The sequence below is a fragment of the Lynx canadensis genome, chromosome D2, assembly GCF_007474595.2.
Source record: "Lynx canadensis isolate LIC74 chromosome D2, mLynCan4.pri.v2, whole genome shotgun sequence".
In the NCBI taxonomy this organism is placed as follows: domain Eukaryota; kingdom Metazoa; phylum Chordata; class Mammalia; order Carnivora; family Felidae; genus Lynx; species Lynx canadensis.
Window position 1 is genome coordinate 31,209,481 of NC_044313.2, and position 288,358 is coordinate 31,497,838.

The 288,358-nt window shown below is 46.8% G+C and overlaps 2 protein-coding genes and 1 non-coding gene across 10 annotated transcripts in view; 1 reads left to right on the plus strand and 2 right to left on the minus strand.

The window, feature by feature from the left end:
* The first annotated feature begins 26,702 nt into the window (after positions 1-26,702).
* Positions 26,703-194,952, plus strand: SLIT1 (slit guidance ligand 1). The gene is made up of 37 exons (XM_030334219.1): positions 26,703-26,899; positions 48,799-48,870; positions 50,973-51,044; positions 54,427-54,498; positions 140,902-140,973; positions 142,480-142,551; positions 143,155-143,226; positions 143,709-143,872; positions 145,173-145,320; positions 145,796-145,867; positions 146,380-146,451; positions 148,614-148,685; positions 149,435-149,578; positions 155,873-156,036; positions 156,765-156,788; positions 156,917-157,061; positions 157,678-157,752; positions 157,926-158,069; positions 160,836-160,979; positions 161,242-161,408; positions 164,470-164,602; positions 166,729-166,797; positions 169,019-169,090; positions 171,531-171,602; positions 172,478-172,549; positions 179,861-180,024; positions 181,971-182,095; positions 182,398-182,495; positions 185,389-185,528; positions 185,714-185,807; positions 188,174-188,311; positions 189,605-189,842; positions 191,264-191,394; positions 191,844-191,998; positions 193,078-193,366; positions 193,692-193,903; positions 194,714-194,952. The coding sequence occupies exons 1-37, from the start codon at positions 26,703-26,705 to the stop codon at positions 194,950-194,952; spliced, it is 4,605 nt and encodes a 1,534-aa protein (XP_030190079.1).
* A 5,219-nt stretch (positions 194,953-200,171) lies between these two features.
* LCOR (ligand dependent nuclear receptor corepressor) overlaps positions 200,172-288,358 on the minus strand; it is a 145,778-nt gene continuing 57,591 nt past the window's right edge. For 3 of the 8 annotated variants that reach the window (XM_030335581.1, XM_030335582.1, XM_030335580.1), the window contains exons 3-8: positions 276,767-276,832; positions 276,322-276,401; positions 251,393-251,525; positions 246,529-246,816; positions 243,314-243,407; positions 200,172-215,099 (exon numbers count right to left, since the gene is read on the minus strand). In XM_030335581.1, the coding sequence (XP_030191441.1) occupies positions 210,770-215,099; positions 243,314-243,407; positions 246,529-246,766 (4,662 nt within the window). In that variant the 5' untranslated portion in view covers positions 246,767-246,816; positions 251,393-251,525; positions 276,322-276,401; positions 276,767-276,832 and the 3' untranslated portion in view covers positions 200,172-210,769. The other 5 variants (XM_030335584.1, XR_004344230.1, XM_032595168.1 and 2 more) reach the window with 5 other exon arrangements.
* On the minus strand, positions 253,519-253,623 carry LOC115527815. Its single transcript, XR_003973052.1, has one exon. It is a non-coding gene; the product is annotated as a U6 spliceosomal RNA (small nuclear RNA).

Here is a 288,358-nt window from a genome sequence, read left to right on the forward strand (position 1 = left end):
TAAAGTGTAGAAACTGAAATTTGTGGGTGTTAAGGGTCTTCATCTTCCCAAATGCAGGGAACTAGTGATGAATTCTCTAAAAGCAAAGGAAGAGGAAGTTGTGCTGGTCAGAGCAGGAAAGAAAACGTTAAAAATGTAACCTCCTTCCTCATGACCAACTGTCTTGGGCATAAAACACCCATTAATTTTTCTGTTCAGCTTACAGGCCTGGGGCCAGGGCCTTCTGCCGGCCCAGATGAAAAGCCACTGGGATTTACTGGAAACCTAATAACCCAGTAATCCAGGCTTTATTAAGTACTTTAATGTAACTGGAATTGACCATTAATGAGAGGTCTTGTACTGCAGCCACTTCTTGAACGCTTGCTGTGGGAATTGTGTGCAATGAACCAGCAAGAGGGGGAGAATGGAGAGGAGAGGCATGGCCATCTTTTTTGTCACTGCTTCCCTCTTCCATGGAAGCACAAAAGCCTACTCTTTCCAGAGCAATCTAGAAACCATCTGGTATGGAGGAAAAGGGGATATATTTAGTCTCAGGCAAATCCTTTGCAGAGACAGAATCGGCGCCTGGCAGAGCTATTTGGGACTTAGGGACAATGGCGCCCTCTCAGGGCCATTGTGAGGAGGGGAAGGGGTTGGAAGCATACCACCAGATTCCCCATGCCCACTTGAGCCAGGGAGCTAGCTCCTTTGTCTCTGATTTACAATAAGAATTTATATAAATAAGGAGCCTGAAAGTCATCAAACTAGCTCGCAAATGATGTTTTACAGATAGAAATGGAGATTTGGAAAAATAGTGACTTAGGCCTGAGGTGATACATCCAGTGAGTGGCAGTGAGTGCCAGTGTATATAATTGAATTCATCTTTCCTTTTATTTTATTTTTAAAAATTATTTAATTTTTTAGAGAGTATGAGTCGGGGAGAGGGGCAGAGGGAGAGAGAGAGAGAGAGAGAGAGAGAGAGAGAGAGAGAGAGAATATCTCAAGCAGGCTCCATGCTCAGCAAAGAGCCCCATGGGGAGCTCGATCTCAGGACCCTGGGATCACGACCTGAGCTGAAATCAAGAGTTGGGCACTCAACCATCTGAGCCACCCAGGCACCTTCATCTTTCCTTTTAAAGCAACTCTAAGCATACAGTTGGATAAGATGTATACATCCCTGTAACCACCACCCCAATTAAGATGTACGATATTTCCATCATTCCAGAGAGTTCTCTCATGCCACTGTACAGTCAATCCCCATGTGCCTGCCCCAGGCTACCATCTCATTTCTATCACTGGAAATTCCTTTTGTCACTAATTCTGTTGCCTAGTTTGCAGTTGGGGTATTGACTAAGTAAGCCTCCTTTCACTGCCTGGCTGACTTGAAATATCTGAGTGTTCCCATGTGGAGGAGAGAGGACCCTTGTTACTGTTTCTGAGACCAATGGCAGGAAAGAGTGAATCTGGCTTGTGGAAACCAGAGTTCTTGAAGGCAGGAGCTGTTCCTTATTTTGTGTTTCTGCAATACCAGAACAGTACCTGGAACATAGGAAGCTCTTAGTAAATGTACTTAGTGAATGTATCTGTCCAATAATGGAATGATTATCCATTGGAGAAGCTGTTCTGTTCCTTCCTGGATAAAAATGTGCTGGTAGTGGTGGTGCCTATCACTAACGAACACAAGTGAGTTTGAGTTTCTGACCCTGAGGGATAGACACAGGGCAAGAGCTGTGTCCAGTCGTCTTGGCTCGGCCCCAGGGGCACAGTGCAGTGGGAGAGATGGTGGGTTCTAATATGATGTGGTAGGTAGGTAGCTGAATGCTGTGGAAACAGAGGGGAGCGGCATAGAATCCGACTGGGAGATTTGGGGAAGCTTTTCCGGAGGGCACATGTCATGAGGGATGGTGAGAAGTAGCCTGTGGAAAGGGATTTTGGTGCAGGAACCAGCCTAAGGCATGGCAACTTGAGAGACCACGGTCATGTGACATAATTGCTCTGGGAAAATGGAACGTATGTGGCCCCTGCAGTTGTTGTCATCCTAAGATTCTGTAAGTAGCGGGGTTTAGCTGAATGGCCACAAGTGCCCCAAAATACCCACACACATTTGAGGTTTGGGTCAGAAAATGCTCTGCAAATGGCCATTTTCTGCAACAAGGTTTTGCATCCTGGGAACAGAAATGGAAACGAACGGATGGTCAGGGTGAAACGTTGCTGGACCCGCAGACACGGAGAAAGGCAGAGTGGCAAGGGAGTCCCCGGTGTCAGCAAGAGCCATGGAAAATGCCAAGTGTTGCACCATTGAGCACAACTGGCATTCACACGTGGCTGGCGGGAGTGTTATGTTGGTTCAATCACTTTGGAGCAAACTGGCAGGATCAACTAACTAGCGGAAGGTCTAGCCTATACCCAGGCTGTTCTGCTGATATGTTTATACCCAACAGAAATATGCTCACCAACAGGCTTGGCCTGGAGCTCTCCAGATGCCCGAGAGTACTCGAATGGATACCCATGTGGTGGGTTCTGCCTCCCACATGTTCACATCCTGTGAATATGTTGCATTACATAGCAAAGGGGGATTAGGCAGCAAATGGAATTAACAGGTGAACCAGCTGACATTAAAGAGATTATCCTGGATTATCAGGGTGGGTCAAATGTATCACAAATTTCCTTAAATGAGGAAGAGGGGGACAGAAGGGCCAGAGACGGTGGTATGAGAAAGACTCCACCAGTCTATACTGGCTTTGGAGATGGAAGGAGCCGTGAGCCCAGGAATGCGGGCGGCTGCTGGAAGCCGAGAAGGTGAGGAAACACTCTTTCTTAACCTAGAGCCTTTGGGAAGGAAGGCAGTCCTGCTGACACCTGGATTTTGGCCCAGGAGACCCATTTCTGACCTCTGACCTCCAGAACTGTAAGATCATGGATTTGTGCTGTTTTAAGCCTCTAAATTTGTGGCAATTTGTTACAGCAAGAATGAGAAACTAACACGTGGAATATTCATATGGTGGAATACTACACAGCAATGAGGACGGAGGATTTGCAATTACATGTAACAATATGGCTGAGAACATGCTGTATGATTTAATTTATGTAAGTATAAAGATGGGCAAAATGAATGCATGCTATTAGAAAATAGGAGAGTGGTTACTCTGGGCTGAGGGTGGCCATGGGGTACTAACGGACCGGAAGGGGGCGTGAGGAAGTTCTGAGATGCTGGTTATGCAGGCGTGTTCGTTTGCAAAGATTCACTGAGGTGTACACTTAACCATATTTGTACTTTCCTCTATGTATGTTACGCTTCAGTAGAATGTGTGTGTATTTTGAGGGGCATGAAGGAAATTGATTTTTAACTAGGTACTAATTATTTAAGTGTTTGGCTCTTGGTCTTGGTAAGGGTGGAAAGTCGGCCAAGAGGATAGGGAGAAGGTGGAAAGATGCAGAGAGAAGGTGGAAAGATGGGGGAAGGGGAGGCCTAGGGACACTTCCTGGAGGTAATCCTTAGGCAGAGTATGTAATGTTGGGGAGCCTGGATGCTGTGGAGCAGGGGTGGACATCTTGGGGGCCCAGAGTTGAGTCATTCCATGTATATTTCCCGAACTAGTGATGTTTCATGGGGAGTTCTCAGGGATATCAGCCTCACAGGTGGGGCTGATGAAGGGGGTTGCTGAATGGTCCAGGAAGGTATTACTGACAAAAGTGTGGAATTTAGATGAGAGGCAAAGGGAACATGGAAGCTCTGGGGGGATGGACAGGGTGGGTGGAGTGTGTTCTGAGAGAGCCAGACTACACTTAAGGCATTGTTTCCCCGAAATAACTTTTAGGTGGTACTTTGGGTGAACTGTTCAAATAAAAAAAATTTTTTTAATGTTTATTTTTGAGAGAGTGAGTGAGAGAGAGAGAGAGAGAGAGAGAACGAGTGGGGGAGGGGCAGAGAGAGAGGGAGACACAGAATCCGATGCAGGCTCCAGGTTCTGAGTGGTCAGCACAGAGCCCCACGTGGGGCTCGAACTCAGGAGTAGTGAGATCATGACCTGAGCTGAAGTCGAACACTTAACTGACTGAGCCGCCCAGGGGCCCCTCTACCCCCTGGAGTTTGAGTCAGTTGCCCAGGAAGTTGCAGTTCTAACAGGGTGCCAGGTGGTGCTAATATTGTTGGTCCAGAGGCCACACCGAGAACCACTGATGTAGAGATAGCAGTGGGTGGAGAGTTTGTGACCAGTCGTGGGTGTGGAATATGGGGCTGGAGGGGCAGGGGGTCAGCAACCTGCAGGAAGGGGAGGAGCATGTATACGGGCGGTGACACCTAGGCAGAGGCAGAGGCAGATTCAGCCTTACCTGGCAGAGGGTGGAGTGAGCCGGTGCTGGGGTGGGCACACAGTGCCAAGTGGGATGCCCAGGAGGGCTGCAGCTGGGGCTGCTTCTTCGAAGTCAGGGAGCTAATACCCAGCCCCAGCACCCGCAGCTTAGCAATGATGTAGGAAAAGGGAAGTAAATCCAGACCTTCTGACAGTGCCTAGGGAGACTACCGACTCTAGTTTTTCTCCCCTTTTGAGTAGCTCTGAAAGGAAGGAAACCAACATCTGAGCACTCACTGCCTCTCAGGAATTTTATATGCCGTATCACATTTAATCATTACAGTCCGTGATGTAGGTATCATTAATCTGTTTTAAGAATGAGGAGGGGCACCTGGGTGGCTCAGTTAGTTGGTTGAGTGCCTGGCTTCAGCTCAGGTCATGATCTCACCACTCGTGAGTTCAAGCCCCGTGTCAGGTTCTGTGCTGACAGCTCAGAGCCTGGAGCCTGGTTCAGATTCTGTGACTCTGTCTCTTTCCACCCCTCCCTGCTCTCTCTCTCTCTCTCAAAAATAAATAAACATTAAAAAAATTAAAAAAAAAAAGAATAAGGAAACGGAGGCCCTGAGAAGTGAAGAGACTTGCCCATTGTTACCTAGGCAAACCTGTGATGCAGTCAGCCCTAGGGTTGACTAATTAAATTTCTTGTTTGTTCCCCACTCCCTCAATATTATTGCAACATGCATTTCATTTTACGTTCTTTTTTCGTATTAAGTACATGTGCCTGTAATCACCGCCTCTACCATTAGATGGCGCAGGTGACCTTTCACCCAGTTAATGCATCAGACATGAGAGGCTGGGTGGGTGGGGACCTCAATTAAATCTCCCTTTCTTTAATTTATTTGTTTTAATTTTAGTCAGAAGTGAGCTTGAAAGATTGACAACCATTATAAACTTACCCTAGAAATAAACACAGGTAGCTGGATCTGTGTGTGTCTGTGGCCAATTGTATAATTGGGATTGTTCAAGTTGACAACCATGTAAAATGCCACGTTTATCGAAAGATAGGTGGTAAAAATGTGCTTATTTATAGCTTACAAATATATTACTAAATTTTAATAGTAATGGTAGCAATTGTTTAGGACTTAGGCAAACAAAAGGCTTTTTTTGGGTGAGGAATATTCTTTCACTGATACTTTTTAGAATTGCTGGTATATGGTCATAATAAAAAGCAGACCAACTACTAGTTCATTATTAAAGAAAAAAAATCTCCATAGGGGTGCCTGGGTCGCTCAGTCAGTTAAGTGTCCAACTTCGGCTCAGGTCATGATCTCAGGGTTTATGGTTTCGAGCCCCGCATCAGGCTCTGTGCCTACAGCTCAGAGCCTGGAGCCTGCTTCAGATTCTGTGTCTCCCTCTCTCTCTGCCCCTCCCCTGCTTGTGCTCTGTCTCTCAAAAATAAATAAACATTAAAAAAAATCTCAATAAACAACTGACTCCCTTGTTGCCTGCACCCAAAGGGAACCAATCTGACCACACCACCCTTGGTACCACAGGTACCTACTATCCTGGGGCTTTCATTCTGTTTTAGGAATGAGGAACTAAGGCCAGAGAGGCAGTGTGCCTCCATTACATCACAGGAGTGCTGATGGCTGGTCTAGAACTAGAAGTCAGGTGCTCTGACTCCTTGTCCAGTGCTCTTTGTGCCACATCATTCTATTTGAGAAGTGGTGGCAGTTACAGCCATCTTGTTTGTCATGTCTCTGTGTATAAAAACCTTGAGGCTGACACCATGGCCAAGAGCCTAGCTCCCTCCTGCTGTGCCACTTATAGGATGAGCATAGCGTTGGGCTTGCGGTGCAGGGGGAGACTCAGAAAATTACTGTTTGAGTGAGGAAAAGAAGGAAAGAAATGCCCTCCAGATACTTTAGAAGCTTACCATTCCTGAATGTGGGGGGAGCAGTCGGGCAGCCATCTGGTGGTAGATTGATTACATTGGACCCCTTCCATCATGGAGAGCATCGATTTGGTCATCATTGGAATAGACACTTATTCTGGATGAGGATTTGCCACCCTTTCCTGAAATACTTCTGCCAGCCCAACCATCTGTGTGCTCACAGAATACCTCATTCACTGTCGTGGTATTCTACAAAATATTGCTTCTGATTGGGGATCTCATTTCAGAGCAGTATAAGAGCAGCAACAGATTTGTGCTGGTGGGAATTCACTAGTCTTACCACATGCCCTATAACCCGGAAGCAGTTGACCTGATGGGACATGGGATGGCCTCCTGAAGGCTTGGTTATGGTACCAGTTGTCCTGGAAGGTTGAGTTCTGTCTTACAGGATGCACTATAAGCTTTAGATCTGTGACTGTCTCCCATAGTAATCAACCTTCTCAGTCCTCTACCTTACCTTTGGTTAAGGTCAGTTAAGTTGGTTAAGTTACCTTGAGGCAAGTCACTCCTCTAACTTACCTGCAGAAACTCTGAGGTTAGCTGGTTTGAAGGCATTCGTTCTGATGGAGGTATGCTTCCATCGGGAAACACAATGAGTCCATTGAACTGAGACTGCCATCCGGCCATGTTGAGCCCCTTGTGTCTCTGAACCAAAGGGAAGTTGGGTTGCTGCTACAAAGTGGGAGCAGAAGAACTATATCTGCAACTTTGGGGTACCTCTGAGAACAGTTGACCCTTGAACAACGTCAGGGGGCTAGGGATGGTGACCCCCTTACACATACACAGTAGAAAATCTGTGTACATAGTACAAAGTTAGAAAAAATAAAGTCCTCTTTGGCCCAGCATTTCAACTGTGGTGATGTCAGTCCAGTCCCCATCATATCTCACCAGACTTCCCTGTTACCATTCTTACCTCCTCCCAGTCCAGAGGCTCATGCTCTGTTTGAGTCCATTGATTAGCTCAAACGCCCCTCCAGGTCCTCTGGGTCAAGGACAGTCTTCTAACATGATCTGCTGGCTGTTCTCTCTTCCTCCTCCAGCTCATCACCATATTCTCTGCCCACTGCCACCCAGGCTTTCAGATGCCAGAGCTTGCAGGTGCCCTCTGGCCTCAGGGCTTCGTCTGGAATTCTCCCACCCCCAGACTCCCACCCAGTGCACTACTCTTCATCTGATGGCAGGTTGGGCGTCATCTCAACCTCTCTTGGAAGTCTTCTTGGGCTCCCAGGATCCTACGTGGTTCCTTTACAGCTCTCACTACTTTTGGTAATTATAAAATCTGGTGATTCTTTGTTTTTCATTGATGTCTGCCTCTCATAGGAGACCATGGACTCCCCAAGGGCAGGGACTGTGTCTGTGTGACTCACTGTTGGCATCCCAGAGCCAACACAGAGGCTGGCACATAGTAGGCATTCATTATTTAATGAACAAATTAATACAAGAGAAAGACATGTGTTAGAAAACTCTTGGATGAAGAAAGTGTATGATGTTCTGGGAAAACCCTGCACGAGATGCTTGGTTTCCTGAGAATACACAGTTGGAAATGTTAGGAGGGGCCGGATCACGGGGGGCCTTGTTGGCCACATTAAGTGGACTGGTTCAGATTGTTCAGATCCAGAGAACCATGGAAAGTGGCAAAATGGAGAAGTGATGTGTGTGCCAGGCAGCCCCTTTGGCTGTTTCTGCGGTGGTAAAGGGAGAAGTGGGGGCCGGGAGACCCCAAGATGGGCTGACACCACAGTCCTGATTAGGGTCTTGCTGGTTTGAGCTGGGGTCATGGTGATGGTGATGGGATGTAGGAATGGAGTCACCATTTGTGGCAATTAATCTAACACTCAGTGGCTCTTGGCCCTTCCCTGAAAAAAAACCAAAAACAAAAACCAGTGTGTCTGTATGAGAGAGATGGTAATGGAACCCCAGAGGGGCCTGGTGGGGACTGAGTGCGTTCTACAGACACATCCTTTGATCACAAAGAGAGTTTTGCAAATGGTCCCTCCAGAGGCAGTCACCGGGACATGATTACACAGCCCAGGGGCTTGGGGCAGAGACAGGGGCAGGGCCCTCATCCCTACGGCCAGGAGCTGTGGGGACAGCAGAAGAGCCTGGCAATGGTGAATGGAAAATTGGCTTGTTACGCAGTAAATCTCTCTCCAGCACTTCTTCATTTAGGGCTTGACGCGGAGCCAGCGGAAGGAGCCTGGGAGACCCTGGAGCCTGAGAAGCCCCTGGAGCCTCAGCCGGAGCCAGGAAGGGGCTGCTGCTCTGGCTGGGCAGGGATGGCGAGAGTTGGGTGTGTGCCATCCACCAGGAACAGGCTGCCCGGGGACCTGCTGCACTTGAGCTGTCCCAACACATGCGTCACACTTTCTCTCCATCCCTTAGGAGCCTTGTAATTGGTTGCAGAGTTGGAGGGCGGGGCTGCCACGTCACCTAGCTCTTCTTAAGGTAAGTTGGTTGAGAGATGACTGGGAAGATGCCAGGAGAAAACCTATATAATAGCTACTGTAGATTGAATGCTTACTCCATGCCCTGAGTCAGGCTTTTTAATGCTACTCATTCAGCCTGAGCTAGGTTCCTTTCTTTCTCTCCCATCATGCTCTGTACTTCTCCTTTAGAACACTTACCAGAAGTGTAACAGAGGTATTCATTCACACGTCTATACAGTTAATATCTGTCTTTCCTGCTAGACTGTAAACTCCACGAGGGCAGGGACTGGGTCTCATCCTTTGCTGTGGCTTCAGCACCTACCGTGCCACCTGCCGCGTAGTTGGTTTGCGCTAAGTGTTGGTTGGACCGATGAATGAGATGAATGATCCTCACCACAGCCCAGTGAAGCGGCTACTGTTATTCTCCTCATTTCAGGATAGAGGGGTTGGAGCGGCCAAGCCACAGAGCCTGAAGGTGGCACTCAGGATCCAGACTTACAATGCCAAGGAGTGGGCATGGGGCCCAAGTATGGCTGATACAAGTCAACCTGGGGAAAGTGAGACCCTTGCTCTTTCTGGCCCTTGCCTGTTAGGATGTGAGACCAAGGCTGCTGGTGGCTGTGATTCCAGCCTAGTAGGGAGCTGATCTGAAGGCATGGTGTCAGAGAGAAGCAAAGATGAGCGAGAGACCCAGCCATCCCTTTGCCCGGTCTGCAGCTGGGAATGGAGCAGATACACGCCTCTTAGGCTTGGGCTGGCCTGGCTCACACCCCTTATACTTGTAATGGAGAGTGCTGATGAACATGGTATCAAACCCATCCCTTCTGCTGGTGTAGCCAGAAGAGAGCCAATGACCTGGCTTTGGTTCCCAGTCTACCGGCACTCAGTCTGTGACAGAGCAAGTTCTTCTCTACCTCTGGGTCTCAGCTTCCTCAGCTGTCAAATGGGCAAGGTCATCTCCAGCTCTCAGGCAGGAGTGGGAAATGCTGAGAGAGGAATAGGGAGAGGGGAATAGGAAGAGGAGGGCGGCAGGGGAGCTCATGAACTGGGTTTGCAGTCGTGTTGAGTTTGAGGTATGAACTCGCCCAGGCAGTTGGAGGAATAGGTCTGGAAGCTGCATGACTTCTCAAGCTCTCCCATTCCCAGGACGCAGGAAAGATGGGTAGATTGATGGATTCCCCTCCTCCTTGTTTTTCCTCCCTGGCCATTGTGAGCCTGGGGCTGTGTCCGTAAGGGAAATAAGGATAAGCACTGATTACTTACCCTGAGCGAGACTCTTTTTCAAGACCTGACATATTTCAGCTTATTGAGGCCCTATAACAACCCAATGGAGTAAATACTGTTACCACCCCCCCCCCCCCCCACTTTACCTGTGGGAACCCAGAGGCCCAGAGATCATAAGGAGCCTGATGTGTGAGGTCGGGTGGCAGAGCCCGGATCTGAACCCAGGCAGACTGAACAAGAGCTGCATTCTTAACCAGTGTCCCACAGCATCCTCCTGTGCACGCCGGGGGCTGTGTTTTTGTGAGCATCAGGGACTCCATACTGGGACGCTCATCACTGCGGGCTGACAGAAAACTATGCCATCCTGACCTTGTGACAGCGCATTATGGTGGCACAAAGATTTTTAGCAGAATTCACATTAGAGATTTTGGGAACCAGAAAATGAAATTTGACAGCTGACAACAAAGGCATCTGAGTCTTCCTTTTTGCACTCATGTGGGTGAGACCCTGGGTTGTTGTCATGCTGCCGAGTCCTGTTTCCCTGTGACCCCCGGGGGAGCTCAGCTGTTTTAGCTCTGTGAGAATGTCCCTAGGCGTCGAGGCGGGCTGCGCGCAGGACGTTCAAATGCAGGGAGGAGACTTGGTACAGACAGGGGTTTGCAAAAGTATTCGGGGAGGGAGAGCCAAGGAAGAGCCGAGTAGGCTCAGCTTCAGGCTGCCTCGTTCCCAGATTCTCCTCTGTTAATTCAGACAAGGTGGTTGTTTTACTGGAATAGGCTGGTTGACAGGATTGTAGCAGCTTTCTTTCTTAGGCTTTTCCCCCCTTACTTTTAAATTATACTTGGGGCACCTGGGTGGCTTAGTCGGTTGAGCATCCAACTTCGGCTCAGGTCATGATCTCACAGTTCGTGGGTTCGAGCCCCGCGTCGGGCTCTCTGCTGACAGATCAGAGCCCGGAGCCTGCTTCACATTCTGTGTCTCCCTCTCTCTCTGACCCTCCCCCGTTCATGCTCTATCTCTCTCTCTCTCAAAAATAAATAAACATTAAAAAACAATTAAAAAATTAAATTATACTTGAAACAGATACAGAAAGCCACGGAAGACGAATGTATGGCATAATGAATTCCTATCAGGTGACCATTCGGGTAAATCAGCACTCCGGTCAAGAAATGGCGTAGCTCCCTTCTTCTCCCCATCCCAACTTTTATGGTAATCGCTTCCTCACATTCCTGAGTAAACTTTACCACCCAAGAGCACCTTTTTAAACCCTACCATTCAGTCTTACCCACTTTTAAAAATTAAGCAAAAATTTTCGGGGCGCCTGGGTGGCTTAGTTGGTCGAGCGTCTGACTTTGGTTCAGGTCATGATCTCTCTGCTCATGGGTTCGAGCCTTGTGTTGGGCTTGGTGCTGACAGCTCAGAACCTGGAGCCTGCTTTGCATTCTGTGTCTCCGTCTCTCTCTCTCCCTCCCCGCTCAGGCTCTGTTTCTCTGTCTCTCTCAAAAATAAATAAACATTAAAAAAATTAAACACATTTTTATTTTTATTTATTTTTTTTTAATTTTTTTTTTCAACGTTTATTTATTTTTGGGACAGAGAGAGACAGAGCATGAACGGGGGAGGGGCAGAGAGAGAGGGAGACACAGAATCGGAAACAGGCTCCAGGCTCTGAGCCATCAGCCCAGAGCCCGACGCGGGGCTCGAACCCACGGACCGCGAGATCGTGACCTGGCTGAAGTCGGACGCTTAACCGACTGCGCCACCCAGGCGCCCCACAAATTTTTAGTTGTAGTAAAAAAAAAGTACAATTTTTCATTGTACACATCAATTTATACACAGCATAAAATTCAGCATCTTAACTATTTTGAGTGTATACTTCCGTGGTGTGAGGTATGTTCCTACTGGTTGTGCATGCCTCACCACCATCCATCTCCAGAACTTTCTCATTTTGCCAAACTGAAACTCTTACCCATTGAACAACTCCCCATTCCGTTGACCCCCACCCCTGATAACCTCCATTCCACTTTCTGTCTCTCTGAATTTGACCGCTCTAGGCACCTCATATAAGTGGAGTCACACAGTATTTGTCTTTCTGTGACTGGCTTATTTCACTTAGCCTTAGTGTCCTCCGGGTTCATCCACATTGCTGCAGCATGTGACAGGATCTCCTTACTTTTTAAGGCTGAATTACATTCCAGTGTATGCGGGCACCACATTTTGTTTATCCATTCACCTGTGGATGGACCCTTGCTCTTGGCTAGGGTGAATGATGCTGCTATGAACGTGGGTGTGTGCTTACTCACGTTTTTATTTGATATGTCTTTAAGGTCTCTTCTCATCCACGGATTCTCCCTCCATCCCTTTTGCCCGCTCTTTTAATTATTCATTTAAGATCCCAGGGGCGTTGCACCAGCGGACCTTCCCCAGTCTGCATGTTGCTGACTGCATACTGGTGCTGCCTGCAGTTCAGCATCTGTATTTACAATAAATTGGTAGTTGGATACAGAAGCTTGATCCATTCAGGTTGTGATTCTTTCCAATCCATAGGCGATGGTGTGTTCTTTCATCAAAAGGTGCACACAGTATTGTGTTGTTATTTTGCCTGTGTTCATGTAAGGCGTGATGCTAACAGCAGCTGATACTCAATACCTAGATCCATTAATTAATTTATAGGTACAAAATGGCGTTGTTGTTCGAATTTGCCCATTCCTTTTTTCAGTAATTAGCAGCAGCGACTTTCTTAACAGAGAGCCAATGGAGATTTTTGCATAAGATTTTGTTTCAAGAACGGGTCCATTGCCTTAAAAACAATGAATAAAAAAAAGAGCAGAGAACTTCTGGGTAATGATAACGGAGTGAATAGGTCAATTTTCTCTCTCTTAAAATTCTACTGAATTGGCTGAAGGTGCAGGATCTGCAAAGACAGAGGAAGGAGAAGAGGTATAACAGCAACACAATGGTGGCTCGGTCGTAAAGGGGTTGGCATCTCTGAGAGCTTCTTGAGAAAAAGGTACATGAGAAGTCAATATTTTGAGACTTTTAGTAAATGAAAATGTCTTTACTTTACTCTCACATTTGATTGATAGTTTGACTGTGTATAGAATTCTGAGTTGGGAGTCCTTTTCCTTCAGAATTCCACTGCCTTCTGTGCTCCAGTGTTGCTGCCAAGAGAACACTAATTCCTAGCTCTTTGTAGGTGATGTTATTTTTATTCCTTCTGGGAGCTTGTGGGAGCTTCTTTGCGTTCTCAGTATGCTGAAGCTCCACAGTGACTTAACTTGGTGGATTTATTTTCATGTGTCATGGAGAGAAATTCCAAAATGGTCAGTTGTAGGAGGTACAAGTTGGTAGCTCTTGGGAAGGCAAATGGTGGTGGTTGTGGAGGTTGACTGCCATTTTCATAACTGATCTTACAGGATCATTTGACTATTTTTGTGTATGTATAGCTTTGATGTGAAAATAAAAACTGAAAGGAAAAGACAAAGAAGGAGTGTGGGCTTAGGAGTAAGGCAGTCCAGGGTTTGAATCCTGGATCTCTTACTTGGTTAACGGGGGGGGTGTTTGTGAGTCACACAACAGCGATGAACCTCAGTTTTCTTACTTAAAATGGGGGTGGGTATTCCCACTCTGTCCAGATCACATGGTTGTGTGATAGAGGATGTAGGGGATTTTGTAAGCTGTGAAGAGTGAACCCACAGGAAGTTAGCATTCCTGATAAGACATGACACAGAGGCTGTGTTTTCAGCTGCCAGAGGACCTTGTGCAGATCAAGAGGGTGTCATTTCCTACGGTCCAGACTTTTCTTCTTTCCTCTTCCCTCTCTGTTCCCTGCTACTAGAGAAAGCCAGTTTGTTCTATGTGGTGGAAAGTGGGTCCCAATCGGGAGGCCTGGGTGGCTCAGTCGGTCAAGCATCTGACTTCGGTTCAGGTCATGATCTTGTGGTCCGTGAGTTCAAGCCCCACATCGGGCTCTGTGCTGACAACTCAGAGCCTGGAGCCTGCTTCAGATTCTGTGTTTCCCTCTTTCTCTGCCTCTCCCCGCACTCACGTTCTGTTTCTCTCTCTCTCAAAAATAAATATTTAAAAAAGAAAGAAAGAAAGAAAGTGGGCCCCCGTCAAATGTTAGCCTTTGCTGGGCCCCATTGTTATGTGTGGCGCTGACTTAATCACCTGGCCCCGGGACAGTCCTGTATATCTCACGCTCTTGTTCTCCAGCTTCCAAGTCTGCTCTTCTGAAGCCATTTTCTTCTGGGAACTGAACCTGGAATTCAGGGAAGTTGCCAGCAGTCAGTCAGTAGAAGCCAGGCTTCCCCAAAGCATGACCAACAAGTGGAAGATGATAGCATAACTTAATTAAGATACTTGTGTGTGTACATGAGGAGATGCTAACAGTTTTCAATTCAAAGCTACTTGGCTGGAGTGTTGGGTTGAGAACGATTCTGAAGCTGAGCTCAGTGGAAAGGAGTCTGGTGATCAATCAGTATCAATGGACAAGGGAGGGGATAATGGTAGCCCACCCACCATCTACTTGTCCTCCCTGATAGAAATGTTTTTCTTTTTTTAATCGGGGCATAACCTTGACATAATAAATTTAAGTGCACAACGAGGTGTATTTTTTTTTAATTTTTTAAATGTTTTTATTTATTTATTTATTTTTTAATTTTTTTTTAATTATTTTATTTAAAAAAAATTTTTTTTTTCAACGTTTATTTATTTTTGGGACAGAGAGAGAGCATGAACGGGGGAGGGGCAGAGAGAGAGGGAGACACAGAATCGGAAACAGGCTCCAGGCTCTGAGCCATCAGCCCAGAGCCCGACGCGGGGCTCGAACTCATGGACCACGAGATCGTGACCTGGCTGAAGTCGGACGCTTAACCGACTGCGCCACCCAGGCGCCCCAAGTTTTTATTTATTTTTGAGACAGAGAGAGACAGAGCATGAGCAGGGGAGGGGCAGAGAGAGAGAGGGAGACACAGAATCTGAAGTAGGCTCCAGGCTCTGAGCTGTCAGCACAGAGCCCGGCACGGGGCTTGAACCATGAACTGTGAGATCATGACCTGAGCTGAAGTCAGACACTTAACCGACTGAGCCACCCAGGCACCCCTAAGTGCACAACAAGGTGTATTTTTACACACACACACACACACACACACACACACACACACACACATTACTACCATCTAGATCAAAATAAAGAATATTTCTAGAAGCCCAGAAGAATTCCCTTGTGTCCCTTTCAGTCACTACTCTCTCAAAGACGACCATTATTTTGATCTCTATTACTGTAGATTAGTTTTGCTTGTGTTTTACTTCATATAAATTGAATTAAATGGTATGCACTCTAGTGTCAAGCTTCTTTCACTCAGCATAATGCCTGTGTGATTTATTCATGTCTTGCTCATTATTCCATTGTATGGATACACCACAATCTGTTTATCCATTTCCCTATTGATGAACAGCAGACTCCTTTCCAAGTTTGGGCTGTTATGAATGAGGCTGTTTTAAATAGTTTTATACATGTCTTCTGGTGGACTAACCCCCTCATTTCTATTGAGTATTATATCGCCCCAAATTCATTTTTTGAAGTCCTAACTCCTAATGTGATGGTATTAGGAGGTGGAGCCTTTCTGAGGTGATTAGGTTAAGGTGAGGCCATGAGGGTGGGACCCTCCTGATGAGATTAGTGTCTCTATAAGAAGAGGAAGGGGTGGGGGGTGCCTGGGTGGCTCAGTCAGTTAAGTGTTGGACTGAGATCAGGTCATGATCTCACGGTTTGGTTCGTGGGTTCAGGCCCTACATCGGGCTCCGTGCTGACAGCTCAGAGCCTGGAGCCTGCTTCCGATTCTGTGTCTCCCTCTCTCTCTGACCCTCCCTTGCTTGCGTGCGCGTGCGCATGTGTGTGTGTACATGCTCTCTCTCTCTCAAAAATAAATTTCTCTCTCTCTCTCAAAAACAAATATGTAAACCTTAAAGAAAAAAGAAGAGGAAGAAACTCCAGACCTTCCTCTTTGCCGTGTGAGGATACAGCAAGAAGGCAGTTTTCTGCAAGCCAGGAAAAGGGACCTGATCATGCTGGCACCCTGATCTTGGACTTCCAAGCCTCCAAAACTATGAAAAATAAATGTCTGTTTTCAAACCACCCAGTCTATCCAGTCTGTGGTATTTTATTGTAGCAGCCAGAGCTAAGACAGTAATTTGTCTCTATCTCTATCCATATCTATATCTGTAGCCATATCCATATAGTTCTACCTAGGAGAGAACTAGCTGCTTCATAGGGTAGGTGAATGGATTTCTACTCACAAAGCACTGAATTGCATCAAATGTGAATCGAGTCTCTCTCTGTTCACATCAAATGCGCTGCTGGGCTCCCGGTCCGCATGAGGCTGTTGAACTCAGACTCTGACTCTGAGGTTGGACATCAGTTCAGCACAAGACTTTAAAGCAAACACTTTTATATAACCAGGCAACTTGTTCTCTAACCTTTCACTGTTTTAATATTTGTAGCATATTTAATATTTTCAATTATGTAATTGAACTTTGGTTTTCTGCAGGCTTGAGTAAATCTTGAATTCCCTCTAATTCTTTCTTGACTTTTCAGGGGCTTGTCTAAAGTTTGTTTTGCCAGATGTCAAATCTTCAGTTCTCTTTAGTTGTCCTAGAGCAGATCTTGTCTGTGTCTGTTGGAAAGAGCCTTGGGATACTTCCCTAGTCCACTAATGAGTTTTCTATGCCTGGAAATTATTATTTTTTTCCACCCAGAAGGCAATTTCTCCAAAAAATGACCTCTTTTACCCTAGATCTTTGCTTTTTGAAATAATAGCTGCTGTATATACCATTTGTATTGAAAGCTTATTATGTTGGCTCACTAAATACCTCTGGTTGTAGAAATTTTCGGACTTATAAACTTGCTTCTAATTTTAACAAGGGTCACACTTCTTGTTTTAGCAATAAAGAGCCTTGTTCATAGTGGATGCACAACAAATATTTGTTGAATCCACTTGATGAAAATCATTTAAGGAGACATAACACAGAACTGTAACTAGAGGCTGTGGAAGTTTCCTTCCAGCTCCAAGGTTTTAAGGCAAAGCCCTCAGGTGATTTCCTCATCCTAAGTCCTGGGAATGGGCAGCTAGGGAAAGGGGTAAGCAACTGATTTTCATAGCAGAAAGGAGTGGATCTGCCTGGGCAGCAGTCCGGGGTCCCTGGTTGGGCACATTTATCTAGACGCCAGCTGGTCTGGCTCTGGACTGTTACGATAACTGGATTTCTAAATTCTGTCTTTCCTCAAGGATCGAGGACCTGGGTTTTCTGCTCCCATTACAGTTCATTTTGATTTCATAAACATTTTTGAGCATCTGCTAGGTCCCAGTTATTGTGCTCGGTGCTGGACAGCAAACATGAACATAATGGAAGCTGATCTATGATAGCCAGTCAGCTTTGTGACCCTGAGTTAGTTATTTCTCCTCTAGGGGCTCTATTTCCTTATCTGTAAAATGGGGCTGTAGCTTGGGGATTGCAGTTTATCTCTGGAGAAGCATTGAACTGTGCTATGCATCTGTTCTCATAGAGGGAAACTGAGGTCTGGGTGGGTGGACATACTGGACTGGTCACAGAGCTGGACCAGTTCAGTGCTTCCCTGGGTACGGTTTGCCCTCATCTCCTTGCAGATGGTGCCTGAAACTTCCCAGAGGGCCTCTGTGCTGTGTCCATCCCCATTTGTCCAGAGGCACTGTCCTGATTGATCCAACAAAAGTGAGTGGTTTCTGTTTGGTGGGAGCCCCCCCGCTTAGCAGCACCCCCCCCTCCGACAGCAGGTCCACATGGCCCCACCCCACCCTTGAGCATCCACGCTGCCCTCACCCGCCTCTCCCTCTCCCCGGAACCCGCAGCGGCACCCCATCCATGTCCTGCCAGGTGGAGCCTGCAGGGAGCAAGTGTCTACAAACCTGCCCAGAACCTTAGGTTCTGGACCGCTGCCCTGGCTGAGGTTGATAAATGTTCATTGATGAATGTTCATTGAAGATGAAACACCCTCCAAGGACCCAAACTGGCTTGGCAGAAGCCCCAAAGCAACCTAATAGTTGATTTTAAAAATTCTTCCTGCCCTGCCTGAGAATCCTCCAAACCTCCCCCAAGTCAATTTAAATACTGCTTCGGTTGTTTTCAATCTGCAATCAGTCATTTACACCGTTGTCAGGCCTTTGCAGGCACCAGCCTGGGTCTAAGAATGGAACCCTGCCCCCACCAGCTGGATAAGCTGGCAAGCAGTTCACTGTGAGCCTCTCCGATTTCTGTCCGTAAGTAGGAAGAGCAGTACCTTCCTTGCAGGGTTACCTACAGACGATCTATGTCATGTGAAATCTACAGCAGACGGTTTTGCCATTGTCGAGTGCAGTAAAATGGTTACAGGTGTGACATCTGGGGTCAGATTGCTTGGGTTCAAATCCCCGATCCCTGTCAGCAGGTGATGATGAGCAGCTTATTTACCTCTGGGCAGCAGTTGCTCATTGTTAGTGGTAACTACCGTTTTCATAATTTGTTGCATCCATCTTGGGCAGCTGGAGACAAGCCAGTGATCCGATGGGCGTTCTGTAACACGCAGCCATCACATTACTATTTTTTATTGTGGTATATATATCCATTTTAACCATTTTTAAGTGTACAATTCAGTGGCATTAATTTCTTTTGCAGTGTTGTGCAATATCACCTCTATTTTCAAACAAACAAACTCTGTGCCCATTAAGCAATAATTCCCCATTCTTTCCTCCCTCTGGTCCCTGATAACTTCTAATCTATTCTCTGTCTCTCTGAGTTTACCTATTCTAGATAGTTCATACAAGCCATCACTTATTTTAAGCATCCTTTGCAGATTCATAACAGCTCTTCAATGCAGGAATGTAAAATGTGTTATTTAGTTTGCTCATAAAATAATTAAATTTGGAATACTAAGTTTAATGGTAATTTTATTCAGGCAATAATTATAGATTTAGTGATTATACTTTTATTTCTAAAATGTGGGGTTTTTTTTGTAGAAAATATAGAAGAGTATAAAAGAAGAGGCTAAACAACACCCATAATCCCAATAACGTTAATGTTTGGTATGTTATTTAAAAAATTAGATTTACCATTACTCAACATAGTACTAGAAATCCTACCCCTAGCAATCAGACAGGAAAGAGAAATAAAAGTCATCCAAAGGAAGAAGTAAAACTGTCATTATTTGCAGATGACATGATACTATATAGAGAAAACTCTAAAGACTTCACCAAAAAACCTACTAATAAATGAATTCAGTAAATTTGCAGGATACAAAATCAATATACAGAGATCTGTTGCATTTCTTCTGTACACTAACAATGAGCTAGCAGAAAGAGAAATTAAGAAAACAGTCTCTTTTACAATTTAATCAAAAAGAATAAAATGCCTAGGAATAAATTTAACCAAGGAGGTGAAAAACCTGTACTCTGAAAACTGTAACACATTAATGGAAGAAATTGAAGGTGATACAAATAAATGAAAAGCTATACCATGCTCATGGATTTCCAAAACACCCCAACTCACTGCTCCCTGGGGAATTCTCTTTCTAGCCAAATATGACTCTTTATTATCCTGATTTTTACAGGAGACCTGCCTTTTTTCGCACCTTTATTCTCAAGATACACCTCCCCTGAATGCTCCCCCCACCCCATGCTTCAGTAAAAATATTTATTCAGCATTTCCTATGCTCCAGTCCCTAAACTAGGCATTAGGGAACAAGATAGATGGGAACCTGCCTTCATGGAGCTCCAGCCTAGGGGGAGAGGAGAGACATTAGGTAAACAAGCAATTACAAATGACAGTATCAGTGTTCTGAAGGGGGCATAGGGAGCCAGGAGACTGCATGACAGGGGAGGGGGCTGACTCAACCCGGAGTCAGGGAAGGCTTCCTGGAGGAGGTGTTGCGTAGGAGGAGGAGGAGGACTAAGCCATGTTGAGAATGGCAGAAAGAGCATGCTAGCATAGGGACTGTCTTGTGCACAGAGTGTGAGCTGCTTTATAAACTGAGAGAAGCCCCATGTGACTGAGGCGCCTTCTTCTCTGGCCAATTTCGTGATACTTGTCAAAGTCAAGTGACTGCTTGATTGTATCTCCTTAGCATGTTCGGAGAGTTTAAAGGGCATAGAGTGTTGCTAAACATCTCTTACAAACTTCTGTCTTTAAAAAAGATTTTTTAAAAGTGTTTAATTTTGAGAGAGAGAGAGAGAGAGACAGATCAGGAGTGGGGGAGGAGCAGAGAGAGAGAGATACAGAATCCAAAGCAGGCTTCAGGCTCTGAGCTGTCAGCACAGAGCCTGATGCGGGGCTTGAACCCATGAACCACAAGATCATGACCTGAGCTGAAGTCGGCCGCTTAACCAACTGAGCCATCCAGGCGCCCCCAAACTTCTGTGTCTGTGCAGGTAGAATAATGAGCAAATTTACCCTTCCACCTTAAACAACTAAAAAAAAAAACAAAAACAAAAAAAACCCAAAACCCAAAAATGAAACAACTGTTTTCAGACATTGGACAACTGGTAATGTAGGATGGTGATTCCTTTGAGAGGGAAAACAAGTATGATGAGCATTATAATTGCCTTGGCTTATAGGCTGGAGAGAGTTTCCAGGCCACAGAGCAGGAGGGGCACCCAAGTGTAACATGTCATGAAGCTGAATTGTGGAGTTGAAGCTGAGAGATTGGGAGGCCAAGGTGGCTACAGTTTCCGGGGAGATGGGAGAGGAAATTGCTGCAGAGAGAGAGTAGTGAGGGATTTGCAGATGGTTCCTCCCTGTGATGCTCCATCCCATCCCTAGTCTTTAGCTGAACATCAATCAGGGCATGCTATAAACTATCTGAAGCTGGGGAAAGTTCCACCCAAATGGAGTAGACGAAACAATCCTTGGAGCTCCCACAGAGTTGGTGTTGACACCAGCCAGACTAGAAAGCCTCCAAATTCACAGGGCATTGGGTAGACTATTCACAGGGTATTGCCTCAGTAGTGGGGAAATCAGCCCTACGCTAAAGGCTACTCTGGTCTTGCCTAGGAAAGTTTAAAGGATCAAATTGTTCTCAAGTAACTTGACTCTGTTCTAGAGTATTTTTTTAGAAATACAAGAATATCTATCACCCAATAAGGTAAAATCCACAATGTCTGGCATCCAATCTACAATTACTAGGATACAAAGTCATAGGAAAATATGACCCATAATGAAGAAAAAAAGCAACCAATCAAAACTGACCCAGAAATGATGCAGGAGAATAGAATTCATAGATGTAATTATTGCAACTATATTCCATATGCATGAGGAGGCAGAGGAAACCATAAGCACATTAAGAAATATGGGAGAGAAAAAACACCCAAATAGATCTTCTAGAGATGAAGACCACAATGTCTGAGATAAAACTGCACCGCATGGGCTTAACAGCAGATTAGTCGCTGCAGAAGAAAAGATAATGAACATGAAAACACAACAGTAGAAACTCACCAAGATGAAACACACAGAGAAGATTAAAATGAACAGAGCATCAGTGACCTTTGGGACAACGTCAAGTGGCCCAACATATGTGTACTTGGGGTCCCCAGAGGTGAAGAAAGGAGGGGATGTAAAAAGCTTTTGAAGAAATAATGATGGAAAACACCAAATCTGAATTAAACCATGAGCAAGATACAAGAAGCCCAGTGAATCCCAAGCAAAAAATCTCTTGTATTTCAATGCATGGCTCACAGTCCACATGCAGTCAGTGTCTGATAAATGAATGATCAAATGGCTGCCTGCGCAGACTCTGCCCCCTGCTTTCTGTCTTCATCACCTCTCCTTTCTTCCCTCTCCCCTCTGCGTGTCTCTTGCTTCTCAACCGTCAGAGTTGTCCTGGATGCATATGGTAGCCTCTAGAAAAGCCACTGATCTTAAGTCTAGGAGCTTGTTTCTGCTTTAGGCTTTGTCATTGAAAGCCTCGAGCAGTCCAGCCTCCTTGAAGTTGGAGTGCCTCAAGGGGTTTAGAGATTAAAGCTACCATATCCTGAGCCCTGCTGGCACCACTTCCCTGGGGACTTCTGGCTTCTCAGTCCCTGTGGGGGTTGTAGGGTCAGGAGGAGTGCCCAGGATGGACCAGATGCTGTGTTCTTCTCAGGTGTGTGGCCTAGCAGATCAAGATGCAGCCTCAATCACGGCCCGGCTCTGCCATTCCTTTGCCCTGTGAGGTTAGGTTGGTTGCTTCACTTCTCTGAGCTGCCAACTGTATGGTGGTGTTTGGATTTGATGATTTCTTTATCCCCTTCCAGCTGTGACATCTTGTGATTGAAGCTACTACTACGCATCCGTTGTCACGTGGCGCTGTCCCCTCCCTGCCAGTCCCCCATGGCTGCCTTTCTCTTTGATGTGTCTCATCTTTGCTAAGAGTGTGTGGAGACTGGAGATGAGGGAGGCAGACAGGCCTCAGACCCTTTGTCTTCACTGGGCCCCTTCCTTCAGTGGCTCCCAGAGTTTTCAGGTCCAAGTTCAAACTGATTAACTCAGCACACCAGGCTCTAGAGCATGGTCCCCGGAACCCGCATCAGAATCATATTTTCTCACTCCCCAGTGTGTTAACAGTAAAGATTTTGATTAAGAAAGTCTGGGGTGGGTCCTGGGAATTGGCATTTACAATAAGCATACAAAGGTATTTAAAAATGTTTTGGCGGTGATGGGGAGGTTAAGTCATACTATACAGCTAAAAAAAATCCTAACAGTAAAAAAAAAAAAAAAGCATATGCTGAAACTGTTCGTCTGCCATCATCCTGTCCTCTCTGGGTCACCGGTTCCAGGGATAGTGCATTGCAGGCACCTACATATATATACTTGTGCTTGAGCACGGGGACAGGCCAGGGACTTCTGCAAGCCCAGTAAAGCCAGAATGGCTGCACCAGGGCCTCTCGGATGTCCGCCCTCCTCCGCCCCTGCCCCACCTGCCATCTCTAAGATCTCTACCTGCACTTCCCACTCGAACACCTGCCACATTTTAGCCTTGCTGAACTTGCCCCAGCTCAGCCACTGAGACGCTGCCACAATCTGTGTGCCTTTCCTTTGTACTTCTCTTCACCCAGAAAGGCTTTCTTCCTGTTTTGCTGCCCAGCCCATGCCTATTTATCCTTCAAGATTCAGCTCAAGTGCCTCCTCTTCCAGGAAGCCTTCTGGCCCTACCCTGAGCGCCACACTCTGGCTTCTCTGCAATTCCACACTCCTTCTTACCAAACTAATCATGCAGAGTGGGCTTTCCTCTTTCTGTTCCCCACTGGACTGGGAGCTCAGGGCAGGCCAGGGCAGTTCTTATTCTCTGTTGAAGTGCCAAGTCCCAGGACAGTGTACATAATACATAGATACTTAATAGATGGTGTTGAACGAACGCCCAGATGGCAGGCGTTTTGTCTCATTCTTGCCGTTTGCAGTCCAGAAATCCAAACCGCAGTGCTCTGCAGCCTCACCCAGGTGCTCTGCTTCTCGGTGCCTCAGAAGGGCTGGTGGAGGTGGAGGAGAGGGCCCTGTGCAGAAAGCTGGAAGGAGGCACTCCCCAGAGGTTTCCCCAGTCACAGGCGGGAGGTGGCCCTCAACTCCTGAGCACGAATGGCTGAGGGGGCTGGAGGAGATGCCCACCACCGGGATGGGGAGACCCAGCCCCAAGTCCCCCCCCCCCCCACCATCCTGGGTTGCCCTGACGGTAGCCAGTGGGCTTTAGCAGAGCCTTCCTGGCAGAGGCAGTATGACAAGGCTGCCTCCTCCCCACCCGTGCAGAGGGAGCAGGTGGCCTTGCTGTAGGGAGGGGGCAGGGAGATCCAACAGAGGGAGGGGCCTGGGAGAGGAAACTGAACCAGCAAAGCAGAGTGGGGGTGGGGGGTGAGCGGCTGGCCAGGCGGTTGTTTCAAGAGTAAATGTGCTAGGAACGCTAATGAGCTGCGTTCATTCATGGCTAGCTGCCTCCCAAACTGGGGAGCCAGCCAGGTTCTGGGGTGGAGGAACTGGGGCTAGGAGCCAAGTTGGGGAGCTGCCTGGCTGCTGGGGCAGGGCCTCCCATGACTAGGCTGGCATGGGGAGTCTTTGTCCTGGGTCTGAGGGGGCCCCCTTCCTTCCCTCCCCTTTATAGGAAACGCCAGGCTTTGCCAGGTGGTGACAATTTGGGATTCGCTGTCCAGGCCAGTCTAGAAGCTTCTAGGGCACTGGCTGGCTCTTGGGAGACACGGGCAGGGCTGATCTTGCAGCCCCCTGCTGGCTCCCACCCCTCCCTCCATCCCATCACCCTACCACTCTGAAGCCCCCAGGGCAAGTGGCCTAGTTAATCAACACTCTCCCTCTTCCCCACATGGATCCTGGCTTCTGAGGAGCCCTCTGAGGTCACCGGGCTGGGGAGGCACCGCTGGAGCAGAAGGTTGGAAACTGGACGTCTTCAACAGTCTGAGTGCCGTCTGTGACAGGCCTACTAAGTGCCAGGTGCTGGGTTAAGTGCCAAAGCGAGGAAATAAGTAAGCCGGGGGGAGAGGCAGGCTCTGCCCCAGGAGGAGTGTCAGGGAAGGAGCCACATGTGTAAACAGCTCCAGCTAAGAGGGGGTAAACAAAGCAGCAGGCTCAGTGGAATGAGGATTTAACTCTGCCTGAGGCAGCTGGCAGGGCCTGTGAGAGGAGGGGGCTGAGCGCCCTGCGGAGAAGCAGCAGAAATTGGTGAGGGAGAGGAGTGAGGAGGCCCTTGTAGGCTGGAGTTCTGGTTTAATGTGTGGGAAGCTTCTCTAAGGTCACAGCCCCTGGGGACCCCCAAGAAGGGCCCTTCCCCTCAAGTTGTCATTTGATTGATACTGAAGAACCCATGGCCTGGGATGGAGGTCACGGAGAGCAGTGTGTAAAAACCTGAAAAAGAACTGTCAAAAGCCCATAACACCAGTCACACTAGTTGTGACATACTGGCCACAGTTCTATCTCTGCTATGACAGTGGAGATAGTAAAATTTTCATCAAGGTGGAAAAGAAAAACAAAGCCCCCCCCCCCCCCCAAGTCTTTGGATACCTGGTGGATAAGGCTTTAACCTCGTGGAGACTAGCCATATCCCCCCACGCCCCCCACAAGCTGTATCCATGCTGTGCCTACCCCTGGCACCTCCTGGACCAGCTACCTTTCTTTCTGGTTCCTCCCGAGGGGAAACCCAGGTAGCCAGCTCCAGGGAAGGGAGGTGATTCTGGAACTGCTTAACTGTTTCTTCTTGCCAGCGCCTGTAGGTGGCCGGGAATCAGGGGACGATGGACAAAAGATGTCTGGGTCCTACAGAGAACAAGCAAACCACAGCTGTTCTTGATTTTCCAGAGGTCCTTCATCTTTTCTGGGCTTGAGGATAATTCTCTCCCTCTCTGGATTTCCTGTTCACACCCATGCCCACACCTGTGTCTACACCTGCCTTGGAGTAAGAAAAGTCCCTATCCAAAGGAGGGTAAAGGCTTGGGGGGTTGACATGGGTGGACCGTGGAAGGAGCTTCTCTCCCAAGCAGGCCACCCAGCCCTCTTCCAGCCCTGTCTGCAGTCCTCTGATGGCAGGACCGAATATTCGTTTTCATCTGTCAGAAATGGAAGAATATTGCTGTGAGTGTGGGTTGGACTTCCAACCCCCACTGATACTCATGGGGGGTTGGATGCCCACTGATGCCCAAACCCTGCATCCCCACCTGGGAAGCCAGTGTAGCCGACTGGGCAGAAGTAACATCTCCCCTACGAGCAAATGTCCACATTAGGGCCATTTTCATGCCGGAGCAGGTAGCTGCTGTCTTCTCCTCAGACAAGTGGGTTGCTGCCATCTTGGTGGAGACAGGGGAGAAGACTGTACTTAGCCTAGGTCTGTTGTACATTCCGCCTCCGCCCCCCCCCCCCCCAAGGCTCTGCCCTCAAAGTCCAAGGCTAAGTAAGGTAGGTAGCTTGGAGAGCTGGGGTGCGGCGCTTCCTTTCACCAAGCATTCACAAAGCAAGTCTGGTGGGGCCTGGGACGCGTTTCTGACGTCGGGGAAAGCATGTCTGTGGCCCTGGGGAAGGGGGTCCGGGAGGCAAAATAAGATCTCCCCCTCGCTCTGGCACAGCTGCTGGGGCTGCGGGTTCCGAGTGCTTGCGTCTAAGTGTGCACATACTCGCGGTGTGTGTGTGTGTGTGTGTGTGTGTGTGTGTGTGTGTAGTCGGCCAGGGCCAGGACTGGACAGGTTGAGCGGTGGCCATCCTCCCATCCCCTCCCCCGTAGCCCCCTGCCCGCTCGCGGCGCCTCGGAGGTTCCACCTTTGAAACTGTACGCTGCTCGCAGCAGCCGCAGCCGAGTGGTCGTCTTCGGGAGGCGGGGGAGGGGGCTGCTGGGAGGGCGGGGAGGAGTCTGGCCCTGGATGTGTGCTTTTCGATTGATGGATGACTGCCGGGTGGGAGCGAGCGTGCGGGTGTGAGTGTGTGATTGTGCGTGTGTGTGTGTGTGTGTGTGTGTGTGTGTGTGTGCGCAGGGTGCGTGCGCGCGCGGGGCCTGCCCATTTTCCTCCTCGCAGCAGTCAGTTGGGAGCTGGAGGGAGGGAGAGAGGGAGACAGACGCAGCCAGCGAGAAACCGGAGAGGAGCCGAGCGCCCTCCGCCCAAGGCGCCCTCCCTCGGTCCGCACACAGGCGCCGTCGCTTGGAGGAGCAAGGTGCCTCCCAGCCCGCAAGGGCATCGCGTAGGAGCCCGCGGTCTCCTCGGTGGCGCTGCCCCGGGACCGCACCTGGAGGCCGCCCCGGACGGGGATGGTAAGCGGCTGCCGCCGTCTGGCACACCAGCGGGACGCGGTGAGGGCACCATGGCGCTGACGCCCGGGAGGGGGCCCTCGGCGGGGCTCGTCCGACCCGAGCTCTGGCTGCTGCTGTGGGCAGCCGCGTGGCGCCTGGGTGCCACCGCGTGCCCCGCCCTCTGCACCTGCACCGGCACCACGGTGGACTGCCACGGCACGGGGCTGCAGGCCATCCCAAAGAACATCCCACGGAACACGGAGCGCCTGTGAGTACGGCCCCCATCCCCAGCGCTCAGGGAGCCCCGCGGTTACCCTCCCACCAAGACGAGTTCAGGGCTGGGGTGGGGCAGCACCGTTGGGGCCCCGGCTCTGTGGCCAATAGACGGGTCAGTGCCTGCCGCGGTCCTTCTTGAGCCAGGAGCCAGCAGCACCCCTGTTTCCCTTTCCCGGGATTCAAAGGGCCCTGGCGGGGCTGTCAGCTCCCATCCTCACCCCTGCACCCTGCCCTTAGCCCTGGCAGGCCATTACCACTGTGCCAGCACTTGATTCCTACAGGGTGCCTGTGACTTGGTGCCAGCAAGCCTTCCTGGCACTCAGGGGGGAAGCTCCTCGCACTGCCAGGCACCATGTCTTCTTTTGGGCACATGGGGCTTGGGCTGTGGTCTGAGCTGCATGTGTGGACTGGGCTCTGTGGGCTAGCAGGCAGGTGATGGGCCGCAAGATGGGATGGAGTTGAAGTTTCCAGTCTTCCCCTGCCTCCCCATTGTTTGCCCCAGAGCCTTAAGAATTCTTCTCTTGCAGGTGTCAGGCATTGGTCCCCCCACCTCACATCCAGCCATCCCTAACCGAGGCAGACAATGGGACCTGAGGGATTTGGGTTTGGGGCCTGGGGTATATTACATCGACACCCAGAAAAGGGTAGGTGTGATAATGCTGAGGGGTCGGGAGCCTGGAGTGGAGACATGGACCATGAAGTCATTTAAAAATAATTCATCTTCCCCTGTTGTCTCTTACTTCTAAATTCTTGAGAAAACTCAGCCCTTTCTAGATGGGCTGAGCTTTGTAGGGTGGGTGTGTGTGTGTGTGTGTGTGTGTGTGTGTGTGTGTATGGATCTATATAATTTGTTTCCCCAGATTCTCCTGCAGAATGTGTGTCTGTGTGAATTCCTAGTACCCGTGGTGTCACCTCAGTAGTGGGAGGTTGTGAGAGTCCCTGTACATGGGCCATGTGTGTAGATTTTTGGTCACATGCAGGGTCTTTGTGCTGCCTGCAGAGGTGACTGCTTCGGGAGATTATTGAACTGGACTTTGGAGAAGGCTGCCAGCTCCTTTGAAACCTGCCTGCCCCTTCTCCCCACACTCCTGGGCAACTGCAGTGGCTCTCAGGAAAGGCGTACATATCTCGATAACTTGAGTGCATTTTCACAGCTCCCAGCTGGCCAAAGGCAGAAATCTGACCCTGGGGAGAGCTATCTCCTGGATCAAACTCTGTACCAAGGTCAGCAATTAGTGAGCACACGTTTGCCCCAGACTCTTCTTGGCTGAGTCTGAAAAATTCCCATGGAGGTTTCAGAGAATTTGCAATCTAGATGCAATCTAGATAGGAATTGGTGTGTGTGTGTGTGTGTGTGTGTGTGTGTGTGTGTGTGTGTGTGTACATGTGTGTTGTGGGGCTGCGGAGAGATGCTGGCATGGGGAGAGGTTGGACAGAATCAGGTTTCCTTGGGGCAGCCTGTGCATTACCCTGTGTGGCTATGGAGAGGGACTGAGGGTCAGGAATCTGCCCAGAGGACCCCTGAGGTTGCAGGGTCGCCCTCCACACCTGTTTGTCCTGGACCTATTCTCTGTTCCTTTGCTGCATCCACAGGGCATTTTTCTTGCAGCTGTTATGCTGATGACAGCCTAGGTCTGTGACACGGTAGCCCATTGCCTTAGCTTTTGGACCTGAATGCTGAAGTCATCCCATTCCTTGCTCTTTCTCTCCACCTTTAGTCTTGAGGACAGTGTCAGTTTTGGCGTTCAGGAACTCTTGAACTCTTTTGCTATCAGAGTGGAACGGAAGTGAAATTTCCTAATGCAAAAGAGAGTTGGGCCTTCAACTGCTGAGGTTGCTGTGTGACCTTGGACAAGTTACTTAACTTCTCTGAGCCTTTGTTACTTTCCATCCAGAAAATGGGGCTGCTGATGGTTTTTGTGAGGACCGAAGATCATATATGGAAAGCATCCTGGTTCATTATGTTTACTAAGTGAGAGGTATTATTGTGATAGGATCAGGAGAAAAGTCTCTATTTAATTCAGCAAATGTGTAACAGAGCCAGGAACTACCCTCGGTGCTGAGGCTCCAGCAGGGAGTGAGTAAGTCCCTGCCTTCAAGAGATATACAGGCGAGAGGACCAGGCAGGGGACACATAACTGGAAGCTCTTGGGAGAGGGCCAGGCTGGCAGTGTGATGGGGCTGTGGTGGGGAGCATTGGGGTGGGAAGCACTCTTCTGGAGGGAAGGGGCTTCTCAGAGGATGGGCCATTTTATTAGCATACTTTGGGACCCAGTAGTGGCTGGGTCAGAGTATGCCAAGCAGAGATGGCAGGCAGCCCAAATAGAGGGAACGTTCGGGCAAAAGGCCCGCAGGTGTGCGTGTGCCAGCCTGATGGCTGAGTGGACCGGCTTTGTCCCGGGGCTGCAGCGTGTCACATCCAGTGGGATGTGACAGGGCTTGAGGTTGGGAAGGTGAGGAAGAGTCAGGAAGTCCTCTCTCTCTCTCTCTCTCTCTCTCTCTCTGGATTTTTCCTTTGGGGACTTCAGGGATGGAATCCAGGGGTGACTTACCAGGGGGAAGCCGGGGGAAGTGTGGTCTTTGCTGAGTGCAAAACTTCTCAGGCGGTGAAAGCCTGTGCAGCAGGCAGGCCTCTGAAGAGCCATTTGAAGAGGAATAGAACACCCCGAAAAGAGGCCTTGGTGAGCGCCCCGGCAGACCCAAAATAGCTGTAGCAAACGCCCTGTCTAATCGATAGGGGTGTCGTGCAGTGTCAGAGCCTGAGACAGTGGCTTCTGCGGCTGTGAAATTGGGAAAGAGTGCAGCTGTGCCTTCGCCTTTTGTCTTCTGGGCAGTTTCTATGGCAGCTCATGAGACCCGGCAACTTTATGATCACATATCCCGTAACTCTGGGTCCGGGCCTGTCCCCCCAAGTGGGAAGAGATTGGTTTGCTGCGGAGACTTCTGGGAAAGGGCCATGCAGACTCCAGAGCTGTGGAGGAGATTGGTTCAGCCAGAGGGGCTGTGGGGCTGGCGGGCTGCGTGAGGCAGGGACGCTGAATAATTCGCTGCAATGGAACAATTAAAATACGGAGTGAGGGTTAGGGGTGTGGTGGAGGAGGCCTGGAAGCTTCATCTCTTTGTAGAACTCAGGCTCAGAGGGACCTAACCACGGCCGCTATTAATTGTCTTTTCTTCTACTCAACGACTTTGATTTTCAGTTGGAGTTTTTAAAAATTAAAACAGTCTTTTAGACTAGAGCATCCAGGAGAGTGTGATAAGAGGGTGTAATATGCGGGACACCGCTTCTCCCACCCACCCCAGGCACTTGCATTCTAGATTTGTCACAGATTGCCCTCGTGGGTGCAGGGTGCAGAGACAGGAGAGGCCTGAGGATGCTAAGGCCAGGAAAGGCCCTGGGGGAGGCCCATTGGTCTCCGTTCGCACCTCGGGCCCAGCATGATCTGCTGTTCGTTAGGTTCTGGGGGCCTGTTCTCTTGCATCGTGGCCAGTTTGTCCACTGCCCTAGCTCCCCTGCCTGCTGCAGAGGCCTGGAGGGCCCTTGCCTTTTCCTGGTCTGGCCCCCTGAATCTGGAGGCCCCATTCAACGGGGCTGGGTGGGCATGCCCAAGGAAGACCTCCCAGGACAGCCAGGAGCCTGTTTGGAATTCCAAATGACGGTTGGGTGGTGGTCATGGAGAGGGGTCAGGGGGCCAGACCACAGCCATGTCTGTACTGTGGTCTCCTGCAGCGGAGACCTGCATTGTGCAGGGGAGGCTGCCTCTAAGTGGGGCTGGCGGCTCCAGTAGCAGGTGCTCTGGGCTTATTGCTGGGCTCTGCATGACCGGTGGCAGGCCCTTGGTGCTGTCACTCCATCTGCTCTGAGACCCAGTTTCCCCATCTGTAAAAGGGACGATGATGACAGCTTTGCAGGTTGATGGTGAGGATTAAGGGAGCGAATGCACGTAGAGGGCCTGGTGGTGTGCTTGGCACAGGGCTGTGTGAAAATGCTTTGTGATTTAACTGGGTGATGTTATTATTATTATTTGAGAAGCTCGAGCAAAGGTTTGAGGATTCCGGTGGGGCAGGAGAGAGCTTGGGAGGTAAGCACGTGAGTGTTGGTGGTGCTGCAAGGGACTCTTCTGGAGTCTGGCTGTCCAGAGTGCTCCTTCCTTGGACCTGGGCAGCTTTGTCTCCTGCAGTTTGCAGGAGGGAGCAGGGTGGTGGCCTGCAGGGATTCTCTGCAGGGTAGATGGCGTGAGGACATGGCTCTGGAGCCAGACTGCCTGGGATTTTAGCCCCATTCTGCCTCTCAGCAGCTGGGGGGACCTTGGACAAGTTATGGGGCTTAATTAATTCATTCAACAGATAGCTGTCTATCGAGTGTCTGCATCGTGCTGAGTGAATAGTGCCGGACAGAACACCAAACCACCTGTCTCTCCCTGAGTTTTAGCCCAGTAAGGGAGGTAGAGATGAATGGCACAATATGAGAATAAACACATAATGGCAAACTGGGGTAAGTACTCTGGAGAAGGCGTGACTCCTCAGCACCCCGTTTCCTTGCCTACAAAGTGGGGACGATAGCAGACCTGCTTGCGAGGCTGGTTGTGAGGATTTAAATGCGACAGTGCTGGGAGTGGCACTTTGCACAGGGCCTAGCACACAGCAAGTGCCCCATAAATGGTAGTATTACTATTGTTATCAAGGTGACAGAATTGCAAGGACGTGAAAGGAACTGGGGCACCACTCATTTCTGGGTCCCAGCATGGCCCCGCTCCCTCTTCCCTCACCGTGTAGCCATTGGTGTTCTGGATGCCCCCGAGAACACTGCCCCTGCCTCCGTGCCCCTCTCGGAGGCAGGGGGCTGGTCCTCGGTGGTCCTGGCTGCCTGGGGCTGCGAGCGGGGGACAGCCGTGCTCTCTGGGGCCGGGTGAAGGGTGGCAGGGACGGGAGGCTCCTGCATTATTGGAAGCAGACAGGAGCTTGGCCTCCAGTCCTGTGCCGGCATTAGCAGCTCGGCAGGGCTCTTGCTTAATGGGATTTTCTCCCCAAATGCTGTAATTATCGCCATACAAATACTTATTACCCAGAGCAGATGACGGCCGGGCCTTGGGCAGTAGCCAGGGAGCTGGGCTGTGCTGGGGAGGGGGTGGGGGTGAGGGGGTGGGGGTGGAGAACGGGCTCCTCTTTTTGATGGAGTTTGCAACCCCCTCCTCTTCTTTCTGGAACCCAGCCTGTGGCGGACAAACAGCTGTTGGGCACCTGCTGTGTGCATAGTGTTATGAGAGGTCCAGAGTGTGGACCCGCTCCCCAGGGAGCTTGCAGGCTGGTGGGCGAGAAAGGTCTGTCTGCAGAAGAGCAGGTGTGCGAAGATGTCTATGGGGATTAAAGCACATCGGCTACCGGCGCTGGCTTTGGTGTGAGGATGGCTCAGTCTGAATCCTGGCTCCATCAACTACCACCTGAGAGATCCCCGCCGGCTCACTAGTGACTCCGTTACTTCATCTATAAAGTGGAGCCAATGATGACACTTACCTTGCAGGGCTGAGTTTGAATGAGATACTCTGTGTAGAGTGTTTAGAGTAACGCTGGGACAAGTAGTCCATCAGCGTCAGAGATGAAGAGACGGGAGCTGGGGTGGGGAGAGGGGCTGATGGGGTCTGAGGGCTGGGCAGGACCTAGGTAAGGGCCGAGCTGCAGCGAGGGTAGGGGAACCTGGGGCATGAGAAAGTGAGTGCCATACATTTGGGGAGGAGAGTAAGGAGCGGATCCAGCCGGTGGGTACATTCGTGTTGGTGAGTTCTGAGATAGGAGGTTAGGGTAATGGATGGGCACTAGGCCATGGGGCTGGGAAATAGGGAGCCATCAGAGGCAGTGTGTGTGTGTGTGTGTGTGTGTGTGTGTGTGTGTGTATAACATTTTTTTATTAAAACAAATTTTTTTTCTTTTACTATTCAGTGGTTTTTTTTTTCATCCTCAGAGTTGTGCAAACATCACTACAATCCAATTTTAGAATATTTTCGTCACCCAAAAAGACTCTTTGGTGCTCCATGTAACTTTCTGTTTTGTTATAATTTCAATTTTGTACAAAAGTTGCAACAAAAGCATAAGGAGCTCCTATATGCCTGTTATCCACATTCGATTGTTCATATTTCCCTGTTTGCTCTATCATATAGTATGCATAGGCACAGTTTTGTTTTTTGGAACTATTTAAGATTCGGTTGGAGGGGCGCCTGGCTCTCTCGGCCGGTGGAGCTTGTGACTCTTGGTCACGGGGTGGTGAGTTCAAACCCCGTGTTGGGCATGGCGCCTGCTTAAAAAGAAAACATATTTTAAAAAAAGATTACATTGAAATGTAAGTCTTTCTGTCTAAATAGCGTGGTGTGGATTTTCTGAGAATACGGCCATCAAAATCAGAACACTGAACATTGCTACAGTACTGGTATCTGCTCCATTGTTCTGTTTGCACTCCATCCGTTGCCTCAACAATGTCATCCGTGGCTCTCAGAAGGTGTGTGCAGGATTACACATGGCATTCACTTGTGACAGCTCTGTAGTCTCCTTTAATTTGGACTAGTTACTCAGCCTGTTGCTTTTCTTGACCTTTACAGTTTCGAAGAAGACAGGCCAGTTATTTTGTAGAATGTCCCTCCGTCTGGCTTCATCCGTTCCATCCTCATCATTATGCTCAGGTTATGCACTTCTGGCAGGTTATGCTACGTAAGTGGCATTGTGTCCTCAGTGGGTCACGTTGGGACGTCAGTTGCCACTGGTTTTAGCAGCCGTCGCTGAGTCACTTCTAGCATCCTCGTTGCTTCTCTGCGTATCAGCTGGCGTTCTACCGCAAGAAAGAACTTGGCCTTTTCCTCCATCTGTTTGTCTGTTTGTAACAGGATGGATTCAGGGATTATTATTTTGTTCCTTGGGTTGTTCCCATCATTATTTATTTGGACGCTCAGAGTGTGTCCCACGTTTGGGGGAGCCCCTTCGGGCTGCCCCTGTGTCCTTTTGAAAAGACCCTTTGAGCACTTACCCCAGGGGTTTTGAGCGGAGGGTGACAAGTGCAAAGTAGTGTTTTACGACATCCTGTTGCCTGGCTCTGGTGTGGAGGGGGAGACCGGCTGGTGGCGGGGAGGTCTCTTGGTTATGGTCACTGTGGTTTCTGGCTTTTCCGTTGACAGTGGCTTCACTGCCACTGCTGTGATTTTATTCTTAAAACAAAAATGTGAGCAACTTGTATTTTAAAATAATTTTAGACTTACAGGAAAGTTGCAAAAATAGTACAAATACCCTTCACCCAGCTTCCCCTAATGTTTTCTTTTCTTTTTTTAAAGATTTTATTTTATTTTTAATATTTATTTATTTATTTACTTACTTATATTGAGAGAGAGAGTGTGCATGCAAGCAAGGGAGAGAGGCAGAAGGAGAGAGAGAGAGAGAGAGAGAGAGAGAGAGAGAGAGAGAGAGAGAGAGAGAGAGAGAGAGAGAATCCCAAACAGGCTCCATGCTCAGTACAGAGACCGGCGTGGGGCTTCGTCCCATGATCCTGGGATCATGACCTAAGACGAAATCAAGATTCAGATGCTCAACCGATGGAGCCACCCAGGTGCCTCAGATTTTGTTTTTAAGTAATCTCTACACCCAGTGCGTGGCTCGAACTCACAACCCCAAGATCAAGAGCCGCGTGTTCTACTGAGTCAGCTAGGTGCCCCATCTTCCCCTAATGTTAACATCTCTCTTACCCATAGCGTGATGATCAAAATTAAGAAGTTAACATTGGCACAAGGCTATTAAGTAAGCTACACACTTTATTTGGATTTCACCAACTTCTTCTCTAGCGTCCTTTTTCTTAAAAAAATTTTTTTTTCATGTTATTTATTTTGGGTGGGGGGAGAGAGAGAGAGGGAGAGAACAAGTAGGGAAGGGGCAGAGAGAGAATCCCAAGCAGGCTCTGTGCTGTCAGGACAGAGCCTAATGTGGGGCTCAATCCCAAGAACCATGAGATCGTGACCTGAGCCAAAATCAAGAGTCAGATGCTTAACCACCTGAGCCCCCCAGGTGCCCCAGGGTCCTTCTTCTATCCCAGGGTCCAGTCCAGGATTCCACATGATGTTTAGTTGTCATTTCCCCTTAGTCTCCTTCAGTCTGTGACAATTCCTTAGTCTTTTCTTGCTTCTCAGGACATGGGCACTTCCGAAAAGTACTGGTAAGTTATTTTCTGGAAAGCTCTTCATTTTGGCTTTGTCTGATGTTTCTCCCTGATTGGATTGAGGTAATAGAGTTTTGGCAGGAATGCCGCAGGGATGGTGTGCCCTTCCCCGTGCATCCTGTCAGTGGTAGGTGACACTGATAGGTCTCATTGCTGGTGATGTTAACCTTAATCTCTTGGTTAAGACAGTGTCTGCCTGTTTTCTTCCCTGTGACATTACTGAATTCACATTTGCTGTTAATAAATATTTGGGGGAGATACGTCGAGGCTGCCATAGACTTTTTGTCCTCAAATTCTTACCTACTAATTTTAGCATCCATTAATGGATCTTGCCTACAACCATTATTATGCAATTTTGATTTTCTATTTCCCTCATTCCTTCTACATTTATTAATTGGAATTCTTCTGGAAGGAAGAGCACTTTATTGCTTTTTAAGAAGCTGGTTTGTTTGATGGGTACCTTGGGTTTTGAGTTTCCTGAGGGCAGGGCTGTGTCTCATGTATCTTTGTAGTCCCATTGTCTGGTAGGTGCTCAAAAAAGATGTGTTCAATGAGTTGGTTTTTTTTTTTTTTTTTTTTTTAAGCATGTAGCAAGACGTGGGGTGCCTGGCTGGCTCAATCAGAAAAGTATGTGACTCTTGATTGAGGGGTTGTGAGTTTGAGCCCCGTGTTGGGTGTTACAGATTACTTAAATTAATAAAACTTAAAAAAAAAGTTTAACAAAATAAAAACATTGGCAAGACATTTTATGGTTCTGATCTTTGCTTTAGAAAATATAGTCATCATGGTGGGCTGAATAATGGTCCCAAAGATGTCCCTGTTCCAATCCCTGGAACCGTGAATATGTTGCCTTACATGGCACAGGGGGTCTGCAGATGCAGTTAAGGATCTTGAGATGAGAGATGATCCTGGGTTATCAGGGTGGCCCTGACATCATCACAGGGTTCCTGTAAGAGAGAGGCAGGAGGGACAGCTTCAGTAGGAGATATAACCATGGAAGCAAGGGGTGGGAGGGTGGGGGAGGGGCCGTGAGCCAAAAGGGACATCCAGAGCTGTAAGATAATACATATGTGTTGTTTTAAGCCCCTAAGCATGTGGCAGTTTGCTACGGTACCAGTCGCAACAGCCACAGTCCTCATGGAGTTGAGCCACAGGGGCCGAGCCACAGGAGGAAACAGGACTGGACCGAGGCAGGAAGTACAGAGAGAGCTAATGAGAAGGTCATGGGGCCCTAAGCCTCCAGCCTGGGGGAATGATCTTGGGACTGGAGTGAACTTTGGGGAGGGTGGCTGAGCTGGGAGAAGAGAACCTGGCTTCTACTTCTTCTGTTTGAGTTGCCAATAATCAGCTACATTTAAAAGGTGACCTTAAGGGTAGGGATAGGGGATGGTTACTTTGTAGAGTATGTGGACTGGAGAGACAGTTGGGAAGGCCTCCTGGGGAAGAGGTGGAACAGAAACTTCAACAGGAATAAGGATTTCCTGGGTTGGGGGGCAGTGGTTGGGCCTGGCTGCTCAGTTGGTAGAATCTGCAACTCTCGATCTCAGGGTTGTGAGTTCGAGCCCCACATTGGGTGTAGAGGTTACTTACAAAAAATAAAATCTTAAAAAAAAAAAAAAAAAAGAATTTCCTGGGAAGCTGGTATAAAATGCAGACTGAGGGTTGATGGGGGGTGGGAGGGAGGGGAGGGTGGGTGATGGGTATTGAAGAGGGCACCTTTTGGGATGAGCACTGGGTGTTGTATGGAAACCAATTTGTCAATAAATTTCATATATATATAAAAAAAAAAAAATAAAATGCAGATTCCAAGACCCATCCCCGAGGTGCTGATTCAGCAGGTTTTTGGCAAAGGCAATTCAGGCGATTCAGATGCAGGAGGTGCCCAGAACACATTTGGAGAGAAGCACTGGGTTTCCTGGTAAGGAAAGTGCATCCTCTGAAGATTCATGAGGCTTGACTTTAGCTTCCGCCCACGGTAAGATGGCAGGAGGTGATGTGGGTGAAGGTCAAAGGTACTGACTTCCAGCTATAAAGTCAGTAAGTCCTGGGATGTCAAGTACAGTATGGTGACTGCAGTTGATAATACTGTATTCCAGGGGCGCCCGGGGGGCCCTGTGGGTTGAGTGTCTAACTCTTGATTTTGGCTCAGGTTATGATCTCACAGTTTGTGGGATTGAGCCCCACATTGGGCTCTGTGCTGATGGCTCAGAGCCTGCTTGGGATTCTCTCTCTCTCTCTCTCTCTCTCTCTCTCTCTCTCTCTCTCTACCACCCTCATCCGCTTTCTCTCTCAAAGTAAATAAAATAAAATAAATGCTGTATTGTATATTTGAAAGTTGCTAAGAGAGTAGATCTTAAAAGTCCTCATCACAAGAAAAAAATGTAACTATGTGAGGTGACACATGTTAACTAGACTTACTGTGCTGATCATGTTGCAATATATACAGGTATCTAATCAATGTGTTGTACACCCAAAACCAACATAATGTTGTACGTCAATTATATATCTCATTAAAAAAAAGAGGGGGCACCTGGGTGGCTCAATCGGTTAAGAGTCTGACTCCTGATTTCAGCTCAGGTCATGATTTCATAGTTATGGGATTGAGCCCTACATCAGGCTCTGCGCTCACAGCACAGAGCCTGCTTGGTAGTCTCTCTCTCCCCCTCTCTCTCCCCTTACCCCACTCTCTCTCTATCTCAAAATAAATAAGTAAACTTTCAAAACGGGGGTAGGTGGGTTCAGGAGGAAAAGAAGGCAACAGGGGAGGAGAAGGTGGAGAACAAGAGCTCCTGGCTGCTTGTGGATCCGAACCTGGCCAGGTGTTTCTTGGCCACGCCGGAGAAGGAGTTTGGAGATGGGGAGGGGGCTTCACCTGGGAGAGCAGACAGGCTGCCTGAGGACAGCTTCTAGACCTGTGGTGTGGGTCACTGGCCAAGCTGGGCAGCCTGTTTCCTGGGAGAAGTGGGAGGCAAAGGCAGGTGGTTGGGAGTGAGTCAGCCGTGAGGAAGTCTGCGGGAGGGGAAAGCAGGCAGGAGCGCTGAGGGGGAGTGGGCTCGGCAGTGTAGGGGCAGATGGACCGGAGCATGGAGGGCTAGGGGGCGATCTGGAAATGAGGAGCCAGACCCTTGGGGATGGGGAGACAGGTCAGAGAAGGAGAGCAGCAGTGGGGAATTGTGATGGGGTCTGTGGTCACCACGGAAAGCCCCCAGCCCGGGCCGGGCTCAGAGCCCTGCTTTACCCTCCCCTGCCCTTTTCTGCTCACAACTGTCCCTGGAGGAAGCTGTTATCGCTGCTCTGCTGAGGAGTGGGTTGGAGAGGCGTACCACCTGCCTGGGGGCACAGACGGCTGCTGAGCGGGGTGTCCAGGGTCCCTGAGCCTTGAGGCTCTGAGATGTGTTTGTGTTTAGTCTTTAAAATCTGGCTACTGCACCACGCATCTTAATAAGGCCTGGCTTCTTTCATTCATTCACTCATTTATCCGACGTTCGTTCAGCACCTGTGAAACCCCTGTGGGGGCTTAGCCCTGGAGCATGAAGGCAAATTGGCCGCGATTGAGTCCGGCCTGCGCATGTTTGCAGGGTGGGCCCAAGTGCAGGCCGGCACAGGGAGGTGTCCAGCCTCAGGGTGGGGGTTCAGTGAGCAGAGTCGGGGGTGGAGATGTGGGGAGGTGTTGTGGGAGGACTCAGCGTCAGAGCGTTAGCTGGTGGATAGCCTCTCAGGGGCCTGAGGTGGGCAGGGCTGTGCTTTTAGGGCTAGGCCCCAGACCTGGGAAGGGGATTGGCGAGGGCAAGTCCAGGCCTTGGTAATGAAGAGACTGGGGTGGACTTCATGCCTCAGAGCAGAATACACCATGGAATGGGGGTTAACAGCTGGGCCCTGACCCCCTCACACCCATTAGAAGGGCTGCTATCAAAAAACCAGCAAATACCAATTGGTGGTGAGGGTGTGGAAACACCCGGGTGTACTATTGCTGGGAATGTAAAATGGTGTAGCCCCTCTGGAAGACATTCTGACGATCCCTCAGACAATTAAGCAGAATTACCAGATGATCCAGCAAGTCCACGTCTGGCTCTGCGGCCAAAGGATTGAAAACAGGGTCTCAAAGATATTTGCACATGTTCATAGCAGCGTTATTCACAACAGCTAAAGGGCGGAGGCAGCCCAAGCGTCCATGTACAGATGACTGGGTAAACACAACGTGGTGCACACACACAGTTGGAATATAATTCGGCCTTAAGAAAGGAAGGAAATCCTGGCACATGTTGCAACATGGATGAACTCTGAGGACATCAATGCTAAGTGAAATAAGCCGGTCACAAAAAGACAAATACTATTATGATTCCACTCATATGGGGTACCTGAAATGGTGAAATTCCTAGAGACAGAAGCAGGATGGTGGTTGCTAGGGTCAAGGGCGCGGTGGGGGAGGGGGGGCGAGGAATGGAGAGTTATCGTTTAATGGGTACAGAGTTTCAGTTTTCCGAGATGAAAAATCTCTTGAGATCTGTTGTTCAACAATGTGAATACACTTAACACTACCGAACTGTGCACTTAAAATGGTTAAAGTGGTAAGCTTTATTATGTGTATTTTATTGCAATTAAAAAAAGAGAGAAAGAAAGATCTGGGCTCTGGAGTCAGACATGCTAAGGTTTACGTCCTCAACCTACTTACCAGCTAGCTGATCCTGAACAAGTTACTCAAAGGCTTTATGTCTCAGTCTCCTCATAATGTGAGCCAGATGCTCTCGTGAGGCTTAAATGAGTTGGCTTGGTTGTGATCGTATAGATATTTCTAGTATTCGAGCCAAGGAAGCAAGATGGGTCCCCAGGAGCCTGAGGCAGAGTGCGACCAGCAGCATCTTTGTCCTGGCATGGGGCCCCTGACTACTCGTCCCTGGGGCTTCTTGACTTCTTGTATGCTGGAGGGCAGTCCCAGCACTTGGTACCAGGCCTGTGGTCTCTGCTGGGGCAGGAGGTGTTGGGGGAGCCTCCTGATCATGACCCACTGATGCCTGAGGATTATGGGCAAGGCTCAGCCAGCTGGCGGGACTGTGTGCCGCGCTTGGGCTGAGTTATGCCAGCAGCAGCCGGGCTCGGTGGGCAGGATTGCTTATCAGCCTATTTTCACTCTATTCAGTGAACACCTACTGTGTGGAGGGTGCTGGGCGTACAGCAGGGAGCAAACCAGATGTGGCCTCTGCTTCTCCTAGCCTGGCAGGAGAGACTGGCCTTTAACAGAGGATCTCATATTATTGCACACAACTCCAAATTCCAGTCCCAGCTCTGGAGGGGGAGCTGAGTGAACACATAAAAGAGGTGGTCTAGATCAGATGTTTCAGTTGAAGCCCCGAAGGATGTTAGGAGTCAGTCAGGTGTATGTGTTGGTGGGCAGGTGAGGAGGGAAGGACTGTTGTGGGAAGTCCTGGGCTGAGAGAGCAGCATGGGCAAAGGCCCTGTGGCAGAAGTGCTGATGCGTTGAAGGAAGTAGAGGAACAGAGCAGCTGAAGCCCTGGGGGCTGGAATTTTCCTATGAGAGCAGCTGAGTAAAAATCAGTCTCTTCACCTGTGGGCTATAGGAAGTTGTTGGTAACACAGCAGTGTCCTCAGTGCGTGGAGCTTTTCTTGGCTGATGTCCATTTGGGCAGAGCATTTCTTTTTAATTTAAAAAAATTTTTTGTTTTAAAAATTTGGTTATTTATTAAAAAATATTTTTAAACATTTACTCATTTTTGAGAGACAGAGCATGAGGGGGGGAGGGGCACAGAGGGAGAGGGGGAGACACAGAATCCGAAGCAGGCTCCAGGCTCTGAGAGGTCAGTGCAGAGCCTGACACGGGGCTCGAACTCACGGACCGTGATATCATGACTTGAGCTGAAGTCGGATGCTTAACCAACTGAGCCAAACAGGTGCCCTCAAATTTATTTATTTTTATTTAAAAAAAAATTTTTTTTAATGTTTGTTTATTTTTGAGACAGAGAGAGACAGAGCATGAACGGGGGAGGGTCAGAGGGAGAGGGAGACACAGAGTCTGAAGCAAGCTCTGGGCTCTGAGCTGTCAGCACAGAGCCTGACGCGGGGCTCGAACTCACGGACCGTGAGATCATGCCCTGAGCCGAAGTCGGATGCTCAACTGACTGAGCCACCCAGGCACCCCCATTTATTTTTAAACTGAAGTAGAATTGACACAGTGTTAGATTAGTTTCAGGTTTACAACATAATGATTGGATAGGGAGAGCATTTCTTTTCTTTTTTCAGAGAGAGAGAGAGAGAGCAAGCTGGGTGGGGGGCAGAGGGAGAAAGGGAGAGAGGGAGAGAGGGAGAGAGAGAGAGAATCCCAAGCAGGATCCATGCTCAGTGCAGAGCCAGACCGAGGGCTCAATCCCATGACCCTGGGATCATGGCCTGAGCCAAATTCAAGAGTCAGACACTCAACTGACTGAGCCACCCAGGCACCCCGGGGAGAGTAATTCTTATTTAGGATAGGTTTTTTTTTTTTTCCCTGTGGTGCGGGGAGCAGGGAAACACTGGAAAACCCACTCAACCCATTGCTGTTTGAAATATGTCCACTTTAATGCAAATCTATTCATGCATTCAAGCAGTAACTTAATGCAGCATCTATAAGGTGCCATGTACTGTGTTACGCCCTGAGGATACAACAGTGAGAAAAAACTGACACAGTTCATGTCCTCAGGGAGCTTATAAACTCACGCAGGGGCTGAGACACCAGTCAAGGAAGCCCCCAAATCCATCTGGTTTGTGCTGCAGAGGAGGAGTTTGGGCTGTTCTGCAGGTCTGTGATAGGGAGCTTGACCAGCTGGAAGGAACACTTGGAATCAGGCAAAGAGGAAGGAGTATTCTAGACAGAACGGATGGCAGTTCAAAGGCCCTGCCACAGGAGGGAGCGAATCAGAAGGGGGAGTGGGGGGCAGGCCGCGCGGGCCTTGTAGTTCTCGGTAGAGATTTTGTCTCGATTCCAAGAACAATGGGGATTCCATTGAAGGGCTTAAGTAGAGAGTGACACGATCCGATTGCATCTTGAAAGGATCCCTCTGGCTGTGGCTAGGAGAACAGATTGGAGGGGAGCCAGAGGGAATGTGGGGAGCCCTGTTAGGTGGCTCTGCGGGGCCCCAGGCCCTCCGGGCGCAACGGCATGGGTGTGCAGCTGGGCGGCCTGTGGGTTGCGGAGTTCAGCCTGTCGTGTGTGGGCCCTGGCTGGGTAGGGAAATCCTTCCTTCCCTCAAGTCTCCTGACTCTGCAGGCGCTCCTTGCGTGGATTTGGCCAGGGTAAGATTTCAAAGGACAGAGCCGGGGTACACAGCCCCCCCCCCCACTCCCTGCCCCCTGCCCCCAGAGGCCTGTCTCAGCTACGGTCAGAGCTGCATGCTTATTTTTTTGGAGGTCTGGCGGGAAGGGATTTGGAGTGTGGCCTGAGCCTCCTCACTGCCATGGCAGGTTTGGGGCCCTGTAAGATGTTCTGGTCCCATAGGGAACTAGCACTAGGAGTGGTGGAGTTTTAGGGCAAGAAACGCTGTGAGGCATGTGGGACCCCCAGAACACCCCGGGAGGGACCCAGGCTGTTTATTCCTGCAGCTCTAGGAAATCCCAGGGGTTCTTTCAGTTTATCACTAAACACGCAGGTGCTGGGGATCAGAGTTTTGTTTCCTGAGAGGATTCATGAAATCCTTGTGTGTTTTTGTTTTTACCTTGGTAACTTTGCTTCAGAGGATTCTCTTCAAAATCGTTCACCACTGAGGTTTTTCTTTTAGGTTAGGACCACACAGGAGCTGATGGAAATCAGGGCCACTTGCCTCCAGAGTGTATTTCCTCCTGGGGGAGAAGGGCAGATGCACACTCGTCACTTTTGGAAGAGAGAGAATGGCCTTAGGGCCTCTTCCCTGGACTTTTGCATCCTGGGGCCTGCAGAGCCTGGCTAGCTGCTGGCTCCTCCCTGCTCGTTGGGGTGCTGCCCGTCTGGCCTCAGCCTGAGCTGAGTCTGGGGCACCACCCTCCCGGTGGAGCCATGGTCCTTGAGGGGCACGACAGCGATAGCGGTAATAGTGAAATACTCACAGCAGGTAATACCGACCCAGAGAGCACCTGTGTGTGCCAGGCACTGCTCTCAGTGTTTTAGAAATATTGTCATGTACGCCTCACCACACCTGTAGGTGGTGAGTGCTATCCTTAGCCTTGTTGGACAAATGGGGAAACTGAGGCCCAGGGAATTTAAGCCACGTGTCCAAGGTTATACAGCTAGTGATGGTGGAACAGACAGTTTGGCTCCAAAGGCCAAGCTCTTAGCCACTGGCTCAGTTGGCCAGGGACCCCCTGATACGGCTGCTTAGGCAGAGCACAGGGTCTTATTACAGGGCCCCCGTGTTTCCTATCCAAAGCCTCCAAGTTTCTCATGAGCACTTGGGGTGAGGGGTGTGCTTGGCAGAGTCTGTTGGCAGGAGGTGTCATGATGTGGGGGAAAGAGCACGGAATCACACTGGCCTGGGTTTGATCCCCACCCCTAATTAGCTGCGTGGCACCGGGCAATTGCTTCACCAGTCTGTGCCTCAGTTTCCTCATCAGCGAGGGGGACAGAACACGACTCATCTCACTGCGAGGGTGAGGGTGAGTGAGATGAAGCGTGCTAGGAGTTGGGCTCAGAGCCTGCACTCAGTGGCTGCCCGGCAGGGAGGAGTGGTGGATGTGGGGCCCTGGCGGCGAGAACCTCAGGGAGCCTGGGTAGCTCTGGATCCGGGTTCTTCCTGGAAACCAGGCTGGGAGCCGCCCTGGAGGCTCCCCCCCCCCCGCCTGGCTGCTGTGGCTGCAAAGGTCGGAAGGTCACAGCAGCCTCTCCCAGCTTCTCTTTCCCAGGTGGCTTGCTGGGGAGGGCGTCTCCATGGCGACACCGAAGGACCACCTGTTGGAGGAGTCAGGCGCTGGAGAAAAATGACCTCCTTGCCTCATTCCAGCAGCCTCGGCCGAAGGTTTGAGGGGAAGTGGTTGGCCCACGTTGGAAACTTAATCCTGGCTGCCCTGAGCTACCCCGTGGAGGTCATTCTCTCGGCCTAAATGGCCTAAGTGGTGATAATGCCTCGTTAAGCAGCAGCCCTCAGACCTGGGTGCCGGATGAGAGCTGCCTCTGCCTCCCAGGCTGCCTGTAGAGGGCTCTCCCCTGAGAGGAGGCACTTAGCTCCCGGGTAAGAGAGCTGGAGAGGGAGGCAGGGGGCTGGGATGGGGGGGCGGCTTGAGTGTCCATGGGCATTCTTGTCCGGAAGCCACCAGCAGGGCCTCCTGAGAGAGAGGCTGTATTTGCCTCGTTGTCTGCACTGTTGTTTCTTCCACCTGCCTGTCTCAGGTCTTTTCTTGCGTGGGGGTGGAGTGGGGAGCAGGAAGTGAGGAGGAGGGGGTGGAGTCGCCTGATGGTGGGCTAAAGAATGGTTCCGGGGGTCTGCGCAGGGGCTGGTGCAAAAGGGTAAGAAGAGAGGCATGTGAGTATGATACGTCACCAGAAGTCCCTGTGAGTGCTCCGTGCCCACCCCCCGGCCCACCGCAGGGGTTCCTGACTTTCCGTTGGGCCTTGTTCAGACAAGCCCTAACATTTTCCTTTGCCTCAGCTTTGCTGTCTGTGAAATGAACAATTGTTGAAGTCAATTGCCTTATAAATAAACCATGGTTGCCACGAGAAAGAATGAGCCAGTTATTGTAACATTCATCAGCTTTTTCATGACTTTTGACTGAATGATTTTGTCTCCAGGAATGTATTCCTCCCAAATGCCCACCAAACTTTATGCGGTGTTTATCATTGAACCGGGGGGGGGGGGGCGGGGGGGGGTCGGGGAATGCCCCAGTAACTTGATGCATCCAGATGCAGGGAGAAGTGCTGGCCTGTCAGAAATCATCAGTGGGGGAATGAACAGGGTGTAACATGGCAGAAGGAGCGCGTACCACTTCTGTCTCACCCATCCCCTTGTAAAATGCTTTGCCAGCAGTAAATCTTCAATAAATATTTGTTGAATTATTTCAACTATATAAAAATTGTATCCGAAGAAAACAGGCTTGGGAGAAACTTCTAGAATGTTAACAGAGGTTAATTCTGGGTGATGGATTTATGTGTGATTTTAATTTTTTTCTTTATTCTTCAGAAAACGGAAAAAATAACAATGTGCATGTATTACTCTTATGATTTAAAAAAATTTTTTTAATGTTTTGTTTTTGAGAGAGAGAGAGAGGGAGCATGAGTGGGAAAGGGACAGAGAGAGAGAGGGAGACACAGAATCTGAAGCAGGTTCCAGGCTCTGCACTGTGGGCACAGAGCCTGATGCAGGGCTTGAACCACAAAGCTGTGAGATTGTGACCCGAGCCGAAGTCAGACCCTTAACCAACCAAGGCACCCATGCACCCCTGTTATTATTATTTTTTAAGTTTATTTTTATTTATTTTGAGAGAGAGAGAGAGAGAGAGAGCAAGCAGGGGAGGGACAGAGAGGGAGACAGAATCCCAAGCAGGCTCTGCACTGTTAGTGCACAGCCCAACATGGGGCTGGAGCTCATGAATGGTGATATCATGACCTGAGCTGAAATCAAGAGTCGGGGGCTAAACCAACTGAGCCACCCAGGTGCCTCTGTGTTACTCTTATTTTTCAGTGCAATAACTTGAATATTATGTTGGCTTATAAAAATATAGATGTACTTTAAAAATCCAAACAGTGCAGAAAAGTATAAAAGAGACTAAAGTCACCTCAGTTCCCACCACTGAGCAGTTATAGGTATTAATATGTGGCATTACTATAAGCCCCAGTGAGCTCGCTCTGCCCGCATACTGGGATGACTTGTGTGTGGTTTTACATGAGCAGCTCGCAGAATACAAGCTGTCTTGTAACCCTCTTACCCGTTCTGTATCCTGGACATCTTTCCCTGTCAGTACAAACTGATCTGTACCCTTTTAAATGGCTACATAGTACTTGGTTTCACAGATGTGCTGGAAAGTCAACTAAATGTTGCTTTGTCGGGGGTCCTGGGTGGCTCAGTGGGTTAAGCCTTGGACTTCGATTCAGGTCATGATCTCAGGTGCGTGGGTTCTAGCCCCACTTTGGGCTCTGTTCTGACGGCCTGGAAACTGCTTTGGGTTCTGTGTCTCCCTCTCTCTCTGCCCCTCCCCTGCTTGCTCTCTCTCTTTCTCTTTCTCTCTCTCTGTCTCTGTCTCTCTCAAAAATAAATAAACGTTAAAAAAAATTTTAAGGGGTGCCTGGGTGGCTCAGTTGGTTAAGTGTCCGACTTTGTCACGATCTCATAGTTCGTGAGTTCAAGCCCCGTGTCGGGCTCTGTGCTGACAGCTCAGAGCCTGGATCCTGCTTCGGATTCTGTGTCTCCTTCCCTCTCTGCCCCTGCCCCCTTGTGCTCTTTCTGTCTCTCAAAAATAAATAAATATAAATTTTTAAAAATTTAAACATTGCTTTGTTGATGTCCATTTTTTAACATTTTTGCTCTTGTAATCAGTACTGAAATATCTTTATAATAAAAAAATTAAAACAGTTAAAAATTCCTTGTGGTTTGGGGTTTGGGGATGAAGGTTTCAGCAGGATGGACCAAAGGAAACCAGCCACACTTGCATAGGGAACCAATTTTCAGGGCTTGTTGACGAGGTTCTCGATGCTTGAGGTGCAGTTGTGCACAGGAGGAGCAGTTTGGGGTGCACAGGTGAGGCTCCGAGGTGTCAGGGAAGGATATTTGGTTCAATAAAAACCCTCACGTGGAAAAGAGCCCATCTCACCTAGAGAGGGCCCCCTTGCAGCGTCTAGGCCAGGAAGTGGCTCTGTCTGGGCCAGTCGTCAGGGGCCCCATTACTTTGGAGAGGCCTCAAGCCCCTCTGAGAGATCCTGATAGAAGAGAGAAGAGCAGGGAATGAGTCTTTCCAGCTGCCCCTCAGGATCAGGAGCCAGGCTCAGGGGAAGGGTGGAGAGAGTGATGGGTTGAATGAGTTATCAGCTTGTCACGGGCCTGGCCTGGTGGAAGAAGCCTAGGCCCTAGGATCAGACGGCCGTGTCCAGATCTCTGCTCTGTCATTTACCAGCTGGTGCCCTCCGGGAGACACCTGACCTCTCTGAGCGGCAATTCAGTTTCCTCGTCTGTAAGACAGGCACCGTAACTACTTTCCAGCCCTGCGGGAGGATGTACACAGAGCCTAGTTTCTGGAGTGTGTGGAAACTAATAACATACGTTGTTCTTAGCAGATGCAACTCTAGAACATCATCTAGGCCAAACACGCTTCCTAAACGCTTAGAGGAGAGGGAGCTTGCCGATTTTCAAAGTAGCTTGGATTTGGGCTGACAGGTGTTGGTAGGCGAGGAGGTTGGGCTGCAGGGGAATATGGTATGTGTGTGTGTGTGTGTGCGCATGTGCGTTGGGATGGGGGTAGTTAGCTTGTTGCCAAGCACGTGAGTGACTCTGACGCGGTGAGAAAGAGGAGGAGGTGGCGTGGATGTGGCCACCGAGCTGCCACAGGGAGATAGATTAGATGTGGAGGTGGTTGAGGCTAGGCCTGGTTGAGATTCTGCCGTGTGTGGCTCAGTGGAAGAACGTTCTGGGGAGTGCGGTAGCTGCCTCCTGGAAGGACCTGCTTTTCTGAGGCTGTGCTAGCTCCCTGTGAAGAGAAGTGGCCTGGCAGAGGCTCGGCAGGGGTCAGATGGCCTCTAAGGTGGGGTTCATGGCCAAGGTGCCCGGGTCATGGTTGGGGAGGGCTGAGGAAGAACACAGTAGCCTTGGAAGGGAAGGGAGGGCCAGAGGCCGGGGTGGTGTGGGGAGAGGAGCCACTGCAGTTCAGGCCTGGCCCTGCTCCAGACAGTGGGCCCCCCTGTCCTCCTCGGCCCTGCCCTCCTTCTCCTCGATGCAAGATGGACCTTGTGGCAGGCTCCTGCCTGTGGGCCTTCCAGGCTCCCTGTCTTCCTCTGCTTGCTTTTTCAGGCCCTCTGTGATCCGGACTCCCATCCCCCCACCCCGTTTCCCACAGCTCCCGACTCCCAGCCTGTCTCCTCCCTCATTCCCCAGGCAAAGGGCCGTTCCCCTTTCCCAGAATGTCCACTCTGTCCCTCTCACTGTGCACACCTGCCTTGTCTTTTAGGTCTCATCTTGGGCCCCGTGTACTCAATCTCCTTAAAATGCATGGCCCACCCTGCCGTCTCCTCACAACAGCCTGTAGGAGCCAGTGCCACCAGATAATGGCATGGGTGTCTGCAAGGGGGCCCCTTTCAAGCACAGGCCATGCTCTTTACTTGTTTATGCCCCATGCTAACCTGATGAGCTAGTCACAGTTATTATCCCCGCTTCATAGATGAGGAAACTGAGGCTCAGTGAGGATTCCACCTGAATAGCCTCCAACTGTCTAGTTTCCAAGTTCTTCCCTGCGTGAATGTCTTGTCTCTCCAATGAGCCTGAGGTCTTTCTGGGCAAAAGCCATGACTTTGGCTTCCACGGCTCTTCCAGCAGCGAGCCTGTGCCCTGTGCATTTCCCTGGCCTCACATCAGCTGCAAAGATGGGCCTTAGCTTGTTGGGCCTTGGCATAGACTTGGGGGTCCCGGGGCTTGGCTGGGAAGCACCCAGCCCCATTGATGAGAGGACAGGCTGGAGGCAGGTGGAGAGGGAGCGTGGAGCTGAGCCCTGGCCTGGGGGCCACCCTGGGCATCTCACCCATTTCGTTCTCTCCTTGCCTCCACCAGGGAACTCAACGGCAACAACATCACTCGGATCCATAAAAATGACTTTGTGGGACTCAAGCAGCTGCGGGTGCTGTGAGTAACCTCCCTTCTGCCCCTACCCTTGGCAGTGGCCCTGTGGCTCCTGAGCAGAGTCCTGGCTGTGGGTTGTAGGGTTGTGGGCCAGAGACCCTGGATGCCCTGAGGGGGGTGGAGTGGAAGTGCCAGTGAGTCCTTCCCCCGAGCAGCCACCGTCTTGCACACGGCTGAGCACTTGGGCTCAGCATAGGCACCAGTGGTCGCTGCCTGGCAGGGTCTGGGCCGGACAGATGGGGCGTCTTGTCTGTTGGTTGTATCCTGGAATGAGGGAAGACCGGGTAACCATGAGGAACCTTTAGGTCTCTGACTTAGCCTGCTGGGGCTGCCATAACAAAACACCCACAGACGGGGTAGCTTAAACAACAGAAATTTACTTTCTCACAGTTCTTGAGGAAGTCTATGATCAAGGTGCCATCAAGGTTGTTTGTAGTGAGGCTTGTCTTCTTGGCCACCTTCGTGCTGTGTCCTCATATGGCCTTTCCTCTGTGTGTGCACAGAGAGAGATCTTTGGTGTCTTTTTCTCTTCTTATAAGGAGACCAGTCCTACCAGATTACGGCCCTACCCTTATGACCTCATTTAACCTTAATAACCTCCCTAAAGGCTGCATCTCCAAATCACGTTGGGGGTTAGGGCTTCAGTGTATGAATTTTGGGGGATGCACTTCAGCCTATAACATTCTCCATAGTTCTTTTGACTCTGTGCCTCAGAAAGACTCTCTGGCAAGGCTACCCCTGACTTGAGACGGTAGATGAGTGGGGGCAGTTGAGGATAGAGGTGACCCCCTTGGGTGCCTGACAGGGGCAGATATTGGAGGCGATGGGTGTGGCTCTATTGGCGTTGACCACTAGCCAGCAAAGGAGCCGTCCACAGCATTTCCCTTGTTGGGCTGGGCAGGGGTGAGGAGTGAGGACTGAGGAGCGAGGAGGGGAAAGGTTGGATCCCTTCGTCGCTTCCTGCTCTACTCCTCTCAGACACATGCATGCATTCTGACACATTCAACATCAGACCGTCATAGGGTCCTCACCCCCTACTGTCAGGGTAGTGCAAGGGTCCTGGGGCCTCAGTTCTTTCAGAACTACTTTGCAGTTCTGAGGGTCTTGGGCGGGTCTGGAGACCTTGTGGTCTCCATCTTCCCTGGGGTCGTAGCTGTCAGTTGCTGGGCAGGGGTCTCTGCTGCTCTAGAACCCGCTGATCTTTGACTCCTCCCCAGGCTCCAGGAATCTCTTCTGAGTACAGGAAAACCCTCCTTCCCTCCTGTCACCCCCCACCCACCCAGGCCTCCAGCACGAGCTCCTCAACAGCTTGGGCTTTTGGAAACAAGGTGGAAGAAGAGAAGTGTGTGGTGGCAGCTTCTGCCCCTGTCCCATCCCCAAACCTCCTCTGAGGTCCGTGTGGGACCTCGAGCCACCCGCTTGAGAGTGGACAGGAGAAAACCACAGGGAGAAAAATCTACTCGACGGTCTCCAAAATTCCCACGCAACAAGCAAACTGCCTGCCAGCCGGATGTTCTGGGCTGTAGGGCGCGTTGGTGGTGAGGAGGTGCAGTCTCGTGGAGCCAGGTGGTCGAGTGGGCAGCAGATGGGGCCAGGCGGTGTAGGAGTGCGGGCAGAGGGGTGCTGGCTGCCAACTGCAGTGTGTTTGCTGCACGTGTGGGCTTTGCCCAGTTGGCACAGGCTCCCCGCCCCCTGCTACCGGCCCATCCCCCTGCTCTGCCGCTTGGACGTGTGCCCTCTGGGCTGAAGGAGGGCACGTGCGCCAGCAGCCTGGCATTGACCCCTGCTGCCTGGGTCCCAGCTTCCCAAAACGAGGATGTCTTTGGAGCCGTGGCCCGGTGCTCTGGGATCCTGTGACCACGGTGGCCGCTTCAGAGGGATCGGCATGGGCTCAGGGGCTGGAAGTGCATCTTGCTGTCGGGGCTGAGCGTGCCCGCCAGCCCTGTCGGGAATTTGCAAGCTTGTGAGGCAGTTTTGTCCGCTCGGGCTGGGACGCGGGTCTGCATGTATCTCCGGCCCTGCTCCTGTTTCACTCCCTTGTGCCATCTGCTGCTGAGAGTTCCTGTCCAACACCCTGCAGCTGTCCTGTCTCTTTGCCTCCCCAGGCAGCTGATGGAGAACCAGATTGGAGTGGTGGAACGGGGGGCTTTCGACGACATGAAGGAGCTGGAGCGGCTGTAAGTATCCGTGGGCACAGGCTTGGGGCGGTGGGGTGGCGCCGGGGGCACATGATGGCTGAGTCTGGCAGCGAGGGCCGTGTGCGGGGAGAGGACTGCACGCCCCGCCCGCCTCCCACCTGTTGATGGGAGCCAGGGGGAGCCGCAGCCGTGGAAGCCGTCACGGCATTGTTGTCGTGAGATGACAGCAAGGACAAAGCTGGAGGGTGTCCGCGCCCCGTGCTCTAAAAGCAACTGTCTTTGTTGGTTTTCCCTGAAAATACATCATGGCAAAAAAATCCATGCAGTACTGAGGAAGTGAGATGGCTTCATATCATCTCATACCCACTGATTTGTGTAGCCATAAGGAAGAAATGGTGTGCCAAGGGGACCGTCAGGGAAGGTACAGTGGCCGGCCACCTGAGGATTTGTGTCTTGGGTGTTCAGGGCCACAGCACAGAAACTGGAAGGTGGAAATGTTTCTGATTTACATGGTTTGCTCCATACAGGGCTTTTGCATTTGAAAATGGGTCTTGATCAATTTTTGCATTTCAGGTTGGCAGTAATGAAAAGAAAAGGGAATGTGGTACGAGTGAGGTGGGGGATGGACACTCAAGTTCACGGTGGTCACTGGTCTCATTTTTTTGCTTTGGTTTGGCTCTCAAGAGGTGCGCAGAGTCCTGAAGTTCATGCCCTTCGAGCCAGAAAGTCCCATTTCATTTTAAGGAAATAATCAGAGATGTGGCTAAAAATTTGTATATCAGGGGGATATTCATGGCACATCATTGAAATACAACAAATACAACAAAAAAATGGAAAACCATTCTGGTGGAGACATAAGATATCAGATCACATTTGTCAAGAACAGTTGAGACCATTGGAATGTGCTCACAATGTAATATTAAATGAAAAAGGCAGGAAGTGACATTTATGTAAATTAAATCAGCTTGTATGTACATAGAATACAGGAGGAGGAAAATCATTGGGAATATTAACTCTCATTACACTGAGTGGTGGGATAATTTTATTCTTTGTGCTCATCTTTTTGATGAATTTTCTTACAATGAGTTTATAATTATAATTATAGCTACTGTTGATTGCCTTACTCTGTGCCAGGCGCCAAGCTGAGCTCTTTGCCCTACTGTATCTCATTTAATCCTTAAAACAACACAGTGGTCAGTGGCGTTTTACGGATGAGAAACAGAGGTGCAGTGCAGTTAAGGCACTTGTGTTATTAAGTGATTATTAAGAGATTAAGGGCAGAAGAAGGGATTAGAACCCGGATCATTTTCCCTCCAAAGCCTGAGATCTTAATGACTATGACCTCATACCTCACTCTTCTCTTTTACTTCAAAGAAAGGGAGGTATTAAATAAAGGGAGAAGAATATGGCTGTCTTCTTGCCTTCCTGCTGCCTGGAAGACATTCAAGGCGATCTTTCTTTTGTGTTCTTCATCCAGGCCTAAACCTGAGCAATAAGGAGGCTGCAGCTAGGACAGATGATTAGTCCTGTGTTTGTTTTCTTGAAAAGTCTCAGAACAAAATATGTCCTTGTGACTTGGCTGGGAGGGCCTGGTTGGGACCTAACCCACTGCGGCTCTGGCTGGGGGCTGCCCTGCCCTGCAGGAGGAGAAAAGGTGGGCGGGGGTCTACCCATGTTGGGGGTGGCCCAGGTCATGCCTGCTGCTGCCACCAAGATAGGGCAGGGACCTGCAGGTTCCTCGCCGTGCTGGGTCCCTCCTTTGGCGTCCTTTGATTTTCTACTTTAAACTGGCTATTGGATTTTTTTTCCCTCTTAAATGTTTTCAGAAATTGAAGCCAGAAAGATGAGAAAGTCCTGGGGGAAAACAAAACAAAACAAAAAAAAAAAACAATGATTACCAGACAGTGTAAACACAGGATTAATTTACTAGACAAGGTGAAGGAACTTGATGTGATCTGATGTCTACTCCTGTTGCTTTAAGGATTATATTGGTGGTCCCCCCCCCCCCCCCGCTTTTTTTTTTCCAAGGCAGTGGTGTGTTTCCCTAGGAGCCCTCCCTTTTGAGTAAACCTCTTCCAGCTGGTCTAATTGTCTGCGCCGTGCTAGAAAATGATGCCTTTCTCACATATCAGACGAAGAGCGACCTCTGAGGAGGTTACCACAGACCAGTTACTACTGGCCGCAGAGAACTACATTTCTTCCTCCCTCCCAGTGAAAGAAAGCTCTTGCCGAGTTGGTTTCTCATCGCCCAGCACTGTTGAAGGGGATGGTCGTGTGAGGCCCAAACTGTACTGTAGTCTGGAGGGCGGGGGCTGCCTCGTACACTTGTGCTTCTCCAACCTTGACGTGCACGCAGATCACTGGGGGATCTTGGTAACATGCAGACTCTGACTCAACAGGGCTGGGGTACGCAGTGCTTACCAACTCCCAGGTGAAGCCCCTGCAGATGGTCTGTGTGAGCACCGAGGTTCTACATTTACAGGTGCCACAGCCCCAGTGGATGGGCCTCCGGTGCTCTGGAGTAGAGAACTAGGTGCTGACGGTGGCAAGAAGCTTCTGGTTAGGCATCGCTGCCTTCCTGGGACGAGTCCGGGTCCTTTCTGTATTGGGTCTTCTCCGCCAGGCCACCTTCCAGGACCAGACTTCCCACTCCTGCCTGTGTTTACAAAACGGGGAGTCGTCTGTCCACCCGTGGAGCAATTAGAAATGATGGGCATACTAGTCAGTCATTAAAAATAAAGGGGTCGTTCTCTATCGTTTGGCATGAAAAGACATCCACAAATTGTTGAGTGAGGAAAATGCAGGTGGCTGAATACATTTTCTTCTATTGCTTGAAGTTTTTCAAGAATTAAGCATGCGTTTTCATACATAATTTAGAAAATCGAGAAAGCTGTTTTCATTTTGAAAAAAGACCTAAAGCAAACACTAAAAAAAAAAAGTTAAGTTGCCACGGAGTCAAATGTGGATGAAACAACAAAAAATCAGGACCTTGTGGCTAGTCCTACCCCATAAGGGTATATCTCACATTTCAAGTGTAGTCAGGTATTCAGCTCGAAAACCAAGATGATATTTGAATCAGTGCCTTCTAAATTACAAAGGGTCATGTAAATGTAACGATGATGATGATGAGCAAGGGAGGAAGTCATGGAAGGTGTCGACGCCCACTGTACTTCGGGTCCTTGGTGGGGAGCTTTCACAGGCGCTCTGTGCTTCTCCTCCCCAAGTGTTGGATGGTGAATTCCCACTTTATAGATGAAGAAACTGAGGCCCGGAGGAGGTAATTTCCCTGGGGTTACACAGTGACTTTGTTAAAATTGGAACCCTGTGCCCTCTCACTCTGAGTCCAGTGCTTTCTGAAAAGTCTTTGGATTTCCTGGAACTCTTAGGCAACTTCCAACTCTTCCTTTCTTCTCTTTTTCAGACGACTGAACCGGAACCAGCTGCACAGTTTGCCAGAACTGCTGTTCCAGAATAACCAGGCTCTGTCGAGGCTGTGAGTGACACTGTGGCCAAAACTCTGTCTGTGGTCTAGTCCCTCACCCTGTGGGAGGGGCAGTGTCTGGTCAGGGGGACCCAGAACTTCCCATGACGGTGACCTCCTGCTCCTCACCTGTCAGGAGTTGCACGGGGCATCAAAAGCCAGGCCCTTTCTGTAGGAAGGTGCTGCGTGGGGGCATTTCTGTCTGGTGAGCACTTGCAGAATCCACGACTCATTCAGTTCTGTGTGCTGCCTCTGACAGTGTGGATGTGAGAATGTTCTGGGAGTGGACATTCTCGTCAGCTGTGATGCCAGGCTTTATAGGGAGCACTGTCTTTGCGCATCTGTCTCAGCCTTTGGTAACCTGCCTTGGGTCGAATATTTATTCATTCAACTAAGCCCTTCTTGGACCTATTTATATTTTCAGATCGGGTAATGAGGTCTGGAAACTTAGTAACCATGGCTTCTATCTGCTGTAAATGTACTTCTTCCAAGTTTAAAGGGTAGTGGCTAATTCTGCTACTCTGTGATGTGCTAAATGTGTCTGTAATTGTTCTAGCATTTGCTTCTTTTTTGGGATCTTGGGTTGGAGAGGACCTTAGAGATCATCTAAGGAATCTCTTCTGCAGCTCCTTAGCCTGTGGTCCTTCAGTCTTTGCTTGGCTACCTCTAATGATGGAGAGTTCACCACCTCCACAGTCAGTTGCATTATTGCACAGATCTGCGTGTTAGAAACATTTTGTTAACTTTGAGCCCCAAATCTGTGTTCCAACAATTTATGTTTTCCTTCACTTTGCTTTCCGTAAGTATCTACAACAACTGTGTCCTCTTGTTAGATTTTTAAAAATGTTTACTTATTAATTTTTTGAGGGAGAGAGAGCAAGAGAGAGAGAGCGTGTGTGAACAAGGGAGAGGCAGAGAGAGAGAATCCCAAGCAGGCTCTGCACTGTCAGCATAGAGCATAGAGCCCGTCAAGCCCATGACTTGAACTCATGAACCGGCGGGATTGTTACTTGAGCTGAAACCAAGAGCCGAACATTCAACCGCCTGAGCCACCCAGGTGCCCCTCTTGTTAGATTTTGGAAGGGCTGTAGGGATTTTGAATTTTAGGTTGGGAGGCTTTTGAGTTCTTTCAGTTGTCATTAACAATATGGTTGGGACCTGCATGGCCAACAGAGCACCATGTGAGGAAGTGAGGCTGCTGGTCTTCCCTGAAGAAGTTTATAGGCAGCACCGAGGTGGAGGAAGAGGCAGCAAGTGACTTAGACAAGACTGAGGGGCAGGGGCTGGGTGGGAGATGGCACCCTAGGGCTGCCTGAGTGCTGATGGGTGTGACTTGGAGTTTGGATTAAGCACAGCCGGTTCTTTCCACGTCTGTCACGATTTCCAAAGCTCTTGATTAGACTGTGTCATTGAACCTGCCTTCAAGTTTTTGTCTTTGAGCTGTCCAAATGGTCTCTATGGTCATTTCCCGTTTCTTCCTCCTTCTGGCCTGGAGGATCTCCATAGTGACCCTCAGTGATGACCCCTTCTGCTGGTCTTCACCACCCCTGGGCTTGAGCCGGGCCTTCTTCAGTCCCCCGTCACTTGGTGGGTTGGTGCTTTCATTCCAGGCTGGGCATACACGGTGGGCACTTTACTTAGCTGCTGAAGGTGCATGGTCCTTCCCAGCAGATGCGTCCGCCCTAACATCTCCCTAACCTGTGCTTTAACCTGAGTTCTGTGCTGTTACTGGTCACGGGCAGGTGCTGGCCTTGCCCTGTCCTGGCTCCAGCAGCTCCTGTTTTCTCTGTGCTGTCCTTTCTAGAAGCTGGCTCTCGCAGGTCTTATCACAGCTCCGCCTCTGCAAAAATTCATCCCGAACATCTTTTCCCTTGGTGTCCTCCTGTACTTTTCTTTTCGCTTTCCCCAAGCCCTCTTCACCTTGCAAAAGTCTGCCCTCATGCTCCCAGCATTATCTGTCTGCTCGGCTTCCCTTCCCCTCGGCCATCCTGACCCACTGTCTTCCACTGACCGGCGTTCAGAGTATGTGTCTAGTGCGTGCTTGCCGTTGAGCTCTGGGCACCTGCTTCGACCCTCTCTCACTTATGTTATGAAACATTTTACTTATTTATTTAGAGAGCAAGTCGGGGAGGGGAGAGAGAGAGAGAGAAGGAGAGAGAGAGAGAATCCCAAGCAGGCTCCTCACTGCCACTGCAGAGCCTGACGTGGGGCTCGAACCCACGAACCGTGAGATCATGAACTGAGCTGAAATCAAGAGTTGGACGCTTAACCCACTGAGCCACCCAGTCACCCCAGACCTTATTCATCTTATAGCTGAAAGTTTGTGTCCTGTGATCTACCTCTTCCTATTTTCCCCCACCCCCAGCAACCACTTTGCCATTTGCCATTTTCTGTTTCTATGAATTTGACTTTTTTTTTTTTTTTTTTTTTTTAGATTCAACATATGACTGATACCGTGGAGTACTTGTCTTTCTCTCTCTGGTTTATCTCACTTAGCAAAATCCCTCAAGGTCCATCCATATTGTTACAAATGGCAGGATTTTATTCTTTTTCATGGTTGAATAGTATTCCGTTATATATATATCACATCTTTATCCATTCATCTGTTGATGGACACTTAGGTTGTTTCCATCTCTCATTTATTTTAAAATACCCAAGATCCCCTCATATGAATCTAAATTCACAAACTTCCCGCCTTTTGCTTGAGATTACTTCTAACCCTATTCATATTTTGACATCTTTGGCCATAGCCTTCCACCAGCTCTTGGGGCTGAAGGGGATAGGATGGCTCCACAGGGGTCTTTCTCCAACTCTTGGGTCTACCTTTTACCAGGTGCCCCGGTGCCTTTTATTGGTGTCCTGCCTGTCCGTGGGCTCCCCTCCTGACAGTGGTGACACAGTGTGGTCCATGTGGCTGCCTTCTTGGCCTGTGTCTAGAGAGCTTGGATCCCTGGTGGAATGGGAAGGTAGCCTGGAGGAGAAAATCAAGGGTCAGGTCGTCCTGGATTTTTCAAGGTATAACGCCAGATGGTTTAACTTCCTGGGGCCTTTTCTTACCGGTACGCTGTTGGGCTATCAGGAGGCTGAGCTGAGATCGTGCACGTAAAGCATCCAGGCCTGCAGCCGATGTCCGTTGTGCTCTGGACAATGTTGGTGAGTGAATGGCCCTGCAGTGAAGCTGGCACTCCCGTGTCTCGTCTGAGACCTGTGACCCTGCGAGGTGAACAGAGTGTCATGGTTTTATTGCTGTTGAAAGTCAGGAAAAAGTCAAAGTTGGAGGGGTAAAGCGACCTCCTCAGGGTCAGTACTGAAGCCCCTTTGGACTCCCCACCCAGTGCTCTTCATGTTTTACTGGAGAAAAGCACTTCTATGCCTTAACAAATATTAAATAGCTGAGTTTTATATCCAAAGGCTGGCACAAGGAGCGCCATTCAAGGAGTGGAAAAGCCATTGAAGGGGACAGGAGTCTGCCTGACTCGTGCTCTTGGCACCCTATAGGGCTGGGAGCTGGAGGCAGTGGCCTCCAGAAACATTGGATGTTCTTACCCCAGTGGCCTAGGGCTGGCTGCCTTGGGGAGGGGGCCAGTCAGCAGTGAACAGAAGGACTTCCAGGAGATGGGCCCTCCCGATCGAAGGCTTGGTGGCTCTTTGGGGAATATTTCCAGGCTCTAGAGCCAGAACCTTTCCCAGTGCCTGCTGCTTTTTCTTTTTAGGCAATGGGTCCCTAACTCTTGGGAGGAGATGTTTCTTATCCAGGAGCATGGCCAGACCCGGGTGGAGGGGGACTGCTTTCTCTAGCTCTCCTCTAGAATATTTCTTAAGCTCATCTGTAAGCACAGGTGTGCCAGCCATCAGGACTTTGAGGAGAGCTCCTGTGCATTTTCCCCCTTAGGTCAGCCCAGGACTTGAGTTCATGACTGGGCCCAACTTGGTTTAGTGCAGCATGGTGCCCCTCCAATTCAGGCCATCTCAAAAGTACACATTCTGAGGGAAATGGTTAAACAAACCCTTTGGTTGATCTGGTTGTTTGTGGCGTGTGGCCTCACTGAGCTTTTTACCTTTGTTGCTGTTCTAGGGAACAGTGAGGAGCAAGTGCTTAGAGATTTATTTGCTAACATTCTTTGTCCCACCTCCACCCTGTCTATTGACTTGAACATCTGGCATTGCAAAACACCTCTGTTAACTCTCCCAGTCCACTTGGTCTGTCCAAGCAGCACTTGGGCACTCTCGGCTCCAGAAATAGGAACTCCTGCACGCTGGTGACGGTAAGGGTGTGGTGGGGTACTTGAAGGGGACAACCAGCAGACTCAGTTTCCCCAGGACAGGAAGTGAAGTAGAGCTGGGACCAGGACTGAGATGTGAAGGGTGTTTCTAGTTCTTTCTGAATATCTACTTATTATGGGCTTATGGACAACATCTCAGTTCCACCATGACTTTGGTTAGCCACAGTGCCGACTCCCCTCCTGCTTCTTCTGACTTTGGAGTTAATGCCCAGGTCTCAGGTCCTAACTCCAGATTTCTGGGGAAAGAATCTGATTGGCTCACCTCATGACCTCATGACTGGTCATGAGATCATCCCCAGGCCAAGGAGCTGTGTTGGGGGTTTGTGGGATCACCCGGTGTAGTCTTACCATGGAGCCCGCTCCTCCTCCAGGACCTGGAGGGGGACCACATTCCCTTAAGAGCCAGGGAGAGAGGGGAGGCAGGGCCTGGCGTTTCTGGTCTCTCACCTGTTGACCTCCCCTCTGCTTTAAGGGATCCATTGCTAATCCTTTTCACCGGGAGCAAATCATGGACTTTCAGCAGAGGCCATTATGCTAACTAGGCATGAAAACAGGTTTGAGAGAGACCAAATACGTAGGGTAAGGTGTGATCACAAAGTGACTGGCACACTTTGATGCTGCAGCCCACATTTATGTTGATGTTGTCGACGTGGCTGCAGGGTTCCTGTTCCTGGCTATTCTTCAGTAATATCTCCCCCTGAGTTGGGTTGGTCTGTCCATCTCGTTCCTTACGCGGGACCTGAGGCCCAGGCGGTGACTTGGCTTGGACCACAGGGCAGTGAGGTGATCGGGTTGGAATTAGACACCGGGCCTTTGAAGGTCCTGAAGCTCACATTTGGGGATCGAGCCCAAGGAAGTAATAATACATGGGTGCAAACATGTTCACTGCAGCGTTAATTAGAATTTGAAATACAGAATATTCCTCTATTGAAATATAGAATATTGAATATAGAAATAACCAAGTGTCCAGTGTTGAGGGAGCAGTTAAACAAATTCTGGTGTATCTATTTGATGAGATATTTATATCACCAAAAGTGGTCTTTATGTAAAGCAATGCAGATAACTGTTTGTGTTATCAAAAGTCAGGATGCAAAATTGTACTGACAATATAACCACTAAAGAAATCACTCTAAAGAAAGCACAGAAACAGACTGCAAACTGCCAACAGGGGTGGTCTCTGGGCGACTTTTTTCCTTTTCTCTATTTATTTCCCAGATATTCTGAAAAGAAGCATGTGTAATTTCTATGGTAGGAGACCTCCCAGCTTTTATAAACGATGACAAGCTTCTGTGGTCTGAGTTACAGTGAGTGCTAGGTATGTGATGTTGGAGGACTTCCTGTAACCCCATCGAGCACCGTTTTGCTCTTTTATCAGATAAAGATAATACCGTCTACCTCACAGGCTGTTGTGGGGATTGGAGAGAGGTGTAACCCACTCTCGTGTCAGCTGTAAACTTTGTGGCCTGTGGTAGATGCTCAGGAAATGTTAGGTGATTCTACATAGGGATTGCTTTGGAGGTGGCACTACAGCCTCTAAGTTGACCCTACACTTGAGCCTTTGTCCTCTGCTGGTGATTTGTCCTCATCTGTCGTAACTCAGAGCCATCCTCTTGCTTTGCAGGGACCTCCCCCAACAGGTTTAACATTTTTTTTCACGAGAGGCTGTTTTTCACGAGGTGCACCTATGGAGGCACCCCTAGGGGCCACGGAGGGAGCCACGGAGGTGTGCTCGCCAGCAGAAGGGCTCTGTAGGCAGAGGCTGGGGTGTGACCTGGGTCAGTCACTGTGCAGGCTCAGGAATTGACAAGGGAATCTGGCTTTTGTGCTCTTTGGTACTGTCCTGAACAAGCATGGAGCAAGTAGGTGATGTTGCTCCAGAAATGTTTATTAGTACCCTGGAGTCACCTGTGCACTCTCTGCTTCCTTGGGGATGCCCCCACTGAGAGTGGGCTCTGAGTTCCTGCTCAGCACCCCCACCCCACCACCTCTTTAGAAGAGGGTGCCCACCCGCACTCCTTGTCCACATTAGAGGGAGTCAGCGGCTCTGCAGAAGAGTGCCCATCCTGTGACGTCCTCTCACTGCCTGGGGCTCCCAGGACGGTCACAGAAGGTCTCAGGGACCGCAGTTGTTACAGCAATGGTTAGAACAAATGGAAGGTTATTCTGGGCCAGGATCAGGGGGGCAACCCACAAACATTATCTGATTTCATCATCAGAACATCTCTGATGTCAGCATTTCCCCCATTTTACAGATGAAGGAATGCAAGCTCAGAGGGTTTGTGACCTGCCCAGGGGGCTGAGCCAAATTTGAACCCTGGTCTCTCTGATGCTACAGCTCATCCTTCCATATCATCCTTCCACCGCCCCTTACCCATCCACCTCCTACTTACCACCCATTCACCTCCTGCACCTATCCACCTACCCATCTTCCCACCACCTACCTATCCCCTCAGCCCCATCAACCTGTCATATACCTGCCCCCTATCCACCTCTGACTTGATGCACTCCTGCTTACCTATCTACCGACTCACCAGTCAACTTACCCATCTGCCCATCTGTCTCTGTACCCTGTACCATAGCTCCCATCCTCCCATCTCCACCCACCGAACACACTTCCACCCACCTAATCCATCTGCCTGCCCATCCACTCTTCCATTCATTTACCCATCAATCCTCCCCATCCAGCCCCCCACTCATTCTCCTTCTACTTCCCTGTCTACCAATCCACCCATAAACCTACCCATCCACCCGCCCACCCATTCATCCAACAGTTACCCAGGGCCTCCTGTAGGCCAAGTGCTGTCCTCAGCGCTGAGGACACTTGCAGTGGGCTGTGTAGACAGACGGGTAGGCACTGTCTCTCCAGGAGGGGAGGGTCTGTCATCACTGCTTTTTGAGAGCAATCTGCCAGCCTCTGACCAACAGCAGGACGGAGTGGGTAGAGGCAGATGCTTCACTAGCTGGAGCCCTGTCTCTTGCCAAGGTGGTCATACCCTGGTAGCAGGTTACCTGGATTTGGGGTTAGCTTCCTCACCTGACAGTCAATCACTAGAGAATGTGGAGATGTTTCATGGATGCACACAGGGGTCAGACCTGTTTGAACCTGATGGCTCCTCTTACATCAGCAAAACTCACTCTCCATTCGTGTTTGGGTGTGGAGCACAGTGGGTGTCAGTCTCTGTGCCTCTGTCCTCCCAGATTCAGGGAGGGGTCCGCTGTGCTGCCTTACAACACCCCCTCTCGCTGCTTGCTTTTTCTTGTTCATCCAGAAGCCACTTCTGGAAACCCAGTTACTCTGGGCTTCTTTTTAGCCTTGCAACTAATATGTCTCCGGACAAGATCAACCTTTTGTGTCTCTGCTGGACCTGGAAGGGGTGGGGATGGGTGATTAAGGGCAGGCCAGGGCATTTATTTCCCCTTATTTATATCCCTGCTGTAAGGACCAGGATAGCTCATTAACAGAGCCCTGGTGGCTGGAGAGGCGTGGATGTGATATTCTGCAGGAGCCCTGTTGAAGAATGCCTGACCCTGCCGACCCCGTCTGGAGCTGGGTTTAATTAAACTGTCAGCACTGGTCAGAAGAACAAAGCCTCCCTTCCAGTCCTGGTCCCCAGCCCCCATCAGAGGCGGGAGGGCATTCTCTGCTGAAATGAAGAGCTGTTAAAAATGGATCTGTCTTGCCTCCAAGGGAAATTACCCGAAACAGGAAGGTGACCTCGCCGTTGTGACACGTCCACTCCGGGCAGCAGATCTGCGGGACTGAACCAGCCTTGCCGCCAAGGACCCTGGTGCATGAGGGATGGGGCTGCTGTGGCTGCCCCACACTGGCTAGGGCCTCCTTCTTGCCAGAACCTCTGCCTTAAGATTCTATTCCTTACTCCCTAGACTTCACTTTTCCCAGGAAGGACCTTCATGAGCTTTGTCTCATGAGATACTAAGTCTGTGAGATGTTTCTGGCAGTAATGATGGAAAGAAACTTCCTTGGTTAGACAGTTTGGGAAGTACTGGGTCAGCCCCTTTAATCTGCTTATGTGCATTATAAAGCCCCTGGGGGACGTGTGGGGTGTTGCATTGGCCAAACTGATTTGACCTTGAAACTCTTAAAAAAAATTGTTTTTTTTTTTTTCTTTTTCTTTGCCGGAATACCTAGATCTTGTGGGTCTAGTGTCAGGTCACTTGCTGAGCTCTGGCAATAGGGATCATAGCTGACTCAAATCCAGGTCCTTCTGACCCAAACCATTAGTACTCTACCTCTAAACCATTAGTACTCTAATTAGCGTGAATGAGAGTTGTCTAGGGGAGTTTATTAAAATGCAGATTATCATCAGAGCATTATCATCAGAGATCCCGAGTCTGTAGATGTGGGAGGGCCCAAGAATCTGAATGATTATCATCCCCTCCTTATCTGGTTCACACTTTGAGAAGCCTTCCTCTCAGCACACTTTGATGAGTCTTAGATAGGTACCCCTCTACGATCAGAACCCCCCTTTGCCTCCGCCCGGCCTGGTTCTGGTGTGGGAGCCACGCTAACAAAGACCCTCCCAAGGGCAGACGCTTTACCTCCTGCGGCCACACAGAGAACAATTTGGGGATTATGAGTTAGCAATTACAGAGCACTCTGAATTCTCAAAGTGCTTTCCAATCATTACATCTGTGCCTGCTGTCAAGGCTCAAGTGAAAAAGGCAAGCGTCCCACTGGGCTGGCCGGGAGCCTCTGCAGCAGAGGGCAGCCAGCCCGAGATTGACATCCTGAGTGCCAGAGAGGGCTGATGCGCCCAGCATGGTTGAATGTCCTAAACACAGCACTGGCCCCTGGCTCTGACCCTGCTGCCTCAGAACCACATGGGCCTTCACAAATGCAGCTGGCCAGCGCCTGGGGGAGGGCTGGAGGGAAGAGCAGTGGACAGGTCGCCCCCCAGGAGAAAGCCCAGCAAAGGCAGAGCGCTCTGCTGGGGACGTTTTGTGGCTCAAAGGAATGAAAAGTCCTCTCCTACAGCATTACAAAAATCAGTATGGGACAAACTGAATTCATAAGCATGAAGAGGATTCTGAACAGAGAGGAGTACACATAGGAGGGGAGCGATTATGAATAACTTTTAGGGGAGGAAGGATTTTTTTTAAAGCCATTTCAGAAATTATATAAATAATTTTGTGCTGCCGTTAAAGAAAAGTAAGAGATAGGGATTTTTTTTTTTTAATTAAGACATTTAAAAATGCTTGAGCTGTCATTCAAATATTTTCAAAAAATGCAGTTTAATACCAAAGCTATATGTAATTGTTAGAATAATTGTAATTACCATTTGTTAAGCACCTGTGCACCAAACACTTTATGTGGATTTTCTCATTTTAATTGTTAACAGTCCTTTGCAATTATTATCCTGTTTTACAGTGGGGAGAATTGAGGCATGGAGGGGTGAAGTCATTGGTCACACGGGTATTTGTTGGCAAATCCAGGCTTTGAACGCAGGTCAGGCTCTAACCCTCTCTGCTATACTGCCTTTCATGATAAAAAATAGAGAAACAGGAAGAGGAAAGAGATTGCTCAGGAGTCTTCTGGGAAGGTGAGAAGTTTCGAGTCAGGTGTTGAAGGATGTGGGAGACACGGGTGGATGGAGAGGGTGCAGTTGTCCTATGAGCAGGGGCCCCATGATTCTAGAGTGTTGTATGGATCTCGGCCCAGAAGGTATAGACGGTCTCTGTTTCCTAGAACGAGGAGTCTGGAATGGATGATGGGCAGAGGGGGCCACAGAGGGTACTTACGAGCAGAGTGACTGAGCAGAGGGTAAAAGTCATCTTTCCTGAATACCCCACTCCCTCAACCAGAGCCCCCTCCCCTCCTGTGGGTCTCCATCCCATGACACAAGGATGGATGAGTGTATGTCTATCCTTGGCTGGCCTGAAATGTGTGTGTGTGTGTGTGTGTGTGTGTGTTAAAATAAACATACTTATCACTTTAACCACTTGTAAGTGTGCAGTTCAGTGGCATTAACTGCACACACATGTCAGGCAGCCATCACTATTGTCAATGCCCCAAACTTCGTCATTGTGCCCAGCAGAAGCTCGGCACCCATTAAACAATAACTCCCCATTCCTGCCTCTCTCCCAGCTCTGGTGGCCTCTCTTTGACTTTCCATCCCTATGAATTCGCCGATCCTAAGTGTGTCATACATGTGGAGTCATACAATATTTGGCTTCTGGGACTGTCTTACTTCACTTAGCGTGGTGTTTTTAAGGTCCATCCAAGTCTCATTCTTTCTTATGACTGAGTCGTATCCCCATGTGTGGCTAGACCGCATTTTGTTTCCATCAGGTACAGTTGCTTGTATCTCTGTCCAAGCCCCCGACGTTCTTCATGACTCCTTTTCCGGCTTCTCCTACCAGATGAGGCAGTGATCAGGCTACCCATCCTCATTTCCCCAGCACGAGTGGGCTTAGCAGGGCCGGTAAGCCGTGTCTTTCAGGTGGCGGGCATTGTCCCAAAGCCTGTGGGAGGAGAGTGAACAGCTTCTGCTCTTCGTGAGGAGCCCAGGACTTCCTCCCTCCCTTCTGTAATTTCTGGGCTTGGGGCTTTGAGCTTGTGTGTTGGGCCCCAGCTTCATGGATTTGATGGACTCAGCACTTGCCCACTGACCCCTGTTCTACTTGACCCGTGGTTGATTTTGACCTGTGGCCCAGAAATATGAAGCTAGTTGTTCAAGGACTGATGGTTTGTAGAAGTAAAATCTATTGAGGGTGGGCTAGATGGAGTCTCTGTAGAAGCAGGCAGGCATACCCCTCTGCTTGAAATGGGGTGTGGAAGGTAGTTCTAGGGAGCCCCTGCTGCCTCTCATGCCTGGGAGGCCATGAAAACTTGAGACAGGAGGTAATCAAGATCAAGAAGGAAACATGGACCTTTTAGCTGGTGGAGACAGACATGAATCGGAAAGAGGCTGAACCCAGGGGATGCATGGCAGGGTTTGACTGACTCCATTTTTTATTAGGATGGGCCAGGACCCTTCATCTCCTGATGAGACCCTCCCCTATACTTAATTCTGTGGCTTAAGTGGTTCTGTTTCTTACTTGGGATTCTGGCCAGGTGTCCACAGGGCTTGAGAAGCTCAAAGAAGAAACCAGGGGTTCCTTTAAGCTCTTTGCAGTGTGGGCAGCATTTGGTGTAGCACTGGCTATCTTCTGCTAAAGAGAAGCCCTGACTGGCAGTTGATTAATTGGCTCTTGATTAATAATAAAAATTTGGAAAGATAGGTGCTCCTGGGTGGCTCATTCGGTTGAGTGTCCGACTCTTGATTTCAGCTCAGGTCATGATCTCAGGGTCATGGGATTGAGCCCTGGGTCTGGCTCACGTTAAGCGTGGAGCCCGTTTGGGATTCTCCTTTCTCTTTCCCTCTGTCTGTCTCCCTCACTTGTGTTCTCTCTCTCTCAAATAAAATTTTAAAAAAATATGGGAAGATATATTATTAATAGAGATATTTTAATGGCCCATACTTTTCAAATGTTTGGGGAGTGTGACCAAAGGGCACTCTTTTGGTGAAGTGGCTGGGAACCATTGCCTTACACATTTGGACCCGTTCCTGCACCCGACCTCCCATCCCCATGCTGTAGGGCAAGGAACGCCTGGCTGTTCTCCATGATCGTTCTAGCTTTGGCCCCAGTGTTAATATGGATGGAGCTTCTTGGCAGAAACTCAGTCTTTGTCACAGGACAGCTCTGGTCTCCTGCTCTTGTCGGGAGCCTTGGAGTGGGGTGGGTAAAGAAGAGGTAGGGAGCTGATAAACCCATCCCAAGTCTCTCCCAAATCTGGCTCTTTTCCCTCATAATTCTGTGGGCTCCAGACCTTTGCTAAAGAGATGCAAGTCTCTACCTGACAGGTGACCTGGCATGAGCCAACCCTCATGTGGACTCTGGGTAAGAGACTGGACTCTGGCTAGGGAGGGAGGGGTTGGATCTTTCGGAGCAGAACTGTTCCTGACCAGCCCTTGTAAAAAGATGGGCACTAACCTGAAAGGAAATGCTTGTCTTTTATGAAAAATAGGCACCATAAAATTAACACCGTATATTCTTAGACCACTTAACACTTTGCAAAAAACTTCTTAGAAAAACTCTTGGAGTTGGTATATGGTATATTTTTTCACATCTTAAAGAGGCAACTTGAGATTGGCTAAAGTTTGCTGACTCCCTTGAGCTGGTAAAGAGCACGTACTCCATTTCCCCATACTGCTTGGTCAGTTTTTTTAAGTCTTTTTAAAAATTGTTTGTTTATTTTGAGAGAGACAGAGAGAGAGTGAGCAAGTGAGAGAAGGGGCAGAGAGAGAGAGAGGGAGACAGAGCATCCCAAGCAGGCTCTTCACTGTCAGCGCTGAGCCTGACGTGGGGCTCGATCCCACAAACCATGAAATCATGACCGGAGCCAAAATCAAGAACCAGATGCTTAACTGACTGAGCCACCCATGCACCCTGCCTGTCAGTTTAATGGACCTGGAACCATTTTTGCCTTTAAGGACATTGACTGGCTGGATTTTCCTCACCTGGCTGGGACTCTGTGTGGGGATGTGGGCGCAGCTGCTGGCAGCTGTAGCCTTACGGTCTGTATTTGTTTCCTCCTGCTGCTGGGACAAATGATCACAAACTCAGTGGCTTAAAACAACACAGATGTGTTATCCTACAGCTCTGGAGGTCAGAAGTCTGAAATGGGTCTCATGAGGCTAAAATCCAGGTGTCGGCAGACTTGTGTTTCTTCTGGAGGCTCAGGGGAGAATCTATTACTTTTCTTTTCCAGCTTTTAGAGGTCAATCACATTTCTTGGCCTGTGGCTACATCATTCTCTCCAACTTCTTCTTTTTTTAAAGTTTATTTATTTATTTTGAGAGAGAGAGTGCATAAGCAGGGGAAGGGCAAAGAGAGAGAGAGTCCCAAGCAGGCTCTACGCTGTCAGTGTGGAGCCCAATAGGGGCTCAGACTCATGAATCATGAGGTCATGACATGAGCCAACACCAAGAGTCAGATGCCTAACCGACTGAGCCATCCACCTGCCCCTCTCTGACTTCTGTGTCAGCTGTCACATCTCCTGTCTCTCCTGCCTCCTCCTTTCCCTCATAAGGTCCCTTGTGATTATACTGGTTCCACCTGGATAATCCAGGAGAGCCTCCCCGTGTCAAGATTTGTAACATAACCACGTCTGTCAAACCCCTTTTTCCACGTAAGGTAACATTCACAGGTCCCAGGGGATTAGGACAAGGGCATCTCTGGGGGGCATTATTCTGTATACTGCATCTTGTCTTCCCTTCAGAGGACAGTAAACCTTAGTGACCAGAAGCATGGCCTAGGTCCTCCCTGCCCGGGGTTTTGGAGTTACGGGCACACACCATCGGAGCTCCAGAAGCCCTCCAAAGAAGTGCACCTCTGGGAAGCATGACCAGCTCTTCCAGGTTATAGTTAGCCTCGTGGGCATTGAGTCCTCGCTTTTCCTCCCATGATCATTGGTAGTGATTAGCTGTCGGACTCTGGGCCAGTTACTTAAACTCTCTGAGTCTATCTCATCATCTGTAAAATGTGGTGGGGGATGTTGTGAGAGTCAGGGGTGATTTCTACAGATCACCCAGTTCAACTGCTGTGAATACCATTGTCACCCAAACCATCATCCTGAAAGCAATGGAGAGGGTGGGCAGGCATGCTCCGTCCAGCCGTATTACTTGGACGTAGAGGACAAGCTGCCATTCTAGAAGTCTTTGTGGGTTGCCCCAGGCTTGTGGGCTTCTCTGGCTCCCCTTTCCTCACGGCCCTGGCGGGAGGTTGCAGGCGAGGCCTGGTGTGAGGGTCCCGATTGCCTTTTTGCCTGTCTCCTTGGCTCAGTGCGGGGCCTGCTTGAAGAGACGCTGTCTTCTTTGTGTGGCCAGAGTTCCTTACCTCCTGCCGCCTCTTGCCGCAGCTCACTCTGCATTTGGCAGGCAGCTTGTCACCTGAGAGTTTTACCCATGCATCCTCTTTTCTTGGTTTTATAGACTGGAAATGAGATAGTGACTTCATACAAATGGAAGAGGGATTTCTGCAGCCGCTTTCTCTGAATGCATTCCCCGGGAGTTGACTATAATGTAGGGCTCTTTAGTAGATTAACTTGGTGTGACTATTAACATGAATTATAACTCATTATATTTAAATTTGTGATCTATAATAGCACAGGATTTAAGCAAATAAACAGCTGGACTCTGCGTTACCTTTGTCGTTAATTCTTGACCGGTATCGATCTCTGCTTAATCTGATCTTAACTTTAATAATGCTGAGCCTCTTAGCATCAGAAGGTTTCCTAGAACACACGCATGGTTTTATTACTTTGGGACTTGAGGTCAACTTGGTATCAGAAGTCCACAGGGGTGGTAGAGGTTGTCACATGTGAGTAGAGGATTGGTATCAGTATTCCAAAAGACTCCTCAGCTTTCACTGATGTATCTGTAGCTCGGTTCTGCTTCATCGAAATCCAGGCTCCATTGGCCCTTCCCAGTTCCACACTGTCCTGCCTCTTGTCAGGCACAGCTTTTCAAAAAAGATTGTGACTGAAAACACGTAACATAAAGGTTACCATCTTTTTCACGTGTACCTTTCAGCGGTGTTAAGTATGTTTATGTCGTTATGAAACAGAGTTCCAGAACTTTTTCATCTTTCAAATCTGAAACTCTATACCCGTTAAACAACTCCTCATCACTCCAAGGGTTATTTCACTTGGCATTATGTCCACATTGCAGCATGTGACAGGATTTCCTAACTTGTTAAGGCTGAATAATATTCCATCCCATGTATATATCACATCTTGTTTATCTACTTGTGTGCTGATGGACACTTGGATTGCTTCCACCCTCAGCTGTTGTTAATAGTGCAGCTATGAACATGGGTGCACAAATACCTCTTTGAGACCCTGCTTTCAATTCTTTTGAGTATATCCCAGAAGTGGGATTGTTGGATTTCAGGGTAGTTCTATGTTCACTTAAAAAATTTATTTTATTTTTTTAAATTTACATCTAAATTAGTTAGCATATAGTGCAACGATGATTTCAGGAGTAGATTCCTTAGTGCCCCTTACCCATTTAGCCCATCCCCCCCAGACCCCTCCAGTAACCCTCTGTTTGTTCTCCATATTTGTCTCTTCTGTTTTGTCCCCCTCCCTGTTTTTATATGATTTTTGTTTCCCTTCCCTTATGTTCACCTGTTTTGTCTCTTGAAGTCCTCATATGAGTGAAGTCATATGCTTTTTGTCTTTTTCTGACTAACTTCACTTAGCATAATACCCTCCAGTTGCATCCATGTAGTTGCAAATGGCAAGATTGCATTCTTTTTGATTGCCGAGTAATACTCCATTGCACATATATACCACATTTTCTTTATCCATTCATCCATTGATGGACATTTGGGCTCTTTCCATACTTTGGCTATTGTTGATAGTGCTGCTATAAACATGGGGGTTCATGTGTCCCTTCGAAACAGCACACTTGTATCCCTTAGATAAATGCCTAGTAGTGCAGTTTCTGGGCCATAGGGTAGTTCTATTTTTAGTTTTTTGAGGAACCTCCATACTGTTTTCTATAGTGGCTGCACCAGTTTGCCAACACTTGTTATTTTCTGGGCTTTTTGTTTTGGTTTTTGTTTTTGAATAGTTGCCATTCTAATGGGTGTGAGAAGATATATCATTGTGGGTTTGATTTTCATTTTGTTGATGACTAATGATGTTGATTATCTTTCCATATGCTTGCTGGCCATTTGTATGTCATTGCTGGAGAAGCATCTTTCTGTAATCTGGGTATTTAACCCTTTATCAGATATATAATTTACAAATATTTTCTCCCATTCCATGTGTCTTTTCTCACAACCGATTATGTCCTTACGTACACAGAAGTTTTTAAGTTTTATGTAGTCCTGTTTGTCTATTTTTGCTTTTGTTGCCTGTGCTTTTGGTGTCAAATTGAAGAAATCCTTTTCATGTCTAATCTCAGGAAACTTTTTCCCTGTTTCCCCCTACCCCCACCCCCAGGACTTTTATAGTTTTAGGTCTTACATTTAAGTCTTTGATCCATTTTGAGTTAATTTTTATATGTAGGAAAAGCTAAGTGTCTGACTTCACTCTTTTGCATGTGGCTGTCCAGTTTTCTAAATACCATTTGATGAAGGGACTGTCCTTTCCCCATTGAATGGTCTTGGCCCCCTTGTTGAAGATCATTTGACCGTACAGCTGAGGGTTTATTTCTGGACTCTCCATTCTATTCCTTTGGTCTGTGTACCTGTCTTAATGCTAATATCACACTGCTTTGATTACTGTGGCTTTGTGATATGTTTTGAAATCAAGAAGTATGAGTTCTTCAACTTTGTTCTTTTTCAAAATTATTTTGGCTATTTGGAGTCTGGTGATGGCTTTTTACTTTGTAGCACAAGGGATCTGTCACAGCAGGAAAGAGGCTACAGAAACTTAGATCTTTGGATTCAAATAGGACAAAAGTAATTTGCTCCAGCCTCTGCTTAAACACTTTGGTGATGGGGAGTTCACAGGACAACTGGTCTTGTGGTGAGATCTGATCATTAGGAATTCTCATACTAAACTTGACCTGTTTTCCTGGCATGTTCACCCAGCGATCCTGGTGTTACTCTCTAGAATTATACTCAGAGAAAGGATGTATGTTTAGGTCAATCCTTTAACTCGTCATTATCTTCAAGAGACCATGCAAGACTGGTCTATAAGAGGCTATAGGGGGGCGCCTGGGTGGCGCAGTCGGTTAAGCGTCCGACTTCAGCCAGGTCACGATCTCGCGGTCCGTGAGTTCGAGCCCCGCGTCGGGCTCTGGGCTGATGGCTCAGAGCCTGGAGCCTGTTTCCGATTCTGTGTCTCCCTCTCTCTCTGCCCCTCCCCTGTTCATGCTCTGTCTCTCTCTGTCCCAAAAATAAATAAACGTTGAAAAAAAAAAATTAAAAAAAAAAAAAGAGGCTATAGGGCTGAAGCTATCTTTAAGTGTCCATTGTATAGATTCTTTCTAAAGTTCAGGGTTATCCTCAGAATCTTTGTAGGCTTTCTCGCTCTAACCCATTTATCTCAGGCAGCTTTGATCCCAGGAACTCCTTATCTTCCCAGTCCCGTTTCTACTGCTTTGTTGGGTGGGTTTCTTAGAGGCCCCCTTGAAGCATAGAGCTGTAGCTTCAGGAAACATATAATTTAACAAATAAGGATCCTTTAGGTAGGGGGCAATTTCCCCATCTTCCTCCCACAAAGCCAGTCCTTACCAGACCTTCCTGTCTATAATCAAGGTCTCCTGGATAGACCAGTAAGGATATGGGGGTGGTAGAGGGCTGGAGAGAGCAGTCTGAGGGGGTTCTGGGGACTTTTTGGCAGAGGATCATAGACATGAGCACTAGACTGAGAACCAGGACACTTGTGTTCTGGATCTGGCTCTGTCCCCATCTGGCTGTGACACCTTGGACAGACAAGTCATTAACATCTCTGGACCCTGCTGCGTTTATCATTTTTATTAATGAAATGGATGAGCATACAGAAGGGATGCTCAGCAGATTCACAGGTGGCACAAGACTGCAAAGGGATGGCCGTTGTACCCAAGGTGACGGAAGATTGAAAAAGAATTCCATGAACTAGACTGGAATCAATGAGGTGAAATTAAATACTGATAAATACGAAGATGACTTTGAAAGCTCTGATTGGAGGAGACCTGGTTTGGGGCACTTGTTAGGAAAAGGGCCTGTGGTTTCAAGTTGAGAATGAATTGAGGGTGGTAAGGTGGCTGACAGAGCAATGTAGTCAGAGGCTGAATTAATGGAGGCAAGGTGTCCTCTCCAGGGGAGGGGATAGGCCTGTTTCTGTCTGTGCTGATTTGAGCACATACAGAGAACAGTGTTCAGTACCCGAATCTGTACTTTGTTGTGGGCAGCTGTGGTGAGAACGCTAAATGTGCTCTGGAGGAGGGTGGCCAACATTGAGAGAATCTGGAAAACATTTCATGTGAGATATGGTCAAGGGGCCTGGGGCTATTTGGTGTGATGAGAACAAATGTAGAGGAACTCTGAGAGCAATTTTCAAATCTATGTGAAGGGCTGTCATGAGAACAAGAGAGCTGATTTGTTCCAGAAGCAGAACTGGGTACAGTGGGTGGAAGGTGGGGAAGTGGATTTTGTTTTGTATGAGGCAGGCTTCCTGGAGAGCTGGCTGCAGAGGGGAGGGCTGCTCTGCTGTTTGGCTTATCCACGGAAGAGTTCAAGGGGGAGCGGATTTGTTATCTTCTGGGACTATGTGCCCGAGATGCTGGGGAGCCCTGGGTTTGGTGGCCTCGGATGCTTTTCCATAGAGAGCTGTCTGACCACAGTAAGCAGAGGAGAGGCCTGCTCTGAATGGTGTTTGGGTGGGTAATCAGCTTGCAGACACACGAAACTGGCAGATGGTGGGAACCTGGAAGGCCCCTAGCCTGAGCCTCCGTGCTGCAAGCCATCCTTTCCAGCAAAGTGCTTCCAGCGAATTGTGTAACAAAATATTTACCAGACCTTGGGTTCTGGCCCATGTTTTGTAGTCAGAGTTGGAACAATGAAAACCTACAAATAGCTCTGGAAATGGTGTTGGTCTGTGAGAAGACACGGAAGGTTTGTCCTCAGGAAGAGTCTGGTCCTGGAGGTGCTTCGGGGAGCCGGCCCCCCACCCAGTTTGATGAGCAGTGACTCATTTCCCCCTTTGAAGTCCATGTGTTGTCTTCAGAGCCCTGGTGTTTGCACCCTCTGCTCCTTCAACAAAGGCCCTTCTGTCAGCGGATCTCAGGGGCCAAGCAGGGAAGGGTCAGAAAAGGAAGGTATTGACTGAATACCAATAAGGAGGGGAAGTGTGTTCATGGAGGATGAGGGGCGCCAGGCAACTCGGGGGCCCACTTGTGCTGTGCAAACAGAGCAAGAATGCCCTTTGGTGGGTTTATTTTACTAAAGGCTGTGGGGAGGAGGCGGGGGAGGGACCCGGGAGCAAGGGAGGAAATATTTCACAGTGCGAGTGCAAGCTAGGCCCCTGGCTGGGGAGGGGCCGGCCTGAGAGCCCCGGGCTAACAAAGAGGCAGTGTGGGCTGGTGACAGTGAGGGGAAAGCACATGGCAACTAATGGGGTAGTAATGGGTGGGGAGGTAACCTGGGAAAAGCTGGTACAAGGAAAGCTGGCACATAAATTCTGGTGGGGTGACATCCCTCTTGGCAGGGAGACAGGGGCCACTCTTTCACCCTCCCTGGTGCCAATGCCAGAGATATTCCCGCTCCCAGGGACGAGGCCAGGGTGAGGGATGTCTGCAAGGGGAAAAGGCGGCTGGGGTTTCATGGCCCGCAGGGCCTCGGGAAGGATGGTCACGGAAAGGGAGAGCGTTCTCTACAGAAGCCAGAGCCCCAGGCTGAGTGCCAAGGAAGAGCGGCCTCTCCATGCGTGGTAGAGGGGTGGTGCGGCCCTGCAGAGACCCCGCTTGTGAGGCTTTGCACCCCAGGCTGGCCCTCAGGAGTCACCAGCTGGCTGGGGGGCCAAAGGCCCGTGTCCCAGGCCACTGCTGTAGAGGAGGCAGACATCAGGGCTCTCATTCACTGCCCCCATAACTCTGTCCATCGTTTATAGGAGAATCATTTGGACATGTCAACTCTAAGGGGGCGGCAGTTTTTACCTGGGGGCTTTTGGAGGAAGCCATTTAACAGTTGGTATTTGAACTTTTATGGTGTTCCCCAAACAACCAGGGGCATCCCGGAGTCCAGAATCATGGCTCATCGATGGAGGTTTTAGTTCTGTGTCTGTCACAGAGCAACCATTTTTGGTCACGTTAGTATTCTTTTATTAGGAAACAAAACAGCAAACGAATTTTTTATCTATTTATTTATGCGCATGACCAGCTCTGCTCTTCATAATGTTTAGGAAAGAAGAGAAAGGCGGGGGGCATCTGCCCCAGGTGTGGGTCTAGAGCCTTATTAAAGGGACATCGCTTTGGGACCCCTCCTCGGTGTTCTGCTGTGGGTGCGAATCCTTACTGAGATTCCTGGTTGATGTTTACGAAGCAGCAACTGCTCTTAGGTTTCTGAGTACATACAAGGTCCCATGGTGGGGGGTCCTTCCTGGAGACGTGAGCTCTGGAGATGTCCCCTAGTCTTCCTGCCTGGCTGAGAGCCAGCCCTCCTTCTGAGTGTCACTTTCCCCAGTGTGGCAGTGGGGACTCTGGACCCAGCTTCTCTTGATGGATGGATGGATGGATTCATTCACCCAACAAACTTATTACAAGCCTGCTGTGCACAGTGACTTGTTGGGCTCGAGGAATATCAGGATGAATTAGACATGGTCTGGGGCTTGGCTGGAGATTGACTGGTGGTTCTGTGATGACTGATTCCTCAAGAGGGTGGTGGGCTTAAGCTGTGAGAATTTGATGGTCAGTTTGTATTCTGGCTTCTCTCTCAGTGCCCATGAAATGAAAAAAAAAAAAAAAAAAGGAAAGAAAAGAAAAGGAATGTGAAAGAAAACTAATAGAAGTGAAAAATCATATTTCATGGGAACGAATGCCCATATCAATTATACTGCTATTCAAACATAAACTTCCCCGCACTTCATCTTCTGTCTCAGGTATATTGAAATGTCACTACACCTGGGCATTTGAATGTCTTATTTCTTTTAAGGCAGCTGGAAAAAACAAATCCATTTCGGACAGTCATCCACTCCATTGATAGGAAACAAAGGATAAGAAATCAGTGTTGATAGGTCCTTACAGTAAACTGTGTAAGCAAAGGCTGGAACTCATTTATCAGTGATTTTTAATAGCATCTTTCACAGCCAGCTGGACACGGTATGAGACCTCCATTGTCTCTGGGGGAAAGCTGTGGTCATTTGAACATTGACCGCAGACTGCAAATGGCTCTGTCCCCTGGGCGCCCTGTAGGAGTGCAGCCCTTGCTGGTGAGCGCCATCTGTTGATGGCAGGGGTGCGTGCAGAGGTCAAGAGTGCCTTTCTGAAGTCACAGGTGACCCAGAGGCCCTTGCGTGGAGAAGTCCTTGTGCAACTTCTCTTTGGACTTCTAGGTGCTGATGCTGCTGACATCACCAGAGTTGGGGACCAGGTATAACATGGAAGTTGAGAGTTTGGACCCTGGAATCCAACAGCCCTGCTGTTACTACCTACTAGTACTGGGCACAGTGCTTAATCTTGCATGGACTCAGTCTTCTCATCTGGGAAAAGAGCATAATAAAGACTTATCTCAAATTGCTGAGCAGGAGTTAAATAAGATGATGCCAGTGATGGGGCTTGGGATTCTGGCCCACATTCTGTGTGTGATGAACCATCAAGAAACACTGAGCTTATATTTTCTTCCATAGTTAAGCTCTAGTTCCTCTAACAGAAGGAGATGAAGGAAACAAAAAAAACCAGTTACATTTCCATTACCCAGTAATCACATCTTATTATCATTCTATACTTGGAATTTGTCAGAACAAAATTTTCCAAAAGTGGTATTTTGACGGTTTGTAATTTGATTTCCCCCCCCCCCCCCCCAAACAAAGATCATTGGGCAACCAAAGGTGGCTGACATTCTGGAAATTCATTCTGGACAGTAAACATATTGGAGTTCTTTCAAGCAAGAGGGAAGTGAGCCGTGAAAACAATGCTTCTCTCCAAAGTGGTTCTGTTATTATCTAATGTTTCCTGGAGAGGTGCTGTAAAGAATTTCCTTTATTATTTAGGAGGAGAAAAACATTATTATTCAAAAAATTTTTTTAATGTTTATTTATTTTTGAGAGAGAGAGAGACAGAGTGCAAGGGGGATGGGGTAGGGGCAGAGAGAGGGGAAGACACAGAATCTGAAGCAGGCTCCAGGCTCTGAACTGTCAGCACAGAGCCTGACACAGGGCTTGAACTCAAGAACCTCGAGATCATGACCTGAGCTGAAGTCAGACGCTTAACCGACTGAGCCACCCAGGAGCCCCAAAACATTATTTTTAAAGAAATAAAATAAAAATGTGGTGGTTTTTTATGCTGGCCATGGGAACTGGAGCTTAACCAGCAAAAAGGTTCCTTTTTCTCTTATGTGCCCGGGCATCCACTTGGCCCAGGTTAAAGGCTGCGGATCTTTATAGCTCATTTAACCCAGAGTGCATTGGGCTCGGTTGAGGTATAGGCCTTGACAGTTATCTGTTTTGACTCTAACAGGGAGGACTTGGCCCTGTTCAATCTGTTCCAATCTCAGTCCCCATTGTGAACATCAGCTCACACCCAGGAGGGACTGCGGTGACATGTCTCCTGTGTGATGAGGCCACTGCCCCCAGGCATGTCACACCGTGCCCCGAGGATGCAGTGTTGCCTCTTACACACCAAGAATGTGCCTCCAAACCTTGAAATTAGGGGCTCTGTTAACACGGGAACATCACTCCTTTCTGTTCATTTCGCGGCCTTGGCAGCCCTTGAGGGGGAACAAATCATGCCTGTCAGCCCTTTATAAAAAGCCCAGCAGAGATGGTTTGTTTTTATTTTTATATGAGAAGGAGATGGGCTGTTTTCTCAGAGTATGGTTTTATTAGTGTGTCCCCCCATTCCTTATCACTAATGCCAAATGCAGATGCTGAAACCTCAAGGCTGGTGAGCCCTAGAATCCCATCCAACATTAAGTTCCATGGTCACCCCAGGACCCCAGAAATTTAGGAGCCCACTCAGGAGTCTGGAGTGCCTGTCCAGCCACCGTTCCTTCTTGAGCCCGGGCATGCCGTGTCCGTTCATGAGATGCTTTTCTTAGCAGGCAGGCAAAGTCAGATTGACTAAAGGAAACATTTTTAGAGGAAGACCCACCCCCAACCGGTTCTAGTCATTGCCGTTTTTTGAAACAGGAGGCAGGACGCTTTGGTGGTGTTTAGATGCGCTTTGGAGCGCAGTGTCCAGTGAGAGCTGGAGAGAGGCTGAAGGAAGGTGCTTCTCAGCTAGGGTACCTCGTGCACCCCTCCTGGATTTGCCTCTGCTCAGGTTTCTAGTCTGGGGCCTTTGCCACCCAGGACCTCAGTGCTGCCCAACAGGAAACCACTCCCACCCGGCATCTTTGCTGTTGCTGTAGTTCCCAAGGCATCAAACTCACCCCCTCCCCACCCCCGCCCCCTTGCTGATTCCAGTTTTTCCTGGGATCTCTGCTTCTCACTCTATGCCTCCTAAGGGAATCCTACTTTTAGGCCCAAGGCGTGGGGGTTGCCAGGGAGGGCTTTGGAGTCAAGTGCCCTGGCTGCCACTTCTAGCCATGTGGCTGTGGACCAGCAGTGTAACCCCCCAGCCTGTTTCCTCATCTGTGAGGTGTGGATCATAACAGACCTCCATCGTGGGGGGAAGTGAGGATTAGGGGGCCAGTGCCTGGGTCTCTGTCAGCACCAGCTCTAGGATTAGCAGTGGCTCTTCTGTTGCCCTGGCCTTTTAGATCCACTGCTGTCTTTAAGGGGCTTCCCTTCTAGGGAGGAGGATGGAATTGGCTGGTCCCTTCTGTACTCTCCCAAGGGGAAGCTGAGGGGTCATACGGTGAGTGGCCATCGGGCCTCACTCAGTATGTCGGAACAATGTGATGACTGGCTGACTTGTTATCGGCAAATGAAAAGATAGGCGCACGCGTAAGGCTGGGGAGGGAACAAAATCCAGAGCAAGTTATTTGGACAGCGTGCTCCCCAGGTCACCATCCGTAGTAGGTGTCATTCGTGAAGCCCATGCCTGTAAGTCTGCGCACGGGGCCCTGACTCGTGCTGGCTTTTCTTGGGTCTGATCTTTAATCTTTCGTTTGTAACACTGAACACGTATTTCTCTGCCTGCCTCCTTCCAGTCTCTAGGGAGTGGGGCAGTGAGGAAACGAAAGGATGTGGTCTTTGCTCTCCAGAGCTGATAGGTCCGGCTGGGGATGGGAGTCAACGTGAGCTAGAGAAAAAGAGTTTGATTCAAAACTTCAGTTGGCTGAAGGTGCAGGGCTTAACTGCCTCACGAAGGGGAGAGATAGCCCTCAGTGTGACACTCTAATCAATAGTGATGCGGCAGTGAGTGTGATGGAGGCAAGGACTGCAGGTCTCTGGGAGCTAAAGCAGGGGGGCTGGAGCTGCGGGTGGGCAGGGATGCTTGAGTCCAGCCCTCTGCCGTCCTGCTCATTCGAGCTGCTCTGTCTGGCTCTGTGCCTGCCCATCCAGCCTGGGGAGGTCAGATCTGTGACACCTGAGATCTTGTCCCACCTTCACCAGCACCTGGCGTAGCCCAGAACCCTCCTACTTCACTACGTCCTTGGCCTTGGCATCTTCTGACTATAGTGCATTTGCCGCTGCCCATCTTTCCCCTGTGTCTGTGATTTGGAGTTAGGCTTGCTCCTCTGGTCCTGGTGTCACTGTCCTCTCCTGTAACCTGTGCTCTGGGCTCCTGTCCCTGCTCCTGGCACTCTCTGCCAACGGGATGGCTGAGCCATGTGTGTATGGCCACTGCCTGGTCTCAGCTGTGACGTTGCCAGCTGAGACACCCTGGTCTTGAATGTCCTGCACTTCAGTATCCCGTGGGTAAAGGAGGAGCCATGCCCTTCCTCCCTTCCTGCCTCCCTTCCAAAAGCTGAGACAAAAAGGCTAGAGAGGAAAGACATTACTCAAAGGTCAGTTAGTTGATGTTGCAGAAATTGTCTTGTGGGTTCAGTCAGAAGGAATGTTTTTAGATGAGCAGGGCTTGAGTGGATTTAAAAAAGTGTGATCTTCTTTTCCTAGCATACAGGCAAGAGTTATTTCACAAATAGCAGCCTTTATGACATATTAGAATTCACAAGAGAGTTCCTGCATTTTTAAATTTTTTTTAATGTTTATTTATCTTGAGAGAGAGAGGGAGAGAGAGAGCGTGAGGGAAGGGCAGAGAGAGAGGGAGACACAGAATCCAAAGCAGGCTCCAGGCTCTGAGCTGTCAGCGCAGAGCCTGACGTGGGGCTCGAACTCATGAGCTGTGAGATGATGACCTGAGCCAAAGTTGGACACTTAACCAACTGAGCCACCCAGGCGCCCTGAGAGTTCCTGGTTTTGGAAGGAGTTTTCTGAGACCCTCCTAAGAGTCTCTTGTGTCTGTGGGGAGCCTGTGGGCTGTGATTTAGCGCCCAGAAGTTCAGCCCTGTTCCAGATGCCTGCAATTTGAGAAGCTATGGTGAAGGTCAGGGGACCTCCTCAATCTTTTTCAGGTCACTCAGTTCTCTGTTTCCACTGGGAAAGAGGTGCCATTCCAGAACCTAGAAAGTGGTCTTTTTTTTTTTTTTTTTAATGTTTATTTATTTTTGAGAGAGAGAGCGAGAGAGGAGGAGGGGCAGAGAGAGAGGGAGACAGAGAATCCCAAGCTCCGTTCTGTCAGTGCAGAGCCGGATATGGGGCTCGAGCTCACAAACCATGAGATCATGACCTGAGCCAAGATCAAGAGTCAGATGTTTAACTGACTGAGCCACCAGGCGCCCCTAGAACCCAGAAAATGGTCTTGACAACAGCTGCTATGTATTGAGCACCTGCTGTGCACCTGAGCTGTTGTTAATCCTCCTAATACCCTTTCAAAGGGGAAAGAGAATGTCACTTCTGCAGACAAAACGTGACACTGGGTGTCACCAGAACAGAAGTCTGAATGCCTTGAGTCAGCTCCAGGAACCAAGTACAACTGGGGACTGGCAAGGAGGGCTGCCCTGGGGAGAGGGGGGCAGAAAGCCTGCTCAAAGAGGCTTTTGTCCCATCAAGAGGCAGCCCCAGGTGGGTGAGCTCCCGCTTGCCTGGGAGACTTCCTGCAGCTCAGGGTTAGGGTGGGGAGGTGGGGACGGGAGGCCCAAATACCCTCATGGCTTGACTTTCCCTCCAGACTCTGCCTGCAGAAGTGGGGAGTTCCCTGTCCTACCCAGGGGCGCAGAGAAAAAAGGCTGCCCTTTCCCAAACTGTGTGTGCTTTTCCCAGGGGCCATTGTTCCCAGTTGCCAGGAAACTGGGGCCTTCAGGTGTCACCCGGGAGACTGGGGCCTGGGTATTTGGGTTTAGGTCAGGCACAATAACGCCTACAGAATGAAATGGCGTCCCCAGGACCTCCTCAGTCATTTGTCACGCAATTGAGGTTCCCAATGACAGTGGAGACATGGGGGTTTGGGGGAGGAGGTGGGTGGGGGCAGGATGGGGTGAGGGGCATGAGATGGGACACGCTAATGATCCCCCCCAGAGCAGAGCAAACACACCCTTTTGAGGAGAGGAAGTGAGGCCGCCCCAGACTCTCAGGCACTTCAGAAGGCCTGTGAAGGGTCTGACGAAGGTCCAGGACTGCCTGCTGGGAGCTGGGGGCTCGCCAGACCTCAGTCCTGATGATGCTCCAGGAAATGCTCAACAACTGAATAGGACCTCTGCTCCCCGGCCAGAGAGTGCAAGGGCATGGTTAGAGCAAGAGACTGTCCAAAGCTAAGAGCAAGGACGCTAGGCTGTCCAAAAATAGTAGCAAATCAGAGACCCAGCAGTGGGCAGGGCCCATAGGAAATCTGGGGGTATAATGGGAGTGTCAGTTCCTTCTCTCTCCAAATCCCTACGCACAGCTTCCCATAAATGCGATTTAGGGCGCACAGAGAGGAAATAGGTTATGTGTAATTGGCTTGCAAAACAGCTCTCTCCCCAATTTGATTTAATTGTATTTATTTAGATTTTTAATTGTGTCAGATACATATAAACCTTCCCATCTTAGCCATTTTTAAGCATACAGTTTGATAGGGGTCAGTACATTCACACTGATGTGCACCCAGTCTCCAGAACTTTTTCATCTTGCAAACTGACATTCTGTACCTGTTAAACAAGAACTCCCCATTTTGCCTGCCCCCCCCACCCCCCGCCTCTGGCAACCGCCATTCTACCTTGTGTTGCTGTGAATTTGACTACTCTAGGTACCTCCTAGAAGGGCAGTCATGCAGCATGTCTTTTTGTGACTGGCTTAGTTCAGTTAGCTTAACATCCTTAAGGTTCACCAGTGTTGCTGCAGGAGTCAGAATTTCCACCTTGAAAAAGGTGGGAAAATACCCCATTGTATGTATATCCTACAGTTTATCCATTCACCTGTTAATGGGTGGCTTCCACCTTTGGCTATTGTGAATAATACTGCTATGAACTTGCCTCTTCTGGATTTTGAGGCTCACTCTGACTTCCTTTATGACCTCCGGACGTGAGCAGGTGACTGGTTTCCCTGCCCCTTTTCCAGACACTCAAGGCTTCCCGAAAGCGGTACCGTCCGTGATTCCTTTCATGTCTCCCAAAGATGCTCATCTTTGGTTGTGTCATTCTGCTTGCCCACTTTTCTGTCTTGTGAAGGTCTTAATTCAGGCAGGGAAGGCGATGGGTTGGGAGCCCATGTGCTGGCCCAGCCCGTGCTGGGGATATTGGCAGGTAGATAAGGCACAGCATCTCAGGCACAGGACTCCCCAGTGTGTCTGGCAGGTACTGGTGAGCCTGGTAATAACTGAGGCCCCTTTAGGTAGGGGAATACACAATGAACAGTTGGGTTATGTGTCTCTTGGAAATACAGTGAGGGGCATTTGGTATTTTAGGGTTGTGTCCAATGATACATAGTTTGGAGTTTAAAGATAGGGACAGGGGCGAAGGGGATGAGCTGGTTACTGGATTGGTAGCCTGGGGTCAGAGGCAAGATGGAGCTCACATGGACAATTCAGATACAAGGTCTTGGCCATGAGACTGTGGCACAGGAACTTGTTATATATATATAGCAGCAGCTCTGGAGGTGGCCCGAGGCTTAGGGAACCTACTCTCAGGGTCCAGGCTGGGATGGGGTGTCCTAGGAGATGAAGGAGTCAGCTTTTACCCTAAGAGAACCATCAAGGAAGGCTTGCTACAGTTCTAAATTCTTTCACCATGGTGGGGAGGGGAGGGACCGAGACTGTAGGGGCACCCCAAGTTGGCTGTCTGAGAACTGAGGTTACCTGAGCCTGAAGAGGGGCCAGACTGGAGTCTGCAGAGGGCAGAGAAACCGGAACCTCAGTTCATGCAAGTGCCTAGAACCTGAACTTTGAAGAGTTTGGATGCCCTGGGGGCCAGGTCAGTGAGCCAGTCTGGGCATGTGGCTGCAGGCTTGAATGGGGCGATCATCCTGGAGCTTCAGTTTTACTTAAAAATTGGGGTGGGGAAATGGGCATGTAGGTAATTAAAACCATTTTGCATATTACACTAAATAGTGGCAAAGGGAGCACCCCTAGGGGCCAGGCTGGGTTCCCCATCCCTGCTCTGCCATTTGCAGAATGTGTAACCCTGGGCACGATGCTTCACCTCTCTTTGCCTTGGTGTCCTCATCTGTAATATGACGGTGCTAACAGTGAAGTGATACGTATAAAGAGGTCAGAACAGCACCTGAAACAAGGCAAGTTTTTCATAGAGATTGGTGGCTGTTATTGTCATGACTAGTGGTAAAACCAAAACTGAGACAGTAAGGAGAACGCAAAATGGACTAGAATGTTTAAGATAAGACAAAAGACCTCCAAGAAGTTCTGTGCCTGGGCAGCTGTCCTTGGCCTCTTGGGTATTTTGGCGGAGCTATTTGAGAAATACCACCGGCTCCAGAGGGCAGGACTCGCATCCCTTGTTTTCTGGGGCTCTCTGGTGCCTCTCTCAGAGTGGGGCGCCATAAATGCTTGCTGTGTGTGATGAATGTGTCACTGGCCTGTGTCTGCAGAGACGTGGACCTGCATGCCCAGTGCTGCCCCATCTAGGACTGGGTGGGCAGCCAGAAGAGAGGCCTTGTTTGTGTTTTCCTGGCCACTGGAGGCGGTCAGCACCCAGGGGGATTTTGTGCAGATTAGCTGCCTGAGTGGGCCCGCTTGGAGGAGAGTGTGTGTGGTGAGAGATGTCGGCAGAATTTGACAAGGACATTAGGAGGTGCCCCATGGGCCCCGGACAGACAGCTGCACAGAAAGTGAAAGGCTCTTTCTGGCTCAGTGGCCTGTTAGGGCAGAAGAAAATGCCCTGCCGTGGTGCTGACTGACAGGGAAGGTCACGATCGTCCACGATGCCCTTACTTAGCCTATTTCATGCTTCGATCCCCACCTGTCATGGTCTGCTTGGGCTCCCCAGACTCCATTCAGTGTCCTGGCCACCCACCCACAGTTTGATGGCCAAGACTGAGTTTGTCCTCATGGCCGAGGGCCGTCTCACTCAGGTAACTTGGGCTCCTTGTGGGTCGGCACCACAGGGCAGGTTCTCTGAGCAAATCCAGGTGAGTAAAAGGAAGGCAGAAATGTCCTTAGACATCCGGGCTCTGGGTAGAAGGACTCCACTGTCACCACCAATCATAATAACAGCACTGATGTGGTGTTGCCATGTGCTCCACATTGTTCTAAATGCTCGACATACATCAACTCATTTTATCCTCCCGAACACCCTCCAAAGTAAGTGCAGTTATCCTTGTTCTACAGATGGGGAAACTGAGGCACAGACCCGTTAAGTAACTTGCCCAAGGTCATACAGCTGGAAGGTAGAAGAGCCAGGATTTGAACCCAAGCAGTCTGGCATCAGTGTTCATGCTTTTTACCACTACATTATGTTTTCTTTCATTAATTAATTAATTAATTAATATTATTTGATTTTATTTTGAGAGAGAGAGAGAGAGCATGAGCTCTCGGTAGCAAGAGGGAGAGAATCCCCAAGCAGGCTGTGCATGGTCTGCGTGGAGCCTGACGCAGGGCTTGAACCCACAAACTGTCAGATCACGACCTGAGCCAAAACCAAGAATCAGATGCTTAACCGACGGAGGCACTCAGGTGCCCCTCTCTCACCATATCTTTAATCTTCTTAAAACTTCTCTAGATTTGGGGTCATTTCCCCTGGTTTTTCTAATGAGAACAGTAAGCCCACAGAGTAACTGGCCTGGGAGGTCTCCCAGCTGGGTGGGATTTGGGCCCCAGCATGGGCTCCTTCTGCAGAACATTTGGAGCCCCGTGTGCACTGGACCTCCTGATGGCACCCAGGCCCTAGCACCCACACTGCTTGCTCAGTGAGGGATCTGTCATCTCCTCCCTTCCTTCCTTGTCTCACCAGCGGTGGCCAAGGATGCGTGTTTCCTGGTTCCAGCTGCTCTGGAGGACGTGGGACTTGGGAGTTGGGCACTCTGTGAGCTTTAGTCAAGGGATGTTTTCTGGAAGTTTCCATCTCACAGGTGATAACTCCCCCTCTTGTATTTCCTGTGCTGTTCCTAAGTGGCCTGTTACTTCAGTCTTTTCAAGAAGGGTACCGTGTTTAAATGTGCAGCTAAATGTGATTTTGTTGGGAACCTTTGCCAGCCTGTTGTTGTGTGTACGGTAACATACATACCACATAAAATTTACCATCGTCACTCTGTTTAGTGTAGTTCAGTGACGTGAAGTATATTCACATTGGTGTAACCATTACCACCATCCACCTCCAGGCCTTTTTTCACCTTCCCCAGTTGACCCTGTGTCTCCATTAAACGCTAACTCCCCATTCCCCCCATCCCCATCCCCCTGGCTCCTGGCGGCCGCCATTCTACTTTCTGTCTCTGAATTTGACTGCTCTGGGTTCCTCCCAGAAGGGCGCTCGTACAGTGTGTAGTTGTGTTTTTGTGACTCGCTTAGTTCACTCAGCCTAGTGTCCTCAAGGTTTATCCCTGTTGCAGCATGTGACAGGATCTCCCTCCCTTTTTTTTTTTTTTTAAGATTTTTTTTAACATTTATTTATTTTTGAGAGACAGAGAGAGGCAGAGCATGAGCAGGGGAGGGAGGGAGGGAGGGAGGGAGAGAGAGAGAGAGAGAGAGAGAGGTACAGAATCCGAAGCAGCCTCCAGGCTCTGAGCTGTTTGTTAGCACAGAGCCCGACGCGGGACTTGAACTCACAGACTGCAAGACCATGACCTGAGCTGAAGTCGGACGCTCAACCGACTGAGCCACCCAGGCGCCCCTCTCCCTCCCTTTTAAGACTGAACGATATCCCATGTACGTACCCACCACCTTGAGCTTCTCCACTCTTCTGATGGCCCGCACTGGGCTCGCTTCTACCCGGCTGCTGGGAATCGTGTGCTGGGAACGTGCGTGCACAAATCTGTGTGAGTCCCCACTTTTCGCTTCTTCCATGCATATACCCAGAAATGGAACTGCTGGGTCAAATTGTAATTCTATGTTTAATTTTTTTGAGGAACTGCCAGACCGCCAGATTTTTTACACAAATAAACCATGCATCAGAGCACGTGCCTGATTTAGAATTTAGAGGCTTCACTCATCTGGCCCCCTCGGGTGCTGTCCAAAACCTCTCAGATTTCCCCAATGTCTCCTCCTGGAGCTGCGTCCTTGCCCTGGCGGCTCAGAGACTGCCCTGCCAGGACTGTGCTTCTTACTGATTTCCCTCTTCCTGTAGCCTTCACCGCTTTTGGGATCTAGGGGCCATGCCAGGGCCAGGCAGGTGTGCGTTCAGCCGCAGGGCCTGGGTGAGGAGAGAGGTGGTCTCAGTCCTTGCTGAGGGTCTGGTTGGGGGACTGCTGGGGTCCGGGGCTGCATCTGGCTGTGAAGGGACTCGTGCGGGCTTCCCAGTGGTAAGCTTGGGGGTAGGGAGCAGGGCTGTGTCGCATTCATCTCGTGCCACTCCCAGGGCCTGACGTGGCGCCAGCTGGGCAGAGATGAGGGAATGACGAGGGCAGAGCTGGCTCCAGTGGCAGAGTGGCTCAGGGTTACCTTCGTGGGAGGCTGGGCTGATGGGCTGCTGCCTGTCCCAGGGAAGGGGAGAGAAGGCCTGGTGGAGTGGCAAGCGGCCCCCTCTTCCCTAGCCCGGTTTGAATCCATCACAGGATTCGTGTTTTGGACCATTCTGCAGCTCCGATTCCAGAGCTCAGAATAAGGAGCCCTGGAAAAATCTAGCTCTGAGTCTGTGTTTAGTAAACGTGAACATCTGTGGGTCTTAACTGAGAACCGGGGGCTGTGCTAAGTACTTTAGATGGGTCACTGGACTTAATCCTCATAACACTTATATTAATTCCATTTTACATATGTGAAAACTGAGGCACAGATGGGTTAAGCCATTTTCCCAAAGACACACAGCGGTAAGCAGAGAAGCTAGGGTTGAATGGAGACCATCTGAGTTGATAGATCCGGACTTGAAGCTACCTCTCTACAGTGCTGCACCTCGCCAAATAGAATGGCTCACTTTTACCCTTTCCTAGGATTTTTTTTTTTTTGGAGGGGGAGGGCTTAGTTTTTCAAGGCATATATTTAAGGAATAGGGAAAGAATGGGGTTTATAGCTTTTTCTGCTGCCAGAAGGCTAGAAAGACTGAACATCGTTGGGTGTAATTCCAAGTGAGATCTTTTCTTCCCCTGGCAGGATCTGGTGGAGGCTGAAATTCATCACAGCAAATGCGTCCTCTCCTTTCCTCTTCATCTTGCTCTTGCACAAACAAGCAACCTCAGTCACGATTCCAGCTGGGCATCCTCTGTCTCTTAGCAACCGCCATCAGCCCTAGGCTTTGGGCTCTAGGCTCCAGGCGTGCCTTTCTTTGCTGTAATACTTTCTGTGCATCCTACACACACAATGCAGGTTGTGGGCTCCCTCTCATTGCCAGAGAGGGGAGGAGGGGGCCTGCTGGGAAGTGAGGAGGAAGAGCTTTGGGGGAAGTGAGCTGGTGGACACCCACTCCCAGCTTTTTGCTGAGGAGGAGCGGGACTGGGGCAGTGTGTGTGTGCACGTGTGTGTGTGCGCGCGCTGAGCCAGAGCAGCCCGGGCTGCCTGAGGCAGGCATTGTGCCAGGTGAGAGGCAAACACTCCTGGTTCTCCTGCTGGGCCCATCTTTACGATTACACATGTCTGTTCAAAAGGCTTGTTTCTTAAATGCAATGAAGAGCCCCCTGGGACTCTGGCTCAGGCTTTGCATGGAAGGGGAGGTCCGGGGGCCTGGGATCGTAGAGGTCTGCTGAGAGAGGGCAGTGTGGACGGAGGACTGAGGGAACCAGGACCAGGACTGAGGTTGCCTTTGGTCATGGGAGATGGTGGGGCAGAGGGTCTGATCTCGGGAAGGGTGGACAGCGCCCGGCTCTTCCTGACACCCCATGGTGGGTCCCAGGGACTTCTTTGTTTGGATTGTTTAGGAGGCCGGGGTGGAGCTGGGTCTGTCCAAGGCTACTGCTTGTTAATTCATTGCCAATCTTTGCCTTTGGGGCTTCCTTCACTCATCCTTGAGGAATCATTGCTTTAGTCTTACATATGAGAACTGGAACTGGACTGGAAGGAAGCCAGGAGAGGTTCTGATCCATATCGTGGCTTTATAGATGAAGAAACAGAGGCCCAGAGAGGTGGCATGTGTTACCCAGAGTCTCCGAGCTGGGTGGGAGCAGAGCTGGGAGCTGTACCCCAGACTCAGATTTCCACCTTGGTGCATGATTCTTTGTGAAGTACAACTTGCGTAGGTAAAAGTCAGCCAGTAGAACCCGTCGGGCTCATCTTTGTACCCAGAGGACACAGTTTCTGATGAGGCCCTTGTAGGATTGTTTCTGCATGTTCAGAGTGACCTGACTCTGCTGGGGAGGCACCTTGAGTCCGTCTCTTGAGGAGATCGTGAGCTGCATACTCCTGGTATCTTGCAGGGACTGGAAAGACGTGGCCTAAGTACTGCACCTGGCAGAGATAAGATTTTTCTTTCAACTTAAAAACCTCTAACGCGGTGTGGGATGGTGTAGATGGACAGAGCACTAGGTAGCACATGGGATCTGGAGTGATGTGACTTCTGTGGACACTCAGGGAATGAGCAGGGCAGGAAGCTTTGGGGAGGGCCACAGATCTTGGGTTTTGGTCTCACCTCTTTCCCATCTTGCCATGGCCTTGAACAAGTCCCATTTGCACATGGGGCTCAGAGGCTTCCAGAAAGTCCTTCCAGATCCAATTGTCTGTGAGCTTCTGGGCCTGTAGCCCATTCACAGCCACTCATTCATCCATTTCACTGATGTTGGCTGGGTGGGTCCCTGTGCCTGGCGCTGAGCTGAGTGTTAGGGGGACTAGGGAACAATACCTGCTCCAGCTGTAAGGTGGCATGGTGTTGGCATTTGTCAGTTGGCAAGACAAAACCCTCAGGCATTCCTTAGCCCTGCTCTTTGAGAGCTAACCTTGGGCCTTAAAGTGGGTTCATCAGCAGCGCCTGGGTGGCTCAGTCGGTTAAGCATCCAACTCTGGCTCAGGTCATGATCTCACAGTTCATGAGTTCGAGCCCCACATCGGGCTCCGTGCTGACAGCTTAGAGCCTAGAGCCTGCTTCAAATTCTGTATCTCCCTCTCTCTCTGCTCCTCCCCCGCTCATGCTCTGTCTCTCTCTCTCCTTCAAAAATAAATAAAAACATTAAAAACAATTTAAAGTGCGTTCATCAGATGAAATATATCCGTCCCCATCCCCACCCAAACCTCTTAGGTAAAGGCCAGTTCAGACCCTGTCATTTTCAATGGCTCCCAAAACATGTCTGCGGGTGAATGAGATACAAACGTTAGGAAGCAGTGAGCTCCATCCTGATTCACTGTTCACCCAGATGTTCTTCTTCCCTAAGAAACACCCACATTTCATGTGGGAATTTATATGTGTGTGCAAACTAATAGCACTTTGCACGTGCATGGTCCTTCACAGTTTATGAAACACTCTTACATCAACTGCACTTAATTTTCACACAGGCAAGATGCTCCCCATTGAAGGAAAACAAAACCCTCATGTCTTAAAGTGATTGAAAATGTAATACCTGGTTTAAAACACTAGTTAGGACAAAAGCATATAACATGAAAAGAAATCGGGCTCACTCCAGATCTCCTGGTTCCCTTCCCAGATACAGCTACTGAAACAGCTTCCTATGGAGACTTCCAGAGATATTCTGTGCATGTAAAAACAGACGTACTTCCCTCCCAATTCTGTCTCTCTCTTCCCTCCCAGATATGGGAGCATGCCCTTTTCTTTTCATTCCAGCAGAGCTCAGAGGTTGCTGTGTATCATCACATTTAGAGCTGCTTTTCTTCTCCTGGCACTGCAAACTCTCACTGTGTGTTCATCAAGGGTCACTAAATTGTTTTTAGTCTTTTTTTTTTTTTGCTCTTGTAAGCAAAACAAAAAGAAATATCCTTGTCTGTTGCCCTTATAATGATAGGACAGATTCCTAGCGTGGAAGTGCTATGTCAAAATGCATTTTATATTATGGAGGCTGTTGTCAAATTGCTGTCCAGAAAGGCTATAGCATCTGCACAGTGTATGGGGATTTCTGTTTTTCCATACCCTTGGGGAATTATTAGTGTTTTTTATTTTTGCCAATTTGATGGACTAAAGAAAAAAATCTTGTTTTAACTTGTATTTCTTTCATTATGAGTGTGGTTGGACATCCCTTTTTAATGTTTTTAAGGCTGTTTGTGTTCTTTTTTCATTAAACTTCCTGTTTGAGTCCTTTGCCCATTGTTTTTATTCCAGCTGCATTTTATATAGGAGTACACTGAAGTTCAGAGAGGTTAATCCAGTTTTCTTAGGTCACACAGCAGGCACATGGCAGAGCTGGGACCAGAACTCACTCTTTGGGTTTCTGGTCTAGAGGTTCTTCTAGTGCCCAGGCTGCCTTCCTGTATGAGAGCTGGAATGGCGGTACCTTGTGCTCCTGGGAGGGGGATGGATCTCATGCTGGGCATTCCCAGGAACACCTTTGGCCCTGAGAGGGATTTGGGGGTCTTTCAGGGTGTTTCCAAAGTTAAGCCCTCTCAGGCTGGACCTTGACTCTTCAAGTCGGCTAGGTCCTCTCTCTCTCTGGTAGGCAGAATGGGCACATGTGTGGCTGTTTGCTTCTAGTTGGTTAAAGGTTTATCCTGCCAGCCTCCTCAGAGGCCCCTCCCCCCACCCAAAGAGAATATCCAGCTGGCACTATTGTTTGTACCCGTGAATTATTGATAAGGCATGAAATGGCCTCAGCCTTGGAATAGCAGGGCTCGAGGGAGGGCAGCCGCCATGCTCGGGAGGAGCACCAGGCTGAAAAGTCCCGTCCCCGGGGCCCAACCTTTCCAAGGCCAGGGGCCCCCTCTGAATGTCAAAAGACTTCATAGACCTGCTCTCCACTGCCCTGCTTGGTCATAAGTGGACTCGGAGTATGTATCATTTCAGAAAATACAGCGACAAAGCTTCTACGAATTTAATACCATTTCTATTTGGATCATTAAAACATTTGTGAAGGTCATACGTACTCATGACCCCCGAGCTGTATCAGGTAGAAAGGGAGATCCTGTGCGGTCTCATCCCTGAGGCTTCCACTGCAGAAATGCTTTCAAGTAGGTTTGTTTTCACTCATTCCCCCTGAGTCTGTGTACACGCGGAAGGCATACTGTTTATGGAGGCAGTACTGTTTGACGGAGGGGTTCAGGACTCCTTGAATGTGTCCTACGCTGCCTGAGGGTTGGTGGACCTCTGGTTGAGAACAAGGCTTTAGGGCTTTGCTTTGAGGCGCATAAGCATTTGTGGTGTTTCAATTGCCAGTGGTTAACTCCTCGTGAACGGGGACCCTCTACTAGGTTTCTTCTCTGTCTCCAAACGTGCCTGGAACTGGGCTTGGCACGTAGAGGGAGAGGCTGCTTGACATTTGTGACTTTTCTACAGTCCCTTTTAAGGAGGACAGAACGTTGACTTCTGAGCGTTGTTTCTCTGGGCAAGAGGGTGCAAAGAATGCTGGGAAGAGCGCGACAGGCTCCATGAGGTGGTGCAGATGTCACCCAGTTCCCCGAGCCTCAGTTTCTTCATCTGTAAATGGAGATAACAGGCCTCACAGGGAGGTTGTTTGGGTTCCCTGAAGGGTATCAGAGGCCCCTGGTGCAGGGCTGGCTTCAGTACACATTCGCTCGGTTCCCTCCCTGGACTAAGTGGCTGTGGCATCTGTTGACAAGGGCCAGAGTTAAAGCTCGGGAGGTGCTGGAGGGGGTGACTCTCGAAACAGACAGGTGAAGTAGACTTCAGGGATTGCTGTGAGTGGACGAGGCATAGACTCGGAGACTGTTGGAGGGACCCAGAAGATGAGGCAGCTCTAGGACTGACTTCCGGAGCCAGGCCAAGTTTGCTGGCCCGTAAAGCAGCTATCAGAAAAGGAAGTCCCAGGGAGCGTGTCTGGCACTCAGTAGACGTTTGTTGAATGAATGAATGGGCTCTTCTGCTGCTTTGGGGTGGTACCAGTCTCTCTGAGTTCCTCAGATGTACCATCCTCATGCTTCTCTGGGCTTGTTCATGCTGTTCTCTTGACCTGGAACGTGCGCCTCCTTGGAGAGACGCACTCACTAAACACTTTCACAGACACACACATCATCTGGACAGTTTCTGTCATCCTCTGGGTCTCAGCTGAGACACTGCTTACTCAGCCAAGTCTTCTGTCGTCACTTTGTGGGCTAGGTGGGGTTTCCCTGCCCTGTGTTCCCTCAACACCCTTGACCTCACCTCTTTGCAACATGCATCAGGCCTTGGATACTTGTAATTATCTGTCCAGAGTCTGTGGCTCCTGAAGGGTGGAGTGCACATCTACTGTCCTCAATGTTCCCAGCACCCGGTGTGGTCCCTGTTCTCTAATGGATATTCAGTAGATGTTTGTTGATTGAATGCTCTAAGAATCACCTTCCCTATCAATTATTGTTCACTTGAAAACAGGGTTTCACTTGCTCACAGTGGAAGTTGTGGGAGTCTGTCTACACTCCCCTCGTGACGTGCTAGACCCGTCTTCCTTATTGATCAGGGTCCTTATGTGTGTAGCAGCCTCTCAGAAGTATGGCTGGCTCTTTCCTTCTGAGGGAGGTGGCTTAATAGGCTCTGGAGCCAGCGCACCCGGGTCCAAATCTTGGTTCCATAAGTTACACCTGGGTGGCTAAGGCCAGTGCTTAATCTCACTGTCTCTGTAAAGTGGGTATGATGATGCCCATGGTTACCTGCCTTATGAGAGTGCTGTGTGGGTAAACGAGATAATCCAGGCATTTAGCAATTATCATGTAACGAGTGCTCAATGAATAGAACTCATTCTTCATATTATTGCATGTGCATCTGTCCTGCTGGGAATCTGGCATCTGCAAAACAGCGGAGTGGAGCTGGGCTCTAGCTGATCAGGCAGGAATGGGTGAACTCAGTGGAACTCAGGTAAGGACTGCATGCCCAAGAGGTCCTGTGGTGGAAGGCAGGAGGGAGCATGGATTTAGTGGAAAGACAGGGGTGGCCCTGAAGGACCATACTACATTCAGCCCGAGGTTTTTCTGGTGTAGACCTAGGGCTTGGATTCAAATCTTGGCTCCACTACTTGAAAACTAAGCATTATTTGGGCAAATTACTTCATCGTCTGAGCCTCAGTTTCCTCCTCTGCAAATGGGTTAATGATAGTAACCTCAGAGAATGACAGGTGAGACAAGAGAATGTCTAAGCAGGGCCCACACCAGATCTGGCACTAGTTTAAGAAGAGCAAGATGGTAGGGCCTCCACGAACAGGGTGGACAAATCCGCTTGTCCCAGCGAGAGATCGTGTAAGTCTGAAGACAGGCGGGGTGAGCTGAGTGCGTTCAGCACGGCTTCTCAGGGTGACACCACTTATTGTGTAATTATGGAACAACTTGCATGAAAATGAAAATACGGGTCCAGATGGCAGGCCTTCCATGCTGTTGAGAGGCAGAGCTAATGAACTTAACAAATCACTGATAATTAATTTTCAAAAGCCAGAGGAAACAGGGGAGCCACGAATAGGTCTGCAGAAGGAGAGAATGTAGAGTAGTGTCAACTGTCAGCCGGGGGAAAGGTGTGAGATGCTGGCACTTCCAGGCCGGTGAGACAGAGCTTGATGTCTTACAGACTCGCAGGGAAGGAGAGGAGACACGTCTTGCAGGCAGGTGCTATGATAACAGTCGTGACAGTATCAGCCAACCTTGCCTGAGCCCTTCTACAAGCCAGGGACTGTGTGAAGTGTTTTATCTGGATCAGTGCTGCGTCAGATAAGCAGCTTCTTCCTTTGGGTGGGGACGGGAGGTCGGGAGGGAGAGCCGGAGTGGGGGGCTGATGGGAGCCTTTATTTTAGCACCGGGGAGCGGTGAAACAAAACAGGGATAATAGTTACTATTTGCAGAGCACGTGCTGTGTGCCAAGCACTCTGCCGAGCTCTTCCATAGGTATTGTCCACTCAGAATCACAAACATCCCCGGTAGGATGCCCAGCCCATGAAAATGCAATGCCAGTGAAGCCATGCACCTCTGTTAGGAGCTTCCTCCTGGACACAGCGTGAATCATGAAGGATCGGAAAACCTGGGTTTTGGCTCTCGTCCTCCAAGATGAGCCATTGCACTCTCCCGGATTTTTGAATCTTTCACTCTAAAATGCGAGTAGCAGATTTGAATCAGCAGGGCACAACGTTTATAGGTGGCAGCCTGTTCATTCAGAATAAATCTCACAGGGAACCCCGTGATATAGAATAGACACGGGGGGCGGGTTGGGGGAGGAAGCAGGGGCCCTGTTCACGTCTTCACTGCCCCTCGCCTCGGGCCTGCCTCCAAAGTTGTGTGGGACACACTAGAATGGTCCTCGATGATCTCTAGGGCATCCTCAGCCCTAACTGACAGAGGTTCTATGGCTCCAACACCCCCACCCCCTGACGGTCACATTGACATGGTTGTAGGGAGAGGGGTTTAGGGAGCCACCTGTGTTAACAAGGGCCTGGTCCGCTGTCCTTTTTCACCCAATCCTGGGTTGGAGTCTGGCTCTGCATTTGTAGCTGTGCAATCCTAGGCAACTAGCTTAACAGCTCTGGACCTCTTTTGGATCAACTATAAAATGGAGATATATATAAAATGGAGATAAAACTTCATTGTGTTAGCTATGAGGATTAAGTGTGGTAACGCTGTGCCTGGTGCTTAGTAAGGGATCAACTATAAAAGTGACTTACTGATAAATGATTGTTAAACAGATGAGTACTTTTGTATATATATGAACAACTTCTCCTCCTCCTCCTCCTCCTCCTCCCCCTCCTCCTCCTCCTCCTCCTCCTCCTCCTCCTCCTCCTCCTCCTCCTCCTCTGACCTTTAAGACTACGTGCGGAAGAATGAGAATTAGGGAAGATGTAACAATGTGCCGGCGTCAGGCCAGGCAGGAACAAAGCTACTGATCTGGCTGATGGGACTGAAATGTTTGGGTCCCTTTGTCTGCCTAGCTGGCTGCCAACACAGAGCAGGCTGGCGTCAGTCGGGCTCCTCCCAGCTGCTGCTGGGCCACCTCCTGCCTGTCCTCTGGGGGGTCAGATGACAAAGCCAGGCGCCATCTCAGAGTCCTCCTGGACACTCCCAGTGACCTCTACACCCGCCCACCACACACCACCTTCTGTTCACGGCCCGTCAGCCGGCTTTCTCCCTGACTGCGCTTGGATTTGAGCCTTTGTCAATTCATGTTTCCAGATTAATTAGCGAGGCCCCATGTCAGATGCTAACTGAAACCCAGATGTCGGCTTGGTTCCTCTCATCAAATCATTTTGTACCAGTAATTGAAGAACACAGAGGCAGTAGTTAGGTTGGGCAGGAGTGCCTCACGTTCCCCCTCCCGTTTCAATTAAAAGATAAATAGACACCCCCTCCCCCCCATCCCTCGGAAGATCACGGGAAGGGACTTTGCCTGCCATCTCGTGTAATAATAAAGATGGTGAAGAGCCAATGCCTTGACCTTCACGTTGAAGGTGGGGCTCCCCAGAGAAGTTTCCTGTGGGTTTATAAGAAGGTGGGAGGGGCAGTGGGAAACCTCTGTCTGATGTTAACTTTAACCAGAAACCCTTTTCCCAGCCTAGGAAACTGGCCTCTCGCAGAACAGATGTGAGTCTAGCAAGCCTCACTAGCAAGTGCCTGTCAGCAAGCTCTGTTGTTGCATGTGCTTCTAGGTGAAACGCACAGGTCAGAGCAGGGATTTATTTCCGTTTCTCTCTAAGCCATATGTTGTGAGTGTGTGAATATTTTTTTTAAGCTACCATTTATTGAGCACTTACTATATCCCAGTAGTCATGGTAGCACTTTGTGTATATTATGTCACTGAATCCTTACAGCAACCCTGTGAAGTAGGATTTTTTAATCGCTGTTTTTCCAAGGGGGAAACTCTGGCTCAGAGCGATGCAGGTGCCCACGGTCACTTAGCTAGTGTGCTACAGAGAGGGAGTTTGAATCACAGAGCACATTGCTTCTGTCAAGTGGAGGTAGCTACTGTAGGAGAGACTAGCCACCTTTGCTTCCTGCTTAAGAAACACGTGTTCTCCTGGGCAGATAAGATGAACACAGGGTTTGGTCGTGCCCTTGCCTTTCTCAGTCGAATGTCAAAACCCACAGTGACTACTTTGGACCTAGAGGAGTGCTTTGAAGGATGACACAGGATGACATGAGATGCTGATCTTCTGTTAGCTTGGGCTGGAGTCTGAAGTGTGTCCCAGAGGGCTGAAGAAAGCTCTTGAGAGCTGGGAGCAGGCCCTGAACTCCATTGCTTGCTGGGAGTCCCGGCCCCACTGCACTGAGGATGGAGTTGAGAAGGCTTTGGGGTCTCTGGAAAGTTGATGGATGTTTGAAAAATGAAGGTTCAGACCCAGCTCATTCAGTTTGTGCTCTTGGGCTGTTGTTCATGGTGCCTCTTGGAGCCTCAGTTTCTCCATCAGCAAAATGGGCCTAAACCTGTCTTACACTATGGAGTCCTCGTGAAGCTGCACAGAATATTGTGTGATATTCAGGCCTTCAGGAAATGTTAGGGTGCCACGATGTGCCCAGACACCTCAAAACTTCTAGACTTAATAAAGCAGCTTCTTAAATATTACATGCAAGGACTTGGGGTAGCCATTCTCAAACGTTAAAGAGATAAGAATCTGCTTGTTAAAAATGTGGATTTTAGAGTTTCCCCATGTTATAATTTAGAATCTGAGGCTGGAACCAGAAATCTGCATTTTTACAGACACCTCTGGAGGCTCTGAAATATATTCATGGAACTTCCAAACGTCAGAGCCAGCAGAGATCCCTTAGTTCTCTCCTTCATCTTATAGACAAGGAAGAGGTTAGCTTGCAACTCAGAAATGAGTTGCCTTCCTTCCAGCAGGGCCGGGAACGAACCTTAGTTCGCTGATTGTTCAAAACGGTTGCTGGTAACTAAGGAGTGGCCTGAAGGTGGGTGATATTGACCAAAGCCTCATGGCTTTTTCAGATTCAGCAACCAAAGAGATTTATATACTTCTATCCAATTCCGTGCCTCCAATTTAGGTACACCATCACAAGGTGGCAGTAGAGTGCTCCAGACCCTCCAGGGTGAAATCCACCGTCCCTGGGTTTATACCTTGCAGAGTCACATCCTGTTTTGTTTTGTTTTGTTGTTGTTGTTGTTGTTAAACACCAAGATAAATAGCTTTATTAAAGAGGCTAAATGCAAGCAAACATCAATCAAATATTGGAGAGTATGTTTATAAGCAAATAAATTATTAGAGGCAAGAAGCTATGATTTTTTAATAGATGTTGTTCCCAGTCTTTCTTCTCCCTGTATTTGGTTCCTGTTTTTACCTGCATAATTTTTTGCACACTTCATTCATGCGTTTTATTCTCAGACTTTCCAGGGTAGGTTCCTTGCTTTCAGAGTCTCTTTTGCTTTTCTTCATGCTGAGCGTTTTTCTTTCAAGCCAGTCTCTCAGAGGCAGAGATAAAGTTGCTTTTTTGTGTGTGTCTCTGAGTCTATAGTCTCTCCCTATACAGCAGGGTCCTGGCATATTTCTGCCACCCACTCTAAATAGTGATGGGAAGGGGAGAGAGGAAACCAGCAAGTCATTGGGTACTGACTGTGGACCGAGCTCCAAGCCATGTGGCTTAATGTTACCTTGTGACAACACAGGGCAGAGCGTGCTGTCATTTTATAGACAGGTAATAAGCTGGGGCCAGCAGTGAATCCCAGGTCCTGTCATTCCAGAGGCCGCACATTTTTTGTCTCCACGGAGTGCATGCCCCAGAGGGGACCTGGGTTGCCAGATGCTCCCCTACAGAGGAAGCCCAGATGCCCTGAGGTGGGGCCCGGGCCTGGGCCTGGTGGCAGGTCCTTGGCAGGTACCCTGCCTCCTCGTCTCCTTGGCAGTTCCCGGACCCTCCCTGAGCCCGTGCTTGAGAGGTGGCAGGAACACCTGGGCCCTTCTCCCTGGGGAGTCCAACTGCTCCTGCAGCCATTCCACTGGCATTCTTGAGAGTGTTAATTGGGCAGGGTGCCCAGCCCCTGGCCCCACTGTCTCCCGAAATGAGCTAGCCAGGGAGACAACCTCATTGCCACCATGTGTGAGGGAGCCAGGACAGGCTCCTGGTCAGCAACACTGGGGAGAGGGTCCAAGAGGCCAGGCTGGGCCTGTGGGCAGTGGGCGCCTGCTTGTCAGTGGTCTCCACTCTTCTAGCCTCTGTAAGGTGGGGAAGGGGAACTGACCCCGGGCCTCAGGACAGCTCATAGGGAGGAAGAACCTGGAATGTTTGCAGTGGGTTCCAACAGTTCAGGAAGCAGTCTTCTCTAGTGGGGGAGAGGGTGGTATGGTGTGGTGTTGAAAGATTATTTCTCCTCCTTCTCCTCCTTCTGGTTCTTCATCATCACCATCACAGTTGAAGACCGTTATTCACTCCCGGCCCTAATCCAGGCCAGCTAAGGACCCTTCTTACAATAGCCCTGTGAGGTACGTTTGGTTGAGTCTCCTTTCACATTAAAGCTCAGAGAGGTCAGGCAACTTGCCTGAGGTCACACAGCAAGCAAGTTGACACAACCAAGGCTTGAATGCAGGTTTGACTCCAAAGCCTGTGCTAGGTCCTCTCACCCTTGACTCCCCCACTCTACTGACAAGGACAGAGCCCGCTACCCTTATGGGAAGGCAGCTCTCCCTAACTGCCCGTGGTGCTTCTGGGGGGAGTATATGTTTCCTTCATTTTCAGAAGACTTGGAATCTGATACAGGCTTCCTCTCTGAGCGTTGGCTCCTTAGAAGGAAGGGCAGAGAAATACTATTTCCATAGTTCTGTGGGAGATCAGGGCGATTCATAGGTGGGGATTGGATTTCTAGGGGAGAAGGACCCAGCACACCGGGTGCACAGTGATGGGTCTTACTTACTTTCTTACTCCCCTCATCAGTGACCTTAGTCACTGACATGACGTTGACATGATATTGACATGACAGCCAGTGACAGAAGACCCCTACATCCCAGAGGGATGGGAGAGACTCAGGGGACATTCCAGGCCTGGGACTGGGGGTCAGGGAGGCCAGCAGGGTAACTGAGGACTGCCACAAAAAGCTCCTTCCCTAGAACTTGTTGCCAGGCTCCATACTCTCGCCTGGAAAGTTTGCCAAACCCACAGGCACCCAGCATCGACCTGTGAGGGGTCAGTGAAAAAACTGGAGAGATGGAAGTCAATGACTAGCAGGCTTAGGGGTGGTCCCCAGAGCTGCTGAGAGCGTCTGAAGGAATGACACAGGCATAGGAGGGCATGGCTTACTCTACCCTCTCCAGAAGTAGGATTGGCACTGGCAGGTGGCTTAAGTCAAGTCTGAGGAAGAGCGGCCTGAGAGTAGATGCCGGGCCTCCGTTGATAGTCAGAGCTCTGACCTGGGCGTGTTCATACAGAGCCTGGGTGGGCAACCCCTATGCCTGGAAGGGGCTCCTGAGCTAGGCTAGCCCCCATACTCTGTGATCCAAATATTCCCTCCCAGCCTGAATGATGTCTGATGGCCTGATGGTTTAGTCACTTGCTGTTTGCTGAGCATGTAGTCTGTGGCCAGGCACTCGGGGGCGACCAGGTAGGCATGGTCCTTGTTCCGAGGCAGCATACAGCTAAGAATCTTGCCTATAACAGGAGAACCTTGGAACCTTGGAACCTTGGAACGGTAGGAGATGCCATTTATTAGGGGCCTTTTATGTGCTATGGGGTTTATATGCCGTGTCTTATTTAATCTTCTCAAAAGCCTCGTGAGGTTGGGATTGTTACTATCCCCATTTTATAGACGAGAAAACTGAGACTTGGAGTAGCCAGTGATTTTCATAAGATCCCACGACCAACGAGGGCTCAGAGGAGGAGGCTGGGAAGGCGAGCTAAGGTGTGATGCCAGGTGTCTGGGCGGAGTACTCCCAAGGCCTCTGCTGTCCTTATTGGAATATTTGGGACGGTGCAGTAATGATGCTCTCTCGGCTTCTGGGCTCACTTGGGCCCCCTTCAGGCTGGGTGGCCCCCCTTTGGGCAGGCCCCAGAGTGGTGCTTCTGAGGTGGATGCACCACCACTGCCTCGGCCCTCAGGCATTCATTCTGTGTCCAACCGCATTCATTCTGTGGGGGACCTGGGGCCATGGCTACCCCCTTGTTGACTCTGAAGATTGTGGTGAATTGCTCTTCTTACCTGTCGCATTGGTCCCCGGCTTATAATGTTGCTGCCATGGGCAGTCATACTGTGAAGCGGTCAAGAATTGGGCAGATGGTGCGCGTCTTCTGGGTCACTCATCTCCATCTCCTGCCTTGCTGGGAAGGTCCCTAGTGTCCTGAAGGCCCGGGTGGGGTGGGAGTGGCCTCAGGCGCGGAGGACCTAGGATGCTCAGTGCTGTTGGGGGCCGTCCACCCCCCACTGCCTCACTGCCATCCTCTGCCTTGCTTGGGGGGCTGGTGAGAAGCTTCAAGTGTCCGTAGGCCGGTCTTTGTACCAGCTCATGCCACCCTTGGGACAACCCATAAAACCCATCTTCAAAGTGCTCAAAGGCAAATTTTCAGAGAAGCTGATTAAGACAGAAAATCTTTTGGAACTGCAAGGTGCTGTACAAAATCTAAGGTGTTGTCATTCGTGCATCTTATACATGATTAAACAATTAAAAGACTCTCGCAGACACGACAATGACCACTAAAAATCATTATTGCTTCCCAAGATGCTTTTCAGGGCTCACGTCCTCTGATTTCTAGATTCTGAGGGCATTCAACTGTTTCTTCAAAAAGTTAATCACGGATCATGGGCTTTGGAGTCTGACAGTCCTGGGTGGCTGGCTGCGTGATTTTGTTCCTGACACTGGACTTTTCATTCTGTCTTTTTTTTTTCTTTTTTTTTTTTTTTATTATTTTTTTAAGTGTTTGTTTATTTTGAGAGAGAGAGGGAGCATGAGCAGGGGAGGGTCAGAGAAAGAGAGGGAGAGAGAGAGAATCCCAAACAGGCTCCGCGCTGTCGATGCAGAGCCCGACGCGGGGCTCAGACTCACGAACCGCGAGGTCATGACGTGAGCTGAAATGAAGAGTCAGAAGCTTAACTGACTGAGCCACCCGGGGGCCCCGACACTGGACTTTTCTAAAGCTCGGTTTCCTCATTGGTGAAATGGGGATGGTATTGCCCCGTGGTGTAGTTATGAGGATTAAGTCAGATCACGCTGTCAAAGCTCAGCACAGGCTGGCACGTGCACATCAACACGGATCACCTGTCCCGACCCACCGTTGTTTTATGTGGCCCTGGGGCATGAGGCTCAGGCAACAACATGCATTTATCTATTGTGAGCTCTGAATTCATATCGGCCCAGCCTAGGGGCTGTGGATGCAGAAAGAGGAGCTCAGGGTCTGTGCGGAAGGATAGACGAGAAAACAGGGCTGGTGCCGAGGGATGAGTACCAGGGGGCGGTTTGTGCAGGAGCCGTGGCAGCCCAGCCATGGGCTTAGCAAAGCCCCCTGCTGGACGAGGCACCACTGTGAGGCTCTGAGCGTGCATGCGGTGGGCACTGGCCAGGCCAGCAGAGGGGGGAAGAGAGGAAGGGGAGACAGAATGGCCAGAGCAGGGGCAGGTGGCGAGAGGGAGCACGATGCATTCGAGAACCTGCCACTGGAGCCCAGCCTTCCTTCCATTCAGGGTGCAGGTGTGAGCCGTGAGCGGGAAGATGTGAGTTCAGCCAGGACGTGTCATTCTGTTGAGGGGTTTGGATTTCATTCCGAAAACGGTGGGGAGCCTCTGGCAGATTTTAGGCAGCAGAGAGCCATGAATTCCCTCACAAACAAAGCCTCCTGCGGTCCCTGAGCACCCGAGTCTTATTTTCATGGTGTGTTAAATTGATGGCGATGAGTAACGGGGCAGAGGACCATCTGTGTAGGATGTGAGTGCAGACATAAGTGTGCGTTCATGGAAATGAGTTAACGTTCCCAGGTGAGCCGCAGCCTGCTCCCACAGAAAAAGCCCCGTTTGTCTGACGCCAGGCACTTCAGAGAATAGGCCTTATCAAAGCAAAACATTTGGTTATAAATATTTATAAATATGTGTTGGATTGAATTGCGCTTTGGTTCATTCACCATTTATGTCTATAAATATTTGAGAGGCTGCTTGGCATCGTGGAAGGACGCGGTCTTTGCAGGCGCGGACAGATGGGGGGGGTGCGTTTGCTTTCTCACTCGGCTGCAAGACCAGCTTGATGACCCTGGCCTTGTCACTTCACCTCTCAGAGCCATGTTTTCCATGGCAATAATGGCTCCCATCTTCCACAAATGGGAATTAGGATAATGTCTGTAAAGAGACCAGCATGTGCTGATGACACATTGGGCCCCAGTAAAAGCAGCTTTGTTATATTGCTCATTCGTGTCTGTGGTTTTTATAACCTGAACGCTTAGCTGGCAGGATGTTAGCGGTCATCTGGTTCGGCTTCAGCGATTCCTGAGAGTTCCAGTGCCTTTTTGCCTTCAGATGTCCCTCCCAACATTATCAGCAGCCCTCTGTTTAAACATGACATTTAAGTGAATTTGTCATAATACAAAAGAATATTCATAATGTGCTATACGTGATGTATATGTTAATGTCAGAGCATAATAATAAAATGAATATCCATGACTTCACCAGCTGACTTAAGTGAAAGAGCATTATGGTGCTGTTGGAAGGTCCCTTGCCCTTCCTGTCCAGTCCATGACCACTCCAGCCTCCCAGGAACACAGGGAACCACACACTGGTTTTGGGGTTTGTAATTTTCTTGATTTTCTTTGTAGTATTACTACATGTATGTGTATATGTAAGCGTTATTTTAAGTTTTACCTACTCTTTAACTTTTTTTTAATTTTTTTATATACATTTTTTTTTTTACATTTATTTATTTTTGAGACAGAGACAGAGCATGAACGGGGGAGGGTCAGAGAGAGGGAGACACAGAATCTGAAACGGGCTCCAGGCTCTGAGCTGTCAGCACAGAGTCCGACGCGGGGCTCGAACTCACAGACCGCGAGATCATGACCTGAGCCGAAGTCGGCCGCTTAACCGACTGAGCCACCCAGGCGCCCCACTACTCTTTAACTTTTAATAAAAGGAACCAAATGATGTACATTCTTCTACAATGTTTTTTTTTTTTTTCACTTAGCATTATGTTTCTGAAATTCACCCATGATAACATGGGTGGCTGTGGCTCACGCATTTTCACCACTGTACAAATTCCCACAATGGACGTATGGGGTGTGTTTGACTTGTTTCCAGGTTTTTGGGCTGCAGCCAGTGCTGCCGAGAACATCCGCACGTGTGCTTCCTGGTACACATTTCGGAGAGTTTCTTGGGTGAATTCCTGGGAGCAGGGTTGCTAGGACGCGGGCCTGAGCATTGTCAGCTTTACTGGCTCTTGGCAAATTGTTTTACAAAATGGTTGTAAAGTTTGTCCACTTTCCCCCGTGTCACGCTCAGGGCTCTCCGGAGAGTCTCCGTCACTGTGACTGTTTTGACTATGCACTAAGTGAGGGGCTGAAGCAAACCTTTGCATGGTTGTGGGCCATAGAATTGTCTCTGTGCTGTCTCCCCAGGTGTGATTCTCAGAGGGACAGAGAGTGAGCCAACAAATACTTTACAGGTGAAATCTGATTGTAGTGGTTTTTGAATGGACAGTGGATCAACGAACAAGTGATTGATGCTTCTCTGTGCTTCATTTGGGCCAGTCTGGGAGGTCCGTAGCCGTCTGACCGAATGGCCGAGCAGCCTGGGCTGAATGCGCTGTTCTCATCCTCCCAAATTCCGGCCTGTCCAGTCTGACAGAGGTCTGCAGGAGGAGAGGAGGCCAAAGTTTTCTCCCTCCCTTCCTTCGAGGAGAGGACAGGGCTGCGTTTGAGCGCTGGCTTAGCTTGCCTAGGGTAGATTTGTCAGCGATGTTTCTCTTTTATGTGCTGCAGAAGGAAGATGAGACATGACTGATCAGGCGCAAAAGCTGTGGGGACCGCACATGCCAGATCCGCCCCTCAACCCTCCTCTGTGCTGGGCCTCCTCACATGCCACTCAGGAAGCGGGAGGCAGCACATATCCAACGCTGACTTTGAAATGTTAATTTCTAGACTCCAACCTTTCACGCCTTCCTCTCTGTGTGTGACAGGCTAACAGTGTAAGGAGGGAAGACAGCACAGTTCAGAGAAGAGATGCCGAGAGCGGCAGGGGCCCACAGCTTCTCCCTGGAAAGGGTCTCTGCCAGGATATTTCCAGAACTTTCTTCTGATCTGGGCTCTGAGTGGGAAGGCAGTTCTCCTCCCCCAGCATCTCAGAGGCAGTCCTTCTGTTCTGCGTTTTTCCTTTAATACCTCTTGAGAAAGTAGCCGCGGTTCCAGATAAACTCAGGGTACCCACTGTTCATTATTGATAGTAATCCAGTGTTATTATTACTAAAAGTGACAGAACCCATTACATTTATTGAGACTTACCATGGGCCAGGTACTGTGCTAAGTTCTTTAGAAACATCCTCTCATTTAGTCCTTAGAGTGACTCTGTGAAGTTGTTATTAAAAAAAATTTTTTTTAACATTTATTCATTTTTGAGAGCAAGAGAGACAGAATGTGAGTGGGGTCAGGGGGGCAGAGGGAGAGGGAGACACAGAATCCGAAGCAGGCTCCAGGCTCTAAGCTGTCAGCACAGAGCCTGACACGGGGCTCAAACCCACAAACTGCGTGATCATGATCTGAGCCGTAGTCAGACACAACCGACTGAGCCACCCAGGCGCCCTCAGGTTGTCATTTTTAACTCGGGTTTAAAGATGAGGAAACTGAGGCTCAGGGAAGTAAAGGAACCTGTTCATGTCACTGCACCCTGACCCTGGACCCACACTGGAAATAGGACCGCTGAGTCCCGAATGTGGCTCTTAGTTGTCACCTGTATCCCTCACTCCATTTCTGACCATTTCTGTTGGCCCTGTGGAGCGTTGTTCCATGTTGCTACCTGGGAAGTGGAATTGGCTGTGTGCTGGGGACACGGATAGGGGTGACACCCAGCCTGCGTCCCCAAGGAGCTCTCCATTTCATGGAGGAAAAGGAACCAGTTAGAGATGCAAAAACTCACATTGCACGAGCCAGGCACTGATCAGTCATCTCTCGTTTTCCTTCTGCAGCGCATTAAAAGGAAACATCAGTGAAATCCACGAGCGATTTCATTGATTCCTCGGTGTCATTCTCCCCCATTTTACAGATGATGACGGTGAGGTACAAGGAGGCCAAGTGACTTAGTTAAAAATGACAAAAGTGGCAGAGCAGTGTAACCCGCGTAGCAGAGGAGAGGGAGCCTACCCTCCTGTTCCTGTTTCCTCTGCTTCTGCTTCTTACCTTCCAGAAGTGCTTCATGCAGGGACCTACCAGGTACTGATGCAGCCCCAGGGGAGGGCACAGCCCCTGTTTGTGGAGAGGGCTTAGGTGGAGAGAGGAGGAGGAGGATGGCAGGCACAGAGGATTTCCCAAAGGAGTCATCTCGTGGGCAGATGGGGGAGGAGGGCAGTGCCTGAGGCAGGAAAGACCGAGGCCCAACCCTGCCCCGTTTAGGGTTCCTGGTTTCCCCCAGACGAACGCATCACCCTTTGATTTCTCTTCAAGCAGCGGCTTCTGGCTCTGCCCTCATGTTAGCAAGTCTGCACTTCTTCCCTGTGGGTGAAATGGGGGTGGGGTGCTCGAGGCCCCCTCTGCAGTGGTTTGGGGCCTCCCCGCCCCAGCACGGCTCCTGCTTTATCCTGAGCACAGGCCCTACCAGTGAGCTCCCCATCCTCCAACAGCTCATGCCGCTCTTAGCTGGGATGGCAGCACGTGGGATGGGCCGGGGGCTTCCAGACTTCGAGGGGGGGCTGCCAGCAGGGTGGGGGTGCCAGCTCTCCCAGCCAGACCTTGGAGGAGGTTGCTTGTGTGCTTCCTAGCTCTTCCCTCTGTTTTCTTTAGGATTTCCTGCAGTCCTGATAATTCCTCTTCAGGCAGCGAAGAGCTCTGTCTTAGAGAACGGGAACTGGCCCACGACCAAATGGGCTTGAACGTCAAGGGCAATGAGCAGACCTTTGGGGGCTTGTGTGGTATAGTTAGGTGTGAGGTACCCAGAGCCAAGGGACACCCAGGGAACAGAGGTGGCGTCCTTGGCAGGCTGCCCTGCCTGCCCTGGGGAAAGACTGCCGTGTCATTTTAACAACGGAGGCTGAGTCTTCACAAACCAAGAACGGAGTTAAAATAATGCCACTGCTCCAGATCTCACAGCACGTTGCTGTTGTTGCGACGCATTGCCAGGGGCATTCCGTCCTCCCTCACGTTGGTGGCGGCGTGAGCTGGTAGTGCTGTAGGCGCATCTCCGGAGCAGCAGGGGTACTTTCTCCCCGAAGTAACACGTTTTTGTCTTTTGTTTCTGACACCTTCCCCATGGTGTTGTACCGCCTTGTGACTTTTCTGGCTTTGGCCCGTATCCTTGGCAATCACCCTGGAGGACTCCTAGGGCTCCCTCTTGGATTACCACTGACGGCTGAGAGTCACTGCCGTTCAGAAAGCTTAGATGACTGCCCACTCTGTACCTGGAGGACTGTGTGCACATGTGTTTGCCAGCTGCTCTCTTGCAGGTTTCGGCAGTCCCTGAGAGATCCTTCTGGAGCCTAGTCCAGCAGATAGGGCATCTGTCTCCCAGGAAACATTATGCCCAGTAGTCCCTCACGAAGATGCTTCCCTGGAAGCCCTCCTCTGGCTCAGTAATCAAAACGTGAGCTCCCCTGGGTCCACAGCCCTCTGAGGATGCTCTCCAGAGCTCTGGCCTGTTTGCCCAGGGGCGGAAGGGCACAGCGTGAACATCATAGCCTTGGAGGTGACCCTTGGTTGTGGTTTTGCCTCTAGTGAATCGGCTGACCTGGGACAGTTAAAAAACCTCTTTAGCCTTAGTTTCCTTGTCTACGAATAAAACAGGCAGGGGGGAAGCCTCACAGAGTTATTGTGAAGATTAAATTCAATAACATTTGCACTGTGTCCAGCAATAAACACTCAATACCCATTAACAGTCTTCCCTCTGGAATCAGGCAGACCTGAGTTTAAATCAGATGAAGCCTGATCAAGGGCTCAAATGATGATACCAGGGTGTTTCATTCATCAAGTGATGATTCATTCATCTATCCATCCATCCAGTCTCTTTGTCTCTGTCCCTCCCTCCTCTAATCTCTACCATGCTGGCTCTCTTCTCAGCACTTTCTCCATTCATGCTCTAGGGTGGCTACAGAAGCTCCAGTGTTTAGCTCCAAGTCCACAGGAAAGAATGTTAGCCTCTGTCCCCAAAGTCTCACACCATCATATTGGCTTTGATGAGTTCTGTGGCCATCTTGAACCAGCCACCATGGCCAGGTGATGGGGCCTGGAGTTGGGAGTGGAGTCATATCTACTTGACCATGAGAGCAGAGTTGGGGAGGGATAGATCCCTAAAGAAAACAATTGGGGTTATCACTGGGAAGTAGAGTGAGCAGATGCTGCAGATAAAAACAGACAAAACCCACTGGATGTCCATTATAGGTGCCATTTATGGGACCGGAGATCCAACTGATTGTCCTTTGGCAGAGGCCTTTTGATCAGATTCTGGGTACCGGTTCCTTCTCTGGCTGGTTGCTTTGTCTGTTGGGTTCTTGGCCCTGGGAGGGGGCTAACCTGGTGAAATAGCTTGAGAGAGAGAAGCCAGAGCCTCCCCAAGAGGCCCAGGTAACAACAGTTCATGAGGCCCGGCCCCATTTTCACCTTGAGCTCCTTAATTCAGACCCTCTGGAGGCTGCTCTGTGGTCCCGTGATTTATCCGCATCTGATTAAGCAGTCATCTAGAAGATTCTGACCCCTGTTTGATCTGGCATCCCTTCTGCCTGCTTCAGAAAACCATGTGGGAGTTCAGAGCTCTTTAATATGTCTTCCATAGAGACGGGTGGTGAGTTATGTTTCCCGCCCTCATTACACCATGGTCATTGGAGGCTTCTATGATGTAGCTGCAGTGCTCCCCGCCACTGACTTTGCAAGGATGGCCTCAGTTCCTTCTCATCAGGCTCTTGCCTCGTGGCTGCTTCAGGGCTTCCTCGTTGTGTGAAGGATGTCCTTTCTCTAGACGCAAGAGCTTGAATGTGGCCACACAGCTATGCTAGGCGTGTGGGTGCATGGCATGCGTGTGTGCACATGTGTGGTGTTGAGCAGGGGTTTTGAACCTCCCCTCCTCTTTATCATGGCTGGGTTTTTTTTTTTTTTTTTTTTTTTTTTTGGTGAAATGCCTGTATCTATGCTCACAGAGGGGCCAGAGCCTTTGGGCTTAACTGGTGATCAGAACAGTTCTGATCTGATCTGAGCAGTTGTTAGATTTATTTTTGTCTGTTGAGTTTTTATATTTGAAGGAAGAGGAATACCCCCTCCAACCTTTTTTATTTATAATTAACTGGCCCCTTGGGAGGGCCTGAGAGAGTAGGTTGCCCCCTTCACTGCTTGGCTGAGTCTCAGCCAGGTCTTTGCCGAGTGGGTGGGGGTAAACAGAGGCTGTGCGTTTATTGCATTATTCAGCTGATAGTCATAATGGTTTATTCAGTGTTTGGCTAAGCCCTGTGGAGGAGCTTGGTGGGCAGCTTCCTCGTGGGTGGTGGCAGGGGCTGGAGGTGGGCTTCAGTGGGGGGATGAAACCAGCACCAAGGATAAGAAGGTCCATTAGTGGCACGGCTTGGCTAATGGTGGAGACATGTCTTCTATCAGCTGATGCACGAGGGAAGCCTTCATGGAGGAGGTGGCCTTTGAGATGGATGTGACCTTGGATACCAAGAAGGTACCTCCTCTCAGGAGGAAAGGAATTGTACAGGGGAAAGCAAAGAAGAGGGGAGGTGTGCAGGTCTAGGGAGAGCGAATCTGTAGCTGGGCATGTTCTGGGCCGGTGGCTGGAAGTGAGCATTGGGCCTTCTTATAGAGGGGCTTGAATCCCAGATAGAAGGACTTGGGACACCTCAGTAGGTAGAGAGGTGTTACTGAAGGGCTTTGAGGGGTGTGTGTATTTGCATATTGGGGTGAGTACATGGAAATTTAGGGGGTAAAGTACAACAAGAGCTAGTATTAATTGAACACTTACTCTGTGCCAGGCCCTGTTCTTGGTGACTTAAGTGTATCAGCTTATGAATCAAGTTGCTCGTCTGTTCAGAACCCTCTGATGGCTTCCTGCTTCTGTCTGATATCCCAAATCCTTAACCTCCCACCCCTCACCCTCTTTCTTAATCCAGCCTTCCTGACAATCCTGGCTTTTCCTGGAACACTATGCATACTCTTGCCTCAGGACATTTGCATTGGCTGTTCCCTCTGCCTAGAACACTCTTTCTTATAGATACTCATGTCTTGCTCTCTCCCTTCTTTCAGCAGCAGGGAATGGTCTGAGCTGTCCACATAACCCACACCACACACACTCTCTTGTTGGTTCATTGTGACTGGATGATAAACACTTAGGGGCTGAGTGAGGGTTTTTTTCGGCTTTGTTTTTAACAGTGTCTTTGTTAAAAGGAACTTCGTTCCGGCGGGTTCATTAATCCAGGGCGTTGCACTCTGAAGAAACCGCTGTCAAACTTGGTTTGGAATTTCCACTGTGTTCTGTTCAGTTGCGCTAAAATGAACACTTAGAGGAGAAAAAAAAGAAGAGTATGGCTGTTGTAAAAATTGAGCAGTTTGCGGGGAGAACCGGAAGCGTGCTAAAATCATTTCCGAGGGGCCTGGGAAGTGGGCACTAAGGCGGCCGGTGGTGCCTTCGTTCTTGGCTACGTGATGAGAGTTCCTTGCCAGCCGTGTTGGTGAAAGAGCGCCCGGCTTGCCGCAGGTTGTGGCACCAGCTCCAGCGCAGCTCTGTCTGTGCCACTGCTGGGAGAGAGGAAGTGGGAGACGCCCGTTTGCATCTTGGGGGAGGCTGTGCCCTACCTTAGAGCAACAGGAATGGGGAGACGAAAGGGTGTCGCTTCCGTCTTCTCTCGGCTCCCGTAGCGCCACGGTCCCTCTCCTGAGCTCCGGCGGCGTGTGCCACGCTTGCACCAGCCCCCGCTGGGCATTTGTTGTTGAGAGCTCGCTCTCTGCTCGTGGTTTTCCCACGCACTAAGCCCAAACTGCTGTCCTGGGACTTGTACCCATGGCTCGCTGGCCCACGTCTGCCCCCTTAGGATATTTGGAGAAGCAGTCAGTCTTGCCACCCCCACATCACAATCAGAGCTGTTACTGCCTGGGCACCCATCAGGGACCAGGCCAGGGCCGGCTTTTTACATCTAGGATCTTCTTGTATCTGTATGTCACGATGGAGATGTGGAAACAAGTCCTGGAGACCTGAGCTGACATGCAGCTGTCCCAGCGCTGGGAAACAAAGAGTGGGGATGCAGAGCCGGTCTCGGAGCCCGGGACCTGTGTTCCCCAGACACTGTGTAAAGGAGGTTGCCTAACTTGGCGGCCGGCTGCATCATGACAACAAGGGGGAGCACGCTATGTTTGCCGTCCTCAGAAACTCAGAAGCTTTCCACCTGAGCTCTTACCGAGCTGAGCCTCTCCCATCCGTCCGAGAGCAGAGGGACAGTGGCACCACGTCACACGTGTTCTGTGATGGTCTCTGATGCTGTGCGGGATGCTGGCCTGTCTTCAGGGCCATCACCTTGGAATGTCCCCACGCCGCCCTAAACCAGTGCCTCCCGAGCTTGAAGGTACATCCGAGTCACCTGGGGGTCTTGTGTCAATGCGGCTCTGGATCCAGCCGGTCCAGGAGGGGCCTTTCCAACTAGGTCCCAGGTGATTGGACCCTCCTGGTCCGCGGACTACATTTTGAGAGGTAGCAGTTGAATCCCTGGTAAATCAACAGTTGAACCCAATAGGATGGAGAGCACCTTGAGGGCGGGATGACGGCTGTGTCAGGTACAGTTAGTGTTTTCCAAGACCCTTGACGTTCCCGAATTTAATGATAGTCCAGGCCAGTTTCAATGGTTATGACACAGCGTGTATTGAAGAGAGGTACTTGGTCTTATTGGCTGTGACTCAAGCATCCCAGATATGCAAAGTCGTATCCCACCCCCAAAGCCAGGACTGTGCCATCTGGGACTGGGGCACTGCTCAGCTGCTCAAAGGCAGTCCAGCCATCAGTCCAGGCTGCTACCCAAGGCCAGGAAGCGCTGGTGGTGTATCTCACATCACGCAGCTCTAAGAGGAGAGCAGATCTGGACCTTAACTCACTGACTGCAAAGCCCCTATGATACCATAATGCTTCTCAGAAAGCATGGCAGGCAGGGGCATGGAAAGAGCACCAGCTAACCAGCTGGGTGACATTGGGGAAGTCTCTTGACCTCTCTGGGTTTTTTACGTTGGTTAGAAGAGAGAGTTGAACTAGGTCATGATTTAATTCCCTTCCAGGTCTTATTCCTTTGAATGTGCACTCTCTGCTGGGGGTTCATTGGCTCCTTTGGATGGCAAGAGAAAGTTCCAGAAGGGGAGACAGAAGTGCAGCCTTGTGCTTTCTGAGACCTATCCTGGGGCCGAGGGGAGGCAGTGTTTTGTGTTGTCCCAGGAGAGCTCCAACCAACCAGTGAGAGGATCTAAGCCTCCCTCCCTGTTATCTTCTCCAGGTGTTCCAACTATGTCCCAGCCGGGACCATCCCTGACCCCCTCCCATGTGAATCTGGTCTCCTTGCAGAGGCTTCCATGTGTCCCTTTGGTGTTTGCCCTCCTCCCACAGCTCTGCATGGCCCTCGCAGCCCACCTGGGGATGCCGGTGACATTATGGCCCCTGCTGCCAGCAGGATGGGGTGCAGCTTCGATGGGCCACACAGAGGTCTCTTCCCTCGTTGTTTCTTGCTTCCGCAGGGTGGGCGGAGCATACTCATGGGGCCCAACCCAGCCTATGTCTGTCCGTCCCTGTACCACACAGAGCACCTGTTCTTCACCCCACTCTAAAACAGTTTCTCCTCTGCGGCCTCCTCCCCCTCCCCCTCTGCAGCCTTCCCTGCTCCCTGGGGCTTCCAGACCATTTGTGCTCATGCTTACTAAGTAAGGCTGAGGTGGTGGTGTGCCAGGGGGGTGGCCGTGGGAGCCTCCTTCTAAGTGGGGAGCAGTACTTTTATCAATATTCTTTAGGATTACTTGTGCATGGAGTTAATGGAAATCAGACCAACTTTCATTACTATTATTATTAAAACAAGGATTTTATTATCATTTTAAGAATTTTATTCTTACTCTACAGACGATGCACTCTTTTGGCCACACTCAGGCCAGCTGATCCCTCTGCCCCTCCTCATACCCCACCAGGCTGCAGGCCCCCTCACCCATTCCCTGCCTCCCAGCTCTGTGACTCGTGAAGCAACGTATTCATGTCAAGCCTGTTTCTGAGTCTGAGTCTCTCTGTGCCACATTGATCCAAGAACCGGGTCGAAGAGTCCCCTGATGCTGGAAGGCTCTCGGTACAAGTCGTGTGACATAATGTCACTTACTGTCACTGGGGGAGATGCTTGGATTCAAATATTGTGTCTTGTAGGGTGATAGAAGTGAGAACATTTGTTCTCTGGCCACACTCTAAGTATATATTGTCAGAGGGATTTAAATACAGATAAGACATTTAATTATTAAATGGCTTTTCAACGTGAAGCTCGAATGCGGCTTTTTAATTAGCTGTCAGCTCTGTCAGAGCCACACTTGGGGTGCCCTGGGCCGCTTCTCTCCTGATTTTCATGTATAAATTCCATTTCATGGCAACCAGCCGCTGCAGGGCCACTGCCTGGGGTCTACTGCTTCCCCTAGGCAAGAGGTTGCCAGGGTTTCCTTCTCCTTCCGGGATTGCCTTTTCCCCCTCTGGGTCAGGGCAGCTGCTCAAGGGCCGTCAAACCAGATTTGCTTAAAAAGGAAAAGCGGAAGAAAATTCTGGAAGTGCCCCCTCCCCGAATGCCTAGCGCCTGTGTGTGTATGTGTGCTGACCAAGGGCCAGGGCCTGGCCAGGGGCGCAGGTGGAAAGGGGATGAGCCAGCAGTAGCGGGGTGCAAACAGACAGACACCTGACCGGATGCGCCTCAGATCCAGTAACGTGTGTGACCTCTGCCCCTGGAGAGTGTCACCACCTTTGTGCCATTTTTGCTTCTGGAAACTCTAGGTGGCATTGGCCCTGTCCTGCTATTGTTGAACCTGCTGCTCTGGGAGGCCCATGTGCGGCTGAGAGATCTGACGCCCTCCTGCCCCCTGCCCTCCTGGCCCTCCCTCTGGTGTCAGTCCTTCAGCAGCCCCATGTGAGCAGCCCCTGTTTTACTGCTCAGGAAAGATGGGACCCAAGGGGCTAGGTGTCTTGCCCAGGGCCACTCAGCTCCAGAGCTCGTGCTCATAGCCACGTTGATCTGCTGCCCTAGACAGTTTCACGTCTGGGGGAAGCCAGGTCCTCCAGGTCGGGAGCCCCATTGGTAGTGCTGGAAGGATTAGTGTGGCTTCCCAAGTGGCCCCACGCCCTCCCTGGCCCTCCCAACCCCAGCCACCCTTTCAGGGTGCCAGGCATCACCTTCTTGGACATCACTCTGGTCTATTCACTCTTGTCTTCGAAAATACAGAGGTCCTCATTGCGCTGGCTCGGGTCCACCTTCCTCTTGCTGGCTCTCAAGGGCCCCCTGGCACCAGGCCCCTTCCAGGCTTGCATCTCCCGATATGCTCCGGCAGACTGCTTTTCAGCTCTGTCCCAGTACTAGGAGTATGGTTCACCATCTGCCTTTCCCAATCCTTGCTTTCTCCTGGGACACTCACCTCACTTCCAGACACCCTCCCAGGCCTCTCCAGCCCAGGGGCTTTCTTCCATGTGACTTCCCTCCATAGTCTGTTCCTCTGTGTAGCCCTGTCTGTGGGTGCTGGGTGGCTGTTACATGCTTATCCTATTCATTTAGGGTCCTGTCTCTCCCTGTCAGGGTTCGTTCTCTCTCTCTCTCTCTCTCTCTTGCTTTTGTATTAGTATCTTTATATTTTGCCCTCCGTGGTGTCAGTTCCCCATGGCCAGCTGTGGTCCAGAAGCAGATGACCCTCCTGAGGTGTGGCCAGAAGGTCACCAGTGGCCTAATGCTACGTCACAATGCCTGCACGGTTCACCTCACCCCATCTCATCGCGTAGGCATTTCATCATCTCCCATCATAAATGGTGTCTGTCCTTCCTGTGCTTTGAACAGCTCATCTCTCCTTCCAACAGAAGAATCGCTCAGATCCTAATTCTCACCTCTAACCCCCACCCACCCCCCCCACCCCCGGCAATGAACTGACATCATTTTAGTGCATTGAGTTGGAAATGCTTTCTCTGTAAAAATTATTGCCTCTCTGACCCAGGAGTAAATTATTTAGTGGTGAGTCAGACGCATTCCTGTGAACCCTGCCCTTGCTGAGCAGACATAAAACACAGCCATGAATTTCTTCAGAGACCGTGAAGCGTGGAGGCGCTCCTTGCTCTCATGTCTCTTCTTTCTGAGGCTCAACAGTTCAGCAGCTTAAAGGATCAGATGTGGTTGTAGCAATTGATGTCTGAGGTGTAGGATGAGGGAGGCCCCCGAGGGAGAGGGCGGCCGTGAGGGTGTGGCGCTGGCCGAGCCTGACTACAGGCACCTGCCTCTTCCCATTTCATGGCCCAGTAACCCGATGGGCTGGGACGATTACCCCCTTCTAGAGAGAAAACAGAGCTTCGGATATTCCAGAAGTCAAGAGAGGAGCCAGAAAGCCGTACGTTCAGCAGAGCGACGGTTGGGCAGTGAACATTTGTCTGATGTCTAAATGGGGAGAAAGCTGCCCAGGAGGGGCTCGCTGGTGGCTCTGATTACACCGCTAAATGGGATTTAATTTTTCTGCCTCTATGAGTCTTTTCACATCTGTGCTTTTCCAAATCGCACCACGTGTCCTGATTGTTGAGAGACACAATGTGGTCACTAGAACAAGAACCCGCTGGCCGCCCGGGCCTGGGCTGGTGGAGGGCAGGTGGGCTGTGCCAGGTAAGGTGGTGGGGCGGCTCCGGGAGAGGCAGGAGCGTGAGCTGCTGACATTTCATCCCTGGCCCCTCCCGATCTGCGAAGCCTTTTTAGCTTGGCTGCTGGAAGCTTCGAGCTGATAATGATGAGGGAGTGTAAATGTCAGCGGGATCCCAGCTTCAATCAGAGCTGTTAAAATAAGCCTGGCAAGCCTCTGCCAGAGGTGAGCTCAGAGAGTGGAGGTGGGGGGGGGGGGCTGCGGAGTTGGGGGGGGACGCTGTCAGACAAGGGTGCTGGTGTGGGAGCTGGGAGAAGAGGACAGGATGACACCAAGAAGGCTAGTTTCTTGGCCCAGTGGTAGGTGGGGGTGGGAAGCAGAGACGGATGTGGAGGAAATATTTGTTTTCTTTTCTCAGCTGTTCTGTGATTAAAAAAAAAAAAGTGACATCTCAAATTTTGTTTGGAAAGGGAAGAGAAGAAGGCAGCTGGCTGAGGTCCCTGGGCTCTGCCTACAGCTGGCTGTTTGGTCTGCTGGGCTGAAATTGCAGAGGCAGGAGAGAGGCCAGCTGCCAGGCTCACTCAGTGAGGCTTGCTTTCTCTGCTGGGCTGCTGAGAATGAGGCCCAGGGCCAGTCTAGTCAGAAGTGCAGACTTTCAGGCCCTCCCCCGGGGTGTGAACGAGACCCCAGAGGACTTCTGTGCACCCTGCAGCTTGAGAAGCACTGCCTTAGACACAGTTGGGGCCCTCATTTTGTAGGTGGGGACACTGAGACCCAGAGGGTCAGAGGGTCTTGCCCAGGGTCACACAGTGCAAGAAAGAAAGCCTCTGAATCAGGGTCCAGAGCATTTTTCCCCATCAGCTTCACGCAACCTTCACGTCCATTACGGTGCCTGGCACAAATGTAAGCTCAACAAGTGTGATTGTCATTTCTCCTCCTGCCACAGTGGGATGGCTTGTCTCTGCCCCGGGGAACAGTTTCAGGAACGGTTTGGCATTGATAGGTGAACTCCAGCTCTTCTCGTTAACAATCTCTCTGGCACCTGATTCAGCCCCACCCCTTCCTTCATCTGAGACATGCTCGCTTCTCTCTTGCCACAGAGTCAGTATGGGAAGCTGCGAAGGGCAGCAGGGATGTGCAGGGCCTGGAGAGCCCCCAGCAGAGGGACCTTCCCTAGAAAATGTGGTTGGTCTGCAAGAATAGCATTAAGGTGTGGTGAGGTCAGCAGCTGGGCCCTGGCTGGAAAGCATAGATGCAGTTTACTTTGTTTTTTGTGGGTTTTGTTCTGGTTTAGTTTGGTTTTTAGTTTTGGGGGCTTTTTTGGTAGTTGGGGTAGGGGCAGAGAATTAAGGTTGCAATAATTTATTTATTGAGATCTATCATTGCTTTTATTTATTTAAAAAATTTTTTTTAATGTTTTATTTTTTTTGAGAGAGAGAGACAGAGCATGAGCAGGAGAGGGGCAGAGAGACAGGGAGACACAGAATCCGGAGCAGACTCCGAGCTGCCAGCACTGAGCCCGATGTGGGGCCCAAAGTAGTGAACCACGAGATCATGACCTGAGCTGAAGTCAGATGCTCAACTGACTGAGCCACCCAGGCGCCCCTGCTTTTTGTATCTAAAATAATTCCATAAATTGTAAAAGTGCTTCCTTCCCTCCAAGGGAAAAAATAGACCAATAAAATTATGTAAAGAAGCTTGAATTAATTACGATAAAGTTCAGAGGCACCCATGTCTCCTTTTATTTGGTCATTGATTGTTGCAGTCCACAGATTCTTACTAGGCTGGGATTTCTACTTAGGTGCCGTGCTTGGTCTTTATCAAACTCGTGGACAGGAGCTACAGTCACTTCTCATCTTAGTGTAGCTGTGACCTGCCTCACATAGCTGCATTTTCCTTATGAGTGACATTTAACCAGGTGCTCGAATCTGACATTGCATCTTTTTTTTTTTTTTTTTTTTTTTTTTTTAGGGTAGAAATATCTCCTGCCTTTTTAACCAGGGTCCACATGGCCTTGTGTAATCATCCCTTAATAATGCTGAGACATCCTTAGGGGCATAGCATTCAGCCACTTTTTGGAGCTATGAAGTTGATGCAGGTGTGGTGGGACCAGACAGATCTGCAAAGTCACTCTTCATGGTTGTGCAGGCTGTGCACTGTCCAAGGGCGCCATTTCTAAGGGACGCCATTCATATCACAGATGTAGATTTGTATATTTATTATGACAGTTTCCAAGTAAATGAAAGTGTTTTGAAGAAGGGGCACCCTTCTCCAGTTCCCACAAAGGTCCCCTATGGCCTGGCAGTGGTCCTGGGGGTTCTGGCTCCAGAACTAGCCCTGGAACTTGCTGCCTACAATTTTCCCACAGATTAACATACTCTTGGAGCTTCTGAAAATCCTCATCTTTGCAGTCATCAGCTTCTCTGGCATTCACTCTCATTTTCACGCCACTGTGTCCTCCCACCCTCTCTTGTTACCTGCCTGAAGAGAGTCTGGGGTGTGAAGGAAGCCTATCCCCCCTGCCGCCCTGCTTACCTCAGGACTCTGCTTGTCTGCTGTGGTCAAGCCTGCAGATCCTCTGTCCCATGTTTCTGGACATATAGTGCTGGGCTCTGCATGGCTCTGCTGGTCTTCTCCCCACAGGGGATTGATTTCTGTGCCAGTTGGGGGGATTGGGTTTGACTCTACAGAACAGAAAACTAAAAAAAAAAAAAAAAAAAAAAAAAAAGTAAATATTTAAAAGGTGGCTTAAACAAAGTATAGGAGTTTTCCTCTCACATCAAAAGATGGCAGCTCCAGAACCAGCTAGGAGTCAAGGTCCCAAGGTCCCTCTGTCTTTTGCTCCAACATTCTTAGGCTTTGTCTTCTGTCCTTAAGGTCACCTCATGGCTTGAGATGGCTGATGGAGCTCCAGTTATTTCCGGTGGGCCCTAGGTAGGAAAAAGGGGGAAAGAGGGGAACAAAGGATACAGGGGAACCTCCAGCAACTGAGTCAGCCTGCTCTACAGATTTTCTAGAAGCTTTTTCATTTACAACTTCTGTTTACCTCTTCTTGGCCATGCCTACACACAAGGGAAGTGGAAAATGTACTCGTTTATCGGGGCACATGGCTGGCCAAATAAAATCACAGTTCCAGTAGAAGGCAAAGGGGAGAATGAATTTTGGCTAGGGACAACGGGCAGCCTCTGCCACATCCAGCCGCTTCTCCCCTTTTCCTTCCCATGACCTTCCCAGCGTCTCATAAATGCTGTCCCAGCAGAGCTTTGCAACGCAGGTCCTGTCTTCTGACTGCTACAGTGCCCTCTCCTCGTGTCACCCCACTTTCTCTCTGCTGTGGTTCTCTCCTCTGCCACTCCTCCCATGCATCCGGGGAGGCAGTGTTGTGTGGTTAAGAGTGGACTATGACAGACCTGGTCCAGGTTGTGGATTGGGCTCCTCAGCTATATGACCTTGGGCAGGACACTGAGCCTCTTTGAACCTCACATTCTGCTTGTATGAAATGGAGCTCACAATAGTACATTGACCTAGGGGAGTTGCTGTGAGGAGTGAATGAGGGAATGAGGTCAGGGCATATTAGCGCAGAGCCTGGCACACAGGACAGGCTGGATAAGTGTTAGTTGCTATTAATCTTATTCTTATTTTTGGGTCTTGCCCTTGGCATGGCTCTTGTCATCAGTCAGTGACATGTCTCTTCCCTCCTGGACAATTCTCTTTCAGTCAGCATATATTTATGGAGCATCTACGATGTACCAGGCTGTCCTCTAGGTCCTGGGGTAATTGGCCAACAAAGCAGACAGGAATCCCTACCCCAGGGAGCTGACATCTCCTTTTTCTGGGTGAGACCCTCTGGCCCTTGGCTGCTTTTATGTCACTGGAAGTGGCATCCGTGTGGGTATATGTATCTCTAGGCCTGAGCCTCTCACATGCAGTTTATACATCCTGAGCCTTTCAGGTACTTGACCAATGAAATGACCCACTTTTTAAAATATAACTTTTGGATTGCTTTGTTCTCATAGTCACAAATGGGCCCATCTGGGCAGGCTGACCTATGCAAGTGCTCAGGAGGTTAATGTGTTTTCCTTCTCAGGCAGCTCATTTGCTTCTAACAAGGGCCCTTCTGCAGACAAGGCAGGATATGAAATCTTTTTGGGGTTATATCCCTTTGAGAATCGGATGCACTGTGCACATAAGGCAAAATTTGCACACAACTCCAGGAGATGCACAGACTTTGGGCAGCCCCTCTTTGGTCCTCTAGGGCCTCCATGGACTCTGGGTCAGAGCATCAGAGACCTGTTTGACACTCTAAGGAGTGGCTCTCTGCTGGAGATGCCTCACCTCTCCAGCGAGCAGGTGAGATTCTGTTGTATGGCAGGCATTCTTTTTTGCTCCTTGTGAGTGGCCTTGATCGAGCAAAGACCTGAGCTAAATGTAAGAAGACGAGGCAGTAGTTACAAGAGAAACAGCTTTTCAGCTGCAGTTGCCCTTTGTCCTTTACCAGCGTGCGATAGTGTGCAAGGCTTCAAGTTCCCCTTGGTCTCAGGGTCCGCTCCTGTAACATAGAGGAGTTTGGTCAGGCCATTCTGAGGCCCTGTGTCAACTCAGATGACATGTGAGACCTTCAGGGGCGGTTGCACTGTGAGCTCTGGCATTGGGCTGAGGGGCGTCCAAATCTTGCCCGTACACCTGCTGGCTCTGTGCACTTCAGCTAGTTCACTGGCTTCTCGTAGCCCCAGTGGCCTCATCTGCAAGATGAAGATAAACTACTGCCAAAGTGTCACTGGAAAAAGTTAGATACGTGACTCTCACGCAAATAGAAAGTGGTTGTGGGACCAAAGGTTTATTTAAGCTATTGATGAGAAAACCGCAGGATGGTAAAGTTGTCTCAGGGAGGGCTTGAGGCCCTTATAAGCAATGAAAGAGAACGCTGAAGTAAAATTACAAAGTCAGATATGATGCTGGTTAATGTCCTGCAGGGCAGTAACTCATCTTTGTGATCTTTGCTGCCGGCAGTCATAATTTACCACTCTACCACACAAAAATCTCCAAGTTCACTCGTAACTTCACAGAGGATAGGCCCTAATCAGTAGTGAGATGAACAAAGGTTAAGTTCCCTGGGAGTCCTGGCGGGCTTCATGGAAAGACATCAGGAGAAGCTCATTTCCAGGAAGAGGGTGGTAGAAATGAGGCAGGGAACGTGTCTGAACAGGCCCACCCTGATTGGTTTTCTGATGCAGCTGCGAGGTTAATGTTAAGTGAAATGAAAAAGAAAAGAAAAGAAAAGAAATCCGTGCTTTGAATCTGTAGCATTTGCCTTCTGCAAGAGACAGATTCTGAGGTCTGAGGATAGGTTATAGAATCTCATCAAACCAGAGTGCACTTTGGGTAGGACCAAAATTTGGTCGGGTAAGTAGGTATCTTCTCAGACTTAGGTAAATGATCTCAAATGCAACATAAAGGGTTTTTTGCCCCTTGCACCACCTCTGACATTGAATGGCCCTCCTCCCATCCCAGTGGGTTGTTTCCATCTGTGACGTGGGCAGGTGTGCTGAGATTAGAGCAGGGAAGAGCTCTGTGGGCAGACCCAGGGCCCCCAGGGTTTTCTCCCCTCTCCCAGCACCAGCAGATGGCCAGCCTCAGTGGGTAGGGGCAAGGACTTTGGAGCCAGCCAGACCCGGACACCAGGACCGGCTGGATGACTCTGGGTTCTCAATGGAACCTGTTCTGTAGGTGGTGACAGTGAAAGTACAAGCCATGGGAGACGTAAGCACTCCGTGAATGCTAGCTACTGTGGGTCCTGTACTCCTTTCGTCCTGCAGCAGCTACCAGAGCTCAGCTCCCTTATCATAAAAATCCTACCTCTCTGGTTATTAAGAGGCTCAACACTTGGTTTCACTACCCCCTGCCTCCCCCACATTCATAATACAGTCCCCTCCCAGCAGCCAGCTCTCCTGGAAAATGTCAGTCAGATCCTGCGTCTCTCCTACTTAACCCCCTCTAACTCACGTAGAGTCCACCTTACATCCTGGCCATGCCCATGAAGTCCTTGTCGCTGGCTCCCTGCCTCCATTCCTGGCTGTGTCTCCTCCCTTCCTCATGGCACGCTGGCCACGCGGGCCTCCTTTCTGTCCCCTGATACTTCATTCCTGCCTTATTGTCTCTCGCCTGCCTTATTGCTTTCTCTGCCTGGAATGCACTTCCCCAGGACTCCGTATGGCTCCCTCCTTCTCACCATTTGGCTTCCCCTTGGACAAACTGGGCAGCCCTCCCTGACCACCCTGGCCACTGAAGCCTCCTCCTTCCCAGTCACTCTTTAGCATGGCGCCCTGTTCTAGTTCCTACATGGCACTCATCCGTCTTGGAAATCAGCTTGAAGATTTTGGGTTGTGCTATTTAGTGTCTCTCTCTCTCCAACTCGAATGGAAGGCCAAACCCATGGCAGCATGCACCTCTTTGTCCTGGTCACTGCTCTGACAGAGCCCCCAGCCCAGGGCCCACCACTTATAAGGGATGAACGACCAACAGTAGCAAGGATGATGATAACTAACACACAAGGCATTTATCATGTGCCGGCAGGAACGGATATGAACACTTTATGCATATTCACTCATTAAATCCTCACGATAGCCTATGAGCTAGATATAATTATTATTTGTTATTCCCGGCCTATGGAGGAAGACATGAGGCACAGAGAGGTTGGGCAACAAGCTTAGAGTCACCCTGCTAGTAAGAGGCAGAGCCGGGATTCAAGCCCAGATAGTCTGGCTCCAGAGTCTATATTCTTAACTTACATGTAAAGTATTTGTTGGGTTTGTGGTGTGCAAGAGAGAAAATGCACCCCACACACCATCATTCCCCAGTGTTCCCCACCCCTCCATGATGACAGCCTGTCCCTACTGGCTCTGTCCCCTAGCTTACTGCTAGCCTTCAGGGTCCTTCTCATGCAAAAGCCTTCCCTCTCCAGGCACGAATGGGGACAGGACCCCCCCCCCCCCCATACACACATGGGGATTTGATTCTGCTGGGAAGAGGCCCCAGTAGCTGGAACTCCATTCCCACCTCTGCCCAGTGATTAGTCACACAGGATGTGTCCCCGAGGGCAGGTCACCTGCAGACTTCACACTCATCATCAGAGCCTGACACCTCCAGCCACGGGCAAATTATCCCGCAGCCGCCCAGTCTGCAAGAGAGACAGGCCAGGGGATGTTAGAGCCCAGCTCCCAGAGCAGAAAGCCCCCCACAGGCTCACACGCTGCTTCTTTTCATTTGCACCTCAGCTGGCTGTCAACGGTGACACTGACTCGCCCCTGGCTGTTCTGAAAAGCCAGGTGCCTCCAGTCCTGCCTCAGAGCTTCATCTTCAATCGGGGTCTTGGCCCCTCTGTCTCTTTTTGTCTGCCTCTCTTTGTCTTTTCCTCTCATTTAGCTTCTCTCTTCATTCTCTTTGGCCCATTTCTCTTTACTGGTCTCGTGTTTCCATCTCTCTTTCTGTCTCTGGGTTCCTTGCTTTCCCCCAGGTGGCTTTCCCATGTACCCTGAGTCTGGGGGTTGGGGACTGCTCCCTTGGGGTCCCAGCCCATGGCTTCCCTGCTGGGTCTCCCCACGCCCCTCCGTGGTACTTCCCAAGGGTGTGCCGGTGGGCTCAGAATGTGTGTTGCCTGGAATTCTGGCTTCTGTTCAAGTCTGCGGTGCTCATCTGATAAATAAACTTGGTCTGGCCTCTACCCTCCCTTGATCTCTGGACCCTCCCCGTGGCAGCTCCTGAGTCTGAGGGGAGTGTATTTGTGCAGAGACATCGGCACCAGAGTCACCACAGAGGTCTGAGAGATGTGGGCACTTCTGATCCTGCCACCCACGGTGTTGGCCTCAGCCTCTGCTTTTGATTTCTGAAAGTACCCTCTGACCCTCTCCCCTTTTTTTCTTTCCCCCTCCCACCCAAAATGTCCTGGGACATCCCACCATCCACAGGAGACAGAAAGTAGCCCATACGCACAGGTAAACATGCAGGTGTCTTTGCTCAATCATCTGACTTTAGTAGTAAACTTTTACCCATGCTACGAGTAGCTCTTTTCCTGGATAGTAAGTTTAGCTGAATAGAAAAGGCAAATTCAGGGACACTGGGAAGGCCTACTCTGCTTCAAGTGTTTCCTTTACATTCTTCAGACTGATCAGATGCCACCAACGATGACAGCTGAGTCGGGAATCCACTACTTTTAAAAGTGCACATACTCATGGGAGTCACAGCTGTCAGTTGTTCACCATCTAGTGTGAACTACTTTCCTCAACACTTGATTATTATCAGTAATCCTGGGGGGCTGGAAATACTGAGAAAGGAAGGGTTGGAGAAGCAAATAGCCATGTAAGGGGAGGTACACTGAGTGGAGGAGGACAAGACGAGGCGCCTGAGGGGCTGAGAGGACAGAAGAATAAGGATTCTCCATCCTGGTTACACGTTGGAATGGGTAAAATGGGCGTTGAAAAGTCCTGGTGCCCAGGCTCTACCAATGAAATCAGAATCTCTGAGGTGAGGTCCAAGCATCAGTGGCTTTTTTTTTTTTTTAAAGCGAGCACAAGCGGGGGAGGGACAGAGAGAGAAGGGGACAGAGGATCTGAAGCGGGTTCTGTGCTGACAGCAGTCAGCCCGATTGGGGGGCTCGAACTCATGACCTGAGCCAAAGTCAGACGCTCAACCGACTGAGCCACCCAGGCACCCCCAAGCATCAGTAGTTTTTAAAGCTCCCCAGACTCTATTGTGCAGCCAAGTTTGAGGAGTACTGCTCTGTCTAGTGCTTCACAACTTAAATGGACACAAGTCACCTTGTTAAATGCAGATTCTGATTCCGTAGGTCTGGGAGGGGGTCTGAGATTCTGCATTTCTACCAAAGCCAATACTGCACATCTCTGGTCACACTGTGAGTGGTAAGGCTGTGGTTTTTATTACTCATTCTCCAATCTGGCTTTGTTCTCAGACAATGACAGATGAAAAATAGGAAACGCTGGCTGTGCTGATCCACACAAGCCGTCCAGTGCAGAGCTCTGATAAGCCTGAGTTGGAGCACCAGGTTAGCCTGGAGGCCTCCGGCTCTCTAAGCTGCAGTCGGATCTGGGATGTTACTGGCTCCTGGCTACGTGCTCAGTACAGGCACTGAAAGCAGTGATCAGCAAGCTCAAGAAGGTATATGGTACGTTTGTGTGGCTGGCATTCCGTGGTGGTGTGGCTCTGCCCACATGTGGCCCGGGTGCTGGCCACTCTCCTCACATAAGTATGTCTTTCTCCAGGAGGCAGGCAGAGGGCAGGTGTATCCTTCCTAACAGCTGTGTTGTAATTATTGTCAGGAGGCTAGAGACTCACAGACACGCAACGTGACAGGTGCAGTGATGGAAACAGCAGAGGGTTTTGTGACACACGGAGGAGAGGGTAGGTGATGAGGAGAGTGGAAGTGGACATGGTGAAAGGGGAGTCTGGAGACAACGTTTGGCTTTTCTTCCCAGGGCCTATGGCCCTTCCCACCTAACACTGACCCAGTTCAGGCCCTTTGCCCTTTGCTGTAGGACAGGATCCTCAGAAGAATAACAGCTGGGTGGGTGGGGATGGGGGTGTCACAGACAGGGGGCCTTGTACCCTTATCCTGACAGTCCCTGAGAGGGACCTGTTTTTTAATGTCAGAATGTCACAGACCCCCTCCCAAATGCTAGTTTGACATTTTGAGTAGCCTAAATGATCATCAAATGTTTACTGAATCCAACCTCTTTGTTAGGCATGCAGGAAACAGACACAGGCCTTGCCTCATAGAATGCATGATTTAGCTCAGGAGATAAACATTAAATAATTGGATGACTAACCAATTGACTTAAAACTATGGTAAGTGCTGGGGCACCTGGGTGGCTCAGTTGGTTAAGCATTCAGCTTCGACTCAGGTCATGATCTCATGGTTCATGAGTTTGAACCCCACCTCAGGCTCTGTGCTGACAGCTCAGAGCCTGGAACCTGCTTTGGATTCTGTGTCTCCCTCTCTCTCTGCCCCTCCCCTGCTCATTTTCTGTCCCTCAAAAATGAATAAACATTAAAAAAAGAGACTATGGCAAGTGCTAAGAAGAGAAAAGCAGTGGCAGGGGGAAAGAGTGGTGCCTGGGTGGTTCAGTCGGTTGAGCGTCCGACTCTTGATTTTGGCTCAGGTCATGAACTCATAGGTTTGTGGGTTCAAGCCCTGCATCAGGCTCTGCGCTGACGGTGTGGAGCCTGCATGGGATTCTCTCTCTCCCTTCTCTCTCTACCATTCCCCTGCTTGCTCTCTCTCTGTCTCTCTGTCTCTCTCTCTCAATATAAATAAACTTAAAAAAAAAAAAGCCTGGGTACAGTTACGTGATAACTGAGAAAACGTATCCTGTTATGAATCCAGTAGTACGTTTAATTGCATCTGTATCTTATCACAACAGCATCTACACCCATGTGGGAGGGACAAGGAGAAGAGCAATCAGTAACAGTTGTGCCCACTTACTAGGCTTTAAACTGCCAACCCACCTGCCAACTCTTCGTGGCACTTTTCTGAGATAATGTGTCTTAACTGTGCCCATTTTCTAGACACGGAAAAGAAACCACAGAGAGGGGAAGCCCACGGTCTTACATAACTCTCAGTCGGGCTGCAGACAGCGCTAGGGGGGCATGAGCATGCCCAGATGTTGCAACAGCTGTGTGGCCCTCAAGGCTCCGTAGCTCACAGGTGGGGGACCCCTGGTCTGGAGCGTTAAAGGGATGAGGCAGGACAGCGGAGTTTCTAGCGGCACCGGCCATTCCTGGGGGAGCAGGGCTGTTGGAGCCAGCTTCCCAGAAGCTGGACAGTGTTTCCATCTCTTCTGGAGAATCAGAAATTGGACCAACTTGGGTGCTAAAATGAAAGCTCCTCAACCTGAATATCAGTTTCTAGTTTTCACACATGGTCAGAGCCCCCCAGCCTTCTGTCTATCTCACCCAGAAGCTGGCCACAGCCACCAAACCAGGAGGTTATGATGCCCTCTCTATTCCAAGCTTTGCAGCCTAGCCTCATTTCTGCACCTAGGTGAAGACTGGGGGCGGGAGTCCTAGCAGTCACTCATTCTGCTGGGGAATCTTGGGTGGTGGCCCTGGGAGGGGGCGGCAGATACCAGAGGCTCTGAGAAACCAGTAGCTGATGACTTCGATCCTCCCTCCAGTCTGCCCACACCAAGACCACTTTATTCTCAGGGACTCAGAGACATTCCTATCTGTACTGACTTGTGGCTGAAGCCTCTCGCCACAGGATTCCAAAGTTCACCTCTTTGTCTTTCAGACATAAGGAGGTTTGGAAGGAGTGACAGTTTCTGAGATACTGGTAAGAATCCAGGTGCAAGAAGTCTCTGGACAATGCTCATCCCAGTCAGGGGCCGACACTCTGTTCTTCCCACAGAATGTCAGCTCAGGGAAAATACTTGAACCTCATGCCATTTTTTAATGGCATATGTCTAAAACTTACTATAGAATCATCTCAGTTCTAAAACAGAGGGTCCTGAACGTAATTTAACCTTTTTTTTTTTGATGACTCAGTGTCAACATTATGAATGTTCGTTATCATACTCTGCTTTTTAGATTTTCACCTCCTTTCCCCAAGTTCATCTATCAGATGTCACTGCTGACACGTATATGCTTCTAGATGCCTCCCCACCCACCTGCCTATCACTTTGATGATTCTAATGTGCTCAGCCAGTGTAGCGTAATGGGCTAGCTGCAGTCAGAAAGCCTGGGAAAGCTGCTATGCCTCAATTACATTTTCTGGAAAATAGGCATGGTGAGAATTTTTTTAAAAATTAAAAAAAAATTTAATGGTGAGAATTATTTAACTGATTTTATTTTTTATTTATAAATTTTTAAAGTTTATTTATTTTGAGAGAGACAGAGACAGCACAAGTGGGGGAGGGGCAGAGAGAGAGGGAGAGAGAGAATCCCAAGCAGGCTCTGTAGAGCCTGATGCAAGGCTTTCATCCATGAAACCATGAGATCATGACCTGAGCTGAAACCAAGGGTTGAACACTTAACTGACTGAGCCACTCAGGTGCCCCTAATTGGCTTTATTTTTTTTAGAGCAGTTATAGGTTTACAGCAAAATTGAATGGAAAACACAGTTCCCATATACTTCCTCCCCTCTGTACATGCACAAAGTCCCCCACTGTCAACATCCACACCAGAGTGGTGGTGCTATTTATCTCAGAAGACTGTTTTAAGGATGAAATGAAATAATGTATGTAAAACATATAAAATACCTAGCACAGTGCCAGGCACATAATAAATGTGTTTAATATATGTAGTTTTCACCATCGTCATCAATTATAATTGTGTATTATACAAGAGTCAGTGATGATCATTAAGGTCCTAAGGATTAAAGTAAGTGGCTTTGGTGGGAGGATCTGGGCGAGGGTATTTGGGGCACAGGCACTTTGCAGCACCTCTCTGTGCTTGGGTCTGTGTCCAGGCAATGGGAGGTCTGATTATGGAGAAATGGGGCAGTATCAAACTTCACTCCTATCTGGAAGTAGCTTAATGGTATGGATTGTGCTCAGTACATGCCTCTCCTAAAAGTCTAAGAATTGGACCTTTGCAACGCATAATGGTGCTCACCTGACACTCTGTGTGCATGCTAGAAGCTGGACTCCCTGTGGGCTTTTGGGAAATAAAACTGAATAGACAAGGTCTGGTGTGTGGGTCAGATGGGTAAGGTTGAAGGTGGGTAGGATCCAAAATATGTCTTTAGCTAAAACAAAACAAAACAAAACAAAAAACAAACAAAATATGTCTTTGGCTCTTACCGGAAGAGCCTCCAAGATGGTTCAGGACCACGGACAGCTCCTCCAGGCACGTGGTCCTCGAGCTCCTGGGCTTTCCTACTGTGGCCACTTGCAGATCACACTCAGCCAATTTGACACCATTCTTGCCCTGTAACTTGGCAGGGCTCTGTTTTTTCTGCCTCCTTGGGAAGTGTCTCATGCCCTCTGGGCATCCCTCTGTATCTATGTGGAGGGGACATTAAGAGTGGCAGATGTGCCGGGGAGGCTGACCTCTCTCTTGCCATTCCAATCCTTCAACTCCTCTGAGCAACTCCAGAGACCAAGATTTACAGTGCCTGGACTGCAGTGCAAGAGATGGGGAGACAATAGGTGTTGTCTTAGATTAAAAAAAAAAAAGTCCCATTTTCTCTTGGAGGTCAGGAAATAGAGTATTGGTAATGCCCCAGGGGCTCAGTGATGCTCTCTTGGCTTCCTTGGTGGACTGGCAGATGGCTCCTGCCACAGGCTTCAGTCAGATATCTATTCTGGCATTAGCTGCCCTCACATTGGTTATGGCTCCCCTCTTCTCCTGGGGAAGCTCAGACTGGCAATTTCATCATTTGCACCGAGTGGAGCCCCCTCCCCCAGCACAGCCTGGATTCTACTTGCCCAGCTTTGTTGCCCTACCCTTGGATCTCTCCCTTCCCAAACCACATTGAATCTTGCCCATCCAACTCCCAGGTCTTTATTCCCTTGGGGGGAACCCAAGGAGTCTGGCCCTTAGAGTTTTGGTGAGCTTAACCGAGGAAAACAACACAGATGAAGGGTGAGACTGCATGCCATGCAATGTGTGTATCCCTCAAAAGATTCTAAATTCCCCCTTGGGTTGGGCCAGTCTAGTGGAGAGCAGTGTGTTTGATAGAGTGGGGCTGGTCCGTCTGCAGAATGGCTTCTCCTGAGCTCTCGTACCCAGCCATGAGTGTGAGTAATTGCCCTGTGAAACATGTTGCTATGTCAGAAGCAGACCAATTTAAACCAAATGTCATTTTGCTAAAAGCCAATTTGCCAAAAGTCAATTCACTGAATGGCCAATTTGTCAAATGACCAATTCATCACATTGACTTCCTTTAACTGTTTAGTGTGAGTTGACTGGTTTGCATTTTGTCTTTATTAGAATATTTGAAGGGCTGTTCCATTTGTCTCTGCCTCTGCTCCTGGTGCTTGAACTAGGGTGGAACTACCCCTCATCTCTTCCTGTGACTGCAGAGCAGGGAGCTAGGGCAGGGACAATCCAACTGATTCTAAAAGGCCAATGTGAAGACAAATGGGGAGCTACCCAACAAAGACAAATTGGTAAAGGAAACAATGAAATTGACCCTTTGGAGAGTTGGCTGATCTGTGACTTGGCTTCTGGGGAAGTGACTCAGAAGAGAGTGACCTTCCATAGTTGGGCCGCCTTTGAAGATGCCGATGACAGTCTTGCTTTTCCATCCTTTGGGCACCTCTTTATGGGGACTGGTGGGAGGCTTCCTTGTTTGGTTTTAGAACAAGGAAAGGCCACACCTCTCTCAAGCCTGTTTTCATCTGTGGTCTTCATAAATTACGTAGCACATCAGTTTCCACATTCCCCTAGGTTGGGAGAAGCCAGGGCACATTTATATATGAGCAGACGCAAAGGCTTTTGAAGAGTGTGTTTCTCTCTTATTTTATATTTCTACCTCTTTCTTTCTTTCTTTCTTTCTTTCTTTCTTCCTTCCTTCCTTCCTTCCTTCCTTCCTTCCTTCCTTCCTTCCTCCCTCCCTCCCTCCCTCCCTCCCTCCCTTCCTTCCTTCCTTCCTTCCTTCCTTCCTTCCTTCCTTCCTTCCCTCCTTCCTCTTCTGGTTTCTGTTACCTTACTCCATTTAATAATGTATCCTTAAAACTACCTTAATTCCTTCTTGAAACAGGCAGAAAAGAAATCTAGACTTGTTCTGAAGGCTGTTTTGTTGGCCCCTTTCCCCCACTCCGTCCCTGGATTCCCTGAGATTCTCACCCCTCCAGCACCAGCATCTCAGCTCACCCGCTTGACCTTGACGTGTCATCCCGGAGCAGGGCACAGCCCCCTCTCTCTAGGAAGACATGGAACTGAGACATGCATTACTGCATTAGAGACAGATGCCCTCCTTCCCCAGGAGATGCAGCATCTTCACCCAGCACAAAATTCTCGCGTGCCCACAGTGCCTGCTTTCCCACCTCCTTACTTGTTTAAAGTTGGTCTCTGGTCCCTCATCACTTTGGGGTGGGCATTCTTCCCACCACACTGCCCTCTGTGCAGTTTCCCCTCAGCCCACGTATTTCCCAACCACTTAGAATTGTGAGCCTCGATTCTTCTGGAATTTGTCACTTTGGAAGATTTTCTTCCCCATTTGCCTCCTCCAGTGAGGGATCAGGGAGGCGGGGTACTGGTGTTTGTTACATGTCTACAAAGCACCTGGCATGGGAATCAGTGCTTCACATGTTATTTTACAATCTTTTCACTGAAGAATAACATACATACAAAAAAGTTCAACTGTCTGTGTATGTGTTACGTCTTTCATATATATTACTCACTGAATTTTCACAAAGCAAACACACCCATGTGCCCAGCATGGTGGGCCACCAGACCAAGAGGTAAAAATACCATGAGCACCCAGAAAACTTCCTGTACCTCCTTCTGGTCTTTAATTCTCCCCACTCCCTCCAGGGTAACTATGATCCTGTCGTCGTCGTCTTCTTCTTCTTCTTCTTCTTCTTCTTCTTCTTCTTCTTCTTCTTCTTCTTCTTTAATGTTTATTCATCTTTGAGAGACAGAGAGAGACAGAGTGTGAGCAGGGAAGGGACAGAGAGAGACACACACACACACAGAATCTGAAGCAGGCTCCAGGCTCTGAGCTGTCAGCACAGAGCTTGATGCAGGGCTCAAACCCACGAACTGGGAACTGCGAGATCACGCCCTGAGCCAAAGTCGGACGCTCAGCCAACTGAGCCACCCAGACACCTCCGTGATTCTGACTTCTAATAGCAAAGATTAGTTCCGCCTGTTTTGTGCTTTGTATAAAAGGCATGTATGGTTTGTCATCCTCACCACAACTAAACAAGAGGGAGCTGTGATTAACCCCCCTTCACACATGAGCAACTAGACTCGGATAGGTTGAGTAACTTGCCTAGGAGCACACAGGCAATAAATGGTGGTAGAACTTGGAGTCAAACTTAGGGTTGTCTGGCTCCAAAGCTCACGTTCTTTCTTCTATATCTTGATTCTTCCTCCTGCTGCACCACCCCACCCCCACCACCGTGTGTCAGGTCTGGGAGTCTCTGAAGTTGTTGGTTCTAACAACCCATAGGTGTCCAGGATAAGATCAGTAGAACAGCAGGCACTTCCTTGGGGTCCAGTGTGTGGTGGTTGAGTATAGGGAAGGTCTTGCCCTGGTACCCAGATTAAGAGAGGCCTGCATTCCCCCCACCTGTTCCCCCCACCCCCTCTACCCTATGGCCATTACTGTGTTCTTGCCATGGTAGCTGGGACCTGTGCCTACTGGTTCTGTTTCTTGCCCCCCCCCCCACTCCCCCACCCTCAAGCTGTTCCCTCTTGAATGGGACTCCAGCCTCTCAGCAGCTTTTCCTTGGAAGGGCTCTGAGGTTGCTTTGGGGGGTGTGTGCCTCTCACCTGATATCTCTGTTGTGGGAATCGATTACAGTGACGTTCAGTAGCTGCATAACAAACCGGGCTGTTTGAGGAGGAAATGTTACCCAGGCTGGTTTTATGGTGCAGCCATCCAGGGCTGCTTAATGTCTCTTCCTAATGAGGTTTCTGCAACATTAACTCTGCAGGGCTGGAGGTGGGGGGTGGGGGGCAGCAGCAGGAGGGTGTGTGGCTTCAGGGCAGTATGGTGGGCAGAGGAGGGAGGGCATCGCTCCAGCTGACAGCATCTGACATGCCCTGTCAGGACCAGCCCATGTCTCCTGCAAAGCTCAAACCCCGCCATCCATGGTGTCAGCCTTTAAAGCCACCTACAGGAGTTTGGATGTCAGGACTTCCCTGAGAAAAGCCTGGGTATATGCAACGCTTTTTGAACTCTCAGGAGCTCACAGAGCATGTGTGAACTTTAACTCTATGAATCTTATAATCACCTTAGGATGGGAAGAGGAGGTGAGGGAGAGGGGACAGAGCTGGATCGCCCAGCAAGAATTACTAGGGCTTTGGAGCCTTACCAGCAGTACCGGTTGATTGTCACCGACTGTGCACCAGATACTCTTCTGGATACTTTCACATACTTTTGTTTACTCTTCTTACAAGCTCATGTTCCAGATGAGGAAACTGAGGTGCAGCGAGGTTTACTTTTCAACCCAGGGTTGCTGGCTCTCCTCCCAGAGTGGCTACTGTGTGGCCAGCTCCTCACTGTCACTGAGGCCCCCTCTGGGGATCCTGGCTTCTCTGCTGGCCCTGCCATTGGCTGGCTTGATTCTGCTGATCAGGAGAGCAGAGGAGAGGGGGTCAGGAGGGCATAAGGATTAGCAAGGGGAACTGGCCACTTAGAGGGCAGTTGAGGAGCAGGCAAAGACGGCTCCCTCAGTCTTTCCTTTGTTCTGACAACATTGGGGGTGGGGTGGGGGGGTGGGGGAGGTTGGCCCAGGTCAGAGGAAACTAGCGTGCCCCACCCCACTAGAGTGCCCCTTGGCATTACACTCTGGTCACTTCGGCACTGTCCTCTTTCCTTCTGTCAAAACTTGACTCCTGGAAATGACGAAACAAGTTCATCCACATCAAGAGCAGCCCCTGATAAACACAGATTGTGTCTCCTGGGAGTGCCTGAGATTTATGAGCAGACAAAGCCCTGATCCCTACATTGAGGTCGGAGCCTGAGGCAGCATGGTTCAGGTCCTTGCCACCAAATGCCTTTAAAGAACCCCCCTTGAACATCACCAAGAGGCAGGGGCACACACACGCAGCCCCCCCACAAGGTGAATCTGGGGCACCTGAATGTTGTCCATGGGCTTGGGAGAGCAAACGGAGAGGGGTAATTGCAGAACTAATTTCCCTCCTGGGTGGGAGGGGTAGAGGTGGAGGCAAGATTGAAGGACAGGCAGAGACAAGAGAGGGATGGTCCTCCCAGCTCCCAGCAGCACCTCAGAGCGAGGTGGGCACCGGGTGGCGCCTCCTGCAGTGGGGACCTGGGGTGCAGAGTCTCCCTGGAGCAGTGACCCCTGGCCTCCTTGCAGTCTCACGTGCTGATTACTACCACAGCCTGGTTCTCAGCAAAGCCCTCAGACAATATCCCGCCCTCCCCGCCCCCCCCCTCCCCCCGCCAAGGAATTGGAGCTGGTGCCTCCGCCCCTTCATTGAAATGCTGTCTGGGAGCAGGGAACACAACCCCATTTAGCCCTAGCTGGGGACAGGGAAACATTTTAAACTCCACTCGGTCAGATGAGGGGCTTCTCAAACTTTAATATGCATATGAATCAACTGGGTGTCTTGCTAAAATGCAGATTCTGATTCAGTAAGCGGGGCCAGAAAGTCCACGCTTGGAACGATTCCCAGGTGGCTCCACTATTGCCGGCCCAGGGGCCGGAGGCGTGGGTGCTGGGTCACCCACTGTGGGATGGGGGGGTACTCCCTAATAGCAGCGGCGTGAGCCACCCCACCCCCATGCTGGGCCGCCACACACTGCGACTGAACCCTCCTGACCTCGACCTCTCTGGAAGGGCAGTGTTGTTGGAAGGGCAGACTGAGGAGCTGGGGAACCAACTGCAGGTCTTGACCCAGGTCACCAAGCGGGCTGGGGGCAGAGCTGGCCTCCAGTCTCAGCCTCCTGATTCCCACTCCCGGATCTTCCAGCCCTGACCGCCCATCCCCACCCCCACCCCAGCCCTCCCTACAGGGCCCCATAAGGACCATTATAAAGGGCAAGTGGTGGCAGCCTCAGTGCAGCCCCACAAGCCCGCGATCATTCCCACCTCACGGACAAGGAGGCTCCAGGGTCCCCATGCTGGGTTCGTGGCCGGTTTTGCTCCTGGGCCTGAGTCCTTATCGGACGGTCTCACAACAAGAAAGATCGGGTGAGGGGGCCTGAAACAGGACGGCCTAGTTCCCTCCCACTAGGCCCGGGCTCAGGATAACCAGTCAGGCTGCCAGCGCAAGGGGACAGGCCAGACTGCCCGGGGCCTCCCTCCGTGTGGCCTGAGAGGCAGACAGAGCAGGCCCTGTTGGGGCCCGCGGTGGGGTTGGCGAGAACCCGGAGCCGAGTCTGGCCTGGGCTGGTGCCCAGCAGTCCCCGGCTGGGCCCCCCGCTGATCCCCTCAGAGGCCAGTCTGCCAGCAGGGTCCAATCTGGTTAGAGCGTGAAGGGGGATTAGCAGCAGGAACATGGGGTCCCGACCTCGGCTTCCCAGGCCCTGCTTCCCCCAGCCCTGGCAGAGGCTGTAGGAGCAGGAGCCCCTGGGATTGTGCCCAAGTCAGGGCGTGGGCCTGGCCGCCCCCTTCTTTTCATGGAAAGGGGCCTGGCTGGGGTCTTCGGGGGGTGTTCCCAGACTTGGGGGCTGCTGCAGTTGGCAGCGGCTTGCCTCTCAGGGCCCTTGATCTTGGGTGGTGGGGTTCAGACCGCGAGGATCTTTGCCTCAGGGACCCTTAACTGGAGCTCCCCAGGGTGGACTCTCAGGGGCTCCAGCTCCCTCTCTTCCTTGTGGGCTCCCAGGAGAGTCACCCTTGTCCAGCGCCACCCGAACCTCCATGCTCGGGCTGCTGGTGCCACCTCAGAACCGTGTGGACTCGTTCAGTTACGGAGGTTCCGTAAGGATGTGTGAGGGGAAGGGCAGGGTTGGTGATAAAACAAGGACAACAAGGGCTTCGCCAGCGCTTCCCTCCCCTTTCAGAGCCTCATCTTGTAGGGCCTGCTGCTGCCCAGTTAGGCAGAGTGGGTACGGGGGTACCCAGTGCACGAGTGAGGGGCTCGTGTCTCGCAAAGACGAGGCAGAGCCGGCCCGTCCAGCTCCAAGCCCCTGGCCTCCCCTCTCTGCTGCACAGCCTGGCCTCACTCCTTGTTTTGGCCAGGAAAGCGCAGAGGGATTGGAGCAAAACAAAGATGTGGATCCACATTAGTTCAATTCAGTTAAAAATTACTGAGTCCCCACAGTGTGCTGGGTCTGGGATAGCAGAGGGGAGCAAGAGAGACAGTACTATATTTTGTTTTTGTTTTTGTTAAGAATCAGGAACATGTCTGTATTTATTTTTAAGGTTTATTTATTTATTTTTGAGAGAGAGAGAGAGAGAGAGAGAGAGAGAGAGTGAGTGAGAGAGAGAGAAGACAGAGAGTCCCAAGCAGGGTCTGAGTTACCAGCGCAGAGCCCAATGCAGGGCTCAAACTCACAAACTGCGAGATCATGACCTGAGCTAAAATCAAGGGTCAGATGCCGAACTGATTGAGCCACCCAGGCACCTTTAAAAGAGACTCAAGTATGGTCTGGGAAAAAGAGAGAGAGAGAGAGAGAGAGAGGGAGGGAGGGAGGGAGAGAGAGAGATTATGGTCTGGAGGGGGAGATGGATGTTAACCAAAAATTAGTACTAATGACATTCAGTATAGCAATATTTCATTATAAACCTGAATTGGTGCCAGGAAGGAAAAGCATGGGGTCCTGAGAACCTGAAGCAGAAGGAACAGTCAAGGGAAGTGTCTGTAGACTGAGATGTGAAGGACAAATAGGCGTTTACTGGGTGAAGACTAGAGGGCAGCAGTTATAGCAAGTGTAAAGGTCCTGTGGCAGGAGGGATCTGAAGAACTGAAGGTACGGCAGCATAAGTGGAGTGATAGGCAGGACTGAGAGCATACAGTGCCTGTCACATCAGGTCCTGCAAAGTAGGTGCCACTTCTCATGCCCAATTTTGCATATGAGAAAACAGGCCAGAAAGTTTAAGTGACTTGCCCAAGACCACATGATTTAAGTGGGTAAGCCAGGGTTTATTGAACCCATCTCTATTATGACACTCTGCTGTGGGCTTTCTCTTCTACACGCTGGCCTCTCAGTGTGTACTTTCTGGACCAGCAGCATCTGTATTCCTGGGGAGCTTGTCAAGGTCCAAGACCTCATCCTCACCCTTAGAATTTGTCCCCGGGCCTGTATTTATCTCCCCAGTCTGTCCCTCGTCTGGCTGCTGCATCCTTATTCTGGGAATCTGCTTTTCACTGTCCTGCCTGGGACTTCCTTCTGAGCCCCCATCCGCCCCACGGCTCTGTGCCCTCCGCTTCCCCTGGCCAGGGTCAGGCCACCAGGTGCTCCCAGTTTCGGTTTGTCTTTCCAGCTCCAGCACCCTCCCTCTTCCAGGATGGACTCTCTCAGTGTATCTCGTTTTGCCCTGACACACCCAGGCCACACTCACTTCAGGGCCTGTGACAAGGTCACCATAGGATGGTGGTGCAAAAATGAAAGATGTAGGTGGTGCCTTTGGGACTGCATGCCAACCTAGTGAAAATGGAGATGAGAAACATTACTTCACAGGGGTTTGGGAAAGACAAGACAATTTTTGACCAGATAGGAGGTCAACTGGGGCAAAAAAAAAAAAAAAAAAAGAAAAAAAAAAGAATAGCTTTGTTTGGGTTTCTGCACTGGTGGAGAAGGCATCGCGTCCAGGGAAGGCTTCTTGTGCCCCCTAGCGAGCAAACTGGAAACTACAGTCAGAACCTTAGGAAAGAGACTGGCCAACTGTGTTTGAGGGACAAAAGCCAGCTTTCTTAAATGTTGCTAAATGGAGGTACTAGGACAGAAGCTTAAATACATGAACTCCTCCTCTCCAAACCCGTGTGGTAGGTATTTTTATCTCCATTTTGCAAACAGGGACGGTGAAGCGGGCAGGTCCATAACTTCCGGGATCCCTGGCTACGATGGTAGAAGCAGGAATTGAATCTGGATCCTTCTCCTTGCACAGTTCAAGCTCTTTCCACCCCCTCCTGTGCTGCCAGCATCCTGCATTTTCCTCAGGCTTCCAAAGCTCACCCATTTTCCTCTGGTCTAGAGGCTGGCTTCTTCCCAGGTCTTAAGTTCAGTTTCCTTTCCTCATTTTAATAGCGTGGGCTGCTCCGTCCTGTGGGCTGGCCCTGGCTGGCTCCACACCCACCCCTGGACCCTTACCTCATGGATGGGCTCCTGATGTCAAATCTCCTGCCTGCCTGGGGGCAACATCTTTCCTCTGTAAGCTTTGGGGCCCCAGAGCATTGCCTAAAAGGCTGTTGGATCAGAGCCTCTCTCCTCTCCCGTCTAACCTGTCGCCTCTGGCCTGCAAGGCTTTTTCCTGCAGACACATTTCCAGCACCTTCCACTCCAGGCAAACCTAACTACTCCTGGGTTGCTCCAGGCTCTACTCCACCTCTTGCCTTTGCACACACTCTTTCTGCCCTTCTTTCCCCACTTAGCTCCTGCTGTGAGTCCTTACAGAATTGCATTTCCTGAACTGTACTTTGATACAATTATAAGACACACTTGAAACCCATTTATTATAAGGATCTAGTGTTATTGATTAGGCCACACTGTCATTTTTCATAAAGACCCCTGGAGAATTCTTGTCTCCTCTTAGGACCCCAAACAACTATACTCCTGAGAAACCGGTCCTTTTAAATGTATACACATATTGGGAATGCTGTTACCAGACCGGTTTCCCCCATGTACGTCAGCTCTCGGAAAGCCTAGAGCTCACGCTTTGCCCTGGACCTGACATCGTGGGTGATATTGTGCTGCATTCTTGGTGCCCGCCATTGATTTTTCTTCTCTTTGCCCCACTTTTCACTCTTGCTCTCTTGCTGTTTTGTAAAGCCCTATAAGCAGCCTTAAAGCCTTTCTGGAACAAGGTTGGCTTAAATCAATAAACTGATCGATACAGATAAAAAAACCTCCCTTGCAGGGTTGTGGAGAGGATTAGACGGAATAATGGATGTGAGTTGCTGGCCCAGAGTTCCCTCCCAGGCCTGGCTGAAGGGTGAGCTGCCAGCTGGGGCCAACAGGACTGTCCTGCTGGAGGTCCACGCCTCCTGTGCGCCCTCTTGTCTTCCTGAGTCTGTAGAAGTCTCCAGGCCGCTGCCCCTCCTCCCTGCTCTTGTCTTGCCCTCACAGTTTCTGTAGGTGGCTGGGTGGTCCCGGCGTGGGGTCTTGAGTGAGATTGCGCTCGCGATGTTGGCTGGGGCTGTGTCTTAGTCTGTTTGGGCTACTGTACCAGAAACACCATAGGTTGGGTCGTTTATAAACAAGAAATATTTATTTCTCACAGTGCTAGACGTTGGGGAGTGCAGGAGCATGGTGCCAGCAGACTGGTGTCGGGTGAGGCCCCATGTCCTGGCTCACAGACTTCCGGGCTCACAGCTGTGTCCTCTCGCGGCAGGAGGGAGCTCCCTCAGACCTCCTTTATGGGGCCTTTCATCACACTCACCAGGGCTCGACCTTCATGACCTAAGCACCCCCGAAGGCCCCACTTCCTAACACCGGCACATTGGGCAGTGGGATTTCAGTGTCTGAATCCTGAGGGCAGCGTGTGGACCATAGCCGGCTGCGGAGTCAGGAAGTGACTGAGGCTGGAGAATCTGTTTCCTTGATGACTGACTGACGTTGCTGGCAGCCGGTGCTGGCTATTGGCAGGAGGCCTCCGTTCCTCCCCATGTGGGACTCTCCAGAGAGCTGCTTGAGTGTCCTTGACGTGGTGGCTGGCTTCTCCCAGAGAGTGATGAGAGAGAAGTCGTGTGACTGTGACCCCCTGAGCGCTGGCAGTCTTTTGTTTACTTGTGTGGCCTGTACAGCCCTTGCTCCCAATTCTTTTGTTTACTGTGCTGCCCGGTGTCAGCGTCTACCTAAGGAGAGGTAGAGATCAAGGTCACAGGGTGTATCACCTGCACTCTATTATGTGCAGCAATTACTTGCATAATAGGAACTGGGCAGGGGACAGAGCTATGTAGGCAAGGAAGAGGTGATAATAGGATTAGGCAGATGAGTAAAGGCTGAAGTGCTCCCCTCTCCTCTCAAGATGGAGGGGCCAGTGGGAATTGCCGAGAAAGGGGAAAGTGGGGCGGGTAGCATGGATGGGGAGGCCAGGGGCGGTTCTGGGGCAGCTTAAGTCAGTGGGGCACAGAGAATGTCTCCAGGAACACAGACAGACTAAACGGGGGCCAGAGATGCGCACTGACAACTGAGATCAAAGACTCTGGGAAGAGGGAAGACTGGCACGTGGGGTGGAGGAAGGAGAGGAAGGTGGACCCAAGCGTCACCCCAGACCCACTGCCACCTGCCGGCAGGTGGATGTGGGCGAAACAACTGCTGCATGGAGGGATGGAGACAGCCAGTTATGGTGAAGCGGAGCACAAGCTGTGATGGGGGATTGTATGTAGTTTTGGAGGAGAGAAGTGTCTGTGCCACAGGCTTGAGATGCCTTCCTTCAAGGGGAGAGAGAACAGGGAATGGGAGGTGTTGATGGCGATGAAGCCCCTCCAGAGCACAGATGCCTGGGGCCAGTTAGGGGGCTGGGGGACAGGAGAGGCTGGGGTTTGGAGGGGAGGGAGCTCACACTCTATGCAGGGGGACAGGGTTGGTGGGGACAGTCCTTGCCAGGCTCATATCCACACTTTGCACACAAGGACACTGCAACTCAGGCAGGAAAGGGGCTGACTGACAGATACACAGCCAGGGAGCTGGGATCTGAAGGGCCCATGCATTCTACCGTCACGCTTCTGTTTACTGTCTCAGCAGGAAAACCCAGATGGAGTGGTGGTGGCCCTCATAGCCCAGGGACTGTGTGCTGGGGGGCTGGCAGTGAACCATAAGGGCTGTGGGGTGAATGGCTGAAAGGAAGGATATGGTCAAAGCCCTGTGGGGCTGGCCCAGAGGGGGCTGGGGGTCTGTGGAGCTGTCTAGCATTGGATCCCATGTTGTGGACCCTGAGGGCACATCTGATGCAGGGCTCTCCTGTAAACCACCTGGGTCCCCATCCTGGTTTAACCTTGGGCAGATTGCTTCACTTCTTGGAGCTCAGGCCCCTCCTCTGCAAAATAGGGGAGGACATCCATTCCCCCACTTCCAGTGCCTGCTCCTAGGGCAGCTGTGTGAGGGGTGGCTCCGGGAGGGACCTTGCCTGCCTGGGCTCCGATTCTGGAGCCACCACTCACCAGCTGTGTTCCCTTGGATTTTTCAAAGCCTCCTTTTTATCTTTTGGAAAAGGGGGATGGTGATAGTATTTTCCCCGTGGTTAGTGCAAGGTCAAGTGGATTCCTGTATGTGACATGTTAGGCTATGCTGGCCTGGGGGACATGCTTGGAACACAGTGGCTGTTGATGCCACTGCTGTGGTGAGGGAAGAACTGCCCTGCAAAGGCAGTAGTAAGGATGTTGTAAAAGTCTGTGGTAAGGATGCTGAGAGAGGAAGGGAGAGGCTGGTGGACAGGTGCCAGAGGCCCTATGTGCCAGCAGAGCTGGAGGAAGTGTCCAGAAGCTGGTCTGGGAACTTGCAGAGGCCGGGGATTTGCAGAGTCCCTGCAAGTCCGCCTCCCCTCCATCAGGGCATTAATAATGGGGAAACGGCAAAGTCCTTGGTGACCTCTGCCATCCAAGCTGCAGGGCAGGGATGCAGCACTGTGGCCCCCCGCCAGCACGAGAAGCAGGTTCAGGGGCCAGACTCCGGTGTGGGTTCAGGCTCTTAGAGTCGGCTCTGCTGATGGCAGGCTCTGAGCACAGGATCTGGAGTCAGACCTGGCCTGGATTTCGTGACCTGAATCTGCCACATGCTGGCTGGGTTACCAGTGGTGCCTTCCTCCCGAGCCTTGTTCCTCCTCAGCAAAACAGAGAGTGAGTCGCGCGTACCACAGGCCCCAGGGTGGCGGTGGGCTTATTAAGAAGCCCTCCTTGGCTTGCTCCTTTACAGCCCTGGCTGATGCCGTGGGGGCTGAGCTGACCTCCCTGGGATCTGGCAGAGGAGTAGGTCGCGGCCGCCCCAAGCTTGTCTCTCCAGCTGCAACTCCCTCTCTGCAGAGACAGGAGGCGACTGGGGGCAAAGCTCCTTCCAGGGCAGGGAGCCTCTCTCCAGCTCTGTCATTCATTCATTCATTCATTCATTCATTCAACAAACACTTGCCTTACTGAGCACTGTCTTGGGTGCTGGAGCACTCTCTGGCCATCCTGACCTCCCTGACTCATCAGGGCACTCTGGAGAAGTCTCCTCTGATTGTGTTTTTCTCCCTCTGGCTTTATCCTCTCAGGGACCTGAGTGAGAACACCATCCAGGCCATCCCCAGGAAAGCTTTTCGTGGAGCTACAGACCTCAAAAATTTGTGAGTCCAGGCCTGGGAGGGACAAGGGTGGAGGGGCTGGAGGGCCACCCCTGCAGCATCCTGTGCATCTCCCCTAGCCCTGTGGTCCAGGCAGACAAGGAGCTGGTGTGGGCTCTGAGATGACTGACGGTCTTCTGGAACAATCTGGGGTCGAAGGAAACAGGCAGCCTTTGGGGACTGGGTAGAAGGGAGTGTCATGGACTGTGAGTGCTTAGGTGAGGTCCATTTAAATGGCACAGCCTCTATGCTCTTGCCCTTCAGCAGGTTGAGAGAGCTGGGTTTGAATCTTCTCTTCCAGGTACATATTGTGTAAGTGGTTGCAAGTCAGTTAACTTCTCCCATTTACCTCACAGGCTTATTCTGAAGTTTAAACGAGACATGGAAATAAATACACTCTGTCAAGTGCTATTTAAATGTAATGGTTTAGGGGCACCTGGGTGGCTCAGTCGGTTCAATGTCTAACTCTTGATTTCGGCTCAGGTCATGATCTCACGGTTTGTGGGTTCAAGCCCCACGTTGGGCTCTTTGCTGACCGTGCAGCTCCTGCTTGGGATTCTGTCTCTGTCCCCCTCTCTCTGCCCCTCCCCTGCGTGAACTCTCTCACAAAATAAATAAATACACTGAAAAAAAAAAAAGAAAATCTTAAAAACAAATAAATGTGACAGTTTATTCCTACTACTCAAATTTGTTCTGGTCCAGACGTCCCACCTCCCTGAGCTCTGACTGCAGCAGGGATGGCAGGTGCCCGGCCTGTGTCTTGCTCCCTGACCCCATGTTTGTAGTAGACAGCGGAGCATGGCATTCTTTCCCAGGGGACCCAAGTCACAGCTCCGGTTTATTCCAAAGGCAGCATTCCAGGTGGCCACGGCTAGTCGGCCTCGCTTGGCACTCAGGGTGAAATCTGTTTGCCAGCGCTGGCTGCCGTTGCTCCAGGGAGAGGCTGTCTCATTTTCTAGCTGCCAGCACCCTCTAGGTGGTCTCCACAGTGGGGGCACAGACGCCTGCTCCCCAGAGCCTATGCCGACTTAGGTGAAGGAATACAATGCAACTTTTATGTAGGTGTGTTGTTTTAACTGAACCAGAAAGAATTGAAACTTTTATTAGTACGGTAAAACCTGGGTTTGTGACAAATGCATTCTGGAAACATGCTTGTATTCCAAAGCGCTTGGACATCAGAGCGAATTTCAAGAACTGTCGGTCAGCTGTGATCACATGGCGTTAGCCGTCACGTACTGCTTGTATTGCAAGACATCGCTCGTTTGCCAAATCACAATTTACCAGAAACGTTTGCTCGTCTTGCGGAACACTCGCAAAACAAGTTACTCGCAATCCAAGGTTTTACTGTAGTTGCTATTTGGATGAAGGCACGTGTACTGAATGAGTGGGGCCAGGCCTCTTTTTTTTTGTTTTGTTTTTTTGTTTAACTAATGTTTGATCAAAACACATGGACAGACACCCCTGCTCTAGGCAACATGCATTCCGGTACAACTTTCCTTTGCTCCACAGACAGCTGGACAAGAACCAGATTAGCTGCATCGAGGAAGGGGCCTTCCGGGCTCTGCGGGGGCTGGAGGTGCTGTAAGTAGAGCGTGGGAAGGGCAGCAGAGGCCGCAGAGCCTTGCTAACGCAGGAGCGGAGGCCCAGGCAGCTGGGGCTGGGCCAGGAGCAGCACGGGACGTGTCCCGGGACACCCCGGGGGGCAGTGCTAGGCCCAGGGCAGAGGCCATGCTCTCTGCTGCCCTAGACCCACCACCCAGGATGGGGGTGGGGCACATGCTCACAGCATCGTACCTGCGGCGGGTGACCCAGGCTTACCCTGCTCGCATGGAGCCCAGGGAAGTGTCTGTGTCTTCCAGGACTTTCTGACACATGAAGCAGGAATGACTCCCTGTCTCCCTCTATGAAACCCCACCCTGGGGGTTTCAAACTGGCTTCAGCCTGTGGGCAGCTTTTCCCTCTCCCTGGAGTCCGTGGCTGCTGCCTGTTAGCCTCTGGCCCACTCTGGGCTATCCCTGAGGGTGGCTCCGTGTCACAAGCTCTTCGGCGGGCGAAGCCTCCGGGGTCCAGCCCGTGGATCTGGGTGTGAGAGTCTGTGTGCTTGTCAGAGAGCAGTCCTGTCCCTCCTTCACACGTAACTTCCTGCTGCGTAGATGCCGACTGACTCTGCTTTCCCCCGGTCAGGACCCTGAACAACAACAACATCACCACCATCCCCGTGTCCAGCTTCAACCACATGCCCAAGCTGCGGACCTTGTGAGTCAGCTCAGGGGCAGCCTAGAGCCCGGCGGGCGAGCACAGGCTGGGGCCCCGGGTGGTGGGGAAGGGGGCAAAGGCTTCCACAGGCAGGAGAAAGAGCTCCTTCTCTGCATTCTCAGTGGTCATCCCAGGCTGGGAGTGTCAGAGCCATCCTAGGCTGGGAGGGAAGTGAGCTAAAATGGAAGGATGTTGAATGTCTTATATTTGGTTTCAACTTGGAGAACAAGTGCTTTGTTTCTGTGTTTGAGAATGAGGTATGCGATTCTGGGCAGTGGGTCTGTGTGAGCTCAGTGAGATGAATTGTTGGCTGGTCACACTGCAGCCAGCGGCTGCCCCTGAGAGAGCTGGGGGGCGGGGAGGGGCAGCGGCCAGAGGAGGTGGTCCCCCCGCTGCAGGTAATCCCCATTGGTGTTCCTGCTGTTCCGCTGGGGGCTGGGGGCCCAGGGAGGTGGGTTGTGAGCTGCCCTGTCTCCCTGCAGCCGCCTGCACTCCAACCACCTGTTCTGTGACTGCCACCTGGCCTGGCTCTCCCAGTGGCTGAGGCAGCGGCCAACCATCGGGCTCTTCACCCAGTGCTCGGGCCCCGCCAGCCTGCGTGGCCTCAATGTAGCCGAGGTCCAGAAGAGTGAGTTCAGCTGCTCAGGTGGGTGCAGGCCCTTGACTGCCCATCACCTGCCTCCCGTTACCCCCACATCTCATTCCCTCCCCCCGACATCTCATTCCCTCCCATTACCTCCTGTCACCATGTACTAACATCTGGCCCACCCATGACCTCTCTTTGCTCATCACTTCCTTTTTCTACTCATCACCTACTGTCCTTATCCACCACTGCCTGGACCACTCACGTCTCCGGTCCTTACTCATTATCTCCTATTCCCATCCATCACCTCCTGCCCCCACCCATCTCCCCCTCCTGCCCCATCCCTTATCTCCTGTTCTCACCCATCACAAAAACATCATGTCCAAGAATATTCAAGACAGCTTCTTTTCCTAATAGCCCAGAGTTGGAGACAACCCAAATGTCCACCAGCAAGAGAATAGATTAACTAATTATGATATATCCATGTAATAGAATACTGCTCAGCAGTGACAAGGAACAAACCATGGATACGCACAACGACATGGGCAAATCTCACAGATTTTATATTGAGCGAAAGAAGCCGGACACAAAAAGGACCTGCTCTCTGATTTCATTTATGTCAAGTCCCCAAATAAGCAGAACAGATCTTTGGAGACAGGTCTCAGAATAGTGGTAACTTGGACAAGGGGCATGGGGAACCCTTCTTAGATGACAGAAATGTTCTATGTCTGGGGACGGTTCTGTGGGTGTATCCATAAGTGGAAATTCAGCCGGATCTCCACTTAAGATGGTGCACTTTAAATGTCGTACTTCAATTTAGAAAATTTATACCAGTCAGTAGGCTTTATCCTGGTTTTACCACCTATCAGCTGTGTGATTTTCCACAAACTAATAACTGTCAAGGGCTCAGTTTTCCCACCTGTAAAATGGCCACAATAACATCACACTCCTCATGGGTTCAGCAGTAGCATTAAATGAGTTACCATGTGTGTTAACATCGTTGCATGTGGCACAGAGCGAGTGCCCCATGGACATAGTCCTTGTCATTCTCTGGTGACCAATGAGGAGACTCAAAGTGTTGAGTGACGTGGACTAGAACCTGGAGCTTCGGAATTTAGGCCAGGATTTCCTAGCGTGTGAATCACACTCTCATGCAGCGCAGTTAGATCCAGATTCAAGTTCAGCAAACATCTAGCAAGTACCTGCCATGTGCCAGCACCCAGAGTCACATGGTAGTCCCTGGTGATCTCCTCTGGTTCATCCTCAGTCAGAAAAACACATGTGCTCTGTATAATAATGCTGTATCTGGGGTGGGAGGTGTTGACATGGGACACCCCCAGATCACAGCCCACTGCTTCCTCAGGCCAAGGAGAAGCGGGCCGAGTGCCTTCCTGCACCCTGTCCTCCGGCTCCTGCCCGGCCATGTGTACCTGCAGCAATGGCATTGTGGACTGTCGTGGCAAAGGCCTCACTGCCATCCCCGCCAACCTGCCTGAGAGCATGACAGAGATGTGAGTACAGGGCAGGGAGGGTGCTGGGGCACAGGTGCTCGGGCCGGCCCGGCTCTGGCGGTCCAGGGGGGAGAGGGAGCAGGGCTCTACTGCAGGGCTTGCCTGAGGCCCCTCTGTACAAATGGAGGAGATACAGTTAGCCTCAGCTGGGCTGAGCCCTTTGCCCAAAGCTGGACAGCTCGAGAGGGCTGGGGAAGGGGTGACTCTCTGTGGTCCATTGTCCAGCCCAGCTGAGTCCACTGCAGTAGGTTTCTTAGTATTAGCCTGATTTATGGGCCCCTTGCAGCCACCAAAGCCTGAGATAATGGGCTCCAATACAGCAGTGTACCTTTCCCCTGTTTGTGCCAGCCCATCTACTCCAGACGGAGGATGGGAACAGGGGCAAAGGGCCCTGTTTGGGCAGGTGATCCCAGCAGGCAACAGTCAGGACTGGGGTAACCTGACCCTGGGCTTCCTCTGTGTTCTCTCTCTGCAGCCGCCTGGAGCTCAATGGGATCAAGTCCATCCCTCCCGGAGCCTTCTCTCCCTACAGAAAACTGCGGAGGATGTGAGTACCTCACGCTGCTTCCTGTGGGGTCAGCCTGGGGCAGGAGGAAAAGCCTGGAGCAGGCAGCCACAGACACGGGGCAGGTCTTGACTCTACCTGCCCAGGTCATCTGTGACATGTGGATGGTGGTGCTGTGACCTTGTCATAGGGTTATCATGAGGCCTAAATGGGGTGTTGAGCCTGAGTCTGGCACATGACCAGAGTTGACTGTCACCCTCCTATTTCAGCGGGGGCACTACTAGGACGTGAGAGGGGGTGTAGGGGAAACTGGGATGCGGGGTAAAGCTTTATCAAGAAAGGAGACCAAGTCTGGACTTCCTGGCCTGCGCATGACTCTCTCACGGCACGGGGAAATAGGGGCCGGGGCATTTCAGGTGGATGGGAGAACTGGCCCCTCATTTTCCTAATGTCAAAGAAATGTCTGCCCTCCCATGGCATCTGGGAGGAGGGGTCAAGCAGGGCTTGGTGGCCACCTCGGGATTCAGCCATCTTCCCTCCTGCACACTTTGCAGAGACCTGAGCAACAACCAGATTGCAGAGATCGCTCCCGATGCCTTCCAGGGCCTCCGCTCCCTGAACTCGCTGTGAGTAGCAGTGCAAGTCTGCCAGGGTCCAGGGAGCCCCCCGCCCCTGTGCTGTGGCCACTCTGATGGGCCCTGGAGGGAGATGCTGTGCCCAGCTCCCCCTTCCTCTCTGGTGGACGCTCTGCAACTGGGAAGGGGTGGAGGGAATCCAGGGCTGAGTGCCTGGAAAAGCCAGGCCGAGCTGTTGCCCCTGGCAACTCTGATGCTCTTCCTGCCATGAAGGGGATTTTCCCAGCATCCTTTGCTACAGTCTTCTGACTTGGCCCAGGCTTCCTGTTGCCCCCCCCCCCTCCGCACAGAGGCCCAGCACTCTATGCTCCTAAACCTTCCCCAGCTCACATGTAAGGGCAGCCACTCCCAGCTCCAGTTGTGACAACTGTCACACCTTGTATCTTTCCTCCCAAATGTGCTCTGATCCCAGGTTGCGGTGGGTGATGTGAAAAAAGTGTTTTCCTCCACTTCTGTCCATTTTCCTTCCCTGGAGGGTTTATTGTGGGGGACAGGGGGAAGGATGGGGGTGGGGGTGAAGGTGGGGGTGGGGTCCATCAATCTACAAAATGTCATGCAGCTTCAAAAATGTTACTTCATCTCTCCTTTTCCCGGTGCCCTTGCTTGTACCCCAAGTTCACCAAGTCTCTTGCTGTCGGAGGTCTATGCAGAGAGTGCACTGTAGTTGGGCGAGTTCCCCATTGGTAGGGGCCTTTTGTTACTCTTAAGAGTTAGTGTTTCTGCTTGTCCTTGGCAGCAATGGACACAAGCCTTGTATAGATTAGGGGCCTGAGAAGTGAGATAGGATGGAATTCCCCCTTGGGGAGTGTGTGAGGCTGCCAGCTCAGTGCCTCTCTGTGAGCCTTATTCTCTTGGAGTAGAGTCTGAGCTAGTGGGTGGGACTGTTTGTGAATGGCACCCTGTAAGTTGTGCAGTATACAATCTACACAGCTGTACCTGACGGCCTGGTGATGAGTCTCTATCATTGGCTGAGGAGATCAGAATCTGGAGGTGACCTGCCAAAATGCAATAACATTTAAGTAGGTTCCTGTTGCTCCTGGATACCTGGTCAAAGCCATCTCCCCACCATCTGGGAACTTTTGTGATGATGTCGTGTTAAAGGACCTCATTGACAGCATCCATCTTGGCAGACCCTGACCTTGTCTCCCTGCTTCAGCCCCTGTCCCCTCCACTCTGTTCTCCACCGAGCATATTGAGGGATCTTTCCAAATGCAAATCTGATCATGTCTCAGAGGCTTCCTAGTGCTGGCTTGGTAAAATCCAAGCTATTATTCCATTTGTTTCCCCTGAGCCACACTGAACCACCCCCCCAGGGGGAGGGGCAACCTGGACCCCACCGTAGGGCCTTTGCTTCTGCCATGCCCTCCTTCAGGAAGGATCTTGAAGCCGTGTATGAAGAGACCACATATACTGTTTTTACTCAGCCTGAATTGTTTACAGGGGTGGCTTATGGGGGCTGCTTGTGATATTGGGCAAGTTCCCAAGCCCCGTTGGTACTTCATCCTCTGCCCCAACCCATTCTTGCCTGTATGGCTTTTTTGAACCTTTGCTTTTTTTTGAATCATACACCAGAATTCCTGCTCAACACAGAGAACTCAGGTATGACACCCACTCGTACCCCACCACCCAGATCTCAGCTCGGCTAAACTGATCTCTTTCTTTCTGGGGTGTTTTCTGTTGCTTGACGTCAGAGCTCATTCCACACATGCCGTCTGGCCTTCCTGTTCTTTTTCCTATAATCCTCTGAAAATATGTTAATTATCCCGCTCATGGGATTTTCTCCTCCTTGAACCTTTTAGATCCAGGGCCGGGTTAATTTCCCATGAAGTTCCCCAGAGGGCCCCTTTGCAGGCTTCTGGGGGTTCCATGTGTGAGGCAGAGAGCAGGTTATTGGGGGGCTGCTCCTACAGTAACAGGGGATCACTGCTGCCTCTAGCCCATAGGGTACCTTTTGCAAACTACAAATGGGGAACCCTTTAGGAGCACACCTTACTGCCACCTGCTGGCAACTTGTTACAACAAACCGACACCACCACGCTGTGCCCTGTGAATGGCTTAGCAGTGGTGCCGTTGTGCGGGTGTGACTGGCAGAGCCCTGTCCCTCCTGGTGGGCTGTCCTCTTACTCTCTCTTTCTGCTGCCTTTTGTCTCCAGGGTCCTGTATGGGAACAAGATCACAGACCTCCCCCGGGGTGTGTTTGGAGGCCTGTACACCCTACAGCTCCTGTAAGGACCCATCTGCAGGTGTCCTTGGGTGGCGCCCAGGGAGGGGGCTAGTATTCCTCTGGCTTCTCAGACTAGCCTTGTCAGCCTCTTTGGGGGTGTGGGACTCGTTGGGGCAAGGAACTTGGATGATGGCAGAGCTAGGGGTGCCATGGGGGACTCTGGGACTCTGGCAAGGCCAGAGAGGGAGGGGGGTCAGGTTCAGAGCCGATCACAGGGCGCCTGAGCTGAGAGGCTCCCGCGATGCAGCCTGTGTTCCCAAGGAGGTCAGCATGGCTGGGGACAGACTTGACTCCTGCAAGGGGACATCCAGACCCAGCTCAGCCTCCTTCAACCATGAGAGTTCAGGCAAGGGTTCTCTCCCAGAATCTGAGAGGCACGGAACCTAAATGCTCCATCTCAGATACTTGGAAACCCGGCAGACTCTGGAAAGGAGGGGAGCCCCCAAAATGCCTTTGGGAGGAGGCCTGACCACTGTGCTCTCTGCTTCCCAAGAACCCCATGAGCACTTGTAGCAGTTGCTTGAAAGGGAGAGGAGCAGTGGAACAGGATGATCCCTCGCTTAGAGAGGGCAGTCGGACTTCGCGGCTTCCTGTATGGAGTGGACATGCAGAGGGCCAGACCCCCTGCACCTGCTCCTGTGCTCTTCTCCCCGAGACAAGCCATGCTTCCTGCCGGGAGGTGCCCAGGGCGTGTTGATGTAGCCGGATCCGCGCCTCTCCTCTCACCAGCTGGCCCTGGTCTGCCCACAGGCTCTTGAATGCCAACAAGATCAACTGTGTCCGGCCCGATGCCTTCCAGGATCTGCAGAACCTCTCGCTCCTCTCCCTGTATGACAACAAGATCCAGAGTCTCGCCAAGGGCACCTTCACCTCCCTGCGGGCCATCCAGACCCTGTGAGTGCCCTCTTGCCCTCCTCCCCTCGGTCCCTGCACCTGCAGGAAGACTTAGGGGGAGGCGACAGCCCCCCAGGGACAGGCAGCTGTCTTGCCCTGTGCCTTTTGCTCACCAGGATGGCCTCTCACAGAGGAAAGAGCACAGATTTGGGATTGGATAGTCCTGGGTCCAAATCCCAGCTATGCCTCTTATTAGCTGTGTGACTCTAGGCAACTTAATTTAGCTTCTCTGGGCCTCAGTTCACTCATTCATCAAATGAGGATACTATTTTCTTCAGGGGTTGTTATGAGATAAAAGGGGATGTTTGTGCAGAACTTAGTTCATTGTAAATGCTCCTTAAATGCTGGCTGTAATTAATAATAATAATAATATCAATTCTAAGACATCCGTTGTTTCTACATTAACAGCTCTAAGCTGGGATGAGTATTACAATCAATGGCATGTCATTTAATTGGCAGAATTTTTTTTTTAACGTTCATTCATTATTGAAAGACAGAGAGAGACAGAGCATGAGTTTGGGAGGGGCAGAGAGAGGAGGAGACACAGAATCCGAAGCAGGCTCCAGGCTCTGAGCTGTTAGCACAGAGCCTGATGCGGGGCTCGAACTCACAAACTGCGAGATCATGACCCGAGCTGAAGTCAGACGCTTAACCGACTGAGCCACCCAGGTGCCCCTAATTGGCAGGATTTTGTTCTTTTCTGCTAATACATAAAATAACAGAGCATCTTGCAACTGATAATATCTTAAACCAGATGAAATACGGTAATAGCAATGATGGCTATAAATTAAAAATTAGAAAGGAACAACCCTAGGCATTTATTTTAATCTTTTACTGAAGGAAATTATAAACATATTCAAAGCAGAATAGTGAGCCTCCTAGAATTCATCGCCCAGCTCTAACGGGTGGCCAGTCTTGTTTCATAATATCCCCTCTTCCTACCTCCCAGACTATCTGGAAGTAAACCCCAGCATCACTCATCATCTATACAGACTTCATACATATGTATAAAAGGCAAAGATTCTTTGAAAGCGCAACCACAACACTGTTATTATATCTAAAAATTTAACACTTCTTTGATATCATCAGATATCGAATTAGCGTTTAAATTAAGCGTCTCATACATATTACACAGTTTTTAAAATAACTTGTCTGAATCAGGAGCTAATTAAGGCCTAGATGGTACAACTGGCTGATACTGGCTGATGTATCACTAAGTTGTTTTTAGCCTCTAGGTGTCCTCTCCATGGCCTTGTTCCTTGTGCTATGTTAGTCGAAGGCATTGTGTTATTGCATCCATAGAGCTCCCCATGGTCTGCACGTTGCTGGGAGATTACATTCCCTGTGATGTAGCTTCACATTCCCCTCTGTCCTGTCTGTGTCCTGCAGATAGAAAATTCTATCCAGGAGCTTGGTCAGATTCGGATTTTTTTTTTCTTCTTTAGGCAGGATGACTCCACAGAACTGTGTACTTCCATTGGGAGTCATATGATATCTGGTCAGCTCTCTTTGTGTAATAAACACAGCCGCTCATTTCAGTGCCTGGACCCGTTCGTTCATTAGGGATCCTGAAATGGTGATACTGGATTTCTAACATTCCTTCTTCATTTGATAATGCTGTTGTGGTTATGCTTGAAAAAGGAATCCTTACCTGCCGTGTGACTTGATGAGCCGACCTGTGGGTCCAGAGCTGCATGCTTAATGGACTTTACCGTTACTATCGCCATGGCCCTTGTTGTCACTGTCATCCTGCCATTGTTTATCCGCTGGACAGTGGTCTCCATCAGATAATACGTGCACAGAGCACCAGCATACATTAACAGAGGTCAAAGAAAAAGCACAGCTCTTGCTCCCCAGGAACCACGTTCACCAGCAGGGACATTCGCCACAAAGACAAACTTGTTAAAGCCCATGTGCCCACCTGCCGCCCACACCTGCTAACTAATTTTCTTATAGCCAAGGAGAAGGGGATAGAACACTATGGGGAAATCTTGCCAAATACGTGAAATTCAAAGTTACGGGGAGACATCGGCAAGGTGGATTATTTTATGCAGCTGGCGGGATGTCCGAGAGAAATGCACTCAGGAGATTTCAAGGTCGGGGACCCCCACACAGGAAAGCCTTGAGGATGGGGAATGGGACTGAGGGTCTCATGCAAGGAGCCTGTCACCCTCTCAAGGTGGAAAGAGAGCGAACAAATCAAATGGATTGCGCTCCCTGGGGATGGTTTCTGTCTGTGTCCACTTACCTGACTGGATTTCAGAGAGTGCCCGCCAGACGGCATGCCTGAGATCTTGGCCACTGCCCATAGGGCAGTAGTGGGGCACAAAGCTGGAGCAGGATGTTAGAACAGGAAGTCTTCCCACAGGTGAGATCGAAATAGTGGTGACACTGAAAACAACAGTCACTGCTGTTTATCGAGCCCTCACAGAATGCCAGGCCACTGCTCTTTCCATGTATGATCTTACTGAATACTCACAGTGGCCTGTGGAAGGAGGGTCTAGCATCCCTGACTTCACTGATGAGGAAAGAGAGGCAGGAGGTCATGTGACTCACTCAAGGTCACACAACATCTTAGTAGAGCAGGGATTTGGTCTCAGGCATCTCTTTCACCATCACTGAGAAGGCAGTTAACTTTCCCCTCAATTGTGCTTTTTTCCATAAGAATAGACATTATTTAAAGGCCGTAAAACAGAACTGGACTTTCATAAACAACTAATGTATATTAACAACTCAAATATAGTTTGGAACAAGAATAAACGAAACACAAATCTGAGGTATAATCAGGTATTCTCAATACAGGTTTGGATGGTTAAACCCCTTTACTGAATCATGTGTCAGGCCTGATATCAACTCCCCACATCCTGCTTGATTTGCCCGTGGCTCCGAGATCTGTGGCTCAGTGCCTTGTGTCTCAATACTGATTTTGCTGCAGTTTTCCTCACCCCAAGAGATTTTTCAGTTTTTTTTTTTTTTAAACAGCTTTCATGAGGCTTGCCTGGGTGGCTCAGTCAGTTAAACGTCCAACTCTTGATTTCAGCTCAGGTCATGATCTCACAGTTTGTGGGTTCCTCTCTCTCCCTCTCTCTGCCCTTCCCCTGCTAATGCTCTTTCTCAAAATAAATAAATGAAACTTAAAAAAAATACTTTCATGAGGTATAAATTATATACCATAAAACCCACCTGTTCCAAGTGTACAATTCAGTGATTTTTAGTATATTTCAATTGTTCAGCTATCAACACAATCAAATTTTAGAACATTTCCATCACTCCCTCAAAATCTCTTGTGTCCCTTTTACAGTCAATCCCTATTGCCAGCTCATCCCCAGGCAGCCACTCGTCTAATTTCTGTCTTTGTAGTTTGCTTTTTCTGAACATTTCATAAAAATGGAATCATCATGATGTGTCATCTTTGTGACTGACTTCTTTCACTTAGCATTGTGAGGTTTTTTTTTTTTTTAATGTTTATTTATTATTGAGAGAGACAGAGACAGAGACAGAGCAGGGGAGGGGCAGAGAGAGAGCAAGACACAGAATCTGAAGCAGGCTCCAGGCTCTGAGCTGTCAGCACAGAGCCTGATGTGGGGCTCGAACCCACAAACCGTGAGATCGTGACCTGAGCTGAAGTTGGACGCTCAACCGACTGAGCCACCCAGGTGTCCCAGCATTGTGTGTCTGAGGTTCGTCCACATTTCAGTATGTATCAGTACTTTGTTCCTTTTTATTTTTTGCCAAGTAATTTCCTATGGAATGGATAGACCACCTTGTGTTTATCTTTTTTAGTTGGTGGACATCTGGATTTCCACTTTGGAATCATTATGAATAAGGCTGCTATGAATATTTGCTTGCAAATCTTCATGTGGACAAATGTTTTAATTTCTCTTAGAATTTCTGGGTAACATAGGAAATCTGTGTTTAACTTTTAAAAAATCGTCAGTTTTCTGGGCGCGTGGCTGGCTCAGTCGGTTGAGCGTCCAACTTCGGCTCAGGTCATGATCTCACAGTTTGTGGGTTCGAGGCTCACGTTAGGCTCTGTGCTGACAGCTCAGAGCCTGCAGCCTGCTTCGGATTCTGCGTCTCCTCCTCTCTCTGCCCCTCCCCTGCTCATGCTCTGTCTCTCAAAAATAAAATAAATGTTAAAAAATTTTTTTTTTAATTTTTAAAAAAATTTTTTTAAAGTGGCTATAAGTCCCATTTTATATTCCTACCAGCAGTGGTGTTATAAGGGTTCCATTTTGTCTGCATCCTTGCCAATACCTGGTATCATTCATCTTTTTGATTTTGGCCACCATAGTGGGTGTGGAGTGGTAGCTCATTGTGGGTTTAATTTGATTAATGATGCTGAGCATCTCTCCCGCAAGATTTTTAGTTGTGACTCCTTGAGTGCATATTCCAAGAAAGACACTGAGAATACAGTCTTTGCTTCCACCTTCTACTGTGACAAATGTTCATGGCCACACATGCAGCACATTTCTGGGTGTGCCTTTAAAGTGATGATATTTTCCCAAGCTGGTATTTTTTCCTTCTTCTTGAGCAATTTCCCTTCTCAGCTCCCTGCCCTTTGCAATTATTAAAAACTCTAATTTGTGTCAAATACTGAAGCCTCTTGTCTCTGTGGGTGGTTCAAGTTTTTATAGATTGGTTTTGACGCAAATAACCTGTTCTTAAAAAGGATATATTCTACGCCGCACCCCTTGAACATTTTAACGTGTGCCTGAATAACATAATTGGATTGATTTTAAGCAGTTTTCTACCAAGATTGTGATAAAGGGAAGCCATTAGTTCAGGCAGAGGCCAGGCAGTGAGGCATAGGCAGATGTGGTCGGGAGGGTCCCAGAGCAAGCCCCGACTCCTAATATGTTTTCCATCAGCAATGAACTCTGCCATGGGGAGTCGGCAAACACGTCTTCTCTGCAAATTGACAGTTTGAATAGGGAGACAAATGTGCAACTAGATGCAGAAGGCCCGGCCCACCTGGTGATGCTGACAGGAGCCTGGACTCAGGCAGGCAAGCGGGGACAGTGCCCAGGGGAGTGGCAGGGACGTCTGGGCCAAGAAGGCTCCAACCAAGCATCCCACCTTCATCCAGAGCCCAGGAGGTGATGAACAGGAGAGCGAGAGCCGAGGTCTGAGCTGAGCTGGGTGCAAACCCTGAGCAGCAGTTGTGTCTCTGCCTGCAGAGCCCTGTTGGCCCATCAGGGCACTGGGCTGAGGCCATGAAGTGGACGGCCTGAAGTGGTGGCATTAGATGGGCCTGTGAGCTGGCCCCTGCTCTGTCTCCCTGTACTTCCGTGCAGAAGCATTGGCTCTCAGGTACAGTAGCCTGAGCAGGTGCTAGAATATTCTTCCCTGGCTGTCTCAGTTTAGAAAGCAGGACATGCCCAGTGCTGTGATGGCCCAGATGCAGGTCAGCAAGCTGGCTGCTGGGGTGGTTCAGAGGTGGCTGGTCTGAGCCTTTTGGGGGTGGTGAGGGCCCACAAACAGGAAAACCAGCCCTGTGGTTGCTTACGGCAACCCAGATTGCTATAGTCAGCATCACCTGTCAGCTGCCCCCTCCCCACACCTACCCTGCTGGTCACACAGGCAGCCTGGAAAGAGAGTAAGAGTGACTTCCCAATAAGTAGCTATCCGGCCATGTTCTCTGACTTTCCCTTGTGTCAAGAGACAGCATGTAAAATGGTCAGGGGGAAGCAGTCCCAAAGGCCTGGGGTGGGAACGGAGATTCCCGTAAGTGAGAGGCTGCAGCAGGCACTTTGACACACGTCACCCCAGCTGCAGGACCCAGCCTTGCACCCCTGGCCTCATCCCCTTCCTGACAAAGGCTGTGGAAAGAAGCTGCTGTCGTCCAAGGCCACGTGGAAGGGACCACCCACATCAAAGACTTCTGGGCACTGACAGTCCTGGGTTCAAGTACCCGCTGTGTCCCCTCACCCATGGAACGATGGGGTGATCTGGCCAGTCTCCAGGTCACTCTTGCCTCCACTGGTGTCTGTGAAATGTCCCAGGGTGGGTACAGGTAGGTAGATGGACAGGGGACAGAGTGAGGCTTGAAGTGGGGAGTGTAGCAGGGACAGCTGGACACCCAGAGCCTGCAGAGATCCTTCCCTGCTGCGATGCCCTGGCAAGATTCTCCAGCTGATGGGTGTGCCCGGGGGGTGGCCCCAGGTGGTGCATCTCCCCCGGGGCCCAGCCCTGGGCTTGGAGCCACCCGGAGGCAGTGAGGCCCTGTCCAGGCAGAGGTCAGTGCAAGTTTGCAACCCTGTCTCTGATCCCCACTCTGCCCCCTTTGGACAGGCACCTGGCACAGAACCCTTTCATCTGCGACTGTAACCTCAAGGGGCTGGCAGACTTCCTGCGCACCAACCCCATTGAGACGAGCGGGGCCCGCTGTGCCAGCCCCCGGCGCCTCGCCAACAAGCGCATCGGGCAGATCAAGAGCAAGAAGTTCCGGTGCTCAGGTAGCTGCCTGCTTGCCCACCTGTCTGTCCGTCCACCTGCCTGCCTGTCTTCAGTCTGCTCAGGGACCTGGTGGTGTCTTCTGGATGGCTCCAACAGGGGCGTCCTAGGCCACCGGAGACCCTCTCAGAGGGGGTAGTTCCGAGACCATAGACTTGGATCTGAACGGTTGGTCAGCCCCACCCCTCACTTTACTGGGGCTCAGGGAAGGGTAGGCCTGGCTGAAGGTCCCTGAGGGAGGACTCCCGCACAAGGACCCAGGTTCCTCTGCTCCCAGGTCAGTTTGCTTTCATGCTACCGCTTTTCACACTCGAGAAGCCTGGGAGCTCTCCTCAGGGAGAGAGCTGCCTCCTCCAGGCTCTGGGGCAGCAGAAACTGGCTGGGAACAGTGTGAGTCAGCTTCTGAGCCTGGATCCTGGTCAGGAACCGGGTGCCTCTCTGCCCCATCCCCGTCTTGTACCATTGCATATGAGCGTTGCCATGGTTTGGGTGCTCCCCGAGAGGTTCATTTGGGGGTGGTACCACCCCAGCATCAACCTGGCCAAGGAACATCTGTGCTCTGTGGCAAGGCCTTCTCTGCACGGGGACTGGGCGGGTGGGCTCTGGGGCCCTGATTTGGGACCCCAGTGTTATTCCCGGGGTGCCTGCACCTGGGCAGTGGGACTGGGGCCTGGGCTCTTGCACATCCTGGAAGATTCCAGCTTGATGGTGTTTCTGCTTCTCTCCCCAGCCAAAGAGCAGTATTTCATTCCAGGTAGGAGAGTCCGGGAGACCTAGGGGGTTGGGGGGGTGGCAGCTGGTGGGCAGGGGCAGCAGGCTGAGGGGGCTAGGGAGACCCTGCCCTGGGGCCCTCAGCCTCCCGCCCCTGCCCTCTCACCGTAGGCACGGAGGATTACCAGCTGAACAGCGAGTGCAACAGCGACGTGGTCTGTCCCCACAAGTGCCGCTGTGAGGCCAGCCTGGTGGAGTGCTCCAGCCTGAAGCTCACCAAGATCCCTGAGCGCATCCCCCAGTCCACGGCCGAGCTGTGAGGGCCCCCAGCCCCTGCACATCCTCACCGGTCCCCAGTCCTCCTAGCCCTCCTCGATCCACACTGGGCTTTCCCCCGGTCCGGCTCTGTTTGGGACCGTTAGAGACTCCAGCATGGCAGCGGCTGGCTTTAGCAGGAAGCACCTCCCCACCCCTGAAGCCCCTCTGCTTCTGACTCACCACCTCCAGACCCTTCCAACAATCTCTGGCGTGCAGGGAAGGTCGTCAGCCTGAGCCGGGGTGGCTTTTCTCAACCAGGCTTTTGCCTTCTTCTGGGAGATATGATTCCATTAGATCAAGTTGGATCTTAGGCCATACTCTATTTTTTTTCTTTAAAAACATAAATTTGTGCACATGCCTATGTGCACGAATAGCTACACATATCTGTCCTTCATGTATGTAAGTTTTCATGGCATTTTTAGTGTTAAAAATACCCCACTCACCGCCCCTCCCAGCACCATCATCCACCCTTCCTTTGATAAGCGATCAGTTTGCCTTGCCAGATGAATTCTTCTGGGAGCCCCTTTGTTTGAGTCCCAAATATTCTCAATTTGGAAGATACTCTAATGTCTGTCATTTATGAATGTGTAAGTTCTCTTCATTGCCTCTTACAGACGATTAAACAACAATGAGATTTCCATCCTGGAAGCCACTGGGATATTTAAAAAACTCACTCATCTGAAGAAGATGTGAGTTACCCATTGGCGGGGAGGTTGTGGCCAGGACTCTAGCTGGGGAGGGAGAAGGAAAATATTGTGTGTGGGGGGAGTTTCATGGGGGCAGAGCTCCCCTGCAGGGGGCGGGTGCAGGAAGGTGGGGGAGGGTCCGCAACTCCATAATCTTTCTGCCGCCCTCCGTCCAGCAATCTGAGCAACAACAAGGTGTCCGAAATCGAAGATGGGGCCTTCGAGGGTGCGGGCTCTGTGAGCGAGCTGCACCTGACCGCCAACCAGCTGGAGTCCATCCGGAGCGGCATGTTCCGAGGCCTGGACGGCTTAAGGACGCTGTGAGTGTGCAGGCCAGGGAGCAGGGCCAGACTGCAACGGGCAAAAGCAAGCTAGCGTGTGGGTGTCTGCATCAGGAGAGAGGATGGGAGGCACCCCTCCCGACCCCGGCTGGCGGGAGGAGAGGGGCAGCTGAGGGTGTATGAGGTCTACAGCCAGGGTCTGCAGGGGGCAAATAATCAGATGTTGGTAACCGTGGTGAGGCCTGCTTTCTTGTTCCCTGGGGTGTGGGGTCGATGCTTGGTGAAGGGGCGGGTGGGGGTGGGCCCTTTTGGAGGTTCCCCCTCACTGCCCTCTCATCAGGCTGCAAGAGCACCTCACGTGTGTTTAGTTCAGGAGTGGCAGGAGGGCTGGGTGGCCCCAAGGCGGGGACATTGCTGAGGTGACTCAGCCAGTGCGGAAGGGGGAGGAGGGATGGCCCATTATCTCTGGGATTCTGGGATCCCACGAACCAGAGCCCAGCCAGAGCTAACCAGACTTTGGGACTCAGTAGATCCTGGGGTCACCCGCACCCCCCCCACAAGTGCTGCAGAGCCCCCCCCTCCACGCGGGTGGCACTAGCTCTTCACGTGACCACATAGACCTTTCAAGGGCGCAATAGACCGTGCTGTCCAGTTGGACTTCCTACAGTGGCAGAAATGTCCCACGTCTACACTGTCTAGTCAGTAGCCACGTGTGGCTGTTGACATGGGGCTAGCGCTGTTGAGGCACAACATTTTGAATTTCATTTCATTTTAATTCTTTTGAATCTGAACAGCCAAGGGCCACTATGGGGAGGGGGGCAGGCATAGCTCTAGACGCCGCCCTGCTGGGTTTAAATCCCAGACCGGCTGTAGGGCTATCCATCCGTTTTCAGAGCACACATCATGGAATTTGTGTAAAGGAAATGAATAGATGAGGGGTTCCCTGTGAGTTTGGGGTTTGTTGTTGTTGTTTGGTTGGTTTGGTTTACAGAAAGGGGATGCCCTTTGTGCTGTGTTTTGCCACCGGCTTCTTTCACACGTGGATCTAGTGGGACTGTTTTCCCAGGCTGTTCACATGGGGCTGCCTCATTCTTCTCTATACTTGCCGGGTAGTCCTTGAATGAGGGTGTCGTGGGCTAGTCAGCCAGTCACGTGGGTTCTTTCTGAGGAAGGTGTGGGTGGGGCTGGAGGAGAGGGGAAGGGCTGGTCTGGGGCAGAGCCGGTAAGAGCCCATGAGTGACAGCGCAGGCACAGGAAGAGGAGTGCCATAACCCCTCCAGCCCACACAAACGCTGCTAATTGTCCATATCAACTACTTTCCAGTCTTCTGTATCCACACATGTTCTTGCACATATGCACACACACACACCCATACACCTGGGTGCTTCCATGTAGGTATTTCTGAACGGAGTCCTAGAATCCATTTTATTTAGTAACCTGCTTTGTCTTAAACACAACGTGAGCACATTTACATACCATTAAAATTTCTTTTACAGCATCATTTTGAAGGACTGTCTATTACATAACTACTGGAAATTCCGGCTATTTTATTTATTTTTTAATATTTGTTTTTTTGAGAGAGAGAGAGAGAGAGAGACCGTGTACGTGTTTGCACGCGTGCGCATGAGCGGGGGAGGGGCAGAGAGAGAGGGAGAGAGAGAATCCCAAGTAGGTTCCACTGCCCTCAGCGCAGAGCCTGATGCGGGGCTCGAACCCACAAACCGTAAGATCATGATCTGTGCTGAAATCAAGAGTCGGATGCTTAACTGAGCTGCCCAGGCACCCCAGAAATTCAAGCTATTTTGATTTTTTATTATGAGTAATGTGATTAATATCTTTATCATGAAATTCTGTGTGCATCCAGGATTATTCCCTATTGATAAATTCCTAAAAGAAGCCTTGCAGGATGAAAGCATGAGGCCCGTTTAGGGCCTTTGCTGCCTGCCTCTCACTTCCAGGAAGGCCCCAAACCATTCTCCTGCCAGCCCAAGTGTGAAAATGTCCGTTCACCCATACCGACCCTCTATTACTATATTTACTATACTATATTATATACTATACTATTACTATATTTATATATTACTATATTACTATATTTTTAGTTATTTTGCAGTTTGTCAGGCAAAGATTCAATATTGCTTACATGTACTTGATTACTAGTAAGTTTAAACATTTTTTTTTTTATCGGTGTTCATAAACCATTGTAATTTCCTAGTGAATCGCCTATTCTGTGTCCAGCTTGGTTTTGTTTTTAGTTGGGGAGGGGAATTGAGCCAGGTTTTGGAGGGTGAACACAGACTTAAGCAGATAAAAATGAGGGAAGGGGTCATTCTAGAAGGACACCACAGCCAGGGAAGGGCATGGAGAGGCAGGCCCCTACACATGCCCGCAGGACAGAGGAGTCAAGGGTATGTCCCTCTCCAGGAAGGCGGCCGGTGCTGGTCTGGGGTTGGCTCCCGCGGGTCGCGGTAAAGAGTGTAAACATTATTCCGCGGGCAGTTTGGGAGCCACTGGGGCTTCGGCCTGGAGAGGAACACGACTGGGTTTAGGTTTTGGGCCAGTGTCCCCGGCGTTGGTGCAGAGCGTGGCCTGGGGGCGGGGGAGGCCCTGGGCACCCAGGGAGTGCAGGCGGAGGTCAGGCCGTGTGGGCGCTGTGCAGGCAGGGTGGCTGGGAGAGCATCCTGAGGGGGAGCGTGGGGAGGGGAGGGCGCCGGAAGGAGAATCTGTGGGAGGCCCCCCGTGGGCAAGGCGCAGGCTGGTGGGTGGCTGCGGGCACAGCACGGGCTCCCCCCTCTCGCCCCCCAGGATGCTGAGGAACAACCGCATCAGCTGCATCCACAACGACAGCTTCACGGGCCTGCGCAACGTCCGCCTGCTCTCGCTCTACGACAACCAGATCGCCACCATCTCCCCTGGGGCCTTCGACACCCTGCAGGCCCTCTCCACGCTGTAAGTCTGGCTCCGGCATCTGAGCCCTGGCGCCCGTCCGCCCGCCCTCCCAAGGGCGGCTACTTGAAAGGACTCACTGGGGGTGTCGGGCCCTGGTGGGCTGTGGGGTCCCACCACGTCAGAATGCCATGTCTTGGTAACTGCCGGTCGTCTGGGAAAAAGCGCGGGTGGCCGCCTGGCCAGTCTGTGGTGGGGCGACAGGGCATTGCAGGGAAACCCAGCCCGGAGGGTGTGTTGCTGGTCACACGGCTGCCTCTTCCAGAAACCTTCTGGCCAACCCTTTCAACTGCAACTGTCAGCTGGCCTGGCTGGGGGACTGGCTGCGGAGGAGGAAGATTGTGACAGGGAACCCGCGGTGCCAGAACCCAGACTTCCTGCGGCAGATCCCCCTGCAGGACGTGGCCTTCCCTGACTTCAGGTGTGAGGAAGGTAAGTCGTGGGGCCCTGAGCGGGAAGGGAGAGGCAGGCGGGCCAGCCCTGAAGAGTTTCCCGTGGGGAGGGGTGGCACTGGGCCTGGGGTGGGGCGGGGAGCAGGGAGACCCAGTCTTAGTCCTGCGCCTACCGCTGCCTGGGGGTGTTTTCCCATGATTTTAAGAGCAATAGTTATTGTTTAAAAAGTTATTGTTTAAAAAATGGAAAGAATAGGTAAAAGGAGGAGATAAACGTTACCTATTATTCTATCACTCAGAGAAAATCACAGTTAACATTGCAGTGTATTTTTAAAAATGTTTCTTTATTTATTTTGAGAGAGAGAGCACGTAGGGGAGAAGCAGAGAGAGGAGGAGAGAGAGAATCTCATGCAGGCTCCACACTGATAGCTCAGAGCCTGACGAGGGGCTCGAACTCCCAACTGCGAGATTGTGACCTGAGCCACACTCAAGAGTGGGATGCTTAACCCACTGAGCCACCCAGGCGCCCCTACATCTTAGTACTTTTTTTAATGTAAATGTGCCTGATCCACTGATCTGCCTCCTGGCGGTTCCTCAGTGCCCCAGGCACCACGTGGGAAACCTGGCCACCACGTGGGAAACCTGGCCACCTCTCACCCTGATGTCCTGTTTCCTCTGGATTCCCCATCTCTTTCCTGAGGCCCTCCCTTCTAGCCCTGCCCGTGCAGAGTGTAGTAGCCCCATCCCGTGACTTTCCGACAGAGCTCCACGCAGGCAAGGCAGCTGCCGGAGGCAGATTTGTACCCAGGGTAACAGAGCAAGGTTGCAGCTCAGGCCGGCGGTCCCTGATCTTTTTTTTTTTTTTTTTTTTTTTTAATTTTTTTTTTTTTTCAATGTTTATTTATTTTTGGGACAGAGAGAGACAGAGCATGAACGGGGGAGGGGCAGAGAGAGAGGGAGACACAGAATCGGAAACAGACTCCAGGCTCTGAGCCATCAGCCCAGAGCCCGACGCGGGGCTCGAACTCACGGACCGCGAGATCGTGACCTGGCTGAAGTCGGACTCTTAACCGACTGCGCCACCCAGGCGCCCCGGGCGGTCCCTGATCTTGAGCCTGGTCGCCGGGAGTTTCCTGTGGGGAGTTCCAGCCCCCCCCCCGCCCCCACTTGGCCTCCTCCGCCCCGCTCTCAGCCTGCTTCCAGGGGGCAGTTCGGCTCTCAGACTGGCCCATCCAGGCCACGCAAGGAGCTTCAACTTTCACACCAAGAGAGAAGGTCAGGGTATTTCTCTAAACAGTCAATGGGTTTCCTAGAGCAATTTCACTTGCTATTTAAAAAAATTCCATACGACTCACGTGTATGTTTGTGTATCATTTTATATAGTAATAACTTCCTAGTCTTTTTAAAAAAAAGGTTTTTTTTTTTAAATTTAATTTTATCTTCAATTCCAATATAGTTAACTTACAGTATTATTTTAGCTTCAGGCGTACAATATAGTGATTCAACAATTCCATCCATCGCCCGGGCTTATCACGACAAGTGAAAGCCCATTACCTATTTTATCCGTCCCCCACCCAAAAATTCTGTTCCTTTTTCTTTTTTCTTAAAGTTTATTTATTTATTTTGAGAGAGAGAGAGAGAGAGAGTGGGAAGGAGGGGTCAGAGAGAGAAGGAGACAGAGAGAATCCCAAGCAGACTCCACACTGTTAGCACAGAGCCTGACACAGGGCTCAGTCTCACGAACGCTGAGATCATGACCTGAGCCGAGAGCAAGAGTCAGACACTTAACCCACCGAGTGACCCAGGCGCCCCAAATTCTGTTTCTTTTTAAACCCGACTATATATTTTGGGCCTTTCCTTCTGCCATTAATTATCTTTTGAAAACATTATTTTCTTTTCAAGAAACAATTTCTTTTTACTTTTCTTATCACAAGTGAGGCATTACCATTTGCTTAAAAAAACAACACACAATCCAGAAGAGTAAAAAGATCACCAGTGTTGGCCTGTTCCAACTTCCCGGTCCTGGAATGACTCCCGGTCAGTGTTCCGCTGGGTGACCTTCCAGAGCTCTGCTGTCATGTCCGTGCATCCTGGCAGGCGACTCTGTGCACGTGCGAGGCTCCCCCCCCCCACCAGAGGGGCTCTCTGGAGGGGAAGGGACAGGAGCACTTTTGAGATGTTGCTGCAGTAGACTGAAGTGGTGGAGAGCAGCTGGCTTAGATTCCAGGCCCGTGCCCCTCTTCCAGGCTGGGGGACCTTGGGCCCCTTACTCAGCCACTCTGCCCTTAGTTTTCTCATCTCTGTGATGGGCTGATAGCACATCCACCGGAGAGATGTTTCGAGGATTCAGGGAGTTCACGACGCCTGCACACAGCTGCCCTCCGTAACTGATAGTCTCTGTCACCTGCTTCCTAGTGCCCTCAGCGGCTCCTACCGTGGTGTCCTTATTGTTCCGCCTGCACCCAGTCAGAAGGGAGGAATATTTACTGGGTAGATGAGTGAATAAATGAAGGAGGTGTGATAGAAGGTGCTCAGAGTCTGTGTCGGCCAGATGGGGGTACAGACGCTGCGTTGTCTCTGACCAGCCTTCCGAGCCGAACAAGTTATGTAACCTCTCCGGCTCTCAGTAAAGTATAAGACCATTCATACGTTCATTTAGCTGATCTATTTTGAGGACTCCTGTGTGCCAGCCCCTGCTCTAGGTGCTGGGCTCCTTCTGTGAGCAAAAAAGCAGAGACCAGTCTCTGTCCCCGTGGTGCTGGCATCCTTTCTGCATCGTTAAAGAGATCCTGTTCGACATATTGTCTGGCACTTAGTAGGTGCTCAAGAAATGGTATGGTTGCCATCCTCCCGCTGTGCTGAGGTCCACCTTGGACCTGAGGCAGAAGAAATTGACCCAAGACCCATCTTAACCTCGAAATGGTCCAAGGGGCTTCGTTCCTAGTGAGGAAGGCGTGCAGCCAAGAGGGGACTTACCGGTGCCTGGGGTAGTGTCAGAGAGGGGCTTCTGTTCTGAGATACCCCAGAGTGCGGCCCCAGGTATAAGAGGCCCTAAGAAGGCCTGTCCCCTCACTGACGTGGCTTCGCACCTTCCTCCCCAGGCCAGGAGGAGGGGGGCTGCCTGCCCCGCCCCCAGTGCCCCCAGGAATGTGCCTGCCTGGACACGGTGGTCCGATGCAGCAACAAGCACCTCCAGGTCCTGCCGAAAGGCATCCCCAAGAATGTCACGGAACTGTGAGTAGCCCCAGGCCTGACGGTGGGGGGGGGACAAGGTCACCATGAACAGCTGGTTAGGGCTTGGAGCAAGGGCGTCGCGGGAGACACTGGTTCCAGGAAGCCTTTGAGCTTCTGTCGGACCACCCTCTGCAGTCACCTGATGGCATGAGTCTCCCACGGCGAGCGCTTGCTCGCTTTAAGCTGAGTCCTGCTTTTAAAATAAGAAGTAACCTTACGTTGGCCGCTTCACCGCAGCTTGTGAGCATCCCCTCCGTCATGAAAACTCTCACACAAGTTTGTTTTCGCTGGCCGCGCATGACGCTACCACGCGAATCTACTATGATCTATGTAACAAATCCCCCTTTGTTGGAGAGTTGTTGCCAATGTTTCACTATTAAAAAAAGTCCCCGAGGTGAACATCCCTTCAGTGAGGCTGCTCGTCAAAGAGCGCTGCATTGCTAGGGCACTTGCTGCCTTTTGCATCATGGCCTTCCAGAAAAGCCATCGTCCTCACGCCCCAGCTGGCCGGGTGTGGAAATGGCCTTCGTGGCCACCCCCGCTGTCCATACTGGGCATCATGCGCTAAAACCTGTGCTGATTTGGATGTGGTATCTGAGCCTACGTGGGGGCATGGATGTCAGTGTGAGTGACAGACAGAGGAGAGCTGGGCTTCTTCCACTGACACCCCCAAATAAGAGGCTGTGGTCCGTCCCCGACTCGTCCTGTCCCCTGGGATTGGTCCCTCCAGGCCTCCATAGCTGCGCTTTTCCTTCCCTGTGGGGAGTGTGTGAGGTTTTCATTTGTGTTTCTTTCATTACCGGCGAGGCAGGCTGTTTCTTTACAGGCACACCAACCACTGCAGTCCTTGTCCTGTGTCCCTCGCCCAGTTTTCTATCATCGTGTTAGTGTCCTGCTTCCTCCTTGGTGCCTCCTGGCCACCCTGAGCATAATGCGACGGATGGAACAGCCTGGCTTCTTTGACTAAGGATGCTGAAGTTCAGAGGCTGGGAAAATCACTTGACTTCTCTAGGCCTCCGTTTTCCCAGCTCTTAAGTGGGGCCACTAGGGTGTGTTGAGAAGAGCCATTGAGAGGATCACGTGAGATGGGTGGGAAGTCACTTTGTATGACCCAGAGTGATGGGTCAGGATGAGTAAAGCCCTGATTTTGCTGCTCTCTGGATCTTTGGGGGTGGCGGCGAGCCATCCTGAGGGCTGCAGTCGGTGGGGGTCCTGGACAGGGAGCCCAACGGGGGTTTCAGCTCCTGGCCCTTGGATCCCTGCTCAGCGAGGATGTCTGGGGCGATAGGGGACCTTCACAGCATCTTGAATCCCAAGCTCCACCTTGTAGACATGGGGCACCTTAGGGAATGTTACAAGGACCTTTGGTGAGCTTGGCTTTGAGGACAACAACTTGGGCAGCAGTGTGTATAGTGGGTCCCAGAAGGGAGGCCAAGGTGGAGGAATAGACGGAGGCAGCTGAGGAGTCCAGGCGTGGGTGACAGTGTGCATTCAGGGGAGATGTGAGAGCGGAACACAGCACATGAGCAGAGACCAGTGGCAGGAGAGTCAGCAGCTGTGGGGTGCTGTTGAGTGAGTAGGAGAGTCACCTTGAGGGTCCTGAGCCTGGGTGGTTAGGATCATGGTGTGATGCTGAGGGGGTCAGGGGAACCAGTTTGGGTGTGAAAGCCCTGAGGTCAGGTTTGGGCAGGTTTGGGTCTGGGGCTCCCACGGGACCAGCCAGCAGGTGGAGGGAGGGCCTTGCTAGCTGGTGAGGGGCCTGGCAGGTGGACCTGAGGGGACTAGTGGCAGATCTGACCCGTCTGGCCAAGAAAACTGCAGGGCAGAGAGGGGAGAGAGAGGAGCCCAGCATTGAGCCCTGGGTAGCGCCCGCCAACAGGGAGGAGGCTGAGAGGGCGAGGCAGGGGCAGAAAGGAAGCCAAGGGAGGCTTTGTGTGTCAGAGCTTTTACCGAGTTCTTTGGGTGGCATCTACCCACATGGCTAAGAAACTGCATCTTTTCTCCTCCAGTTAGTGATTCTGGGCCAATTGTGTGGTCTGCATGTAAGAGAGGAGAGGAACTAGAAGGCCCTGGCTGCAGGGGAGGCTCCCCTAGCACCTCACTAACTGTTGTGTTCTGTCCTGTAGTTACTTGGATGGGAACCAGTTCACACTGGTTCCGGGACAGCTGTCTACCTTCAAGTATCTGCAGCTTGTGTGAGTATTTGGGCCTCTCGAGGATCCCAAGCCTGCCTTAGAGGATGGCGGGGGAGGGGGGGGGGCGCACTGGTATCTAACCCTCTGGCTCCAGCTTTTCTGGAATTCCCTATCACTTGGCTTCCAGCTCATCTGGTTTTTATTTTGCCCCTTCCCTCCCTGAATGTCAGTGCGTAGAACTGTGTTGCCACCTAGTGGCCATGCTTGGGAATGGCATGGTTCCTGGCTCCCTTGAGTTGGACCCTGTCTACTTCTCCCTAGCCTGTCACCCCAAGCCTCCATCTGGGCTGAGAATTATTGTTAATGAGGGTCATCCTGGCAAAGGAAGGGGGCCAGAGCAGAAGTAGAGGCTGATGGAAAACGCAGCCCATCCTTGGCCCCTAAACCAAACATGAAATACGACAGCTACAAATATACATCAGTGACTAAGTTTTTCTTCAGGCTAACATCTCTTTTTCTGTTATTTACACCTTTGAGCCTTTCCACTCCATGAAAATATATGAACTAAGCCTCAGAATAAACTTCATTTCTTCTCAGCTCTCCAACCTAATTAACACCTCTCTCCAATTGTCTTGGTGTGCTTATTGGCTAGATTCTCCCAAAAAGAAGTCCAGAGAACATTCCATGTTAGTTTGGCTTGGAGCAGTACTACTACTCAAAGTGTGGTCTATAGACCAATGGTCACTAGAGAACTGTTTGTAATGGGTCCACAATTAGATAAGAAACTTGCACCAGAATGTAAATCAGTCCATCACTGACAAGCGTCACTATGAAAAAAGCGTTCGCTAAACTAAGTTGTGTGTTTAGCGTCATAGGTGACTGCACTTTGGCACAAGGTCCTTCTTGTGGGACATTCAGTTCAGGGACTGGCTACTTTGAGTAGCACAGAATCTTGAAGCTCCAGTGGATCTGTCTTTGCCTAAAGACCTAGCAGATGTGTTTTGACTGTTCCAATGGTGTGAGCGGTGGGAGGAGGGCAGTGATTTGGTGGCTGGTGACAGAGTAGCAAAGACAGACGGCTTTTCTCTGGTCTAATTTGAGGCAGCTACACTGGTGGCTTGGATACCTTTGGGAGGAAAGGAGGGAGAGAGGGCCGATGTGGGGCCAGTCCTTGCCAATCAGAAGCAGGGACCACGCGGTGTGCCGAGAGCTCAGAGAAGAACTACAGTGTGGCCTGAGAACAATAGACCAGTCTTAAATGAGTTAGAGGAACATTTACTAAGAGGAAATGAAGTCAGGGCACGTGTGGGGGCCAGGGCAGAGGCAGAACTCACCAGTAGGCAGAGGGAACAGGGGCAAGAGAATTTCAGGAAGTGTAGCAAATCTATGCCAGGCATGTGGGAGGCAGTGAGGGAGAGGTGGGCCAGAGCCGGGAGCACCTAGCAGGTGGCTGGGACAATTTTTTAGGCAAATGAGAGCCACTGTGGGATTTGGCAGAGAAGTGACCTAGTCAGATTTGTGTCTTAGAAAGATTGAGGTGGTGCCCGCCCGTGTGGAAGATGGATAGAAAGGGGGCAAAGCTGTAGGGGAAACATGAGATACAAGTCTGAGACAGAAGCCAGGAAAAGACATGGCTTGAGTAAGCAGAAATGAAGGAGGAGGCTGAGAGAGAGGAGCTGGGGTGGGGGTGGGGGGTCGGTTAGGGCAGTGTTTCTGGGTCCTTGGGGCTGTGGACTAGGTGGGTAGGGGGTAGGAAAAGTGCGAGATGTAGACTGGAGCTGGACTATCTCTGGAGGGGAGTTCAGAGGTGAGGGCACTGTTGCACGTGGTGGGGAGTGAAGCCAGGAGCTTCCCGAGGCTCCCAGAGTGGACTAAAGGAAGAGGGTCAAGAAGGTAGGGTTGACTGGGAAAGAAGCTTTACCAAGAGATGGAGGAGGCACGGCCAGGGAGGTGGGGGGGTGGTGGTGTGGGAAGACAGGTGTCTGAGGATGGATGGGGTTTGAAAGGAGGTTTGAGAAGAGGGGTATCAGTTGTGACGGGGGGGGGGGGGTTACTTGATCACCCTGCTTCATTTGAAAAAAGGTGGTTATTGTCCCCTCGGTAGGATGGTAGGAGAGCTAGGGAAGGAGCCTGTGTGAAGTACTAGCTAGTCCTGGGCGGGGGGGGGAAGGGGGAGTGGCGGGGGGGGCATGGACAGAGTGGAGGAGGGGAGGAGCCTGTAGCAGAGAGCGAGGATTGGGTTCTTCTTTCTTCTAAGCAGTGATGCTTTTGTCTTTTCCAGGGACTTGAGTAACAACAAGATCAGTTCCTTGAGCAATTCCTCCTTCACCAACATGAGCCAGCTGACCACTCTGTGAGTCCCAGTGGTGGGGAGGTGGAGAGAGGGCACGCGCGCTGTGTCACCGAGACTTTCTCCAAGCCCCACTGGTCACTCTTCATCTACCAGGGAGTGTGCCTGGCCTCGCCAGCCAAAAAGAAAAAAAAAAAACAACAATTTTTTTTTATTGTGAAATATAGCATACATACAGAAAAATGCAAAAAAATATAAAGTACAATTTAACAAATAACCATAAAGCTAGCACATGTGTAAATACCTAAGGCACAAAACAGAACACAGCACGCCCAAAAGTCCTTCCCCCAGCCCCTGCTTGATCATTCGTTCCCCCCTCCCCACCGTCTCCAGGAAGTCCCTCCCCTTTTATGGTGATCATGTCTTTGATTTTCTTTATGGCACTGCCATCTACATATGCACTTCTACACAAAGCAGTTTTATTTTTATGTAAATTGAATCATACAGGATGTATTTTTTTTTTTTGTACCTGGCTTATTTTATGTAGCATTATGTTTGCGAGGTCCATTCATGTGAAGCCGCGGTCTGGTCATTTTTACTGCTGTGTAGTATTCCTTTGTAGGAATATGCCATACCTTCCTTACCCATCTCACTACGGATGGATAGTGGGGTTGTTTCCAGTTTGGACTATTGTGAACGGTGCTTCCGAACACTTTTGTGCCCATATTCTGAGTTGTTTTAACGATCGCTTTAATTACATGCCAGGCAATCAGTTGAAAAGAATAACAAGCAGCCCGTATACTGGCCTGCAGCTTACGGGGGTATCTCACTCCCCTTCTCCACACCTCATTTTACAGATAATGTGCCAAGAACCTAAGGACTTTCCCTTGGGCTCCACCGTGGTCCAACATTAGAGCCAGTACCCCCAAAAAAGGATGGGGTCGTGACCCAGCCAGACCCCCAGGAGCAGAAGGTGGGCCCGAGGCCATGAAATTCTGGTTCTAGGTTACCCACCTGCACTTACTTGCTCCAGAGTCTTCTCATCAACTGGTTCCCATTTCGAAGTCTTTGTGAGACTGGATGTGAAGCTGCCGTCAGCCAGGGAGATCCTGCCCACCAGGGGCCGTTTGGCAATGTCTGAAGCATTTTCGGTGGTCAAAGCTAGAGCAGGGGCAGGCGAAGCCCCCAACACCTTGTGGGCAGAGGCCAGGGATTTTACCGCTACACACCGTAAAATGCCCAGGGCAGCCCCCCAACAAAGAATTGTTGGTAGTGCTGGGCTGAGAAGTCCCGGTCTCGGTGGTTCCGGCAGCTGCCAGGGGAAACAGAACCCATTCCTGTGACAGGAGCACACCCCTGCTCTCATTATTATTTGAAAATAGCCCTAGTGAGGTACAGTCAGCATAAAAGAAACTGTACATGCTTACCGCAAATAAGGATACATCCTGACTTACGTTCATGTCCTTGGAACCATCACCACAACGAACACAGAGACCCCTTCCGTCACCCCCAGAAGCCTCCTCACACCCTTCTGCCCGGCCCCTCCCAACACCCCCGGCCCAGGGCCGCCACCATTCGGCTCTGTGGGTGAGTCCGCATCGCCTAGGGTTTTGCATGTTTGGGATCGTGCAACGATACTCCTTTTTGTTTGGCATCTTTCAACCCACACAGTTACTCCGAAATTCCCCCGTGTCACCGCACGTATGGGTAGTTCCTTCCTTCTTGTCAGCGACTAGTGATGTCCCACTGTATGGCTGCACCGGAGTGTCCCTGTCCCTCCGCTGATGGACATCTGGAGCTATCACGAGTATCGCCTCCCTTGTTGTCAACCTGCCCATCTGCCCTTGATGGATTCATTTATTTGGAAGCATCTGGGGAGAGTGGGTTAGCCTGTGGACTCTGGAAACTGAGAAGCTGAATTAAAAACCCAGCTTACTGACTTAATTACGCCACCCTGGCGAAGTTCTTTCACCTTGCAGGGCCTCAGTTTCCCCATCTTTACGACGGGGGTAGTCATGGTGCCCTCGTCACCACCACAGCTTCCCAATGTTAGATTACTAGCTGGGCCTGGACCTCACCGGTCCACTCTGGAAGTGAGGCAGGTCCTGGTCCGGTGTCCACTTCACGGACACCCTGCCTCTGGCCCTTGCTGGAGTGGCTTCCACGAGGAAGTGCACCCAGTCTCCTTACTGAGGCCTCCCTGGGAGCCGGGCACCGCGCTGAGGGCTTCACCTGGGCCATCTCCCCTTACCCGCAGAAAAACCCTATCAAGTTGTCATTGTTTTTGTCCCTGCTCTGCCGCTGAGGGAGCTGAGAGGCATAAAAGGGTTAGGGGACAGGCCCGGGTCACAGGGCTGACTAGGCCAGGAGCTCAGCCCACACCCTCTTCCACGCTCAGGCCTCCCTCATTTTGCTGCTGGGCCAGCCTGCAGGGGCCTGGTCAGCAACATGGCGCCCCCACCCCTGTCCTGCTCCCTCCCTCACCCTCCCTCTCACCCCACAGGATTCTCAGCTACAACGCCCTCCAGTGCATCCCTCCGCTGGCCTTCCAGGGGCTGCGCTCCCTGCGCCTGCTGTAAGTCTCCCCGTTCTTCATTCTTCATTCCTCTAAAGAGACCCACCCCACAGAGGACCTGCAGCCCACCTGGTGGGTAGAAATGTCTCCATGTCTGTGGCCCCAGCAGAGCCAACAGTGTCCAAAGCTGGGAGGCCTGTCCATTTCCATTCAAGCCCCTCATGGAGGCTGAAGAGTGAACGGAAAACTCTGAGAAATGGGGGTTGCTGTCTGCCCCACTTTGTGTTTTGGGGGAGCAATTGGGAGGTGGGGGCATCCAAGATAAGGTAGCCTCTTGTTTGCATGTGAGTTTCCGGTTCCAGTGGAGATTGTTGGCAGGAGATTTGTGAACCTTTCCTAAGAATTCCCACTGGGAGTTTTTGCCCTGTGATCAAAGTCCTCTGTCACGGCTGTTATGAAGGCCTCTCAAGTATCTGCATGAATCCTCCGGCAGCCCTGCCTGGGGCACGGTGACATTCTTTATCCCCATTCTATGGCTTGCCAGAGTAACTTTTTTTTTTTTTTTTTTTTACCAAGAAGGACCTTCCTTCCCTACCTCTCCCCCACCCAGACTTGTTAGCGGAGTGAGGGAGGGCACAGGGTCAGGGCCTTGCGTTCCATTTGTCATGTAAACGGAAATGGTGCTTTGAGTTATTTGTGATGGCAAAAACAAGACCCCCCCCCCCCCCAGAAGGGCTGAGGCACAGGGTTATCTACTTGGATTCCGAGGCGCTCCCTCTCCCTTGCCGGTGGCCGGCAGGGTGGGGTCTCTGAGGGGGACACCGGCTCCCTCTAGCATTGACCTTGACCAAGACCCAAGGATAAGCATGACACACTCCATCAGTTCTCAAGTCTCTGTCCCTGGACGAGGCACTGACAGCCTCTTCTCTCCTCAGGTCCCTGCATGGCAATGACATCTCCACCCTCCAAGAGGGCATCTTCACAGACGTGACCTCCCTGTCTCACCTGTAAGTAACCCCGGCCCAATTCTCGAGGCCTCTTTGGATGTAAAAAGAACTTGTATTCCAAGAAACATGCCCCCCTCCCATCTTCTGTAACTGTCAAAGTTTGTGGCTTTTGCCCTGAAACAAGTTTAGCTTGTGAACTTCAGATACTCCCCATCTCAGACTCTTACACACTCGGTGTTTTGTCAACACAGCAATGGAATCTGAGAACGGTTCTTCATACGCAGTAATAAAAGTGGCGATGGCCATTTATTGACCGCCTCAGCTAATTTAGTCCTCACAGCAATCCTACAGCATAGGCACAATTATTCCTATCCTACACATGGGGAAACGGGCCCAGAAAGTGTGAGAAGCTTGCCCAACGTTGCATAGGTGGTGGGGGCTGGGGTCTTCTGTCTCGAAAGCCCATGCTCTTAAGCATGACACGACACTTGGGCCTCTCCCTTCACGGGGTGGGGGATAAGCTCTGGAAATTTACTGCCCCCAAGAAGTGGTATAATGAGATGTAGAATTGCTTCCAAAACCATGTAGCTGGCAGTACTATGTGGATTTTTAAAAAGCAGTATGCCCAGTTCCTCGCAAGGGTAAATGTGGAATTACCCTGTGACCTGGCAATTCTACTTCTAAGTGTGTACCCCAAATAATTGAAGGCCGATTCTCAAAACAGATATGTGGGGCTCCTGGGTGGCTCAGTCGGTTAAGTGTCTGACTCTTGATTTCGGCTCAGGTCATGATGTCACAGTCATGAGACTGAGCCCATGTCTCTCTCCCTCTCCTGCTACCCCTCCCTCATTAATGCTCTAAACAAACAAACAAATAAATCTGAAAACAGATACTTGTACGACCCATGTTCATAGCAGCGTTATTCACGCAGTAGGCAAAAATCAGAAACAACTCAAGTGTCCATTGATGGATGAGTGGATAATGTGATATAGACATACAATGGGATCTTCTTTTTTAATTTTAAAGTTTATTTTGGAAGAGAGAGAACGAGCAGGATAAGGGCAGGAAGAGAGGGGGACAGAGGATCTGAAGCAGGCTCTGTGCTGACAGCAGGGAGCCTGATGTGGGGCTCAAATTCATGAACCGTGAGATCATGACCTGAGCTGGAGTCAGACACTTAACAAACTGAGCCACCCGGGTGCCCCCATACAATGGTATCTTATTCAGCCTTAAAAAGAAATGAAACTCTGTCACCTGCGACAAACATGGATGAACCTTGCAAACATGCTAAGTGAAATAACCCAGACGTTACAGGACAAACATCGTATGATTCCACCGATACGAGGCCTAGGAAAGTCAAATCAAAGCTACAGAAAGGAGAATGGTGGCTGACAGATGCTGGGAGCGGGGGGGAAATGGGGGATTTTTGTTCAGTGGGTACAGAGTTTCTGTTTGGGGTGATGAAGAGTTTTAGAGCCAGATCGTGGTGATGGTTGCACAACATTGTGAGTGTTCATTGATGCTACTGAACTGCACGCTTTTGCCATTTGGAGAAGATGGGGAAAGACTTTCTAGGAGGAGGGAACAGCATGGGCAGAGGCGAGAAGGCAAGAAAGTAAATGACATATTCAGGGATGCTGTGTTGTCCAGCATAGGACATACAGGGCTTGGTTGGGCAAGGAGTGTGGGGTCGGAAGAGACGAATCTGGAAAGGAACATTGAATTCCATTGTGAAGGGCCTTTTGTGTCACGCTAAATAGTTGGGACTTTATTTTACAGATAGAAGGGAATTGTGGAAGAATTAAGTCGCAGAAAACTCCTGGAAAGCTGTGGTGACATGTGGAGGCTGGCTGCATGGGATGAGGCAGGAGGGAGCCTGGCTGGAGATGGTGGGTCAAGACAAAGGCCAGGCCGGGGCTGTGTGGATCACTGCTCTCGGTGACTCCTGGTCAACAGGGCTGTGTTTCCATCTGTGTTTGGTAGTTAGTGGTGGTGAGCTCAGATTTTGCAGATGTTTGGAACTCTGAGGACCTAAATTAGAGATGCTTCTCTCCAGAGGGCATTTGTGCTTGTCTTCACGGGCACCAGGGTCTGCCCTGCTCTGGGCCCACGTACCGCCTTTCCTCACCGCCCCCCCCCCCTCGCTATGACAAGGGCCTGCTTTAGCTGCCCACGTCCCCAACACCACTTGCCAGGCAAGGCCTCTTCAAGCATCTGGTCCACCTTTCTTGCCTTTGGATTCCCCCTTCACGTATCTCCTGTACTTGGGACTTAAGTGTGCAGTTGACTACCCTTCCTTCTTCCTGATGAAAACTGAACAATATCCAAGTCCATTCCGATTTTGACTCTAGCTCAAAATCTAGAGGCCTCGTTTTTCAAGGGGGAGGTGGGAACAAACAGCATGTTTTCTACAAACAAAAAACCAGAGCTGCCAAACAACTGTTGAACCAGACGCATCTATAAATTCAGACTTTCTTTAGGAGAACAGTGACATCAAGCCAAAAAGCCAGATCCAATCTGGAAGAAATAAAGCAGGAGGTAGAGATCCGTTAAGCAGCAATTGTAGAACAGGGTGTCGGCATTGCGGATTAGATGTGTTTGTTCACTGCATCCAAGCCCCTCTCTCTACAGGGCAGCATCTGCGTGAAAGGAAGCTTCCAGTGAAGCAGCGTCACGAATAAGGTCTGCCCTTCATACCCAGGGTCTCAAATGGAACTAGGCAGCAGCCTGGGACTCGTGCGTGTGCTTGTGTTCAGGTGTGGGTGCACGCGCGGTACTGAGGACACGTGTACGTGTGCACACACGTGTCCACCATCTGCCCCGCATGGGAGAGCCGTAGCTGTTCCATAAGGATTTCTCGAGCACTTGCAAGGAGTCAGGGAGTGGTACCAGGACGGCGTAGGCTCACCGCATTCCGCTTGGCTTCACAAGGGCCGTGTGCAATCTGAAGCGGGGGGAGGCACCCACGGCTCTGTAACAAGTCAGGGGTTGCCCAAGAGTTAGCATCCGGAGTTCCTGGCTCCTGGAGTGCCCTCTGTTCCTCCTGTGACTCTTGCCCGGGCCTCTCCTCTTCACTAGCAGTATGTGGGAGGCGGGGTGAGCAGGTGCAGTGGAGGCTGAGGTCCACCACATTCAGTCTCCTTGAACTTCAGGAATCAGGACTTGTGGCGTTAGGTTCCTTGTTCTGCCATCGACTTGCAGTGGGATCCCAGACAATTCATTCTTCTCTTTGGGCCTCTTTCTTTCCTGTACCAAGGTTATTTCTAAGGTCCACTGTGGTCCATATGCCATAGTGATTGTAAGCATCCACACTGCCCTGGGTTCGCTCTGCTATGGTTTACTTTTATATTTACTTTGCAGTTAGCTCAATGTTCATCCATTTGTCCATCCATCCATCCATCCATCCATCCATCCATCCATCTCTTCATCAACAAATATTCGCTGTGTGCCAGATCCTGTGCCAAGGTTCTCCAACATCTTTCGTCATTTCTATAATCTGGCATTTTGTTGCCTCTGATTTACTGCGTGCTGGGAAGCTAGATCCCGAATTCACTAAGAATGCTGTGTGAAAAAGTAAATATGGGGGGGCCCCCCGGGTGGCTCAGACAGTTAAGTGTCCAACTCTTGATTTCAGCTCTGATCATGATCTCACAGTTCATGTGATTGAGCCCCCTGTCAGGCTCTGCACTGACAGCTCAGAACCTGCTTGGGATTCTCTCTCTCTCTCTCTCTCTCTCTCTCTCTCTCTCAGCCCCTCCCCTGTTTGAGTACCTACGTGTGCCCTCTTTCTCTCAACATAATATAAATAACTTTAAAAAGTAAATATGGAATGATTAAGTAGATCATACTATGCCCACAGGACAGAATAGCAAGTAGTTAATTGTAATTACGGCACCGCAATTTACTATTTGATGAAACCACAGGATAAAGAAGACCGTATACTCTGATTTCACTGAGGTACACGTGTGAACACAAGAACTGGAAGGAAATCCACAAAAATTAAACTGGTTACATTTCTGGGATGATGGGGGAACTCTTTTCTTTTTGCATTTCCTTTGCTTTCACAGTGCGCTTTGTGCATTCTGCATGGTCCTGGCAGGTGTTCGTTCGCAAACGGGTGTCAGGCACAGCGGGGGTCGTGGTTCCTGCTCCCGGGGAGCCTCAGTGCAGCGGGAGACAGTGATACACACAAATAGATTGCCCGAGAGGAGGGTGGGCGGAGGGGGTATAGCTCAGGTGAGGGAGACGTGGAAGTTTCAGTATGTGCTAAACTCTACCGTTGGCCGCTCTGTGAAACAGCACAGGAAAAGCTATTTTGGTCCCCGTTCCGTTAATGGAAGCCCAGCGGGGCCTTGGCAGGAAGACACCAAGTATCTTCTGTCTCAACTATTTCCAAGATACACCAAAGATCAACAACACAGGATTATTTCTACTTTTGCCCGGGTGTCAGCCTGAACCCACAGTCCTTTTGGATCGACGAGCGGCCTGGCTGCGGTCCCCACCGCGGCCCTCACTCAGCCGGGCCTGTGACTTGCCACTCCACACCGAGCTCGCAGTCACTCCCGGTGGGAAAAGTGGCCCCCAGGTGAAACCACTGAAGTGGTCTCAAAACCCCAGCCTCTGGGTGAACCAAAGTGTGAAAGGTTGAATTCGGGTGTGGCTCTGAGTCTGTTCTCCACAGAAACAAGGAAAATGCGTTGGCCCCACTGGAATTTACTTTTGAAGAGCTTTATATTGACTTTGGTGCTTTCTGTTATTCTTTATTTCTGCTTTTATGTGAAGAATCGGAAAGGGACACTTGGATTTGAGGCGCACTTTTCCTGCCATTTATTGAGGGGCTGCTCTCTGGGGACTGGAACTGTGGCAATCCTGGCCTGTCAAGGCATCCACGGTCACAGTGACCTCGGCTGCGAAATGAGCTACAGGACTTGAAAAAAGTCATTCGTAATACACTTTAAATTCGTGGCCCATTACCAGACCACAACCCTGCGGTGCATTACAAAACATATTTTACAATAAATTCTACATTTGCCTCTTGAATAACATAATCGCATCACCTTGCACTTTTTACGTGAAAACCATTACTCTGGTTCATGTAACCATCTTAGAGCACAATTTTTGGTATTCCTGTGCTTTTTAAAAAAGACTTTGTTGTTGTTGCCGTTAACACACTGCAGCGTCAGAAAGTCAAGGCACCCCAGCTTCCTGTACCTCTGAGCGGCCCCGGCCCCGTTCAGTGGCAAAGGGAAGGCGTCTCCGCTGTCCTGTGAGCCGGGCTGGATGTTGTCAGCAAATCAGGACAGAAAAAATTAAACACACGTCGAGGTTGAACTGGCCTTCTTTTCCACGCTGCGTTATTCCCTCGGTGCCCATTTTAGGTTATTGGTGCTTGTCTTTCTGCCCTCCTCCAGGCTGCAGGCTCTTTAGCGCGTCGTAAAGTGAGCCCCGGAGATGTGAGGCGGGCTGCTCAAGGTCACCGGGCAGCGAGCAGCTGCGCCGGCCCCAGTCCAGGTCTCGCTCAGCTGCTTTGTAAGACTGCGAGGTCGTCAGTGGCGCTATTTTGGGGAACTCCTGCTCAGGGTTGCTGCTGCTTTCATCAGACCGAACGCACTTCGGGGGGGTCCACGTCCTCTCTGCTGCCCAGAAACAGGTGGAAGAGGGCAGCGCGTCTATTTGGTGCTTAATAAATGAGCCCAGTCTCGCTAACGTCACAGGCCTTATATTTTCAAAACAACGTTGATATAAACGAACCTCCGGCCCAGGCTCTGATTTTTCTATTTGCTAGGCCGAGGAACTCTACCCCCTACCCTCCCCTGCCCTGTCTCTGACCCATCTCTAAATCTCCCGCTGTGAGTCAGTGAGATGCTGCAGTTGTCCGCTGGTTGGTAAACCCTACAGAGTTGGCTGTGTGGTGTCGGTGTCGGGCGGGGATGGGAGGGAGCAGGCATGGCCTTATGCCGCAGGCGGGTGTGAACCGATGCCACCTCGTTTTGGAGGGCCTGTGAACACCCAGCATGCATATCCTCCGCGATCTAGAAGTAGAAGGCTCTTCTGGGCACCTGTTCTAGAGCAATGCTCACACCTCCCAAAGAAGCATGGACAAGAGTATTCGCTGCCTTTGGAAACAACCAGGATGCCTGGCAACAGGGACATTGCTCAGTAAGCTAGATGTCCATTACTTTGGGATGCCAGGAGGCCCTTGGACAAAATGAGGTGGATCAGTTTATGCTGATCTGGAAGGATCTCCAAGACATGTCGCTTGGTGACAAAAAGCTGCCTGGGGACGATGTGCAGTAGGTGGATAGAATTTGTGAAGAATCTTCTACGTCGCTATGGGAGAGGAGCGGGAAGCCACACGCCTGAGCGCGGTGACCATGTGGCCGTATGGCCATGGGTCCTTCTGACGTGGTAGAGGCACCGGGTGCAGCTTTTCTTTGTGACGTGGGTATAGTGTAGTTCATTTCAGGCTGTTACAAACAAGGCTGTGATCAGTCCCACCGCGCACACACCTTTATACACCTGTAGAGGTGTATCTGTGAGATAAACTTCCAGGAACAGAATTGCTAGGTCCAAAGGCAGCTGCATGGGTGATTTGATAGATATCACGAGGTTCCCTCTGTCAGAGTTACACCATTTTGCTCTCCCGTCAGTAACAGGAACATGCCTTTCTGAAAAAAATGAAGGTGACGTTCACGTAAGATCAAATGAACCATTTTGGTGTGTAAAATTCATGGCATTTAGTATGTTTACCATGTCGTGTGAGGTGGAGACTTCTGTGCGCAGTTTGTCAAAGTAGTTTAGACTGAGAATGCGTTCGTGTGCTCCTTGCTTAGTTAAAAATGAGAAGAAGAATAACAGTATGGGCTTCAGAGTCAGATCCAGACCCTGGATCCAGAGCCTGCCCTTCATTCGTTGTGTGACCCCAGGGAAATGACTTATCCCCCGTGAGGCTCAGTTCCCCCTGTTTGAGGTGGAGGAGAGAGCTTACCCCGTGGGGCTCGTGAGGATGTCGGATGCTTGGCTGTGGGAAAGCAGCTGGTTCATCCCAGCGGCAACTGGTGACTCCTTCCCCTCCGTGCTCTCTGGAGACGACACACTGATGGCCTCTGGCCCCGACGGCGCCAGTTCAAGCCTCACCTCCCCGCTTTGTGCCTCAGCCTTTCTGAGACTGGTGCAATGTGCGCAGTGGGGAGAGTGGGGTGTGGGAGGACTCGGAAGCCAACACGTAGGAAGTGCTTAGAGCAGCACTGGCTACACAGGAAAGGCTCATGTAAGGGGGCTGTTGGGATTTTTGCCAGCCCCTGGCTGAGTGCGCCCGGTGGGTGAAGGAGCCCATTATAGATGCCTGCTTCTCTCTGCTCTCTGACTCAGGGCCATTGGTGCCAACCCTCTGTACTGTGACTGCCACCTCCGCTGGCTGTCTGGCTGGGTGAAGACGGGCTATAAGGAACCGGGCATTGCCCGCTGTGCTGGGCCCCCGGACATGGAGGGCAAGCTGCTCCTCACCACGCCTGCCAAGAAGTTTGAATGCCAAGGTGAGGCCAGGAGCACGAGAATGGGGTGGTGGGTACAGGGTTGCATCCCGCCCACCTGCTGCTGGGAGCCCATGAGACCTGCCTAATCCTGGAAGGGCATTCCAGGAGCTCCTGTGTCCCTGTGGTGACCCGCTGGATGGGGGGTGGTCAGGTGGCAGGAACGAGGCACCTGCTGCTTATTAGTATGGCCGCCTTCTAGTCCTGACGTACAACGAACAAAAAAAAGCCAGGCAGAAAATCTCAGGCTGTAAGGGCCTTAATCCCTCCCTGGGGTTATGTAAGGAAAATAAAAATAGCAGCAGCGTTTCTGGAAGCTCCAAGCCTCTCAGCAGCGGGAGTGCTCGGGCCTCTCTATGGTAGGAATTGTGCGCGGCAATTAGCTTAAACCCCGAGCCGCTGGACCCAGCTGCCGCTCGCCTGACATTTGCAGAAATACAGGGACTTGAGTGTGATTGGAGACTCGCTCACGCTTTGCTCTGAAGCTGCCTCACTCAGGGCATCTGTAAATACTCATTCGGAGGTTGATTGACTGATTGACTGATGGCCCGGGAGCCCAGCTGAGCCAAGGGAGGCAGCTGAGGGCTGCCCCAAGCCTAGCTTTGTGTGCTGGGGGCCGCCTGGGGGGCGCAGCCCCTGCCCTCTGCAAGCTCACAGACCTCCATCAAAAATGAAACTGACATGGGGCGCCTGGGTGGCTCAGTCGGTTAAACATCCGACTTCGCTCAGGTCATGGTCTCACGGTTCGTGAGTTCGAGCCCCTCGGACTCTGTGCTGACATCTCAGAACCTGGAGCCTACTTCGGATCTGTGTCTCCCCCTCTCTCTTGCGCTTGGTCTCTCTCCATCTCTTAAAAAATGAATAAATGTTTAAAAATTTTTTTTAAAAAATGAAACTGACAGCCATAGGTTAATGGCCACCTTCCGTGAAGGATGTTGTCACAGGGGTAACGGTTCAGAGGGACCTGATCTGTGGCTTGCCTGTTGGGAGCGAAACATTTGCTCAATATTTATTTAATGGGGTGGGGTTGACACTGGTAAGTTGTTGTTTTTTTTTATTTTATTGAAATATAACATGCATAATAGTGAGATACACAGATCATAAGTGAATGGCTTGCTGAATTTTCACAGACTGAACGAACATACCAGGGATCAAAACACAGAACCCCATCAGTGCCCGGGAAACCTGCTCATGCTTCCTTCCAGTCATCACTGAAAAGTGTTTGTTTCTCTTAATGCTCATACCTCTTCAGCAGAACCAGTATTTCTCCTTTTCTAGAAGGAGTCCTAAGCGGACACCTGAGTTAACCAGCTAGTTCTACTATTTATTCTTGTGAGGGCCTAATGCCCTCACAGGTGGTGCCCCAAGCAGCCTGGCTGCTGGCTCCTCGTCCACCTCCAAGTTCAGGGAAGAGGACCAGTGGGTCCTGGAGGGGCTGGGGAAGGCCTTGCCCGTGGTGACAGGAGAGGGTTCTTTCCTGTTCAGCCTTGGAGAGAAACATCTCAAAGACAAATGGGCTCTTTGCTCCTAAGCGTGGCCTCTCACAGAGCTGTGTCCCCTCCTTGCCAAGGCGGCTGCCCTCAGTCTTCTGCTCACCGTGACCATGCTGGGGAGTGAGAGCCGGCTTCAGTAATAGTGATTGTGATGCCCTCACGCGGACGGCTTTGCCCTGACGCCGTGTGGGGGCTCCTTGGACGTCCAAAGCCTGCCTGTTAAGCACTTTTCAGATTAGCTTATTTAGCCAATATGGCCCCCAAGGCAGGTGCTGTTATTAACCACACTTTACAAAGGAGGGTCTGGAGGCCCGGAAGGTGGGCTTAGAAAGGGGGCGTGAACCAGACCCAGAGGAAATAAAGGGAGGGCTGAAATCTCCTTGGGGAGAGAGCTTCCAGCACTGTCTCTGAGGCTGTCTGGCCCTGCCCTCCCCTGATACCTACCCCCTGCCTCAGGTCCCCCCGCGCTGGCTGTCCAGGCCAAGTGTGATCCCTGCTTGTCCAGCCCGTGCCAGAACCAGGGCACTTGCCATAATGATGCCCTTGAGGCGTACAGGTGTGTCTGCTCCAGTGGCTATAAGGTGAGTGGAGGCTGGGGCTGGGGCTGGGGAGGAGGAGGAGGGCTGTTCGTTCAAGATCAGGTGGGGCTGTGCTGTCTTGTTCGCCACTTTGCCCACAGTGCCCAGGGCAGCTGCTTGAGGGAATGTTTAGTCAATGACTCAGCACGTGAATGAATGAATGAGTGAACGAATGAATGAACAGGTAACTCTCGGGACAGGGAGGCCTGCTGCTGAGCGGGCTGGCTGTCTCTGTCGGCTCACACCAATCCCTGGGTCCCTCTGAGGTCCTCCTCACTCACTGTCCCCCTCTCCCACCTGCCCAGGGCCGTGACTGCGAGGTGTCCCTGGACAGCTGTTCCAGCAGCCCCTGTGGAAACGGCGGGACCTGCCACCCGCGGCAGGGCGAGGATGCTGGGTTCACGTGAGTTGCCTGGAGAGGCTGGAACCTGGTGGGTGGGATGGCCCGGGCTTCCCTGTGTTGGAGGAGGAGGTGGGGGTGTGCTAGAGACCCCTCCATGCCTACCCATCACAGGTCCCTGCTGCCCAGAGAGATGCAGGCCTGCCAGGCTCACAGCAGCAGGTAGGGCGGGGGCTCGGAGCTACACTGCCCGCCCCTGCTCCAGGCCCCTCCCTGTTCGTGCCAGGTGCCAGAGGGCCTTCTGATGGCACTGGGAGTCCATGGCCAAGGCCATGTGCAGTGGCAGTGCTAAGGGGCAGTTTAGGGGTGTTTTAAACCCCTATAATCTCCACTAACCCCAAGGCCTCCAATTGGAAGTCAACCACCTGCTTGCTGTGCTGGGGCTGCCTGACGGCAGGCCCCCAGCCAGCTCCTTGGTATCAAGCAACCCACCCCCCACCCCCAGAGGTGGGAGCAAGTCCTAGTCTCCTCCCGATAGTCCCGCCTCCTGCTAGCAAGTACGGGGCCTCCCGCTATGGTCTCCTGGGTCATACAGGTCACACCTGGGCGGCCAGGCCTCCTGACTCTTCTCTGAGCTCACCACGCAAGCCCCCACCCACTCTGCTTTCCCCCAGGACCCCTCCATGAGCCCCCCACCTTCCCAGAGCCCTCCTGGACCCAGAGCTTTTCAGAGGAACACAAAGTATTTAGTTACTGAAAATAAACTGCCAGCCGAACAAATTTCCTCTTCAGAAAACGATGAGTCTACTTAGCAGGAATGGCCAAACCTGTCTCTGCAGACCTAAATCACCAGATGTGAAAAATAAAACACTAAACAGCCTCTCCCAGGTCATCACCTTGGAAACGGCGTCCGTACAATAGGCTCTGTCCAACCCCCTCCTCATTGATAGACTCCAGGGGTGGGGTTCTGTGGAGAGTGGGGAGCTAGGGGAGCCCCCTCAGACGCTTCCCGCTAGGTGGGGGTGGGAGCCCTACAGATGACAGTAGGCCCGGAAACAGTGCGCTTCAAACCTTTTTGCTCACGTGCCCCCACGAAACTTAATTCCATCCCCTCTCACACGCTCTTAGACTGACGGCTGGAATTTTTCGTGGTAGGTTGAACTTTGCATTGCAAGGGAGGTTAATTTCCAGGATATTGTAAATATTAACATTGAAAGACCTCACTTTTTACTTCACTCTCATCACTTGCCAGTGGAATCTGAATAGCGCCGCAATTTGATACACTTAAAGATTACACCCACAAGCTCCTGTTTTTTTTTTGTTTTTTTTTTTTTTAATTTTTTTTTTCAACGTTTCTTTTATTTTTGGGACAGAGAGAGACAGAGCATGAACGGGGGAGGGGCAGAGAGAGAGGGAGACACAGAATCAGAAACAGGCTCCAGGCTCTGAGCCATCAGCCCAGAGCCTGACGCGGGGCTCGAACTCCCGGACCGCGAGATCGTGACCTGGCTGAAGTCGGACGCTTAACCGACTGCGCCACCCAGGCGCCCCACAAGCTCCTGTTTTAACTGCTTAAACGTCTTCCCTCTCTTTCTCCTCCAACTAGTATTTCCATTTTACTCCCCAACCCCGCCTCCATTTTTGTTCGCATGTGATCTGTTGTGATGCTAGAGAGTCTGTTTATTGAGCACGCTGCCATATTTCTTTGCCACCAACATGGGAATGTAAGTTTAAAGTTTTGTTTTTTTTTTATTTCTTGTCACCATAAACTTCTGATGAACGGTTTCTTTTTCAGAGTCGTCATTACAATAATCAATGATATACAATTGATCAGAACATAACTCCGCTACAAAATTTTATTGATAATTATTACAGATAACAGGTGGAGCTTTTTTGTGTGTAATTTTCTGATTCATGTGTCCCAGGGTGAATATGACAGAATGAGGACTCGGCATCCAATATATTCCTTTATAAAAATATACATATATAGCTATAAATGCTGAGAAAGAGTTGTTGAAATAAATCATTGGGATTAGACGTTTTATTGTAGCATGCCATTCAATTATTTGAAACCCTTCCAAGATTATATACCAAAAACCCCAGAGTGATGTCATCAAAAATTATTTTTATTTTTTAATTTTGTTTAAAGTTTATTTATTTTGAGGGGGGTTAGGGACAGAGAGGAGAGAGAGGGAATCCCAAGCAGGCTCCGTTCTGTCAGTACAAAGCCTGACACGGGTCTTTGTATGAACCCGCTAACTGTGAGATCATGACCTCGGCTGAAGAGTCAGATGCCGACTGAGCCACCCAGGTGCCCCCAGAAATTATTTTAATGCTCGGTCAATTCTTAATTGTCCCTTTATCTGGTGCCTGAGGGTTTTAGGCTCCAGGCACATCCCCACCTTGGACTGCAGTTGGGAGAAGTGCACGTCGTGCCTTTCTGAAGCTCTGGGTAGGTCTGTTTAGGGAAGTGTTTGTGCAGGACTTGAAGATCTGGAAATCAATTTCTCAAACATCTCTGACCCACAGAGCTCTTGGCAAACCGCAGGTGCTCCCCCAGCTGGAAGATCACTGGTCTCCGGGACCCTCCATGAGCTGATTCCTGTTTATCCCCCAGCCCTGTTCTCGCCTCATCCCTGACATATGGGCTGGGTGTCCTCTGCCTCTTTGTCCTCATCTCCCCGGCCTCAGTGTGGCCCCATCCTGGCCTCTCCTCTGGTTGCCGGTCTCCTTGTCGTCTCCCCGGCTAGCCTAAGTGAGCCCCCAGAGTACAGGACTGTCTTGTTTACTCTAACCCCAGTGCCTAGCAAGGGCCTGGCCGGGAGTGGGGACCAAAGGTCTGGGATGATGATGGTCACAGGTGGACACAGGCTTCCACAGTGCCTCAGGAAGGCTGCTGCCCTGGCCCTGCCCACCTGTCCATCTCTCCTCACCTGCCCCCACCCCCCAACCTCAGGTGTTCCTGTCCCACTGGCTTTGAAGGACCAACCTGTGAGGTGAATACGGACGACTGTGTGGAGCACACATGTGCCAACGGGGGCACCTGTGTGGATGGCGTGGGCAACTACACCTGCCAGTGCCCCCTGCAGTATGCGGGTAAGTGTGGTGGAGTTTTGGCATCTGTGGGGAGAGGTGGGCAGGTGTGCCTGCCCTGAGCCCCGTTCCTGTGGGCAGGAGGGCTGGGGCCCTCCCTCAGTGTCTACAGGAGGTTTCTGCCGGGCCAGCTGCCTGGCAGAGATTGGGGCAGCTTCTCTCCTGCCTCTTCCTCGTTCTTTCCCCAGGAAGGGCCTGTGAGCAGCTGGTGGACTTCTGTTCTCCAGATTTGAACCCGTGTCAGCACGGAGCCCAGTGCGTGGGTACTCCAGATGGACCCAGGTGAGTGTTGCCCATTTCCAGGGCCAGGCAAGGACATGGGCCTTGAAGTCCCCTCCCCTCTGGCCTCCCCATTCTGTTTCTTTACTTTGTCAAGTGAGTTTGGTCTCAGCTTTACGAGGGTTCAGGGTGGTGGTGGCCGCAGCTTTGGTCAGACAGACCTGGGTTTACAGCGTGATGCTGAATGGATGCCTTGACCGCCCTGAGCCTGTTTTCTTGTCTGCAAACTGGGCACCCGGTATCTTCCTCGTGGAGTGGTTGTAAGGGTCAGATGAGCAAATGCACAGAAAGCACTTAGCTCCAAGTCTGACATCTGATAAGTGCGCCATAAATGGCTGTTATCTTCCCAGATCCACAATTTCTCATCCCCAATTACAAAATGCACAAAACTCTGAAGATCAAAAGTCCGTTTGATAGCAAAATCTGGTCTGACCTGAACGTATCTGGTAATAAAACCGGACGTACAGTGACACGAGGCTACTTATAGTCACTCTTCTTGCTGCAGAAATGTGAGTGTGTGTAATTAAGGGGCTGCCCCAGATCCCGTTACGTGTTACGTAATGCTTTAGGCATTGTGTCACCTTTCCAAACCCCAAAAGATTCTGAATTTCAAAATCTAGCCCCGGGAGGTTTGCATAAGGGGTCGTTGACCGTTGTCACCGTCGTTGTTACTGGCATATATGGAAGTGCATGATCACCTGAAGACCACATAAAGGTCATGGATTTTAAAAATGTTTCCATCTGCAGTTTTGCAAACAGAGTCCCATTTTGGGGAGCCCGTTCCACTGGTCAGGACAAAACAGATGGTCAGGGTTGAGGCCTGTGGCTGAGGGACCCAACCCCAGCCACTCAGGCCAGGGTCAGGGGTGGAGTCTCTCAGGAATCCCACTGTCCAGCAGGAGCCGCCCAAGGACAGGGGCAGGAAGCAAGAGACTGGGGTTATTGAGGTCCAGCCTGAGACTGAGGGGTGCATGGGAGCCCCCACCCAAATGCTGCCCAGATGCTGCACTTGTGGGGTGCTGCTGGGGGGTGGGGTTGCCATGGCAGAGGGGCAGTGGCAGCTCGAGGGGTGTGGCTGCCGCTCAGAGGGGCTGGGCCTCAGACAGAATAAAGCAGGACTGCACGCGGTCCCTCGCCTTGTGCTGGGAAATGAGCAGAGAGCAGCTGTGTGGTGCCTGTTCTCGCTCTCCTGTCTTTGCGGGCGGGTGTAAGGAACTCCGCTGTGCCTGCAGCTTGGCGGGTATTCAGTCCCTGAATGACCGAGGGAGCGAATGTAAACGAGTGGGCGGAGTCTCAGCTGCAGCAACATTTTCCAGACTGCAGCCCAAGACCCAGTAGTGCATTGCGATCAATAGGGTGGGTCAAGAGTACCGTGAAAAACTAACATTGAGAAGCAACATGCCATTTTACGTAGTAAGGAAAAGTATTGTGGCGTGAAACCAGCTTTAGGGGTACGTGCGTGTGCGTGCTCACTGGGGTAGGAAGGTGTCGCTTACAGCCTGGAAAACCGGGAATGAATAAAAACATCCAGGCGGGGGTACCTGCCTTCCAGGTTGCGTGGTTGAACCGTGGAGTTTGCAGTTTAAAGAGTTTCCAACGGGGAATCTCTTGATGATAGCTGGGGGTGCTTCCTGGAGGAGGTGAGGTTATTGGCCAGGCTGGACTGGGGCAGGGAGAGACGAGGGGGATGTTCCAGAATCAACAGGTGTGAAGGTAGGGAAGTGCTGGTGGGTGGGATGGGGGTTGCTGCCAGTGGAGACCAGTCTGACCACAGGGTGGGCCCGATGTGGGGGGAGCAGGCCAGGGGGCATCTTGCGAGGCTGTGACTGAAAAGTAGGTGGAGGAGTGCGCTCCTGATTTGATAGGCAGATGGTTGACCCCCAGGTCACCGAGGCTGGGGGCTGGGCTGGAATCGCTGAGAGGGGGCACCGGCCCTGCAGAGGAAGGGCCAGGAGGCTGGTCCAGTAGAGCTGGGGAGGCTGGAGAAGAGGGCAAGATGAGCCCCAGGATTCAGGGCCTTGTGCTGGGGAGCAGCTGGGCAGGTCGAGAAGGGACTGAAGTTTGGCCTCGGTTGTGTGGTCAGTGGCCAGGGTGGGTCTTCCGTGACTGGGTCCCCATCTCCTCGTGCCCCTCGGTGTCCATCCTCCCAGCCCGGAAGCTGCTGTCACTCAGAAGCCCACACAAGCTCCTTTCTTGTGCCAGAAAAGCGTACCAGGACGGGCTGGGGGCATCTTTCTCTCCAGAGCTCTGCTTGATCTCCTGGGTGTCCCACAGACACGCAGGCCTTGAGGTTCTCTGTCACGTACACACAGCCCCTGGGCCCTGTGGGCTCGCGGCTGAGTGAGGCACTGATCCCCCCACGCCCCCAGGTGTGAGTGCGCATCAGGTTACGCAGGTAACAACTGCAGTGAGAACCAGGATGACTGCAGGGACCACCGCTGCCAGCATGGGGCCCGGTGTGTGGATGGAGTCAACAGCTACTCTTGCCTCTGTACTGAAGGCTACAGGTGAGTGGTCCCGCTGTGCCCCGAGTGACTGAGGCCTTCTAGCCTCCAGCCGCTGAGCCGGCAGGAGGGAGCCAGGGTCAGAGCCTGGAAGTTGGATCCTGGGGTTTTAACCAAGGCTCTGCCATCCCTAGCTGTGTGGCCTTGGGGAAGTTATCTAATGACTCGGATCATAGGCACAGGGTCCCTAAACTGTTTGGTTGAGGGAGGGGGTGGTGGGTACAGATTACTGGCCAATGCCCACCACATCCTGCCCAGCAAAACCTCTGAAGACACGTCCTAGCATAAAGGTCATTTACCTTCACAGCCTGACTTCTCTGAAAAGTTGGGGGTGAGGAACACCTACCCTCCTTCTGGCCACCCACCTCCCGTGCTCTGCTTGGGTCTTTTTTTTTTTCCCCCATGGTTTTATTGAGATACAATTCACCCAGCTTCAGTATATAATTCAGTGGCTTGTACTCTATTATCAGGATTTTGCATGCATTAACCATAATCAATTTTAGAACATTTTCATTACTCCAACAAGAAACTCCATACCTCTTATCTGTCACCCCACTGCCCCCCATCTCAGCTCCAGGCAACCAAGAATCTGATATCTGGCTGTAGAGTTCCTTATCCTGAATATTTCATATAAATGGAATCATACAATCTGTGGTCCTTTGTGACTGGCTTCTCTCACTTAGCGTCATGTCTTTGAGGTTCATCCATGTGGGAGCATGTATTAGAACTTCATTCCTTTTTGTGGCCAAATAGTATTCCGCTGCATGAATAGACCACACTCGTTTATCCATTCATCCGCTGACAGGCATTTGGGTTATTTCCGCTTTGGGCTGTTGTGAATGCTGACGCTACAGGATGTATGCTGTGTCAGAACTACCTGCCGGAAGTACTGTCCCCTCTTGTATTTGTTTAGTAATTGGAGTCTTCTCTTTTTTGCTCGTGTCTGTTTTTTCTTTTCTGTAAAATGGGCAAGAGTCAAATTTGCTAGCAGACTTGACTGCCACGAGTGCTTCTCAAACTTTAATGTGCACACGATCTTGTTAAGCAGATTTAGGTTTTCCATTTCTGACAAATGCCCAGGTGATAGCTATGATGCTGGTCCAGGGACCACCCCTGTTTCCTACCTTGTCTTCAGTATCCTTCTGGCTTGTTCTCTCGAGGAAAGTATTCATTAGGAGCATCTTCTGTTGCTTTAAGGGTCCAGTTTCCCAAGATGTTTAGTGATTTCTCTCCAGGACTATGGGAGAGAAAGATGTTGCCTTGCCCCTTCTTTGACCTGTATCTTTTCCCTCTCAGTGGGCAGTTCTGTGAGACCCCTCCCCGCCCACCTGCCCCCAGAAGCCCCTGCGAGGGGACTGAGTGCCAGAATGGAGCCAACTGTGTGGACCAGGGCAGCGGGCCGGTGTGCCAGTGCCTTCCAGGTTTCGGCGGCCCCGAGTGTGAGAAGTTGCTCAGTGTTAACTTTGTGGATCGGGACACCTACCTGCAGTTCACCGATCTGCAGAACTGGCCACGGGCCAACATCACGCTGCAGGTGCGTGCCCAGGGCGCCAGTCACAGAGGGGAGTCAGGCAGCAGGGGGCCGTGGCCTCAGGTCCGAGCATCAAGCGGCATCCTCGCCCAAAACTGGGAGCAGCCTGTGTCAGTCAAAACGCTTGGGATGCGGGTCAGGCACATCTGGAAATGTTATCAGGTCACAGAAGCAGTGTCAAGGCAGGGCCAGAAGTGGTCTCCTGGGTGACCGGGTCCTCTCCCACCATCCAGTCTCGCCTACTCCTAAGCTTCAGCCTCGAATGCTGCACACGGGTTTCTCCACGTGGCTAGGACACAGTCAGGGTTGGCTCTGGGCTTGTATCTTTGGCCACCTGTCCCTGGGGCCCTTATTTTGCCATTTCGTGTCTTGAATTTCATCTCAGAACATCAGTGTTTCGAGGGCAAAGAGCGGGTCCCACTTGAATGGCACTGTTTGCTAAACGTTTCTTGGGGAGGGAGAGGACGGTGCACATCACATGATAAAAGTTTGCGTCTCCTCTTTGGCCATCTCCCTCTTCCAACAGCTGCATTCCCTACCCTGGCAGCCACTTCTCCTCTCTGTCCTCTTCTTTTCTCCCAGAGCCCTTCAGCCTCCCGACGTGCTCACTGTGCTCTCCCCAACTTTATCACCTCTCCTAAGTCTTGCCCATGTACACTGTCTATACTGCAACAACACAGCCCAACTGCTCAGTAAAATAAAATTCACCACACCCTCCCAGCCACTGCCTCAGGCACCTCCTGCTGTCCCCGTCACTGGCCTGTCTTCAGTCCCATTCCCATCCCTGGACCAGTCACTGAGTCCAGCGAAACGGGTGCTATGAGGTGTCCAGCCTGGGCCGTGTGCCAGCCCTGTGTATGAGACCAGGGAGTCAGGCTGTCTACCAGAAGCAATGGGGGAAGAGGGACAAGGCAGGATCATCGTTTCTACGGCTTCACAGAGGGCTCCCCCCACCAAGGCAACTCCAGCTTTTGCTCACACAGATTCAGAGACCGGTGCTACCTCCTGAGTGGCTCCTTCCAGGTTTGGGTGGTCATGGCTATTAGAGAGCCCTCTTCACCTTGTCCTCTCTGTGGCTCCCAGAGGCCCATAGAACAAGCTACCCTGCATCGATCTGACTTTCCTCTCCGGGCACATAGTCCTAAGGTCTCTTACCTGCCCCTTCTCACCCGTCGTTTCCAGGCCTCAGCTGGTCTGTCTGCCTTCTCTCTGTGGCCCTGGCCAGCCTGGCAGTGGATGGGATTTGAACCAGGGGCTGCCAGCCTCTGTCAGCATCCCCTTGAGGATGTGTCCCCTGGGCAGCCAGGGGAGGGCAGCTCTACGCACAGCATCCCTCTTCCAAATGCGGCTCCCCCATCTGTCCCACCTACCTGTGCCACTGCTGGGTGGGGTGGGGTGGCAGAGAAAGTGCCCTTGCCCATCAGGTCTCCACGGCAGAGGACAACGGGATCCTGCTGTACAATGGGGACAATGACCACATCGCAGTGGAGCTGTACCAGGGTCATGTGCGTGTCAGCTACGACCCAGGCAGCTACCCCAGCTCTGCCATCTACAGGTAAGGCTTCCTCATACCCACCGCCCTCCCTCAGGGTGTCCCAGGCCAAGAGCAGGTGGTTATCGGGACCTCCAGAACCTGGGCTGCCCATGTATGGAAGATACAGTATTTGCGCCCATCTTGGAGCTGAGGCTGAGATCGAGGCCTGAGCAGTGGACCGACCCTTCCCTATCCTACCTCTCCTCACAAGGGGGTCTGTAGTGGGAAGGGGAGGGGGGATAATTTGGAGACCCCTGCCCCAAACTGCTCACCTTTCCCTGGGGAGTCCCAAGAAGCAGAGCAGGAGGGGCCAGGCCCCAGGCCACCGAGTCCCCATGGTCTCCTCCCTGAGAGATGTTACTCCCTGGAAAGCAGCTGCTGACCGGTGGCGTTTTTGGGGAAGGGCCCAGGCAGGGATGGGCTGAACTGAAGCCCATTCCCTGGGGTGGGGGCACCCCCTCTTCTTCTAGTGCTGAGACGATCAATGACGGGCAGTTCCACACTGTTGAGCTAGTCACCTTTGACCAGATGGTGAATCTCTCCATCGATGGAGGCAGTCCCATGACCATGGACAACTTTGGCAAACACTACACACTAAACAGCGAGGCCCCCCTCTACGTGGGAGGTAAGGACCTGGCCGGGTAGAGGCTGCGGCTGGCTCTCCCCAGGCCTCCCCATCAAGCAATGTGACAGCCATTCCAGGTGGGGCCTCTGTTGCTTTCTGGCCTGAGTCTTGCCAGGACAGCTGGTGCCCAGGCCACTGGATGACAGGGGCATTCCAAGCTGCCAAGGGATTGTCCTTCCTGGCCTGGAGCCCAGGCTGATGTCAAGCTCAGACCGACCAAGAAGGATAGATGCCTAGGTTAGCCTGGCCTTGGGGGAAGCCTGGAACTTTCCTAGCTCTCTTCCAAAGTGGGTACTTTCCCTCTTGTCTTTGGGCCAGAAGGGGCTTGTCAAGCATTCAGGGTCCATTCTCAGTCTCGGAGCTGCTGTGAGAGACCCAGGCACCCAGCAGGAGTCTCCGCATCAGCTGGGGACCTCCCAGCTGGCTTTACATGCTTTGCAGGTTAAATGCCCCTGTCTGCCACTCGCCAACATTTCCAGGTCTGAACAAGTCAGGTTTCTGCAACAGTGGGGCTTTCTCAGTGCTGCAGAGGGCCTTGGTGAGACTGCGGGCAGGTGTGAAGGAGAGAGCCCTGGGCTCTACTCCCAACTCCGCTGTTTGTTAGTCGTACAACTTCAGGCAAATCACTGACCACAAGATGGGTTTCAGCTACTCCTCCCTCAAGGGTTGCTGTGATCACCACGACAGCAGGTGACAAAGCAGCATGCACCTTGGTTCCAGGCCCAGGTCCTCTGCTGCTTTTGGAGTCTTTGGGAGGTGAAAGCTGGTATCCCAGAGGGCGGGAAGGGTGAGGGCAGACTTTAGGCACCCAGAGCTTCCTTTGTCAGCTGGCCACTGCCAAGCCTGGCACCTGTGGGTTCTGGTCATTGAGGGAACAGGCTTTCCTTTTTGTTTTCTGGGAGAGGAGTCTGGACCCTCCAAGGTGGCAAAGGATCTTGGCTCAGGGTTGCAAAGACAGAAAGACGGAGGCCGAGGGCAGGAGGGAACACTGTGGAGATGCCCAGTGGACCGAGGGCGGTAGGGTCAGACATGGTCTGAGCCTGACTCAGCCCAACTCTGCTCGCTCCTACCCACCCAAGGGATGCCAGTGGATGTGAACTCGGCTGCCTTCCGCCTGTGGCAGATCCTCAACGGCACCAGCTTCCACGGTTGCATCCGAAACCTGTACATTAACAACGAACTGCAGGACTTCACCAAGACGCGGATGAAGCCAGGCGTGGTGCCAGGCTGTGAGCCCTGCCGAAAGCTCTACTGCCTGCATGGCATCTGCCAGCCCAATGCCACCCCTGGGCCCGTGTGCCATTGTGAGGCCGGCTGGGGGGGCCTACACTGTGACCAGCCAGCCGACGGCCCCTGCCATGGCCACAAGTGAGCCTGAGCTGGGTTCGGGGAGCCCTCACCCCTTGCCCGTCCCTTTCCCCATGCTGAGGGCTGCTGCACAGACTGTATTTTTAACACCCCAAACTGGAACATGTGGCCCAGCACAGGGTTTTTTTTTCCATTTTTTCCCCCTAGTTTTCAGTTTTTATTAACAGGAAGAGGTCCCTAGGGATACAGAATCACATTTTTCTCCCTTTGTTTCAGTCTTAGGAATAGGATAACCTCCCCGGATGCCAAAGCTGAGGGTGTGGGTTCCCTGGGATTGGACTGGCTCCAGCCTATTCTCATAGTACCTTTTCTCTGTCCCCTCCAGGTGTGTCCACGGGCAATGTATGCCCCTCGACGCTCTCTCCTACAGCTGCCAGTGCCAGGATGGGTACTCGGGGGCTCTGTGCAACCAGGCTGGGGCACCTGTAGACCCCTGCGGGGGCCTGCAGTGCCTGCATGGCCACTGCCAGGCCTTGGCCACCAAAGGGGCACACTGTGTGTGTGACCCAGGCTTTTCGGGCGAGCTGTGTGAGCAAGGTCAGGGGCCCCCCTCCTGACATGCCCTCTCCAGGGCCCCTCCCCACAACTTGCATTAGTGACTTGACTTTTCCTCCTCCAAACCCTGGCATCCCCTCTGTGCCTCCTCCCCTCTCCTCTCCCACATCTTGGGCTGCTCTTGGGCCGTAGTACCCACTACCCTCTAGGCTCTGACCCCCACCCCCAAATGGTTCGGCTTGCCCTGAAGCCCCCTTATCCAGGGCAAGTGCCCCTTCTGGCTGGGGTCTCTCCTTATCGATGGGGCTTCCCAGGGGAACAGCTCCTGCACAAACCTCCACATCTTGGCCCCATCACCTTGCGACCCAAGAGCAACAGGAAGTCTGAGGGTTGGGGACTCTTTCCCAGGCCCTCCCTGGCCCTTGTAACCAAGATGTTTCTGCTGGGATTGAGACTGCTGAGGCTAGGCAGAGGGAAGCTGGAGAAGTCCAGAACTCAAGCACCTTCAGGGGCCCTTAGGCCCCTGCTCCTGGCACAGATTCCTTCTCTATTGTTCTTGCCTCCCCAGTCTCCAGCCTCCTCTTGCACTCTTCCAGCAACTGGGAGCCCACTTACCTGACAGCCTAATCTGTCCTGGAGGGCCCTGGCAGCTAGAACGTTCTTCCTACTGACTGGCCTATGGGCCCAGAAGGAAGCCTGTGCATGTGCATGTCGGGTGGGGTCGGAGGTGGAGTCTAAGCACTAGAGGACCTGGTCCTTGGATGAGCCTCTCTGCCGCCTCCGGCCTCCCCGGGGCCGGCGCTGGCCCATGGGTGTGCCCTGAGGCTTTCTCTTGGTGTCTGTCCTATCCAGAGTCCGAGTGCCGGGGGGACCCTGTCCGGGACTTTCACCAGGTCCAGAGGGGCTATGCCATCTGCCAGACCACGCGCCCGCTGTCGTGGGTGGAGTGCCGGGGCTCATGCCCAGGTCAGGGCTGCTGCCAGGGCCTGCGGCTGAAGCGGAGGAAGTTCACCTTTGAGTGCAGCGACGGGACCTCTTTTGCCGAGGAGGTGGAGAAGCCCACCAAGTGTGGCTGTGCCCTCTGCGAGTAGCGCCAGGCTAGACGGGGAGGGGTGAGGCAGGCGAGAGGGCACGGCTGCAGTGAAGCCGGGTGGCCCGCAGTGGGGTGGGGGTGCGGGCCATCCTGCCTGTTCTGAGTGGCAGGGCCTTCTGGCCCCACCCCACAGCCATCTCTTGGGGGGTGACCAGGCCAGCAGCTGGGGGTGGGGTGGGGTGGGGTGGGTGGGCGTGGCCCGGGCTTTAGGCCACCCTCTCCGGAAGTGCCTTGCACAAACAGGCGCTTAATAAATATTTGTTGAATGAATGTGTGCTTGAGGTCAGGCCAAGAAGTGCACAGAATGATGACCCTCCCCGCCACCCACCCTGCTTGCCTACTACCTGGGTCTGAAGAAGGGACTGGCCCCTTCCCAAAACAGCCTTTCCCTCTCGCCGGTGGCCCACACTGCCCTCAGAAGCCCCCTGTCCCCCTGCAGATAACTTTGAAGCCTCCCCTGGGGCAGCCAGCCAGGATCTCTGCTTTTTCTGCTGCTGCAGCATCTGCCAGCAGTAGGCCAGGCTGCGCAGGGGAAGGGCCCCCTCCTGCTGGCCGGGAAGGGACTAACCCTTGCCTCCTGGGCTGATGTAGCACTAAAGCCACTGCTCAATGGGGAGTGAGGCTGTGGCTAGAGGGTCCCTTAGGACCAGACCCCTGAATCCTGAAGTTACGAGTTGACCATTGTAGCTTCAAAAACGTCCACTGGGTCTGTTTGGAGTGGCAGTCCCACCAGAGAGGACAGGCGCTGGGGAGGTTCTTGGTTCCAGCAGAATAACCACCACCTCCAGACACTGACCACCAAAGGGGCATTGGTCCTAGGCCTTCCTAGCCCCTAGCCAGCCACAGGATGCTGTCAAGGGGGTGTGGTCTAGGCTGCTTAGCCAGGGAGGCTTCCCCTCCCACGGAGACTGGGTCCAGACCCCCTCACCGTGCAGGCCAGTAGGGAGCAGTGGTACAGGCACCAGGAAACCTCTGCTGCCTGTCACTCTGGGCAAACGTCTTCCCCATCTATGGTCCTCTGTCTCCTAGCTGTCCCATGGGGAGGTGGTTTAACTGAACATACATATGAGCAACGTAGACCTTCCCACTGTGGCTCCGGAAGGGAGGCTAGAGGAGGTAGAAGATGCATGTTCATGAATTACATCAAGTATTTATGTGCCTAACTGGGCTGGCACTGTGGGTGTTCTGCTCTCACGGACAGATATGAACTAATCGTAGAGCATCACAGGAATGACCAGGATGCCTGGGAAGAGTTGAGCCAAGCAAGGGCTCCGACCACTAGACACTGGCCCAGGCTAGGGCTGCTTACCCCAGGCGTTTGCAAGGAAGGACTCTGTGTTTGAAGAGTCAATGAATATGGGCCATGTGACTACAACTTCCATGCTTCCATGCTTCTCTTCCATGCACAATGAAAACACAGATTATCTTTGAGCTTAAATAGCAAGCTGGCTAGAAGATAGGTCACACTCTCCAGATGTCTCCCCAAGAGAGTGTGCCCCCAGGGGACGCCAGTGGGCAAGAGGAGCAAGCATGTCCCTTTCCTGGCTCCTTCCACCTGCAAACAGAAGACAGGGCTGGGGGAGCCTGCTGGGTGGGGCTGAGGTGGTAGTGCACCTGTGTCCTCAGCCACCATGGGCGGTGGGAGGAGCTCCTGGTGTTGAGCGGTAGAGGGCTGGAGCCTCTGACAACTGAGGAAGCCTGGCACGCTCCACTACACCAGGACTCTGGCCAGCGAGTTGGAGCCCTGGAAGCCCTGTAATGGGAAGAGGATCCTGCCCTGCCCAACTGCAGAGGCATTTTCATGGCTGGATCTGCTTCTCACCAGGGACCTGGCTCTATTTTCTTGTGGTTCTGAGCAGGGCCACGGTGCCCTTCTCCATGGACAGCAGCCTGGGCCTCGAGGGCCTTCTCCTAGGGCTGCACGGCATCCCTCTCTTACCTACAGTTTCTGGACCACGTGGGACCCTGGAGAGCAGCTCTAGTGCTAGGCAGGTACTGATAATATGGAGGAACGTTCAAGTGCAGCTGGCACTTACCCCTTCCACGGAAGAGAGGTGTTTGGGCCAACCGACCCCGAGACACTTACCTTCCCGTGGCCACCACCATTCCACCACTGCCCTGGAGTAGAAGTGGCTTCCTGGGCTTGAGGGGCACTAACCAGCAGCAGCCTCTTCATCTGCGGATGGGTGATGGCTGCCAGAAGTCCTGCTCTCCCGCTCCCGTGGGGTTGGGAGGGCAGAGTACGGGGTGTGCGTTTGCAGGGGGTACCCTGTGAGCTGGGTGCCGCTCCTACCCACCCCTCCACAACACCCCGCATCTCAGCCTGGCCCCGCATGCACCCTCAGTGGAGCTGCAAGATTGGGATCCACCACAAGAGTGAGGGCAGCAAGGAGCCACGTGGTATGTCCCAGGATCAACGTTTCCTCAACCACCAACCTGCAAGTTGCTAAGGAATTGGACCACCGCTCATCTCGTCCGTCCACATTTAGGCCCAGGAGAAGGCTCTGGCGAAACCAGCTCCGATTAATCACCTCCACACCTTGTCACCCCTCTGATAAAGACCTTCGTTCACTTTGATGTCACCACCGGCTGTCTCCATTCAACATGCACCGAAGGGACACAAGCGGGGCAAGTCCTGAGGTTGCCGCTGCTTTGGCAGCACTGCTGGCGACGGTGGCCGGGGCTCCCTGGGAAGGTGTCGGGAATAGGCCGGACTCATCTCCTCTTTGCCTGCTGTTAGCCTAACCATGAAAGTATCTCTTTATACAGAATACTTAACAGATTCTAATATATATTTGTATTTCATTTTGTTATAGTATTTTTATATGTTAAAGTCAATATCTCGTGTCCCGTTTTGATTTTCAGATGCTGTGTGGTAGTGACACTTTGTTTAGGGGTCTCTGTAGTCTTATCTGGATCACTCTTTTAGAGAGACTGGTTTAGAACAGGCCCGTGAGGGAGCCACACCTGCCCTTTCCCTAGGATTATTCTAGAACATGTTGGATATTGTCTGTTGTCTTCCATGTGAACATGACATTGATTCACTCAGGTTCTGCCTTGTTGATCTCTTTTTCTGCACTAAGGATGAGCCCAGGGCTGCTGACACGCAGATTCCCAGGGTTTGAGGGTTTCTGGGCTGCCCACACACTGGCCATAACCCCCCGATGGCTCTCAGAGGCAGCACATGTAGGACACCTGCCCTTGGAACTCTCTGGTCTTCATGAAGTGGCAGAGGAGGTCGGTTCTTCCCAAAGGAGGAAGGGGAGGTCTGGGGGATGGCTTGGTCATAGCTCCCTGGGGATGTGAGTGCAGGGGCAGAGCCTGGCCCTGCACAGCACACGCAGAGATCTGGGCGGGGGAGGGGTCCTCATCCTCATTTCCCCTCAAGTATCTGGAGTCACACCCAGAGTTTGTGAACAGAGTCACATCCACATTTAACCTGGCTCTGAAGGTTTCAGTTCACTGGGGCAACAGATTAGAAAGCAGTACGGTTTCTCAAACTGTCCTGTAAGGTTAACCTGAGTGTCACTAGAAGAATGGTTCATAGGGATCAGTGGAGAAAGAAAGCAAACACACTTCTACAGTAGTTCTACTATGACTCCAGACTGTAGAATTGCTCTTAGCAATTTTTTAGGATGCATGACCTGAGCATCTAGGTGAGGCCAGGTGCTGGCAGTCGGGCTGGGCAAGGCCCCCACCACCAAGGAGACCCACCTGGTTCTCCTCTGATGCCAGGATCAGAGACTGATTCCCCACTAGATCATGATGATGGTTACACAAGTCATACCTGAACAGCACATGGTCACCTTGAAAGTGGGCGGTGATGGTAACTGCAGTGTCTGCAAAGCAATTAGGGATTTGGGAGGAAATGTAATGAACTGGGTATAAGGAAGAAAATGGGTTAAAATAGGGTTGTAAGCTCAAGTGTCTGGCCAATAGGTTACCTAAGTAAATGGGCACCTGCCCTTCTGGCCCATCATTTGTATTACCACTTCCGATATAGCAGCGGGTAAGAGACCGATTTCCCTACTGTTAAAGAAAAAAGGGACAAATGGCAGCTGACAGTTAGGGACTTCTGGTGACCTCAGAGGCACATTTTCCAATCTACTGAGCTCTACCTGATTCATACCATGCACTAACTTTATTAGATCTTCATTATGATTTTTAAAAGAGAAGCCAGAAACCAAATTTTATGTAAACCCTCACAGTTCATGTGTACAGATAACTCTTTTACTGGGCTCAATAAAATACAACTGTGAGCCACCAGTTTGCAACCTCTGAATTAAAGGAAAGTAAGTAGCAACTTTAACAGTTAAAAGGAAATCCCCGACCAAGGAAATGAGCATAGCAGGGCTTGGTTGGGGAGTGGAAGCAACAGAAAGAATGACCAGGCTTCCAGCTAGAGTTGCCAAGTTTCCCCGAGATTGGTGCTAAAGCATGTCTATCACCCCTATACTCTGTGCTCTCAGAGCTAATTTTAGAGACGTCCCCTCACCCCAAGCCAGTCAGTCTGCACCTCTCAGGCCATATGCTAGTTATCCTCCCATGGGATGAATATGGGAGGAAAAGAAGTCTATTTTAACCATGAAAACTCCTAATCTGGAACAAGATAAATTCTCCAAATTCAAGTGAACAGAGGTGGGGTTATTTTCACCGGATATAGTTCTGCATGTCAACGGCCACCGTCATGTAACATATTCAGGAAACCATGGCTGGCTCCAAAAGGAAATCACTGGCCCACTGGACCCTTACATAAACCCCTCTGAAGCAGAACTGAAAGAATATAGTGAAACAGGTCATGGGGCTAGTAAATGTAAATGCCAACGTTCTGCCCTTCCCCAACATGGGCTACAGACAGCCGGGCAGCCCCCCTTGGCAGCTGTGCGTATCACCCTGGTATTTAACAGTGGCTTACCTGGTTCACCAGGTCCCCCGCCCCTCAGGATGAAGCACTGGCACCTTTCCAACTCCACCATGGGAATTCCAAGGATTCATCCGCAGTGTTTTCTTTTCCCCGAAGTTAGGCATACCTCACAAAATGGCCTCAGATCTACCAAACAACATTCCCTTATGTGCCAACACTGTGGCCGAGGCAGAAGTATTAGAAGTATTGTCTTTTGGTTCCTTCTGGCAACTGCTCAACTTTGCCACAGGCTACAAGTTGAATCCTGGGCTTCAGTGCATTCTGTTCCCTGTCCAGTAACTACACAAACACACTTTAATATCAAAGAAGTTTAATACGCTGCAATAAAATAAGCGCCTAGAAAAAGCTCATGGAATAGATGTCAATGTTAGAGAAATCCCTCCCACACATCCTCTAGCTCCATACCCCATCCCTCAAAACCAAACAAGAAAATCTGAAACAACAAAGGAAATCCGTCCAAGCTTGGATTTCAGTGAGGGCCCCTTTACCAATAACAAGAACACAGTTTCCTACATGGCCTAATAGGAAAGTAAAACACAGAAGCACAAAAAGTCCACAAGATTTCAATATTTAAGAGACTTGGTACATATTCAAAGTTAAAATAACTCCAACTTTTATAGCTATACATATTGTTTTAAAGCAACTTAATATATTTTTAAATTTCATATATACACTCTCAAAGGTTCTTCAGGTGAGGTATGTAAACATTGTCTAATGAAAAATTTTCAATGTTTCAAACCAACAAATTCACAGCATACATTGAATTTTCATCCATTAAAGACACAGTATTTTCCTACACTCACTAACACAGTGGAAATCCAGGCCCAAGGATACACATCTATCATCCAGATTAACATTTGTAGAACTTCTCAATTCACTGCTTTTGGAAAGACCACCTGCACACAGGTTAGGGGCACACACTTGGCACCGAGAATCCAGAGACTCTCTCCTTAGGCATCTGGATCACTGGCTAAGACTCACAAGACAGCAAAAAGGAGCACATCTGAACAACTACAAGATTGACCTCGGCAATGACAACACTGGGAGGAACCAGAAAGACCTTAAAGGAACGGTAGAGATTCATCTTAGAGCTCCCTGGATCCACAGCCGGATCAGCAGCCCCTGCCCTAATCTCATTCTGAAGGGTCGTGGCCTAAAAAGAATAAAAACCCAACACGGCACCTGAGCTTCAGTTAAATTGCATGGGCCTCCTATGGCCCCCTGGCCCCTGAAAGGCATGAACTCTAGCCTAAAGTAGGACCCTGGGCTGTGCTTTTCATACAGGTTGGGGTTGAATTCCTTACTACCATAATGCATATGGGAAAATAATGCCATGAGTTCACAAAGACGACCACTGCCTGCACACAGGCACTGGCCGATGACCTTGGAGGAGCTCAATTTTGAAAACTACTTGTTCCCTGAGGGTAAACAGCAGGCTTCTATTGAGATTAAGTGAGGCTAATAAAGGGATTATTTATTACAAGGTAATAAACACGTGGGGAGCCTCAGGCCAGAGTTCTATTTTACTCGCACATAATCTACGACGCCCCCTCCCCGCCCTCCCACCACAGTAGTCACCTTCCCAATGACACAATATAGGTCAGTTTCTTTCCTCTTGCTTGCTTTCAGGCTCAGCAGTGGAAAGTTTTATTCTAACGCACCCACTTCAATCTAAAAAAACACTAGTGAAAAATTCCAAACACCGTCATAAATACAAAAGAGAAGACATATTCCAAAAGCCTAAAAAACTACATTATTCTATTAATGGTTATTTGGGTGTGGGGTATTTTTCATAAAGTTTAGGACGGTCACAAGGAGAGGCTGCTAAACAGCTTAGAAACCTGTTGAACTGGACACGCTGGGAGAGGAGGGACTGCCTTCCTTGCTCCCATCTAAACGGCTTAACCCCAGACATTTCAAACCCAGGCACAGAGGAGGATCACAGGAAGTGGGCTTAGCTTTCCAAGGTAGGGCAGATAGACTCAAAGGGCTTTTAACTGTCAATTTAAAATTTTAATGTAAAAAGTTCTTATGTTCACAGCCAAATGAGCTTTGCCTCGACTAGATTCTGGAAGCCCTGCAAATTCATGGAAAAATAGATCAGTTTTCAATCTCTATGCCCAATTTTTGATGTGTCTGGTGCTGGCAGATTTCTCATCCATTGCTAGAGTTGTAGGACATGAAGAAGCGTGCAGACGAACAGAAGCAAAAATTCAAGTACAGCCACCTCTCCGGCAAAGGCAAGAGGTCTTAGCAAGAGCTGTTCTACCCCCACCCTATCCTCTGAGACAAGGGCCAACGCAGAGCCCAGAATAAATTGTTATTACCTAGGATCTTATTGCTTATGGGCAACACATCAGAAAGAACACCTGGAAATCTGCTCTGCAGATCTGGGAACTGACCGGTTTATCATATATATATATATATCATATGTATATATCATATATATGATATATATATAGATATATATACATATATATATATATATATACATATATATAGATATATATGGCATAACCAGATGAGAAGAGGGGGCAATTAAAGCTTGGATTTGATGTAGCGTTACAGATCAAATGCCCCAAACAGCTCTCAACCTGCTGGTTTTTGTTCTTTCTCCATGTGTGAACTGTGTTATGAAAGGAAGTCCACTGCTCAAAATATAGTCTTCTACAATACTACAATGCAAACCAACATCACTCAGAACATGAATCTGTATACAGCACGTGTAATAAATATTTTTAAAAAACTATTTACAACATTACTTCTTGTGAACATTAGATGAGAGCAAAATTTATTTCCTCCTGCAAAGGTTAAAAAAGTTTTGACGGTCTAGTTCAGTGCTAAATTCCCTGGCACCTAGTTACCCATTCACATTTCATCTTAAAATCAGATTTGCTTACAAATAGTATCTTAGAAAAAACATTCTCCAGCATTGCTGTTCAAGTGTCCTCCTCGTTTGTTAGAAAAGACAAAGGGAGGCCATAAGAAAATATGCAAATTACGGTTCAAGCGGATGAGAACCTCCCCCCACCCCACCCCCACCATGTGTCCAGTCCCCAGCTCTCTGGTCTTGGAGCCGTGGTTCTCAGTCCAGCCAGCTGCGGAGAATGAGAGTCACGGCTCAGACAGAGGTGCCCAGGAATGGGGCACAGAGAAGAGGAACACGATCATAAAGCATCCGTTCCGTTAAATCTAGGGGTGCTCTAAATTGCAGACCAAGACTCCTGAGAGGTAAAGCTGCACACACCTTAGAGCAGATGGTCTCCTCCTGTAACCACGGGTGACAGGTGGGGCTGGCCACATCTGCACAGATGTTTGCTGAGACAGGGAGAAGGGGGAGTGCAAGGGGGAAGACAAGGAGGAGGGTGAGGAGGAGGAGGGCTGAGGTGCTCAAGAGTACTGTCAAGGTGCAGAAGGAAACATGCTTATCTCCCATGGTTAATGAATGTGAATAGGTGTATGTCTTTCACAAACGTGAGAAAGACTAAAAATACATCTTAATGCTTTCTTTAGGCAACCAGTGGTTTCTCCATAGCCCCACAGGTATGGGTTTGGAGTTCCTTGGGGTTACAACTAAGGCTCGTTTCCATGGACAGGGTGTTGAGTGGACAGTTGGAAGGTATCAACTGCGTATGCAAAAAAAGTGGGCGGCTTGAGGCAAGCCCCGATGCCATGCCTGGCACAGCCATACCAGTTGTGGGAGACTCACTTTGTTCTGGGATGGGATGACAGTGGGGGGAAACACTCAGATTCCCAATCCACACTGCGTCTGCCCAGAGTGAGGGTTTTGAGGTGGCACCCTTCTGCTTTCACTGTGTTGTTTGGGGGTTCAATGGATGAGCAAGGTAATTGGGGAGGACAGGTGGCTAGAAAGAACACTTTTTTGGAAAGCCCTTTCGAAAGTTAATTTTTTGTTGCTAAAATAAATACTTTCTATAGAAGCATTTGAACAGGAAAATACCACTATTTACACAGTGAAATAAATTCAACAGTGGTGAATGTAACTGTGTATTACACCATGTATTGGAAACCACAGTCAAGAACACAGTCTCCTAGAACACTGGTGAAACCGATACCCTTAAGATACAGTGGCCTTAAAACGAATCCCTACCTGTGGTATAAACATACATAATTATGCAGATCTTGTTTGTATGGCATCTTTCCCACAAACTACCTCCCCAATACTACAGCTTCAGCTGCAAGACAGCATGAGGTGCAGATTATAGAAAACAAGTGGGCTGAAAAAGTTGATAAATTGAAGAGTATTTGGACTCAACGGCTGAATGCTGGAAGGAAAATAAAGGGATGTGAAAAGAAAGATGCTTCTAGTATGACACGTATGCGCTCAGTGACATGCTTGGGAGGTATGGTACTGTCCCAGAGAAGATACCTCCTAGAAGGGGGCTGGGCGGCACAAGCAGAAGAGGAAAGAGAGGAGGGGCCAAGGATGGCTCCTCAAGACGAGCTGAGCCAGGCCAGAGAGCTCGGAACTTCTTCAGACTACAGCTGCTGGTGTGCCAACAAGGGGCCATCAACATGCAGGTGTTCACGAGAGGGCGGAGGGAGGGCAGGCTGGACTCGGGTTCAAATGGGCACAGGGGTCATTCGTTTAGGTTCACAAGTAGTGACCAGACCTTGGGGAGTGAGCTTGCAAGCGTACAACAAAGGAAAAAGGGTGCTAGAGGGTGAAAGGGGCACGCCTGTTCTGGCCAGGGGAGGCACTGTTCTGGGATTCAGGTTCATTACCAAATCTGTTTATGGGCAGCACTGCCACAGAGGAGACGTAAAAGACTTTGCACTTCTGGTTTTAACTACTTGTCCTAGTAGATCAGATCACGATTCAACAAACATTCAATCAACGAAGAGGGATCTTTTCTTCTTCTTTAGTGCACAAGCATCACTCAGAAATAACGTGCAACAGCAGCTGTGTGCCGAGATGAACAAGTGAGACCCCCTCAAATCTAAAAGGAAGGATGTGGTGCAGTGCTGGATTATGTGAAAAAATGTTTGTGCCTAGCTGTCCTCATATTTTATCCTGAACGACGTACTGCAAGGGTCAGTAAAGCTTTTTGTAAAGAGCCAGGTGGTGAATATTTTACATTTTAGGCTGTGTCCACTACTATATGGTTTCTGTTCCTTTTTTTTTTTTTTTTAATATAATCCTTTAAAAAATAAAAGGTAAAATGCATTCCTCCAACCTCCGGCATACTATAAGACCATGAGCACCTGTTTCATTGTTGTTGCTCTTTCATGGGCAGTCTATACCTTCACATCCCTTGCCTACTGACCACCTTGCATTAAGTGGGATGGTCTCAGGCTGGTGAGAAAGCCTCTGTGCGTCACAGTGCTTGCCAGACGGGACTAACTACACAGCCGCCCCTCTAGACAACAAAGCTGAGGGTGTCCCCTAAGCACCGAGTGTATGCCACCAGGGCTCTGGGAAAAGGAAGATCGGACAGACAGGAGGTAATGGAAGGAAACGACCAGCTTTGGCTCAATCTGAAGAGCAAAAGCATGAGCAAGTGCACCCTCTGCAGAAGTGCCCCGGGTGCTTCCCCGGGTCCCCAGCACGACAAGGCAAAGCCCTGCATCAGAAGCGTCATCAGAGAGCTCTGGGTTTCTGCTTGAGTGTGACTTATTATCTCGAAAGAGGTCAGACCTTCAAGTCTTCCGATATGTCCACTGTAGCACAAGTAGTCAAACTGTTCTGACATTTCACGGAATGAACTGAAGGTTGCCTCAAAAGGCTTTTCATAATTCTGCTTGTTTTAAATGCAATAATCTTTTTATTTTCATTTTTTTCCCTGAAAAAGGATTTGGGAGCAAGCCCAGGGAAGAATACTTACTGCTGGGGTGTGAGGACTGCCTTGCTGATGTGATTATAGACCTGATTTTATACTCACAGAAAAATTTCCAGTATTTCAGTGGGTATCAAGCAATAAGAAGACAAAAATTAATAGCTGAGAAGTCAAAATGATAACTGTCTGTTTCAAAATAACCGAAATAATCAGTGTTCTGGGGCCACTGACAGAAATTTTTTCACTGGCATGACATTCAACTTCCTTTGGGAAAAAACCAGTATGGAAGCTTATCCTTGAGTTCTGGGGGACGGGGAAGACCCAACAGCCTGGAAGCTGACTGGATTTGATCCAAAGAATATAATGTACAACTTCTCAGTCACACTCAGGTTACATAATATGCCCCAATTTTCTATTCTTACCTAAAAGCACGTTCAAAGCCCCTAGTTTTCATTTGCTGGCTTGCCTTTAATAAAATAATTTTGAAAGGAAAGTATATGACTAAAAAAATATCAGTGCTGATGCATTTTTATTTTCCTAGAAGCTGGCCCAAAATATTACATAATAAATACCTTGGGTTAGTGACTGGACTTTGTTTTCCCTTCTGTGAAAAGGCTTTTTCCGTATCTAAATATGTAAATGAGAATACCACAGTATTCTCAACTAATTTTGAGAAAAACCAAATCTTGGCTTACCTTAGGAACAAACAAGACGTGAGGCCGGAGTCAAGTCTATGATAAAGGCTGAGTGAAATGAGAGGCCAGGCCACATTTACAACTCTGAAGCCCTGTTTGCTCACGGGGTCTGACTCTTGAGGCTAACGGTGGCCTCACTGTGGCTGCAGTGACGGGCGGTTCTAAGAAGGAAGGTGTGAGGCTACGGCAGCTCACAAGTCAGGAGATGGCAGTCAGTGTGCTATAGCAATATACCGTGTCTCCTCTGTAGCAAGAGAAAATAAAGAAGTGTAAAAAGAAGAACAAAACTGAGGTAAGATAAGGGAGAAAAGAAGAAGAGGACAGAGAGGAGGGGAGGACAAAGAAAGGAGAAGATCAATCAGGCAAAATTTGTTAGTGAAAAACGATTATTTTCTTAAGCAAGGAGGGTCAACAAACTTTTTCTGAAAGGTCCAGACGGTAAATCCTTAGGCTTTGCAGGCCCTTGGTCTCTGCTATAAATATGATACTCTGCTGGAAAGCTGCCAAGGAAAATACACGAACAAATGGGCATGGCTATGTTCCAATAAACTTTTATTTACAAAAGAGTGACCAGCCCATATTCTGCAGACCCTTGATCCTCTGTAAGCCAAATGACAGTTTGTGCGGGCTGACAGAAAACCAATAGGAACGGGTGTGGCTCCCTGGCCTAGCACCCCGGGAAATTCCAATACAGTCCCTGGTGCGGTGACAAGCCACCAACCTTGCTGATGGTGGTACTTACAGAATCTCCAACCTGCATCATGTAGCATGCTGTCTTTCCCACTTAGCTCTCGGGTCCTTCAATCAGCAGGAATGCTGCCCATAGAGGGGGGGTGACAGCTTCAGCCCTCACCACGAATCCACCACAAGGCAGGAAAGAGACCAAACCTCAGTTCAAAGCAACAGTCTTGAAGTGATGTGTTTCACTGATGTCCTATCTGAACAGTGTGTGATGCACAGAGGAGCCCCTCAGAAGCAGCACCTATGAAGAGACGAGGACCTGCACCTCTCCTAGCTGCACTACTGCAAGGATGAAACCCACAGTCCAAGATTACTGTTTTTAGATAAGGCTTGTGTAAAAATCTTTAATGAAGTACAGATGCAACAGAATTAACCTAAGGGATCCAAGGGACTAGCAACTGCAGATGAACACACACCAGTGACATTCCAATGCGGGAAGCCTTAAGAGCAGACTAAACGTTCATTGCCTTCCTGCTGTGCTGCAAGATTGCTATGAGGGAGGCTCTGGACCCTGACTGGGGAGCAGTTTCCATGTTGTCCTCCCAAACCCAGGGAGCCTGAAGGGCTAGAAAATGCGGGACAGAAAATGGGTCTCCTGAAGAGGGCCCAGCTCTGGGGAGCTATGATAGAGCTTCAGTCATTGCTCCGCAGGCATCCTGCAGCTCTCCCAGAAGCTCAGAGGTAATACCGGCGTTCTCAGGTCATCAACTTCAGCTCCAACACTGGGACAGTCAGAGTATAGGCCCAGGAGCAGAGTTTTCTTTTTTCTTCATTTGGAATCTGGAATGTGGGACAGATTGCCTTTGCATCTGGTGGCAAGCCATACTGTGAAGATGGCTATAAAAAGGAAGTCTTTGTGAGACAGGGGAAACAAGGGGGAACTTGAGTCAATTCCAAGTCTGGCTTGGAGGTGTCTAGGAGACAGGTTTGCCAGCATCGGCTGTAAGAGTAAAAGGGTGTTCCAGAGGCAGCCCTCAAGTCTGTTTGTTTGTTTTCCTTTCTTCTATTAGCAAAATTAACTGAATCAGCAAAAATGAGATTCAACAAATATAAAAATAATTCTAAGCTTTTAAGTGTTCTAATTATGTAGAATCCCAGTCTATTTAAATGCAGTTACTACTATAAAGTGTAAGTTGATTTTAAAGATGAGCCACTGCAGTGTATAAAAAAAGGCATACACATGCATACCTTTCGCCAAATGCCGCCTAAGACGGGAGAAAAGGCTATTATCTTGAAGTAAGCTTTTTAAAATGAAAAAGCACTTAGAAAAGTAATGGAATGGATGACAGACCCGAAACTGGAAGAGTTCTACCCACTCACACTGCCTCACACCTCTCCCTAAGTTAATCCAAGCACCGCTACAATGCAGTCTACGTGCAGCTAAGGGGGGCACCTTGAGTATACGCACAGGAGTCCACACATGTCACATTGGCAGACCTCAGCTGGTTAAGTCACCACAAAAACAGTATCCAGTGACGACTATATGAAAATATTTTTTTTTTAACTTTAAAACCACTTTTAAAAGATTAACCAAACCTACTCAAAAACATACTAATGCTTCTGTGCAACTTAATGCTGAGAAAGGGCTGCCAACATACACACTCAGCAGTTTCATTAATATAGGTAGCTCTTGAATGGCCAAAGTCAAAGATATTAAAAAGAAAAAAAGAGACTCATGGGATAGGAGACATTGGAAAAAAAAAAAAGTCAAGGCTTCACTGAAGATAGTAAGTAAGCTTCCCTACCTATGACATTCAATGCAATTTTCAATTTCCCATGAATCACATGCTTTTCTCCAGTCCTATCCAGTCATCAGAAGTTTCCATTATATACAGCAAGCTTTTCACAGAATGGGTAGAAGGCCTGTTTTATCATGATTTGGCTGAACTATACATGAAAAAAGTCCACCCGGGTTTACCTAAACAGATCTGAACAATCTAAATGGAAAACTTTTAGTAAAACAGACAGGGTGGCACCTGTCCACACAAGCCTACTTCTGTGACGGAGCATGTTAGAGAAGTTGGCTGAAGCTTTAACAACCAAGCCTTTTTTGTAGAGTGGCCCAGTGGAAATGTGGCAGTCACACTGTGTTATAATGGAGCAATGTTACAGGCATCAAGGGAAAGCCCATGCAACCACCTCAGGCGTCACTCAGGAAAGGCAAACAACATTAGTTAAAACACCGCAGCTCTCAATTCTGAGCCATGGAATAGAGCCTGACGTGATAGAGGCGGGAGTGATACCACAAGCATTAACTACCAGTATGGCACTAACCAATTAGAATGCTAACACCCACTCTAACCATGTACGTTCACACTGGAGCACACCAGCTGAACGTCAGCTCCAGGTGGGGGGAGCGCTGCAGGCCCACTATGAGACGGGGCTGCTTCCTCCAACAGCAAAGTTGCTCTGAACTTTACATAACTCTGTGCTGTTTAGACCTTTCTGAGCCTCATGCCAAACTGGTTTTGGGGATACTCACAGAGACCCTGGGCCACATTTAAACCATCTGGCCTGTGCTAATTACCCAGCTCATGAACGAACGCCCTAGCACACTGCATGGCGACAAAGAATCTTACTGCAGAACCGGGGCTGGGAGACATCTGTGGCTAATAACCACAGGCAAATGCACATGCACAAACTCTTAAACTTTTCTATTACTGGAAATAACAACCTGGCTTTCTTTGAATATGGAAGTATTCGGGGTAAGAAAGAATATTAGAACAGTCACTCTTATCCTAATTGTCAAGTTACAGTTACAAGATGAAAAAAAAAAAAGCCTACATTTTTTCCCCCAAAGTCAGAAGAAAACCTCGTTAGAGTGCTAGCAAGCTTGCAAGGCCAAAAATGAAAAGGATGGCAAGAATCAGTAATGCAAATCACTTGGGGGATGTAAATAATTTTTAGAGGTCATAACCCAATATTAACACCATGTGACACATCTTCTGTCCCATGGGCACATAATTTAGAATACATTTTTTCAAATGACAAAGGATCAAAAGTGAGAGGAGTGACCAATAATGAACACAATATGAATTTTTAAAAAGGGGTAACAGAAATATTCATCTTTTATAATAATAATAATTTCCCTCTGCATTCTCTACATACCATAAAAGTGATTTGGTTTAGCTTTCGAGAATCATTGAAACAAACAAACAAGACAGAGAGGGAAGTTCACTGCTAGGGTTTGCAAAGAGGAGTGTCTGTTCAGGTACAGACACTGCAGGGTGGCTGCTGAAAAGCTACTTTTATGTGCATGATGGTGGTCTTCTCGGCTACAGTACAAGTGCTTGTGCATCAAGTATAAAATACAAGCCTTTAATCACATAGATCAGCTTTTTAGCTTTTGTAAATTTAAAAACAAAAAGGATAAATAAGGCACTGTACTTTTAAAAACTAAAACTGCTTGGTTCCAAGTTTAAAACCCAAGGAACAACCAGAATATAATATATAACTTCCCTTACTCAGCCTCAGAGAAAAGACTCTGCAAGTTCCCTTCTCCATCTGAGATGCATTTTTCTGACATCTTAAATTGTGATGTTCTCCATTAACTGCAGATTTGAAAGGCTGGATAAGCTTATAAAAGCAGGTTTAGTTAATGCAAAACGAAGGGTTACTTCTGTAAGACAGTTTAACTCTCGGCTACCAGCCTGGCGATCACTTTGCGTCCAGCCGTCTCCGTTTGCCATGGGAAGAGTCCAGCTTTGCCTTCAGCTTTCGCTTTCTCTGGGCCGCACTGCTCTCTGGGGTTTTTGTCAAGGGTCTGGCCCGAGCCTTTCCACTGCTTTGCTTCCTGTTGGTGGCTTTCTGTGGCCTTGAAGAGGATTCACCTGCCCCCTTTTGCTTTGCAGGTTTCGTCACTGTGTCTGAGGCGGCTGGCTGAGCGGGTCTTTTGTTTGTATTTTCTTTTTCCCTCCTGGAGGGAGGGCAGTTCTTCCCAGGGGACTTTTTGGGGATCTTCACTTTATTCTCTTTCAAGGATGTCTTTTTGGGCAGTTGGCTGATTCTGTCCCTTGCAGCTGGCTTCTTGGCAGCAGGGGTTTTGGTGGATCCATCACTATGCTTTTCTTTGCTGGCTTTGACCGCAGGTCCCTTGTCCTTCCTGTCCTGAGCGGTGCCGCTTTCTGTCCTCTTGCGTTTATTCTGCACTTCGGCTTTCGGCAAGATTTCAGACATCTGCTTCCCCTTCCTTCCCTTCATTCCATCAGTACTCTTGGGCTTAATGGGAAACCCATCTGCATCCACTTGCAGGGCAAGCTTGGGGGACATCAGAGGGTTGATGCATACACTCTTACAACTCTGTTTACTCTCCACAGCCTGTCCAAATGGGCTCTCCATTTTCTCGTTCTTGATCAAACATTGCTGGGCTCTGAGCTTTCCTCGAATATTGGAGTATTTTCTGAGGATCCGAGTACTGGCTGGGGTAGGTGAATTTGTGGGAGGATGGCTAGTTCTACCTTCCTTGGCTTCCTCTACAGTGTCTTCAGAATTGGGGCTGAGGCTGACATCACTGCCATCCTCTGGCTCCACTTGGTCAGGATTCTCTTGAAACTTAGCCCAGAGCTTCTGTGTTTTCCAGTTGTTTCTAGCAGGAGTAGCTCCAGGAAATTTCTTCAAGTGTTTTTTCAAGCGTTCAGCCTGTAGTGAACTGGGGTACAGGCTGGAAGGAGAGTATTTCTGAAGAGGATGCTTGACAGGGGGGATGTCTCCTGGAAGACGAGTGTTGAGCTTCTTCACGATAACCAGAGACCGGGTTTCAGTTGTCTCTAAGAACCATTTGCAAACATTAGATAACTTAAAGTTTGTCATAAACAGCATCTGAACAGGAGAAAACTTTTGAACCTCCAACGAACCCCTACATTTCCGTGACCTTTTTTTGCTTTTCCAAATCTCCTTTAGTTTATCTGACTTGTTCCTTGATCTTGGCGTTGGCTGGGCTTCCTTTTCCAACTGGATCCAACCTTTCTGGACTCTCATGTACTGGGCATTGAAGCTGGCAATAAGCTCTTGGTTCTCTTCCTCTGCACACCATTCCACAAACTTTGGCTGGTCATCTACCACTGTGTCCACATCATCCTCATGTAAGGGGTCTCCACTCTCTGAAGCTTCCTTTTCCTTTGGCATTGGGTTTCCCTGTGTTGCTTCCTTTTCTGAAGTCACTTTTGCAGTGTCCAAGGAGTCCAGAGAATGAGTATGTCTTAGGTTGTAAGTTGAAGAGGTCAGTCTTGTAAGCCTCGGGACGCACTGTGGGGGCCCGGCCACATCACCACTTCCACTATTTGACAAGCCACGTGCACTGGATGGCACATCGCTCTGGTCACCTTTATGCTGGGTGTTTGCACTGCCAACCTCATTCACAACCTCCTCCGTATCGTGTGCAGGAATTGGTTCTGGCTTCTCTTTTGATTGTTCTGGGAAAGTACATGGAATATTTTCTGAGGGAGCATGAGCATTTTTCTCACCTAACTTAGACTGAACATAGATTTCCAGTCTTTCTCCAGGCAGGGTCTGGCCTACTGTGGTTATGGGATCACCGCGGGGGAAAATACCTCCTTCTTCCCCTTTGACCTCTTTAGCCAGCATGTTTTTAAAAGTCTGCCTGGTGATGATCCCACCTTCTTTGCCCTCCTGCTCGGCATCTTTCTCAGAGGGCTTTTCATGGACCTCTGGGTTTTCAGTGTCCTCCAAAGCTTTTGTATGGAAACCGTCAGCCAGAAGACTCTCAGGTGTTGTCTCACCAGGGCACCCTTCCTTTTTAGAACGTTTCATAACAGGATTTTTGGAAACCTTGATCTCAGGACTAGCAGAGGAAGAATCTGAACTTTGACTTCTTAGGCACCTATCAGCAGAAGAGGGATCAGAAAGCTGACTTCTTAGGCACCTGTCAGAGGCCTCAGGGAGTTTTTTAACTTTTTTCTTCTTGTCCAGATTCTCTTCGGGTGAGTCAATGTTTTGATCACACATATCTCTTTCTGAAGAATGTTTTACGTTACTGCCCTGTCCCTCTAATTTTCCTGTACCACCTGCTGTCTCACTTTCCTCAATTTCGTTGGGGTTTTCATTAGTAAAAGTGCTGCTTTCCTTCAAGAGTGGGTCAGTATCTAGCTCCTGAGTGTCTTCAGTCTCAGCCTCAGTACTGATGCTTTGGTTGTCTTCAGCTTTTCCCAGGCTCAGAGGAGGCTCCAAGCCCACTGGAGGACTCTGACTTTCTGAGCAAGGAGGACCTTCCTCTCTACTGACTGTTTCAGGAGAAGAGTGAGGCCCGGAAACAACATCTTCATTGCCTCCCTCAGAAGTGCTCTCAATAGAGGAAACCAGGTGACAGTCTTGGGTGACAGTCCCCTCCTTGATTTCCAGCAGTTCGACTGGCTGCTGGTCTCGTTCAGGGGAAGCTATCCCACTTGCTGTGGGAGTTGAGACCATGGAGCTGCCTTCTGGCGTGTCCTCTTTGGGAAGGTGAACAGGGAGAGGTGACACCAGGCTGGAGGCTGTTGTTTCCTTTGACCTAGAAGAGCTGCTCGGGTTTGGTTTATTTGTCACGGGGCAAACCTCAGGCTCTTGAGATTCCTTTTCCGAGGAAGCATCTCTGTCTCCTTCCTTAAGGGAGATTATTTCTTTACTAGGTTCTTCGTGGTCATCGTCTCTGGGATGCTGCACATCCACGGCGGGTCCAGGGGCTGAAAGTGTAAGGGTCTGCTTGGGAGTGACCACTGCCTCCGGCTCCAGGGTTGAACAGCTCGCTTTTTCTTGGGAGTGTAAATTTCTGGCCAGTGTGCGAACAGTTGGCAGCTCACAACAATCACCATTGAAAAAGTATCCCCGAGTACTCTTTCTGGCTGTTTTCCGAGAGGATAATATTGATCTTTGATTCTCAAAGTGGCATTCTGTTATTGGCTGACTAATATAAACGACATCACACTGGTTATCATAATCATTTATCCTCAACCCTGATGCCCTTTTACTTTTCCGAGCTGTCTTAATGGAGGTCGAGATCATCTTGGTTCGTGAATGTCCATTAGATGCTTTGTGTACAGCTGGCATTGGGCTGGGGGCTAACCAACCATCTTTGGAATGATCAAACTGGCCCTTATCACTGGGATGTAAATGATAACTCACCTTATTTCTTCCTAGTGAGTGAAGATGGTTCTCTTGCTTTGGCCTTGAATCTTGTTCACTGGACTCTAACTCCTGGCGCAAAGGTGTTTTTGAGCTACACAGTAAAGCGTTCTCTTTGTCAGCAGTTCTAGGTGAATTCCCCATAAACCCTGAGTCCCAAGCCTCTTCTGATAAAGCTTTGAATGAATTTCTCTGAGAAATAATACAGCTGTTGCTCTCCTCACTATTCTCAGCTGCCCCTTTTACTGCAATTAGACTTTCTACTAAAGCTGAGCTCTGCATATGGTCTTTACCATCCTCGCGAATTTTCACATTTGTGTCTTGCTCCTGTCCAGTGGTTTGCCCCTCCAAGCTCTTAGAGATGTGGTGGAAGTTTAATGAGGAAGAATTAGATGCAGTGAGGTATCCCAGAGTGGAACTATCCGTTGAACTACCAGAATTAGGTTTAGTGGTTGGAAGTTCAGAGGAATCTTTCTGGGTAACAGCCAAGGCATTCTCTCTCCCATCTACAGACTTTACCTCGGGAGGAGGCTCCTTCAGGGCCTGTTCTGTCACGCGTAGAGGGCTGTGAGAGTCCGATGAGTCTACGAACAAATCTACAGAAGTAGGAGACTTCCTATCGAGACACACAGCATCCTTTTCCTTATGTTTGGTGCCTAGTTGGGCACAGCCGGCACTGCAAGTGGATGCGTCCATTGCTCCAGAATCAGGGTGCAGGTCCTCGGGGCCTGGCTGGGATTCAGTGTACAGATCGTTCAGAACACGAATGAACTGCTTCTGATGATGAGTGCACAGTTTGACCATAAACTTCTCCAGCGGGGACTTCGACTGATTGTTAGAATCTACTGCTAGAGCCTCTGTTGAATTCTCACTAGACAGACAAAGAGAAAGAAGAAATTAGTATGGTCATTCTCCAAAGAAAATTTTTACCCTATGAAATTCACCAGACGTTACTCATGTTGTAAAGAGAATGGACACTCTAAAACTGCTTCTAAGTGCCCAGGTAAATTTGATTCCATAAATGAGGGGTATTTACCTAATTAAAATATAAGGCTAGCCCTGTTATATTCTCAAATTTCAGTAACATCCTTCATACCTTTTAAGAGATCCTTCACAGTTATTTTTATCTTATAGAGAAGAAATATCATTGAAAATAATTTTTTGGAAAATAAAATTTTGGCTACATTAACTCCAGCTGGTCAACATATACTTTTGTTTTAGACCTGGGTATTCCTGTTAAATAATCATTGATTTGTAAGCCCACAACACTGACAAAAACTCAGACGCACTATATTGCAAACCTTAGTTTGGAAATATTTAGGGAAATTATAGTTTTAACATGGTTTCTCAGCATGACTAATTGGTTGGACTTATAATTCTGCAAACAGTAATACAGGAACCCTTCTGCTCCCTTCCTGGGGCAATGAGAAATAGAGATCAATAATTTCATAATTCAAATACACTGAAAGATGCAATTATAAGCAGCCTATGTTGGCCTCCTACCTTCCTCATGCCCCTCTGGCCTCTGAAGCAGTGTGCTTTTAATGGAAAGAGCACAGATTGTGGAATATGATAAACTCACATTCTACTTCTAGCTCTGACATTTACTATCTATAGGCTCTTAGGTAAATTACTTAACCTCTCTGAACCTTGGTTTCCTCATCTGGAGTTGGAACTCAGTATTGATATTTCAAAGGATTGTTGTGAGATGTCAGAAAGCACACACAAAGCACAAAGCACAAAAGAACAGGTCCTCCCCCTTTCTTGACTCAGGGAGATATTTAAGACCAGGTGGTAAAAAGCTGCTGAAACATGTCTAAATACAAAACAAAACCAAACCAAACTATCGGTCAAATCTGTTGTTTAAACTACTCTTCATGAAGGAAGATTCCACTATGTTTTTATTTTCACAACTAGCAAGACAGCAGTTTTAGTCAGCGGTGCCATGGGTATCTGAAAGGACCTACATGAGACTACAGAATGTAGTCTTCTACATGTCTTAGCAGATGCCTACTTTAAATTTGAAATTGGTCACTGAATTGTGAATAAACCAAGAAAAAAAGATTCTTTCATGCAAACTACATATCAGATAAAGGGTTAGTATCCAAAATCTATAAAGAACTTATCAAACTCAACACCCAAAAAATAATCCAGTGAAGAAATGGGCAAAAGACATGATAGACACTTCTCCAAAGAAGACACCCAGATGGCCAACCAACACATGAAAAAATGCTCAACATCACTCATCATCAGGGAAATACAAATCAAAACCACAATGAGACACCACCTTATACCTGTCAGAATAGCTAATATGAACAACTCAGGCAACAACAGGTGTTGGCAAGGAAAGAGGAAAGAGGATCTCTTTTGCACTGCTGGCGGGAATGCAAACTGGTGCAGCCACTCTAGTATACAATATGGAGGTTCCTCAAAAAATTAAAAATAGAACTACCCTACGACCCGGCAATTGCACTACTATGTATCTATCCAAGGGATACAGGTATGCTCTTTCGAAGGGGCACATGCACCCCAATGTTTACAGAAGCACTATCAACAATAGCCAAAGTATGGAAAGAGCCCAAATGTCCACTGATGGATGAATGGATAAAGAAGATGTGGTGTGTGTGTGTGTGTGTGTGTGTGTGTGTATACACATACATACATATACAGACACACACACACATACATACAATGGAGTATTACTTGGCAATCAAAAAGAATGAAATCATGCCATTTGCAACTACGTACATGGAACTAGAGGGTTTTATGCTAAGCGAAATTAGTCAGAGAAAGACAAATATCATATGACTTCACTCATAAGAGGACTTTAAGAGACAAAACAGATAAACATAAGGGAAGGGAAACAAAAATCATATAAAAACAGGGAGGGGGACAAAACATAAGAGATTCATAAATATGGAGAACAAACAGGCTTACTGGAGGGGTTTGGGGGGGGTGGGCTAAATGAGTAAGGGGGCATTAAGGAATCTACTCCTGAAATCATTGTTGCACTATATGCTAAGATGGATGTAAACTAAAAAAATAAAAGAAAATAATAAAAAGGGAAAAAAAGATTCAGAAATATTATAACAGGTGCATGGGGATGGTGAACTTAAAATTTTTTTTTAATGTTTAATTTGAGAGAGAGAGCGCAAGGGAGCACGTGCATGCTCGAGTGGGGAAGGGGCAGAGAGAGGGAGACACAGAATCTGAAGCAGGTTACAGGCTCCGAGCTGTCAGCACAGAGCCTGATGCAGGGTTCAAACCTACCAACCGTGAGATCATGACCTGAGCTAAAGTCGGACACTTAACCGACTGAGTCACCCAGGTGCCCCGGTGATGGTGAACTTTAAACTATGTGCTGGCAATGGAGCCAAAATCTAACAAAGAAAAGACAAGACAGAAGGCGACTGGAAAACAGCCTCACTGGGCTGTATGCTTATAATATGTGCATTTTCCTGCCTATATATTGTCCTTCAGTAAAAGTTTCAAAAAGGCAACATCTGAAAGGTCAACAGGAAGAAGCTCCTCCTGCTGTATGCGAATGGCAAATATCTCCTTCCTAAATTTAGAAAAGGGGAGACACCAGTGACACCCTTGGGGGACTGACGGTTAAGTCATTTTCAACTCTCAGACACAATGATACGTACACAGGAGCTTAATACACTCTTCATGCAGCTGCACGCTTTGTAGCTCACAGAGAAATTAGTCCCAGAAGGACCCTTCTGGGACATACCCTGCCGCTATGTCTATCAGACAGTACCAACAGCATAATATGTTGTCACAAGATAGAGCACTGGGAAACAGTGGTGAGTATTCTGCCACTTACTAGTTGTGTAACCTTGGCCAAAACACGTAACCATTTTTGGTCTTTTTTTTTAAATTTTTTTTTTCAACGTTTATTTATTTTTGGGACAGAGAGAGACAGAGCATGAACGGGGGAGGGGCAGAGAGAGAGGGAGACACAGAATCAGAAGCAGGCTCCAGGCTCTGAGCCATCATCCCAGAGCCCGATGCAGGGCTCGAACTCCCGGACCGCGAGATCGTGACCTGGCTGAAGTCGGACGCTTAACCGACTGCGCCACCCAGGCGCCCCACCATTTTTGGTCTTAATACAGCACGTGCCCCCTCTTCCACTTAGGATTAGTGCAAAGGAAAAAACTACGAAGTCATCAGTTACCTTTACTGTCAGCTAATCACATTAAACATACCTCAGTAACAAATAACTCAGAGATGTGCATTAATGCTTTTTTACAACCTAAGGTGAATTTTCTGCATAAAGTTTACACTTCAAGTACCAAACATTTAAAATTTTAAAAATATTTTTGATAGAAGTCTTTTAAAAATTATATCCTCCTCTGAACACAATTTCTTCTTTCTTAATGACTCAGGGGGGTTATCATGTGCACTATTATTAAAGTTGAGCCATTACTTTTATTATACTGAACTAAAATACATTGATAGCTTTAGGGGCTACTCAATTAAGTAAATCTGACTACCTTAATATGAAAAAGTCACGCTGGCAGTCTGTATGTTACTAAAATCTTTCTTTTTATTGGCTTCCAGATAGTAGCTGTGGCTCGAAGCCCTACTTTTACCTTCAAGAGTGTTTCTGCCTGACAGCTGAGGAACCACATCTCAAGTGCTAGACTGGTCCTTTAAGTAAAAATAAACAGGCTCTGAAATGATGTTTTCAGGAATAGTTTAAGTAAAGTACATGGATTTTCTAACAACTTCAACTGCTCAGAGGACTTTATTTCTCAGTTTTTGGTTTTTGGAGGTGTTCCTGATGTTACTGAGATAAGTGCCTACAAATAAGTGGGATATCACTGCCTTTTCAACGCATAAAAATATATTCTCTAAGAGCACTTTAGCAATACATAAAAAGGTAAAGGGGGTTGGTCAAGGTTTATGAAAAAAGATTAAGAAATATCATGGCATCTTACTGCAGAGAAAAACTGGAGATAAATTGTTCTCCCCACCTTGAGAAGCACAATCATCACCAAAGTGTGAAAATCTTCTGGACACTGCTCCATGCCTAGGGCTGTGCTCTGGAAGTAGGCTTTAGTATTTGGGGTGAACAATATGCTTAGAGGGGTGCCTGGGTGGGTCAAGTTAAGTGGTCAACTCTGGATTTTGGCTCAGGTCATGGTATCACTTTTCGTGAATTCGAGCCCAGCGTCAGACTCTGCGCTGACAGTGTGGAGCCTGCTTGGGATTCTCTCTCTCTGCCCCTCCCTACCTCTCTCCCTCTCTCTCAGAATAAGTAAACAAACAGATTAAAAAACAAAACAAGGGGCGCCTGGGTGGCGCAGTCGGTTAAGCGTCCGACTTCAGCCAGGTCACGATCTCGCGGTCCGGGAGTTCGAGCCCCGCGTCGGGCTCTGGGCTGATGGCTCAGAGCCTGGAGCCTGTTTCCGATTCTGTGTCTCCCTCTCTCTCTGCCCCTCCCCCCTTCATGCTCTGTCTCTCTCTGTCCCAAAAATAAATAAACGTTGAAAAAAAAAATTTTTAAAAAACAAAACAAAACCAATATGCTTAGAGATTAATGAAATCAAGAGATACCCAATAAGAGGACAGAGTACTCTGAAGGAAACTGAGAAAGCAATTTTTTCTAAAGTGATGCCCACACAGAATAAAAAACTGAGTAATAAATAATTCATCCACAGGTGAGATCTAACCTCTTTTACGGTTGTGAGACTTGGATCTGCTGCTATCCCATGTTTCAATAGTAGTACTTCAATATTTTAGTTAACCTCAACTAACGTAAACAAGTCTTCCAAAGGGCCATGAAACCAGCCCTGAAACGATGGCTGTGGCAATATGGCTTGTTTAGTCCCCAAAGACAGAACAAATAACTACAGGTAGGTAGGTAGGTAGGTAGGTAGGTAGGTAGGCAGGTATCTATTTCACAGCACCATGGCAAGGGGAAGGTGCCTTCAAACCTAAGGCATACTGCAGAAACGTTATCAGTACCTACTGAACTCTAACCCGGAACAGCAACAGAGCACCAGGGTGCTGAAGAACAGCATCTGAGAGGCGGTCACAAGCTATATAGCAACTTTAAGAGGCGCTTACAGCGATTACTGGTGGGAAGCTCAGGAGATGAAAAGATTAAAATCGCAAATGGCAGCTTTGCTTAAAAGAAAGATATCAACAAAGGGTCATTTGTGTATGTTTCCTGGTAAAAAGACAGGATGAGAGAGAACGTACTGATGAACCACAGGTCATCAGAGCAAGCAATAGGGTGCTCTTTATCAGTTACATCCTGGGCCATTTCAAAACCATTTCCACTTGGAGTGACTGTATCTTTTCCTGAACTCCAAGCCACAGTGGTTTGTAAATACATTGGCAATCATAAGAAATCATGTGTATTTATAATTTGTATCCTTTACTGACTTGTCTTTGTCTTAGCTTTCCAAGCAGATGTAAGCTACTTGGGCTACTTGAGATGTAAGCAACTAGGCAGGGATCACATTTTACACTCTTCTGTTTTCTCTTAGCAAAAAAGGAGAGAGAGCATCAAGGATGCTTCCTGGGTTTTAGTCTCAGGCAGCATCATTTAGTGAGATAGGAGCACAGGCAATGAAGCTGGGGGCTGGTGACTGTTGGGGTATGTGTCTGATGAGTTCTGTTTTGTACACACTTGAGGTGAGGTGTTAAAGGATTCTGAATCTGAGATGTCTGGAAGGCAAGTGGACCAGCAGCTTCACTTGGATCTGACAACCTTCACATTAATACTAACCTTTGCCCAAGTGTCATTAAATGGCCCTGTTATAATAACTAACTTTATAACTATAGTAATAAAACCACTTTTGACTGCGCCCCTAAATTATCAAGGTTCTTACCTTGTTTTTCTCTAGAAATTTTCTCAATAAGATCCAAGTTTAGATGAATTTTAATTTCAGAGGATTTAAAAAATTTTAAATTAACCTCAACTTCCTGAAGTTTTTAATTCTATCACAATTTTTCATGTTTTCTAACAAAACAAAACAAACAAAAAACAGGTGTTTTTAAAAACTGGCTAGTTTTGCCTGAGTTTTAAACAGCTAGTCTTTACCTTTGCTTCCAGTCATTCCATTTTTTCCTACAGTGTTAGGCATTTGACAGAGCCTAAATATGCATTTGCCTTGATTCAGAATACTCTCAGGCAGTAAGGAGGTAAACCAGAGAGGGGCAAGCTTCTGTCCTGCAGCACTTTCACTCAACTCGACTGAAGGGAAAGCACTATGTTTTAGTTCAGTGATTACGGTCAGTATCACGGTATGTCCTTCACATCTGACTATGTAAGATCTTTAGAAGAACAATAATTCATCACAGATTTCAAAATCACTTGTTTGATTTCATGTCTCTTCTGCTCAATAACAGAACTCTGTAACAGTTAAGTAAATTATTTATCAATCAGAAATACCTCACCTCCACTAAAGAGTAGTAAGATCCCAGGGACTAGTAAAAGGAAGGAAGGGCTGTAGAAGAGAGAAACTTGACTTCCAACTCCCTGGATTAGTCCTGAGTTTCTCTCCTGGGAGACAAATAGCCTGCATGACCTTGACCACTTTGTCTTTCTATCCTCTGCTCAATGCCTAATTCTTAAGGGTGTGGTAAAAGGATAAGATAATATTCATAAAAACTTTGGAAGGCACAGTTTAAGAGTGATGTGTTGTTTCACAACCCTATCTGTAATGATTTACTCAATGATGTTTTTCTAGATCAGAGGTTAGACACAGTTGAACTCGCCTACTTTGTCAATACTACAATACTTAAACTTAAATTCTCAAAGAAAAGCATTCCTGTGGTTAATGTAAATGGTGGGTCGTCAATGCTTATGTTATTTTAGAGTAAAAGAACAAATAGAGGAGATGTGGCAGACAGCTGAACCGACAATTTTAAGAAGGAATTTTAGAAGAATTTGAGATTGATGGATTCAGGTAGTCTCTCCAGTATCCGCTAACTACCAATAAAACTCGATAGCAAATGCAATTATCAATGATGACCAAAATACATTCTTCTTGACTAAAAAGAGCAATAAAGACACTGAATGATGTCTGGGTGAGAGCTGATCTTAGCAGAAAAAGGTAATCCCGGGAAAACAGAGGGGGAAGAAAATTAGAGACAACACTTGACAGAGTAGACCAAATAGTTAAAGAGATATACTTTTATTTGGCTTGATTCTTCTACTTAAATACAAGAACACATAAAAATGCACCCTGAGTTCCCTTCAAGGCTAAGAACTGTATTTTTTTGCTAGACAATAATCTAAAATTACGTTCTCTAATTCCTTATCTCTGGTCCTTTGAGCACAGAAAACATAAGTATATTTAAGGGCCTGGATAAGTCTACTGCCAAGTCCTTGCTCTGCACTGGGAATGCATCAATCCCTGGCTAGCAGATTATATTTGCTCAATACGTGTATCTTCCATACTTGGATACAAGAATATTCCAAGGACTATGACAAATTTTATGTGTATATGTGTGTGTGGAGTAGAGAAGGGGCAGCATGGGGTATACAGATTTTCTAAAAGCCATGTACAGTACAGTTGAACATCTAAACTACTGAACAACCAAGTTTTCCTTCCACAGAACTGGACTAGGAGAAACCATAAAAGGGCAGAGTAGACCAAAGTGACAAAGAAACACTGAGAAATAAAGTTCAGAAGATGACAGAAGAGGAAGTGACCTCTTAAAATCAGGCAGTTTAATACCTGATTTCCATGTAGCTGACATCCAAATTCTCTGAAATAGAATTTAGATGGATTTAGAAAAAGCAATTCTCAAAATTGAGGTTAAGGAGAATGATCACTCCTCAGAGATCAGAACCATGGAGGAGTAGGAGTTTAGGGATATGTGTGTGTGTGTGTGTGTGTGTGTGTGTGTGTGTGTGTGTGTGCGCGTGCGCGCGCACACGCGCGCGCACCTGTGCTTTCAAAACCAGAGCTACTGCTGATGGCAGCGTGGCATCTTGTTCAGGTGTGAAGTGGAAAACAGTTAAGAACTACTGATCTGAAAAAAAAGACATGCAATCCCTCTGTAACAGCTAAGGTGATTATGTTCCTAACCAAGTTTACTAGAAGCAGAGCAGAACAAAGGTTCAAAAAATTATGAATGCTCTAAATGGGGGGAAGGAGAGGTGCTTCAGGGGTGCTTACTGAGGATAAAGCCATAGTTTGCTAGCTTTTCTGTATCTCTGGGCTTAGTATCTCTCATAGAGGGCTATTATTCACAGTAGATCTAAATATTAGATAAGCCTTTTAGGGCTTGTATCTTCTATTTCTTTTCAATTTAACCAGATTGTCAAATTTCTTAAATTACAATAAAAATATAATTATCAAGAAAATCCCTATTTAACATATCTTCACCCATTTTACTATGGGAAAATGTACCCAGGAAGCCAAAATGTAATCAGAAAGTTACTTGGTGAATGGAAGTCAGAGCAAAGGGTCATTAAGCACCACATACAGTCCAATGCCTTCATCTCCTCTCTAGGAATGTAGTGAGTTCACAGACACTTCTGTCAAACTATTTACGTCTGATAAAGTTTTTGTTCCCACCAAATTGATTTTTGTTTCTATCACCTCAGGTAAGACTATGCATGTAAGACCAAATACATTTGGGTGTTAATTTTAAAGAAAAGGAGGGAGGGTTCATAAGCAGTGAAAGACATGGGATTCTGGACTGGATGGCATAGATTAAAAAATAACAGTTCCTGGAAGTGAGGGAAGAAATATCCCTAAGTGATATAACTAAATACTGGTTTGGTGAGAGCACAAACCTAAATTATTAATATAATGAGAACTATAACTAAGAATTCTTAGAAAACACTTTGAAATAGACTTTAACAAATAATATAATAATAGATGAAAAGGATAGACCTCTGCCTTGGGCTGCTTCGAAATGAAAAAAAAGTGTGTCACCAGCCTGAGTTAGTAAAGCCAGACTGAAAAGAGATCTGGATCGTAAAAGCATAACTGACATTTTAAAAGGTCAGGATTACATGAGAGCTCATGACAAACTAGTAGACAGGCCTATTTCTCTTTTTGTTTTTTTAGTCAGGTAAAGGATTAAAATCTATGTTGTTCTTTGGTGAAATTGCCTTTTCATTCCCAATTTAAATGAGCAGGACAATGATGGACTGGAAAAATAGCACTGCTTAAACAGAAAAAGGTGCTCATTCCCCACCTGAGAGAAAATGCACGGTATCATGGGGCTCTTTTAAAGAGAGCTGAGGGGAAAAAAACATCTGTCAAGGCCCAGTAAGGCCAAAGACTGTACATGGCTCCCCTGGCATCCAGACAAGGTTCCCATTACAACGGGAATATATTTCTTTTGTAATAATAGCAATAACAACAATAACTAAACCCAAAACCCACACCACCACCTTCAAGGCAGTGTGTACACACAGGGGGGGTCTAAAGGAGGCGTGGGGAGCTGACACAAATGAAAACAAACAAGAGGACACTTAACAGTTCACATGACAGATCCCAGCAACACAATGTTCTTTCCTCTCCAGAAATAAAGTGATATGTTTTTGACAAATATTCTTAGTTTCTTTGGGGGTGAAAGGAAGAGGGAGACTAGCAGATTATATTTGCTCAATACGCAGTAGATATTTGATAGTACCCCAAGCTTTTCATGATTGCTAGGGAATCTTCTATATCCTAACTTTTCTCATGTTCCTTTGAGGTTCTTAAATCTCTATTCTTGAAACCATACAAATCTATGGGATAAGCCTTAAAAGTGGAAAAAGTTCTACTTTTGCTGTCATATAGTAAATCACTTAAAATTGACACAAGGATAGCATTCCTAGGTAGTAGCTAATCATCTAAAGACTCTAGATCACTTTGTAAAATGTAAAACCTTAAAAAAGGATTCCTAGGGTACCTTATACAAAATTTAATGCCATTTATCACTTGTTCACTTCATGAATGTTAGAGGAGGTTTGTAATTTTAAAATTTAACATATAGAGATAAACAAGCATTTTTAGAGCTACCATTCTGGAGTGCTCTTGGAATTCACTCCTTCATCATTCTCGAACACTTCACCTCTCTGGAAACTCGAGTATACTGATGGAGATGTGCTGGAGTGGGATGAACTAAGCAGAATCATCTGTATATTCAAGGTTTCACTCAGGAATATCGAAGACAAAATGTAACTAACTGTACACACACACACCTCACTCCTTACCCTCAGGTCACGTCATTTCTCTTGCTTCCAATACACTATCCGGTTCAACTACCCTGACTCATCTTTCCTTGAAGAACAGTATAATTCTATGCTCCCTGCCACTAGTTTCTCATTTTAGTTTGCTTCCCATTATCCAGAACTGCCATCTTCTTAAAGTCCAAATCCAACCTGATTTTTTTTTTTTTTTTTTTTACATAAAATTCTGTCAACTTCCCACTGCTCCTATTCCATGCTTCCTGACACTTTCTCCTGGGGGCCATGTTAGGCATTTCTTACTCTGCTCTCACGGTTTTTATTTTTTTTATTAAATAGCACTTATCTCGCATGGTAACATAATGGTTGACATGGCTGTCTCCTCCACTGGTTTGTGAACATTCTCTGGGGGCAGGACCTAGGTCCTTTTAATTCAGTAGATTCTCTGCCTAAAACATGGAACTCAGATAATTTCAGGCATAAGTAAGCAATGAATAACGAAATAAATTCCTATGTAATAAAAATAATTTTCCCAAGACATTTTTCAAGGGAACTGAAATCAGCATAGGAAAAAAGAAGAAAATGAGCTCAAATCAACAAGGCAGGGAAAGGAAGAAGGGAATTTTGAAGGTCAGACAGTAAAAGGTGTAGGCTCCTAACTGTAAGCCTCCTAAGACAGGAGGTTGCTAGTATGCTCTCCAAGGTACCAGAATAACCAGGATGAAAGGGTATGGTTTACATAATGGCCTTCAAAGCCACTGGAGTTTTGACTGCAAACCAGAAACAGATGTACTTTACAAAATGACACAGTCCACTTATCCCAGTTTTCATATGTATGGCATACATTTCAATGAAACAGTATTTACCCTTTATTATATGCTATGCGCTCTCCTTTTCTTTGTATTTCTTTTTTAAATGTTGGTTAGGACCCACTAAACTGATCTTAAAACCGACTAACAATCACAATCTGTTGATTCAGTTTGAAAAACTGGTCTACACAGACTCACCAATTCCCAGCACCTCACAAGAATCTGCTATCCTGGTTATTTTCTTAATCCATCTTTACCTAGTTAGAGCTACATTGCCAAGTTTTCCTGGCAAAAATGTTTCTAGTCGATTTAATATTTGCTGGAATGAACATGTCTAAACTGTACTAGCTATGATCTGATTTATGTTTGAAATGCTCAGAACTCCAGTTTGAGAAGAGTGTAACTAAAAATCACTAAATCTTTGACAGAAGATTCCCCAAATTCTTTCACTGGAAAGAGAAAAGTTTGATGATTAAACACATACGTACACACCCATCCTCACACTCCCACACTTAGCTCTTTACATTTTGTTATTCGAAGCATGTAAAATTTCAAGCTTGACTCTACAAAAAACTCAGTGATGGAAATGCAGATATATTCTACACAGCTTTGTAATTTTTAATCTTAAGCATCTACTTTCTAACAACTTTTATTCTAGTCTTTGAAAAGAAACAAAGAATGACTAATAGTTTGACAATATTCCCCTGGAACAGCACCAAGAAATGCAGAAAATCAGCATTCCAGGTTTTAATCATAGTTCCAAGATTTTATGTATTTGACTAGAGCTAAAATAAGACTGGCTGCCCAGTGTCCCTGTCTACTACAGACTTATCTGCCTCTTTCAAAGTTCTAATCAATACAAATGGCTTCCTCTACAAATTTCAATAGGACTTTCTCACTTTCCTTGCCCCTCACTACGTTACCTCCTGCCAGACGCTCTCACTTTCTTTCTTTTTTGTATCTGCAAAGAGCTCGGCAAAGTACCAAGTATTTAACATACAGAATATCTCATGTGAGTCTCACAGCAAATCTCTGAGGCAGGTGGGTAGTACAAGCTTCCTTTTACAGATAAGAAAACTGAAGCTCAGAAAGTCTCAGTAACTTATTCAAGATCACATATGAAAAATGAGAAGTGATGGCACTTTAAACCAGGCCCGTCAAATTCTGTCTCTTGGGAGATTCTCTCCTGTCCTCTTTAGGCCTTATCTACTCTTCAAGATTCACCTCCTCTGGCACCAAATCAACAATGCTTCTATTTAACAATGAATTTATAAGTTTCTAATGTAATCTCTTAACTGGTAATTTCGTAATATAGATTTAGTTCTCTTTCTAAAAAAGCAATGTGAGTCTCAAGAGTGAAACTGAATTAATACTTGAGATTTAATTAAAAGTGAATCTAAAAGAAAAAGATCAGCAGATAAAAGCTCTCGTTCGCATTCTGAGGTTGAGTAAAGAGTGCCAAAGTGGCATACACATCACTGTAATGGTTTGGAGTCATGAGTTATTAGAGGCAACTCATTATGTGAGGAGGACAGATCCCTTGAACTCCCCACATTCCATGTTTTTCATTAAAAGAAAAAAATGAAAGACTAGAATGGGATGAATCATAGTATTTAATCCATGGGTCAATCAAAACTTCATATGGTCACAACAGTATGAATATACTTAACACTAAACTGTATACTTAAAATGCTTAAGATGGCAAATTTTGTTATGTGTCTCTGCCATGGTTAGAAAAAGATCTACTGAATAAATAAAATTTAAAAATACAAAAAGAAGGGTGCCTGGGTGGCTCAGTCGATTGGGTGTCCGATCTCGGCTCAGGTCATGATCTCACAGTTTGTGAGTTTGAGCCCTGCATCAGGCTCTGCACTGACAGTGCTGAGCCTGCTTGGGATTCTCTCTCTCCTTCCCCCCAACTTGCTCTCGCACTCTCTCTCTCTCAAAACAAGTAAATAAACTTTAAATAAAAAAATAAATAAAATTAAAATAAAATAAAATAAAATAAAATAACATAGATAAAATAAAAATACAAAAAGAAAAAACCCAAACCAAAAACCTTCACTAACACTTTGAAAATACAGAACATGTTCAGGCCTCGCTCTTACAAACGGATTCAGTGAATCTGGTGTAGAACCCAGGCATCTGCATTCTTAAAAGACAGATTCTAATTGAGACTGATTATATCCAATGAACCCCAAGACTCTTTGTGCTCCAATATTCGAGACAGAACTAGACTGTACATAACAGAAGTAGATTATAATTATAAATACCGTAAAATTAACATACCTTATAGTATTTACAAAAGTATCACCACACTCATACAGTTCATAATAAAAACTTGAAAAAACAGACTTGTCTTAAATAAAAAGCATCTAAAATGAGATCCAGATCTATTTGCTTTTCCTTTGGGAAATGCTACAATGCAAAGGGGAGACCTAAGGTTTTTACCTTAGTCTTCAATAAGGGTTGCTATTGTATTTCCCAATGTTAGAACAGATATAATCAGTGTATTTATCTCACATTTAAAAGAAGATTGCATTTTTAATAGACTTAAGAGTTGAAATGAGGCCAAAACAGCATTCAGGCTACCACTCAGACTTTACGCATGAAAACATGAGTGATCCGTCTAGAATACCAAGTTAACAGGAATTTAACGTACCAAATAATCCCTGATCATTTCATACTGCTGACCAAATAAGGTTGGCAAGAGCACAATTAACATCTCACAACTACTAGTCAACAAACCATAGTAAAGTATTTTCACACGCCTACAAAAAGCTCCAGACTCAAGATTTAATACTTATGAATTTTTATATATTTTCACTTATTCCCCAGGTTCTTACTTTCTAAGTTGAGCTCTAACCAAATCATGGCTTAAACTATTAACTGCAAACACTGATCAACCTTTCAAAACAATGTTTTCTTTTGAGAACATTTCTTTTCCACCAAACTCTGAAATAAAGTCTTTTTACTCCAGTTGTAAATGCAGTTTGATGCATTACCATTTCCTCCCCAAACAGCAAAAGTCCAATCACTTTTAAGTTGAATAGGAATAAAATTCTGTGCTAAATACTTGCCACTAGAAACAAATAATGACAAAGGGTACACTCAGAATACAAGAAGTTATCTATCATGTTACTTAATAAATGCTTTCTATTAAAAAAAAAAGATTTTTCAGTCATTTCAGCGACAAAGTCTAGCACCATATGACTTAGTTACATGTTTTTACATTTCACTACAAATCTCTGGTGACAGAAAAGGACAGTTCTAATGGAAAAAATAACACCTACACAAGTCAGGAAATGGCAGAAAGCTGTACCATTTTCCATTTTTTCCACTTCATTTCCCTTATGCAATCTCCCAGATTCCTACACCTTGAAATTAATTCAGTGACTCTGTGTCTTAACAAAGTATCAACAGAACCAGAAAAGAAATTTCTGGGTTAGAAGTAATAAGTCCTTTCTAAGAATATAATTGGAGAGCCAAATATCAATTTGAAGACAGAATCACTAAAATAAATTTACTTATGAGATGCTAGATTATAATCCTAACTATATTGATCTGGCCACCCGTTTGGAATGGATAATGCCAAGAAACAAGTAGTTGTAACTTTAAAATTTACAAAGAAGTGATAATTAGGTTTCCAGAAAAATGTTCTATAAACATGTGTCATAACAGAGTAAGGAGAACAAATGAACCCAATGAGTAAGCCTACAGAACCAACAAAATTGCCAAATTTATAAACATCGGACCAAAAGGCAGAATTAGCCAAAGAAAGAAGACAGAAATACTATACTAAGGGGCGCTTGGGTGGCTCAATAGGTTTATCGCCTGACTCTTGATTTCGGTTCAGGTCATGATCTCATGGTTTGTGGGATGGAGCCCCAAGTCAGACTCTGTGCTGACAGCATGAAGCCTGCTTCAGATTCTCTCTCCCTTTCTCTCTGCCCCTCCCCTTAACGTGTGCTTTCCTTCTCAAAATAAATAAACATTAAGGGATGCCTGGGTGGCTCCCTCGGTTTAGTGTCTGACTTTAGCTCAGGTCATGCATGATCTCATGGTTTGTGAGTTTGAGGCCCGCCTCGGGCTTTCTGCTGTCAGCACAGCCCACTTCAAATCCTTTGGTCTCCCTCTCTCTCTACCCCTCCCCCAATCGCACTCACACACGTGCACTTTCTCATAAATAATACTTTAATAACCATTTCTTTTAAATACTAAAAGATAATCTAAAGCAACTACCAACAATAGCATCATTTTCAATATAAAATGCCATTAGAAATTATCAGAAATCAATTCAACCTACATGTTGAATTACACATGGATCAATCACAAGCTTGAAAAAGCTTTCTCAACCATTTCTAATCTTTATCACTGTAATTCAGTTGTTCCCCTCACCACTTCACAACAGGAATCACTTTATAATACAGAACTGCTTTATACACCTAGTTTCTAAAAACCACAATATAAACGCTGAGCAACATATATGCTATTCTTTACTGGCTCTGATAAAAAGAAATACCAGCATCCTCCCAAAAATCAGAATGTAATAACCTCAACTGATTGATGATGTTACTTTCACACTTGTGCCTCAAGAAAAGAGCAAACAGAACCTAGTAAATCATTATTTTTAGCAAGTAATTCCGGCATAAAGTTTTACTCTAAGAAAATTATGAAAAACCAAGTCCAGCAAGCAGGTCTCATGAAAACATCAAGATATACAGTATCTTGTTTTGTTGAAAAAACTTTTTAAAGTGAATAATCCAAATGAAGAAAATTGAGGTAGGGGAGTATCAAATTAGTAAAGACACAGAGTTAAAGGCAGTGCAGCACCCAACTACTGAAGCATAGTTTTGAAGCAGCAACTTCTAGCTATCTAAGAGATAATCTAGGAAGAATTTACCATAAAAAATTACCAACTTCAATTACCATATACATTTACAGTACACACCGAAATCTTACCCCTTCTGTGGACTTTTTTTTTTTTAAAGCAATAAACTCTTAAGAAGTAGAAACCAAGCTTTTAAAACAGCTTTTCACAACAAAATTTATTAGAAGAATAGTGGTTCTGAAAAGTCTAGCATCCAGTGAGAACTACCATACACAACATTACAGCTGGGAATGTTTCTCCAAAATGTCATGGTCAAATAATACAATGGAACCATTAAATCTTACACATGCACGAAAGAACTAGCGCTTTTGACATACAATGCAAAAAAAAGGGGACCACATGGATTAAAGTTTTAAGTACTCATCACATACATTAAGACACAGCTTATTTTAGTCCAGTCAAAAATCAGAACTGCATTAAAAAATTTAATGTAGTGCAATCAAACCAAAAAACTTAATTTGTGATCATAAGTGCTCTACTACATAAACATTGATCATAGCAAGGAACAAAAAGTTCAAATCACACAGTACAAAAAAAAAATCTGTAAATAAATATAAACTACAGTACAAGAGAAATATTAAATTATACAATTCCGTCAAACTGTAAACAGTATATTGAAATGAGGTCCATAAGAGTAAAGGGGGTTCCTGTTTTGTTGCATGACACTTGAACTTCTAGAAATCTGAAAGATGCCATTTTCCGTATCTTCAAAGGCTATGGGTTTTATATATGGAGAGTTCCTTTTAGATGTAAGATATCAAATATTAAAGCAGAGGAATAATCTATTTTGTTAACCACAGACAGTACTGTAGAAAACAAAAGGAGTCTTAAAGAATAAAGACCTCTAGTAGACAAGTCTTAACATTAAAGATGCAAAGGGCTAAAACACTGGAATTAGAACTTCACATCATTAGAAACTTGTCACTGAGGACTTCAAGGCTACAAAATATACTGACAAAATTGTCTGCAGACATGCAGACCTAGACCTCTGCTAATTTTTTGACATTACATACTCATGTTACCACACCAACTTTGGCAGAATCACTACTAATAAACTCAGAGCACTCCTGGCCCAACGGTTCCATCACAGTGGCCAGTGCACAGAATTCTCTAAAGACATTGCATAAACTAGAATGTAGAGGTCAGACACCCAAGGACCAGTGCTTGAATTTAGTAGTAGTGTGGTGAAGAAGCAAGAGCCACATCGAGGAGGAACTGCGTCTGTTATAGTTTACAGAAGCAGCAAGGAATGTCATTTAATTGTGCTGGCTTCTAGTGGCATTTAAAAATATACAGTTTAACTGTGTTTATGTGTGTGCGTATGTGTGTGTGTGCGTGTGCGTGAGACATGTGCTGGTTATACATTTATGCACATTGTTTTAAATACACTGTTAACAGGAACCCCCATATTATCTGCTCAGTAGTAATAACTGAATATATAGAATGCCACTATAAGAGTGTGAGGCACCGTGTGCTGGAGAGTTATATGCAGCTTTAAAATCTGTTTGGCTGAGTTATACCTGGATACCTGAACTGAGTTTTTTAAGTTGACATTCATCAAGGATGTGCTACCAGCACGTCGAAATAAAAGCAAAACAGAAAAATACAAGTCACTGTTAGGTTTAAGAATAGCATCAAAGTACCTGAATTGAGTGAGAATAGTGTGTAAACTGTCCCTGAGGGTTTTTAAACAGTGTGTACAAGTTGGATTCCTAAGAACATTAGTTTTATTTAACAGTGTGGACTGATAAAATACCAATGTCTGACAGTTTAAAGTGGAGGTTATAAAGAATTATATGCAAACACTCCAAATGTATAGTTTATACATTTCTTCTCAAAGCAGCAATAAGCTGCTGTAAAGTATACATCCCATCAGAACAAGCAACATGTGGGAGTCAGATAAAGGTTTCTATCTTAGTCTGGTTTTCTGACAGCACAGCATATCAATATCCAATGACTATTATCTTTCCTAGATCAGAATGTAACTAATTTCGACTAGCAATATAGGATTAGACTTTTAATCAAACACTTTGCTATTACATACTAAAATTCCTTAAACTTACTAATGCTGGTATACTAACCTAGTTAATTATCCCCCCCTCATTTTAGAAATATACCCTTCCACAACTTAAAAACATTAAGATCCATTTTCAGTCCTCTGATGTAAAAAGCATGTCAGTGAATTAATATTAAAAATTTACACAGTAAAAAGGCTTGAATTTCAGCCAAAGATTCTAAATACTGCTCATTCCCTGAAGACTTAAAGGGAGAGAGAATCCCTACCCATTTTCCTAGTGATTTTTCTAAAATGGTCTGACACAATTTTTCATGTTGGGGAATTTTCCCCTCATCTCCTCTCAAATTCCAAATTCTTAAGCCTGAAATGCTTAATGAAATGGGAAAAGTGAGGCAATCATTTGGAATTGCTTGTAAAGGTACAGAATGTCGTCTTTTTTTTTTTAATAAGACAAGAATTATTTATATAAATGTGATCTGACCCCGTATTATGTAGTTATGCTTTATATTTTTAAATAATCACGCTAATAAAAACTTACAGTACCTAAGACTCTGAAGATAAATTAAGACTTTAGTGTTGTAACAGAAAAAGTGCTGAATTATCCCTTTTCTAGTACTTTAAAACATTTCGGACAAGTGCTTTCTTAGTGACAGTAAAGTTTACTATATACCCTTCCACCAAGCAGGAAAAAAAAGTTACCTGGATGAAAGAAAAGACTTTTAGGAGTGTAGCACTGGGTATTTACCAAATAATAGATGTTGTTTCACTTATTCTGAGGGGGTAAAAATATTCTAGATTGAAATTCTATTTGGCTATTGAATGTTAAAAATCCCTGCTCTACTGTGTCAGTGTCCTGTGTCCAACCCCCCACCCCCCTCCCCCAGTCCCCTTACACACTATCCACTGAGAATCTCATCTCTAAAGAGATTATTTTAAAATTTATGTTTTCAGGACATACCTGAGAAAGGGTGCAATTATGCAGAACAAGGAACCCAAGACTGCACTAATACTGGTTATAGGTTCATAAATTCTTTCCCAAGACAAATCTAAAAAGTCTAAGAGGTATGGATCTTCAAATACGTCTTACTGCTTTAGATTTTTTTGGTATGTGTGTAGGGTCATTTCCAGTGTTGAAAAGATCACCTTGAGTCTGTCCAAAGACAGTTCAAGATGGGGTAAAGAGTTCATTTCCATATTCAAACTATAAAAATTAAATATTATGATTATAATATTTGCTACATCCAATAAATCGAAGATTAACTAAAAGTGCTTGTTTTTCAGCATTTACCAATACAGCTCTAAATGAACTGGAAACCTTAAAATTACCCCCCAAATAGTTGCAGAATTAACTCATGTTTTATTGTCAAATCAACATTAATTAGCCTTGATTCTCATTTTCAAACGATCTAAAAGATTTTTCTGACTATCAAATGAAGGTGGCCCAACTTCACCACGTTATCTATCCTGTGACTCACTGTTAGTATCTTAGTACAGAATCTTTAGCCTCTTCACAAGTCTATATACTTTCCCATTCTACTTCTCACCCCCTCCCCTGATCTCCTTCACAACACTTAGGGCACACAGCTACAGGGCTAATGTCTGCTTCTTCAAAAGGCAACTGTGAGTTTATCTGGGAACAACAGACAGAGGAAATGCAAGGAATTTCCTCTATTTTCCCCTCAGTCACCATGTTCACAAATCCTACAAGTCTCAAGGATAGAATGAATCCAAAATGCGAAGAAGACTCAGGAGGTCTGCATTCCTTGTACCAGAATTATACCTTTTCCTTTTCAGTAGAGTTTCAAAGCAATCGACTTTTTAAAAAATCTCCTATATGCCTTAATAGTATCCTAAATGGGCGGTCTGGCTAAAGCCATTAACATTTTTAGTAACACTGGCCTGACTGTAGTATGAATGAAGACCTAATTACAATGGAAAGGTAACAAGGAAAACAATTTTTGATACCCTCACGAAGGTCAAAATTTAACCTATAACTTTCAGTGTCTTCTATAAAAGATTAAGTGGAGCAATTCAGTCTATTGCCATATTCTATCACCAATGACAGCAACCTGAATATTCAGAAAAGGGTGGCTCGCAGAGAAACAACTTCTAGCATTTAAAGAAAGAGTAATTACAAAAGCAAAAATATGTGGTTTCAAAATTAAATCTACAGGGACAATAGCTGTTAAAGAAAACGGCACCAAACTGTCTCAAAACTGCTGTAACTACTCAAAATAATTTCAGGTTCTGACATTGGGCTGACTCAATATGTTTTATAAAAATAACTAACTGAATACAAGCTTCACTATTATGGGTCAATGAAATGTTAAGAGAATCACAAAGGCTTAGAACCAGGCCTTGCACCATGTGCTTACTTGGGCAGGGGGAGAACACATAACTCACTAGCAGCTCAAAGGTTGCTAAGTACTGCCTAACGACAGAAGGTAGTTATGATATGGGCCTTTGCAGGTAGTCATTTTTAGTCTAATTTAGAGTTCTCTCCAGAAAATCGGGAACTGAACTTCTCATTGTGCCTTACTGTTTCACTATCTGATCCCATATAGCTCATATTATAGCTCAGGTAAAATGTTGGGGAATGAAAATGCCAATTGGTTGAGGTAATGGTTTTTATAAGATAACCAGAGTTCTAAAAGCACTTCAATATTGTAAAGTAAAAGTGTACCAAATAAAGCTAATACACACTTCACACTTGTTGAGCTTGCTCACCAGAACTGAACAGTAATTAACTTCACATAAGGACCCTATTATCACACAAAGCCTTACTCATATTTGTGATCTGCTGCAGCAAAGGTTTCTCAAGCAACACCTAAACTTCAGAGTAACAACAAACTTAATATTAAAAAGTATTATACACAAATATAAATTATGTTTCTTGAAAGAGAGACCTTGTCCTTCATGGTATTTGGGGAACAGAAAAAAGTGTATAGCTCATCACAAACAGGGTTCAGAGTCACTGGAAAGCCTACTGAACAAAGTAATATAGTACACTACATTATTGTCAAGCTTCATGACTCTACTGTCTGAGAAATGAGAAAGCTAATGGTAAAAATACTAACTAGATATCCTTCCACAGGATTATTTAGTATTTTTGATTTTATAGTGCCATAGCTTATCCATTCAATGATATCAATGTTCTCTCATAAAAACGCAAGAACTGATTTTCAATACATTATCTCCTAACATTAATTTGAGTAATATATAGTTGGAGTAATGCCATCATCGGCCTACTGGAAAATGAGAGGAGAAAAGGCTTTTGTGACAAAGACAGCTGTGAACTATACCTTCCCATACCATAAAAATGGTCAACTGTTGTTTGGGCCATGCAAAACTCTGATTAGCAGAAATTAAGCATGCGAATAGACCAATCTCTATTACACACTTATGAGGACGTCCCCAAACTAGAATATCTACACTGAAAGTGCCAATACAGAACAGTGGCAAATTAAGAGAGAAATCAAATATTAAAAGATCGCTGCGGCACCAAGACTGACAGCCAGCCATGTGATGAGCCACCTCCGAGAAATACATGGTATAATGGAACTCTGAACACAAAATTTAACATTAAAAGTGCACCTGAATATTACAAACTAACTTTACAAAACCTACAATAAGGTAAAATATATATCTTTTGAAATATTCAGCAGCTTTCTGTATTTTTTTTTAAAGATTTTTTTTTCTGAGAGGCTCATGAAATTTAAAAGGGACCACTATCTAATTTCAACCATGCTTCACAAAACAATAATGGCTATTTTATATTGCAGTTACCAATGTAATGCAATTAGTGCTTTAAAATAATCTACACTCAAAAAAGAAAAAAAAAAAAAAAGAGAGAGACCGACCGACCTTTGGAGGAAATATGCTTATTCAAAAGCTTCTTGGAAAAGAAAATTTACCTGAATATCAAGTCATGACTGATCTCAAGTGTAATGTTTAAAAGCTTCACAGACATGAATATTACAATCTTCAGGTCTCAGGACTTTTAATCTGAGAAAGTTTAGAGTTTGGTTTGTTTTTAAATTCACTTTCTAACCAAAACAAATAATAGAAGTACTCAAATTTTCACTATTTACAACTCTCAGCCTACAATCTGAAATGACACAATACAAGTTCTCTTATTTAAACTGCAGCATTAAAGGGTAGGCACACCATTCTTCTGCTGCTCGATTGTCATCCACTGAAACACACATAGAAAATATTTATGTTAGTAAAATGATCACTCCATGTACACTACAATGACAAAATTTACATAACTCAACTCATACATCACTGTATAGACTACCACACAGGATTAAACCTCTCTGAACAGTAAAACTACAAAAGTTGAACTTTTAGGGCCAGATTTTTAAATGGGCCTTTAATGATGCCTTTCTGAGAGGGGATAAAAGCAAGCACAAATTAATTGCTCAAAGGACTTTTTTGCAGCAATTTGGGCTACCGAATACCCCAAACATCATGCAAAAAGGTACCATGGCTGCAATTAATTGTGTGTGACAAATTACTGAGTGTGGAACAAAGGAGGCATTCCTTCACAAGTTTAGCCCTTTGCTTTCAGCAAACTTTCTACAACTTCCTTCAACTGCAGATGAAAACCAAATATTTCAAAATATTTTTATTGCAACTTCTAGCTAGGCTAGAAAATATTGCAGAGTCATATACTGCTCTGAACCCCAGCTGCTTTTTCTGTTGAGAAGACTAGAAAGCTAAGAGGAAACAGGCTCAGTCATCCACGGATTAAACTGCTACACAAAATAACCAAACCGAAAGGAGAACCAAGCCCAGGCTACTGTCAAGAATGAGCAGTGCATGTATTTTAATAACAGCAATGGTGTGCCTAACCTTTGAACACAGACGTTGCTGAGGGAAAACTATCCTTAACCTAATTAACTGCTCCAAAGTTGCCAGGCAAGAATTTATGCCTTGGGAATGTCTGGACCTACTTCTCTTCAAACTGTTAGCATCCATCTGAAATCATCAGCCTCAATTTAATGCTCCAAGTTTGATTTTACACAAAAACTCCAATGCCTTTTTGTTTTTGGTTAAGCATTTAGAAGGGCCTGACCACTTTTCTCAGCAGATTAGATTAGATTAGATTAGATTAGGTGTATGTGGTATGGGTTTTGTTTTGCACAAACAGTAATTTTAATTTGGTTACAATGCAAAATTAAATTTCATGGGCTTTGTCAGTTATTCTTGCAAAAATTTTTAGAAAATAAATATTCCAAATTTAGTTACTGTAATTTGAAAAGCCCATCTCAAAAAACGCTTAGATGTTAAGGAGTGCTTATCTGAAAAGTCCTGAACTGTGTGCTAAACAACCACAAAAATCAGCTAGGTATCAGAAAAGGTTAAGAAAGGGATATTACGCAGGATGCCAAAATAAAGAAAAAAGAAAGAAAGAAAGAAATCAAAAGCAACGAATTAAATAAAAACTAAAAAACAACCCCCCTTGTACTAGTATCTGGATTGGTTAAAAAAGAAATTCTACTGAGCTTGATTTCTGATTGAATTATCATTAGATGTAAAATGCAACCTAAATCATATTAGGTTACCTCGGGGTTGTGTTTTTTTCTCACCACAAACATGGATCCTTCATTCATGTGGGTATTTGGGCAGACTACTGAGGCTGTAAAATCTAGATACCACTTTTTCAATATTATAATTACTTAAACACACTTCTTTCCTTACTTCTCCCAATAAACAGATCTTGAATACTTTAAACTAGTTGCTGCAATGACATCCGGTCGTTAGTTAGTACATGATCAAATCTGTAAAAGGTTTTAAGAATACAAAGAAAGTCTGTTAAAATGAGGCATCCTCTACTGTTTTATGTAATGTACCCTGACTGCTCCTGAGTAAGAACGGAGCTTGTCCTCCATGAGATAAGGCTATATCCTCACTTGTTGGTGAGACCAAATTCTACCCTTAGAAAATCCCAAATAAAATTACAGCAAAGGTAGTGTTACAAAGTAATTAACCAAAGCATTTCTGAAGGTAGTGTGTGCACATTTTCCACCTCCTTTCCCTCCGGGTGAGCACTAAATAGATTGCTGATTTGTTAAGTAAATTTAATAGTGAGAAGAAAATCACAAAACGTAAATTGACCTAAATAATTATGTGTCATTGAATAACCAAATTTCTTAAATTCCAAGGTTCATTGTTCTTAGAATTTTTTCTTTAGTTTAATCCTTCAATTAGTTGAATTGTAGAAGAGAAACATGAATGATTTTATAAGATGGCTTTCCAATTTGTAATGATAAAGCTCCCAGTATGACAGAGGTGGTTTCTAAAAGGGGGCTTTTTTTCCTTTTTTTCTTTTTCTTTTTTTTTTTTTTTTTTAAATAAAGGCAAATATAACTTAAGAAAAAAAAAGAAAGAAAAGCATGCAGGCTCTACAGGCAAGGAGTCCACTTCCATGTATCTGTTCTCTGTGAGGTAACTCAATTCTCTTTTGTAGAGAAACATGCAAAAGGCCAAACAATATCCCGAGCCATACTGCACATGAAAATTTTAAAATATGCAACATTCAGAATGCACCTTTCACCTCTGTACACACAAGTCAATGCAAAATCTGCAAAGAAACAAGTGTCACAGTAAATGAAGCCAGGTGCAAGCAATGACAGCTGAACAATGCAGTAGTGCTCACCCAGTTTGTACAGTAATTGGCACTCTACAGTATTTCTACTCATTTTTTGATTCATTTGCACTTTGTGCTGCCTCTCCCTGGGGATCTAATTCAATCTTTACAGAAACATCTGGCCCCTCCGACCTCATTAATTTCATCTTTTTCTTTGGAGGGTTTTTCAAAGTGCCCAGCCTCTCCTTTACTTTGTACTCCAGTGTACTGTGGGGAATCCCATAAATACTCTGAGCTTTGGAAACACTCATTTTTCCACTCATAACCACTGAGATTGCTTCCTCCAGTATCTCACTGTTGTACTGTCTGTAACGCCCTCTTTTCTTCCGAGGCTGCTTGGAGCCAGGGTCTCCTTCTTGATCCGATGTGGGATATGGCTGTCCAGAGGTAGACTGCTCAGCATCTGAGCCCCAAGAATCGGGTCCAGCATCTAGCATGCTTTTTCTATTTTGTTTTGGAAGAATAGCCCTTAACTTTTTACTAAGCGCGCTCTCCGTTTGTGAACCCATTACCAAAGAGCTATAGCTGTACTGATCACCAGTGCGAGACTCCCAAGAAAGATCCATTCCTCGAACTTGTGGTATCTTTAAATCTACAGGAGATGCATGGCTCGCATCCTTTTTTCCATCTTGTTTTGCTTGAAGTGCCATTTTTGGAAAGGCAGAGTTTTCTGCAAGAAAAGGAAGGTCACTGATGTTGCTGAGTGCACCATTTCCCCTGAACTTCATACGGCTGAGGTTGAACTCATAATGTGGTTTTGCCCAAGAGGCTTCCCTGGATAATATTAAGTGTTGTCCATGATTCTGTAATCCAGATGGCCCAAGGCTGGCAGCTGTTGACAATTGGTTTCTGCTCAGTAGCTCTTCACTAATCTGCAGGGATCGAGCCAATGGAACTTTGAGTGATGTGGAGTGTCCAAAACCTTCCCTGGTTCCATCCTGTAAGCTTCTTGGAGGTACCCCATCACCACTCCGAAGTCCGTCTGGGCGGTACTGGCTGGGTCTCCCAGGTCGCCTAATTGGATGGAAGGAAACTGATGTGAGCAGGACTTGCACAGGTAGGGAGGGATGGGTGAGGGGACCACTCCTTTATTAGAAGGCCTTGCTTGGGTAACATCACTTTGTGTTATTTATTTATTTTTCTCTAAAATTAAAAAAAAAATTGTCTCAGCAGTTAGTTTTAAAACTTGTTCACAAAAAAAGAAAAAGGAAAAAAGAAAAAAAAAAAAAACCAGGAGCTTTTTGGGCAAAGAAAAATTAAACCTGTCAGCTGGTCTCTGGTTGGGTTCACAAATTTTCGGAGAAAAAGTTTCGCGCAACTGTCTGAAAATAGCACCTTAATTATTAATTACAAAGTAATCATCGAGTCTCCATAGATCTACACAGAATTGTGTTACCAATGTGACGTTACCACTAAACAAGTACAGTAATAAAAGAGTAAGCCAAATTATTTATTTTAATGCAACATATTCAACATTCATGACAACCAGCTATAAAACTGGAACCATTTACATTGGTGGAACCCATAGATAATTGCTCATTTATCCCACAAACAAGCTGATATTCATTATCAAAAACCAAACAAGTTCAAATAACATTTCTTATTTTGCTTGGGAAAAAAATATGGCTACCAGCCCCAAGGGGTGGGGGGGTGGGGGGGACCCAAACCAAAATACCCATCGCATTTTAACTTACCACATCTTCATTTTAAAACACTATTAGCTGCAGACACACGAGTACCACTATGTTTCCATTTGAAATAATCCAATCTTTAAAGAACTGCCCTTTATTTTCCCCAAACTTTGTTCCTTAAGTTCTACTCAAAGTAATTACTGTCAGAGGTATATGTTTTAAACAGTTTTAAAGCAGTTTTCTTTAGTTAAAATGGTCTCTTCTTAAAATATCAAACATCAATTTTGAAATTTTAAGTGGAAAGCTTTCAAATAATATTTAAAAAGTCAACTACTTACAACAAGGTTAATTCATAAGGTTTCCATTTTTCACAAGATATAAAGATTATCACTGATAAAACTGGCAACTGGTAAAGCATGCCCAAGGGGAATAATTACATTTACTAGGCACAAACGTGGAACTCTGAAGAAATGATAAACCAGCTATGTTCTCCAAAAGTCTACAGGGACCCTGTGCTGTTATCAGTAAAAAACATAATAAAGATAACAATGAATAGTCAACTAAAAGATGGGCAATCTATTGGTGCTTTTGTCTTCCAGAAAACGATACCACATAAAAAACACTTTCTTTCCATTCAGAGGGATAAACACAGCAATTTCAACCTTATAATACATGGACTTGGTGGCCAAGTTTAAAGTAATCTTAGGCGAGGGATTCATTTATACAAACCACACTTAAGCTTCTCCTACATGTGTCCTCAATTACACAATCCAAGTTTTCTGATATATAAAAAATGGAATCCAATGATTTGGGACCACAAGGACTTGTATCTAGTATAAACTATAGTGAAAAGGAGGGCTTAAGAAAAAAGGTTAGTAAACCATGCAAACTGCATTAAATCAAGAAGTTACTTTTAGATCGAATAAAGGAGGAGAGAAAAAGGAAAATGACAGAATTTTAGAGAAAATAAAGGCAGCATTTTAGAAGTCAGTAAAGGAATCCTTCAATTTGAAGGTAATTAAGAGGAAGTTGAAAAAAGGTTAGTCCATTTAATGTGTACTTATTGCTTTAACACCTAAAAACTTTCCTATGTTGATATTCTAAAAGTTAATAAACTTAAATATTACCTAATTTAGCTTACCGAAGTGATTTTTCATGAATGAAGTTGATTTTTGGTCACAACACAATTTTATGGAAATTCCTTCCCAATATGGCACTTAAATGTCTTCATTAATATCTGGCTTTTCTACATGGTTTCTATGTACATGTAGAGGGAGAATTAAGACAATTCTCACACTATAAAACTAGGTGGTGGGTAATCTGCTAAGAGTTATCAAAACTGAGCATATAATGTCTTGATAGCATAAGACGGTTATCCCAACATCTACAGTCTTAACCACTTAAAAAACAAAAAATACATACGATTATTTTTTCTGAACTGCCACACAGAGTTAAAACTGCAGTTCAAATCAACAAATAAAACAAAACCAAAACAAACAAGAAAAAAACAAACAGCCCCCACATACCCACACATTTCATTAGAGATACCAAGTAAAATACTGGAGCCCAATTTTCATTCAACAACCTCCGCACACATACTACTGCCTTTACATCTGAACTCTGGAATCATTTAGGTTGGGTTTCCCACTCCCAAACACTCAACAACAGAAAGTCCCAAGACATTCTTGCCATATTTTCAATCATTTACTATTTGTACTAACTTGGCAAACCTGATCTACACTAGTCAATTCTGGACTTCACAGACTGTGCTTTTACTTGATCAATGGACTAAGCAATTTACTAAAGGCCTACTTATAACAACGTTACTCTGAAGAATTAATTTTTAAAACATATAAAGGAGATTTTCACCAATCTTCGATAAACCGTCCCCTATAAACTGTGAAATTCTACAAATATTTTCCCTTACCCGTTCCCTTGAGCACTGGAGCAGCCTGGAGAATGGCTCAGGGAAGTGCTGCCAGCACATGGACTTTTCTTAGTGGACAGATCAAGTACACCGTCTGCAGAGACACAAACACACACCTGAGGATATTAAAAACTAGGAACAAATGTGAACTGAACAGACTAAAAATGACAAAGCAATAGGTCTAGTCAACCAAGCAGATACACTAGCTATATACGTAAGACAGGGTATCTTCCCTCCTAAAGTGACATACATTTAGCAAAGCTTGTTATATCTAACATCTCCAAGGGTTAAATATTTTATTAATAGGGCAAAAGAAAAGGTACAGCCTACCACTGAAGACATTAGGATATAGTCAGGTATTAGAAATTGCAGTTTACACAGTATGTAAATAGAACTATTAGACTTCGCTTTCGAAATGTGCCTTTATCAAAGCATATGAGATCTCAATGCCATATCATACAGATTATAAAACCAAATTCCTCAAGAGCTAAGTCTACCCGAAACACTAAAACAAACATTAAAGTTGTATTTAGAAAATTTTATGTGACACAAATCATTTTGAAACATAAGTTTATATGGTTAAATTATATGTATATACAAAATAGTCTGTAAGATGAATCAGATGTTAACTGTGATTTTCATGTGTCCTCATTACTCTTTGGACACATCTGCAAAAAACTGTATATTTGAATTCAATCTTTTGGAAAAACTCTTCAGAGATTCAAAATTCCCTTCTTGGTATTTATAAAGGCAAGGTTTTTCAATTAATAAGCTGTTACAAACTGGTGAGCAAAGTTTAAGGAAAGAGAGAAGAATGAAATCGTCTTGATACTGATGAAAGCCTAGAGATTTAACCATTTTTTACTGAAACTAGAATAACAAATTCATGTTATCAGAACATAAAATTAGAAGACCTTCTTATCCCACAAAGACTTCTTTCCCTCATAGACATGTCTAGAAAACTCATCTTCTAGACAACTTTTAAAGCTGCCATTTTGTCCAAAATTAACAGAGCAAGCTAATAATCAATGGCTCTGATTTTCAGCTGACGAGCAGAGAGGCCTTTCTATCTAGTTATGTTAAAAACTGCCCCAACATAGAACCTAAATAGGATTTGTGTCTGAGCACACTGTAACTCCTGATTTCAGGCTGTTAGAAATATGTGACTGAGCTTGTAAACCAAAAATCCCACACTCATCCAGAATAACTGTTGTCCTTTAGAGTCACTAATATTTCTAAAAATATAGTTGTAATCTTATAAGGACACCAAGTTAACCCAATTAGACATCTAACAAGCAAACACACTGCTTAAAATACTTCCAACCAAAATATTTCCAACAAAAGACACTATTTAAAGACTTCCAAGCCTGTCTAATCATCAAATAGGCAACATATTTTAAGTCTACTTAAATATACTAAATATACAGTGGTTTCATTGAAAACACTTGAAAATAGATCTGGGAAATATAATGTTAAAATTCTGTTTCACTTGAAGTCTATACACTACAATCCTGTCATCTAGGTCAAATTCCTCTTCAGAGCATACGGTCAGTACAATGTATCTCTTAAGTACAGCACCAACTAGAAGAAGTTAAATTAGACTAAGTGGTATCTTTGTATGTTAATCTCTATCATTAATATTTTAAATACAACCTCTACACTGTCATTCTCCTATTGTAAACCTGAAGTTTTTAATGCAATATTTAGAGCAGATATTTAGGGGCGCCTGGATGGTTCAGTCAGTTAAGCATCTGACTTTGGCTCAGGTCATGATCTCACGGTTTGTGAGTTTGAGCCCCATGTCTGGCTCTGTGCTGACAGCTCGAAGCCTGGAGCCTGCTTCAAATTCTTTGTCTCCCTCTCTCTCTGTCCCCGCCCCGCCCCCCCACCTCTCTCCCACGCATGCACACTCTCTCTCTCAAGAAATGAATCAACATTTAAAAAAAAAAAAAAAAAGACTTTTAATGAAAGCTACCAATCTTTGGTAAAGATAATCCTCAATAAAACAGAAAAGCACAATTTTGCAAATATGGTGACCAAAGGTACACTGATCAATGTGAACATATGACAATGAGGAATTCTACTAGGAAATCTCTCAGAATTTTGAGATTACGATTGCTGTTCTTTACCCAGAAACAGAAAAAAAGAAAAACTATTCAAAAATGTATTCTTTAAAAACCTAAAGCCAGTCCATTAAATGTAAATCCTTCTTAAATTACTTATAATAAGCAAAAGAAAGTCCTTTCTAAGAGGTTCTTCATACAAATTCAAACCTAATTTTGCAAAATGAACATGTATTTCTCACCAATAAATCCACACCTAACTTTCTGCACACTCTTAGGAGATATTCTAGGAAAATGAACTCTCACTAGAACAGATATCACCAATTTACAATCTGTAATGGGTCAAACAATGGCCCAGTTGAAATGCTCACTGCATCTCTGTGAAATTAAAAGTCAAAGGGATCACAAAAAACCCCAAATATTTAATCTATTTAAGAGTAAACTTTTCTTAGATTCAAGAAATATTTGCTAAGCAAAACTGATAACCTTTTAACCTTGTCCCTTAATTAGGATCCTCACCAACAAATTTAAATTACCTTGGAAATATTCTAAGGTTAATTCATAATACAGTACATATACATATGGAGGTGCTTGTATATATACATGTATATCCATATACATATGGAATACACTGAACAACCTGCTGTGTCTACTGTCTTCCTCATTATATCTAACCCTAGAAGTTTCTTTTTTAAAAATGCAAACAATACACATTCTTGCCTTATAATTTCATTTGCAGAGTATAAATTCTACCTAACAAGATACATGTATTTCTCAGCTAGGCGCTAATTCTAGAACACTGATGATCAGGGGAAACTTAATTTTTTATAGGGGTTTTAAAAACAATGGATATGGCAATGCTTTGTAAAACATAAAATATTTATATAAATATCAAGTAACTTAAAGATCAGTAACAAGTGTAACCACCTAACTTTCCTGAGTGGTACATTGATCTTGACTACAAACTACTGATATATAATGTTTAGTAGCCATTTTATCTGTGCTTCTCTATGACTGCATAGTCAGGAATAATTTAAGAATCAAATTAGTTTTTATCCTATTGTTACTGGTGCCCTACTTGCCAATAATTTTCTTCTCCCCAAAGTTAAAGTATTCTGATTGGACAGAGGAGACCTTGACATCAAACCATACCTTGTTCGCTAGGTTCTGACTGAGACTTTCTGACAGTAAGGTCCAGAGGTGAGTCTTGGTCAGCCATGAGAAGTTTGCTGAGCACAGGGTTCTGAGTAGTTGCAGCCGTGGGAGAGGTGGTGACTGGAGATGCTTTCGGCAGGCTTTGGTTCTTTGTGCTATTGGGCTGGCTGGGGTCCTGAGTAGAGCTATTTTTTGAGGTATATTCAGCAGCAAATTGTTGGATCATTCGCTGCATGATCTCACGGGCCACTAGGGGAATATTGGGGTCGGAGACCCAGGGACTGTCTGTAAACAAAGATTTATTTACTTTTAAACTGGGACAATGTACTACAAAAAAAAAAAAAAAAGACAGCTTTCAAGCAAACATAAAATTTCATTTTCTTTTTTTCTTAAAATGCAATCTCCTAAAAATAGTATTCCCTCCCAGAATTAGATTTTTAAGCTCTAAGCTTATGAGCTGCAGATTTTTTAAAGTAAAATTTTCATAAAATCACTTCTAAACACCCCCCTCAGTATTATGAAATTAAATAAAGGGAAAACAAATAGTATATCTTATGGGCAAGAATCACTTACCTGATACAGAAATCTCAAACCTTTCTTTTATGAAATAATTACTTCTGTTTACCACTTATAGATTACATCCGGTTTTTCCTAGACCTTTCCTCAGCCATCTCTTCCTAAATTGTTGAAGAATGGATTACTCAGTTATGAGTACATAATCTACTTTCTGTCAAAGACTGAAGGCATAGCAAAATTGTAAAAGGAGATACTTAATATAAGGTCCATGACAGACTGGGGCCATAGCCTCACATTTTCAGGCTCATAAGAATCACTTTGAGGGCTTGTAAAAACACACTGCTGGGTCCTATCCCCAGGGTTAACTGATTTAGCAGTTCTAGGGTGAGGTCAAGGACTGGCATTTCTACTAAGTTTCTAGGTGCAGCTGGAACCACTGGGCTTGGAGTTTAAAGGCCAGATCTCAAAGTTTAACACCATATATTTTACATGAGTTCTTTAAATATACTCTGCCATCTGTCCCAAAAATAAATAAACGTTGATAAATATACTCTGCCAATCATTAAACACAACAGCAAAGGAATTAATAAAATAAACTTATCAATTTCTAATCCACGTTAATTTAAAAATAAAGACCATATGAATTCATTAACTCGTAGAACTTCTGGCACTGGGAGGGACCCTGAAGGTCAAATAGGGCAAAATAAAAGAGAAAATGTTTGGTATAAATATATCATCACATCTCTATCATTACCACACTCTCAGGGAGACTAAGCTTCTCAAGAGCAGAGATTATGTTTGTTTACCTCTGTATACTCAGCACCTAATCTTGCCTGGCATAAAGTATGCATTCATATTAGCTGAGTAATAAATGGATCAGTCAAATCAATCACCATCAAATAGTGTGTTTTTTTTTTTTTCTGTAGACAAATAAGGTTAATGTGTCTAAAGAGAAGTGACCTCTTCAAATCTGTATAGATGGTTAGTGGTAGACCCTTGATTAAAACTCTCCCCCTGATCTTAATGTTCCACCTGTGACCTTTACTTCCACACCACACTTCAGAGGTTTCAGAAGGCAGTTCCAGAAAACCTGAGTTTCCTTGGTCTTTTAAAGATCAACTACAAAAGGTAAATTACTTTACCCATAATATGTTGGAGCTATAAGGGAATTAGGTTGATTTATAAATTTAGAGATAAACTGACTCATTACAATTCAAACCTAAAATCTCCACAACATACACATCATCAAAACTTCATGGGACTCTAAGAACAATTTTTTTTCCCCCTGAAAAACAACATTAAATACCAGAAGAAAGTCTAAAGTCAGAATATTTAATTCTCTGGAGTTTAATGAGGTTTTTCTCTACCAACAGCAACATTTCTGTTCTACCAAAAGTACTTCTAACCCCATGTTTCTTCTCTATAAATAGACTGAGTGTGCTAGATGGTTTAAGAATCAAGGTATTCAATTAGGTAAGGTTCAGAAATTATTACAACCATGAATGAGGTTCCTTAAAAGTTTTAATAAACATTTTAGCCATACATTGCTTTTTTAAAATCTCTACCCACTGAATATTTTTATTAATATTCATTTAACTTTCCACTTAAGACCTATCCACCAAATAAAAGACTGTATATAATTTCAAGTTTTATATTTTCTCAAGTTTTATATATTAATGTATCTTCTTATCCCCTGTAACACATAAAGAAAGTTTTCAAATAGGCAGAGTTAAACTAGATTCATAAATATATAGATTTTTGAAAAATCAGGGATTTTAGAATAAAGACCATAAACTGCTACCTCTGACCTTTAAATGGTTGTGGTGTATCTTGCCTCTTTGTTGAATGAAGAACATAACCATAAAACACAATTCATACTTACAAATTGATGACATATCTGTCATATGAATGTCTACATGTTTTGAAAAGTTTCCTGAACACATTTCATTCTTTCACTTACTTAAAACACAACTTCTATAAATCTAGACATTGTCTTGGGGAATATGCACAAGTGAGTCAAATAAAAACCACAAATCAGATCAAAATTAACACTACAGGAAAACAAGTAAATGTTACATTACAGCCACTTATGTTTTTAAAATGCAAATCTAACTTTTAGAAAGTGTCAAATTTTCTAACACAAGTGACAAAGCTGGAAAAAATTTGATAATGATAGTTGAAGGTATGCCGTTCATAAGCTAAAATTTATTACTGAATCCATACCACAAAAGCCTACTTTAATTGCATCTATGTTCCTACTTAGCTTTTAGAACCTTTTCATACTCATTTAAAACACACAATTTGCAATACTTGGAAACAAAGTATTAATAACTCCAAATCTCTGAACTATTTATTTAAAAAAATATATATATATATGTATGTATATATGTATACATACACACACACACACACACACACACACACCCTTCAGACTAAATTGCCTGTCATATCTCTGCATATTATATACATTTTTGGTATAACTTGAAGAGTACTAATGGCTTTCAGACATTTCCATGAAGATTAATATTTAAAAATATCAATATTAATACATAAAACAAGGACGAAGGAACTTCTAATAGCAAAGCAATAGTTCCTTTTTCTGAACATCATATGCCAGTATACAAACACACGAACTTAACTTTACATACAATTTCAGAGGATTCTCATCCCTAAAGTCTACCCTAAGGCTGATTCCAAGGTAAACATTCCTTCCCTCATGTATCCAAAAGTTTAATTTTAAAATAAAACTTAGAAGAACTTTAAGCTATTCCTACGTGACAAAGGGATGGGACTAGCAGAGAAGTAGGCTAGAATTCTCTTTAGGAATATGCTTATGATTGGCCTTATTAACTCCCTCCAAGCAAAGACTGGATGAAAAGTGGTTTCTCCACATATAGGAAGAGGAGCTCCTCTTTGCAGATAATGAAGATTGCTACAGCATTAGGCCCGTGACTCATTCAGTACACATACTAAAGGACAGGAGCAGCAGAGGAGCTGTAAAGATATTTTATTTAATAAACTGACAGAACGAGTCTATCATTTATACTTTAATGTGAATTACTTTAATAAAACAATCAAATGTTTATACAACTAAGAAAATTACTATTTGGAACATAATTTTAGATTTCAGGGTATTTAGAGGATGATAAAGTGAGCATGGGAGCCTCAGTTGGGAGCTTCACGTCAGAGGGTGCTGAGGGTACTAAAAGTGAGGTGAGGGTGTACTGAAAAATTTAATTTTGCATAGGAAAAAAAAGGTGTCACTGAAAACAATAATCTTGTGCGTTCCTTAATTTTATAGGACACTTCATACTCCATTTTGAAAATACTGACCACATTAAGCAGAACATCAGCTGGTTTCCAACTGTAGCCAACCAATTAGAATAGCACTTTATCAGACTTCCAACCACTGTAAAGGCAAAAATCACCCTTCAAATTTCAGAGGGAAGGAGGGAATTCCCAGAAGAATGAGGGATATAAACTAGAACATATAAAGAAGTACTAAAGAAAGCAGAATCATTGAGTCTGCTGAATATTAGAGTATTCAGGGTCACAAGAGTTTGTAGGAAACTTTTTTAGAACCTATCACAGTAACCTCCGTCTTGGAACTAGAGGAAAGACATAACTAAGGAACACAAATCCATTTAGAATTTCTTGAAAGTAAAGACTTCACTAGAATGGATCATAGAGGGAAGGAAGCTTTCTGAAGGTCTTGGCCGATGGTAATTAGGCTTTGTGAACAGAGAAACAAAATGTAAATCATGTCTACAAAGGTTTTAAGGAGAAAGTTCAATTGAAAAATATAAGAGGTGGAGCTATTAAATACCACCTCAAATGTAAGGGGGAAAGTTTTATTACATAATTATGAATTCCTTTCTCTAATTTTAATAATTTAAAGAAGTTTCAGCAAAACAAGGCTCTATCAAGGAAATAAATGCCTGTAAATCTAATTTTAAGATACAACTTCACATCTCTCTAAATGAAATTTCAGCAAGGAATTTACTAAAATTTTATACAGTTTTATGGTTATCTGCGATTAAAACTGTCACTATGTATGTAAGAAAATTTGACAAAATATATTAGTACTGAGACCTCAGAATTTTTTAGACTTTCATAATACTTTCAGGAACTATTTAACAAAACTTACATGATTCCATCACTTCAAACTGAAAAAGAGGGAAGAGGAGTTGCCTTAACCTATTCCAAATTTAACTTGACCAAAGGAATATAAAGTGTGTTATCAACAAAGAAAAATGTTTTTAAAAGTAACTTTTTAAAAATGACATTAAAATTAAGAAAATATAAGACAAGCAGATGCTAAATGCCATTCTTCACTAGAACCAACCTTTTCTATAAAAGACTGCATTGAGGAACTCTTCTGCTTGTCTCTCGAATCGAATGATTTTTGCTTGCTCTTGTTTAAGCAGAGCTTCTTGCCCAGCTCCCGAAGCTGGTTCATCCAGACCGACTAAGTGTCCCTGCAAAAATATTTGGTGAAATATTTGCACAAAAATCTTTCCCCATTCAGTATCAAAAGCACAGATGCAAAATCAAAGACAAATGTTAGTAACAGATAAGACAAATCAGTTTAATACAATTAAAATATCTTAAAACTTTAAATCAGAATAAAATTTATCTCCACAAAAGTATAAAAGCAAAGTGAATGTAAAAATATACTTGGGTGGTTTTTATGTATCTTACAAGTTTTGTTTAAAACTGACAGATAAACTCTAATTAAAATAACATTACTAACGGAAGATTTTTCTTGAGCATTTAAATATGTCCGTTCTTATTACACCATACAGCAATAGTACACAGACATTCAACTCAGACAAAAAAAATAGCTTAAATCCTAAATACTATTTGAGAATCATGTTTGCCCTCCTAGTATAAGATGTTTTCTCCAGACACAAAACAAACATAGTTTTAAAAGGGCCGTTAGAAGGGAAAACTCAAAAGAATGTATCCGAATTCATAATTCTGTGCCTAGAATATAATTCATAAACTGTAGCTTTCAAATGTTTAGAGAGTTGTGAAATTAATACGTTAAAACTGGCTCTAGAAAACAGAATTTAAAAATATACTGCGTCACATGTTCTAAAGGTACACATTTCTATATATGCTTGAACATGCTTACAATATAAACATGTTAAGTCCTGATCACAAAGTTTCAAACTGCCACACTAGACTCATCCCAAAGACTCCCAGAATCTGCTCTCAGGCTGTAGGAGCACTAGACTAGGTAGACAATGCTTTGCATTTACTTCCACTCTTGTAACTAATGAACAGGAGACTAAGTAAGTACATCTTTTAAGTGTTCTTTAAGTTCCAATGCATATAATTTACTTCAAATCACCACAATGTATCGCCACAGGCATATATAATTCTGTCAGGGAAAACTTAAAAGTACTTAGAAGTACCTAAAAGTACTCTAAAAAGAAAATGGGGACACACCCTGACACAGTGAAAAGGAAGCAAACAGGGCACTGAAGGCACATTATAATCCACAACTTTCTCAAAGATTTCAAATATAAGCAATGACATGTGCAATCAGATTTTTTTATGATTTCTCCATTGTACAAACTGTGTCAGCAGCACAACCAAAATATGTGTCTTTTGCAAAGACACATTTAGCACCAATTATATATTACAGTTTAATATGAAGAACTCTCTTGCATAATCAAACGAAAACAATCATCCCATAAAATATCCATGAGACACGTTAAGTCTGCCACATAAAGAAAATATTGTTATAAAGTCATTATAAAAACATTTTCATTCATTCATTCATTCATTCATTCAGTAGGCTTCCCCGGCCCAGCACGGAGCCCAACCAACACAAGGCTTTAACTCACGACCCTGAGATCAAGACGTGAGCTGAGATCAAGAGTTGGACACTTAACCAACTAAGTTTATTATAGTTGTACTTGCCAACTTTATTATAGTTGTATTTGCCAACATTCTCTTTCATGGCCTAAAGAAATTAATTTTTAAAAATGAATCACAAAATAACGTAATTTTGATACAGATTTAACATCTGAAAGGATCAGGAACAGGTACTAATTAGAGACCAATAAAATCCTCAACTGTGTTTTAATGGCATTTCATTGTTTAGTGATTTTTAAACTCAGACATTATATGGTATAAACTGTACTTAACCCCTCAGTCCTACATTCAGTAAGTTTAGTCAGACTTTCAGCAGGATATCTTTATTTTTCGTGTTTAAAAATGCGTATCTCAATGAGAGAAGATGTCAGTTGAAGGACGCATTGTACACAGTGTAGTTTCAATGCGTTAAGCATACAGCTATCCCCATTGATTCTACACATACATTTACAAATACGTGTATCCTTTCCATGTCTTTCCAAGTTTTTATTTAAATTCCTGCTCGTTAACATACAGTGTAATATTAATTTCAGGTGTAGAATTTAGTGATTCAACACTTACATACAACACTTGGAGCTCACCACAAAAAATAAGGAACACTTCACGAATCTGTATCATCCTTGCGTAGGGGCCATGCTAATTTTTTCTGTATGGTTACAATTTTAGCATATGTGCTGCCAAAGCAAGCACAGAATATCTATACTTAAACCATGCTCAAATGTTGCATTCAGGCTACTTTCTAATCTAAATCAACTCATAGCAACTAACAGCACTCAGTAAGGATGGTGTTACATGTTTTTTCTTGAATTAAACAATTAATTACCAATTTTATCAATCTGGACGCTGAGACCTTCAGATAACTTTCAGTTGGTTCATCTAAATTATAGTCACACCTATTTGTTTTGTTTCCAAACAGTTTTATTGAGATATAATACACGTATCATACAATTCACCTATTTAAAGTATAAATTCAATGTTTTTCTTGTAGCGTCACAGAGGTGTGGGACCATCACCATGATAAACTTCAGAATATTTTTGTACCCCAAGACATTAACAGTCACTCACTTCCCATTCTCCCACTTGCCCCAACATTAGGCAACCACTGTATTATTTTCTGCCTCTCTCTACAGACTTGCTTATTCTGGATATTTCACATAAATGGAATCGTGCAATATTCATGGTGTGTGTGTGTGTGTGTGTGGTTTCTTCCTCCTAGAATAATGTTTTCAAGGTTCACCCCATCGTAGCAGATACCGGCACTTCGTTCCTTTTTATTGCCAAATAACATTCCATTGTACTGATGTAGCACATTTTACCCATTCATCAGTTGATAATGACCATTTGGATTTCTTTTTGGCTGCTATGATACAAATAATGCAGTCTTTAGTGTTTGTGTACAAGTTTTTGTGTATTTTCATTTTTCTTGGATATGTATTTAGGAGTGGAATTTGTAGATCATATGCTAATTATATTTACCATTCTGAAAAAGTACAATAAACCATCTTCCAAAGCAGGTGTACCATTTAATATTCCCAACAGCAGTGAGGGTTCTGACTTCTCCACATTCTCATGAACACTTGCTATCATTTTTATTACATCCATTCCAGTACACAAGAAATGGTGCCTAATGGTTCTGATTAGATTTCCCTAATGATTAATAATGTTGAACATCTAACTGGCCATTTAAATACCTTCTTTGGAGAAATGTACATTCTTATGCTTTGCCCAGTTTTTAATTGGGCTCACTTTTTTAATGTTTGAGTTGTAAGAATTCCTGATATATTCTGGATACAATCCCATTATCAGATTTAAGATTTGCAAATATTTTCTCCCATCAATGAGCTTTATTATCACTTCACTGATGCTACCTACTACTGTTAACAGTACAAAGTTCTTAATTTTAATGAATTCCAATTTATTTTTTGACATTTGTGCTTTGGTATTATATCTAAAAAACTAGTGGCTAGCCCAAGATCATTAAGATTTACTCTTATGTTTTCTTCTAAATGTTTTATAGTTTTAGAACTTACTTTTAGGTATATGACCCGTTTCAAATAAACTTTTGTGTATGGTAAAAGGAAGGGGTCCAACTTCCTTTGTCAAAAATCACTGGCCATAAATTTTACTTCTGGATGCTCAACTCTGTTCCGCTGATCTACATATCCATCTGTAGGCCAGAAACACACTATGTTGATCATGGTAGTTTTGTAGTAAGTTCTGCTATTAGGAAGTGTAAATCCTCTCTTCTAAGATTGTTTTGGCTACTCAGGCATCCTGTAAATTTTTACATGAATTTTAAGATCAGTTTGCCAATCTCTGCAAAGAAGTCACCAGAGATCTTGGTAGGTTATGCAGTGAATCTGCAGGTTATTTGGGGGGTAATGCCATCTTCATAATATTAAGTGTTCCAATCCACGAACATGAGATCATACCTTTCTATTTATTTCGATCTTCTTTAATTTATTTCAACAATTTTAATTTACAGTGTACAAGTCTTAAACTTGTGTTAACTTTATTCCTAAGTATTCTATTCCTTTTGATGCTATAGTAAATGGAACTGTTTTCTTAATTTTCATGTTCAGACTATTCATTGCTATTGTATAGAAATACAATCAATTTTTAAAAAAATGTTGTATTCTACAACCTTGTTGAACTTATTAACTCTAATATATTGTGTTCTGTTGATTCCTTAAAATTTTCCATATACAACATCATGTCATCTACAAATACTTTTACTATTTCTTTTGCAATCTGGGTAACTCTGGTTTCTTTTCTTTTTTTAGACAGAGAGAGAGAGCGTGCGCGCGCGCATACAAGCAGGGGAGAGGGACAGAGGGAGGGAGAGGGGGAGAGGGGGAGAGTGGGGGATGGAGAGGAAGACAGAGAGAGAGAGACAGAGGGACAGAGAGAAAGAGAGAGAGAGAGAGAGAGAGAGAGAGAGAGAGAGAGAGAGAGAATATCTTAAGTAGGCTCCATGCTCAGGGCAGAGGCCAACACGAAGTTCAATCCCATGACCCTGGGATCATGACCTGAGGTGACACTAAGAGTTGGATGCTTAACCAACTGGGCCAGCCAGGCACCCCTGCTTTTATTGCCTAATTGCCAAGGCTAGGGCTTCTGGTAGAACAGTGCATAGAAGTATTGAGAATGGACAACTCTGTCTTGTTCCTAATTTTAGGGGGGAAATGTCCAGTTTTTACCACAGCTGTGTATTTTTGTAGATCAGGCTGAGGAATTTCTCTTCTAGTCCTAGTTTCTTGGGTGTTTTTATCACAAAAAGGTGTTGGATTTGGTCACTTTTTGCACGGACAGCCATTGTGATGATCACGTGGTTTTTATCACTGATTCCCATGAATGCACTATATTACATTAATTGATTTTGTGGCGTAAACCAACCTTGCATTCCTGAGAAAAATCTCACCTGGTAAGAGAGTATAACAGTTTTCATATGTTCCTTGATTTGGTTTGCTAATATTTCGTGGAGAATTTTACTGTTGTTATTGGTATTCCTAAGTGATTCTGCTCTGCAGTTTTCTTGTGATCTGTCTGGTTTTGGTATTCAAATACTAGTCTCACAAAGCGAGGAAGTCGTCTTCTATATTTTAGATAAATTTGTGTAGAACTGGTATTAGTTCTTTTAAAAATATCTGGCAGAAATCACCAATGAAGGTGTCTGGCCACAGGCTTTTCTTTGATGGAAATTTTAAAATTACCAATTCAATCTCTTCACTTGTTCTAGGTTGCATTAGTTTCCCAGGGCTATTGTAACGTATTACCACAAACTGAGTGGCTTAAAACAGCAGAAATTTATTCTCTCACAACTCTGGAATCTAGAAATCTGCAATCAAGGTGTCAACAAAGCCATGCTCCTTCTGAAGGCCTCTATGAGAGAATCCTTCCCTGCTTTTTCCTAGCTTCTGGTGATTTCCAGCAATCCAACATTTCTTGACTTGTGACAGCATTAACTCCAATTTCTTCTTCTAACTTTACGTGGCCTTCCGTGTGCGTGTCTTGGTCTCCAAATCTCCCTTATAAAGACACCAGGTGCTGGATTGAAGACCTACTCTAATCCAGTATAACCTCATCTTAACTTATTAATTAATCCGCAAAGACCATATTTCCCAAATAATGTCACATTTATAAGTACCAGGGATTAGAACTTCATCTTTTTTTTTTTTTTTTTTTTTGAGTGGGGGGCACATAATTCAACCTGCTACACAGGTCTGTTCAGATTTTCTATTTCTCCTTATGTCAGTTTCAGTAGTTTGTGTCTTATTCTAGGCATTTGCTTGTTTCATTTAAACTATCTAGTCTGCTGATTTATATATGATTCACAGTAGTATTTCCCTTAAATCTTTTTTATCTCCATAAGGTCACTAGTAATTTCCTCTATCTGATTTGTGATTTAGTAATTTGAGTCTTTTTCTCTTGAGCAGTCCTAGATAAAACATTTATCAATTTTGTTGTATCTTTTCAAAGAACGAACCTTTGATTTTGTTAATTTCTCTATTTTTCTATACTATTTCATTTATTTCTGCTCTAATCATTATTTCCTTCTGCCTGCTTTAGGTTTAGTATGCTCTTCTTCTCCTGGTCTTTTAAGGAAGACAGGGCACTGAACTAAGATCTTTTAAAATATAGGCAGCTGCAGCTTTAAATTGCCATCTAAGTGCTGTTGGCTATGTCTCATAAGTTTTGGTATGCTTTGGCTTTCATTCATCTCAAACTATTTGCTAATTTCCCTTGTGATTCCTTCTTCTGATTATTTAGAAATGCATTATTTAATTTCCACATATGTGTGAATTCCTCATATATCCTCTGTAACTAATTTCTACTAATATCATTCCTTTGTAGTGGGAAAACATATTGTGTATGATTGGAATCCTTTGATTTTTTTATGGCCTAGCAGAAAGTCTTTCCTGGAAAATGTTCCACGTATACTTGGAAAGAATCACTATTTTGTTCTTTTTGGGTGGAGTGTTCCTTATACACATCTGTTAGGTCTAGTTGCTTCAGAGTGTTGTTCAAATCTCTTCTCTGTGTTGATCTTCTGTCTAGATGTTCTACCCATTATTGAAAGTGGAGTATTAATGTAGTCAACTCTTGTTTTTGAACTATTTCTCCCTTCACTTCTGTCACATTTTGCTTCATGTGTTTTGGAGTTCTGTTGTTACATATGTAACAACATATGTTGTTATAGGTCTTCCTAATACATTGACCCTTTTATCATAAAAAATGTCCCTCTTGATCTCTAGGTTCATTGAAGTCTATTTCCCCCCAATGTGCAGCCTCTGTTATCACTTTTCTCAGGGGATGCGGTCTTGAGCATGCAGTCTCCCTGTCTACTGGGAATGACTGTGGGTTTAGTCAGACTCTCTGGCAGTTTCTTTCTCAGGCCTTCCCTTTACACAGTGCTCGCTGATCAGCCTGTAGCAGTATCACACACCCAGGCGTCAGCCTCAACTAGTTTGTTTCATTGGTGTGTTGTTGCCACATCCTGGGGCATAAATTGCACCAGTGTCTGATCCAATGAAAGTGGGGCCTCTTTGTAAGGGCAGGGTGTTGCCTTGCCAGTCTTTGAGGCTAACTCGAACCCCAGGAGGGCTCTTCTTTTTATCTGGTTCTCTCCGTAAAGCTTCTGACTGGTCTGCCATTTCACTTGTTGCTACTAGTATCATGGAGCTACCAGCCTCCTCTTAACTGTTTACCACAAAGATCTCCATCATTTTCAACTTTTTGTAAGCTCTGTTCCAAAAGTCAGTCCCCCTGAGAGAGCTACAGAATTCTCCGTTCTCAAGGCCTGCCTTTCCCTTTGGAAGAACCACTGTGCTGCTGCACAGGAACTGGAGGTTAGGACAATAACCCACTTCTCTCAGAGTGACATCTGTGCTTTATGACAGGGGGTGGTGGATCACTTGCCTCTCCTGGCACAGAACTTCTGCCTTATGAATGAGGCCTGACCTAAACCTCAGTATGCTCAATCTGCTGAGACTGGAGCACACTTCCACTCTGAGAAAAGGCTGAGAGAAGGAAGGCTTTTTGACCTCAGCTGCCTGGAAGACAGCATCCGCCACGAGAAGCTAGAAGGTATGAGTGATGCCCGCAGTCTGTTTCCCCTGCTCAGACAAGAGTTAGAGCTTCCTTCAAGCTGAGGGCAGGGAGAGGGTGGGAGTGGGTCATGGGTCAAATGCCAGAGTCCTGTTCTTTTTTTAATTTTTTTATTTTTTTAAATTTTTTTTTTTCAACGTTTATTTATTTTTGGGACAGAGAGAGACAGAGCATGAACGGGGGAGGGGCAGAGAGAGAGGGAGACACAGAATCGGAAGCAGGCTCCAGGCTCTGAGCCATCAGCCCAGAGCCTGACGCGGGGCTCGAACTCACGGACCGCGAGATCGTGACCTGGCTGAAGTCGGACGCTTAACCGACTGCGCCACCCAGGCGCCCCCCAGAGTCCTGTTCTTACTGAGATTTAGTACGTTTGTTTGAACAAATCATTCTCCATTTGCTATATGCCCTTAAGATAATTATTTCCAGCTTAAATGATTGCTTTAAAATAATTTCACCAGTTAAATGGTTATTTTGCTTGTTTTTATCCAGAATAATAAACAGAGATGAAAAATATAATACCAAATCATATGCTTTTATCAAGTGCATCTGGTCACCAAGTTAAAAATTTACAGCAATGATGTATAAACAAAATACAGGCCATCCTCCCTTACTGTACATACTATATGCCAAAACTAAATGAACCAACAAGAACAAAAACATTCAAACGGTACAGAGCTAATAAAGTTAACCTAACAGATAGGAGATCCAGAAACAACAAATTCATATCACCCCACCCCCGACCCCCTCCCCCACATCTGAAATTTAAAAGAAGTCATTATGTATGGTATGCCCCCCCCCAAAAAAATGATATGACATACTCTTCTGTAAATAAAAAGCCACTGTTCTTCCTTACAGTTATTACCCCTATTCATTAAAGAACAAGTTGTTGGCCCAAAACAGAAGAGGAATAAAGTTGGAGATACGCACTGGAGTCTGCATCTCCTCGGAACTTGCTTCCTTCAGAATTCAAGAATTGGTCCTCCTACATGGGTTTGTTCATAGCCACAGGTGATTCTGTCATATCAAATCTACTGTGAGTTTCTTCTTTTTTATTTTTTCTACTGTAAGCTTCTTAAAAGCATATATATCTAGAACATACTGCCAAAGCTTTTGATTCTGTAGCTCTCAGGTAAGAAGCAGTCATGTTTTTTAAAAGTTCTCTTCAAGGGGCGCCTGGGTGGCTCAGTCTGTTAAGTGATCGACTCTTGATTTCTGTTCAGGTCATGATCTTACAATTCGTGAGACTGAGCCCCACTGTGGAGCCAGGTTGAAATATTCTCTCTCTCAAAAATAAACATTTTTTAAAAAGCTCTCTTCTTGGGGCGCCTGGGTGGCTCAGTCAGTTGAGCATCTGACTCTTGATCTCAGCTCAGGTCACGACTCCTGGGTCATGGGATCAAGCCCCATGTGGGGCTCTATGCTGAGCATGGAGCCTTCTTGAGATTCTCTCTTTCCCTCTGCTCCCCCCACTCTCAAAATAAATAAACATTAAAAAAAAGTTCTCTTCTTAAGAACTGAAAAGATCAGTATCATACTTTAAAACTTATTATGTATTTATAATAAATCTTAGTATTTGGGAAGGCAAATCCCTACTTGTTATGTTTTCTAAAATGTCCTGGCCATTTTAGCTTTATTTTTTCAGATTATATTTAAAATAGCTTAGTCAATTCTTCTCACCACCAACACCAGCTCCCCAAAGAAGACAAGGTGGTTTTTGTTTTGTTTTGACAAGGTGGTTTAGATCTGAATAGCAATATACTTAGAAAGTATTTCAGGAAGTAGTAACACCCTTAAAAATATTCAGTCTTTTCTTTTAGGAGCTGCTTTACATTTACCCAAGTGAGCTATAACGGAGCTCAATTAAAATTCTGTTGTTTATTCATGTAGTTCCCACATATTTATTATTTTACATTTTTACTGTCCATATGAGAAGGAGGTTTCCTTAATTTTCTAACTGCTAGTGCTGGCATAAAAGCAGAAAAGTGTGTGTGTGTGTGTGTGTGTGTGTGTGTGTAAAAGTTAATTCTGTACACAGTGTTTGGGGAAAGCGTAGGTTGTGTATCTTCAATTGCTAGGTTCTCTGGCAGCTTCACAACTTTGTGTCAATTTCCCAATATCCTTTTAAGGTAATTTCTTTTAAGCGGACTGTGAAGGTGATAAGGAGAGGTAAAGGAAAACAAAGCTGCAGAAGCCACCAACACTGTGTGGTCTGATGATCCATCACCCAAAGCAGGAAAGGAGACTTAATACTGAATATGTTGGGATCTTTAATAGAAAAAGACCTCAAGTTCTTTATTAAGTTTGGTTACCTCTACCTTCATAATCCATACAATACACTCATTATCATCCTTTGCTACCTTTTGGGGAATGGCAATAAAACATCCAAAAGACGTTTTCAAATAAGAAGTTCATACTTTTTCCTACAACTTAAGGGTTGCTATTTCTCTGTACTACTAGAAATGTTTAAGGAAATTCCATAGACTTAAGAGAAATGATACTACAAAACATTTCTGAGGGAAATTTAAGATGTAAAGAGGATATAAACCATGATCATAAACTGAAAGACTCAGTGTTGCTAATATGTAGCTAATATGCTAACTGATCTACAGATTCAGTGCAATCATAATCAAAATGCCTACAGGCTTTTTGAAAAATCAATGCATTGCTTTTAAAATTTATACAGAAAGGCCAAGGACCAGGTTTAGCAGAACAAGTTTGAAAAAGAAAAACCAAGTTGGAGAACTAGTACTACTTGATTTTCAGATATAAAGATACACTGATCAAGACACTGTGGCATGGGTGTAAAGACAGACATATAGTTCAATGGCAAATAAGAGTCCAGAAATATACCCACAGGCATACTGTCAACTGATGCAACAAAGATGCCTAAGAATTCAATAGGGGTTAAGAAGGTCTTCTCAACAAATGGTGTTAGAACAACTGGATTACCTTATGCAATATAGTAAACCTCAACACTTCAATAACACCATGTAGAAAAATTAACTAGGAACAGATCAGGTACCAAAACACAAGAGTCAACACTAGCAAGCTTCTAAAAGAAAACATGAGAGTTTTGTGTGTGTCTGACACTGGATTGAGCAAGGATTTCTAGAACAGAACATAAAATACATGAATTTTAAAAGAAAAAATTGGCAAAAGGTTTTATACAGAATGTATAAAGAACTATTACCACTTAGTAAGTTTTAAAAATGGAGAAAAGATTCAAACAAATATTTCACATAAGATGTATAAAGATGTTCAACATCATTAATCAACAAGGAAATGAACAATAAAATCACAGTGAGATACCACTATAGACCCACCAGAATGTTTAAAGTTAAAAAAGACTGACAATATCAAATGTTGGCAAAATGGGAAACACTGGAATTCCTATACGTTGCTGATGGAATCAGAAAATGGTTAAGTCAATTTGGTGAACCATATAATAGTATAAGGTTAAATATACAATGATACTACCACCCAGTAATTTCAATTCTAGGTATTTATTCCAGAGAAATGAAAATATATGCCCAATGGGGCAACTGGGTGGCTCAGTAGGTTAAGAGTCCGACTTCGGCTCAGGTCATTGATCTCGCAGTTCGTGAGTTCAAGCCCTGTGTCAGGCTCTGTGTTGACCTGACATTTCAGAGCCTGGAGACTGCTTTGGAATCTGTGGTTCCTTCCCCCCGCTCGTGCTCTGTTTCTGTCTGTCTCTCAAAAAATAAACAAACATTTAAAAAAATAAACTAATCTTTAAAAAAAGAAAATATATGCCCAAAGACTTATATGTAAGTCTAATATATTAGCCAACATCTGGAAACAATTTAAAAGTCCAAAAGAAAGTGAACTGATATGGGGACCTACTCAGCAATAAAAAGGACCAAGAGTATACACAAAAATAAGAATACCAAAAAATTATGTTAAATGGAAGAAGTTAAATATGAAAGACTACACAGTATTTCACTCCTATTATATAAAACTCTAGAAAAGGTAAAACTAATCGTGATTGCCTTAATTGGGTGTCCAAGAAATGGACTGACTACAAAGGGACATGAGAAAGCAATTTAGGGTGAGAACTGTCCTGAACCTTGACTGTGCTGGTAGTTACACAACTGTATACATTTACCAAAATCTATTAATCTGAACTCTTAAATGGTAAATTTTATTATATACAAATATTGCCTCATTAAAAAATCATTAAAACATAGGTTCAGGGTATTTAAGATACTAGATACTGAACGGATCACTGAATTTTGGCTCTTGTTGAACTAACCATTTGGAAATCAAACAAATGATTCTTACTTACATTTTCAGAGTCACAAAGAAACGTGACACTTATTTTCAAAACCTCATATGAATGTTCTTCTCTCAAGCAAGCATACTTTTAGTATCTTTCACTTGCTCTCTACGTTCTGCATTGTATTTTGAATAGATACAACTAAATAGTCACCATGAATTGTTGGCATTTCACTATTTTTGTTCTATCTTTAGATCCAAATCAAGATAAGGAGGTTGATCACTGTGCAAAAGCTGGTCTTTGTTAACCAAGTTGTATGCAGACTGGCCAAAAAGGGGGATACGTGTATCATCCAAGGAATCAGATCCCCTTAGAAAAATGGAATTCAGTATTGCAGCAGGGAAAAGACATGATGAACCCAGAATATCTTGTTGTATCAGAAAGTATTAAAGTGCTCAAAAAATGATGGGGACATGTCAAAAGGATATACTAGGTGGTTTGAAAGGGCTCCCATTAACCGAATCTGGGATACTGGATAACATATTTGAACAGAGTAAGAATCTTGATTTCAAAATGACAGAGGGAATAGGAAAACTCTTCTTCACAGTATAAAGCCAAATGAAAAAATACAGAGGAATAATAATTAGAAAAATCACCATTTCAAGCCATCAGAAAAACGATTCCAGCAAGAAATTACCATCAACACCAAAATTAAAGTGGATGAAGGTTTAGTAAAAAAGAGATATCTATGTAGTCTCAAAAGTATCTCTTCAAAAATTATTAATTACAATGGGGCGCCTGGGTGGCTCAGTCGGTTAAGCGTCCGACTTCAGCTCAGGTCACAATCTCGTGGTCCGTGAGTTCGAGCCCCGCGTCAGGCTCTGGGCTGATGGCTCAGAGCCTGGAGCCTGCTTCTGATTCTGCGTCTCTCTCTCTCTCTGCCCCTCCCCCGTTCATGCTCTGTCTCTCTCTGTCTCAAAAATAAATAAATGTTAAAAAAAAAAAAGATTTAAAAAAAAATTATTAATTACAAGAGGGAAAGAAGTACATACCATTTCAGTGGAAAAACCTAGTGAACATCAACCTTGTCAAGGGATCAAAATAAAAATCACCACTAAACTAACATCATGTGCTTCACAATGTGATCATTCTACTGTAAGGATAGAACACGACTTATTTAATATTCCTGCTAAAAGATCATGGCCTGAATTTAATCATGAAGAAACATTAGAAAACCTAAATTGAAAAACATTCTACTAAACAAATGACCTGTACTCTTCCAAAATGTCAGTGTCATTAAAAATAAATAAAAGTTTGAGGAACCATTCAAGATTAAAGGAGACTAAAGAGTAGAAAATAAAATTTGATGAGTGATCCTAAATTTTGAACTAAAGGAGGGAGTTGTGGGGGGGGGTCACTGGGACAACTGGTAAAATCTAAATGAGATTCACAGGTTAAATATTCCACTGAAGTTAACTTTCCTGATTTTTGGTAACTGTACTGTATAGTATAGTAACTGAACACCCTAATTCTTAGGAAATAGGGAAATACACAAGGAAATATTTAGGAATAGAGATATATGAGGGGTATGATGTCTATAACTCATTCTGATATGGTTCAGGAAAATCTGTGTATGTTATATGTAATATCTCTGAGACAGAATGAATGAGAATAGTAAGGCAAATGTGGCAAAATGTTAACAACTGGTTATCTAGGTGAAGGGTATATAAAAGTTTTTATACCACTTACAACCTTTCTATAAATGTGAAACTATTTCAAAGTAAAAAGGCAGGGTGGACAAATGTTAAGCCATACTTTTCTCCCACAAATATGCCAGATCTCCCTTGTCTCTCTCTCTCATCCTCTCCTTCACAACCCCACCTGTCTTGCCATTAAAGCTGTATGTGCTTGTGTTATGAGTTGTTCTGATACACAGAAGAAAAGCAAACAGAATAACAAGATAGGGCAATTAACAACTTTCAGGCTTCTCTTAGTAACTCAACAAACTGATGAAGATACTCAAAAGAGAGTAAGACATTTTCTACCAAGGGCCAGAGAGTAAATACTTTTGGCTCTAAAGGATATATATAGTCTTTGCTGCATCTCCCCCTCTCCCCCTTTCCCTGTTCCCACCCGCCCCCCAAAACCAACTCTTCAGCCTGTAGGCATTACACAAACAGGCTGTGGGTGGATTTGGAGATAGGGCATAGTTTGCTGACCCCTGATAGAATTATTAAATTTCTCCAAGAACTGTAACAAAAGTAGTTCCACTGGTCCCTGAAATAGCAAGGATGTTATTGAATAAATAAAGCAACAAAAGCATGTCAGCTTGGAAGTTCGTTCTTAGGGCAATAGTTAATAAAATTAAACTTTAAACAAAATACAAAGATTAAGATTCCTTAAAGTTTCTTTTGTAACTCTACTATTTGTCACCTTACGAGTTTTGGTGTTTTGGAGGGTAAGAATGGGGAAGGACACTTATATAAGTTGCTGATTTTATGAGAGAGAACACTTCAGGAAAGGAAATGGAAGAAATAATGACAAATTTCACTTGGGAAAGGTTAAGATGGCTTAGACTTCAGGAGTGTGATACAAAACTGAGGGGGTAACATTTTAGGGCCATCCCTATCTAAATTCAAGACCATTCCTCATCTGTACGTACATGTGTTCTCCAAATTTAAGTGATTTTTAAAAAATTCGTACAATATGGTATAGAAAACCTAGGAATTAGAAGCATGTGCATGCATGCAAGTTTTGTAATAATTATGTTAGCAAGCCTCCCCCAGTAGATCATGGGCCTGTATCTACATCCATGTCTGCTACCCATGGCTTAGTGACATTTCAAGCAATGAACTAAAAAGAGCTGACAAGATGCAACTCATTGATTTAAATGCCACTCTCCTACATCTTATTATTTTAAATGCCAGCAAGTCTTAAGGAAAATGGCTCCACCACTTTAAATGCTCATACTCTTTAAGGTCAGTTATCTAAAAAGAAACCTTACTTCATGTAAATTATTGCTTTTTACATTAACAAAATAAAAATTGTGCTTAATGCAATTTTTACCATATGTCAATTTTGTTAAGCAAACCATCAAGCTAAAGAATAGAAAAAAACAAAGTTCAAAGCTTGAATACACACCAGGAGTTAAATATGGTATTCAAAATATACAACAAAACTACCATGAATGACTCTTATCAGTACATCTGTTACTACTTTTCATGCAAATTAAGCCTAAAATGTAAGTGGCAAATGACTATTACTGCTCTGCTTAATTCACCGGCATCTACTATCAGCATTTGCAGTTACAGCTTTTTCTCCCTTATACATGTACAGTTATTAAAAATACTACAAGACAAATGCAAGTCACCTCCACAGTCAAGAGCATGGGTTTCCTATATGCTTCCACTGGCTAGAAATTAAGTTTATACTATCCCCATTCTTTTTTTTTTTTTTTAATTTTTTTTTTCAACGTTTATTTATTTTTGGGACAGAGAGAGACAGAGCATGAACGGGGGAGGGGCAGAGAGAGAGGGAGACACAGAATCGGAAACAGGCTCCAGGCTCTGAGCCATCAGCCCAGAGCCCGACGCGGGGCTCGAACTCACGCACCGCGAGATCGTGACCTGGCTGAAGTCGGACGCTTAACCGACTGCGCCACCCAGGCGCCCCTATACTATCCCCATTCTTATCCACAACCCAATCTCAATCCGAAAACTTCCTGAATTTCGATCTGTTCTCCATAATGACTGTGGATGTCTCCAGATGCCCCAGACCATTATAAATAGAAGGGATATCCAACTGCATATTTGAGGCAGTGGTATTGTAAAAGCCTAGCTAAGGGTAATCTTGCCTTTTTCTAAACTTTTATAGCACTTAATCTATACTACTCTGACAGTACTAGTTTTATAACCTGTATTATAATTATGTGTGTGTGTGTGTGTGTGTGTGTGTGTGTGTTTCTTACCTCCTCCACTAGACTATAAATTTCTTGAAAAGAACATCTGTGGCTAAAACCTCCTTTTAATTATTCACAGTACCTTTATTTCAACCACAGTAGCTGGTGCTTTTGAAATAATATAAAAGTAAAATATACAGCTATTGATTTTAACTTTAGAAATAAGGAACTGACAAAATTTTTTGAAAGAAAAAAAGGCAGACTTAATTGTTAAGATGTCAATACTACCCAAACTATCTACAGATTTAAAACACAACCCTTATCAAAATCCCAATGGCATTTTTTGCAGAAATACAAAAATCCATCCTAAAATTCATATGGAAACTCAAAGGACCCCAAATAGCCAAAACAATCTTGAAAAAGAAGAAAGTTGGAGGTATCACACTTCCTAATTTCAAAACATACTATGAAGCTACAGTAATCAAAGCAATAGGTACTGGCATAAAGACAGACACATAGAATAATGGAACAGGAGGGAGAGCTCAGAAATAAACCCTCACATATATGATCAAATGATTATTTTGAGTTTATTTTGAGAGAGATACAGCACAAGCAGGGGAGGGACAGAGAGAGAGAATTCCAAGCAGGCTCCACTCTGTCAGCTCAGAGCCCAATGTGGGGCTCAATCCCACAAACCAGGAGATCATGACCTGAGCCAAAATCAAGAGTCAGATGCTTAAACTGACAGAGCCACCCAGATGCCCCCCTATGATCAAATGATTTTTGACAAGAGTGTCAAAACCACTTACTGGGAGAAGAGACACTCTATTCAACAAATGGTATTGGGTAAAATAAATATCCACATGCAAAAAAACATGAAGCTGGATCCATACCTTATACCACACACAAAAATCAACTCAAAATGGATCAAAGATTTAAAACTATAAAACCCTTAGAATAAATCCTTATAGCAGGATAAGCTTCATTAACACTAGATTTGGTAATGATTTTTTTAAATATGACACCCAAAGAACAGGTAACAAAGGTAAAAATAGATAAACTGGACATCAAAATTTTAAAAGCTTCCATGCATTGGGACGTCTGGGTGGTTCAGTTGGTTAAATGTCTGACTCTTGATCTTGGCTCAGGTCATGAACTCACAGTTCCATGACTTCAAGCCCTGCCATCGAGCTACGCACTGTTAGTGTGGAGCCTGCTTGGGATTCTTTCTCCCTTTCTTCTGTCCATCCCCTGCTTACACTCTCTCAAAATAAACTTTAAATTAAAAAAAAAAAAATCTTCTATGCATAAAAGGACACAGTCAAGAGAGTAAAAAGATAACCTACAAACTGGGAGAAAATACTTGCAAATCATTATCTGATAAGGGCTTAATATTTAGAAAGAACTCCTACAAGTCAACAACAACAACAAAAACCAATTCGATTTAAAAATGAGCAAAAACACTTGACAGACATTTCTCCAAAGAGCATGTACAAATGGCCAACAAACACATGAACAATCACTAATCATAAGGGAATGCAAATCAAAACTACAATGAGATACCACTTCACACCCATCAGAATGGCTACTATAAAAACAAAAAAACAAACAGAAAATAACAAATGTTGGCTAGAATGGTGGATAAATTAGAATTTTTATGCACTGTTGGTTAAGAATGTAAGATGGTGCAGCCAATGTGAAAAGAGTTTGGTGGTCCCTCAAAAATTAAAAATAGAACTACCACATGATCCAGCAATTCCATTTCTGGGTATACACCCAAAAGAATTGAAAGCATGGTCTTGAAGAAGTATTTGTATGCCAATGTTCACAGTGGCGTTATTTACAAAAGGTGGAAGCAACCCAAACATCTATTGTTGGTGAACAAACCCAAATGTCTATTGTTGGATGATTAGATAAACATAATGTGGTACATACATACAACGGAATATTATTCTACCTTTATGATATATGCTTCAACATAGCAAAGCCTTGAGATGTTATACTAGGTAAAATAAATAAGCCAGTCACAGAATGACAAATACTGCATGATTGCACTTATACAAGGTACCCACAATAGTCAAACTCATAGGACAAAAAGTAGAATAGTGATTGCCAGGGGCTGGGGAAGGGAAATGGGGAGTTACTTAATGGATATAGTTGCAATTATGTAAGATAAAAAGAGTTCTGGAGATTGGTTGCAAAATACTGTGAATATACTTAACACTACTGAACTATATACTTAAAAGTGGTTAAGACATTAAATGTTATATTAATGTACATTTTAGCACAATACCAAAAAAAAGCAGTATGAAAGGCACAATCTGCAGCTAAACGCAAACAACTGCAAAACGGACAGAAATCTAATACAGGATAGGGGAAGAAGAAATGTTTTACCCCTCACCAAAGATTCACCTACACGTATTCCAATCACCATATACATTCAGAAATCCTATCAATAGTATTCAGCTCAGATGTCTTATTTCAACTCCATTTCCACAGCTCTATTAGACACTTCCAATTCAATGCTCACTTTCACCACAAACTGCTTTCAGCTAATAACCTCATTATCCTCACCATAAAAACTGATCACCACACCTTTCCTCTTCTCAATTCTCAACTTCTGTTAATCCACCAGCTAAGTCAGCCTGGCTTGGAAAACCTAACAGCAGTAATATTTCCCTCTCCTTTATTTATATACTCACATAATCACTAAGTTTTAACACTTTATTCTAGATTCCTTACATACATCCCTTCCTTATTCATCTTTATAGCTACAATCCTAATTCAGGCTAATTTTCTGGATTAGAAGAGCCTTCTATAATGTTCTCACTATAAATTCCTCTGTATTACAACCTAAAAATGACTACCAAACCAATCATTCTAAAACACAGAGCTCTGTAAGGTTCAGGATGAGTTCTATCTCCTTGATTAAGCAACTCCAGTGCATCTACTTCATCTCTCAAGTACTACAGTACTTACATTTTCTTGTACTATCCGCTATCTTTTTGAATATTATACAGGAGAATGAAGGAGGGGGTTTTACTCTTAATGTTTCCTACCTACATCAGAGCTTTGGTTCTGGGCATGTCCGATGGATGATTTAACTCTCCCTAATTTAAATCTCGTTTAATTGCTTTAGCCACCCATGATGTCACCAACAGCCAGCCCATAAGGGGGGATCAGTCTTTTACTTCTTTGGTAGACTCTCTGGCCTACCACCGATCTAGACATTTAATAAACCAAATGATAAATCTGTTAACTCTGACCACATAAAATTTAACACAACTGGTTAACCACCAATTAATAGTTTACTGAGGCCTGTTTGTTCAAGGGAAAAATCCACAGATTGGGAGTTCAAAAAAACCACTTCAATATTTAATGGGATCCTGGACTGAGCACTGATTTCACGGAGTCAAGTGGTTTTCCTTAATCTTTGAAAATAATCTATATAAAAGGACTCTGGAAGTACAACAAGGTTAAGTCTCACAATCTAGATTTGTACAGTTAATGGAGTAATTAATCATGTACTGACTTGTGGTATCCAATTAAGTCTGCTGTGCATCTACTGAATTCTCATAAATAACCTTTAAGCTTTTCATATTTGTTTTTCTTTCTCACCCCTAATAGATGTATACTATATTAATATATTTTTCTTCCACAGGTCCTTTTATACAATAGGTACTATGAATACTTACTGATTTGTGGTACCCTGAGACAAGATGACATTCCTATCAAGAAGCATTGAATACACCCAAGCTAACACACTGGACATAAATACATGTTGTGGAATATGACAAGAAAATAATAACTAGATTCACCATCTGCTCTTACTATAAACTTTCAAAGTGCTAAAGTAGCAATAAAAATTAAAATGTTAAAAGGATGTATCTAAACTTTTAATTAACATATTCTCATGAAACAGAACAAATTATGAATGTTCATACTGAACACAACATGATAGACTAATGATAAACAAGAAAAGAATCTTATTACGTGATTCTTTAGCTAGCTGGGCAATGAAGGATATCTGTATGATTTGCCTCCAACCTTGTTAGTATATCCAAAATTAAGTGCTCTGGCTCCACCTAGAACATGCCTCTCTCATATCTGCCTATGTATTCTTCCAAGTCTCATCTTCTTAAAACACCTTCCTAAAATGCTACTCAAATACTAAACTTACTAACAGTCTTATAACAAACTTAAGATAACATAGTTTATATTTTGGTATATCATCCTATCTCCCATCATCCCTAGTTAGTGAAACATCCATGCTCCTTACTCTACAACAGCTATCTCTACTCTATCTCAGCCAAACACAGCACAGCGATACCATAAATTTATCACTTAGAATTAGTCCATTTTTAGGGACAATAAATACTGGAAGCAATTTTCTATTCTTCCTATCTCTCCAATACCTTCTCACTACTACTGAATCAACTCTTCATACTATCAACATAATAAAAGCCTCACAAAATGGGTTTTCATAAAGAAATACAAATGTATATGTACATATATTTAAGTAAACATACATATTTCCTAGCTGAGACAACTGAGAAGACCTAGAAGTAATGACACCCCAGTTCCGATGAAGACACCTAGTGCCCAGACAGACCTTGCTTTCCTTCTCATACAATTCTCCAAATAAAAGAAACTAAGGTTCCTTGGAGAAATCCAGAGCTGAGACAGAGAAAGCAAAGGTAAATCGGGAATGCTTCTTGGTGCCAAAAAGAAAAGAAGTGCTATTAAAAAAAAAAAAAAAAAGGTCAAAAAAGATAGGCCAACTTGAAAGAGCTCTCCATGGCCAAATCTAGGACAATTTGCAATACAAAATTAAAGAATAATTGTAACGAATTACAATCCATAGAATAAAATAATAATCCATGACTCCATATTGATAGGTAAACAAATAAATACATAAATAGAGGAGAAAAGAAAGCTCTTCCTTAGAGCAGAATTCCAACTAACAAAAGCAGAAGAAATAACAGAAATAGAAAATCATTATTTGGTAAGCACTAGGTAGTAATTTTTCAAGCAACTTTCATCAATGGATGCTAAAATTAGTGTATGACAAGAAACTAGTATGATGAGAAAAAGATATTCACAAAAATCTTAAAGTACCTCTCAACAAGGTATCTATTAAATACAAAAAGGAGGGGCGCCTGGGTGGCTCAGTCGGTTGAACATCTGACTTGGGCTCAGGTCATGATCTCGCGGTCTGTGGGTTCAAGCCCCGCGTCGGGCTCTGTGCTGACAGCTCAGAGCCTGGAACCTGTATCGGATTCTGTGTCTCCCTCTCTCTCTGCCCCTCCCCCACTTGCACTCTGTCTCTCTCTGTCTCAAAAATAAATAAACATTAAAAAATATAAAAAATTAAATACAAAAAGGGAAAAAATAGAAACCTTACAATAGAGAAAACTGGCAGACATCTGCTTAACTAACTGATCCAAAGTAAGACATCACCATGTGCTTCCTGATAGGGTGTACTAAGGATGACACAACATCATTCTGTGGAATTCTTGCCAAAAATGCATAACCTAGATTCAATCATGAGAAATCATCAGACATACCTAAATTGAGGGAACATTCTACAAACCAATTTATCAGTATTCTTCAAAATTTATGAAAGGCAAAGCAAAAAATACTATTCCAGACTAAAAGAGACTAAGAATACATGACAACTAAATACAAAGTATTGGACCCTGGACCCGAAAAATGACATTGCCGGGACCACTGGTGAGCTGTGAAATTAGATTAAATAATATTGTATCAATATTTCCTGATTTGTATAATTGCATTAGAAGATGTTAACATATGGAGAGTCTGGGTAAAGGGTATAACAGTGACTCTTTTATTGCTTTTGCAATTGTTTTATAAGTCTAAAATTATTTTTTTTAAAGCTAAAAAGAAGTAGAAAAGCTTCATGAGTATATAAACACAGACAACTGTGTGCATATGCTTGTCACACGTAAGCACTCAAAAGTTAGCTATTAATATAATTCTCCAAGTTTATTAAGCCTCCTAGGATTTCTTAATTCCTCATTTAGTAAATATTTTACAGAGTGCCCACTATGTGCCCAACAAACACAAAAGAAAGAAGCCAGTCAGCCAGCGAGGCAGGCACTCACTAACAGATTCTTAGGCACAGCTGAGACTGGCTATTTCAAAAATATACTCATGACCATCTACACACTTATCTCTTCTGTCTTTCAAAGTGAGTAATTCCAAGTTCTACTTTAATTCCTGCTCCCCAGTTTCCATGTTCCTGTTCCTACTTATGTTATCAAAATGCATGTAATTAAAAAACCATGGGATCAAATTCCAGCCATGTGACTTATCCTGTAACTTAGTCTCTGTGACCCTTCTAATTCCTTTATTTGTAAAACTGGGATGCCTTTAACCAACTTTACAGGATTGCTGTGAGGATTTAAATGGGAACAAATATAAGCAAATGGTACATAGTACACATAGCAGATGTTAAAAAAAATGTATTTTCCTATCTCTTAAAAATTATATTTTCTAACCACTATAGGGTCTTGAAGGGTAGATCAACAGTTGTTTTACTAATTTCTAGGTGAATTCCTGTTCTATTTTCCAAAGAGCCTACTTTGTATTTTTTACCTATGTATTTAAAAAAAATAAACATAAATAATGTATTTACTTTAACCATTTTAACAGCTTCAATACCCACTGAAAATCCAAAATGAAAAAATATGCATAAGCGTCATTTCTTTCCCAACTATCAGACCAATAGTTCTAACAGCTTTTCCAAATATTGTTTGGAGATCTCATCATGCCAACTCCAAACTCAAGATTCCATTATCATGCTCTATGCTGCCACCCATTGGCTATTACCATACTCTAGATATTTCCTTCTCTTTGAAATCTTAAAGCCAGCCTTAAAAAGTGTAAACTTCAACCCAGTGGATAAATTTATCTACACATTGTAGTAATTCTCATATGAGATGCTCCAAGTGCCTGCAAAGAGTTTCAGTTCAATCACTTTAAATCTAACACAATTAGAGATCTATACTTGGCAATTTACATTTTCTAAGCTCTCTTTTTTCCTATTTTCCACTATAGTTGTTATGGCTGTCTCTGAAAAAATTAAATGTCAAAGATAAGTAGTGAAGTTTCTAATGGAGAATACCAGCTTTCCCAGAACTAGCTAGGTTGTCAAACGGAAATACTCTTTCTAGTTAGAAAAGCAACTAGAAATTGAGGAACTAAAACGGTAAGAGCAGCTGTTTTAAATGCTACATAGTTCCAGGTCTTGCTAGTTCTGTCTTCTAAAAATATTCATACAGTATTTTACCTGCATATAGCAATGGAAAACTCAATCATATTACAAGAATATACTGTACTCAATTACTGACCATAGAAGGGCTTTCCTCCTCATCCTACCTTAAAAAAGATAATTAACAGTTGTTCCTTCTATTCCACCAAAATGCTTACTAATGACTTGCTCAACAGTCACAACATGCATGCACATGCGTGCATACACACACAATTCAAAATGACCAATTTCAACCTCACTAGCAGTTGCTTAATTTTCTGGTCTTTCTCAAACCACATTAAATTTCAAAACACTCTCCACATTCACTCAATGGGAACAGACCATCCTGGATAGTCCCAGGAACAACTTTTCATGTAGTAAACAAGAAAAGATGCCAGAAAAGAACATTAAAAGGCTCTTAAATTGGCTTTCAGATTTGAAAGCAACTTGCCAACAATGATAAATAATGGTACAGTGGTTACAAGCAGAGGTAACAAAGAAGTATACAACATGGTTCACAGTGTTCGGAGGTTGACAACACAGTTAAGAACACAAGATGCAAACATAGAAAAATAGGAACAAAATAAGGCAGAATATTAACTGACAAATAACTGGTATAAATAACATTTACTACAACAGTGTGAAGTTTAGAAACAGCAATAAGAGCAGAGGTATACCAGTGATAGATAGCAGGATAGAAGCTTAAGCTAAGAGTTAAGGGCAGGAGAATTTCAAGCGATAGAGAACAATGGGTATATGTAGTGCTGTAGTCCAAATAGTAAAAGCATGTTATTTAATACAAATGACTGGACAAAAAAACCCAAAAAACAAAAAACAAATGATTGTACCAGTTTAAGCTGAAAGAAAACTCTATAAAAGACAATTGGGGGGCAGCATTAGAAAGAGAAGTGAACTAACTGTGGAGCGTACTGAGGCACAGATCATTAGGCTAATAAAACCAGAATACAATGAGAAAGTCACTGGAGACTGAGTAGGAGATAACGTTTTCACACTATTTAAGGCATGAAGGTTAGGGGGAAGGAGTTTACACTGGTAGCAGTGTTTAAAAGACTGAAGAAAACTAAAAGCGACCAATCATGTTATTTCAGTAGTTTAGAAATAATGCTAATGGTCTGAACCACGGTAAGGACTGTGGAAAGAAAAAGAATGCAATTCCTTCCTATGAAGGAAGAACTTATAGAACCTGGTCAATGATCTAGTTAGAAGTATACAGGGGGGAGGAAGGAATTCAAAATGCTTCCAAAGCTTTAAAACAGAAAACAAAAGTACCATGAAAAGAAACATAAGATAGCAAACTATTATTAATAAATGTTTCCAACATTTGAAATGATGTTTCTAAACCAAAACTCCATTTATGTTTAATACAAAGCAATAAAAACAGAATACAGCCAACTTCTACAACTGAATATAAACAGCATTCATGCTCCAATACAATGAAGAAACATCTTATACTAAAGCATAAACCACAGTTTATCATAAATCTACATGAATTAGTAACTACTTGATCCAGATCCATGCTACTGTTCTTTTTGTACAAATGACTCCCATTGCTTCAATTACCATACATTTCATATTTAAAATACACTCAACAGTTTGAGATCTAGTTAATTATTCTGCTTAGTGAACTATATAAATAAAGCAATGCATGTTGGGATACAGATTTCTCAATAGGCTAATCAACAGACTAGAAACAGTCTAAATTGCAAAACTCAGTTACTATCAAATCTTTTATAAATAAATATGGAATCATGCCTTCCTCTTCCTACAAATCCCCCAACAAATAATCAAATTTTGAAAAAATAAAAACTATAAAATACCACACTAGATAAGTTACACAAGTTTTTTCGTTACCTTTACTTTATCTCTTCTTAAGCAACAGAATAGACAGTTTTCATCAAAAGTCCAATCAGAAATGCTTTCAGGTTCACAGTCTGCAAAAAGAGTTGGAATACCAAATTAACAGTTACAAAAGTGAATTTTTCAAACAAATGAGAATGTCAAAAATATTATTTATTTTAACAGCAAACAACAAAAAATCCTAAGCACTGGACAGGTTCCTTACTTGTCTTAATATTCTTAATAACTGTTCACTAATTAATGTATCTTATTAATACATATATTTGCATTATCAACTAAACACAAAAATGTTTATAGGGATACAGCTTTAACTCACATAAAATTGAGTAAAAAGGAGAAAGAGACTGGGGTTTAAATCACAAAAGTATCATATGTCACCAGGAAGAATTTGAAATATACCAAAGAGGAAAGAAGAAAAAAAAAAAAAGATTTTGAATACCTTTATATAAACTGAGATCTTTTAATAATGCAGGTCCAAACAGCCCTTCAAGAATACTTTCAAACCCTGAAAGGATGAAAAAAAAAATCCATTATTACAGTAACACTCCCTATAGTAAGGTAATATTAATCTGCTGCTGAAAAAAAGATGGTGTGTTCCTCCAGTTCTCAAGGATCCCCAGAGTATTACAGAAGGGACGCTGAGGAAAGAGTGTCAATGACAAACCTAAAAGGAACATTTGCATTTTTGTCCATGATTAACATTCAATACAAATTCACAGCACATTCGAGAACAACACAAAACAGACAACACTAGAAATAACCAATGAAAGAATGGAAACTCACGGGTTGTCCTATCATTGTACAAAATCCCAAATACCTCCTTACATAAATGCTCAAAATCCATTTTAAAAGGCACCTTTCCCAATGGAAGAGTCAAATCGTTTCAAAATTTCCACAACATTCTGGATTAATCTAAATAGCCTGTTTCTGAATATGAACTGAGATAATAGATTTTTCAAGCTAACAGTTTTTTAATGTTTTGTTTATCTTTTTGAAAGAGCACAAGGAGGGGAGGAGCAGAGAGAGAGGGAGACAGGATCCAAAGTGGGCTCCACACTGACAGCAGTGAGCCCGATGTGGGGCTCAAACTCACGAACCAGGAGATCATGACCTCAGCGAAAGTGCAACGCTCAACTGACTGAGCCACCCAGGCACCCCTCAAGTCCACAGTTTTCTGAAGAAGGAAAATTCTCACTGAGAATACCTTTATTACTAAAGAAAAAATCATAATATTTTAAAAGAAAAATATCTTTGTAACTTTTTCACATTGCCACAATAACTACTTGCTGGTTCCTTTATGAAGGTAGAACTCACTAGTTATACATACAAAAAAAACAAAGAAAAAATCCAGATATATCTGTATATAAATGTTTAAAATATTATCACCTTCCACATTATTTAAAAAAAAAACTTTTTTGGATTTATTACCTCAAATATGGCCGATTCAATGAAAAACAATGAAAAAATCTTGGCCATCTTACTGTTTCCTATGGTTCATAAAGAGAATAAGGAGGGAAAAGGGGAAAGGAATCAGACTGCACCTTTATATAACATAACAGAAATAACAGGTTAAGAGTGGTGGTTCCCAAACTAAGGATCTCACTGGGAGCTCAAACAGTTACAAGGGGTCCATGAATCCATATGTACTTCAAGAATGATCTTCAGAAAGAATTAACGTGTCTTGTGCATGCAGTGTTCATAGTACTGTTCAAATGCAAAAAAAAAAAAAAAAAAAGTTATTGTAATTAAGAAAACACACAAAATGTACCTGAATTCCTAGCATGTATTATGTATTTTGGTGCCCTATGTATTTTGTCACATAATCTATAATCACAACTTTCTAATTAAAAAAAATTAGTTAGAAAGTACTCTTATGCTCAAAAGGGAGGGAACCACTAATTTAAAATACTATAGCCAGGTGGATACATGCGGTTCACAACATAGTTAGCACTTCCTTACTACAAATACAATCACCATAAAGGGTTTGAAGGTAAAGGGGTAGAAAAGATGGTGCTTACAAACAGGATTTTGTCTCTTTATAAGAATAATAATGCAGGGGTGCCTGGCTGAGTCGGTAGAGCAAGGGACTCTTGATCTTGGGGATATAGGTTCAAACAAGCTGCACAGGAGATGTAGAGATTACTTAAAAATCTTTAAAAAACTAAAAAAGAGGGGCGCCTGGGTGGCACAGTCGGTTGAGCGTCCGACTTCAGCCAGGTCACGATCTCGCGGTCCGTGGGTTCGAGCCCCGCGTCGGGCTCTGGGCTGATGATGGCCCAGAGCCTGGAGCCTGCTTCCGATTCTGTGTCTCCCTCTCTCTCTGCCCCTCCCCCGTTCATGCTCTGTCTCTCTCTGTCCCAAAAATAAATAAACGTTGAAAAAAAAAAAATTAAAAAAAAAAAAAAACTAAAAAAGATAAAAATTTAATACGGGGCGCCTGGGTACCTCAGTACGTTAAGAGGCCAACTTGGGCTCATGTCATGATTTCGCAGTTCACAGGTTTGAGGCCCTGCGTCCCTCAGGCTCCGTGCTGACAGGTCTGCTTTGGATTCTGTGTTTCCGTCTCTCTCTGCCCCTCCCCTACTCCTGCTCTGTCTCTCTCTTAAAAATAAATTTAAAAAATTAAAAAAGATTATTTTTAACAATTTAAAAAAAGAGAAGAACAATGCAGAGCAAAAGACTTTTTTGTCCACAGTATTAAGCCATTGTTTTCAACAGAATAATCTCTAGAGTCTATGTTAACTACATTGTAAAGAGTTGATTTTTCTACACTATTTTCTAGATTCTAGATTTTTCATTTATTATTAAGGAGCAATTGTTTTTCAACTCTCCTTAATTCTTCCCATCAAAATTATTCCAAGGACATTAACAAAATCAAACTATCCATTCAAGCAATAAGAGTTATCTGTGTCTCTGTTTATTATCTGCTAAAACATTTTCTGCTAAATCACTATGGTCTCTCTTCCCCAAACTAGGGAGGAGAAAGGGTTGGACTGGGGGTTTAGAGGTTGGGGAGATGGTGGTTAAGAGACTGAGAAGGAATTGCTAGATCCTATCTATCTTGGGCCTGCAAACTAGATATTCTCAACACTAGCCTCCCCTCCCCAAACCCCTTAAATAAATCCCACAGCCTGCCTCCCAACTCTAAAGCCCTATTTCACAAATATTAATGAAAGCATTTCAATATCTTTAAAGTACCAAGTACACACTGCAAATAGCTAAAAGAGATTATAAGTGGCTCTTGTCCCAAAGAACACATGTAATATGCTTTCATCTAGGTTTATATGAAATTGTGACGAATTCCAAACTTGCATACTAAGTATAAATTCCTGAGAAGGAAAAATGTTAATATAGCAAGAAATAATACCAGGAAAAAAAGGCTTATAAGCTTTGAGAGTGAAAATTATTAAAATTACAAAAGTATCAGAATCTGAAAGAATAAGAAAATAGAGTAAAAACTTCATCAATAACACAGAGACACTGAACAAAAAACTGAATCACATATCAAAAAACCATGAAAGGGAAAGACCAAAAACAATAAAAAAAAAAAAAATCTGGTGACTTAACCACAAATAATTTTGACCAAAAGAGCAACTATAAACAGGTCACTCCTATTTTGCTCACATCTGTAACAATACATTAAACCTTACAAATATTATCAATTAGACACTGTAAAGCCATATCCTGCTACCCTGTTAACTGAATTTAATGCTACTCAGTTTTATTAATATTAAATATTGAATTTAGCAGTTGCATAGCAACAAGAAATGGCTCATGTGCTATGCTTGACATTAACAAAAGGCAAATAAGGGAAGAACAAATGTATTCAAAATTTATACCATGATCTCACAGAAAAGCCATGAGATCAGTAACAAAATGCCATGGAAAATTAAATAAATACTGAAAAAGACAGCTATGTCATTATGTTCAATCACTAGAGCTTAAAAACCATCTTTATGGAATACATTACATGTGAGGAAATATTCATAATTTTATTGGACACAACCAGTGTTCAAAGAATTCCTGTCCAACACCACAATGGGTCTCAAAGTTGGGTCTCCAGTCTCTTCCTCACAGCAACCTCCACTGTGTTTTTAGACTACTCCTAAAATACTGCTTTGACAATGCCACTATCTGTTCAGAAAAATTCTTTGTTTAAAAAACAAATCCCAAATTCTTAAGTCCAGCAATCAAAGCTGCTTATCATTTGGCTCCAAGCTACCATTAGCAGCAGCCTTATTTCCCACAACTTTGTGCCCATTCTCAGAGCTTGTCATGTTAGTATTCTGATGTACTCAGTCATCCTAATATTTTCTCAGGCCTCTGCATCTCACCTCTGCCAAAATAAATTATCTCGTTCAAGGCACTCTTCAATTTGTTCAACAAATACATGTCTGCTTATTCAACTGACATTAACTGAGAGCTGACCATCTAGCATGGACAATGGCAGGCACTGATAGTGTGAACAGCCAGTGGTGAACAGACATGGTGACTGCCCTCATGAAGTTGGATTTCCAGTTTTCTCATCCTCAGAATTCACTTATCACTCTCCCCTTTTAAATAAATGTCAATTCCTTATGTTTTCTTTGTTTTCTGTCATGTGCAAAGTGCTCTCTATGCAATCTATTCTGTAAAATAAAATTTGTCACAGGCTATCTAAACTTTATTTTTTTGCTTTTCTTTTCATGTATTTATGTCTTATCTCCTCAAGGAGATTTAATATTCCAGGAAGGCTAGGCAGGTCTTCCTGTTTCCCTCATTTTTCTCTCTTAAACTAGGACTCTACATGATTGGTTTGCAGCTTCTGATTTAATCATCTACCTCTCAAAAACAAAAGATAGATTAAAATTTTTCACATATTCCCTCTTCAATCTTAATCATAGTCACTACTTTATTTGTAACCAAAACGGAATAGTAGGTTATGAAAAATAACAGGACAGAAACATATCAAATACATAGCGAACATAAGTCAGTAAGCAATATAGTTCGTGCTTTTGAAACCAAAAATTAAGGATGGAATGAAAAAATGGTTCATGGGTCTTGGGAACCTTTTCTCTGAGGTACAGTATAGACATTAGCAGTTTGAGAGATAAAGAGGTGCTAAAAAGAAAAATCAGAGGCACGTCAGAAAATTAGCAATTTTTACATCAAGGTCCTGGGGTATCTTGTAAAACTTGGTGCTTGGTATAAAAGAGCTCGGTCTCCAACAGAGTAGTATTATTTTATGAAATATCAGTTCAGAGGTGCTTGCTGGTTTAAAAAAAAAAAAAAGGCACCAGATTATATAATAATTCAAAATAATTCAAAACAAAGACCTCCTAAAAAGAGAAAACAATGTTTACATAAAAAATAATGGTGGGGGGAGTGCCTGGGTTGGTTCAGTCAGCTGGGCTTCTGATGCTTGATTTCGGCACCAGTGATCTCACATTCCTGAGACAGAACCCCGAGTTGGGAGCACAGAGCCTGCTTAAGATTCTCTCTCTCACCCTCTGCCCTTCCCCTGTTCATGCTTGCATATGCACACACAGAAAGAAAAGAAAGAAAGAGAGAAAGAAAGAGAGAAAGAAAGAGAGAAAGAAAGAGAGAAAGAGAAAGAAGAGCATATCTCTACCATCTTACTCGCTTCTAGTCTCTCCTCGCTATCTCTCTCCTCGTACTCCGACCGCCCTCCTCCCTTCTCCCTCCCCCTCCCTCTTCTCTCTCCCTCCCTCGCACTCCCTCTCTCCCCGTCTCTCGCTCTCTCGCTTCTCTCTCCTCTCCTCTGTCCCCTTCGCTTCCCCTCCCCTTCTAGTTCAAGTGTAAATAGTTGTTAGCTGGGGAGCCTAGGTGGTCTCCAGTCAGTTAAGTGTCAACTCTTGATTTTTCAGCCTCACCGGTAACGATATCTTTGCACTTTTCATGGGATGGAGGACTGCCGGGGCTCTACACTTGGAGCCTGCCTGGGATCCTCTCTCTTTCTCTGCCCCTCCCGTGTGCTCTCTCTTTCTCTCTCTAAATAACATAAACTTATAAATATCTCTCAAAATAATAAAATAAACCTATATATAAACAAACACGATATAATTTAAAAAGTAATGACTTAGGAATAACATCCCAGGGGTGCCTGGGCTCAGTTGGTAGGCATCCCACTTCAGCTCAGGTCATGATCTCATGGTTCGTGAGATCAAGCCCCGGGTTGGCTCTACACGGACAGAGTAGAGCCTCCTTGGGATTCTCTCTCCCTCTCTTTGTCTCTCTCTCAGATGCCCCTCCCCATCTCATGCCTGCTCTCTCTCTCTCAGAATGAACATTTTTTAAAAATAAAATATGCAATTGAATAGCTGATTTAGACTTGTAGTTTTAGACTGAAACCTTAAGTTTGTACAATGTATTAGAATACTTAAACTTATGAACAATCACATTTATAAGTCTAAATTATGATTCTTAATATTTACTTAGACACGAAGGGAGATTTTGTTAAATACCTAAAGAGAAAATATAAAAATTTTAATTCATAATTACAGATTAAAATGCTTTAAAAGTTAAACTAAAATATTTATCAGAAATTTAAAATTAGAGTAAGATCTGTATTTTAGGAAAAGTAGGTTTTACATTTATAACTGTAAGTAAAAGTGAATATTAAATTAGAAATCAAAGTAACCATGCCTTATCTTATACACAAAGCCACCTTAAGGATATATTTTTTAAATATCACTTTTAACAGCAAGAACCAATCCAGTGTTAATACAGAGCTCAGCAGTGTGGGTATACAGAGGATCTGTTGAAAATATATGCCCTGCCATTAAGATTTACACACATTTCTGCTACCATGCATATACTGGTAACTCTCCAATCTCTTATCTCTTGCCCCAGACCTTATTTCTAACTGCCTGCTCCATTCATATCATCACCAAGATATCCCAAATACCTCAAAAAGTCCAAATCAAAATCATTCTACACTCCTTTTACTTCATCTCAACCAGTGACTCCTGTATTCCTTACCAGGAAAATGGCATCCCTAACCCCTTCAACCTAAACCATTCAGATTACAAATCTCAGTCTGTCTGATTCCATTCTTTCATAAGACAGTAATCAGGTCTTCCAGTCACTGAGTCCTATTCATTCCAATTCAGACAGATCCATCCAAACCTATTCTCTTTTCCATCCCTAAAGTCAGGTCTCACCATCTCTTACCTTAATAATTACAGTACATGTCGTTCATATTATCATTAACTGAGCCCTTAGCTGACATCAGGCAAGCACTGTATCAGGTACTTCATACCCACTATAACAAAATCTTCAGAAGAATACTGTAGAGTAGGTATTATTAGTACCTAGTACACATAAGAAAATCAAAGCAACTAATTTTTTCATACAGCTACAAAGAGGCAGAGCCTAGGTTTAAAACCAGGCCTGTCATTCTACAACCCAGGCTCTTCAATTTCTCTACTACCTACTAATAACATCTTTGAACTTTTCATTCATTTTACTACTTCAGCATCCCCCTACACCACCATCCCCAACAGAATCCATCCATCACAATGCTGCCAAACTTTTTCCATCTTTTCTCAGTTTTACCAACCTTTGATGGTTTCCAATAATACTGAAGACTTCAAACTCCTGGATGATACCCAAGATCACTGAGGGTCTGTGTAGCCTCATACTACCTTTTCAGTCTCGCCTGCTACCATTTTCTACCTATACACACTATGCTCTAGTCAGACTGACTTATTAATCACTACATATATGGCAATGCTTCCATGCCTTTTAAGCATAGCATGTCCTCTACCTAGAATGTTCTCCTGCAACCCTCAATCTAGTTCATTCTAAGGTATCCTTTAGCTCATTCCTCAAGCCCCAGGCAAGCTTAGGAACATCCTCATCAGTGCTGCTTATACTACCACTTATAAACTACATACACTGTAATTATTTTTTGGCATTTTATCCACTAGATTTTCAGCAAAGAACTGAAGCCTATCTATCTTTCTCTTAATATCAACCTGTTTCTTAAACTAGTCTGTAAATTTTTGTTGGAAGAATGTAAACACACCTTCCTAATTCCTATACCCTTATATTTACCTGAGTGGTTTTAGATTTTAGAATGATTCCACTTTATATGTCTGGCATGTTAAAGACCCAAATAAACAGTTAAGTAAAGTAAATAAAACACAAGGGTAATCGATATCTGATAGAAAAAGGATGGCTTTTCTGCTTGAGTTCAACCAAGTTCCCTTTATCTATGAACTAAAACCAGAACATAATTAATGGCTAGTTTTGCTGGTCCAAGAACAGAGATGACAGAATACTTTTTTTCATAAAAAGTTGTAACCACAGCAAAGACAGAAAAAAGAGTAAGATAAGGTCCTGAAAAAGGAGGGGAAAAGAATATGTACTAAGTAACTGGAACATTACCAAAATAATTTCATATATCTACATACATAATGCCATAAATGAGATTCTAAGATGTTAAGTAACCAAAAGAACAAAGGTAGTAAGTAGCTAGGTCAGATGAATTTAGTTCTTTGGAAATCCAAGGGCAGTTGGGTTCATTTTTTCTGTTATATATTACTCTACCCAAACTGTCTTGGGTAGAGTAATTATGTTAAAAAGAAGCCATTTAAATGCAAATCGGAAGTTGATTAGGAATGAGTCAATTACACCAGGAGTTCACAATCTGTGGGCCACAATTCCTTAGAGGAACTCCATCATTACAAGGTCAGTAAATCCATATGAGCACGGTTTGTAAATTAAATAAAAATGTGCTTGTATATACAGCCACTATTTCTTCAAATGCTATTTTGCTGTGAACAAAATATAGGTTTCTTTAAAAAGCATTACTGAATTTGTAATAGTCTTTTGTCATTACATATTTTCTCAAACATAATAAAATTACACTACAAGGTGGGAGATGGGCAATTTCTTTCGTTTTCTTTTTTTTAAGTTAAATAATATAAAATCATTTTCTACTGTTTCTGAGCCTCCTTTTCTTGGTGGACTATATAGATACTGTCTATGAGTCAGATACTAGGGATGCAGCTGTGAACAATAAAAAGTTCCTATCAAGGAACTTTAATTCTGGCAAAGAAGACAAACGATACAAATGATGATGATGATGATGATAAAATGTACGATAAAAGTAAGTCAAAGTAATGATAGAAGAAGACAGTAGAGAGGGGGATAACAACTAAGCCCTGATAAACCCTGACTGAGTACATGGAGAAAACTTGGGAAGGGAATTAGGAAGGAGAATCTTTAAAGAGGTCAGGAGAAGACTTTAAGTGGCAACATTTTTGAGCACTGAATGCAGTGAGGGATCAATCCACACAGATATCCAAGACAGGAACATTCCAGGCAGATGGAACAGCACTGAAGCAGTATATGGTATGAAGTATGGTATAGCTGAGAAACAGCACAAAGCTGGTATTATCTGAGCAAAGTGAGTAAGGTAGAAGGTAGGAAATGAAGTCAGAAATCTAGAGGCAAGAATCTGTAGGCCACGGTGAGGATTCTGAATTTAAAAGAAATCAACTAGTTTTACCTTTGGGTACTGGTGGAGGTGTTACAGACTTATATTGTTTAAGATTACCAGGTGGGTGCACAGATAACTGATTATGAGGAAAGCATCATTAAAAGACTATCATTACTAGAGGCCTGGCAAGAGATAATGGTGGCTTGAAATAGTATGGCAATCATGAAGGTAGAGAGCGGTGGCTGGATACAGAAAATATTTTGAAGATATAACCAACTTGCTCTGATGATGCACTGGATGTGGAATGGGAGGGAAAAGTATTAAAAACAATACTTAGGCTTCTGGTCTAAGAACTGAGTGAACCTTAATGTTAATTTTCTAAGATGGAGGGGCGCCTGGGTGGCTCAGTCGGTTAAGCGTCCGACATCAGCTCAGGTCATGATCTCATGAGTTCAAGCCCCGCACTGGGCTCTGTGCTGACAGCTCAGAGCCTGGAGCCTGCTTTGGATTCTGTGTCTCCCTCTCTCTCTGCCCCTCCCCTGCTCATGCTCTGTCTCAAAAATAAAAAACATAAAAAAAAAATTTTTTTTTTTTTAATTTTCTGAGATGGAGAGAACTGAAGGAGAAACAATTTTGGCACAGAGAAATCTAGTTCAGACTGGGACATGTTAAATCTGACATGACTTTCACAAATCAAAGTGGATACATGCAGAAGGAATTGGATAGGTGAATTTGAGTTTAAAAGGAGAAAGTTTGGGTTCATTGGAAATCAAAGTACAGACAGAATTTAAGGTCTTAAAACTAGAAATCACTTTCAGTTAATGAGGCAGATAAAAATGAAAGGAAGGAAGAAGATTGAATACTGGAGCATTCCAATGCTTACCAATTAGAAAAGAAAAGAGACTGAAAATATGACCAGGTCTCATTTATGGTTATATATCCAGTATCTGGCAGACAACTTCGTTGTTAACACTTAAAAATACGATAGGTCATCTGAACCATTTTATATGGCATGTAATTAAAATAAGTAGATATACCTTTCTACCTCTCATACAAGAGAAGATCTTGAAAGGAAGCACATACCCTTCAATATAATCAAACACATTTCTTTAAATTTCTGTAATATTCATGTTTAAAAAATCACTACTTTTGGGCCACCTGGGTGGCTCAGTCAGTTGAGCATCCGACTTCAGCTCAGGTCATAATCACTTGGTTCCGGAGTTCAAGCCCCACTTATGGCTTGCTACTCTCAGTGCATAGCCCATTTCTGATCTTCTGTGCCCCCCCCCACCTCTGTCCCTCCCCTACTCACGCTCTCTCAAAAATAAAAATTCAAAAAAAATTTTTTTAATACAAAAAAAATGACTACTTTATAACATTATCTCTAACATACCTTAATATATGGCAGTACAAAAGATCAAACTTTAATCTGGTCCCTACTAAAATAAGCTTCCACAAGTTTATGAAAATTTTAAATTAAATGAAAGTTTGAGTTAGTCTTCAGATTTATATACATATTTACATATAAAGTAAATTCTAAATAGACTTTGCTCAAAAACATTCAGTGACTACCTACTGTCTGCAGAATAAAATCCAAACTATGAAGTTTGGCTTTTAAATCATTCCAGAAGTGAATTTTTCAACCCTCTCCCTTCTAATTTCCTTCAAGGACGCTCAACTCAAAACTATTTTGTTTCTTGAATATAACTTGCTTTTGCTTGTCTTAATCCCTCTTCTCATCCTGTTCCTTTGGTCTAAAAAGGCTTCTCTCAAATCTCAATAGTCTTGATCCTGCTTTGTCTTCAAGGCCATAGATCAAAAGTTCCTTCCAACTGTTATCTTCCCTTTCAATTGACTCCAATATCCTTCACTTTATCCGTTCTGAATTTTCAACATGAATACGTTTTATGTGTCCAACTGAATTCTACACTCAATGTTATAATGTAATAGAAGGAACACTAGTGTTCAGGAAATAACAGACTAGTGGTTAACAGCATGGATTCTGAAGCCAGACAACCTAGGTTCAAATTTCTGACTTGACCTTTTAACAGTTCTATGGCCTTAGGTAAGTTGTCTTCTTTATTCCTTACCCTCCTTAGCTATGAAATTGTTTTGACCTCAAAAAATTAAGATAATTAAATACTTGCAAACTTTGGAATAGTATCTGGAAAGTGTAATAGAAGCACTATATTATAAAGTGTTTGAGGAAGGAAACAAAGGAAGAATGTATTTTGGTAACTGCTCTTTTTTTCCTTATGATTTAAAAGACAGCTACATACAACAGTAACTATAAATTTATGTTGATGAGCATGAAAATCAACAAGGAACACTGGAAAATAAAATGCCACATTTCTACCCAGGAGGATGGATAGCTAACAGTGTACTTGGGGAGTAGGGGAAAGGAAGGTTACATATCTGTAACCTCCTCTTAGATGTTGGTAGAGTGTATTAAATTAATGCTACTCATCATAGCTTGTGTAGGAGTAAACTTTCTAAACTACTGGAGAGAGACAGAGAGAATCTCAATGTAACCATGGACAGGAAGAGGTGGGATCAAAGTAATAGGAAAGCACAGGAAAAAGG

Coding starts and splice junctions, on each gene's coding strand:
- SLIT1 (XM_030334219.1), top strand. CDS start 26,703: ATGGCGCTGACGCCCGGGAGGGGGCCCTCGGCGGGGCTCGTCCGACCC. Junction 156,037..156,764: donor CAAGAAGTTCCGGTGCTCAG/GTAGCTGCCTGC, acceptor TTCTCTCCCCAG/CCAAAGAGCAGTATTTCATT. Junction 191,999..193,077: donor GGCCCCCCTCTACGTGGGAG/GTAAGGACCTGG, acceptor TACCCACCCAAG/GGATGCCAGTGGATGTGAAC.